The sequence below is a fragment of the Nyctibius grandis genome, chromosome 5, assembly GCF_013368605.1.
Source record: "Nyctibius grandis isolate bNycGra1 chromosome 5, bNycGra1.pri, whole genome shotgun sequence".
NCBI lineage: Eukaryota > Metazoa > Chordata > Aves > Nyctibiiformes > Nyctibiidae > Nyctibius > Nyctibius grandis.
In genome coordinates this window covers 10,679,617-10,967,974 of record NC_090662.1, presented here as the reverse complement: position 1 = coordinate 10,967,974, position 288,358 = coordinate 10,679,617, and the positions used below count along the sequence as shown (strand labels likewise).

At 37.8% G+C, this 288,358-nt stretch overlaps 1 protein-coding gene across 1 annotated transcript; it reads right to left on the bottom strand.

The window, feature by feature from the left end:
• Positions 1-67,524: 67,524 nt before the first annotated feature.
• Positions 67,525-227,743, bottom strand: SEMA3E (semaphorin 3E). Its single transcript, XM_068400746.1, has 17 exons — positions 227,623-227,743; positions 146,838-146,998; positions 133,527-133,586; positions 128,585-128,704; positions 109,018-109,111; positions 101,585-101,704; positions 99,486-99,628; positions 95,183-95,297; positions 94,771-94,840; positions 93,331-93,475; positions 88,071-88,293; positions 85,317-85,408; positions 84,088-84,129; positions 78,793-78,959; positions 72,760-72,827; positions 71,072-71,211; positions 67,525-67,977 (listed from the first exon to the last, which is right to left on the bottom strand). Exons 1-17 carry the CDS (start codon positions 227,735-227,737, stop codon positions 67,525-67,527), a joined length of 2,328 nt encoding a protein of 775 aa, XP_068256847.1. The 5' UTR covers positions 227,738-227,743.
• Between the last annotated feature and the right edge of the window lie 60,615 nt (positions 227,744-288,358).

The following is a 288,358-nucleotide window of genomic DNA, read 5'->3' as shown; positions in this document are numbered from 1 at the left end:
TATTAAAACTAAGAAAAACTTCAACCTTTATTTTTTAGCAAGGACCACTGTAACCATTTTATTTTGTATCAATATAATAATGTTTCCTGCGCAGACTTCTTATTAACTGTGTTGTGTAACATAATGTAACAAACTTTGATTAAAGTCTGTCTTGAACTGTATAGGTTCGTTGTTTTACATGAAAATAGTGTTTAAACATTATCAAGAGAAATTTTAAAATATATTGCATTTTTTATTTAATTAGTCTCAACAATTAATTTATTTAGATGAGAAACAGTAAAGAATGGTCTTGAATACAAAGTACAGACAGAGAACTTACAGTATTTCAGTTTTGGCTTTGCAACTGCCTCATTTTATGGCCTTGGAATCAACATTTAACCTTTCCATGACTTCACAGCATCATCTGTGTAATGAAGATAATATTTGTTGGGCTAGAGAGAGAAGCATTAAAAGCTACTTAAGTGTCCGGTCTAAAGACTTGTTAAATGAATGGATATGTTTCCATCTATTTTAATGACTTTTAGATCAAGCTGTTAATTCAGAGGATTACATTTTCATTAAATTTAAAAAGAAAAAATCAATAAATGGAAAACTTTTGTTTGATGTACAGTTCCTCATAGCATTTGTGCATTTGTAGTCTAAACAATAAAGCATAGTGATAATGCCTGACAGCTAGGTGATGCTGCTTAGAAACAGAAGTCCACCCACTTCACCTTCTTCTTTTAGCTTGGGAACTGAAAGTATTATCTACAGACTAAACGGATAAATAATTATAAAATCAGAGTGTTCTTTTTTAATGAAAAATGTATAGTAAATTCAGCAGGTATGTACACGCTAAAGAGAAAATGTCAGTGTTATTATGGCTTTTGATTTCTTCAACTATTAAATGAAAACCTCAACTAGCTACAACTTTTGCTTCAGTGACCAGTTGCACATGTAGACAAATGCTAGAAATTAAAATCCATCGAAATGAAAAGAGTGTGCAGCTGAACACCAGTGTTCAAGAAGACAGTGTTCAGCCTCAACTATCCAAGTGTCCTAAGGGACACTAAAAAAGTTTAAACAATCAGTATATTGGATAACGAAAATAATTTTCAATGTGATATTCAGTGTTACGCCTCAGGACATGACTCCATTTAGAATATGAGTGTGTTTCATCTATCAGAGGATAAAGCAGGTGAAACTGGGAAATGAATGACCATTAATTTTAGAATACATATTTCTTCTATATTTGTTGAATTAAGTTGGTTGAAATAAGTCACAGTCTTGTGGGAAAGGGGCTAAAAACGAGGCAGCAGAGGCAGCAGGTATCAGTCTGAGGCACTGACCAAACCTCAAAATGAAAGCAGATCAGACTGAATGATGCCTAAATGTCTTTCGCTTATTATTTTACAACTTTCACACTTATTCTTATTTCCAAATGACAATTAATTTTGGTTTTAATTAAGCTGTAGGAAACAAAAAAATAACAGGTTTTTCGCAGTCCCAACAAACACTTCGCCTTTATAGCTGAAAAAAACCCACAACAAACAACATATTAACACCATTTTCTTAAGGAAGTTTTTCTTAAAAGCTTCTTATTCAAATTTCCCTAAGTAATCGACTGTTATAAAATCACTGTTTTCATGCAGATAGTAGAAGCAAATTGCTCTGATTCGCAAGCTGCCTGCTCAGCTATTGTTGATTCTGAATACTGAGGAACTGTGATCAACGATGGCTCTTAACAGAAAAAGGCCTTTGTGAAAAGACATTTCCAGCAGGAAAAATGAATATCTTGTTAAGCTCTCAGACATTTCACCATTTGGTAATGAGTCACTGAAGCATCTGGCATGAATTTAAGCACCTTTGAACCATTTATGCACTGATAATGTTGATACACACTTCGTTTATGGAAAAGAAGATGTGAATACATTCATTACTGCCTATGATGAGGAAGAGGGAATGGAGCTATCAGAAGTACATAAAAAAAAAAAAATTTAAAAAAGCAACCCATGAGCAACAGGCAAAATGAATGCAAATGCTACATTCATTTTTGGGAACACAGCATCTGATAGCTTTGCCAAGGTGATGATACACCATTTTTCAAAAAGGATGAAGTTGAGGCAGACAACAGATGCCTGAAGAAATTACTGTAGTAAGACATTTTTACCTAATTGTTAGTTTCCAAATTACACTGTTTTGACAATAATGGCTTAGAGGGAAAGTTGAATGCATTGTTTGTGCTTAGCATACCTAAAGCATAGGGAAAGCAATCTAAGAAGCTACCCTGATTTAAGAAGGAAGTTAAGTTTTCATTTGAATTTTCAAAAGCTACAAGTAACATGAGCATTCGGGAAGACATGATTATCAGAATTACTGACAAAGCAACATTTTGCCTACAACTCCCCCTACTCTCACAAGATCTCTCACCCCTTCTCCAAAACAAGCGAATTACCATCATCTGCACATATGAAGGAGAATATGTACTTATTAAAAATTAAAATTAATTACAAACAAGAAAAAATACATAAAAAGTAAATCCAGGAAAGCCATGAATAAAAATTTTTTTAAAACCCAGATCTTTCTTTTGTTATTTTACAGTTATTTGCAGTAAGAGCATGGCTGCAACTGTACAAGGTTAAAGGGAATTTTGTGGTGCTTGATGATGACAGCACAGATCTCTTTTTTTATATGCTTTTCTCGTTTACTTCAGTAAAGTACTGCTGAAGTACTGAGGTAAGTAAATCCAGGTTCAAACCCATTATTTAGTTTTGGCACGAACGACTCTCTGAGGAAAATCTTTGTCATGCTCCAATGCCTCATGTTTGACCTGTCTACTTAGAAAATTTACATGGCTGAACAATCAGAGTTCTTGAGCACCATTGAATATCTCTACAGTCAAAGTTATTCAGTAAGTCTTCTGCAAATCACACCAACTATTACCCACTTTCCTATGATTTTAGGTGTTGAATCTTTTTTACCAACCAGAAAACCACTAGAGTGATAATCGAAGTATTTTAATCACCTGAGAAATAATTAAATAGGAATAGCAGGTAGAATCTGGCATGTACCAGACCAATGTAATTGTCTTCTTGAACAGTAGGCCTTGCAGATGGTGACAAGCAGTAGGTGTTCTATCTTGAGTCCATTAAAGCTCATAAACTAGGAAGGAAAACAACATGAATAAAAAATCTACAAGTTAGATGCAAAACTAGATAGACAGCCATGCCTGCAGAACAGTTATATGTAATCCATTGGCAAATAATGAAAAACATATCAAGTTATTCTGTATAGGGACCTGTCTTGGGATAACAGAAAAATCTTGTTAGCTTTTATTATTTCCTTATTACAATTTCAAAAACATTAATCTGGAGGAGACTGTGAATATACTGGAGGTCAATATTGAAGTCTAACTTTATTACATTGAAAAGTTGGAGAAATGGCTTGATATCTGTGGAATCTGTATGTAAGAAATGCAGTTTACTTTGTTTGAGCAGGCACATTCAGTTAATCAAACATAGGGTGAAGAGTGACCAGGCAGGCAGCAGACCAAGATTTGAGGTTGTAATGGATCACAGGTTGCACATGTCAACAGTAAAGACTTGTTAAGTCAAACATTAGACTACCACATAAATCAGGAGAACAACCTGTAGAGTATTTCTTTCACTTTACAATTTATCTGCTTCTCCTTGAACAGGACACCTTCCAAGTGGACACTGTACCTTCTGCTCAGTAGAGTTCAGAGAAGAGGAACAGAAGATCAGAAGTCCAGGAAATAATAAGTTAGATAGTGGGAGTAAATCTTGAAAAAAGGAGAGATACTGAAGAGGAACAGAACAATTTTCACTTATAGAAAAGGGTTGTAAAGAAAGGAATAATGTCCTTTCCATCTGCTGTGGCTGGGTCTTAATTATCAAACTTCATACATTTCATTAAAACTATCCTCTTAAATATGCTATATAAAGAAAATACAAAAATATTCAAAACAATATCAAAATATTAACATGTAAAACCTTCTCAGGTATGAGGTTTTGAAATGGTTGAAGCAACCAGTCAATAGGCCAGAAGCCAAATTGACCCAACAAGTAAACTGTCCATTACTAGGAACATACATTATTCTGTTAAAAGAAGGTATTACTGAGACAAAGTTGCACCAAATCAAACACAGATTGTCAAACTCAAAAGGCTACCTTTTCATTCTTTTCTTTCTTTCCTTTTGGCACCAGAGCACATTTCTAGAAGAGAAAGCAGTGAGACAGCAGTGACTCCTAGTCAGTTTTCTATAGGCTATTTTTGTCTCTTGCTCCAAGGGAATGAGCACTGCCCAGAATGTGAATCTGTTCAACAAAATAAGAGTAATTTTTCAAATCTTTCACTGTAGAAATACAGAAGTATTTTGTCTCCTACTTTTATATTGCAATGTGGAAGAAACATGTGCTGTTTGAAAAAGAAAGAAAAATTAGTGCCGTTGTAAGTTTGTTGTTGGAATTGAAAGCACTAGCTAGGAAACATTAGCTCATGAGTGTTTCTGTGCTAAGTCCAGCCTCCCAGGAGGATACTAAGTAAATGGCTATGGTTAGCAGTAAATTCTTCAGAAGGGAATAAATATCTTAGTGAAAGAAAGACAAAAGATGACACAATATGCTGGGTAAACTTGTCACTAGCATTACTGAGTGATCTACAGGCCAGTGACTTTGAGTTCTTAACAGGACATCCTACCTCAGGAAAAACTTCAAAGGTGTTAAATCATACATATTTTAGTCACTTAAATACTGAATTATGCTAAAAAAATCAACATAGCAAGCCAATTACTTTTTAGATTAAGCAGACTCAAAGAATTAAATTAGGATGAGTAAATCAGTGTTAGGAGAGGTTTTAACAGTATCAAAGAAAAATAGCACCTCGTTAATCGAATCTACCCTCTATAAAAGGAATGGGAATATGCAACTCTGTACACTCCTTTTTCAGAGAAAAAAATAGCCTCCAGTCTCTCCCTCTTCCCTTCATGTTTCAGAAGGGAAGATTGCTCTCCGTTAAAGCTGCAGGAGAGACTATGCAAGTTCTGGCAACTGCTGTATCTGTAGTCATACTGACAAAATACAAGATCATTGTACTCAAGAGCTTACATTATTGCTGGAATCGGCAACTTTGATCATCTGGCAAGTAGCCATAGAGAACATAATCTATCAAAAGCCTACTGCTACCCCTGAGGTTTTTATAGCCCATATAAACACATCTAGTTGCATTAAAAACTGAGGAATCATAATATTCAGTTATTTCTTTCGATGGATGAAAAAAATTAAGTATACTAAGAGGAACTATAATGAGTGGCTTGTGTAATAACTAAGTAAACTTAATGTCGCAGTTATAGTAAGTAGTTTGTGATCTAAATATCAATGTTATATCTTCATAGAACAGTACATATTGGCTCTTGTTCCTTTATGTTTTATATTTACAAAAAAAAAATAGAGCAAAGAAAATCAGGCTTTAAGTAGCATGTTAAATTACAGCGTGAGAAATGTTCATATTGAAGCGCTTAATCTTTCAGAGAAATCCTCAGCCATCTGTTTGCCTAAGGTTCAGAGTGCTGGCTGAAAAGAAGTAGGGAATACACCTCACATTAATTTACACCACGCTCATTTGCTGACAGATTCACTGATAACACTGAAGCTTTGTGACAAACATACAGCCCAAATGCTTATGCTTGTTTTAGTACCATGGAAAATAGGCCCCTAAACAGGAAAACAGTGTAATTTCCCCTAAAGACAAAACCAAACCACCATGTCTGTGTTAGAATCGAAACACAAAATGAGAAGATAATTGTTCTCTCAACACAGTTTTTATGTAGTACATCCTTTTCTCCACAGTTACTTATCAATTTCTTGAAGAATATCTGAGGGAGCTGGCGGAAGTCATTGCTAGGCCACTCTCCATCATCTTTGCTAAGTCATGGGGAATGGGAGAGGTGCCTGAGGACTGGAGGAAAGCGAATGTCACTCCAGTCTTCAAAAAGGGCAAGAAGGAGGACCCGGGGAACTATAGACCGGTCAGCCTCACCTCCATCCCCGGAAAGGTGATGGAACAACTTGTCCTTGGTGCTGTCTCTAGGCACATCAAGGATAGGGGGATCATTAGGGGCACTCAACATGGCTTCACCAAGGGGAAGTCATGCTTAACCAACTTGATAGCCTTTTATGAGGATGTTACCCGGTGGATAGATGATGGTAAAGCTGTGGATGTGGTCTATCTCGATTTCAGTAAAGCATTTGACACGGTCTCCCACAGCATCCTCGCAGCTAAACTGAGGAAGTGTGGTCTGGATGATCGGGTAGTGAGGTGGATTGTGAACTGGCTGAAGGAAAGAAGCCAGAGAGTGGTGGTCAATGGGACAGAGTCCAGTTGGAGGCCTGTGTCTAGCGGAGTCCCTCAAGGGTCGGTACTGGGACCAGTTCTATTCAATATATTCATTAATGACTTGGATGAGGGAATAGAGTGCACTGTCAGCAAGTTCGCTGATGACACAAAACTGGGAGGAGTGGCTGACACAACGGAAGGCTGCGCAGCCATTCAGAGAGACCTAGACAGGCTGGAGAGTTGGGCGGGGAGAAATGTAATGAAATATAACAAGGGCAAGTGTAGAGTCCTGCATCTGGGCAAGAACAACCCCAGGTATGAGTACAAGTTGGGGACAGAGCTGTTGGAGAGCAGCGTAGGGGAAAGGGACCTGGGGGTCCTAGTGGACAGCAGGATGACCATGAGCCAGCAATGTGCCCTTGTGGCCAAGAAGGCCAATGGCATGCTGGGGTGTATTAGAAGGGGTGTGGTTAGCAGGTCAAGAGAGGTTCTCCTCCCCCTCTACTCTGCCCTGGTGAGGCCGCATCTGGAATATTGTGTCCAGTTCTGGGCCCCTCAGTTCAAGAAGGACAGGGAACTGCTAGAGAGAGTCCAGCGCAGAGCCACAAAGATGATTAAGGGAGTGGAACATCTCCCTTATGAGGAGAGGCTGAGGGAGCTGGGTCTCTTTAGCTTAGAGAAGAGGAGACTGAGGGGTGACCTCATGAATGTTTATAAATATGTAAAGGGCAAGTGTCATGAGGATGGAACCAGGCTCTTCTCAGTGACATCCCTTGACAGGACAAGGGGCAATGGGTGCAAGCTGGAACACAGGAGGTTCCACATAAATATGAGGAAAAACTTCTTTACGGTGAGGGTGACTGAACACTGGAACAGGCTGCCCAGAGAGGTTGTGGAGTCTCCTTCTCTGGAGACATTCAAAACCCGCCTGGACGCGTTCCTGTGTGATATGGTCTAGGTAATCCTGCTCCGGCAGGGCGATTGGATTAGATGATCTTTCGAGGTCCCTTCCAATCCCTAACATTCTGTGATTCTGTGATTCTGTGATTCTTTGATTCTGTGATTTTGTGAATATAACTGAGTCCTGAGTGAAATGTCTAATACCAAAGTTAGTGTCATTACTACCTTCACCTGTACCCAGAGAAACAGAATCCATTACATAGTATTCTCATCTGCCAACACCGCAGTTTCTGGAGCTCTGGCTCCTGCAGAATTTCAGGCTTTACTTTCTTCTCCTTTGGGGGTGAAGCCACATAGATCACTGGAGCACTATGAGAGAAAGCCTAGATTTACACCAAAATAAACAGGTAAATCTAAGAGATACAGCACTGTATATAGAGCCAGGCTATCCTGTGTGTTCCACCGCAGATTATATGTGCCCCAGTTTTGCTCAAACATTTGCCAAATATTTTTTCTCACATTGAAAAAATGTTCAGCCTTACAAATAAAAATTGCAGCCTGTTAGATTTGAAACATACTTACAAATAACTTTGAGGCACCTGCAGTTCAAGTATTAATCCCATCAACACTTAAATCCATAAAAAAGGAGTTAAAAAGTAAAAGAAAAACTAAATAAGTTTATAGGTAGGAGGAAATGCTAGGTGTCCTTTTACTGTTTTATTAAATATTTTTATTTTAAGAACATTAATGGCCCAAAGACATTTTAATGACAGAGGGAATTTCTAGAAGTGCCTATCTACACTAGACCCTACGTCTGATTTCTCACTTACAGAAGGCACCTATGAGCATTTTTACATCTCTAACTTTCCAAGTCTGGCCCTTAAACTAGATTCCCATATCACAAACATAGTAAAATGATGGCCTCTACTCTGAGGACATTAACTGTAATACTTCTGGAAGGCTGAAGGAAAGAGGAGCAAACAAAATTTATCTATGATTTGGGCAGGATTATCTGTAAAGCCGATTGGTGGTCAAAATCTTAACAATTAAAAGATGGCAGCTTTCTGTACGGTCCATTGAAGGCAGAAGTTTTAAGAAGGGGTTTCAGCACAGATTATTTGATAGATTTGCAGATCCTAACAGATTTTTTCACAGTGTAAGACAGACAGATCTTCCTAATAAGGTACATAACTAAATGGTCTATTTTATTAAGCTTGGTATGGTTAAGAAGAAAGAACTAATAGAACCGCGTCAGGGCTCATGCAAAGAGACATTTCAAATTTCAGATTTTTCAGATTTAAAATCTTATGATCAACCAGTTCCTTCCTAGTACTAACAATTTCCATCAGTAATTCTTCATAATAACTCCTAGATAAAGTAACATGAGTACCTTAAAAGATTTTTTTCTAAAAATGTATTTAAAAAATACACTTCTGGTAACAATTTCCTCCCTTTTCCCTGATATTTAAAAATTATAGTAAACAAATTTTCATGATCTTGTAGTGTTCTGGTTATGAAAACTGAGTTGTGATGGATTTTAATATCGTTTTCTTTAATCAGATATGGGGCAAGAAAAAAGGTGAAGATCTTTTTTTTTGATTATTCATGGTCTTTATTGCCTTAAATAAAATCTTTCCTTTTTTTTAACACACTATCAATGATGTGGCATGCAGACTTATTTACTACTAATATAGTATTCTACTCATTATAAGCAGATAAATATATTTAACAAATGGAAGGATCAGTATGGTCATCTAGTTTGTTTTTTTGTGCTGCACAAACCAACAAAACTTCTTGATTTCTAAACTGAACTCAGCAGCATCTACTTAATGTGCAACAAATGTTTTAGAGGTGTCCTGGTTTCATTGGGATTTTGTTGCAGTTTGTGGCCAGCCATGGTGATCAAGGCCCTTAGCAGTTAAATGCAGGGCAGCTGACCCTGGCTGGCCCACAGGTGTATTCTATATCATTAACATCAAGTTCACTATAAAAGGGAGGTCTTGGTGAGGAGAGGTGGGGCTGTTTCTGCTTTCCTTGCTTCCTTTTATTCATCATTGTCAATGACTGTAGCTAAGTATAATTTTGTGTGTTTTGTAATATTATTTATATTGTTTTTTTTTTATTTTATTAAATCTATTTAATTTTAACCTATATGTCTCACTCCTTTTCCTAATTCCCTTCCTTGGCTGGGGAAGGGACACTGGGTGAGAGAAAAACTACTATTGTTTATCCCTGGGTGTGGGCTAAATGAAGACAAGGGGACAAATATTTTTGCCTAAAGATAATGTTAACCTCTCATAGTGATCTCAAATTGTTCTGTTATTTAAAAGGTAAATGCTTAAATGATATTTAAATGAAAGATAGAAATTCTCAGATGTCTTAGGAATTAGATATAACCTTTATGTTAGGCTGCCTATTTAAGTCACTATCAACTCAAGCTGAATCTGAAATGCCTTATAATCTGGTGGCTCAACAAAAGCTTCTGTGAAATTAATAAATGCTTTTACCTATTTCTTCACAGAAAAAGATCTTAATTTTGTTTTGTTTTTATGCTACTATGAGTGGCACCTTTTTGTGAATCAAACAGAAGAAAAATATGACTAATTAGGACAGTCTCAGAGAGCAAATTCCTGTAGTTCCACACTGTTTCTCCCAACTCAAAACAATGCTTAGCTACCAACTGATATACAGAGAGTTGCACTATCACCACCAGGCAGTATTTGTTCTCTCCACATAGCTTCAATTTGAAATTAATATAATATACTTAATTATTATTTTAGTGCTTCATTTAACTGGAAAACAATTTTTATAAGACCTGGAAGAAAACTCTAAGATTTATTAACTATAATCATTATCTTTCATAGACATTGGGTCCTGGATTGTTTGTATAAGACTTTACATACACATAAAAATGCCTTGGAGTAATAATCAGGAATAAAAATGTTCTTATGGGAATTCATTCATTCCCAGAAGAGTCATTTCTGAGAGGAAGGAAAATACTCAATGTTATGTTGAAGGCAGAAATTAAGAATACAATTTGAGTTACAAGTTACAGTGCTGGAATAACATTTTTTTGTGTATTGTTCTGTCAAAAAGGGCTCAATAATATTTTTAAAAGATAAAGATAAAATAAGCATTACTTATACTATATTTAATAGGAAATTCATAAAGTGTTACAGATTGTCTTCAAAAGTCCCCTGCTGTTGATTTTGCCTAGATAATACTTCAAGCATATACAACAGTAAGAAGAACCATATTGAAATTTACACAGTCAACATAGAAGTTATACTAAAAATTTGCCAAAGCTAAGTCAACTCTAAATTCTTCAAAGTTACATAAAAAAATCCCCAAAACCAAACATAGAAAAATGTACATCTCCAGGATGGGTGCTAGAACATTGTGATTTCAGCCTACAAAGATTTTGCTCAACAACAAAACAGTTTAAGAATGATACCTCAGGTTAGGTTTTCTAGGCAGGTAAATCCATGACTGTATCACTGAGATTATGATTGTGAGTAAATGTGAGCTGGTAGTAGGAATAAAACTATTTTGAAGTAATCACTTGGCATAAATAAAATTTAATAATTCTATTTTTTTTATTATATTATTTTATTTCAGGTCTAAAATCAGAGGACTAAGGCCAGGATTCGTCAGACCAAATTCAGCAACCCATAGCATAAACATCTCCCTGTGAGTTAGCTGTTTAAGATCTCTTTGCTGTCAGTGCAGAGCATAAATCTTCTCTAGAACATGGTTCACATCATCTCCTGAAGTAGGCATCCAAAATAGGTTAGATGAATCATGCCCTAGATGTTTGTTTTTCTTAACCAATTCTAAAGGGCACCTAGGCAACTAGCTCAGAAGTAGCCAGATGACATAAAACTGTGGGCCGTGTCTCTTTCAGCAAATATGCCCTGTAAAAAGGAAGACTCTTTCTGGTCCATGAAGGTTAAAGCAAAACATCAGCATCTAATACTGTTGAGAGACACCGCTCATAAAATAGTTGAAGAGCAAAAAGAATTAGCTCACTACTCTGCTCTTGAGATATGTGTGGAAATATTACTGGAAATAATAGGGTTGAAAAAATAAATTTGTATTACTCTATCATAATGCTCTCCATAAATAACATCATTAAAGAATGCAATTGCTAAATATGTAACCCCAATATGCACCTACAGTTCTGAGATGTGACATACCCACTGCAGCAGTTGTATGACTTACAGGTTGACTATTATGAGTTTAAATCCTTTTCAGAAGAGTAGGATTGTAAGCATATTGCTTTCGGTTTCTGATATTCATTCCCTAATGGTTTTGTGTGAAATGTTGTTAAAAGCATTGAAAGGACATTTCAAAAAAGCTGAAGAGTCAGATCTCTACTTGGCACTACTACATTATAGATCAGCACTCTGAAAACTGGCATAGAATTGCTGAAATATTGCTTGATTAAAATCTTAGAAGCAGGTTACCTGATTACATAGAAGTAAATGGTGAAAGAGGCTTTTTGTAAAATCATATTAGAAAAACACAAACACATCTAATCAAGTGTACTATGACAAAGATTCATCAGAGCTAAACTCTTTGTGGTCATCAAACATATAAGACATCAGCAGTTAAAAAGACTCTGCTTGTAAATTTATTCCTGACCCTGTGGAGATGGTATCAAATCAGGACAGCCATATAGATGAAACATAAGGAAGTTCCACCTTTATATACAAACAAGGGAAGAAACAAACAGCAAAAGCTGCAATTTTCATCATCATTAAAACCTAAAATAACACAAGTTCTGAAGGAGCCAATAGATCTGCCAGCACAACGGGAAAAACAATTCAAGAGAAAGGCTAAAATGCATGGGATGCTTCCAAGATCTGCAAAACAAAGATGAAACCAGAGACTGCAAGACACATCTTGATGCATGTTTTATCTTTCTTAGAGAGCAAAAAAAGTGTTGATAATGCAAAGATAACATCCTCTAAGAAGTCTGGATTGAAATAACATTCCCTAAACCATGCACATAGTCAGTTGTTATGGGGCCACTTGTTACTACTAGCCTAGGAAAGATGTACAAACAGTTCTTTTCCACTCTGCCCTGGAATTTCACATGTATAAACTGTCTCCAAATCATAGGTCAAATACCACATTGAAAGAATCTCTGATGTCTCTCCCATCAAGTCTGATATGCCCAGAGAAATTAAATCTATCATATTTAATAAGTATAGAAAACTAATTACCTTATTAAAGAGAGATCACAGAATTAGAATAATTTAAATTTGGAATGGACTTTTTAAGGTTATCTGTACCAGTTCCAAATCAAAGCACCGCTAACTTCAAAGTCAGAGGATGCTCAGGGCTTTGTCCAGTTGAGTTTTGAGTACCTCCATAGATGGAAATTCCAAAATCTTTTTAGAGAAACTGTTCCAATTTCTGGCTGCCCTTATTGTAAAGAATTCATTCTTGGATCTTTCTGGTACATGTATCTGCTGTAACCTGTGAAGGTTGCCTCTTGTCCTTTTCACATGTGCCTTGAAGAACATGGTTCTCCCTATAACCACCAACTTTTAAGTCATTGAAGACAGCAATTAGATCTCTGCCCCCCCCCCCCCCCCCCCCACCTCCCCGCTCCACTTCCTTTTCGAGGCTGAATAAATCTAGCTCTCTCTGCCCCTGCTCGCACCCCTTGTGCTCCAAGCCAGTGGCAATGCTGATGGCCGCCTGTCAGACTTGCTTAAGCTTATGGAAGTCTTCCTTGTAGTAAGAAGCCCACAGGGCATAATACTATAGTTATGATCTCACAAGTACCAAATTAGAAAGCAATGACCACTTCCCTCAAACTGGTGGCTCTACCCTTAGGAAAGCAGCTCAGTAACAAGTCTAAACAATCTACTTATGATCAAACTTGGAATGCATTTTACTCAATTTCCTGAGTGTATCCATATCCTTAATTTTCCATTCCTTAAATCTGGTCTAAAAGTTTGCATGCTTTAGAGGTCAAATATTCAGGCCTTAACTTCCACAGATCATTATTTTTAGAAATACTTCACTTGCTAGAATTCACTTAAATGGTATCACAAAGTTGCTTAACTTTTCTGTAATATCAGATGCTAGTTTCTTAGGTCCTGATTACCTCTCTGATTTTTGTCTGAGTTCTTCGTCTGCTTCAGAATCGCCATCTACGTAGTAACTCCTGCTACTATATTGTTATTCCTGTTATCCTATCATGTATGTCTTTGAACACTGAATTAACTTATTTTGGGGACAGCTGACCCAAGTATTTTATTTTGTCTTTCCCCTTCTTCCTATATAAAAGTTACAGTTCTCTTCTTATTCTCTCTTTATTTATGTACCTAGCTATTTTATTTTTTCCACTTTCCATTGAGAATTCAAAATTAACATGTTTTTTGACAAGTTTTACTTTATCCCTACAGTGCTGACAGAACTTTGTTATTGAGTATTCCTACATTCCACAGATAAACTTTTTGATTCCTAACATCTCTCTGGGTGTCGCTATTTACCCCAGTTGCTTGGGAGCATTCTTTTCAATGTTTTTTCCCTCTCTTATTTAGAATACAGATTTTACGTAGATTTAGCTGCTTGGATTTCAATTCAAAGCCTTCTCCACACTGAAACCTACAACTACTAAATTGGGGTAACTTCACGAGAAATTCATGTACATAATCAGAATTTACTCTTTTTAAATTATGAAACGTAACGATCTTCCTTTCTAGATTGTATTAACCAATAATCCTTACTCTTCTGACACAAGCTAAAGGCTAAAAGCTCAGTTTGATACCAGACTAGTTGCTTCTTTACTCAAGCAATGCAGGAAATTGCATTGCTCTTGTATATCACTGGACAAAATATCAGTGTGGCATGGCCATGCAGCAGCTAGAAACCCTGCTTCATTGATACGCAGGTCAAACACACAATATGAAGTATCATGATAATCAATAATATGGTCACATTATCCACTTCATGTAACTAATCATTATTTTGGAAAACTAAAAATTGATCTAAAACAGTATCCTAATCCATACTGCTGAGCATTTAATTCTATTAACAAATACCAGCAACAGTGTCAAATACCAAAAGTCTCCTCTGATTCAAGATATTTAATCATTTTACTTAGAGATTCATTTATACTTAAGTCCCAGTTTACACATTTTTTGTTTAAACTCAAATTGAATCACTGGAAAAAATGAACAAAAGTTTACTTCTGACTGTTTCTAACAACCAGATCTCATAAGGTATCTTCATATTTTAGCAGAATGGAATCTAAACCAATGCTGCTTCAGGTTGGTTAATGACTATTTAGTAAGAAATGACAGCAATTACATCCAGTAATATCTGTACTTTACAGCATCAGCAGCCTTTCATTTCAATTTGTATCTCAGATTTTACAATCCCATTATGACAGTATTTCTGATATGTTTCTCTAATACCATTAGAGAAACCATATAATTATCCAGATCTCAGTCTGACCCTGGAAGGTCTACTGTAAGTTACTCAGTACCATTTCTTATACTCATCCTTTCTCAAAATAATTTTACCCAAATACAATTTGTTTAGTGCTGAAAGGCACAGACACTGTACTAGCTCAAAGAATGGAGCATTTTCCATGGCAGTCATGTTCACTTCGCTGAGTGAACATGTTTCTAAAACGTAGGCGTTCCTTCTTTTTGTGCCAAGACTTTTTGTTTGTTTGTTTTATTTTTTTTTCTTGAAGTTGTCAAGAAGTTAAGACGAAAGAGCTGAAACTGGGAGATTACTCAATGCTGCGTTTTACTATGTACTGCACATATTCTACTTGCCTAAATCTACTTTCTGTTTTGAATGGATAGAGAATGGACTACACTACCATGGTATGTTTTCATGAAGCGAGGGAAATGGCTGACAGTGAGATTATGAGAACATACATTCTGTAGCTTTAGAGTCACTTTGTAACTCTTACTCTCTTACTCCCTGTTGAGAGACTCACAAATTATACCCGTGCAACTACCAAGGAATAAATACGCAAGTTAGAAGCAAGACTTGGTTATAAGGTCTAAAAAAAAAGCCTAGCAGTATGGTAATATTTATTTATTTTTTTTAACTATGTGAGGTAGAATGCACCTTGCATACTTTAACACATACTTACCATCAGTTAAAGTCATGCATCTGGATAATATATCCCGAGGTCTTGTAAGTCTGCCATGAAAGGAAAGAACTATGCAGATCAGGGCCCTGTTTATTAATGGGGTTTTACATTCGTTTTTTTTTTTTTTATTCAAACATAGGTGAAAGTAAGAAAAAAATACAGATTTCTTTTTCTATGGAGCAGAGGAGGCATATCTGTGCCACATCTCAGATGGCAAAGAAACAGTCACTTTTAGTAGCCATCTAAGGGCCCCAGCCTTACCAAGTTAGAGACATATTTTTAATAGGAGCTTCCTGGCCTCCACTCCACATTCAAACCATCTACCAAGCCACCTGGCCCACCACACCAGCCCACAGAAACTGCCCTGCCTTTGTTTCTCTTTTGTATTTTTACAGATTTTTTTTTAAAACTATGTTGAAGATACAATTACTGGGAAGAACACGATGCTCTATGGAGGGAACAGAAGGACAGAAAAGACCTACAGCCCTGGAACCACCTACATGGTGTTCTCTATGGCAGGTCAAATAACATCTCATTTTACAATCTGTAAATGAGTGGCCAGGGGCAACATCAAATACTTCTATAAAAAGAAGGGCTATGGCTGCTGCTGCTATAGTGCTATAGTTCCAGTCTCACACCCTCTGGATTAACACTTATCATGGGTAACCTCTGCTGGAACCACATGGTTCTCTGTGTATGGGATTACTGACAGAGTGGATGGTCAATTAATCTGGATTTTAAGGTTTCTCTCTTCAGAGCCTGAACAGGTATAAAAGGATAATGTAGAGGCAGCCTCTTTACTCTATAAAGATATCTACATTATAAAGATGTTTTTGGAGGTGATCTGGTTCAACTCCTTCAAAGGAGAGCTAACTTCTATGTTAAAGGAGGCCTCTCAGGGACATATACCTAGCTACTTCTGAATATCGCTGATGGTGGAGAACCCATAAGCTCACTAGGAAACCTACTCCAAGGCTGACCCTTTCCATTGTAAAGAATCTTTCCTTTCTAATTCTAATTAGAATTTTCTTTGTTTCACCTTGTATCCTCTGTGCCTCATCATTTTGTGGTGTACCTCTGAAAAGAGTTTAGTGATCTCCCAGTAGGTAGTTTAACCAGCAATAAGATTCCTCTCTGGCCTTCTCAGACAAAGTGTCAACCAACCTGTCTCTCTCACTTGTCACTTTGTTCCATTTGTGGTTAAATAATTTTTTTTTTTCTCAGAGTCATCAGCTGTGAAATCTCAGATGAGACCATGTGTTTCAGTCCATCAAAAGCAACTAGAAGACAGACATGTTCCCCCATTTTCCTCACCCATGTTTCTTAGCATGCTATGTTCCTTATTTACTGTTCTTTATGGCTAGTCATTGCTAGTTGCCTTGCAGAGAAGATTCCTCTCAGAGTTCAGTTTGAAATCTGTAGCATAGTCTGATGCCATGTGATTAGCAGCATCAGGACATGGCTATTCTTACATATAATAGATGTCGATCCAACCTTGGAAAGTTGACTGACAGGAGATTTGAGTGATCCCTTCCCTCTGAGATGCTTATGCTAATATCACTTTCTAAGATGACAGTTTAATCATGCAGATCTCATTCCACGCAAGGAAGGAGATTGTCACAACTTCATAGGGATAACCAAGTACTTTATTCCCACCACTGAACATATGTGGAAGGGAGCTGAATGCTACATAATGCATGGTAGTAGTCTCAGTATTCACTTGAATTACACATGCCTCTACTTTAATATATCAGTTATATCAACTAATATAACAGTAAAGTATCAGTTTCCTGTTGTCGTAGCAGAGTTCCACGACGCAATCCACGAGAGGGCACAGAGTAAATGCACGCAGACCAATATGGTCGTTAAGCAAATCTCCTTTATTCGCGTATCTGAGGGTACATTTATACTATTTCACTACCGTGCACGCTCCGTGTGCGTGTCGTCTTAATCCTAATTGGTTAACATACCTTACATGTACTAATATGATTGGTGAGCATGCTTTGTCCACGCGCCTCTATATTAGTTCTGATTGGTTTATGCTAACAGGCCATACTATGCTGTCATGACATTCTTCTTGTATCAATCTTGTTTTGACTTCTACATATTTCGCTTGTCTCAGTAGCCAAGGTCCTTGCTCGTCGTTATGATTGGTCAGTTCATCACCACCTACTACCACCCCCTTGGACATGGCTCGTTCAGTACGTGACCATTGTCTCGTAGAAACCCCACATCCTGTTAGGTTTTTTTGGACTTACAGTTGGGGTTTTTGCCTTACTCTACATACATTTAACACCAGCTCTACTTAACCAGCATATCACTTGCAATTATTAATCCTAGAAGAAGTAACATTGTTTTCTAGGATTTTTATTCCATGTTGTGGCAGGTTTTTTGTGGGTTTTTTTTTAATCTTCTCATCTATGTCCAAAATATAAGTTCATGCTTCAGCTGGAAGAAATAAAAAGACCTAACAGATGTCTGCGATGTGTAAAGCTACAGAACCAAGATTTCACAGGGTACAGTGGTAAGTCAAGTGGTTACAAAAGTAAAGGTTAAGATCCACAGCTGCTGCAAATGAGCATAATATCATCATCACTGAGGGAATTATACTGTTTCTACCACCAGATCAGTCTCTAGTTGAATGCTTGCTACAGGTTTTATTTCTGCCTTTTAGTTTCATTAGTTTATGTGTACTAATGTGAGGGAGACAACTATAGAAAAAATATCAATTTGTATTTGAAGAGTCAGTTCTATATTTTCCCAAGTATTTATTGCCTTATCACAGACCCAGCTGTAGTGGAGAGTGAAGGATTATTTGTGACAAGCTTAGTATTCATTAAACAAAGGAAAATTATCACTGTTATTCAACCCAGAGCAGCACTGTGTTTTGGAAACCCCAGGGAGACATAGTCAGAAGCACAGGAAGCTGATAGGCTTGGTCACTGCATATAAAATCAATCCTGAATTACCCAGAAATATGTATGTACACTAAGAATGGAAATATGGAAATGGAGTTGTACAGGAATGCAATCCCAAAGTTGTACAGAGACAGTATAACATCAGTTGCACTTGGAAACAACCATGAAACTACAAATTATGGCTCTGGTTCCCTGTACCAAAGCCCGTGCTCAGAGTATATCTGCCTGTCCCTGCCAGCAGACCTTCAACACAGAGTAAGCTTGTCCTACGAGCCAGAGAGTTAAGGACCTGTTGCAGCACAGAGTATTAATATTACAGTAGTTATGTATTATCCTGCAGCAAGTAACTGTATTACAGTTTTAGTCAGTTAAGAGATAGAAATGCACATCTATTTAAAACCACACTTGGTATTGTGGGTTTTGTAAAGGGAAATCTAACATTTGCACTATGCTTTACACAGGCTCATGGGTTTAGGGTGAGGTGCTGGGGCTGACTGACAACATGACATTTCTTTAAGGTGTTACTTATATTCAAGCTGTTCAAATGTATGTGTGTCCTCATCCAAAACTTTAGTCAAAAAAAAAAGCCTTCTGGAGGGACTGGAGGGATGAGACACTGGTGCTGTGGGAGACACAGAAGGTGGACAGGGCACCGGTGCTGCTGGTTGCACGAGCCAGAAGCCACAGGGTATGGGTGGTGGGAGAAGGGGAAGTCCAGCACCACCCTGAGCCTGTCATAGCTGGTTCCAGCCGGCTCCAAAACCATGGTGAAACAGGCTGTGAATGTTGGTGGTCAGGAGGATTCAGAGAAGTGGCAGCCGCTGGGGCAGAGATACCCTTGGGGGACCATGGACGGCCCACACCAGGGCAGGGACCCTCTTGATGGACTGCGGCAACACTGGTGTGAAATACGTCACCTTCCCTGGCCCAGACATGATGCAGTCAGCAGTTCAGCACAAATAAGTTTTGCAGGTGGCTCAGCTGCAGACATTGGTGGGGTGGAAGAGAGAAACCAGAGACACGGGCCCTGAGGAAAGCTGGCAGGGTGAAAACTACACACAGGAACCAAAGCTGAGGAAGACAAGGTGTTGACAAGACAATAGATTTGTCACTAAAAGAAGAACTGGGAATAAACAATAATGAAGTAATTAAAGAAGTGGAGAAAAATTGATCAGAACAGCAAAAGACAGTATTAAAGTGAGATAGAAAGGGGAATACTGATGCAGCTGCAACAAGCTATTATCAGATGCAAAAGCTGGTTTTAAATTACTGGGATGGTCTGGAAAAGGCACATCACTGCTCCTTTTTCGGATGCATATGAGTCATTTTTCCAAAGCTCTTTTGCCTACCATTTTAATGCCAGCTGCTGCGATACTGAAAATGCAGAGAGGCTCCCATGCTGTCTGTAGGATGAAGGCCCCCAGTGGGAGATGTCTCTCACTGGTGGCTGCTGCTGTTAATGGCCTGTCCCTAGCACCATCTAGTGAGCCTCAGCCAGCCTCCTGAGCTGTCTGCTTCTCTTTCCGGATGAATATGGTAAAATGAGAACACTAAAAATAATATTTGGTAATCTTCAGCCCACAGAAACATTTGGGGAACTGTGCAGAGTCCTCTGAAACGTGAATTTAGGGGCAACAGGGAGACCTGTTCCAGGTGACTTCTGAGGCTGCAGACCTTCCCTTCTTTCAAACATATGCTTTATCTGGGATAAGGAGGAGCAGGGCAGGTGTGTGTGTTAACAACAACAGAGTGGCTATGGAGGTGTTCCTTAAATGTTGTTAAAAATTCTGGCTTAACTATAATAAGCTAGCTTGAATGGTTCTTCTTTTATTAGTATTATTGTTTAATTAGATTGGTGATTAGACTATTTAACATTTAGTCTATTATTATTATAACTTTTTTTTTTTTACTCCTTAGAAATTAATGTATATTCTTCTCTCCAATCAAGATGAAAACTAGTTTGTTAGTTAGTAGTTAGATACTTACAGTAACCAGCATTTCCCTGGGAAACATGAATTATTTTGCTTCTTAGACAGTTCTTGCAAAGAAAAGAATCAGAAAATGCTATATTATTATAGTAATAATTATCAGTACAATTACATTGTACTTCAGTCTACAGCACTTTATGAAGTTAGTTGCATGTGAGCCACATTTCACTGGGATACAACCTGACATAGAGAAAAGCTTCATTATTAGTCAACTTCAGACCAGAAAACAACTTTCAGATCTTTCAACTTTTCACTCTGGACTTCTAATAATCTTCTAACAGTAAAAGTCAGAGTCAAGAAGAGGAAAGGTAAAATTCAGGGGGTAGATGCAAAGACAGAATGCAGCATTTGTTTCATGAGATCCGTTAACTGGAGGATAGTCAGAGGAAGATTATTGGTATTACTGGGGTTCTACCTTTCTATGTTGCTTTCTGATAATAAACTTGATATATTTCCATCTCTTTCTGTCTTCCATTCCCTCCTGTCCTCTTTAAAACATTTTACATTCAGTAGGAAATGTGGAGACCTTAGGGACACCTGGAGTTTTGCATGAATAATCCATCATCTTTGAAAATGAAGTGAAAAAATGAAAAAATGAGCAAAGCAATTCAGTCTCTGTTTCTGCACACATTCACATTGATGCAATAAATCCTGCACACAAATTCTTCACAGTGCTCCTCAGAACAAGATCTCTGCAGAACCTCCCACCAAAGTCCTTACAGGTGTTTTATGCTAGGACATCTCAGGTATTTGAGCAGAATTTCTATGTATTTTCAACTTAAAATGAAAAAAAGAAAAGATGCCTGAGTTTATATTGTGCTTCTAAAACAAGAAAGAGCTAACAATCTTCATATCATTCACTTATTTGTATTTTAGAATAATTGACCCTTTTTTGACAAAGGAGGAACTGTTTTAGAAAAGCACTACAGAGGCTGCATGTAATCTCAAGTCCTAACCTTGTACCAGTATGTGTACTTCAAACAGCAGTTTGAAAAGGAACATAGTATAGTAACAGACTAGAAATGGCTCAATAAAACAGTAATTCAAAGGCTCATGTCAGATCTCACATTTGTGTTTTCAAGAAATAAGGTGGCTGGAGTGCATCTTTATGAGGTGCCTTGTAGATATTGGAGCGCAGTGAATTTAATGCTTATGAAAACAGGAAACTCAGTGCTATCAAAGCCACAGAACATGGACCTCAAGTAGTCTTCCTCAATGAGTTTGCCTTTCCAGTGCCTGTCAGTGGTTGAAGAAAAACTCCTGCACCCTTCTGTTGGCATTTTCATTTGTATTTATATTTTGGTACGTTCAAAACTGATTTTGCTCTCTTTGCACATTCATTCTTATGAGCAATATTGATTCATAAGAATGACTATTTAACAGCCATTTTCAGAATGTAACAGTGATTCATTTAATTAAGGAAAATAAACTCATTTTGTGATGACGTTAATTTCAGGTTGAAACAATTAGTCATCCTTCTAGCTGGGTTTATGTACTATGCTCACGCTACCAATCTGTCTTTAGTGCTTTTATTCAGGGAAGCAGTGGTGTAATAAAAATGCTCAAGGAGCAAATTCAGGCTTAAAGTAGTATTCAGTACTAAGGGATCAGTAATAATCTATAGGTAAAATTTCATGGTTTGTAGGTAAATGAATATAAATGGTACGATATTAGTGAAGTTTTTACTGTTTGCTGAGAGAAAATAAGGCCAATTTCAAGAGATACCTCTCTCTCTTTCAAATGAATTATCCAGTCACTTATGTTTGTGGATGTCCTGTTCATTAATTGTTTAACATAGTCTGACGACATACATTTAGGTGAAGAAAAATTAAATAGAAAGCTTGTCCCCAAGGAAATCAACTGAAGTATGCAGTGGAATTCAGGTAAGCCAGGGTTTAATTTAAAAGCTACCAGACGTAGTTTTATCAAAGTGATATGTAGAATTTTAACTTTCTCTTTCATGCAGGCACCATTCTGCCACTTTTCCCTTGTGGATGCCTGTGTTTCCCCTGAAGGAAAATGTTAATGCCTGACACCAGACCTATCCCTCATGCAGTTTTCTCCACAAAAAAAAAAAAAGTGGAGTAAATTGGGTATTAAAATAATTCGGCTCTGCCTAACAGGAATGTTTCTTCCAGTTAAGAACCAATTACCTGCTAAGACCCTTGAGGCTATCTGGAATTGTAACAGATTTAGGTCCTGAATCATAACTTACAAGTTTTCTACCAGTGCTTTTCTATTTTCTTCAGTTTGTGGACTCTTAAGGTTTTTTTTTTTAACTGGAATAGCAGACACATTAAGCAAGATTAAGTCATTCAAAGGACTGAAAACCAGGATACTTGCTGAACACCAGAGTTTAGGCAACTAGCCTTGAGTAAAATGTGTAGAACTAGCTGAGCAGCAGTTTCCACATGCTGGAGAATTTTTTTGTTTGCTTTCTTTTAAATATAGTTTCAGTTCAGAAGAACCTGTTTTCCCCCCTAGAGACAAAGGCATTTGAAAAAAATGCTGCATCCTATATTTCTAAGAGTATGCTTACTTTTTACAGCTTCCAACATTCCTTCACAAGAGTAGATCTGCTGAGAATTCATGACCTCCATGAATCTTGCCAACAAGATAGCCAGTTTCAAGTGGCATTGAACAAAACCACAACTAAACTTTCAGGTTAGCTTTGATATAACTCTGAGTTAAATACCTAATGTTCCTTAAGCAGTACCTGGAGGGAATTAAGTACTACAAAATGGAATTCACTATAATTTCCTTATTAAGTAACATAAAGTCTAAAACAGATAATAGGAAAATGTGGGAAGGGTGGAGCTAAGACTGACCCCTTTGTGGTGGTGTGGCAACTAACTGAGGAGTACAGGGGAATTCCGGTGTTAGATCAGAATCACAACTACAGCTACTCTCTGAGTCCCAGGAGCCAATATCACCAGTTTTCAAAAAATGGAGCAGGAGTTTTTATTTAAAGTTTAAGGGGTTTAAAGCATAAAACCTAGTAGGTAACATAATTAACCCACTATGTCAGGATTTTAATTGACTCTTGTAGAAGAGCCTAGTACTTTCTCAGTTCCTGCTCGTGACCTAAGGGGCTGCATGAAAAAGCAGATCTCTTCTTTCCCTGAACTAAGAGATACTAGATTTTGGTACACAAACCCAACCTCACTACGCAGCTTGAAAGCTCTTCCTCAGAACAGGAAGCTTTCCTGAGAATGGAAATTGCTGAGAGGAGAGGGAACCTGTTTTTCTCCCTTTAACTCTGGAGCTTTTGAATTAAGAGATGGATAGCAAACATTATCCATATGATCAACATTTGAATAGAAATAGTTTTGTGTAGAAATGAATACAATCAGCACATTAAGTGAAGTTTGAGGACATCTAATGTATTGATCCGCTTAGTAGTCAGATAAGCATCCAGTTCAAAGATCTTGAACAAGATGAAACAAGTGTCAAGCTGCTCAGGCCTACCAAAAAAACATGACTTTCAACCACAGACAGAAGCAAAACTGTGGATATCTTCATAAATTTAGTAGAAATAACTAGGTAAAGTTCACAGGATTTAACCTGTAAATACTGAAAAATTCTCTGTTGGTGGCTGGAGAGTTTAGCATGTTAAGTCCTTAAAAGGGCCTGTATTTATGCCATTTAAATGATGGCATGACATCATTTAAACAGTTGTATGATTGTCTCCATGACAATAATGAATTCTGAAAACAGATCTTTTTCTTGAAGAGTATAATGAATACCTAGGGCTTCCAAGAGTTGGGTTTATAAAAGGATAAGAGAACATCTAGCTAGAGTAAATATGGGAGAGAAATATAACGGCTGTATTGCAATGTAAGTCCTGCAAAATAAAGACAGATGGATAAATGATCTAACCCACTCAGTCATCCCACCCTATTTCCCATCCTGAGTATGAGTAAAAGGGCAAGTGCTACCAATCACTTCCTCATTCCTCATGGTATTGTATTTATCAAGTGTATTTTAAATGTAGATGTGGGTGTTCTCTACGTATGTTGGGGACAAGAAATCTGACTGAGTAATAGGCCAACCTAGCAGAAATATGTTCATTATGAGCATCGCCATTTAAAAATATATTTATGAGAGCTGAAATTCAACATCACATAAACAAATACAGCTATGTCCTACAGCCATATCTCAGCTTGGTTCTGAGGCTGGATTTCAATATATGGCTTATGTTATACAAAATATTGTTTCTGGCAAGAGAGACACCCTGCATATGTAGTACTAAAGCATTTGAGCTGAATTAACGTTTTAACAGTCGAATCGTCCAAGTTATCTAATAGAAACAGCAATGCATATTAATGATACAGTTAAAATCATTGCACAGAACACCTCTTCCTATAGTCCTCCATTTTCTCTGGCATTATGATCATCCTTCCAATGTTCTTCTTGTCCCAAGGTTGACAGTTGCAGTCTTTAAGGAGTCAGGTGGTTATGATGAGTTGTCAGTCTTTGTTCATCAGTTATGATGAATTGAAGTCTTTAGAATAGATTGGAAGCGACTTACCAACAATCATCTAGTCCAACTGCCTGACCACTTCAGGGCTGACCAAAACTTGGAGTATATTATTAAGGGCATTGTCCAATTGCCTCTTGAACACTGACAGGCTTGGGGCATTGACCACCTCTCTAGGAAACCTGTTCCAGTGTTTGACCACCCTCTCGGTTAAGAAATGCTTTCTAATGTCAAGTCTGAACCTCACCTCCCCTCCCTTTGTTCACAGTGGGTGGGAGTTTCTTCCTCTTCTCTCCTGGGGTCCACTTGGAGTTACATATACATGGTTTGTTATTGTAGTTTGCCTCCTTATCACTTGTTCACTGCTGAAGTCTGAAAGTTACCTCCCCCAGCCTCAGCTGATATCAAGGGCTGTTTCTCACAAAGCAGTGCCTCCCCCACACCTTTACCATTCTTGGTGTTCACAAAGCTTCAGCTCATACAAATATGATGCAATAGTCACTTTGCCGCCAGTTGAATGTTAAAATCAGCTGAAACCATGCCAAGACAAACCCGGACATGTTCTGACACCCTGCAATGTCAGGTCAGTCCAAGCCTCTTACTCGTTATGCCAAAAATCCTATTTCCTGGGCTACGTAACATTCTTGTTTACTGGTTTGTATGTATACACTTCTGAAAATTTTTATGATCAGCATTTTATTTACTCATACAGATATGAGTATTTTATCATACAGATAAAATATCTGATTAGGAGTTTCACATGGTATGCAGTCTCCAAGTTGAGAAAACAGTCCTTCTTGCTCAGTAGGCACATCCATGACAGGCTGAGCCACTAGTTTATCTTCAGCCCACAGCTGGAGGACACTGTGTGTAATAGACTGGATGTGCAAAAAAAGTGAGTGTGGATGTTGAGTGTCAATAAGGAATATGCAAAATTGAAAACTGAAAGTAAATATGATGGAAACACACGTAACTGCTGTCTGCAAACTGAAAATACTTTTCAGTTTTTAAGATCTAGCTCTTTGTGAGGAGTTTCTAATCAAGAACAAGGAAGCAAATGCACTTACTCATAAGTGAACGAGAATGTGAGTTCCATTACCTTAGGACTAATCCAAATTCTCTTACCATATATGAGAGCCTAAAGATAGCTCTGGTTTTCTGCAGCTGACTCAGATGATATAGTAAGTTGGCACGGGCAGGGCTATATGTATCACGTTAGATCCTATTCATCGTGCAGGAAGATGGATATGTTCATATATATTGATTTCCCAATCAGTATGCTTATCCTGAATAATGGATAAGATATCAAAACTGGAAACAAAAGAAAAATTTCTATTTCCACTGTATCCATAGTAAGGAAGTTATTAAGAAGTGAACATTTGTACTTTTCAGTGAGCTCTCTCTTATCTTCTTGAATTAAAAAACTGCATTTTTATTCCATTTGAGTATTAAGGTCACAACTCAATTCTTTAAAGGCAAAGCCAAGACTTCCTATGCATCTGGCAGGTTCTGGGAGAGCCAGCAGCTCCCTGGGCTGGGGGTCAGCAGTGTCAGGGGCTCCCCAGGGAGGCAGGGTGGGCCTGGCAGCCAGGGCCCGTCCGCCCCAGCCAGGGCAGGGCAGGCCAGGGGGCAGCCAGAGCCTTGGTCATCAGGCACTGCCATGGAGATGGGGGATGGTCTGGGACATCAGACAGCGGGCGGGGGTCAGGATCCAGACCCCAGGAAGCCCAGGGCCAGGCACTCACATGTCTATGGCACTGCGGGAGCTGGAGGTCAGGTGGGGGCCAAAAAGTAGAGGCTGTGAGCTGGCCTTGAGCCTCCCCAGCCCACTCTCTGGGAGGGAGCATGCTGTGTGGGCCCTGACACTCTCCTTAGTAATCCTTCTTTATAATCTCCACACTGGTATTTCCCTCACAGATTGTAAGGGGGATAGGGACAGAGGAGAAAGAAGACAGTAAAACTCCCAACTGTTTGAAACATCTGTTAGAGTCTCCCTGGCAGTGCTTCACAGCTGAGGTGAACTCCCTTAGCAGAGCTTCACAGAGACAGCATTTGGTCACTGATGTTTGCAGCTCACGTAAATGTAATCCAAGGCTGCAGAGCTCTGAGCAGCTTCCTTCGCTGACATCAGTAAACTGCTCAAATGAACTCAAAGCAACTAATCTGTCCATGTGCATCTGAATCAGCATTTGCAGGACTCCCGCCAGAGCATGGCAATAATTCTTATCCTGTAAGTGGAATTGTTATGAGTAGCTGCTCATAAATAATACGTTTAAATTTTCGAGCTGTGTCAATTGGACACAGACCACAAAGCACATATTTCTTTTGCCCATTTAGCTGCCAAATGGAGTGTGACTATTTGCAGATATAGAATATACTTTTCAGACATACACTAACATACAATAAAAGCAGGATAATTGTACAAATTTACCTACTGGTGAAATCAGAATGTAAATACAGTGAGGAGGAGAATTAATTTGAGGGAATCATTTAAAAGTAGCATTGAAAGATTATTTGCACTAGTCATTGTACTTTGCCTCTCCATTTCTAGGAATGCATTAGTAAGCTCTTCTTTGTTTTGTTCATGCTCTAGTCCTTTACCCTCAGTATCTAATAAAATTAATGAGGCAATTATCTGGCAAGAAATGGTAACTCAATAGTTTAGTCATTAAGAGTATTCTAATAAATAGTCAAAGCTTGGACTTAGTTCAGCACAAACTCAAACTGTATTTATTTTAAAGAAAATCAAGAAGCCCAAAAAGAAAATGCCTTGAAGAAATACAAACCATATGTGTTAGTCCTAATCCCCACCACAAAATTCAAAAAGAACTTAAAAGATAAATTTTGGAAATTGGACTTCAAGTGTGTAACAGTGTGAAGTGATCTAATTTTCTATAAGCACATTTAGAAGATGTAAGGAGAATATGAAGTTGTAATAGGGTTAGTCAAAGCTTTAGAAAAAGTAGCATGCAGCAAACAGTGCTTAGGGACATGGCTTAGTGGTGGACTTGGCAGTGCTAGGTTAATGGTTGGCCTTGATGATCTTAAAGGTCTTTTCCAACCAAAATGGGAAAAGTGTTTCTAATTAACACATGGTTCTGTGTTTCTAATTAAACTGAAAAAATGGCAGTTTAAGGTATTTAAAAGCTGCAAAAGAACTCCACTGCAAAGTGTGTTCTGGATTTTTAATGTCCTCCACTATGCTGGCAGTCAATTCTACAGTTCTGGTGTAAACATTACATTACGTGCTTGCCCTGACAGGCTGTTCAGTCTTCATCCTTGGCTATGGAGACAGCATTCTCCAACTGGACATGGCTCTGAGCAACCTGCTCTAGCTGAACCTTCTCTGTGCAGGGCAGTTGGACCAGATGATCTCCGGAAGTCCCTGGCAATCTCAAGCTATTCTAGGACCAGAAAATATGTCAAAACAAGTAAGACTGAAAACTTTAGTGTTTCTTATCAATCCAAATGAATCCTTAGGGACCACATTCTTAATGAATGGATGAAGCCAGTGAGAGAGACAATGCAGAAACTAAGTTTTAAACAGCAGGGAATTACAACCATTGATTTATTTTACTGTTATCTTCACCTTTTTAATTTATTCCTTTCTGGTTTTTTTTTTTCCTGGCCAAATGATATAAACATTTAACATGTCTTTAAAATACACAGTGGATTCCAGACAGGAGTGGATAATTATGCTAGGATTCCTGAGCTTGGAAAATCTATGAATGAGGGGAATATGATAGACAAGCATAGAGTCATGAGTGGCATTGTAAAGATAGATGGGTATTTGTCATCTCTTCCAGAACAAAAAACAAAGACCATCATTTGAACTTAGTGGCAGACATACTTATAATAAGCAAACGAAGGTGATTTTTAACAAAACAAGTAGTGCATTTGTATCAGAGGGTGTTGTGAATATTAGAAGTTTACATGGATTCAAGTTGAGACTGGACAAGCTCATCCACTAAGGATTACAAAATGCAGAGAAGCCACATATGTCTTGGGCAGTCTAAGAGCTGAAAATGGATGGAGCTTCCAAGACTGCTAAGGGGAAGAAAGCACATATGCTTCCTCTGTTCTTACACTCTTCCCTGAACATCTGCTTGTGGCCACCAGAGGAAGCAGGATACCAGAACAGTCATTGTGATGAAAAATCTATTAAAAACTGCTCTAAAAATTTTACTAGCCTAAAATCAAGGTATTGAATATAACAAGTCTGAGTGCAAGGGAGCATGTTTTTATATAACAGAAACTAAGAGACAAAATTCAGATGGGTATGCACTCAGGTCCACAGTAGGCTTTTGCATCAGTATTCATGAGCTGGCACAGTGCACCTGACAAAGTTTCGTCTTATACGTGTTTCAGGATAAGAAACAGTTCTTAGATACTGACCTCCAGCTTTAAACAATTGTGAGGGAGTTTAGATTAATATAAACTATATTTTACCTGTCCTCTCACTGTACACAATATATGTCTCTTAATTCTTACTACCATTCTTCTTTAAATTTCTTTAGGCTTACTGCAATAAAATTTGCCCTTTTATATCCATCATTTTCTATCCACATTCACTGAAATTAAGGAAGCCCAACTGGTTGCAGTGGTTCCCCATCTTCATCAAATACTGTCCCCACAAATGTAGTTCATAATTAAAAATAACCCAAAGAAAATAGTGAAATGATCCCTGTGGCTGGCTGTCAATCTGTGTTTTTCAAACTGAATATCTCTGGGGCTAATTCTCACTTTTAACTACTGAGTACCAGCAAGCATATTCACTATTTTGGCAAAGCAAAAAAAATAATGGGAGAGAAGTGCTACAAAATAAAAACAATAAGTATGGGTACCTTAGCTTCCAGTCTTAAAGCTGCAAGAGCCCAAGGAAGTTAATTCAAGCTGAAAATGCTGTCCTTAAGTCACCTGGCATTTTTCTTTCCAATGACTTAAGAACAGATGGCCAGCCTCAATCCAAAATATCTTTCTTTTACAAGTTTGATTCAGCCCCACAGTACAATTTGTAAGTCATTTTTCCTGATTAATTTTAAACATTCTGCAATGGAAGAATGAGTTTTGATCTGCTTTCAGGACATTTACATCTTTTGTGTGGTCGCTCTTACACAAAATGTAAATTGATGTTATGCAAGATAGGCTATGGTAATTATGATTATTGTAATTGGCTACAAAATGTGAAAAGAGGAAAGCAGGAGTGGGAATTAGAAACTAGAGCAAGATGGAGAATCTCAGCTTCTAATGTTATAGGATACAGAATGTGCTATTGGCTTGTAAAAACCTCCAGATGCTTGTCAGTGAAAAGTGAAAACAGGAAATAGAAAATATGAGAGATCTTAAAGACAGATGCAAAGGGAGTGCATTTTGAAGACAGAAAGGATAAAAACCAAGTCATTCGGAAAATTTTGGCCAGCATGTCCAAAGTTCCTGAACAGAACATGAGGAGATTTATATCCTATATATAAAACTAAGAAAGTTTTCAGAACCTTTAAGGAAAGCAAATTGTCCTCAGGTCTGGAAATCCGATCAAAATGCAAGGAATAGCTTCTCCTTCCTCAAAACACCTTTCATACGACATATTTCAAGATTAGAGAAGATAATTAAACCATGCTGCCTTACACCCCCTTATAAGGCATAAACTTTAAAGTAGACTTGTTCCTACCCCAGGCTTTAAACCAGTGTGCTTTAAAAACAGTCTTGAAGTATTTTATACTTGAAACAAACACACAATGTTTATGAATATTTTCTGCATCAGGGAGAGAGAGGAAGCTATTCTCACTAAGAAGCAAATTTGGGATTTAAACTGGAAGCTTTGTCATCTTACACCCTCTATGTAACCTCTGGAGAGAAAAGACTTCACCACTGACTATGCTGGAGCTCAGGGAAACAAGCTTTCTAGCTTAGCTGCCAGTCAAAGGGTGAATGAAGGCCTTCCCATTGAGAATGTTTTTGTAACTAACCTAATTGTTAAGAATTTGATAACAACTAGATAAACTGCCAATGGGCATATTTTGCAAAGTCTATTTTATATTTTCCTATTTTCCAAATGTGGATTAACTATGAAAATGGAAATATCAGAAAACCGAGAATGACTGCTCATTTGTTTATTTAGACAACTTTGGTTCCCGGAGTTTGATCCTTGGTCCGGTGATGGATCTGCAGGTAGTAGAAGAGTTGCATGCTCAGCTCAAGTCATAAATGTCATGAAAGCAATGAAAATCCTTCAGAGTTAGATTGAATACTGCAATTCAGAAGACACAGCCAATGTAAATCACATTCATTGCCAATCCAAATGTTTTCTCAGTTCGCTAGACTTATTCACAGGGAATTTTATTCCTTTTAACAAAAACTGTTACTTAACTTCCAATATGAGAATGCGAAGTGGTAAGCTACAATATATAAATAAAAAGATCCACACTAGGATTTCTCAACAAGAATGTTAAGGAGCAGATTTGCTGGAATTTCTTGAATGTATCTTTTTGGTTCAAAGAACTCAGTTAATTTATACCTGGTGTATAAGATGTGCTTGATCTGCACCTCACTGATATTCTTTGGGTGTAGTCAGTAATTTAGAACATTGTTGGAGGCCCAAGATGAACCAGTTGCTGTCACTGCTGACACTGCAGCCTCTCAAACAATCCAAAACATATAGAACAGCTGCCATCATGAGTTCCTTGAGTGACTTACAATTATGTCAACTTTGCCATGCATGTTGTTAATTTTTACTATTACTATGTGCCTAATTACATTTCAAAAACATCACATCATCAGAAACATGAGAATAATAAAGATACAAAAGCTTTTTAAAATGCGCTACGAAGTAGATGTTAATCTCAGGTACAAGATCACAAGGTCATACTAACATTGCATATTTAGGAAATTGTTCAAGTACACAGACAGCTGTGTCAATTAGAAGATGGAGGTTAATGGACCTTAACATTTAGTTGCTTTAGCTGTCTTATGTCACATTTTTTCCATGCCACATAGGGAGTTTGCCAGGCAACTTTTCATCTGGCTCAGGCCATCACCTGATACAGAAGTCCCCAACAAAGGTACTATGGGTCCCGATTCACTACTAGGCAGGTGGTGACATTTTGTCATCCCAAATTCCACCATCCTCAGGAGGACATAAGCATGAACTTACGTGCTCTTTCTGAATGCGGTTGCTTTTGTGTATCAGGAATTTTAAGTATAATTTAAGTTAGATTTCTCAATGTGGATTTAATAGTGGTTGTGAGGGAGGAAGAAAAAACCCTCATGCGCTTCTTTGAAAATCGAGTCTGTTAGAGAAGATTCTAAATCAAAGTGTCTGACACATCCTGCCATATATGTGAAATAATCATCCGCCAGAACGCATTACTGGAGTGATGAATTATGTACCAGCACCTTTACTGCAGCTAACATTAGAGTCTGATTCTTACTCTGGTTTCATATATTTTTTTGTTACTTTGAGAAAAGAAACAAGAACCCTGCTTTTCCTTCTTCCACAAGACTTCACAAAGCCAACCACATAAGATTATTTTAGAGCTGAGTCTGTTTTTTCACATTTCTTTTAGGAGTTTTCATTTCCATCCTAGATTGGTGTTTTGATTTTAGATACTAAAACAACTTTTAATTGTAGCTGTTATCTGTACTAAAAGCATTAATTAGTGAGAACAGTGTAGGAAAATGTGTGAAGGCAGTCAAAATGCCTTTATTTTTAAAAGAAATACAGATGAACACATTTGTATGTCAGCTTGTTTCTTTCTTTAAAAGCCCTAGGTTTTTATTGTGAAATAATTGTGAAACAAGTCCATCAAATGGATTTCACAAAAGGCATTTTAATGGAGAGGCCAGTAAATACGTTTATTACATGTCTTTGTTCCATGGCAGAGCTTGAAGGCTGAAACTGAGAGCAGGGCCCCACTTAGACTATCCACTGTACAAACAAGTAGAAAGGGAAAGTGCTTCCCTGAGGAGCTAATAAAACAAGTTATGAAAGGAGATAGCGAGAGATGGCCAAAGCCACACAGAAAATTGGTATTAGACTAATAGATTAGAAACCCATTATTCTCTCTGTTCCTGTCAGACTTTTTCTAGCCTCATGAACAGAAGATTATATGATTGTAAAGGTGACCTCAGTGGCCTGGCTTTGGCACTGGCAGTGCCTGTGCTTTCTGTGGTGGAAATGGATACCCCTTCAAATAACCCTGTTGTCTGTGCAAAGCATTCACACCACACACAGGCATACACAGGCACACACACAGAGACACACACACAGACACACACACAGAGATGCAGTCTCAAGATACAGCTGTTTTGTCACATTAAAACACAAAAAGTGGATGCAAATGTGTACAGAAACACTTTACTATAAATTGGAGTTCTGGCTCCCATCGTCCTAGTGACACAAATAATGCATCTTTCTCTCTGCTGTTATCCCACAGAAACCTATCTTGTAGACATGCAAAAAAGTGAATAATCTCCCTGTTGCTGCTGAGTCACTGTCAGTGTAACACTTGCCTACGTATTTAATGAATCACAATAATGTGGCGTGATGGCAGCGCAAGTGGGAGAGCAGAACGCGCTGGGGATAACTGGAGGTGAACGTGTGGAAATAGTGCTCCTGGGAGTATTCTTGAAGTGAGTATTTCAACTCTGACATACCTAGAGAAGGATAGTTTATCAGACCAAAGAAAAGTCATCCATCTAGTTGTGTAGGGATAGTTGTGGACAGAAACGCAGAAGCAAATTAGGGCTAAATATGTCTGATCCAAACCACAGTACATACCTCTCTTTTGCAGCATGGAAGAGGGAAGGAGTGAGAGGGAAAATATCAAAGCCATCCTGCTGAATTAGGCGTTGCTGGAGAATATGCCCCAGGAGAGAGCATCACGTTTATGAAACAGACTGAGTGACCCTTTGCAGTCTCTAATTTTTGCTAAAAATGTATTATATAGACTTCTGTGAAGGAATAGGAAAAGGATGTGCTTGGATGGCCAGCTTGTCATGCAAATATACTGGGCATATTGTACTGAACTGTCCATTTCTGTCAGTCGGTATCAGGATTGTGTGAGAAGGTTTGCATTAGATTCTTGGGCAAGAAGAGCCTGTCACCATCATGCACTGTGACTTATTTGATTTGTCCTGCAAAAAGGGACTGTTTTCTCTGCAACTTCTAAGCTATATTGGAGCTTTGAAATGCAGAAGAATTAAAGAAGCTATTAATGAAGAAGAATCAAAGAAAAGATTAAAGAAGCTATTAATGGAAATAGTACCTATATATTCTGCTTTTACTACTCTCACTGAGAATAAGTGTGTTTTGAAAATCACCTGGCCAGTTTTCACTAGTTTCCCACAAATTAATGATATTTGATATCTTTCTCTAATTCCAAACACCCAGAATCATATAATAAGGTGCAAAAGTAGTTTTTTTTGGAAAAAAAGTTTTCTTGAAAGAAAACTTGTACTCATAAGCCAGAGTAACTTGAAAATCTCAAAGTAGAAGGTATATTCTTTTTAAAATCTCCTAATGTCATTGTTTTCAGATAACTCTGTATGATAATAGTCCAGTGCTCAAATAGGACCGCTTTGCAATATTTATTTGGCCCAAAAGAAAAAAAAGTGGAAGCATTCTGCTGGGAGCTCACTAAGGTGATCCTGGATTCTGGACTGAAATCATAACTCTGTCCTATATTTGACAAATAACACAGTCATTTTACAACTATTTAAAACAGTAATGAGCAAAATATCCAGCTGAGCTGTGGGTTTCCGATATTGCAGTGACCACCTACCTAGTGGAATTTTTCCCAGGTAATCACAGAATCACAGAATCAATCAGGTTGGAAGAGACCTCAGGGATCATCGAGTCCAACCATTGCCCTTACACCACCCTGTCAACTAGACCATGGCACTAAGTGCCATGTCTAGTCTTTCTTAAACACATCCAGAGATGGTGACTCCACCACCTCCCTGGGCAGCCCATTCCAATGTCTAATAACCCTTTCTGAAAAGAAATTCATCCCGATGTCCAATCTGAACCTCCCCTGGCGAAGCCTGAGGCTATGTCCTCTTGTCCTATCGCTAGTTGCCCTGGAGAAGAGGCCAACTCCCACTTCACTACAACCTCCCTTCAGGTAGTTGTAGACTGCAATAAGGTCACCTCGGAGCCTCCTCTTCTCCAGGCTAAACAACCCCAGCTCCCTCAGCCATTCCTCGTAGGTCAGACCCTCCAGACCCTTCACCAGCTTGGTCGCCCTCCTCTGGACTCGCTCCAACACCTCAGCATCTTTCTTGAAGTGCGGGGCCCAGAACTGGACACAGTACTCAAGATGCGGCCTCACCAGTGCAGAGGGACGATCACTTCCCTAGACCGGCTGGCTACACTATTCCTAATAGAGGCCAGGATGCCATTGGCCTTCTTGGCCACCTGGGCACACTGCTGGCTCATGTTTAGCCGGCTGTCGATCAGCACCCCCAGGTCTCTTTCCACCGGGCCGCTTTCTAACCACTCTTCCCCCAGCCTGTAGCGCTGCATGGGGTTGTTGTGGCCGAAGTGTAAGACCCGGCACTTGTTCTTGTTGAACCCGGCACTTGTTCTTGTTGAACAAGTTTAATCTTGTAAACTTTATTGGCTAAGCTGCATTAACATGTAAATTGGGAAATACTTAGTGGCAGTCAATGAAACATGAGGGGATGTAAATGTATCTGTTTGGTTTTTTTTTGTGCAGCAAACTATTTGTTATTGCAGGTATAAAGTCTGAAAATACTAAAATAACCCATACATTATCCTCAGACAGTCTTGAATTAGTAGAATGACATTCACAACAAGGACATTTTACTGCTGAACATAAACTTCATGGATTTGGTGGTTTGCAGTACAGCTTTTTTTAACAAAACAAAACAGCAAACAAGGCTGTAGCCTGGATGCTGTACCAACCAGAGGGTACGCTACATAGGAAAGAAACAGCAGCCAGATGGAATGCAAAGGAGAGTTAACCTGTATTTATAGAGCTTGCCTAGAATTAGTAGTAAAGAGATGAAGGAACTTAAACAATTTTGCTTTACAATATACCTCTTTACTTAACCAATATTCATATCCCATATGTTGTCTCGTATTGGCACTGCCCTATCAACAGTTTATTAGCATCTGAGGACAGTGCTCTGCTCCATTTAAATAATCAAAAAACATTCCGCCCCACCTCCCCCAGTAATCCTGGATTTATAGCTTAGAAATATTCTTGTTTCTGCATTGTCCTATCCCTATGTAGCACAGGTCTCACATTCTGAGCTTATTTTTCCAAACCTGTTTTTTTTTTAAAAGAAATATTTTAACACTACCGTTCTCAAATGCCTTGAGTTTATACGGCACCAAAAGAACACCATGTATAAATAGAAGTTTTGCACAACCCTGAGTACATTGATGCTTCAGAGCTGTCCTCTGCTCAGGAGGTCTAGGCTCATTCTCTTTTCAGACAACAGATGTTGCAAAGCTCAGACTCCTAGTAGGCTGCCGGTATAGCCAGACAGGGACTGACAATGGGATGATACATAATAGGTGCACCACAGAGAGTTACAAATTAATGGCAGTTCCAAGCAGAGATTACAAGTATGTGTCCCTATACACACTACAAACTTAACATTTACTTTTGAAATTAAGATAGACAAAGCTTTGTATAGCTGCGGGATCCAACAATTCAACCTTAGTTTGGCATCCACTGATCAAGTAGTTACATACAAAAGGATTGTCACATCAAACTGATTTGATATGCCCAGCCTTTCTAACAGTCACCTGCCTCAAACACTTCTCCAAACTTCAGTGGAGGCAGACATGTGAAGTCTCACACCTGGGGAGCGAGACTCAAAATGCCAGGTTTGTGCATCACTTGGTAAGCACTGCAGGACCAGCTCTCCACGTGGTCTGTGACCCCACACTGCAGTTACAACCAGATCTGTGCTCTGCTAAGCAGCTGTATCTGCCACATGACATTGCTCCTGGGGAGGAAGTTGGTCAGCAATTGTGAAGCAAGACTGTGGCTTTTTGAGATCCTTGGGGCAGCTCTGCCCACTGGAAGACACACGCCCAACTCTCTACTGTGTCATGCTCTGTTCTCCCCTTTTCATATGGTTTAACGTATCAAGAGCAGATGTTGACAGAGGAGAGGAGAGGAGAGGAGAGGAGAGGAGAGGAGAGGAGAGGAGAGGAGAGGAGAGGAGAGGAGAGGAGAGGAGAGGAGAGGAGAGGAGAGGAAAGGAGAGGAGAGTGTTTAATTATCAATTAAAGCTAGCATATAACTTGCTCCATGCTCTGAGGATAAGTCTGCTGGCTGCCAAATTGGCAGGCATTTTGGCCCAATTAAAGTCATTCCAGCCTATTAAGCAGAGAGGATCATCTTGCTCTGCCCCAGTTATTGGTTATTAGTTTTTCTTGTTCTGCAGAAGTACAGGGCACTTAGATGATTTGTTTTCTTTTGCAGGGAACAGTGTAACTCCTAGGTTTGCCGGGAATATACAGTTTTGGAGGAAAACTGAGGGTCTTCACCTTTGACAAACTGAACTGCTGAGAGCTGTTAAACAGGAGTGTGAAAAAGTTAGAAGATTATGAGAAGTTTATTAGAATTTAGTATAGAACTTAGTCTATCTTGATGAAGAAATGTTGTTGGCAGAATAGGCAGCAGTTGAAATATATCAAGTGAAAATTGTACCTTTACTGTATTTGACAAAAAAAATGTCTTTTCATTTTAAAGTCTTAGAACTCTTTCTGGAGGTTAAGCTGTGAAAGAAGAATTTGTTCTTTTTTATAAAAAAAATATTTATATATATTGAGGACATAAAAACATACTACTTCTTAAGTGGCTTTCATATGTAAACATACAAAATGCAGGTCAAAAAAGGAAAAGAAAATATCATGTCTAGCTCTAGTGTAAAGAAATAAAAGTAAATTATTTGATAATTAATAGGAGAAACTGGAAACACAGCTATTTCAAATGGGCAGTAGCTCATAATATTTTCTCTGTGATTCATTTTATGGCTCTTGTGTGGTTGGTATTGCTTTTTTACATTTTACCTAATCAAGTAATACTGAATAGTTTTGTGCAATTGCAGTACCTGAAGGAATAAACAGGGCACTCTGCTACAAATTTTACATAAACAGACAGTGAAATTAATATGAATTATTTAACAGTTAGAAACTTGGGACTGAACTCCTACTGTCAGAAGAAAGGTAGATAATTTATAAAGTTATATAGTGTCTGCCTGCTGTGGGTTTATCTAAGCATGTTACTAACTGCTTGTATAGCTGCTTGAAGGAAAATCTACCATAAACCTGTGCAAACAGAGTTAGACTAAACAACACACACTGCATCCTAATATCTCACCTATGTTGGGAAATCTCAACCATAACTCACGTACCAATGCAGGAGGCGATGGTTACAGTAATACCCTTGGGGCTGCTTCAAGGTTTGCTGAAATTAGTGAAAAAAGCTCCACCTGCAATGTGAGATTTAATTTCAAATTACCGGGTTCAAAGAGCAGATTAGACTGAATAGCTGAAATTATAAATCATCACAATATGATATTTAATCATTGTATGATTATTTGTCAGTCCTATAATAATTACATGTGTACTATGGTGATCAGGCTAATCTGTGTCTATTCATCCAGTGATATTTTTCACATTAAAATTCAAGAGCATCTATACCTTAAACCAAAAAATCCACTTAACCTGAAAGTGCATTACAGCACTGTAAAATATGAAAACCCAGTTGTGTAAAAATGCATTTGAGTACAACAGGCAATCCTTGTGTTTGCTCTCAGTCATCTGAGTGACACAAAACCCTCTTTGAAATAATGTGTTCTAGCCCACCACCAAGGTTAATGTGTACACTCATGCTTCACTAGATTTCTACGTGACTGCCTCTACATACCAAATGATAGGTCCTTTGCAGTTTCCAGACATTACAATCAATCACTTCCAGCTCTGCATCTGGCCTCTGTTTTGCAAGCCTGGTCATTCTCGACTATTAGCTGTACTGTGTCTTTATTAATCAAACCAGCTATCAACTTCTTAGGTCAAAATCACATTGATAACTATGGCGACAAATAATTATTATTACAGAGACCCAAGAGAGAAAAACCCATCTCAGAAAGATTGTAAGCTAAAGATAATCAAACTTTAATGATCTTTATTTTCAGTTCACCATTTAATCGTTTGCAGACTGATCCTTATTCTTTTGCCCAATCTCTTCCCGCTACTCACAGACACTTCAACCTTTATGGTTTTTTTCCACCTTTCAGGGTAGAAAAAACCCCATAATTTCTTATTACAGAGTTTGTTTGGATTTTTGCTGACCCTTACGAGTTGTCTTTAGTGAAGAGCAAGGACTGTTGTTTTTAAAGGATCACATTGCAATCACAGCAGCTGTTTCCTGAGCCCTGGTTAAGTCCTTTTTTGTAATTTATTCATAGTAGTTCTAAACCAGTTCCTGCTTCTGCCACATTCAGAGAAGCCGTGAGTGTTTTTGACCTGGCACTACTATTTATATGGATAAAAAAATTCTTGCCTGTGAACAGAATGATTTAGAAAATTAATATGAAAGGGACACATTCTAAAGAAATTCAAATTTTATTTGGAGAGAATATTTTAAGCCACCAGATATATTTTCTGAATTGTAAGCATAGTTGAATGCAGCCTTTCACAAGTAAGTCACAACTAAGTGAAGTGCTCTACTTAAGAAAATCAGGAAAGAATACAGCTGAATTGTACTGCCTAGATCATTAATAAAACTATCACTGGAATATTTGTGGACATGGAGAAGGGTGAGACAAAATAATTCTATCAGTTTTTGTTTTGCTAAACTTTGTTTAACACAATCAGTCCCCATCAACAGTAGAGACAAGTGTGATCTCAAAGACTGTGTGCAGGCCTGCAACCAGAAAGTCCTGTGTGCCAGTCCTGATTCTAACTCTTGGCAGGTAAATTGCCTGTGATTAAGTTAATGGCCACTAATTCAAAAGAGCTATTTCCTCAATTCCCTGGAGTAAACCAGTTAAGAATTGGGAAGAGCCATTAGTCTGTATTTTATGTGAAGAGTGCTTTGACTACAAAAATATTCTGTAAGTGATGGGATTGTTTAATGTAAAAGAAATCACGAGCAGATTTGAATAAATCAGACTCTACATGTAACCAAACTTCTGGTGTCTAAGCAGTGTAAACCCTTGGAAATATGAAAAAATTAATTTCTGTACTTTGGCAGTTGCAAGATGGAGTACTGGGAGAAAAAATCGGTGATACGACCAGTCAAGGAAAAGTTAGGAAATAAAAGAAAATATGTGCAAGACACTGCATTAATTAGACGCCATCACAAACCAAGACATTATTGGAGAGAGTATAGGCCTACAGATCTTTTTATTTCAGAACAACTTTTTCAATAGTTATGTGATATGAAACCTATTCAGATGCTTTTGATAGTGCATATTCGATCATGATCAAAATCACCTTAAAGTCCATTTAGAGGCAATTTCAGGTTTTGCGAGTTTTACGTTTCCACTAGGTGTGATTTTTGCATTTCTTAGCTGAAAACAGTCTCATCAGTTTCCAGTTAATTTCACTCTCCATTTCTCCTGCACCATTCGAATCGACATGGTTTCTGGTTGGCAAATACTGCAGTGAAGTATCAATTTTTAAGCTATTATTGCAGAATATTCACAGAAAACACATTTTGAATTAATAAGCACTAGCGTTTGTTTTAGAAATGTGATTCTGGAAGTTATATTATAATATGCAATCAAGGAAAATAAAACCAGGCATTCAAATAATGTGAAGTACCAGGAAATCATGAGCTTACCCTCAAAATAATGAATTGTTTGAAATACACAAATACTTAAATATTGGTTACCTATATTTGCCTCTCACTTTCTAAAAAAAGTCTTTGAGTTCCACATTTCCATACTGTTTCAGAGTCATATGGGCTATAAATATGCCTTTTAAAAAGAATATTAAAAAGTTACAATCTAAAATAATAACTTTTATCCATGAGCTTACATTTTAACAATGGCAAATGGTGGGCCTTGCAACACTTACCAGATCCCTGTGTATAGTTTTAAAGGGTCTCTGAACTTCTCACAAACAAAATGGATCAAGAATTATTCTGTAACTAATTTGCTATAATTTATTTGTATATATCTTTATAAACAGACCAAAAGGTTTTCAGGCCTGTTCTTACTGCTGAACTGAGTATGAGAAACTGCCTCTAATTCTCTCCTGACTTATGAATTATTGTAGACTTTCTCCCCATAGCAGCATTAATACATCTCAATTTGTGTCACTACCTACCCTCCATGTAACCATGTCTGTATCTTTTTTTTTAAAATACAAGGCTTATTCCCCACTGTAAAGTAAATCCTCGTAACTCAGCTGTAATAAAAACTGAAGAAACCCAGATGATTACAAAGTATCCCCAGTTCCCTCCTTTAGATAAAATCTCATATTATTTCTCTTTCAGTGCAGTGTTTTCTTTGTAGTCATATTTCAACCAATTCTATCCATATCTTCCCTTGAAAAAAAAAAAATTATCTGTCAGCGAAGGAATAAAGACAGTTAGAAAGAAAAGAAGCCGTTAAGATATAAGGACAAAAAGGAAAGTTTTCCAAAGCCTTTTCTAAAGCAAGTAAAAGCAAAGTTGGTAAATTTAGAGCCTCACCCCTTTCTTCTCTTGCCCCTCATTAAATCTACCAGGTACCCAAATCCTATATCCACTCCATCCTAACGGTGTGCTTCCATATAACCTGGAAGAGAGGTTTCAAATACTAAACTTTTCCCATGCAAAAAGTTTGCAGACACATTATCATCCTAAATCTAACAAATAGTACATGTTTGAGTCTAACCATAGCTTAAGCAATCAGAACAGTCATGGTAAGTTTGGTGACATGGATTCCAGACTCCAGTCCCATGACAAATCAAGACGGGATGGTGATATTTCCCCTAATGCTCTTCCATCCTCCAACTTTTTCCATCTCTAGGAACTTCCTAAGCTAGATGTGTATTTCACAGAATACAACAAATCTGTCTTCCCTGAACTTGTCCAGTTTGCTCAAGCCAGTGAATACCCTCAAGTACTTTCATGGTTATTCGCCTGTTGCATGATCAATCATCTCCTTTGGTTTGTTCTGAAGCAGGGTCCTACTAGCTTAGTTTGATTCCCCCCCCCAGATTTTGTGATGTTAGAGTCAGTGACCAATCATTCCCTTCCCACCTTCTCCAAGCCACTCACAATTCTGCAAGTCTTCATTAGACAGCCCTCATTCAGCCTTTTTCCTGGCTGAAGAGGCTTTATTTACTGATTCCTTCTTCCTGATATGGAAGCCATTCCACAGTTTTCATCTTTCTCCTTGAGGTTACACAAATCTGGACTAGATTTGAAAAAGGTTGAAAGAATATTTAAGGTGTGGATAACCCATGTATTTGTATAGCAGCAAAATGTCCGGAGACTATAATTTGATACATAAGATTCAGATTTTTTTCTCCTGTTCATCTCTTCACATTTATTTCCAGTAAATATTTTTTTACCATTTTACCAGTCCCTTAGTCTCATATTGTTTTCAGTCTGCCCTTGTTCTTATTACTTTGAATAGCTTACTAATACTGGGAAACTTCTTAATCCCACTCCTTTTTCCAGTGCTTTTTATGATTTTGTTGAACTGTGCAGGTCACAGCAGAGATCCCTGAGGAACCGCACCAGTGATTTCCTTCTGTCATGAAAGCTCAGCATTTATTCTTTCCTTTTGATTTCAGTAAAATAGTGATTACATTATTTTAATAACATTTCCAATTATACTCCGTAACCTAGAGCTTGGGAATCAGGTCTGATTCAGATTGCCTGTTTAAGAACCTTTACTGGAATCTCGTAGGTCTTCCTAGCTGACCCCACACAGTCACATGGCCTTTCCTTCTTTCATTAGTTTCATTTGTAATTTTATTTCCTTTGGAAAGCACTGGCAGGAAAGTACACATCCTATGCCATAGCCAGCAAAAGCTTACAAAATGTATTTTAGAATATACTTTCATGTAAGCTAAGTCAAACAACATCTGAAAACATAATATGAACAATGTCAGCTTCTTTGTGGCAAGCTGTGTGGCAGTGGTGGGAATAACTGAATGCCAGGCTATCACTGCTGTAAATAAAGTAAGCAGCAGGTAAATACTACAAAATTATACTATATTTTTCAACATTCTGTTGATGAATCGTGTTCTTTCTCCTTGTAGTTGTCCAGTCTTTATTAAGGAAGGCATAATTGTAATTGTACTTCTGTTTTCCTGCTGATCTTTATTTTTAACTTTGAAAGAAATGAGCAAAACTAAAATACATTGTTATCCTGCTAGAATGCAATTTTCTGTTGCTATGGGCAACAAAGCTCTGTTTACCTAATGGGTTGTTTTGCTACAAAGGAGAAAAACTATCCCCTGGGGATCAATACAGATTGTGCCCTGTACTATCACATGCCTTATGACTAAGAGAAGCAGAGAAGGTTCCAGAGAGTCATGAACTTCAGTTGCCAGAAAGGGTTAATTTGTTCTCCGTCCTCTTCTTCCCATCTTCCATTTCCCCAAAATGAGCACATACGTGTTACTTCTTGTACTGCAGCACGTTTTATCACAGTGCTGAGTTGCCACAGAAGGTTTTACTGACTGGTATATTTTCCTATTATACTGTTTCTCTATGAAGGATTATAATGAGAACAGAGAATGGCACAATATTAATTCATTTGTATTATAACAATGGGAACAAGAACAGAAACCCACGTTGTCTTCCCATTGTCTTGACAATGTGATGGGTAGAAGGAGGCCAGAAATAGCCTGAAATGTCCCGTGACAATCCGATGAACAGAATGAGCAAAAAGAAATGTTGCATTATATACTTCATACTGCCCTTGAAATCCAGCAACGGCAGTGTTGTGAAGAGGTGACATACCAACCATTTGCCCTTAGGCTATGGTTATGTGACTGAGTGTGACTTATAGCAGCTTAGCAACTTATCTCCTCACAGCTGTGCTGCCCTTCCGGCCTTTTGTACATGCTTTTAGCTCTCTCGTTTATGAAGCAGGATGTGTTTAGACTTTCTGACAGCTGTATAAACTAACCTGTTTTACCCCACAACTAGAAGGAATTGGGAGCACACATTGACTCAGCCATTGCATTTCAGCTGATAAGGGACAGCAGCTTCAATCATTAAGATTTCCTTTGCTTGGCTACCAGTAAAATCATATCTAATATGAACAATTATATTTGTTTCATCTTTTACAATCACTGAAACAGCCACAGAGGGGGCTTGCTGCCATTTTAGTTAGCCAATAAGTAAATCTAGATCTTCATAGTAACTTGTTTTTGTAGCTATAACCTGTAGTTCTGGGAGAAGGTTTCCAGCTGTGAAGCCTGAATAGAGGGCAGGTGTGGAAAGATATAGAAGAAGAAGTAACCTGGCACATCTGAAGGGTCTTTCAAACCAGGGGACTACACTTAAGCCACACTGACTCATACCTTAATGCAGAACCATGAAAGTCTGGTGTCTTATTGGAGCTGTAGTCTATGTAACCAAATAAAATATGCTGTAACATTCTATAGACTGAAAAATTATTTTAATTTTAAAATTTGCTTTTTTTCAATGCAGAAAAATGTATTTGTGGTCTTACCATGCTTTCGGATAAGTTTTCTGGAAGGACTCTCATTTTTTTACCACCACCTTTTCTTTGCTTAGGGTTCCCTGATGCCTTGTTTTCTGAAGACTATTAAAACTATCATCTGTTTATTTTTCACAGTAGTCATGTGATGATAGAATTCTCGTTATTTTTCTGGTATTTATAATTGTTAATACTTCTCTACACAGAATTAATGAGTAACTGGACAGTACAGAAAACAGAATGAAGGAAACCAATATAAAATCAGAGGAGTCAAATAATCTGAGTGGCTCACAAAACCTGCAAAAGAAAACAAAGAAAAACTCAGATGACATGATGATGAATGCAGTGTAATAGCAGAGTACAGAAGATACAGCTTATAGCTCTCTCCCCCTACACTCCTGTTTACAGTATTAAAATGCTCTGGCATTGCTTCTTGAAACTAGAGCATGCTGCTACTATGAAGGATGGTGTTCTCAGTGCTAGACTGAAATAGATATTTAGTAGTGGTTAGTTAGCCAAAACCCAAGCACTTTCTCTAACCTCTTAAAAGGAATGGTAATTTCTGTTCTCTGTGTGTCCTCAGACCAGACCAGACCGGCTCCTAAAATACATCCAAGTAGTTCTGATTCTGTTCAAATTGTACTTGACCTCATAAGGTACAACTCAAGAAATTAGAAGCAGAAATAATCCAGGTCTGCACAAGCCAAATCTCTCCTCTTTGTCTTACTCCCCTGTCCCAAAATCAGGGACTGCAAGGAGTACGACCACCAGCAGACTACAAGAATGCCACACCATCTTGGTATTTTCTCAATATTGGAAGAATTCACAAACAACTATATGTTTCCAGATGTACGTGGGAACAAAGTAGGCTGGGACATGTCATCAATTAAAAATGTCCTCCTTTTCTAGATCAAAAAATACAGAAATTCACACACATCACATTGTCGCAATAACTCAGACACAAAAATACTCTATCATAGTATAATTAAAACCATTTAAAAATACTTAACAAACTGAAGTGCAAGCAGTATGAGTGCATGAAAAGAGGGTATTTTATAGAAGTTTATCAGACTTTCAGGGCAGAAGAAAGCAACCATGGAGGATAAAAGTGTTTAGCAAAATCAGTATGTATAACCAAGCCCTTTCCATAGGGTTGTCACCTGTGACAAAATGTTGCATCACAGCTTTCAAGTTACTTTTTAGCAACTTAGTCTTCTTGTGGATGCTGACAAAGCAAAAAAGATCATCATTCTTTAGACTTGCAAGAGTCCCTGCGATAGGCAGGTACCACTGCTTAAAATAGTGCACAGTAAACATGGATATGTTATATGATAATAGAAGTGGTTTCCTGTCGCAGAAAACTGCACTCATTGATTTTCACCAAGACTGGATTGAGAACCAAGGCCTCTTTTGAAAGGAAACAGTATTGTTAAATGGCTTAGACTTTTTAAACCTTAGCCAGAATAGTACTTTTTTCTGTTAGAGTCTCAACATTACATATGGGCCTCTACAGTGGTATAAACAGAAGATGCCCATAAATATTCCAGCAACACCAGACCATGCTATGCATTCTGGGCATTTGTTTTGGTTTGATTTCCATTTGTCTCTCCAGCAGCACACAACTATTATTTCAGACAAATACTCCCCTTAAACTTTTCAGATGACACAGAACAAGAAAAGGTAATAACGCATATCAAACACCAACCATCAGGAATGATGCAATGTTTTGTATTTGGGTTTTTGTTTGTTGTTTTTTTTCCAAAAGACGCATTTTATTGTACCTTACTCTCTCTAGTACCAAAATTGCTTAGCAGCCTAAATCTGTTCACTTCCAGTGAGTCTCTGAAGTCTGCGTAGTCAGAGTACAGCTGCCCAATGTCAAGTGCAGCAGGTACAGTACTAGGTGCTCCAAGGGCTCATTACCAATATAGAGAGTTGTTGGATCTTCCTCTTAGCCCTACCTCACAGCCCTACCAACTCCACACATGTTATATGGATGTAGGAACTTTTTGTAGGTCCTCACTGTAGAGCACGATTCTTTAGTACAACACATGCTTTTGCGCAGAAGGAATTCAGAGCTAATTTCACTTCATGCATTAAATATGAGACTTGTGATCCTTGTTTCATAAAAATCCCAGAGACTCATCGAAGTTTTGACAATTCAGCTGTGTAATGTCTGTTCCTTATGTTCCTGTGTGTGCTTCTTACACCTTTAGCACTGAGGATGACTCACCACCCGAACACAGCTGGAGTGAGAAAAATGGTTACAGCCAGGGGACAAAAATCAGGTTTTCACCCTGCCCAGCTCCAGGGCTGTTCTGTGCTCACACAGTATGCACAGCTACTTGGCAGGGCTTTTAGTGTGGCACGTGGCTGTGCCAGGCATAACGGATCGTGACACACTGTCACATTAAAGCTAGCGACCTGTATAGCAAAGTCTGTGTCAGGAACCTCAGTGCAGAGAACATCTCTGCAACCTCTGCCCTGCCAGAAGTTTGGATGCTGGTGTTTGAGGTCAGCTCTGATATGGTGCAGTTGTGTAACCTTGCTGACTTATTTAAGAAAGGGGTCCTTTTGCCCTTTGCTCTGGAGCTGCATTTAAGTTCAGGCCCTTGCCCAGTGCTTGCCTGAGCTACACTGCAAACATGCCTTGGACTTGCTAGCCCACAGGCTTGACTTCCCAGCCAGACCTTGGACTTGCCTCATTGCTATGGACTTGTCTGATCATCTGGACTCTAGGCTGAGCCCAGGTGCCATCCCCAGCCTGTCCCGCTCACGTCGCTCAGGGGCAGTGGGACTGGCCTTGGTCGGTGAGGCCATTGCCCTGCCAGCAAGGGTAGCACGTCCCCATCCCTTGCTGCTCCCTGACAGTCTGGCCCCTTCCACGTGCCATTCAAAGCTACAAGAAAAAAAATAAGAAATAAAAAATAACAATTGGAAAAGTCTTTTAAAATTACAGAGTGAACCCTCTGTATTGGAGGTAACAGGGACCTGAAATTAAGACTGAGGTCCCATTGTGCTATATTATTTGTCTAAGGTAGTAAATAACTACATAAAAGGGAGTATTTTAAATCCTTTTTAGTTTCTATCTTTTCCTGCCCCATGATGACTTATTAGCTAATGCTCAGAGGTCATGGAGTATGTTTGAGATAAAGTGACACTGTCTGGAAAATGTCCCCAAATTATCAGGAATAGCAAAAAAATTATATATATATGTATATACATTTAAGCTTTTCATTAAGCTTTTTTTTAGAAAGAGAGAGTGACTTTGACTTTTCCTCTGTATTTTGAAAGTATTAATGACATATCAGAAGTCTTGCTATGAAGTGATAAAATGAAGCTATCAGTTTAAACACTTTGAAGCATTTCCAGAATCAACATTGACTTAGAAAGTGAAAACTGAATTTCTGTTCCAAATAGGATCCAACAAATTATGACTTTTCCCCCCACAAAAATCCAAAGGAAGATTATGATGAGCAGTATAACATGAGTGTACACATATGCAGATATGAACTTTTCCTCATTAAGGAGCAATCATATATTTTATGCATTCATGTGTGCTACTTTTTCATGTAAAAGTTAACACTTGTTTATAAAATTTAGTGCTTGTATAACTGAATTTGTTATAACTATTTATCCCATTATGAACTTGATTCTGAGGATAACAACCTTTTTGCCAAGATGAAAGAGAGGACATTCTCTGCCCTGGCTATAGAAGAAAACTGTGGAAACTAAATCTCTGACTGTGAGATGGTTATGTATAGTTTTAGGTTCATCTAGATTCTCCACAGATACTTCAAATTATTCTCACTGCTCACATGTTAACATTCATATTCTATTGTTATTTTTTATTATTACAAGCAATCAAATACAACTCTCAGTGAAAAACTCAGTCACATCGATCTGGAAAATCAATGGTTTAAAATCTATTCTGAAAGGCACCTCTAGAAGAGATAGACAGTTGCACTAGATCACATATAGTACATAAACAAATAAAAAATATTAGTAAAATAAAATTAGTAAAGTCTGACAAATAAATCATTCCAAAGTTAAGAAACATCACAATTATCTTTGTAGCTTTAATTTGATCCTTTAATGTATATACAATCTGTATAATCTTTACAATCTGTAACAAAAGGAAATCATAACTGTTCCAATAGAATTCCTGCCTTATTCAGTGCACCAAATGAACAATAAGAAGTTATTCAATATTTTGCTTTATGCTTGTACCGGTTGTTCCTGATGCCTTAAATTGTATACTAATTGAACACACCTCCAACAAGAGAATTTTTCATTTCTTTTGTGTTCTAGCCTCTGAGTGCATAACAAATCATAAATGATTCATTTCACCATATTTTTTTATTAATTTCATTAGTTTACATGTAGGTATGTGAGAAACAGTCTATATCAGACTGTAACAGACTATACACATTTTAGTTCACAGGTCTGCATGTTTGCCATGGCAGCATCTCTGTATGATAGGTGTTGCGGATGAGTTGAGAGATGCACATCTCTCATAAGAGAGAAGCAATAATATACCTAATTGATATAAAACAGTGAGTTAACAAAGTTCAATGGTAAATGTGACAGTGGTTTAACAAGATTCAATGGCAAGGTACACTTGATTATTTACTGCATAGAAGACAGGGTCAAAAACTGTCAGGGTGACCCTCCCGTTGAGTGACGAGGTTCAGAAAGGACCCTGTTGCTTTCTAAACTCCTCAGAGGGAAGTCTAGGTGCGGCTGGATCCAATCCTATTCCCAGACTTGGTCAATGATTTATGTCTAAAGGATTAGAAATGCACGATCAATCCTGTATAACACTTTGCTAGGATTTCAAGGTTTAACATGCTACAAATCACTTACCGAGAATCTGTTGCGGCAAGGAGTCTCTTGACCTCGATGACTAACCTTGAGAGGCATCCCTACTCAAAGGGAGATCCGGGAGTGTACCCACCGTCTCTTCAGGAAAGCCCAATAGGCCCGGGGCTGTCCACTATTTATAGAGTAAGATGATGGACTTATGTTTGTATACCAGCGAGACATCTGGGTAGCTGTTCCAGACAGCTCTTGGCTACCATGTTGCCATCTGTCCCCCAAAATCCACTGCAAGCTGGGGAGGGGGGGCAGGGAGGACACTGCCACTTAGGGGCACATGCCAGTCCTATGCAATGCCTTTCATATAAAACTCGGTGGAGGTCCTAGGCGGGAACCGTGGATGCTCAGAGTATCAGAACTGCAGGTCATGCATTATATTGTGGTAGCTAAGTCCCAGTCTCTGTCAAGAGATCTAAATCCTACAAGGGTCCTGTCACAGCTTTCAGTGAGATGGCCAGGCTCAGTAAATTGTGTGTGCAGCAGGTTAGAGCAAAGGAAGCCAGAGACCAACTGAACTGAAGTACACCTTAAGCAGCAAGAGAGAAATGGAGACGAGAGTAGCCTAAGACCTGCCCGCAAAGATAGATGCATTGTTACATTGGTCAAGAAGCCACCATCTATTCCACTTTTAGGATTTTGAGAAAACGCCCACAACACTGGGGATCTAATGAGTTGGCAAGCAGGCCTTGTTCAAGGGTCAAACAAGGCATCTGCAAAGCATAGAATAGCTTCCTATATTTTACTGCCTGCCTGGGACAGCAGAGTGCTCTTATTCTTCACCTGGGGAAATGACTAACTAATAGCAAAAGGGACCCAACTGCTCATTAGTATAATAAGGAATGTCAGCACAGCTTCTTCATGTCTTTTATTTATTTTTTTTTACGTTGACCTGGATGGAGAAGCTTCAAAGACTTTGACAAAAATCCTCCAGCCCAGTTAAGCTCAGCCAGGCACAGAAGTAAGCGAACTGAGAAATAAGTTTATTACTATGATCAGTGGTGCAGTGATTTCCAATTCAAGGATTAAGTATGCCTCCCTGCAGTTTGTGTGGAGGGAATAGAGTCTGTCTATCTGACAAAAGAGTTTGGCATTTTCAGGAACTCGGGCTAAGATAGTTTCCTTTCTAACTGCCGAGAGAGATGGCAATATGTATATATATACACATATATTTTATATAACTATATATAAAGCTATGTTTATGTATTTATTAATATATTTCTACATATACAAATATAAGTCTCTGTATATATAATGTTTTCCTTAAATAATATTCTTCAAACTGTTACTTACATATATTGTCTGTGTTACACATTTATTTTCCTTCGAGCTCTGTGATATTCCTTAGGCCAAGTAGAATGAGGCAAAGTCTTATGGCATCATTTTATGGCAGCTGTTCTTGACCTCACTTCTGAAAAATTGTTAAGGTGATGGTTATAGCATGAATGTAAGTCCCTTCCCTTCATTTTTCATAGTTCTGGCTGCTCCAGTGTTAATAGCTCAAGAACATATTCTTTCACATTAAGGTTACTAATTAGTTTTAAATCTTCCAATTTAGGTGAAAAACATAAGAGTACAGACTTCATTTTGCTTACTTCATCTTCCCAACATCCATTTTCCTGGAGTAGTGTACTGAAAGGCAAAAGATTCTTCTTTGCCCTGTGCATGAAATTTTGACTTCTGGTACCTTTGTAGTTTAAGGGATAAATTTTTGTATTTCAGAGCATTATAAAACTTTGAACTTATAGAAGATGGGAAAGAAATGGATTTTTTTTTGTGCCTGCTTTGTTTACCAAGCAATACTTGTTGCTAGGGAGCTAGTATATTCTTTCATTGGTGTTTTGAGCTTACATGGCAGTTGCCACTTCCAAAGACAATTTTTGGTCCGGCATTCCATTTACCACACTGTTGAATTTAACCAGTGAGAGTTTTGAAAACTGAAATTGTGAACTGTAGAGATTAAAGCAGATTTTTCCTTTTTTTCAAATGAAAGATAATAATGTTTGGTACATCTTATATGCTCTTCGCTATATAAGAACGCTTTCCAAATACACTGTGCAGAATTCTACCGCCCTTCTTAGAAGTAGGGTTGGTTTCATAAGCACTGGATTACTGCTTTGCTTTCCTGAGATACAAATGCTGATTCAAGGAGTGAATTGCACACCACAGGTGGCAGTTCATCAGTTTCATCTTTGTGTCCCTTCAGGATTTTTGGGTGAATGCCACCCAGTCCTGGAAATTTGTTACTCTTCCTTGTACCCATTTCTTCCAAAATCTCTTATACTGACACTTCTATTAGGGACAGTTCTTCAGCCAATCCTGTGAGGAATGTGTATGAACCTTCTTTCTGAAACACTCTAAAACCTGTTAACAGAAGAGCACATAAAATAAATTTGATTTAGCTCTTTTCCTCATCCTCCTTGAATGCTTCTTTTATGGTTATCATCTATTAGTCATGTGAATTCTCTAGCAGTTTTCTCCTTCTATTTTATTTGAAAATTTTCATTATTAGTTTTCATGCCTCTAGCAAGTTTCTCCTTAAAATATTTTTTTTTCTCTATTTTAGCTTATCTCATTGCAGTTTTATATTTAACTTGACATTTTATTCTCTTCTGTGCTTTTGTTTTAGAAAGCCTCCCTTTTTGGAAGGATGAATTTTTGTTTCTAATATTTATTTTCTTTGCCATTTAGCCATGATAGTTCTTTTGTTTGTGTGTGTTCCTCATATATTTTGTTTCTTTCCTTCTTATTAGTGGTATATTTTTAAATTTAAGCATCTAAAAAGACAATTTTAACCAATATTTGCTTAGAAGTGTTTTATCCTGTCAGCAGCTCTTTTTATTTTGTTCTAAATTTCTTCATCCTGTATGTATGGATTCCTCTTTTAATGAAGATGTATCTTCCACAAGGATGTCAGATTTCACTGCTGAATGTCTCCCATTTCTTAAATATGAAATAGTTGAATACGTTATTGCCACTTCAGTCTTGAACCAGGATGCTATTGATGTAAAAGTCAGTTGTTGTCTTGTGAATGCACTAACTACTCCAATAAATAGTTATCAAAAGTGTTTTAAAGTGTATCTTGTGCACCATGTTCCACATGTTCACGTTGATTATGGAGGGTTAATGGATTTAAACTATTCTTGGTTTTCTTCATCATTTTTTTAATGTTATTCATGATTTTCAGAGCATAGTTCTCCTTTTATAATTTGGTCCATGTATAACTCTGCTATTACATTCTTTGTAATTCAACCAGGAATTTCAATCTGTGGAGATTATGTGACATAATGTGACAGAGATGGCTTACTTGACTCTTTTTTAGCGTAAACCTCCCTCAGTTTCACAAGTGCAATATACTCTCTTTCCTAAATAATTGGACTATAATAATAGACAGTATGATGATTATTTTCTTTCTATCAAGTTTCCAACTGGAATATTGTCTTATAAATATATATTATTTAGCATAAATATATATTATTAAAAATGAGGTATTTTTGTTTTCCAGAAATTGTAAAAGCATAATTACATAGAATTATTATATATATAGTAAATTAATGTAAAAGTGTCAGTACAGATAGTCTAAATCCAGCAGCTTATTTTTATTTCCCATTTAACTGAATTTTATAAGTTTAGCATTTACTTCCTCTCTTGCCTAAATTTTGTTTACTGCTGTTATATACTTTTTTTTCTAAGAATCCTCTTAAGGAATGAATGACCTCAACCTTTTTTGTTCTTTTTTTTTCCTTTCTTTTTTTCTTTATTGATGTTCCGTTCTAAATCTTCTTTTAAAAAAAATAAGTGCCAGACAACTTATTTTTTCTTCAGATTCCATATTTCTTGAAGAAATTTTACTTTTTTTTTAAGCTAAACCATTTCTCTTAATGTGAGTGGATTCTGTCTTTCTGCCTGCCTGTCTGTGTATCCCTGTGCTTAGAACTAGAGATATTTCAGAGAACACTATCCAAGAAATTCTGATCCAAAGCCTCCAGACAAAAGGCTACATTTACCATCAGGACCCTCTTTCTCACTGCTATGTGCCTTGTTGGTGTCCTCATGAACCGCTGACCACTGGCTCCTCTACAGCACCCTTTAAAAGGCTGCTTCACAGTCTTGTAGCTGCTTTGCATTCAATGGACTCTAGAATCAGAATTTGCCCATGTATATGTTTTGTAACTTATATACCATCCTATCTTTTCTTAATCTTGAGCATCTCAAGCACAGATCTGATAGAGGCAGCAGGAGCTATAGCTTGTTCTTTGGCACCTTTATTTCACATTTCTCCCTCTTCAGATGAATGCCAGCTGTGGTCTTGTATACCTTCTCACAATTCGTGCTCACATTTTAAGCACTGCAAAACATGTCTGCATATATACATTTGGGTTGGTTGTGAGAGTAGAGAGTAAACAGTACCTAATGTGAAATCACCTATGGATTCCAGCTGTTCCTGGAGTTTGTCAGCTGCTAGTACCATTTTTCATGACCTAGCAACAGATTGTAAATAACTGTAAGAAAATAAATTATTTCACTGGGGAGGTGAGATGGCTGAAGACCAGTTGTCAGAGGTAAAAGATTTTGGAGCAGGCTGTGTAAGAACCAGACCAGAGGACCCTGAACATCAGTAAGAGGAGGTTGAAACTGGCAGACCAAGTGTCCCTTTTCATGAATTTTCATCTGGTGATGTAGGGGTAGACCTGTACTCCGTTTACTGAGCCTAGATTTGTGATATATCATATTTTAAATATATCTGTATAAAATTCTGGTTCTGGACATTTCAGTCTTCCTCTACATCCAGACCAAGCTGGAAACACATTCCTTTGTGTTTAATTGCTCATAAATTTCAGCTATTCCTGACAGATACAAATACGAGTATTAATGCAACATCTTTACATCTTGAAGTATCTGTAAGACAAAAAGTTCTTTGAAAGCTGTGCAATCTGATTCTTATTCAGGTTTGTTACATTTTAGCTATATAAATAGAGTGTAAAAGGGCCATATGTCAGAAGGCTTTCTGAATTCTCAGTTTCTGGACTTACTGTTACCCAGATGTTGGAGTTTCTGCATCTCTTAATGAAGATATTTAGGGTGCCCAGTTATTACATGAAGAAGAGCAGCCAGGCCACTTCAACCAAGTGTTAGATACTTCTGCTTATTTAGAGAAGTTATAATTTCTTAGGTTTAGTTTATACTGGAGGGAACATCATGTAGATTCTGGTCCTGTCTGACCTGTCAGGATAAGAATGAATGAGTTCCCCACTACTTTAGTTTTTATGAAGTGTTTACGTTTATGCAAACCATATATATATTCCATGCAGCTATTGCTAAGAGGTGTATTTTGTATGTACATTGCACATGTTTATGTGACTGCAAAGCCTCAGTTATGTACCTAACTCATAAACAGAGGGCAACAAGTGGAAATAATTCTGGAAAACAAATAGATTTCAAAGAAATTTAGGATTTTTTTAAAATTTTTTTGGATGCAGTTGAAGATGTAAAATTTGTCATGGATACTTTTTGCATCAGCAAATCCAGCTTATGCACCAGCTGTCTGTGCATGTTTTTTTTCTGTTCCTTCTGTCCTTTGCCTCTCCAGAGCCTCCTGCCCAGTTGTATCCATTGTTGAATTCCCTGGTCCCCCTTACTAGCCCCACAAACTCTTGTTCAGATACAGCTGAGAGGGGTACATAGGGGAAGTAATGAGGGGCCAGGGCTAGTGTAGTTGGAAGGCAAAAATTACTCGAGCTAAGAACGTCGTTACGGAATGAAATGGGGACAAAATTAAATTCCTAATTAAAATAGCACACATGATAAATTATACTGCTTGTTTGCCCGCTCTTTCTGATGTGTGTACCTGGTGCAAGTATGTTAGGCATTACAGCTGTCCTGGTCTGCAATGTCAGGTAACAAAGGTGACATTCATAGTTCTTTTCAGGAAGTAGGACATGTACTTACTTGCTGAGCAACCTAATTGCATCTTCACTAGTTTTCTCAGGTATATCCAAAGGAATTAAGCTGTGCTTCAGAAATGAAACTCTGGAGAAATTATGCAATAAACAAATTCTCTCTGAATGTGTTTGTCCGCATCCCTTTTCTGTATAGTTCCATAGATATTTAAAAGCTTTTTTTTCTTTTGCCCTAAAATCTAGTTAAATACCAAATGACATATGCATGCATCCTATTAACATGTGTTATCATTTAATAAAGAAGATGACCTAGGTCTATGAGCTAGCTTTCAGAATCCACAATGTGTTTTTCCAAAACTAGTTCACAGTTTGTGTTTGTACATGTCCAGATACATTGCTGTGTAAATCTAATCAGCTGCTGATATTTCTCTTTTAAGAATATTAACCATGCCAAGCATGCTAAAAGATTGGTTTCAAGTTCCTCAAGCTAAATCTCTGATTTGAAGAAGAGTCACTCTTTGCTGAGAAGAAAGTCTGTAGCTGATTTCTGTGAAGTGCGTAGTATGGTGTTTGCATCTAAATGACATTTTTAAACACAATAATTCAAAAAATTATTCACTGGAGAATTAAGGGGAACTCAAAAGCCTACTGATGCAAGAAAAGCGTCATAGAGATAATATGAGATTTGAGAATACAGTCTTAGCAGAGATGGAAAATTCTAAGCGGAAAACTCCTAGCGTAAGATCCTCATTTTCTGGGAACAGCATACAGGCTTTCGCTCTGAAAACCCAAATTATAGACTGGTTTTGCAGATAGCTTTAAAGTGTTTAAAACTGATGATATAAACAGAAATGGCAGGAGTATGAAAATGTCAAGATACTAATAGAAATAGCAGGAGGTGTCTACAAGCAAGGTTTTTATACCATGTGTAGTAATTATCAGTTAATTCAGCAGTTCCCTGGGAGTTCATATATATAATTACAACTTTTGACTGTGCCTACACTGGAACTGGATAGGCAACCTCTAACTCTAAAAGCTTCGGCTCATACTATCTGAAGCAGATTCATATCATCTTTGTTACAAGCAAAATGTGTGTATGTGGCTTACATATACAGTAGGACTATGGATCAGAAAATCATAGAATGGCTTGGGCTGGAAGGGATGTTTGAACATCACCTAGTCCAACCCCCCCACCCTGGGCAGGGACTCTTTCACTAGATCAAGTTGCTCAAAGCCCCATCCAACCTGACCTTGAACACTGTCAGGGAGGGGACAGTCACAACTTCCCTGAGCAACATAGTCCAGTGTCTCATCAAAAAAAAGAATTTCCTTATATGCAATTGAAATCTACCCTCTTTCAGTTTAAAATCATTACCCCTTGTGATGTCACCAAAGGCCCTGGAACATGTCTTTCTCCATCTTTCTTATAAGCCCTTAGGCCACAATAGGGTCTCCCTGGAGCCTTTTCTTCTCCAGGCTGAACAACTCCAACTCTCTCAGATTTTCTTCATAGGAGAGGTATTCCAGCCTTCTGATCATTTTCATGGCCCTCTTCTAGTCCCACTCTAAAGGGTCCATGTCTTTCCTGTGCTGGGTAGCCCAGAGGTGGTCACAGTACTCCAGGTGGGATCTCATGAGAGAGGAGTAGAGGGGTGGAATCACCTCCGTCAACCTGCTGGCCACGCTTCTTTTGATGCAGCCCAGGATCTGGTTGGCTTTCTGGCCTGCAAGTGCACATGATCGGCTCACATCATCTTTTTCATCCACCAATATCCCCAAGTCCTTCTCCACAGAGCTGCTCTCAATCCATTCATCCCTAGTCTGTACTGATACTGGTGACTACGTCGACCCATGTGCAGGACCTTGCACTCGGCCTTGTTGAACTTCATGAGGTTCACATGTGCTCACTCCTGCAGCCTGTTGAGGTCCTTCTGAATGGCATACTTTCACTCTAGTGAATTGACTGCACCACACAGCTTGGTGTCATCCACATGCTGAGGGTGCACTCAATCCCACTGTCTGTCATTAATAAAGGTATTGAAAAGGACCAGTCCCCTGAGGGGGACCACTTGTTACTGATCTCCATTTGGACACTGAGCCATTGACTGCAACTCTTTAGATGCGGCCATCCAGACAGTTCCTTGTCCATCAAATAGTCCGTCCATCAAACCCATATGTCTTCAATTTAGCAATAAGGATGTTGCGTGGGATCTTGTCAAAGGACTTTCAGAAGTAAAGATAGATGGCATCAGTTGCTCTTCCCTTATCCACCAACACAGTCACTCCATCGTAGAAGGCCACCAGATTACTCGGGGAATTATGGACTTTATGAAGTCCATAAAGTGTTTAATTTTAGTTTCAGATAATATAATGATGGAAAGCAGAAATAATCCCCTTTTTTGGGGAAAATAAAATGAAGAAAAGCAGGACAGGGCTAAGCCTGGATCAGAGTTCCATGGGAAGAACTTTCTTTCTGAGCCCTTGCATGAAAACTGATGAGCCTTCAGTATGCCACATGGGCATTAGCTAAACTAATCATCATGTTTTCAGCTCATCTGTTTCGTGAACTTCGCTGAATTGCATTACATGTTGAACAGCAGGCATTCCCAGCTCAGAGTAATGTTCTTCTTTAATGATGCAATTCTGCCTTGTTCACTTTATTCTTAGGTAGAGCCATCAGGTGTTTGATGCCCGGGAAGCTCTGATAATTGAAGTAGCTACAGGGCTTGCTTTCAAGTCTTGTTGTACGTACATATGCCAGGGCTACCAGTAATATCAGCTTTTCATCCTTGTGACTCAGGCCTACCAGGAGGTGAGGTTTTTTCTATTCTGGACATCTTCTGAACTCAAAGAATCAGCAGTTGAGCTAACAAGTCAGGAGCAGCTCTCCAATTAAATCCCATAGAGGGGTGGGAAAGTAATACATGGCTAAGGCCTAGCTGGATCATGTGGATCTCTCATCAGCTGTCACTGCTGTTACTACCCTGTGTGAAATATTTCCTTCTCACTCCATCTGTTTGAAGGTTGGAACTTTATTCAGTCAACAAGTAAATCTGTATGTACGTTTTTTCCCCAGTACCCAGTTCTATAGTGAGGTAAGAAACTTGAGAAACAAGTTATTAAACATGCAAAAAACATACAGCAGAGAAGTCTTCTTCAATTTTTAACCTGGATTTTAAGAGGCACCAAAGAACACGTTTTCATCACCTAGTACTTTCTCTTAAAGATAACTGTCCCTTTTGAGGCACGACATCTCTCCTTGAGGACCAAGTAATAGAAAGATGCTACAATTGACTGGCACACAAATCTGAAGCCAGAGAAAGGCATAAGTAGCTTTACTTTGTGTTCAACACATACTAAATGTGGTGCAATTAATTGAACAGTGATATTCACAGAATCACAAAATCACAGACCAGCCCAGGTTGAAGGGGACCTGGAATGATAATCTGGTCCAACCTTTCATAGGAAAAGGAGCTTAGATGAGATTATGTTGTTTGCTTGTAGTGGAAAGTCCCAAAGAATTCCTGGTAGAATGGAAAGCAAAGCATTCCTTGTAGCAGTGAAGATGTTCAGTCTTTATGAGATCCTGCCTCTGTTTTAAAATCAGTTTTCTTTTGAACAGAAATATGATCCTTGGAGTAGCATAAATCAAATATGGAGAGAGTGCTTAGCATGAAGATGTGTGGTAGCTATCTGCTTCTGTCATTAAAGAGGAGGTGGTAAATTAGTTGCTACTTTGCGTAACATTGCGGAATAGCTTGAAGGCTTTGCCACAAGGACCTAGCTCAATTGCCTGAAATATGTTCTTGGAAATGTTTCTTCTTTTGCCATGTATTTGATAATCCTTACATTGAGCATCTTACAGTAAAGTCTCATATCAGTCATACAAAGCACGTGAAAATAAGATGTTTGTTTCTGTTCCTGCAGCACTTGTGTGGTACACCAGAGAAAACAGCAAGAGCTGTGAATATATGAGAGGTAAACGTCTTCTTAGGACTACGATCAGTACAATGCCTCTTCTAGTGTGCCCCCAAACTTGTCATGTTAGGAAATAACCAACTCTGCTGAAAGAAACAGAATAGTTTTTCTCCAAAAAAAAAAAGTTAGAAGTTACTTCTTGAAGTCTGTTACAAAATATCTGACTGCAAATTCGGCAGGTTAGTTTTACTTGTTTAAGGTAAAAGTCTTGTATGCATTAAAGAAAGACACACCATCTGTGCTGCATAAATCACTGCCTTGACTATGTCCTTGATTAATCAGACCTTGGTCTATTTGCCTGTGTAGGCCTTGTGGGGAAAGAACAGCCTTTGGTGTGCTGATGACAGGAAGGTTCAGTTTCAAGTAAGAAGAGATTTCTCACAACAAGACTTTTGTTTATGGTTCAAAAATAGACTAATTGCTTCATTTGATACACTTAAAATGTAATGTGGCTTAAAAAACCCAATTCTTACTTAGAAGATGGATTGAATATAGGACCAGAAAGAGATCATAGTCTGTTTTTCAGCTCTCCCACCTTTGAAAGTCTCTTATAGCCTTATGTCTAGGGAGAGGAAAGAAAACCCACTTCCCCTATAACCCGAATAGAATAGGGGCTAAACACAATTCCTCTGCAGCTTTTGAAAGTGTAGCCTGCATGCATATTCAGCTCCCACCAGGCTAATAGATTTTTTTTTCTGAGGGCTTTGTGTAATTGCAGTGATGATGGCCTTCTGTGCAGACTGCTTTGCAATTGAAAGGTCTGTGGAGCGTATGGCATCTGCTGACCAAATGGTGCCATTTGCTTACTTTCAATTCTGCAAAACCAGCTTTCCAAGAGGGCAAATTCAAAATACAGAAGTTACTAACAAATACTTTTTTCCTGCTTCCTTCTCCTGCATTGTACAATATCAAATGCACTGAATTGCAAGTAGTCATTGTGAATGAGAAATGGTTCCTCACATCTTCCATCCACTTCCCTACCAGTCATCTTACATCCAACCCTCTCCCACTAATGCATCCTCTAATCTGGCACCCTTTGCTCTTGTCATATAGCTTTTGTAATGTCCCCCAGAAGACTTCACAATCCATGTGTTGTCTAATCCCCTGGATCAGAACACACTGAAAACAACCAGTGGCGAGAATCATCTCTACTGGGACGTGCTCCCTGGCACAAGCTGTAGAAGTGGCAATCCTCTTGGCAGCCTCAGCCCCACTGACAGCTACAGAAGAGGATGGGAAGGGCTTTTGCTCGTACTGATCCTACCTTCACCACCAGAGACACAACAGGTGACCATATTAACCAGTCAGGAAGCACCAAGGAAGCCCCAGGAAAGCCATCTTTGCAACTGTTTCTTCTCCTCTGTGGTTTCCTAATTTGTGCATTTTAAGTGCTTTGAAAAGGATGGGTGGGATGGAAAATGTTTTGAAATCCTTTTTTCCTATTTTTTTTCTTTTTTTTTTTTTTTGAGACAACAAAAAGAAGTTTGTGCCTTTCTGGAGCATATTCTCTATGCAATGAAAAAATTCCCCACAATTCATAATCCACCCAGGCACAGGAACTCTGATAACAAATCACAATTCAAGGTCTTTTCTAAAAGCTTCTGTGGGTAAGCAGTTCTCAAATCATTATAGACACTAACCTCACACCAATATAAATAACTTATAGCTGAATATTCATCTGCCAGCTAACAGTTCTGTGTGCCGGGTGTAACATTTATTGAAATTCACAAAACAATGCCACAAAAGTGTGGAAAACAGTCAAAATGCCAGAGCGCAGAACAGAAAAGGTAATGTTCTAGGCTGGAACTTTTATAATTTCAAGAGAATATTTTATATTCTGGAGGTTAAATGAATTTTTACCATGTGCGCATTCTTAAAAGGTCAGTGCACATAAAAAAAAAAAATTGCTATTATTTTTAGATGTTAAAAAACCTATCTCTGCTCTTTTTCAAGATAATTAAAAGGCAGGAAGATAGAAAGACAGGTATTCTTTGGAAGTTATACTTCAAGTTTATGAATATCCTTTTTCACAGAAATGTCATATAAAAGTGAGTAAGCACCTAATTCCCCTAGTTTCCAAGCAAATCTAAATAATAACGATTTCTTATTAAAATTAGTCCCTGATGAAGTATGACCTCTGAATAAATGAGAGTACACCACTTAATGATTTCTGCTGTTTAAGAAAAAAAAAAAACAAAAAAAAATTCCTCCATCCAAAACCATTCCCCACAAAGTATTTTCTTGTTGAATGCTGTTAACTTTGTCCTTCCCACTGGCTTTATTTGCTGGCTTTCTAAGACAAAACTGCTCAGAAGTAGTTACCATATTTTCAGCTATATTGATAGCTCTGATGTTTTGGAGTATTTACTTTGAGACAAAAATTAACTTGAATGGTCTTTCTGATTATCTTAAAGTATCACGGTGGAATTAATTTGACAAATCATCTCATCCTAATGAACACATCTAAAAAGGACCTGATAGATTGCAATCTAAAGATCTCTATTTTTCTCCAACAATTACAAGGAAAAAACAGAAAAAATACCTCACCCAAACAAACAAAAACTAACACCTTTCCTCCCCTCCCCAAAAAAATAACAAACCAAAGAAGCCTGAACAACCACTGGCTCTTGTGCTTTAAATATGAGTATGGACTGTACTCTGGACTCAGTCTGAAAAGAATATGAATGGACATCACCATAAAGAGGTTTTATATTCCTTGAGAGTCTCACTAACCTCTGATTTTTCACTTTGACCCTCTCCCAAAAGTTTCCACCCTATAGCAGGAGTGACTGAGCAGGATGTGTTAGCCTGTACTACCATAAACTGAAGCTGCCTGAAAAAATGTTGATTAGTACAAACATGCCCTTATATACTGCTTTTGGAACACAAGCTGGGGTCTCTGCATGGCATTGCACAGTGTTGATTTAACTGGCCCTCTCACCTGGCACTACTCTGTACATCGCTGCAGTGTGACACTGAATTGTGTTGTGGGGGAGCTTTGCCTGGCCGCAGGCCTTTACTGCCTCTGTAAATAACAGAGTAAGGAATGCTAAAATGTATTTTCATCCACCTGGTGGCTGTTGTGAAAACAAACAAATTTTGAACATAAAAAGCACTATCAAGTATTCATTGTTTTTAATGTTTGCAAAATAGTAATGTAGTAAGTAACACGTTTAAGCAGAAGAAAATGCAGTGAATTAAATACTAATGATCTGTATGCCTCAGTTAAAGCTACAGGTGGAATATTTCCATTACTTTGATTTTGACAAGGTCCACAGTGCATTCTTCAAATTCTCATTATTAATAGCACCTTTTAATATATCTAGCAAATTAAAATGCAGAAAATGCTCATGGTACATTAATCATGCCCATTGGTCTGCAAATTTCATTTCTTATTTTTGTGAAGAGGAGAAGACAGTGAGTTACAGCTGTTGTGGCTTATCAAACATTGGTACAGGCTGCCCAGGGAAGTGGTGGAATCACCATCTCTGGAGGTATTTAAAAGACATGTTGATGTGGTGCTTAGGGACATGGTTTAGTGGTAGACTTGGCAGTGCTGGGTTAACGGTTGGACATGATGATCTTAAACGTTCTTTCCAACCAAAATGATTCTATGATTCTACGATTCTATGATGATTATTGACACTATTGAATGCCTTCACGGACATGCTTGAAATCCATGTTGAGGGCGCTGAGTGAGTGTGATTCTTCAGAGTGAGAAAAAAATCATCGTGGGCTAGATATGTGATTTTGTTGGATACGCTGAATTTCAAACTGACTGGAGATATTCTGAGACTTCATAATTTATATACAAATGCACCCACATTAAATGTAATCCTAGACAGTACTTCTTCCAACACGGCATTTCAAAGATGTGCAAAAACACTCTCAAAGGCATGAAATTCTTCAGATGAATTAGCAGACATCACAAGTAAAGAGGTATTTTGTTTCAGTGGAGTTTTCTGGGTGTTGCAATTGGGGAAGTCTACTGAATCAAGTTATTCACAATGGCTCTTTAGCCCACAGATGTTCTGAAACAGGATCTGTGACTCACTAAACCATTCATGGACCCAGGCTGCTCCTCTTGCAATTAATTCTGCTCTTTCAAGATATGGATAAGAATTGCAGGAAATCTAGGAATTGGGCAGCTAAGGCTCCCATGCTCCAACTACATTCCACTATGTTCAGTCCCACACCTCTCACTTCAGTAAATTATGAGCACATGTGCGCAAAGGCTTAACAATATATTTCCTGGTTCAACATTACATGAGAGTCATATCTCAAAGGGGCAAAGTTGTTTTGTGAAATGGGATTACTGTGATGGATTAGGTTGATGTTTGGTAAATTTGTTCAGAAATGTGTGCATCACTGTAAGATACTGATTAACCCATAGTGACTAGTAGCTTTACTTGACAGTGCTACCTGTGCCATTTTTCTGTTTATATTGCTAGTCAGATAACTCATTTCCTAAAAAAAAAAAAAATTAAAAAAAAATCACTTGTTACTAGTGGAGAAAGTAAATATCACCCAAAGACAAGATTTGTCAATCATGGCTTCATTAATGATAAATACTCATGCTAACTGGACATGAATTCTCCTTTAAAAGCAGTAATTTGGTGAACTAAACAGGATTCCAGGGCTGATAGGAATTGCAGACATCCTGCTAGGTTACAGATGTGGAAAAGCTCACTTTCAGTGCCTCTTATCTGGACAGTGCAGCTTTCAGAGGCATTTGTGCCTTCTGGATCTGGAGAAATAAAGTTGCATAAGTAACTCCAGCTTCACTGCTCCAAGGTAGGCTAAGGAGATTAATGGACTTCTTAAAAGAGAAACTGACAGACTGCTTTTTTTTGGGGGAAAAGAAAATCTATTTTTCCCCCCAAATTAAAAGAAAATAAAATAAGAGAAACTCTGTCACTCTGTTAGTTATGTTAATTCAAGTACTTCTTCAAATATGACTTTTACCTCTGCTATTCAGGCACCTGGATGTAGGGCAATTATTTTTCTCTCTTGACTACATGAGGAGATCTGGTTTATGTTACAGAAAGGTTGTGTAGACTCTACAAGCCTATTTTGGGATATACAAGCCAGGAATTTTACAGCAGGCTAGCACTTTCCTGGCTTGATGTCCCAGCGGAATATGAGACCACAGTAGTTTGTACAATGTGACAATAACCTCAATAACAGCAAAAGAGCAACAGCAAAGAAAAATATGTGTTTAGTCCAAGTGATCTGCCTTGTCCCTCGTCAGGCAGCAGGGCAGAGTTCAAAGCATTATCCAAATTGTTGTTTCTCAGTGAATTTCTATCAGTCAGAATCTTCTGGGTTTAAGTGACCGTGTTCTACTCTCAAAATACATTCATACAGCAGATGCTGCTCTAATCATAGCTTTCCCAAATCTACCTGACATTAACAAACTAAATCTATTCATTACCCTGTGCCATAGTTTCCCACTTAGCAACCATATACTAACATCCCTCTGTCCTGATCTGAGATCTGCTCGTAAAATGGACGGTAAAGGGCATCTGTAAATAACAATGTGTGACTAGTGATTTGCACATAATCATATTGTCTTGTGAAAATAAATTATGTGAAACAATACAGATTATTTCAGCCATGTATGGTTCTTAATTATATTTATAATTTGACCACTTCATGCACATACAAAATACATCAGACTCATAATGAAAAGAAGCAGACAATGCTCTCCAAATATACAAAGAAACATTTTAAATAACATTGTCTGTGTACGAGCACATTTGTGCATAACCTTCCAAAATACATTGTCACTCTTTCTCTTCTTCCATAGATGCCATAGCACTCTTTGAACAAGACCTTGTAGTTCTGAATTCTCACAGGCATTGCAAAGATGAAAGTTGTAAGGTGTGAGCTAGAAATTTGAATTTTAAAAGGTAAATAAAAATTTAATTCTCCACATGTAACCACTAAAGGGATGGGGAGCTAAAAATACATACTCTTGTATTAAATTAGGAATCTTGGTTTGCATATCACATGATTTTCACCTGAAATCTCAGAGTGAGACACAAAGTTATATTTGTTCCATCAGGCTGAGATGCTGTTATTCCTTTCTAATAGTCCATTAATGGTACATTTGGCACTACATACTAGCAAATGAATCAGAAAAAGTAAAATATAACTCCTATTACTGTTGAAAAGAAGTGGACTCCATAATTAATCAGAAAAGGATTTCAGTGGTTTTTTAACAGTTTTCCATCAAGGACGCCAATGAGGATTGTATAGGGGATTAAGTATAAATCAGGGATGCTTGTTCGGTGCATGTTTGTCTGTCCCAGCCTTCAGTGCTAGCACGTTCAAAGTAACTGTAAACAGAGGATCCTGCCTGCAACTAAGTTGCATTAAACTCTCACTGAAAAGTGAATTTATCCAGTCTCCTGTATCAGATCAAAGTTAGCAACTGTGTGAATTCATGTAAGGCTGCGCACAGTGTTCGGTCCCATCTCTCAGACAGGCATTCTAGCTAAAAGGAGTGCAAACCCTCAGATAAATTGATTTCCTTAACACAACTGCCTGATGGAAAGGTTTATCAGCTGTTATACTGACACAAGGTGAAACCCTGTTTCCTCATATGTTGCTGACAGTGTGCCCACGGGCTCCTTTCAAACACCAGGACAGTCTCTGTTCCCAGAGGAGCATAGCAAACCTCGCTGGTCCTGCCAGCAACTGCAAGATCCTCTCACACACAGCCTGTTTGGAAAACACTGGGTCAGCACCGATGGCTGCTTATGTTAACACAGCAAACCTAGCAAATCTCTGTTATTCAGTCTGTTAATTCCCACTAAGTCTAAATTCTGTTTCCTGATTAGAAGTTGAAGCTTGATGTGAACTTCTTCGTGGCTGGTGAATCCATTGTATATTTTCTTTGTGGCATCAAAATCTGTATCAGTCTGGCTATTTCCCCTACTGACATCATGTTCTTATTTGAGGAGTTAACTCATTTGTGACTCATTTGTGTGTGTAACTTGCCTATTTAATTTTCAATTAAAAAAAATCTAGTTAATATTGTAGTATCAGATTTCTCAAGCAGTAAAATGCTAGTTTTTCTTCATTTTCTGCATCTGGTTTCTTGTACTTAAAGAAAAATAGGTTTTCTTTTCTTTTTTTAAATAAGTCTTGAAAGACCTAGACCATAAGTGACTTAGTTCTTTGATCTCCTCTCCTGGTATCACTCACAAGAGCAGAAAAGCAGCCTTTTTGACCATAGATCACATATCAGGAAAAGATTTACCTGGATCAGACACTGAAACTATAGAAACACAGCTGCATAATGCTGCTCTTGTTTTTAATCTACATCCTAACTTTTTATGACTGCATTTTACCCCAAAAGCACGTTAACAATATAACACATTCCTTACTTTAAATGCTGTCTTTCTAGTATAAAAGACTTCCAACACTGCCTTCTAAATCTGTGGATTTAGCACATGGAGACTAGAAGCGAGTGCTGAAAACAAACCATCTGTGGGTCTGGGTAATACTCCTTCGCTATACAGATTTCTTCAGAAAAGAGATGATAATATGAGATTTTGCTTTGTTTTGCCACAAGAGGGCACTCCCCTAATTCGTGTGGTTTCTAAGGCAATGTCCGTTACCAGAGACAAGATAGACTCGTTTTATATCTAAACCATGAATCCAACTTTTTATACAGCTAAATTGAAAAATTTCATTCTGTTTGTGTTCTCAGCATGCATTTGACTTACATCAAGTTACTAGGAAATATTATTTAGCTGTGAGAGCCCATTACGCTTCATAAATGACTGATAAGACAAAAAATGGTGGGAAGTAAATAGGATTTCCCTTCATTATCTTTAGAAATAGCAGTACACTGTATTAACACAACTCATTGTTCTCAGTGATAAACTCAGACAGGTCACAGTCAAAAGGAAAGATCTTAAGACATGCCATTTTCAGAAGCATGAGTAATTTGTGAAACAAAGAAATGTGCTCTATTTTTCATCCACTTGTGAATGCTTAGCTATTTGCATCTGTTAAATACACCATCATGTGCAACAATATACAGCGCAAGCATGGTCCACAGAGGAAACTGATTCAAGCACTCAAAGTCTGAAGATTGTCACGTCCTCCCTAATGCAAATTTCTGATTGCATTGACCTACTTAGGATCAGATAGTTAAGAAGATTTTGTTTAAAATGCTTCTAAACAGTCATCATGAGTGTACAGTATAACTTACCATAGCACTTTTGTTTTCAGTCACGATATTTTATATATATAAACCTGTGTCATTTACCAAAACCAAGACTGATTTCTCCCTCTTACTTAAGTCCAAATAAAATTTCGCCCAGAAACAGTGGATGAGTTTTGTCCGTCAAGAGTCAGCTATGTTCCTGGGCAACCGGTAATGCTCTGGCCTGATCCTTGACTTCTTCTCCTGAGGGTTGGCATATTTCCACTTGGAGGGAGACATTTTCAGCTTTTTTCTCTTCTTATCTGTACACCACACCTTTTCACAGTATTCTTCCACCCTCTGGAAGTTGCTGTAACCTATTAGTTGAAGAAATTCCTTGTACCATGGCTTTGATGCCTGAGGTATACTGCTCTGCATTGGGCATGGCATTTTGTGAGGTATCTCCTCCTCATAGTCTTTATTGAACATTTCATCTACGCGTTCTTCCTCAACTATTTCCAAGGTGATTTTCCTGACAGTGTGAACAATGCTGTGTTCCACCGTCTGACAAAAATAGGTCCCTGCATCCAGCCGATGCAGCTTCAGGAATAAGAGACCAAGGTCCATTTTGATTATTCTATCATCTGTCTTCACCTGAAAAGCAAAATGATGCAGTTATAGACCACAGGCCTTTACTACTACATTAAATCAGTGCAATTATTTCTGAAATGTACTTTCATTAATATAAAATTAAATTTTAAAATGAGGATTAGAGATCCATGATCCTTTAATTCACATTTTTTAAGTAACAAAAATATTTTCTTGAAGTAAAGAAGAGGTTGAGCTGTGAAAGTATAGTGGTCTAGAGAATCTGGCAAGCATGGTAGAACAGACAGTAAAACAGATAGTTTTCCATTTTCCCAGCATGGATTAGTCACTTGTAGCTAAATCACAGAGGGAAATAGTGTTGAAACATGCAAATAAACTACTGGATGGAAAGCAAATAGGCATTTGCCAGCTGACCTGCAATAACTGTCCCTGTGAATGCTCTTATACATTAATAAATGTTTTTGAGGCAACACATAGATATTTGTATATCTAACTGCAGGACCATTGCAATCTTAAAGCCTTAGTTCTGAATGTGGTGTCTGAGTTCCCCCTAGAGCTCCTCAGAGCGAGGTTATTAACTGCTAGGCATTCAGAGATGTTAGCAAGCAGCGAGGACTGAGCTGTCTAATCCAGCCAGAAGTGCCCAGGAGAATAGAATCCTATCTTTGTATTTAACAGTAAGTTGCTGAATATAAAGCAGAAGAGCAGTAGTGGGTGACGAATAGACTGAGAGCAGCCCTGCAGAGAAAGATTGGGGATATTGGTGGATGTAAAATTTGACATGAGCCATCAATGTGCGCTTGCAGCCCTGAAAGCCAACTGTAACCTGGCTGCAACACAGGAAACATGGCCAGCAGGTCAAGGGAGGTGATTCTGCCCCTCTGCTCCACTCTTGTGAGACCCCACTTGCAGTACTGTGTCCAGCTTTGGGGTCCTCAGCACAAGAAAGACATGGACATGTTGGAGCAGGTCCAGAGGAGGGTCATGGAAATGACCAGAGGGATGGAACACCTTTCCTATGAAGACAGGCTGAGAGAGTTGGGGTTGTTCAGCCTAGAGAAGAAAAGGCTCTATGGAAACCTTATTGCAGCCTTTCAATATATAAAGGGGGCTTATAAAAAAGACAGAGAGACTTTTTAAAAGAGCATGTAGTGGTAGGACAAGGAGTAATGATTTTAAACTAAAAGAGGTAGATTTAGATTAGATATTAGGAAGAAATTCTTTCCTGTGAGGGTGGTGAGACACTGGAACAGGTTGCCCAGAGAAGTTGTGGATGCTTCTTCCCTGGAAGTGTCCAAGGCCAGATTGGATGGGGCTATGAGCAACCTGGTCTAGTGGAAGGTGTCCCTGCCTGTGTCAGGGGGGTTGGAACTAGATGATCTTTAAAGGTCCCTTTCAACCCAAAACATTGTATGATTCTATGATTCTGTGCTTCTATGACTCTATGATTCCACTTCTCTCTGCTTTTACTTGACTTTTTCTAATGACTGTATAATTATTCATGAAAAATATAATAGCTTTCAGGGGGAAACGTTAATAAAACGAATTCATTCTAGTAGTATAAAGACATAGTGGAAGGTTAGAGTCTGTCCCAATTTACAGTCCTGGTGTCCAGTATCTGAGCTACTGAGTCTAATGGGATATGTATATAATAGGACATCCTCTGGCCCCTCACAGTTCACTACCTTTTGTGAAAGACCTGATTAATAGTTCTATTTTAAGAATAATTGCGCATGGATAGGGATCTTCCAGTTAATGCATGAGGAAACATCAATTGCGAAAAACCATGCGGAAGTTTGAGACTTTGTCCTGGTTTCATTGGGGTTTTGTTTCAGTTTGTGGCCAGCCATGGTGATCAAGGCCCTTAGCAGTTAAATACAGGGCAGCCGACCCAGGTTGGCCCATGAGTGTATTCTATATTATTAATATCAAGCTCACTATGAAAGGGAAGGCTTGCTGAGGAAAGGTGAGGCTCTTTTTACTCTTCTCCCTTTCAGCCTCCCTCTTTCTAATTCCCAGTGATTGCTATTCCTGGAGCAACTTGCTGCAATTTTGTAGCTAAGTATAATTTTGTGTGTTTTGTGTTATTATTTATATTGGTTTCTTTATTTTATTAAATCTATTTAATTTTAACCCACAAGTCTCCCTCCTTTTCCCAGTTCCCTTCCTCTGTCAGGGAAGGGACATTGGGTGAGAGAAAAACTGTTATTGTTTAGCCCTGGGTGTGGGCTAAATGAAGACAGATTTGAACAAAACTTTAGGTGAAAATGTGCCTGAAGTGGGGATGGTATTCATCTTGCTTAATTTTAGATATTTAAAGCAGAGTGTAGCATCCTTGGTTATTTTTGTATTCATTTTTTACCTAACCAAATGAAGCTGTCTAGATTAGCATGAGGTGATACCACTGCAACACCAGCAAGTCTGATTTCAAAGGTAACCCACATCGACTAGCTCCTGCATAGATCTCTTTACTATAAGTGTCCACATTTACTATCAGATGAGTCCCACTCCAGAGATCTACAGATGTCTATGGCTAAGTTGAAGTCTCACATTTGCAGTACAGCCTAGCTGCTAGGCACTAAGGCAACCATCCTTGTCCTTTGGTGGTCTGAGGCTTTTCTCCCTACATCCTTTCGCATACTAAGTAGGGATAGTTACACTGATGTGTATCAGCAGAGAGGTATTGGGGAATAAATATATTAACACTTATGAAGCACTTTCATAATAGGGAAATATATTTAAAAGAGGCAGAGAATCCACCAACACCCATTTTCAGAAGGTTCTGTAATATAATGGGTGAGGCAGCAAGAATAAATAGATGTTAAGCTTGACTAACATTGGGAGTAACATGCACGCATTTCACCTCTGCAATCACATACCATGAGAAGTAGTGGATTATCTTTTGGTTTGAGGTCTTATATCAAGTTTCACTACATTTCTAACGTCTGCATTCAAGATGCTGAATGCAAACTCCAGATGAAATTCTCAGGTCTATTAATTCAAGAGAGCAGATGAACATAATGATTTTCCTTTACATCCATGTCCATTTGAGCAACTGATGACAGGCCTTTCAGTGAAGTTGTAATATTCCTAACCATGGTCTCTTTTAGTTAAAAGGTTAGGCTATAAGAATATTTACCTCTTCCTTTTTAGTTTCGTGAGCTCGCTGGACAAACCAAATAACTTTTGCTTGTAAGGTCCGAGGGGTGCACTCCAGAAGGGTACTGTTGTACTCTATTCCATAAACAAGTCGCTCCTCAGTCTTCTCCAGGACTTCACCTGGAAGGAAAATGAATGTTTTAAAAATATGTGTTGCTGCCAATACTTGTTACACTCCATGTTCAAGGTATATTTACTTTTAAGAGTGACTTTGAGTTCAGATCCAACCACATAGTGACTGAAAAGTAGTGCCTGGTGAAGGTCTGACCTGCTAAGTGAATTTTCCCATCATCTCAGATTCTCACAGGGTCTGATCATAACTTAAATGGATCAAATTTTGCCATGATTCAGCTGAGATTACACACAGAGAAACAAATCTCAGCCTTTCACACTAATTGCTTGTGCCTGATTCTTATGAATAGTTCATCTATTTCATTTTCAGTCAGTGAAGCAGGAGGATTCAATACATGCTTAAATAAATAATACAATTCTTATAATACATGCTTATAGTAAATAATTGAGTATTTTTAGAAATAAAAATGAGAGCACATAGCCTTTTGCAGAATGAAACTCTGAAAAAAGTGTAAATACCTTAACCTATATTATACCTATCCATGTTATACACATGTAAAATAAATGTATATTTTTGGCCCAAGGATGCTAATAAAAACAAGGTGAATTAAATTAATCAAAACCCAATTCTGTTTTTCCACCCAACAAAATATCTGGAGGAAGATAAGCTAGATGTTACACTGGAGGAGACCAATTGCCTCATTAATGAAATCATCTTATTCCACAGTAGTGAGAAATATTCTTGAGACCAATCAATTTTATACCCTAAAAAATACAAGGTTTGATATAATTGTAATTTCTCTGTTGTATTTCAAACAAATTCCAAATTTCATATTGGAAAATACTTTTCCAAAATCTACTATATCCTCGAATCGACTCCAATTTTAATGAAGTTTTCTCTCGTAAAATATCTATCTAATATTTAATATCTAATTTTTTTTTATGCCTATCTATCTAAAAGAACCTTTTATATTTAATTTTTTTTCTCCTATAAATGCATTGAGTGTTATCCTGCATAATACTGAGGATGTCCAAGCAACTTTTTTCTGTCTGTTTTGCCATTCCCAACACCAATGCTTGAAATCAGCACTTTCCAAGGTTTAGACAACAGCATTAGACACAGTAATCTATCTTTTTTTAGTACAAATCTTGATAATGATTATAAATACACATTTGTATTCTGACATGTCGTTGCCCATGTCTGTGCTGTGGAGATCCTTCAGTTCTGGCTGAGTGTCCTGGCAGTATTTCATATTAGTTTCAGGATACAGCCCTGTTTTTTTCCTGGACTTGCCCCATCTTCCCACTTGCGTTTCTACTGTAAGCTCTTGAGAAACACTAGCCACATCCCTAGTCTGAATGACAGGACTGCAGCACTACATGAATGCTGTGGGATGTACCTGACCTGCCATTGAAACAAGGTCATTCTTAAACCTGGATGACATGGGCTCATCCCCATGACTCTTGTAAGCTATTACAGCCATATGCCAGTAAAAAACCCCGGGTGAGATCACGGTCTGGCTCATATTCTTGACAAAGTCTGTGCTCTTTGCTCCAGGCATTTGGTAGCAATTTGTAAACACGTGAGTAGATTACCAATGAACTGCTGGCCAAAGCACTGCTGCGCTGCATTTCCGTGTCGAACATCTTGTCTGCGGAAACGTCTGGAGGGGAAAAAATGGAATTTTTTGAGATATCTAGCTTACAGATTGTTGGGTTTGTACTAAAGTGGTATTCATTAAAAATATAAGGAGCTAAATCTTGATTCCTAAAAATTTAACATTGTTGTGAGAAGTACTCATTTATGCACCAGTATTTTCCCCCTGCTCACCCTATCGGGAATCATGTCTGAAAAAAAGAAACACATTTGTCTGGGGAAGAGGCACAACTACGTGTCCAGTTTATACATAACTACAGTGATGTTATAAATAGTAAAACAAGATCCTCTGAATCAACTGGGCAACATTCAGTGCTAGGAAGAGCCAAAGGGACCTTTAGCCTGCCTTTGGGTCCTCACTCTCTCTGGAAGCCAAGGAAATTTTCCTTTTTTAGTTTAGAACAATTTGCCATGTATGTGAATGATAGTTCCTTTATCCTTTGCTCTCATGTTATTTTTTTTTAATTTGGGAATCTCAAAGCACAGAGCAAATACTTTATTACATTTGTGTAGCAGACAATTGTTAAGCTCATTTTTCTCAATAGGGAAAGAGACATATTTGTGACTTGCCCATGCCTAGAAAGTGAGCCAGTGGCAGAACTGTGTTCAGAACCTGGGAGCCCTGGCTGTGATCTGGAAATAATGCAACTGCTTTTGAGAGAAAAATTGTTGTGAGATTTGGGCTTTGGGTTTTTTATATACATTTACAGAAAAATAATGAAAACCATAATTGTATGGTGCATTCCCAGAAGGACTGTGCTTTAATGTGGCAATTTTTTTCTCTGAGTGTCCTGATAAATATAATTAAGATTGCTTACTAGGGAAACGAAAGAGCCTATTGGAATGTCATATCTTGCAGATGTAGTATTTCCAATAACCTGAAATTTAGTTATACTAAGGATACCTTTCCTATATTTGCATAAAGAGTGATTCTACACAGTATTACCAATGCCATACATAACAGATTAACAGAAATATGCAATGCAACAAATCTTACACAGCAGGTATGTGTACGGTATAAATCGTATATGAGAGAAACAAGCAAAGCCAAGCAGTTTTGTTATTCTTTGCATTTACTGCTTAAATAATGCTTTTTGCCAGTGCTACGTGAACATAAAAGGCAGAATTTTTATTTGGCACAAATTGAATTTACTGAAACTATGTAGATTTACACTAGTTCAAGATCTATCTTGCCCATGGATATTACTCATCCTATTTCTAAACTGGCAGTAGACAGTGATTGTTTTCTGAGTTCTGTCACCCATATGGACTTCTCATCCAGTGGTGCTGGTGGAACAAGAGGATAGCTTTAACCTTTACTGATATTCATAGCAGAACCAATGTTTTGCCATTGTTGTTTCAGGGGAATCCACAAATTCAGTGGGGACTGCGTTGGATCTTTTAAGCAGAAGCGCTAAAAATACATGCATATTATTAAACAAAAACTGACATTCTGTGATAGCAACAGGGCTTCATCATGCCCTGGGAATTCTCATTGTAAAGGTTAGATGCTGCAGCATGTGCTTAGTGATAACTCTGCAAAGTGTCAGTGCTGAATAGTGCTGCCACCAGTTTAGCACGTCTCTGTATGCAGATTATTCAGAAGAGACATTCTATCGCACAAGTATACATAAATGCTATAGACATAAGCCTTGAAAAAAAAAAAACAAGAAAACCCCACTGCTGTCAGACCTGGCAGCCCTATCTAGCAGGAACAGGACTGTTAGTAAGCATGTACTATTTACTCCAGTTCCTCAAGATCATTCTAGAGCTAAAAAAAATCCTAGTCCTGTGAGACAGGATATTTCTTTAGTTGTTAGAACCATTCAATAAAAAAAATGTTTGTTTGATGTGTGTTTGAGTGTGAAGACTGGGGAAGATACGTTTACCTATGCCTTCATGGGCTACTTTATTGAAGAGAAGCGAAAAATGAGGAGAGGTGCTGAAAGAGAGGGAGATAAATGTGTTTCACAAATATTGACATGTCTAGTATTTGTTATTTTTTTCTTAGCAATCATTTCATTCACAATTCCGTGAATAATAGAGTACCAGACAATCCCTGAGATAAACTACTATAAGGAACAATTTTCAGTGACTGGCAAATGTACTGAATATATAGAAGTGTCTTTTGCAATCTACAACTTCATGAATTTAGTTTTCAGTCTATAACTCTGTGCTTTCAGAAACTTAGTTAAAAATGATCTGCGAGAAAGCAATACAGTCATCATCATCATCATCATCATCCTCCTCCTCATGTTTCTTTATTATTTCCCAGGGATAGATGAGGAAAAGTCGAAATGGCTCAGGGAGAAAAGGCGTCGTGGCAATTTGCATAAGTAAATCAGTTGACTGAGTTTGGTTTTACCCAACCAAATGTTACAACAGAGGGACATTTGGGTGATCACTGGTTTTTAGCTGCAAGGTGAAGGCAGCCCCTTAAGCGCCCCTCCCACTGCCCGGCCCCGCCCCCCGGCAGCTGCACTCCGTGGCACCCGTGGCGGGCAGCTGCTGTCAGTGCCGCTCCACCTCCCTGCTCCAGCCAGGGCACCCCATTGCAGGCAGGCAGCAAGGAGGGCCAGGAGGCTTGGGCGGGGGGGGAAACCATAGATCTGGAAAAAAAATCCATCTGTTTGGAGCTTCCTTGCTATCCATGAGAGACGAAGAGCATGTTTGCGTGCTTGCTGGTGGAGTGGGTGGTGGAGAAAAAAAAATTGGCTAATGAATCACAGGTTGCCAGACCTGCCCAAGCTGAAAGACATTTTAAAATTACTCCAGCCTGTTTTCAGCCTGGACAGTGTGCTGGCACAGCAAAGAATCTCGCTTGTAGAATTTAGTGCTTGTTTAGATAAAAATTGAACCTGCCTAAATCAGATTGCAGAGGTAATAGTGAACTGAAACATTTCTTTAAGTCCTGGACCTCTCTGCTTTCTCAAGTGCATTTCAAGGAAGTTGAATACAATATAATTTCCTTCTGGCATCTGAAGTATTTGCAGTATGCAGGAGCTGTACACCTGTAACTACCATGACATTGTAGTGTGATGCAGTGCCAGCATCAAGATATGGGATTTTGGGCTCAGTTTTTGTTTGTCCTTAATTAAATTCTATATCTAATTAATTATCCAGGCTATGCATTTACAAGGAGTTGTAATATAAGTTTCACAATCCAACAAATTAGTACCAGCTGTCAAGCAGAGTTTTTTGTATTTATGATGCAGTTCTCTCTATATCCTGTACATGTCTTAGTTTACAGTTTTTCTATTTCATATTTCTCTAAACACTTGTCATACCTGGGAGGCATAAAGATGTAAAGCAGAGAGCATTTGAATCGAAGTGGGGAGGACACATTGTACATCCCTGCTTTGCTTCGACTCTTCACCAGTAGGACTGGAATTAAAAAGAGAGCTCTTAGCAGTGCTCTCACTGCACTAGCAGGACTACTCTTACAAGTCAAAAGCCCACCTAAATGTACTGTATGAGGGCCACATTTGAGCAGATAGTGGTGGTATTAAAGCCAGCTCAAGTGTGCTGTAATGTAAGGCACAGCTCTGTAAGTCCTGATGAAGTGAGGGTTGCCAAGAGTGGGGGGAACAAGTGCTCTTCAATGCCCCATGTACTCACATTACTTGCACTAACTTGTACAGTTTGAGCATAAATCTGGATCCCTGAGACAAAGCCAAATCAAGACATGTATGCTCTGAAACATAGTGTTCATTGTATCTGGAGCCCAGGGCAGCCATGGCAGGATTATTGCCTGCTCAGGGTCACTTGGTACCAGAAAACTCTCTGTCATCTGCTGAGCCCTGCCTTTTCCAGCAGTGCTCTCCACCTGGTACCCAGCGGGAGGCAACTTAAAACAACTTCCATACACGTGTCCTAAGTAGCTCTCCCTGCCTCTCCATGTACCACACAGTTAGTGTAAGCTCGTAAATTTAAAATGCTGAGTTTCAGCGATGAGCTAAAGAGAACAAAGAAAATGCCATCTGTCCCTCTCTACATTATCAGTTCTTGCTGACTGTTCCCCAAACTCTTATATGTAAAACAAGTTTTGCAGGCTTCAAGAACATTAAATTGAGTGCAAATCCCTTCTCCACTGCTGTAGTGCTTATCTTAAGAGAAGGAGGGTGATAACAGCAGTATTTTTTTCTTTTAGAGACTGATCTGCTGAATGTTAGGGAGGTAAGGCTCAGGAAAGTGCCTGGGGTGCTGCCCGTATCACTCAACCCTGGCTAAATGTGTATGTCAGGGGACTTAAGGGCTGCTACTCTGGAAATTGTCTTAGGTGAGAAATATGCTAAAAATGTACAACAGAGTTCAGGACCAAGTGAGTTTCTCTTATCTTTTCTTAGACAATAAGTAGCCTGCAGAACAACGTAAATGTTGATACAGTCCTAGTAGGCTGCTGGGAAATTTTTTAAAGTCCCCCTTTCCCCAAGTGACTTTTACATCATTAGATGAGTAACCCATAAGGTTTATAATTATGGTAACCCAATTTATACTTACACTGTAGGAAATTAATCTCCCTAGCCCACTGTATAGCTGCTCATCTTTCTTAACCTAAAATCTAAATTTTAGCCAGACTTTTCTTACATTTAGCAGAGAAACAGAGCCCTCTTCCTCCCTCAAGTCTGCTTGCAAGAGGCATGAGAAGACTATGCAATCCTGCTTGAAAAAGTGGTGTAGGTTTTTTACTTGGTTTGACCTATGCCTTAGTGTAGTAGGACCAAGAGATTCTTAATTATGCTGAGTCATTGGCTGTATTTCTCATTTTTACATTTTAAAGTGACCTATGCAAAAAGTCAGACTACCCAATGCTTTCTCTGTTATCTTTTAGAAAAATCCAGAGAAATGTCTGTTGTGCCTGACTATAGTCAGCAGTGCATTTGTTTGAGTGCATCCGGGTTCATGGAAAGATAAGGCGTGCAGAACAAGAAAAAAAAAAACCACAAAGACCTTCCTGTTTTTCCTTAAGAAACAATAATAAATTTGGGATACTGTGACTTGGTTTTGACTGAACCACCTCCACTGGTTTTCAGAACTGTCTCCAGGAGTCACTCAATTAATTCTAATCTTTGCAGTCCATGGAGGTCTAATATATATATGAGCATATATTTGCAGAAACAGTAGGTGTAAAAAAGCCACAGAAATGATTTGAGTTATACATTACATTACCAAAATTTTGCTGACTAGGCTAGAAATTACTCTCTTTAGTGGCAAAGCTGACTCAAAGTCTTGTGAAAAGGTCTGGATTAAAATGTGCATGTTCTAGATGCTTGATTGAGAATCTGTGTAGCTGAACTGGAGAACCTGAGTTTGAGAGGGAAGGGAAGAGGAAATGACTGCACAAAAGAGTGAAGGCCAAGAGCCATGAATAAGTAAATGGTCATAGAGAGCAGTAGTCTCCCCAAGGGAAGAATTAAAGCACACAGCTTAGGTTCATGCTTTGAACTGGCCTCTAGAGTAACTTGTCTTTATAAATTCACTGGAGAAAGCCTAAGTCTAATCTTAGCTTTTGCAGACGCTCTGGTTTCATATTGGCTGGTGAAGGTATCTGACTATTAACACAGATTCTTCTTTGCTTTTTTTGGAAATTCTGTTGTGTATGGTATTGCAGTGTGATATATTTGCTGTTTCATACTACCAAAATATTTCTCTGATGTTGTAAAGAATCTTTCCTCTGCACACCAAAAGATATATAAGGAAATTGAGGTTTGTTTAAAACTTACTGCAAATAATTAGTAAATGACTTTGCTTCATTCATAAAAATATTCCTGGTACTGCAGTTTATGCCATCCTGTTAATTTGGGTCCTTTGCAATCCCCTAAGGTTGCGTTAATAAATTAACAGCTAAGATATCTTCTTATTGCTCAGTTATTTTTATGAAGGGGAGATATGAAGTACTTTGTGTTGCAGTAGGAACTCTGTAGCAGTAGCTATTTTGCAAAAACGGTATCACAGAAAGCAACAGTTCTCACCTCTTTGCCTGCATTCCTGTGGGATAATATCGGGAGCAGGAGATTCCATCCCAAGCGCAGTACGGATCCCGAGCGAGGCAGCAGTCCGCACAGGCGGTGCCGTACATGTCACAATGGTGGAACTTCACTTGCGCTATAACCGACTCAGATCCAATGTAGAGCTGTTGCTGGAAAAAAATACACCCTGTACAATTAAATTCCTAGAACTTCCACTAAAATTTCTGTTACCAATGGAGTTATTAAAAGCTATTAGCTTTAGCGTTGCTTGCCAGTTGTGCATCCAGCCTGTGCCCTGAGGGAGGCAGAGTTACTCTGTAGGAAAATATCTGATTACAGACTAAACTCTCCTGCATGAGGACAGAGGAGAGAAAGAAGGTAAAATGAATAAGTTTATTTTGGCATTTCCTCATTTCTGAAATTTCAGCTTTGTAAGCTTTGTGTTTGAATAGGCAGCGGTTTAAGTTTCTTTTCCTTTCTTCCTCAAGATAGTTTCTGATGCGTCCCTCTCTATACTTTTCTGTCACCTAACTGATTTGCAAAAAAAACACTTGACATGAAAGACTTCAAACAAAGAAGTTCAAATTTGCAAAAGTTATAAACAACGTCAATCTTAAAATGGGAGTTACCAAGTAAATTTAACTCTTGATGTGGCTACTTTCAGTATGGTCGCATATACACATGCACAGAAATACTATGATTTGTATTATCCCTTAGTGCACAGGAGATAGATTTTTTTTTTCCTGGTACTGTGCAGTCTTTCCTTACAAATTAACTAGTCACAATCTATTTCTTTAACATTTATTTGTAGTTTGGGGGTTTTTTTTGGCATTAGTGCTAAGAATCTTTGAATCTTCTGAGTTCACATAAATGTCTTTTTCAAATCAAGTGAAAAATGATCAGTCTGATTCATGAGTTGCTGGCATAATAAATTCAGAAGATAATTGATTGAATTTACAGGGATTTGAGAAAAAATCTTGTTGCTGTGAGTGTAAATGTAGTGAATACAGAAATGTGCAGTGTGCACTGTGACAGGAACTGCTTATGCATGGCTCACTTCCATGGTTTTACTAGTCAGGAAAAGGATTCCTAATGAATACTTAAGCTGTGCTTATCCTAATGGCCAAACTTAGTCCATATTTCCCACTCTTAGACAAAACTTTCAAAATCTGATATTTTAAAATTCTTAAAGCTGGAAAATACAGGCAGCTCATTTATTCTGGCTTACCTATCACAAAACATGAAATTTAAACCTAGGAGAGGCTGGTAACAGTAATGCTTGAAGACTTTTTCAGCTGAGGTAAACCAGATGATAGTAGCAGGAACTCAATCTGCCAAATGGAATGAAGAAGAAACCTAGGATCATTGTTTGAGGGGAATTCTTTCTTGTCTGCAAAGGCTGCAGTGTGATTGTCCCAGAAGACATGAACAACACTGAATGAGACATACGAGATGGGATTTTCTCTTTCATCTTTTAGCAGGGGTAAAGACTACTCTAAGTCTTGGTTCATCAGAGGAGGGCAAAAAGCATCTGATATCTAGCCAACTGAACATCAAAGAAGAACATTCCTTCCCAGCCTTTGCAGATAACTAGCTCAGTCCTGAAACATGATGTTTTAATGTACCACTGACTTAGTGAAGACTGGTTAGTGTTTTAAGGACACTGAGACAAAGCTAGCAAGGAGGTCTCCACAGGCTCACAAACTCCAAGGTCAAAAGAGACCAGCCAAAAAACTCAAGCAGAGAAGCTACGTAACTTTTTTCAAATAAACTTAACTAAATTATACTTCTGCTTACAGATCTCAAAGACAAAATGACTTGGTGCCAACCCTGTCACTCATATGTATTGCAACATTTAATTGTCTTCAGTACCAGAAAACTGCATCCTATTTCACGATAAAGTTTATCTACATTCAACAAGCTGAACTTGGTTATTTAATCGTGATATTGCTTTGGCATCAATGTTCAAGAATCCCTATACACATATAGAAGGAAGTTACTTCATTGGTTAAAATTTTATATCTGACCATACTGTTCTCTCTCATTCTTTTCTTTGATATCTTGAAAAACTTAAGCTACTTTTACTTCTCATAAGAAGGTTCATTCTTCAACTACTAGATTTCTTTGGCAGCTTTTTTACAATTGTCTCCAAATTTTCCAGATACTTCTTGAATTAGTAGAGTTAGCAACCCTTTGGGAGCTGGGTTTAACTGAGGAAGACTGATTGCTAAATATTCAGGAGCAGGCTGTCCCGGTGTGTGGGAAGACTAGCCATCGGGGAAAAAGACCGGCCTGGTTAAACAGAGAACTTAGGCTAGAACTTAAGGAAAAAAAGAGAGACTATTTGCTCTGGAAGAAGGGTCGGGTAACTCGGGAGGTCTATAGGGACATGGCCAGGTCGTGTAGGGAGAAGATTAGAAGGGCCAAAGCTCAATTAGAGCTTGATTTGGCTGTTGCAGTCAAAAATAACAAAAAAAGCTTTTACAAATACATCAACAGCAAAAGGAGGGTCAAGGAGAACCTCCACCACTTGCTGAATGAGGAGGGCAGTGTAGTGTCAGGGGATGAGGGAAAGGCAGAGGTGCTCAATGCCTTCTTTGCCTCGGTCTTTAATGTCAAGACCGGTTGTCCTCAGGAGACTCGGCCCCCAGAGCCTGAAGTTAGGGACGAGGGGCTGTGTGAACCTCCCGTAATCCAGGAGGAGACGGTTAGTGACCTGCTGTGCCAGTTGGACACCCACAAGGCTATGGGCCCGGATGGGATTCACCCCAGAGTAATGAAGGAACTGGCAAATGAACTTGCCAAACCACTCTCTATTATCTACCGGCAGTCCTGGTTAACTGGAGAAGTTCCAGCTGACTGGAAATTAGCAAATGTAACGCCCATCTACAAGAAGGGTCGGAAGGATGATCCAGGGAACTATAGGCCTGTCAGCCTGACCTCGGTGCCAGGCAAGGGGATGGAACAGATCATCCTGAGTGCCATTACACGGCACATGTGTGACAATCGGGGCATCGGGGCCAGACAACATGGATTCATGAAAGGCAGGTCCTGCTTGACCAACCTGGTCTCCTTCTATGACCAAGTGACCCGCTTAGTAGATGAGGGCAGGGCTGTGGATGTAGTCTATCTAGACTTCAGTAAGGCATTCAACACTGTCTCCCACAGCATCCTCCTAGACAAACTGGCTGCCCGGGGCTTGGATGGGTGGACTCTTCAGTGGGTTAAAAACTGGCTGGATGGCCGAGCCCAGAGAGTGGTGGTGAATGGGGCAAAGTCCAACTGGCGGCCGGTCACTAGCGGTGTTCCCCAGGGCTCAGTTCTGGGGCCGGTGCTGTTCAATATCTTTATAGATGATCTAGACATAGGGATTGAGTGCACCCTCAGCAAATTTGCAGATGACACCAAGCTGGGTGGGAGTGTCGATCTGCTGGAGGGTAGGAAGGCCCTACAGAGGGGTCTGGACAGGTTAGATAGATGGGCCGAGACCAACGGCATGAGGTTCAACAAGAACAAGTGCCGGGTCTTACACTTTGGCCACAACAACCCCAAGCAGCTCTACAGGCTGGGGGAAGAGTGGTTAGAAAGCAGCCCTGTGGAAAGAGACCTGGGGGTGCTGATCGACAGCCGGCTAAACATGAGCCAGCAGTGTGCCCAGGTGGCCAAGAAGGCCAATGGCATCCTGGCCTCTATTAGGAATAGTGTAGCCAGCCGGTCTAAGGAAGTGATCGTCCCTCTCTACTCGGCACTGGTGAGGCCGCATCTTGAGTACTGTGTTCAGTTCTGGGCCCTGCACTTCAAGAAAGATGTTGAGGTGTTGAAGCGAGTCCAGAGGAGGGCGACCAAGCTGGTGAAGGGTCTGGAGGGTCTGACCTACGAGGAACGGCTGAGGGAGCTGGGGTTGTTTAGCCTGGAGAAGAGGAAGCTCAGAGGTGACCTTATTGCAGTCTACAACTACCTGAAGGGAGGTTGTAGTGAAGTGGGAGTTGGCCTCTTCTCCCAGGCAACTAGTGATAGGACAAGAGGACACAGCCTCAAGCTTCGCCAGGGGATGTTCAGGTTGGACATGAGGAAGAATTTCTTTTCAGAAAGGGTTATTAGACAATGGAATGGGCTGCCCAGGGAGGTGGTGGAGTCACCATCTCTGGATGCATTTAAGAAAAGACTGGACATGGCACTTAGTGCCATGGTCTAGTTGACATGGTGGTGTCAGGGCAATGGTTGGACTCCATGATCCCTGAGGTCTCTTCCAACCTGGTTGATTCTGTGATTCTGTGATTTTGTGAAGACTACGTCAATTTTATACAGTATCTTCTTTTTACTCTTCCAACACACTTTTACCATGACATGTCACTGAGAGCTAAAGGTAGCTAAAGGACAAATATCTGAAATGACACTGAATTCTTTCTCAAAATAAGCATTTAGGTGCAGTGTTAGACATTTCAGAGTTGCTTTTCACATGGAAAAAAAAGATTGATAGAGGAAATAATCCAGAATACTTACACTTATGATCCTCCTCTGAATCACCATCAGAGGAGTTTGTCTTTCTACATTACCTACAGAAAGAACGCAAGTTCTGGACACCAAGACTGTTGTTTTGAGGCACACTCACACCTCCTAGTAATGTAATTTTCATTCTTTGTTACTTGTGTTTCACTATATTTATGTGCACCTATATTGCGTTGGATGTCTAAAATCAGTTAAGATCTAACTATCCTGGGATATATACAATGGCTCCGTCCTGAGATGATATGATGATATGGATGGAAATCTATGATACAGTACAGGGGAGAATCTACCTACAAGAGTAATAAATTGGCAGTTTATATTAGCAGAAACTAGCAGAAACTTGAAAGGGATTCAGATCCAAACAACCTTGCCTTTCATGGGTAACTGAATATGTGGGAGAGACAGCAAGGCTCTTTTTGCACTGATATCGCCATGGGGCTGAAGTCTGTCTACATTTATCAGCGAGGAACTCTTCTGTGAGTTGCCATATCTACCATGCTAATCCCTACTGTGATTACTATGCAAGTAACTCATGAAACAGATTGGGTTTTACTTGCTTTGATATGAATGAGAGTGTGAACTAAGGAGATTTAACATCAGAATTTAAAAACATTAATGCTTATAAAGGAACAGAGCATATAACCATAAGTTTATATTACAAAAGGATTACATTTATCAGACCAGATCTCATTATAGATGATGTACATCCATCTGTCTATTTCAATACAGTTTATAGTTTCATTACATTTGATTCACAATCTTCACATTTCAAACTTGTCAAATACTTACCCTTTTTGAAGAGATTTCCATAGAAATAATAGGAACTGGCACCTAGAAAATAGGTAATATTTCCTTGCTTAGAAAAAATAATATCTTTTTTCCTATGACAATAAATTAGATAAAATAGTGTTGATGTTTACTTATTGTATTCAGCTTTGCCAGATACTTTGACTTTCTTTAAGTTCTGATGCTACAGAAAGATATGAGGAAAATGTGACTTTCAGAAGTATTGCTTTAAAAGAGTTTATTTAAAAACAACCAGCCAACACTTAATTCAGGATTATCGGAGCCACAGGAACACTACAATTTCCCTGTCAAACATGACATTAGCTCTTTTCACCACTGAATCTCTTTTGTCCTACTTGAGAGTGATAAGTGGAGTGTTCTTTATAACAAAACCTTCATTGAAGATAAGATAAAAATATCAGGAATTCCTTCTTTTACCATTGTCCTCTCTGCCCTCTGCTCAGATTTCCTGGAGCAAAGGCAAGACTCAGCCCCTAACAGGTCTATTGAAAATCATCTTTATCAAGAGGGGCAATTTCTGTGATTTTCCATCCAGGCAACAAGTCAATAGTTACACTGCCTAAATGCAGGTATCAGATTTAAACATCTAAATTTGGATGTTAGATTTTCCCTATGGTTGCAAGCAGGCTAGCCTCCTGCTTTATGTGGTTAACAGGACATGATGTGAATACTCACTAAAAGAATTTCGTTATATTAGCTTTGCCATATACCAAATACTGAGCTTTAGCCATTCTTAAACAGAACAGAGTTTTGCCTCACTAGGACTAAGGTTTGTCCACTGTAAAGACAGATTCACTCTTTCTGAGGACTGGCCTTTTTTTATCTGGACCTGATTTAACCTTCCAAGATTGTAGTAGGCACATTTTTGTGCATGCAGATATAGTTTTTTAAAAACTTAGTTGGATATGAGGGAAAATTACATAAAATGCAATAAGTTTCTAATTACAAGGCACACTACAACCTCCAAGCAGGTAAACAGAAAGACAGCAGTCCTGGTTTGCTGCAATACGCTTCAGTACTTGGGCTATAACTCCACCTCAGAAAAACTTCAGTTGAAAATGAAGTTTTCTGTCATAAAATAACTAGATCGTTAGAAAATGTCTTGCACACAACTATTATAGATTTGACTATCCTCAGATTTTTTTAAACAGGTTTTAATTCTGCAGAAAATTCAACACTTGTATATATGCTTCATATACAGCACAGTTCACCTTGAATACTTGCAGCTCTTCAAGAATCACTTCTTCCATGGATTCTGTCTCTTGATTGTAAATTGTAATGACTTTCAGCACAATTCCATTATCTAGGAATAAATTTAAAAAGATAAAAACAAAACTAAAGGTTATAATAGATGGAAATATTTATATGGCTTCCAAATACATTAAATGACTTCTTCAAACTGATAATGGATAGAAATTTATAAATATGTACAGGTGGTTGCATATTGCTGTTATTGATGAGGATTCTTACTCTTAGAAAATAAACATATATGACAAATTGTCCCTGGAAAATAAGAGTCAACTGAGACATCCCTGAGCTATATGATTAATTGACTTGTATTTTTCAAACTCTGGGTCATAACCCCTTGGTTAGCTGCAAAAAGGTCTAAAACGGTGACCATATTTCCGAAAAAGAAATGAGAGTAAGCAGGAGCTGAGTCCATCAAGGCAAAGGAGTGTAAAGTAGCTTTAATTATAGGATCTGAGTGTTTACACTAGTTAGGAAACTATTAACTATCCTTAATTGCTGGCAGCAACTCTGTTCCTCCAGGCAAGAGTACCAAAACCTTCACTGGTTCATTGTCCACAGTTCTCACCCTTCTCTAGGAAAACTGAGCTGCTGTTGAGCTGAAGTAGTTAATCAAAGGAAGATGAACCAAAAAAAAAGCTGCACATTTAAAAGTCTAGGTCACATTGGAGTTTAGATTTACCAGCCTCTCTGTCACTACAAGTCTTGGAGGAAATTAAAACCAAAGACCAAATAGCATCTGGTCTTCCACCACTTCAGCTTTGTCTTGCTGATTATTATTAGAATAGTCTTGCTTTCCTTAATCTGAAAATCTGTCATCAACAATGGCAAATATCACTTCCTTTCTTCTGTTCCTTTCAGTCACCTTTGATTTACAGGGGAAATATTAAGCAGACAAGCACAGGGAAAAATGTTCAGCAAAAGATCAAAGGGGCAAACATAAAGAGGAACCATTAAACTGGGGTCATACACCACTTCTCAAAGAGGATATGTAATCAAAGGCATCCATTTTGTGACAGAACAGTAAAAAGAAATTGCATTCTGAGCTCTGATTTTCAGAAGTAAGTCCTTTTTCAAATCCTGCTGACAGACACGTGAAAGTTAACCCTGATGTTCAGACTTTGCCTTTGATGAACCTTTCTAACCTTCACTGCTACCCTAAGGAAACTTCTGCTCAGCTGTAAGACACTGTTTACTTATGCTACACAGCAGGTGTTGGACTCTGATGAAAAAGATTAACCCTTTCTAACATTATATTGCCGAGAGAAACAGCGAGTTTTTTGATGAGAGCTTTGCCAGAGTAGAGATTGCAGCATTCATTTTAGAGTTTCTAAAGCCCAAATTCCTATGCTGGAATTTCTTGTCACCTGAGATTAGACATCTTGAGAAGACTAAGGAGCTGTTGGGTGACAGTCCAGCACAGCTCTAAAGTGCATACTTAAGTCCCCTTGAATTCAAATTTGCTGAATGGATGACTTGCATACAAGAGTATTTGATACAATATTTCAATCACAAATATAGGTGGAAAATATTAAAAATCTAGGCACCATTATCAAATCTTCTGTATAGAAATAAGTGACACATGGCACGATGTTTTATAGACCACACCAAGTCCAATACTGAGACCATACTGAGGCCATTTAAAAGATTAAAAAACAGCACTAATATAAATAAGCCTTTGCTATTCTACAAACATGCTTCTTTTGAAAGTTCTCAACACTGAAATGTGCTTATCAGAAGAATTTCATTAAGTAAAAAATAATTCACTGCAACTGCTTTCCTAGACAAAATGGTCAAAATGATTTGTGATACTGCTCCTATTGTTAAATTGATAAAATGTGAATTTTATGAATCCTTGGATTTTTTCCAGATGGATTAGATGTGACTAAAGTCTTGTCTACTTCCAGGCTTTCCTCTTATTTTCTTAGGTTTTCTTTTTTTTCAGATACCATTAGAATGTGTTTTTTTCTCTGATTGCTTAGAGTTAGGGCAGGTCTATGATACATTTTACCTTAATTTCATGTGTTTGGTAGATGTTTAAAAATCGTCTTTAAACAAACTCTCTGTATCTTATGAAAATGGCACAAAAGAAAGACAAGAAAACTTGGCAGAAAACTTCTAACAATTTCTTTTTAAGAAACTTGGGTATTTCCGCCTTCCTTCCTTGAGTTGTGTTGTAACCCAGATCCGGAAGATGGCAGTTTCTTTTTAATGGTATCAGCTAGATTTGTGGTCACAAGAACTGGGGAAAATAAATTGTGGAATCAAGCCAGTAACTTGAACTGATATTTTTGAAAATCATATCACCTTTGTTTCTCTCAGGCCTCTAGGTCTCAGTTCAGCACTATGCTCAGATACATGATTGTGTTCTGAAGTTTTAAAAATAAGGCCAGTTGTTCAGGAATTTAATTTAAGGTTCTCGTTTGGAAAGAAAAAAAAATGGAATCCTATACTTAAGTTTCTCTTCCTAGTCTTTAAATCTTTTCCCGTCATTATTTTTCTATATAATGTTATCAGCGCAGTGAAGCACAAGTTTAAAATGACTAACTTCCTCTGTAAGGTGAAGACTGGCATACAAAAATCGTGCAAAAAATGATTATTAAAAAAGAATGTTGTATTGATTTTTTATTTTTGGATTATACACAACTTAATTTAATTCATCCTGAAGGTAAAATAATCTACTAAATCAATTGTCTTCCTTGCTTTTTTTAATTTACCTGTGCCAATGAACAAGACATCATATTGCCCATCTTCAGCTTCCACTCTGTCCACTGCTATTTGTTTAAGATTGTACTTTCCATCTGTTTTAACTAATATTGGTCTCTTATGAACAGGCTTGATGGGCTGATACATCAGTGGATGACTCCTGGCAAAATGGACAGCTTCATCAGGATAGTCTTTAGTGGTAGTGTACAGACCACCATTCACCTTGCTGGCACACTGCAAAAACATAAAACACAGATTATCCTGAAGGTTTGCCAAATAAATTGTCAGATGGGTCTTGTTTTCAGGGGTAATGACAAGTCTACAGAAAACCTGGCACAAAAACAGGCACAGAAGACCACAGTAGGAATTGGGAGAGTAGACTCTATGCTTTTTGCATGTGTGGGTTATTAATTGTGAGAAGCCAAAAAAGGGAATGCAGAGCAGAGCCTTGGCACTGTCATGTTTAGAAAGAAGGGGCTCCTTCTCTGGCATACTAAGAGCAGAATAAATAGTGACACTTCTAGATTTTGACAAAAAACATATTGCTTATGTCTTCCCCAAATTCATGTTGAAGATGCAATCAAAATGGCCATTGACAGAGTTAGGAGAAAGGGGTCTCCTGTCCCAGTAGAGACACAGTCATGTAGAGCCGGCAGAATATGAATGCTTGAAAACAATCTCTAGTCTTATTACTTATGATTGCAAAATGTATTACCATAAGAAACTAAGCACAGTTAAAAATTATGTCAGCAGCAACAGTAATTCTTGATTTCAGGCATTCTAACAGTATTACATTTTATTCTAATTCCTAACTCATGATGACAGTATTATATATCACAGTTTAGCTTGAAATACCAGTGTTTGCATTGATCAATCTACTGTTTTGCAAAGCAAATAGACTTTATGTCAATGATTGATTAAAAGAGGCTTACTCCTTCAGTCAAATGTGCAATTAGGGATAATTTAATGCGTTAAACAGAGAAGTTAATTTTAGGATGCTTTGAAGGATATAGTGTTCCCTAACTGAACATAGATTCTACATTTCCAGTTTGCTTCATGATGTCTAATTGAAACCATTTATGATCAAGCTGAAAATATCTCAGTAACCGTTTACTTTCTCCAAATATTCATAAGAGAGTGTGGTTTTAAGAAGCATTTAAAGCAAAGCCACAGTAGCAGCCTTTCCCTATTTAAATTGGATTTTTCAATCAATAAAATGAAATAAAATACTCTTTATGTTTACTGGAAACAGTAATTTTAAACTTGTGGTCAACTGTAATTGACAATAACAAACTCCTGCACTTGCCAAGTGGGGCAATATTTGTTTCCATTTTTTGGGCTTAGCTACAGGAAAGTATTTGTTCGGTGTTGACTTTAAAGTAGTTGTCTAATCAGCCTAGTGATGGAATTTCACCGGCTGTTAGCAATAAAGAGACGGAGCTGGAGCATGAAGACAGGCTAAGCCTCTGCTTTCCGTGCACTGCACAGCGTATCAAGTGAATAGACATTGCCAGGTTCCCTTTGCAAAGTTCTAGACTGGAGAGATTTAATAAAAATAATCCTTCACAAGCTTTTATTTTTTAATTAAATAAAATCTAGTAGTCTGGAAAGGAAACAGTAGATGCAGCCATCTCTGAAGTCTATCAACACCATTTTTGAAGTAACAGATGTCATTCCCAGACGCATCACAGTCTAAATGCACTAAATGAATCAGCAAAACAGGAGCAGAGATCATGGCAGAAGCAGTGCTTCAAGCAGACTACAGAGAGCAGAGGATTGCAGAGTCTGTCAGAACCTGTGCGAATCAACAGTGGTTTTCTGTTTGTTTAGCTTTAAGCTTTACTCTCATTCCTTATAGACTCCATCTTTACCCATTCAATAGCTAAGATCAAAGAGTGCTGACTATCAGAGATGCCTAATAGTAGGTTATTTTTGGCCTCTTGTCACTGTCACTCCTGTAATGGGAAAGTAGTGGGATTCAGCTTATCAATATGCTGACCTTCTCTTTGGAGTGTGAAACATAACACTGTGGGCTACAGCCTGAAACATGCTTTCTCTTCATACTAATAGAAAAGAATTGAAAAGACCTCTAAACTGCGCCTTAAATGAGCAGCCAAAAATGAATCAGTTAATCCTTTGTTAGTTGGCAGAGCCAGTTGCTTTTCAGCCTCTGATGTGCTCTGCAACATACGGAGACAAACATGACTAAATCAATTAACACCCAGGAAAGACCTGGTTCCTCAACTATCTTATTCCATGACATTGGGAAAATTACTTGCTCTCTTCTTTTATATCTGTTTCAGCTCCTATATCTTGCCTGTTGGGAGGCTACAATCCAGTCTGATCCAAATGTGGCCATTCATAGCCAAGGGAGAGAAGCATTGAAAGCGAGTGGAATTTTGGGCAACATTTCTGTAAATCATTGTCAGCTTTGCTGAAGCGCTGGCTCAGTGTTCTCTCCTTCTTGCCAAAAAAACACCATTTAATCTTCAGTGGTAGGAGATATCAATGTAATGAATGTAGTCATTAATACTGAATTCCCGCCCGTGTTTAACGATAGTTCAAATAACATATATGAGGTGTTCTACTGCCTGGAAAAAAAGTGAATACCACTTAAAGAACTTGGACCATATCATCTTTGTAAAATATACAGCCATTCTGCAATCCTTGCATGGTACTGTCTCATTATTTGGTAAAACTGTAAAAACTGTAAGTTTGCTATACAAGTTGTCAAATAGGCAACTAATAATTCCCTTGATTTCAACCATTTTTCTCAAAATTTGATAATTTACTTATCTGTTTCCCTATCCTGACTCAATATCAACTACTTGCTTTGATCCACGTCAAACAAACAAAAAACCATTTGGTACTGATGTCAGCACTGCTACAGTGGTAGCTTATTGGCCAAGATGGTCAAATCATATTCATAATGTTTAAATCCCAGATAATCTCTGTTTTGGAGCATCCACTTCTGCATTTTGTCTTACGTCGCTAAACCCAAGAGAAGCAGAGGAAAACATTAATTTAAAATGAGAGAGGATGTGCATTCAAAATTATACTACAGGGAGAAAGGCTGTACTGGCATGGACTAGATAAGCTAATAGGCCTTTTCACCTCTCATTCCTGTGATTCAGTGATAAATGAATTGTATGCAATGCTTGCTTCTGCAAATGTTGCTTTTAGTGTAAAAGAGAATATTGATTCAGTTAGCAAAGGAAAAACAACACTGAAAGTAATGCTCCAGCAACTGTTTGTTCCTCTGTTAAGCTCAAGAGAGTGAGCCCCTAGCCTGCAAAAGAGGTGAAGTGTGAAAGCTGTGGGGCGTTTTAGCCAAACATGTATTAGAAATGTCTTTGCATCTCACAGAGTCAAAAATCTGCACAACGCTGACATGATAAGGGGTAGACCTTCAGCAAGTGTAAACAAAAGCAGCTTTGCAACAGACGACAATTGCCACGTATGGATAAGTAGTTGTATTCCCAAAAGGTGCAGGGGGAAGAAGAAATCCTGGATGCGATGTTTCTATGAGTTGGTATGGCATTGCCTGCCGTGGTACTTCTGACTTACAGCAGGAAGGGGAAGGTGAGGGAGGTCCTGGTTGTGCCCCTTCTGTGAGATGTTGACAAGCCCCTGCAATGCAAAGGGCACCCTCAAACCGCACTGACAGGCAGTGAACGTGGGACTGCTCTCCTCACCCCCTGAGCTGGGATGTGAGTCCCAGACTACGATACTACAGGGATGGAAATTTCAGAAATATCTAAAAAGAGAGTGAAACAGGAAAAGAGCTTGAGATGGAGATTACTTGTGATGCTTTTGAGAAATCAACATAGAAATTAGGAATTCCTTGTAGAGAAATTAATTGCCTGTCTCTAAGCAATGTGTTTGAGATTTCCTCAAGACTTTCTGTTTACCAAATGAAAAATCTAAGAGGTAGGCAGGAACAACTCTCTACATGACAGCACCGGTATAGTTGCAGATTATGCTATAATAGTTGCCAGATTAATTGCATTTTCAAAATACATCCTGTTTCTTTTCTTCACTTAATGTCCATTGGAAGAAAAAAGATGTTTGTGAAGAAACTTGTGTGAAAATTAGCGAAAAGCATGAGTTATTTTGCTGAGATTGGTTCTTTGCAGCATTGTTTTAATATTTCTATATTCTTTGTAAAGGGTACAGAACAAGAATGTTAATAAGCTCAGGAACCTGAGGGTAATAAAATCTCACTCTGTGATGTCTGAAAGCAAACCAATGGTTTCTAAGGGTGCTAGACCATAGCTTCTGGAAAGAACCAGTGTTGAGAGGACCTAAGGTGATGGAGGATTTACTGCTTATCTACAAACATGTTTAATCTGATTAGTTACTTTTGTTAAAATCTGTGTCTCATTTCTGACCGGTGCACTGATCTAAGTTATAGAAATATTGAAATTTGATCCTTTTTGAAAAAGAGATGAAAAAAAGGAACGAGAACCACCTGATCTTGAAATAGGGGATTGTCTTTTTTTTTCTTTTTTTCTTCCTTTCACACTTGTTAAATGCCCTGGTTTCAGCTGGCAATAGAAAGAAAGTGAATTGCCTTGTGTAAGCTTGTTTCTTCCAGTAATAATCTTCTTTACCTTGGAAAATATTGCATATATCTTAAATATATATTTTTAATGTAAATATAGGTACATGTTTCTAGTTCATCTGGCTTTATTGTCTCAAGTCAAGTCTGTAGGGACAATTTGTTCTCCAGAAAGTTCCATTAGAAAAAAATCCTAATGGTTCACTTAATACACTTAAACAAATTTGATTTTTCATTTATTTCTTTGGTAATTAGATTTAAGTTATCAGGTTCAGAGGCACAAAATATGTCAGCAACCAAATGCAGAAGAAAAGTTATTCTAGGCTCAAAAGGTAATGCACTTACTGCTTCTAAATGCAGCATTTGACCCACCTTCTAGAGGTGCCTCTTTCTACCCCTGTTGCCTGGGGTCCTACTTTGGGACTTTAAGACCTTAAAACAAGGTTGCTAAATTCAAGTCCCATCAGGATTTTGAAAAACCTTATCTACTTAATTCCACTATTTTCCTTTGGGAAATGGATGGTTCTAGTGCTCGACTAAACTTATTGCTGAGCCATTCCAAATGTTTCCAGAAATGTTAGAGTATGTATATATTCAAATAAATATATCCAGGACTGTGAAGTCAGGAAGATTTGTGCATTCACAGCAGGCTGCTTTTTCTTCCCAAATTCATTTACATAGCAAAGCGATGGAAAATAGATTGTACTTACTGAACCAGGTCTAGGATAGGGTACTTTTCCTTCATATAGAGCCCAGTGGTATTCAGGTCCTTCTTTATGAGCATATGGTCCATTGAAAGCTGCTCGGACACTTGCCATGTGGTAAACACATACAGAATATCCTCTGAATATGTTGCTATGAAGTGAAATTCAGAGACATTATTAAAGCAATATGTCACATTCTGTACATATAATACTGGTATTATTATGTAAATAAAATAAGTTGCATTTCAACAGTACTCAGGGAGAAAAAACTACTTATTGTTTCACATATGCTTTTCTTATAACTGCTGTGTCTAATGTTCTTTAAAAAGTCTTTAATGTATTTATATTTATAACATTTCTCTGAGGAAGCTCCATGTTGTTATCCCAAAATTTGAAGATGGTGAACACAGGCTCTAAATGACTTGTTTATAAACACAGAGAAAGCACAATGAACTGAACTCAGGTCTTATATGTCTTTAATTGTGACTTAAACGGTTAACCATTATTCTTCTCTAAGATTTTTCCTGTTGTTGCTTTGGAAAAATGAGAATCATCCAATGCTGATTGAAATGAACAAGAGTCTTTTTATGTTGAGTGGGAACGTTGGTTGCTGTTATTAGTTAGATCATCAAGATCACTCTATGTAGATCAATCCACATAACTATCTTTTTTAATTTTAAATTTTATTCACTTAGTTCTGGAGAAGCAATTCATTACTTTTTAAGGAAGCATCAGTGGTCTCTACAAAGAAATAATCTCTGAAGACTCCAGAAGGTGATCCAGATCATTTTAATTAGGTGCCCACCTTTCTCTACTGGCATAGGGAACCAGTAGGAAATGCTAGGTGCCTGCATCCCTAGAGGACCAGATCTGCCTTGCTTTATTCAAAAAAAAATAAATCAGGAGAGTGAAATAGTGACAAAAGCACAGCTGCTCTTTGTTACCAGTTACATCCTAAACTAATAGCTGGATCTCCAAGAAACAGGTACTGCGTGCTTGCACTTGAACTAGACTGCAGTGGAAAAAGAGGCCAGTAGCAACATCACAGCTGGTGTTTTAGGCTTCACTAAGAAGTTAGTAAGAATTTAAGCTGCCATCTACTTAAACTTGAATTACAGTGGAGGTCTTATAGGAAGACAGGTGGCTTTGATAGGCTGCTCTTATAAGCATGCAGGAGTGCATACACTTTGACACTAGGAAATTTTCAAACAGAAAAACATTTAATTAATTTATGATCCAGGTAGAGTGGATCACTGAATGAGATGTCAAGCCCCTGAGTGTCACAGCGAAGTTTTTACATTAACAAGGAAGCCCACTGTGAATAAAACAGGGATTAAATTGTTTACTACATATTTGCTAAGGGATATTTATCATGCAGCTTCTATCTCTTCAACAGGCTGTTCAAACATTCCTCTATTGCTGCTATTATTTCTTCTAGTTGTTTACCTTGTAGTGTTGAAGAGGCCAAATATCACCGGGTTTTTGTTATCACGAGTTTGCAGCAAAAACACATCCTCTGTAAAATTTAAATGCAATGTTATTGGTAGAAAACTACTTTTCTCAGCCCAAGAAGAGAAACTTCATTGCTTGTTAAAAGTGTAATCCTATTTTACTCATATAAGCTATTTAATTTTATGCAGATTTTAAAAGTAATCTTTAAAAACAATGCAATAAGTGAAGGCGTAATTGATGATAGTCAATTCCATGTGTATAGAACTTCACATACATTGGAAACAAAACACTAACAACCATTCCCTGTTAATGAATACAAGTACAATATTTGACAATAAGATGTGTTCTCACGAAAGTATATGTTTTGTGTGATGGTTTTAAGTTTGTTGCAGTCTAGGGTATTTACCTAATTCATCAAAATGCGTATCAATTCCGTTTCTCCCAGGCACAGAGCAAACTAGCCTGGTTTTGAGGAAAGTGCTCCATTTATTCACGAGCATTCGCTGGCCTCCCATATCATTCTGCATAGAAAGAAACAAATGCTGATGGTAATTTGAATGAGTAAGTCTAGAAGCACAAACATCTCTGCTGAATTAGCCACTTATTGTATATTTTAATGTCAAAAGCATGCATTTTCAAACCACATGCCTATTACTAGTATTATTCTCTGGATTCAGTTTTCAAGTAGTATTGCACTGATCAAGTCCAGGTCTCATTAAGAGCTGTGGGTTTATAAGAATTTTTTAGTTCTGTACCGCATCCATGGATCATTTTAACTATACAGCTGTTGTAAAGATTTTTCGTTTCTCATTTTTGTTAGCTGAATATACTGAGTACATTAGCAAAGTTTAGGTTTGCTTTAGGAGCTCAGTGCAGGGCTAGATTAACACATTTGGAAACTGAAGTCCTGAATCTGTCCATAGAGCTGGTACAGCTGTGGCAAGTCTGAGGCAAGTGTCTACATAGCGTTCTAACAATTTTTCAACAACTTTAAATAATTCCTGTTCTGCTATGGCTGTCTCATCTTTTTGTCCCTATTGTGACTGTCAAACTGTCAAGAAAAGAGGGCATTTAGTACTACTTAGTAATCAGATTCTGTAACCTTTGAGTAGCATCCTCAAAGCTATGGCTTTATATTCAGGTAGACTGTGTAACTGACTGTTGAAGGCTCTGTATTAGGCTTGCAAAACTCCTCTCACAACTGCATTCTAAAATACCGAAATTAATTTATTTCCTCAGCTTCACATTGAGATCCTACAAAAACAGAGATCTGTTTTCCTCATAGAAGTAGAAATACACAGAGTAGGTGCCTCTGTGTTGCAAAACCTGTTACAGCTTAGATGAAAACGTAAAAGCTGGGAAAAAAAGTCAGTTCTTGAATCACCAGCTAGCTATTTCTTGTATTCATTAAACAAAATTTGAATTATAGCATACAGCTGTGAAGTTAATGTCCAGATGATAAAGGATTTGGAGTTTTGGACAAGTGGAAGAAAAAGGTCTGGGGGATTTTGGTTTAACCCATGGCTAGAGATAAGACATCCAGGTAGATATATTTCAGATTAGAGGGGACTATTAAAATAATCTATTAAGACATCTACCAGAATATAGGCCAAGGAATTCTACTTCAGATCTTGATGCAGGCTTGAATTCAGAAAGCCAACTGGCTTTGTGAACATTAATGCGTTAGGCTGCAATTTGGTACTTTGCATACTTCAGATGTTTTAAGTTATACATGAGTACTCCTTAAGAAATTTTAATAGCTAGTATGCTAGTGAGCATATGTAACATATACTATACATTGAGGTGACAGAAGATTTTTAACTTGTATCTTGCTCTTTGCCCAATAGTTTTAGGAATGTATCCCCTACAGTCAGGAGGGGGAGTGCAATTTTTTTCAGAAACAAAATCAGATGCTAAGAAATAAACTTCTCATTCCTTCCTTTAATCAAGCAGATGTAGTCCCAGTGAGAATGGGAGAGCTCCTCTCATCAGCCTTACCATGATTCAATTAATAGGAAAGGAACGCGCCCAAACATCATCAGTTGTTCAGAGAGGATCAATTATGGGCAGCTTAATCTGTGGGATTGTATGTTAACAGTGCTCCTCTCCAGCAACTGCCAGAGATCTCCTTCCTATGTGCGGGGCCAGAGAGCCAAAAAGAAATGGGATCAAGACACCAGGAGTGTGGCCTGAGTGGGAAATAGAAAACCATGCAGGGCAGTGGAGGGAAGCAAGGTCTTTCCTTGTGACTTTTCTGCTCCTTCTGGTAAACGTTATGCCTGGCTGCAATAATAATTTGCTGGACAATTCAATCCTTTGTTCTAGTTTCCTATCTGCACAATTTTCCTTAGTTGCTGTTGAGAAGAATCACAGAATCACAGAATCACAGAATCAACCAGGTTGGAAGAGACCTCAGGGATCATGGAGTCCAACCATTGCCCTGACACCACCATGTCAACTAGACCATGGCACTAAGTGCCATGTCCAGTCTTTTCTTAAACACATGCAGAGATGGTGACTCCACCACCTCCCTGGGCAGCTCGTTCCAATGTCTAATAACCCTTTCTGTAAAGAAATTCTTCCTCAAGTCCAACCTGAACCTCCCCTGGCCAAGCTTGAGGCTGTGTCCTCTTGTCCTATCGCTAGTTGCCCTGGAGAAGAGGCTGACTCCCACTTCACTACAACCTCCCTTCAGGTAGTTGTAGACTGCAATAAGGTCACCTCTGAGCTTCCTCTTCTCCAGGCTAAACAACCCCAGCTCCCTCAGCCATTCCTCGTAGGTCAGACCCTCCAGACCCTTCACCAGCTTGGTCGCCCTCCTCTGGACTCGCTCCAACACCTCAACAACTTTCTTGAAGTGCGGGGCCCAGAACTGGACACAGTACTCAAGGTGCGGCCTCACCAGTGCCGAGTAGAGAGGGACGATCACTTCCTTAGACCGGCTGGCTACACTATTCCTAATAGAGGCCAGGATGCCACTGGCCTTCTTGGCCACCTGGGCACACTGCTGGCTCATGTTTAGCCAGCTGTCGATCAGCACCCACAGGTCTCTTTCCGCCGGGCGCCTTTTTAACCACTCTTCCCCCAGCCTGTAGCGCTGCATGGGGTTGTTGTGGCCGAAGTGTAAGACCCGGCACTTGTTCTTGTTGAACCTCATGCCGTTGGTCTCGGCCCATCTATCTAACCTGTCCAGACCCCTCTGTAGGGCCTTCCTACCCTCCAGCAGATCGACACTCCCACCCAGCTTGGTGTCATCTGCAAATTTGCTGAGGGTGCACTCAATCCCTATGTCTAGATCATCTATAAAGATATTGAACAGCACCGGCCCCAGAACTGAGCCCTGGGGAACACCACTAGTGACCGGCCGCCAGTTGGACTTTGCCCCATTCACCACCACTCTCTGGGCTCGGCCATCCAGCCAGTTTTTAACCCATTTAAGAGTCCACCCATCCAAGCCCCGGGCAGCCAGTTTGTCTAGGAGGATGCTGTGGGAGACAGTGTCGAATGCCTTACTGAAGTCTAGATAGACTACATCCACAGCCCTGCCCTCATCTACTAAGCGGGTCACTTGGTCATAGAAGGAGACCAGGCTGGTCAAGCAGGACCTGCCTTTCATGAATCCATGTTGTCTGGCCCCGATGCCCCGATTGTCCTGCATGTGCCGTGTAATGGCACTCAGGATGATCTGTTCCATCCCCTTGCCTGGCACCGAGGTCAGGCTGACAGGCCTATAGTTCCCTGGATCATCCTTCCGACCCTTCTTGTAGATGGGCGTTACATCTACAAGAAGAGGAATGAGAGATGAAATGAAAATATTAATTAGCTACTATTTATAAAGCACTCTATGGATGGTTGACATTGCAACCCTCTTATCGTTCATGAATCAGAAAGAGGTTTTCAAAATTTACAGAATCACAGAATAGTTGAATTTGGCAGGGACCATTGGAGATCATCTAGTCCAACTGCCCTGCTCAAAGTTGTTTTGAGCAAGTTGCTCAGAAAATTGCTCAGGCCTGTGTCCAGTCAGGTTTTGAATATCTCCAAGGATGAAGGCTCTGGGCAACCTGTGTCAGTGTTCAACCACCCTGGCAGTAAAAAAATGTTTTCTTACATTCAGATGGAATTTATCGTGTTTCAGTCTCTGCCCATTGCCTCTTGTCCTATCCAGCTGTCTTATAGGATAGCTATCGACTCTGCACAAATGCATGTGAGTGAAGTCTGCTCCTTGCTGACAGAATATGAAGGCAAGGAGGAATGTCAGAGAGGACTGGTGGCTGGGCTGCTCCTGTCACCAGAAATGTGAAGGGACATCAATTTATGTCAGTTGTGAGAGCTGCAAAAAGCCCTGGACCTACAGCCAATAGTAAGGGCGATGGAGCCTTGATCTGAATTGAGAATACAAATGGTAAGAGTCCTATAGGCAACTGCTATTACTGTTACCACATATCAGCACAAAGAGAGGAGGAGTTGAATAACAAGATTTCTGAACTTTGCCCTCGTCTCTCAGCAAAATTCAGCTTCAAGCCCAGATTTCGGATCACTTTTGAATTTTCTAATGCTTGAGGCTGTTTAGATGTAGGGTTTTCACTCAGACCTATAACTTACTCTCACGTACATTAACAGATGCCATATTTGCCTGCGGGAGAAGGACCAAAGAAAGGAACATGTTTTTTTTCCATCTAGCTGGGGAATCAGAAAAAGGATCTTACCGCACATACGCGTCCCACTCTGCTATATATGGCATGAGTGCTCATCTCAGCTTCTAATGCTTTTTCAGTAAAGAAGAAATACACTTTGTTATCATCGTGGTCTTCATTGTCAGGAATCATGTATGAGCCAACGAATTTTGGTTCTTTAAAAGAAAACAAAAATTAATTTAATTTATTTTTTCAATCCTTAAAATCAGCTGGTAGCAAACAAAAAAATAAAATTAAAGAATCAGGGATATGTCAGTCAGAGAACTACCCAAGGGGAATTGAAATAGGAAAAAGAAATATCTTTTTGTGGGTGGATATCTATAAAACATGTGAAATACATTAATGTCAAACTATTTTTGTAGCTCCAATTCACAAATCAATATTCCTTTGTATGTGTGCAAGAAAAAGACCTTTTTCTAGTCCTGTTCTCTGGAGTTTATATATATTTTAATTTGGATTAGGGTAAAACCTGGCACTAATATTCACATAACAGTCTCTGATCCCACACAAACCATGTGTAGGAATGTCAACTTCAGACAAACAGCCTTTTAGATAAAGAAAAAGCTCTGGTAGTTCAGCTAATAGAAGTTATATGAACATATATCTTCATAGATAGATAGAAGATGCATTGTGTATCTTTGTCATGAAATAAAAACCTTCTGAATTTTTCCTGTTTTGACATTTTGCTGCAAAGTTGAAATGTAAGTTCAGACTTCAGTCCATGCCTGTATACCTTTTAACCCCACACCCAGCGGAGCTGTGAATGATTTCATCTCACTGAGTTGTAGCAAAGTTTTTATAAGTTCTTGAAATGAGAATGTCATTCATAGAATTAGTATGATTTCTTAAGAAGCAGTGGGTAATGGAAAAATTTTCTAACTTCCTATTCTCTATGAAAACAGTCATTGCATTTTAAGACACTGATACAGCACTTGCTAATTTTCTGAAGTGTTTTTGATATACATTTGAAAATATTCCTTTTCTGCAAATTTAAATTTCAAGTATAGACAACATGAAAAGCAAAGTTTGAGGCCATAATTTAGAGAATTCTATATTTTAAAAAATGAAATCTTCCAGAGAGAACAGAAGAGAAACTTCACTTGCATATTGTAAATATCCACCTAATTGTTACTACCCATATATAGCCAGTCTAAACACTCAGTTCAGCAAGGGTCTAAGTATTGGACTTAAAGCAGATGTGAGAATGTTTTAAACACATTTAAAAAAAAAATAAAATTAATTCAAGTCTTAGGTCAGATTTGTGTAGGAAGAAGTATGCAGCAGAACTATTTTCTCTCTTCTGATTTGGGAGAAAACTGAAAAGATGATGCTCACCATACGAATCACCATAAAAGGCAATTATTGACTCTCCTTGCCAAAAAATTAGCAGTAATTATGCTACTGTTATGATGAAATATTGCAATACTTTTGGAGCAAAACAAATCAGAATTCTGACTCTCCATTTCACACAAACTTCAATAATTTGAAATTCAGTTACATTTCACATTGGAGAGTATGAAACATTTTCTAAATCTCCCAGCACATGATTTTTCTCAATATTTTTCTTGTGGAATATTTTAATTTTCTTCTTTAAAATTACCTTTATTTAATTTAACTGTATGGTCATCATATGTTTATTATTTTGTGTTATTGCATGACATCTCTTCACTACACAACTTGGCAGAGATTGAGTTGTTTTATTGCAACATAAAGACAAAACAATCTCATCTAGAAGAATGACTGCTAAGTTCTGATTAGAATTTCCCATTGTTTAAATAGAGAATTTTAAAATACTATTTTAATTATATCTGGCATATCATGGAATAGTATAGAATATTCAGTGTATAAATTAAAAGCAATTTTTAAAGTGAAAAATGAAGGATTTAAAAGTGCCACTTGTTAAATCCAATATGTAATCAAAATAAAGGTTGTAATTTGTGCATCCTGGCAGGGAGTTCATGAAAAATTTCATGGAATAAAGATAGTTTAAACAAATTCGTCTCGCAATGGATAACATATACATGAACAATATCTTTTTTAATTTCTGGTGAAACAGAAATTTTCTAGTCATCCAAAGCACCTCTGGTTCTTGGCTCTCCTCCTTCCCATACCTTTCAACAGGCGCTCACTATCAGGTTCAGTTCGGAGATGGGCCATACGATTCATAGTGCGAAATAGAGCAGCGTCTCTTCCCCAGTAGTCGCTGTAGAGACCAGTAAAAAGTTCACCACCTGCAGACCATACAAGAAAAAACAGAAAGAAAACAAAACAATTTGGTGATGCTCTACTTATTCATTTCATTGTATGTGATAGGAATTGCATTACAAACATGGCTCATTAGTATTTGTTCAAATCCAAGTAAGAAGGCAAGACAAGTCACATACAGTCTAAAGAGCATATGGACATTGTTCCTACCAGCACTGCATTTACAGTTGGAACAGCATGAGGACAAGAATTTTACATTTCATTCATGGGCTTGGCCTCATTTTCAAAACTGACTTAATGACTTCGGGATAGATTCACACACAAAATATGAAGGCATTAAATTAACATCTAACCACATCTACCACAGTAACATCTGCCACATCAGGCATCTAAGTTCAAAGATCTCACTATCATTCACTCAGTGCCTGGCCCTAGAGACACCTACTCTTTGTGGTCACCTAAATTTTCACCAGTGCAAAGACTCTGCACAGTGGTTTGGTTTGCTTCTGAGCACTTACAGACATGCCTTGGTCTTGCTAAGGAGAAGTAACAAATTGCTTAGTCCCAGAACAGGAAGGGACATGAGGGGTTTATGAGGAGCCAGAAATAACAGGAGCCAGAAAATGGGATGAAAATGCAGCAGCAGGTTTCAGAGGATGCACTGCTAAGGAAGAGAATAGTGATAGCCGCACCAAACCACTGATTTGGGCTACACTGCATGGATACAGCTCAAGGCTAAACCATACCTGAATCCACACATTAGACCTCAAACAGGGGAGTGTTTCCTGAGCATAGTTATCAGATTTGGCTCTGTGCAAAACATGACTGAAAAAAATTCATTAGTGAAGCACATACTGAAAATACTGGAGGGCTGGATGCAGTTATCTCCCCAGCTGGAGAGATAAGAAGCAGTACCTGCTACCTTAGAAGTGATTTCTATAAACAAGCATATGTTTTATTAGGCTGAAGGGGTTTTCCAGTCAGTCAGCCTTCTGGAGCTATTCCACTTTACCTGAAATAACTACAGTTTGGGTATAACTTGCTGGCTGAGGTCCTTAAGTGTTCAGTGGACAGAGAAAAAGAGCCTATTTTCCTCTGGTCCAGCAATAACTTGTTTTCATATCCTGAAAATATTCACCAGAGTAGAAACAAGACCTCACCCATCCTGCACAACTGGTAATGAATATTTCCTGAAAATTTTATGGGAACAGAAATTGGGTCCCATTTTCAAAGGGTTTAGGTGGCATTCACAAATTAAGCAAGCATAGGAAAATATTAGAAATAATATGCTGATTGCCAATAACTGTTGAAAATCTATATGTAGTTGGGTACAACTGGACCATACATACATTCAGAAATCCAGCCCATCTCTATCTGGCCCATCTAAAATTGTGATAGCTGATATATTCTACTTTAGTGAAATATCAACAATAATTCTACTTTTTAGTTATGCATGGGTACAATTCCCCTTGACTGACCAAGCATTAAGAATAATATATTTCATATCCTTGTGGGCTTAGGAATTTTTTAGGCCCTATTTAAGAAGTAGACAGTTATTGTCACTAGGTGGCATCCTTATGTTAGAAAATAATGCAGCAGGAATTAAACTGCACAAGAAGAAGGAAATAAATTATTTCCAGTTCGTGGCTAATCTGAGTAGAGGTTTCAGTAACACGGCTTCCTACCCCCCAATCAAAATAAACATGACTGATCCATTCAAATAACATTTGCAGGCATTTATAAAGGATTATAGCAAAAACAGGAATTTTGCTTGTTGGCCTCCCTCAGAGTGTGAATTTTGTTTCTCTTAAGACCTATATATGAATTGAATGGTACCATAAATCTGAATAATGATTCGGAAAAGTTTGTAGTTTGGCAGCTGGGGCTGATTCAAAGACCTCTGCTGGTTCGGAGCTGAGCGTAGTTTTGCCTTAGGCTTCATCACATAAAGAATGGATATTGCCTTGTAAAATACATGCTAGTGATTTAGGGTAAAATATTGGCAAGTGAAATGAAAAGTAAATATAAATTATAGTATCAGCAGAAGTTAAGGTTACCCAAAACTAACAGAGAGCTTTATTTTTTAAACAACACAGAGCTGCTTAAACAACAGAATTTGCCAGTGTCTGAATAATATTCCAAACAATCTTCACAACCATAATTAATGAATTACATTAGTCGTAAGTCCCCCTTTAAGAATTCTGTTTGAAAAATATCTCAGACTGGGTGGATTTTTTAAGTTATGGTGATGTGTAACACAAAACACTAAGCTTTTATCCTTTCAACACTGTAGTGAGTCTTGGAAAATGCATCAGTGCCGGGTAAATAATTTGTCACGTATCACTAGTGACATTTATAAGTCCAAATGTTCATAATTTTGGATATGAAGCCTATTACTTCTGTTTGACATAGGTATAAAATGTCAGTATATGTAACTAACCAGCTGATACGGCATTCTACCATATACCAAGGAAATTATCTCTGATTTTATCTGTGAGATCCTGGGGGGAGAAAATGGAAGTTCCAGTTTTGAATGTATATTGTTCTATGAAAGATATTGTACAGATACAGAAATTATATCTGATTTTTACCCTGAAGAGTTACTAAACTAAACATAAGACAAGTAACAAGTGTGAGCAGACAGGTCACCTTGCCTAAGGAAAGCAATGAGACAATGCAAATGAGTGTGACCGGCAAAGATTGCAGCACAAGAACATTCAACATAATTCTGAGATCTTTTGCACTTTTGACATTAAAAGGACCTTCTCTTTTCTTCTTCAGTACCCTTTTGTACATCCTTTAAATCCATGTTACAAATTTTGAACACTGCTAGGTTTTTAGAGGTGCTGAATAATTCTAAATTTAGAGACAACCTGAGCTTGAGGTTTGAAAAATCCTGGCAAGTTTTCTGCTCTTCTATCCTCGATTGAAAAGTTACTACTACATATCAACTCACTCCTGTCTTGGTTGCAGGGTTTTATACTGCTGCACCTCACACTGATAAACCAGTGTCTTCCAGTGCAGATCAACTGCAAATTGAGCAATTTCACAGACCTTCACAACTCCTCCCCTCTTCCAACCTCAGCTTCACATGTAATTGACAAATTAATTGCTGAAATTTAAGTTTTAACAGTCTGGTTAATCCTACTAAAACAAGAATAGAAACTTCCTTTTTTCCTTATTGAAAAAACAACAACAACAAAAAAAAAACCCATGGACCTCAAAACCAAGTTTTAGCTCAAGTGATATATGCATACTTTTTAGCTAGCATTCTTTTCAAGCAAACGAGTACATTAAAGTTCAGTTAGGACCACCTAAAAGATACCTTTATTTTTTTCCCTTTTCTCAGAGCAAAATATTGACAAAATCAAATACAACATTTTTCTTCTAAAACCAAGAATTCCTAGATGACAACCCTTAAAGTAAAACAGATTGAAGCATGTGATTTAATTTAAAAAACTTAATATGTACAAGGGATTTCTATAAATAGACTGCTTCCACCTTAGAAGGCGGTTTCCTTTGTTTGTTATTAACAAGTTTTGTGTACCTGCTTCAAACTGGAAGGTAGTGCAAACATAAGCTATTATTCATCAGTAGTCCTTTTGGTGTAAAATCTCCATTATATCACTTTCTGCAAAGTGGACTAGCTCTGTTATGAATAAAGGAGTAGCATTTATTGAGTAGAGCAGCACCTTTCATGCATTTCTTTAACTGTCAGCCAGTTATTACTCACATGACGACTAACATCAGGATATCAATTCATATTTTTAGCAAGTGATACTTTCCACAGTAGGAAGAAAAAAAAAAAAACACAAATTAAAAAGAAATTAGCTATTGATTAACTGGTAAACTTTCTCTGTATATTTGTGTTTTCTGTCTGTCACTTGAGTATTCTGTCTTCTGTTTAGACAGAAAACGTACTTATTTTAGTTCATTGTCTAGAGTAAAAAAAAAAGACATAAATACATCAAACTGTTTTAAAACTCTAAAATCAGAAAATATTATTGGAATAGATTCCCTGGATAGAAAAGCATATTCAAATGTAGTTTAAGTTTTTCACCACCTGCCTGTGATGTATCGTAGGTAACAAAACATAGACATAAACTAATTTCTCAGCTTTCAAGAGCTAGTGTGATCTAAGCTAATCAGTGTGCATGATCTGATATCAAAAATAGTTTTGGCTATTGAAAGCAGATGGGCGAGTTCATTAGAAATAGAAGTCCAAAAGTTTTGTATGCTGTTTATCTAAACATATACATTTTATTCAGCCTGTCTGCTATCCAACATCTATTCTATTTCCTGATGCTGACAATAAATTGCTAAAAGTTAATTGTTCATAAATTGAGGAATTCATCACAAGCTACTTTACCACTGGGTCAGATAACCTGTAATAAAACTTATGACAGCAGGGATATTTAGTTTTAAAGCCAAGTCACGAACTATTGTTTTCTTGAAGTGGGTATTTTAACTGATGTGTTGAAATACGTGAAGAGATACAGAACAAGAGATTCTCTTTCTTCCTACATTACTATAGCTAAATCTGGTTCTAATTAGTGATGGTGCAAATGATCTGTCAAGAGCAAGATTTTAAAAGCTTTAAATTTTACCAGAGGTCTGTAAAGTTTCCTTGTTAGTCTAATCCTCACTGTTAGTCTATAGCCACACTGGTGTAGGCTGCTGGGTTAATGTGAGTTGCGGAGGTGGAAGCAGGTTTTGAATTGTTTAGTTAAGAAGAAGAGGATGATGGGATGTGAAAGCCTTTGCTAATAGATTTGCATAAAACCTTTTCAAGGACATGCACATTGGCTGAACCTACATGGGACAGTGAAGGCAATTCTGGGATGCAGCCTCCAAGGGCATGCTCACTCCATACCAGGAGTGGATTTCACTTTCTAAGAAAATTGGAGTGCATGAAGAAGTAGGGAACCTCCAAACACTGGAGGAAAGACTGGAAGACCAGTCCTGGAGGGAGCATGATGTAGCTGTTATCTTCTGTCATAGGGTCATAGCCACCATGAGTTGGAATCAGGGCTCAGCTGAATGAAGGAGCATCCCTTCCTTCAGAGTGCACTTGGCATTAGAGATCTCAGTCTCATTTTCAAATGTCAGTTAAAAGATTCTTTAATATTCACTGTGTTTCCATCTATGTCTTCTCCCTACAGAGATAAAGGATATAAATTCTGGAGTCTAAGGAGCAGCATTGATTCTTTTTATTCTGAAGGCTGTGTGTCTCTGGTTAGTAGAAGTTAGTAGAATATAGTAGCATATGTGAAATTACAAACTTCTTTAGGATATTTTTCCTAAGTGTTGGAAGTGTTTAATTCCAACAATATAAAAAAAAAATAAAAACATAAATAAAATAACAAACTCTGAATTATTTTGTTATACTTTTAAAATATCCTTCTATGATCACTTGAAATTATAGAATTCCCAATGGAGGCCTGGAAAAACAGCCTTTAAATACCTTTCTCAGGTCATATTAGTTTTGGTAAAGGGGTGAAAGTCTGTGGTTTTTTTTTTTTGTGTTGTATCAGTGATTTGATAAAAATGTATTATTTTCTCCTGTTAATCTTGCCACGTTACAGAATTGTTAGCTTTGTGAGATTGATTTTATAAGTCTTTATCATTGGATATCCAAAACTGATCAACTTTTATCAGGGAAGAGCTTATTTAATGGATTTCTGTTTCAGATAAAACTGTGAGGATCCATAGAACCTCCCATAATCCAGGCAAACTAACAAATAGGCCAGAAACACAGGGACTAACCATTAGACTTGAAGTGCTCAGTGGGACAATCTGACTTCCATTTAACAAATAAAATTCACATTGATCTCACAGTAGGAACATGATTAGGTTAATTTATTTACTTAGTTCTGTCTGAGGAAAGGTTGAGAAGGATTTCAAGGTTAGACCATGAGGTTTCAGGCCTACAGCAAATTCCATGGGATGAGTCTTTGTTCCCAGGCTGAACTAAGACTGGAATCTGTCAAAAACTGTAGAAACAATTTAGAAATAAGAGTGGAAGAAAAGCGTAATGATCTGTGCTTCATGGCTTTTGGAAGGTCGGTCAAAATACAGCAGTTTTTTCTGCTTCTTTCATGACTTCTTAACCCACTAACTCTTAAGAATTTGAGCTGTAATTTGTTTTTTAATGGGAATGAACAATATTTTGGTGAATTGCTGCAATTTGAAAGATTTGGCATTACTGGTGAAGATTCTTCTTGTAAGTAATTTGTTAATGTAAAGGAACAAACAAACCTAGCAAGTAAGAATACATTTGTCACTCATGGACGATACTTCCTCACCACCATGGGTGATCTATATCATTGTAGTTAATAATTAGAGACTTTAGCTGTCTGATTTTAAAATATGAAGTCAAATGTAAATATCAAAGGTCTCTAAAATCCTCTAAGTTTTTTATCCCTAAAAAGTGGAAAATTTATTTGATCTTTAACCTCTTTTTTCTAGCTCTTTCTTTTAATGACTATTTCTTTTGAATGCTGTTTTCATCTTATTTATGTTTTCTAAAAACAAATCACTGTACTACTCCCTAAGTGCATCTAGCTTTCACCCTTTACCTGCTGCTTCAGTCTATTTTTAGTCAATGTGCTATAATATTGCCAAGACTGTGTTTGCTTGATCTCACAAAATGTTTTCAGGAAAACATTACAGAGGAAAAAACATATGGTTTGTTATACTACAACTTCAAAGGTCCCAGTCCTACAGTGATACACTTACCAACAAGGCACAGAGGAGCATTATCTCAGCACAGATTTGTGGCTCTGGATTCTATTTTTATAACTGTGTAGTATAAGATCAACTCTTTTAACAGAGAATCAGCAGTTTTAGAGTTTTGTTAGATGGCAACATTGAAAAAATCTATTTTGATCTCAAAAACTGTAATTTATATAAACAATAAACGCTTGATATAAAAACAGTTAAATTCACATTTTTACAAGATGCTTGTTATTCAGGTTACATCTCAGTAGATGAAAAGTAGTAAATTTTTTGTGTTTCTCTCAATTGTGTAAAAGACTAAGCTAGACATATTGCTTTGCTTTGAAGAAAAGTAGTAAATTATTGTTTCCAAAATTACACAACAATCAATTGCCTCTTCAGGCTGGCACATGTCATATAACATCTACCCACTTCAGTCAGACGTCCTTGCTGGAGTTAATGCTGCCTAGGATGTAATATTAATGTGGGCAGCACCATGAGGATTAAGTCTGACATGTGGAAGGTTGCAATGGAAGACTGACAACACTTTGGTGTGCTGAAGAGAGAGATTCAGAATGACAGATTGACAGGACCATGAGGTTTGTGACATAAAGATCATTACCAATTAAGATGGAGGTGAAGGAAGAACTGGGGTCAAAAGGGCACCTGCCTCGTCCTCTCTCAAATCTGTGCGATTCCAGTTGAAACAGATGATCCTTTAAAAAAAAAAATCACAGAAAACAACATAAACCCTACAGGCAAAGAAAAAGAGTCCTTAGAGACAAGCTTTAACTTTGTTATACCTTTGTAATGGATTGACATCATTAGGGAGAAAACACAATTATGGTTGCTCACTGATGTACTAGTGAAAATTCTCTGGATTTCTACAAATCACTTTTGTATGTGCACTGCCCAAAAAGAATCAGTAAAATATGCACTAAAATTGCACTTATTTCATTTCTGTGGGAGTAGGGGGTGAAAATTCTTCTATCTTTTCTCCAAATTATCTAAACATTAAATAGATATCTAGCCATGGAATGTGTTTTCCCTCTTTAAAAATTTTTTTCCAGTTGTTAAATATATCATGCTGTTATCTTCTCTTGGTAGCTGAGATGTTTATATATATTCTTCATAAAAGTATGTTTAGGAATGAATCCCCAATTATTGTTTTTAAAGCAGATGTGATTTCTGCAGTGGATTTAACAGAACACCAGTATAAAAAGAATATTGGCAACTTAGTTTAATTTGTCCATATGAGGCTTTAGAGGCTGAGAAAGAATTTACAATTTAAATTTTCATTTACAATGCTATGTTTGTCCCAGCTTTCTCAAAAGAGCCCATTAATGTCTGATTAAAATATGAAGTAAGAGCACAATATTTTTTTAATTTATATATTAACAAAAAAGCATACCACAAAACATGGGGATGGGTGAGAATAAAAGAGCAAATAGAGAGAAAGCTATGAAAACTTCATAAAAAATATGCCACCCAACCATCAAGTGTGTGACTAGTAAACATTACGATAGTCTGGCAGTTCCAGTTCTGTGTAAGTTTTATTCAAAAAGCTACTGAAATGCAGGTTGTATCAACATATTGGATAATGCAACTTACCTGTTCAGTAAACTAATCTCAGGTTCACATTGCTAATATATTAAGGCAAATATTTTGTGAGGCATAAAATTACATGTGACAGGACCACAAATTCCCCAGAATTTTGAGGAGGATATGCCTGGATCTCTCCTTTGCAGCAAACATTCTCAAAGAGGTCCAAAAGGCTTTTTGGACAGGTTTTATTAGACTATAATTAGAAGTAAATAATATAAAAATATATATATATATATATAAATAGACTATAATTAGAAGTAAAAGTCAGGTTTTATTAGACTATAATTAGAATAAATCAGTATCCGCACAGGAAAAACCTCAATATATCTAGACTGGACACAATAGAAATAAGGAAAAGTTGATAAGCAATTATTTCCCTTCCCACTGTGTCCTGATAGTCCTTATTTAGTTATATGTAGTTCTTTTAGTCCTTATGTCATTATAGCAAGTTACTTTTTTTACTGTTGGTTGCATTTAAATTAATTTGGGGGCATTGTAGCATATCCTGGTCCCTAGAAAGTTTTGCTTTTGAGAGACACAGAAACCTGATTATGTCTGCTCTCTGCAACGCTGTATTTTCCACTCTCCTTCAGATCACTCACTTAAGTCCACTCATCCCACACTACAACTTACAAATCTCTCTCTTCCCAAGCAAGTGCAATTGCCCCCAAAAGAAAAACTAATGTTCCCTTTTCTTCAGGTAGCTCCACTCATGACAGTTATGCTCTCCCAAAAACACCAAGAAATATGTACAAGGAGCAAAGAAGTAGGAGAGGTACTGACCATTGCATGGGATGGAAAACTGGTAAGGTAATAATAATAATAATTAAAAAAGTTTAAAAAGACAGAAAGAAAAAAGATAAAAATTGGAAAGTTGTAGAGCTGTTAGTTGCCAGTCATTGATGAATAATTGAATATTTCTGTGTTTCATTTAAAAGAGTTAATCTTGAATTTGCTACAAGCCCCTCCCTTTCAAAGCATTATACACTCCTTAATCCCCAGATCAGCCAAGCTGATGTATCTGTCTTCCATTCCCATCTGTCTAAATAATACATTCATTTTGATGCAACTTCTGATCATAAAGTAAGATTCCTATTAGTTAGAGAGTTTCTATAAAAATGAGATGCAACTCAGAATGCAGTTCTGGAACAATGAGACATTTGTTTCATGTCTACTTGAAGTGAAAAATCCACCCCAAAATAAAAATAGCAAGCAAAAACCATACAAAATTTAAGTAATGGTCCTAAAACTCGCAAGGTAACAACGCATTCAGAATCTCACCTCTCCAGAAGGCCCTGTGTTGGCCTAACCCTGGCGTGTTAGTGCCTGATGTTAAAGCTGATGCGGCAGAAAATAATCATCCTGGGTAGAGGCTGTTGGTGCAGGAATATTATTTTCTGCTGTATCAGCTTCAATTGTACATCAGTAGCAACTATTCCCCCTCTGCTGTTGTGTAAATGTCAAACCACGAAGAAATATTTCTCTGTGTGTGTAAATCTCAGCCCCATTCCATACTTTTCAAACATCACATACTAGGTATTTTTCAAAACTAAATGCCATAACATTTTGGGTCAACAGCAGAAAAAAAAAAAGAGTAAGATGAACTCAGGAAGGGAAAGAAAAACCTTTTGAAACCGTGCAAAAGGACTAGGGAGTGATAATTGTCACAAAATATGATATACAGGAAATATTTCTAAAAACAATCTGTCTGATGTTGTTTATTCTCTACTCATGTGTGAAAAATAAAGTTACTCATGAAAACGTTTCTGTTCTGGGATCTCAACTAAACTATTTGTCAATGAATCAGTTCAATACAGAAAAAAACCCCAATTTTTAGAGAGAAAGATGTAGAAGTGGAGAGAGAAACTGAGAGTTAAAATATAATAGATTTTTTTAGTCTTAATGCTTTCTGTTCACTTTTCCCCACAGTAAAATAAAAATGGACTTGTCTATGAAAGGAAAAAATAACCAATTTAAAACTGATTACAGAAAAAAAATACTCAGGTGAAGTGATCAGTTGTGGAAACAAAATTATTTTGAAACAATATTTGAATAAGTTGTATTATCCACACTTCATGGTTTATAGTGTATGGCTCACATTTCATCCTACAAAGGGAACAGAAAGTGAAATTTTTTGTGCTCTAGGACAAGACATGATCCCACCAGTGCATCATATACCACACTTCATATTCAGATCTTCCCATGGTAAAATGCCACTGATGCACAGACTAGGGAGACTTGGCCAGTATGAGAGTCTTCCAGATGATGTGGAAGGAATTTGTGTCAACTGTACATCAAATTATAGTATCACAGTGAAAAAGCTACTAATGTAGTTAACCATTCCCCTGAGAATCAGCATGAAATCAATGGTAAAGAAAAACCCATCTCTGTTAACATTCATTACATGAAAGTGTTTAAAACAGCTAACTATATGACCATGGAATGAAAATATTAAGCATATCACAGAATCACAGAATCACAGAATGTTAGGGATTGGAAGGGACCTCGAAAGATCATCTAGTCCAATCCCCCTGCCGGGGCAGGATTGCCTAGACCATATCACACAGGAACGCATCCAGGCGGGTTTTGAATGTCTCCAGAGAAGGAGACTCCACAACCTCTCTGGGCAGCCTGTTCCAGTGTTCAGTCACCCTTACAGTAAAGAAGTTTTTCCTCAAATTTAAGTGGAACCTCCTGTGCTCCAGCTTGCACCCATTGCCCCTTGTCCTGTCAAGGGATGTCACTGAGAAGAGCCTGGCTCCATCCTCTTGACACTTGCCCTTTACATATTTATAAACATTAATGAGGTCACCCCTCAGTCTCCTCTTCTCCAAGCTAAAGAGACCCAGCTCCCTCAGCCTCTCCTCATAAGGGAGATGTTCCACTCCCTTAATCATCTTCGTGGCTCTGCGCTGGACTCTCTCTAGCAGTTCCCTGTCCTTCTTGAACTGAGGGGCCCAGAACTGGACACAGTACTCCCCAGATGCGGCCTCACCAGGGCAGAGTAGAGGGGTAGGAGAACCTCTCTCGACCTGCTGACCACACCCCTTCTAATCCACCCCAGGATGCCATTGGCCTTCTTGGCCACAAGGGCACACTGCTGGTTCATGGTCATCCTGTTGTCCACTAGGACCCCCAGGTCCCTTTCCCCTACGCTGGTCTCCAACAGCTCTGCCCCCAACTTGTACTGGTACATGGGGTTGTTCTTGCCCAGATGCAGGACTCTACACTTGCCCTTGTTATATTTCATTAAATTTCTCCCCGCCCAACTCTCCAGCCTGTCCAGGTCCCTCTGAATGGCTGCGCAGCCTTCCGTTGTGTCAGCCACTCCTCCCAGTTTTGTGTCATCAGCGAACTTGCTGACAGTGCACTCTAATCCCTCATCCAAGTCATTAATGAATATATTGAATAGAACTGGTCCCAGAACCGACCCTTGCGGAACTCCGCTAGACACAGACCTCCAACTGGACTCTGTCCCGCTGACCACTACTCTCTGGCTTCTTTCCTTCAGCCAGTTTACAATCCACCTCACTACCTGATCATCCAGACCACACTTCCTCAGTTTAGCTGCGAGGATGCTGTGGGAGACCGTGTCAAACGCTTTACTGAAATCGAGATAGACCACATCCACAGCTTTACCATCATCTATCCACCGGGTAACATCCTCATAAAAGGCTATCAAGTTGGTTGAGCAAGACTTCCCGTTGGTGAAGAATATGCATAGTATCCTTTCGTTATCTACATTTTAACAGCTGGAATTTCTGAATAAGGATTGTAGCTTAAATATCTAATCTAATGCTAACACTGAAGGTAGACAAAAATTTGTATTTCACTGAAACTTGGAGAAGTTCTTAAGTGGATCTCATCAGTTTTGATATAAAGCAGGACGTGTATCTCATAAATGCTTGCAGATGCGTGTAACTGTCTGAACAATCACTGAAATGTAAGCAATGACTCCTCCAAAAGATATGTTCCACCTTCACCTTTTAGGACAGCATACCAAATATTCCATGGTTGCAATAAGTTATTCCCATCACTGGAGCGAGTAACTGAAGATCGGATGTTAGATGTGTCAGCTTTCATGGGATGCCAGTTTAAATGAAATAAACGTTACATATTAATAATCAGCTTTGAAGGCTAATACCATAATTCTAACCCTCCTTGCTATTTGTGACATTGGAATCTCTTGAGAAATGTCAGAAGAAAACTGACAGTTTTCTCACAGATTATTCAACACAGGAATTCAACATTTCAATTTATTTTATGGGCATTTTTCAGTGGTTTGGCTAAAAATTATGCAAACAAAACTTATGGAGGGCTTCGAGTGGAATTACAAATTTCTACATGTAGTTTGGGAAAAGAAATGGGGCTCTGGCTTTGATTTATGATACCTATGACTCAGGAAATGTAATACACTTTCAACGATTGTTAAAATAATAACATTGTTTAAAAAGAAATAGAAGATATTTCCAAGGGCACCAAGCATTTTTCCATTAGCTCGGTATGAATTGATAATTTTAGACAATGAAGAATAATGTAGGCTATAAATAATAATGAAAGAAAAGGTCAATCAGAGCCATTAAAATTTAAAGACAGCATTTAACTTCTGTTGCAGGAAATTGCTTTCTCTAATGCCAAGTGCTGCTTTACTTTGGTTCAAGACAGCATTTATGCATGTGATTAATTTAAAACATATGCTTACTTCCATTCTTATTCAGTAAAGTATCTAAGCCTATTTTCAGTGTTGGTACAATGGCTGTATCTGTTCACTAAATCAGGGACTTAAAAATATAGAGGCTTTGGTTGGGGTTTCTTACAATATTATTTTTATGAGAAAAAAGAATTTGATTTTCTGTAAGGAGATTTTTTTTCCCTTTTGATTTTTATTATTTTCCAGGTAACAAAAAAGTAAAACATATCATAATGGTGTTTTTTAGAAGGAAATTTAAACCATTTCAGAACCTTTAATTGCATACTTGACTGTGTATGCATATGCTCCAACAGTAGAGCCAAGCTCTGCTCTCCAAGAGGCTGGTGCCTTCTTTCAATTGGTACATTTTGGTTGTTTTGGGGGTTTTGGGGTGACTTTTGGTTTGTTGTTTTTTTTTTTTTTAAGAAGTCCATGTTACTTATATTGTGGGATGGTAAATCATACTTACAGTATTATGGGGAGAGACTGTGCAGATTTTTGTGAATATAGTTTTTAACACTGGCTGTAGTATTCATTATTTCTATAACCCACTGGACAAAATTCGTTCTTAGCATTAGTGAGCTAATAGTTATTCAACCTTAGACTAAGAATGACATTACATGCAACTTGTGTTTGTTGCATCTTATTTACTAGGGGTCATGTATTTGAGACTTTTTTAAAGAGAAGAAGGTTCACATGCAAAGTGGATCAAATGGGAAAGTGTAAAATAGAGATGCGTCGCGCGTGCGAGATTATGAGAAACGTTCTTTTAAAAACTTTAATAAAGCCATGTGGTGCTAGTGTATTATGATGTGTTCTTTTTTCTGTTCAAGTAATTCCTAAAGCAAGAAAAAAGGGAGTGTAAACATCAAAGATTCACCTTATTTGATCATAGTGCCCTGTTTGAGGAAGAAGACTGTTGGAAAGGGATGGGACACGCTGGAGCACACTGACTCCACAGGGAAAGGACACCCTAATGGACTGGCTGACTGAGTGACCTGGTAAAGTGGGTTTTCAGCAAGGGTCATCAGAGTTGGAGACTGAAGACCAGAGCAAGAGGGAGAGCTGCAAATAGAAAGGGTATGGGAGGGAGAGGGCTGCCAAGGGGATGTTCACATCCCTACTCTGAAGACAGCATGTCTAGAAGCTTTCCTCGAACCTCTGTACAAAAGCTGTGAGGTTAATTTTCACTTACAGGGTTACATCCTCTCACAGAGCATTTCCATTGAAGTCTGTTGCAATTTTGCCCTTGTTCTTTACGAGAATGATGCTGAGACTCTTGTCCCAAAATAGGGGATATTGTTCTTGGGTTCACTGGTTCTATGATGTACTCAATTTTTTTCCCCTAATACTATCTTAAAACCAAAGTAACAAAACCACAAGGTAACACATGGAAAAAACTGTGATTTAAAAACCTCACCAAGTTAGGTACACAGTGGGACACAGTTGCAGCTTTATCAACAGTCTTTAGCACCATGGAAATAAAATAACTTATGAAATCTCCAAGACAGTAACAGCTTTTATTCTGTAGAAAATAAAATTTAAAAATATTTAACATAGCAGGTGTGCTATTTCTAAACAAAGAAAACATTTGTTGCCTGTATGTACTTTCCCATTTATTAAAATAATTTTTAAATCTGGTTTAATCTTAACATTGCAACTTTAAAGTCTGGCATTTTGCGCATCCATATATACCCATGCGCATTCACACAGCCTCACATGAGGAACCAAATAACTTATTTCAAAATGAATCAAATATAAGATTTGTAGAGCATTTCACTGGTGTAACTGGATTTTTTTCTCATGTGAGAAATTGTATACTGAGTGAATCCAGAGAAATTTTGTGACTAAAATAGAAAATTAAGTGCAATGCTCAGAATAAACTTTATCTTGATTTCCATTCTCTTTTGTACCATAAAGTTTTTAGTATAAATTCACATGACACTTTTTTGCAAATATTCTTTCATTCTGTATATTTTCAAAACATTTTTTCAGCTTCTTTTCTTCTATCTTGTATACTCAATTATCCTTACATTTTAATTTTGACATAGAAAGACACACTGAATACACTATGCAGAGACTTCTTTTAGGAAGGATGAACCTTGACTTCCCCATCACAAAAAGAAAAATCTAAAATATCACAGAACATGTCTATAAATCAGCAGAAAATATAATTCAAATATGTCTCCAAAATGAACTCTCAACTCCATGACTTGTCTTAATCTGTATGCTTGCCTCATCAAGAAGGCACGTGGTAAAAGAGATATACAGTAAAATATTTTGTCTTTGCATAACAACAGAATATAATACACTGGATCAGGCCTGAAAAGACATCTCATATCGTATAGTCTTTTGTATTTAAGCAGACTAAATTTTGGTGCTAAAGAAAAGTGTATTAGCAGTATCTGACAACTGTAGTCCCAAATATTAGGTAGGTGCCTAATTGATATAAATCCAACTAACTCATTCAAGAAATTAAAACTCTAAAATCAATAGAAAATGAATCAATATCATGGAGTTTATATAAAGGAACCTGTGCTCAAAATACTTATAATAATACTAATAAGTTCCTATTGCAACCTACTGACCTATTTAAGTCAACATAACACAAGCACGCAGATATATGGGTAAGTATCACAAGGATGTGCCAACAGTAACAGAACTTTTCATTTCATGATGTAATATCTGCTTTAAAAAATCCAAACACTAATTTTCAAAAGGATCTAAGTACTGGCAAAAAATTGCTCTACTTGTTGTCAGAGGATTACTAACTTTTAAAATTTCACTTTCCGTGTTCACTCAACTTTATTTTCCAAGCCAAATGGGGATACAATATTAGGAATAGAATCCTCAAAGAACTGGCTGAAATAGGTCTCCGCTATTTGACATAATTAAGATTATTTGGGAGGTAGTATTTCTTCTGAGGATCTGTTTTCAATCCTCTTTACTATCCAGTGACATACTGAAAAGATCAATCGTCCTGTGAGATGAGAGTGCATAAAATATTACAGACATTAAATCCTCCCTAAAAATTCAAATGTATTTTTCAGGTCTATGCATTTTATTCCACAGTTAAATGATTAAGACACACTGGGCTCCAATCTGAAAACATGTTTAAAATCTGGAGCTGTGTCAGACTGCTGTCTGAGTTTGCTAAAGGATTAGCAAGTTGTGACTTGTGTCAAAATATCTGGCCTAAAGTGACAGAAATAATATATTTCCCTGATTTAATGCATGTGAAATATTCTGGCAATAGGAAAAAAAAAAAACAACCTCCCTGCGTATAGAAATCACAGGCATTTATCCTTAGCAGTTCAGAATGTTTAAGCAGAAGTGGAATTGGTCAGAATTTTAGGAGACACACGTTTGCATGACCTTAAACTGGACACATAAACTTATTAGAGTCCTATAGCATAGAATAGGACCATTGGAAAGATAATTTATTGTTATATTGCACTAATGTGATAGATAATATATATGAAAGTTCCAGGGATGACATAAAGGATCTCTAGAATTAGCATGTTTGAACAGTTCTATATAGATATATAGCATTATGACCAGGTGAAAGAGGAGCTAAAGATAGTACAAAATTGCTGTACAAAAGTGAAGGGATTTCTGTGGGGAAGTGCACAGTCTTTACACAGATCCTCTCTAGCCAAGATTTTCCTTTTCCCTTGGTTTTGACAAGCTAAACTTGGGGTTAGATTGTGAGGGTCACATCAGACCAAATACCAAATAAAAGTCCTCTCATCTAATGATTGCTATCATAACAACTGGGGACAAAGGTCTTCAAAAAAAAATTAAAAAAAGAAGGATACAGCTCTCTGGTTTGAGCTTACAGTGTAGGCTTTGGTGATGGATGGGGCAACAGATGCGTTGGGCATGGAAAGGACAACAGCTACTTTCAACTGAGAATGGATTTCAGATGGAAAGCAGATACCCTGGGGAAGTTCTGTCTGTCTCCGTAGTGTGGAGCCTTAGATACCCAACAGTCCTTTTCCAGAGCTTCAACAGGGCATGCCAAAGTGGGACATTCTGGAAGAAAGGGCAGAGGAGTGGATCCACTGCCTCGTGATGACACATATGAACTGCAAGTAATACTTCTTTTTAGTTCACTTTTTAATCTGCAATAATTTTCCTGGATAGATCTCAGTCAAATAAGAATAATTATCAGTCATAAATTATGGAAGAATTATACAATATTAAGGGTGCATTTTATAAACCTGTGAAAATATTAACTAAACCCTGTCATTGTTCAGTTTTTTCTCGTTTTAATTATGCTGACTAACATCTTATTGAGCAGTACCTCCACTCCTCAAACAATGCCATAGACTTCACCAGGTGCCCTCACTAAGATAAATACTTCCTCTCATAAATAAAGGTGGCAAAATCTAAAAATCATTATGATGAGAGCTGGAATATTTTACCTACCCCCATCAAATTACCACACAGGTGGAGTAGTTCTTTCTCTTTGGGATAATAGTATTATTCCTCTGTATTGGTTCATTCTATCCTGCCCATCTCTCTTTAACCTTGCAAAGGGCAAGTTTAATACGATGAAAATTCGTTTCATATGGCTGATCAAGTCACATTCTCTACTGATCTGCCAAATTGAACTTAAACTTCAAGTATGGCCATATTTAGACAGTATTCAAAAGTAATGAATGTCATTCACCTCATTTTATGGATGGAGAGTGCTGTCAAACAAACCTGTTGTCTGTTACAATTTGTAAGACTGACTGATAAGAACAAGTGTGCTGATACAGAATACTTGGCTTTCTCCAGGGCATTTGACTTAGTACACAGCTATTTGATGAAACAATGTGCATTGTAGAATTATTAAGAAATATAAACTTCTGACATATATTAAAGTTTAGTTATTATTAGGTATGCATCGATGAATCCTCCTTTACCGAAGGTTTCCCTAAGTTTTGTTTTTGATAGAAAGGTGATTTTTTTAATTTAAAAGTGATTTAAAGAATCATATGTTTTCTTCCCTAGTAAAGTTTACAAAAAGCCTGGGGAGGCATAAATAACAAAGAGAAAAGGTTAATGAGAGCTCTTGGTTTGTTCAGGTTATGGAATACTCTCAATACTGAGTGGAAGGCCAGAAGATAACAAAAGTAGCTTTTCATACAACTGTATCCAAAGTGGTATGTCTTGGAATAGGGAACACAGTTTATATCTGAAGTACATCAGAATACCCTAGAAGGTGGAGGCTCAGATCCTTGTTCAGACTAATTTCATGTATTAGACGGAGGTGCCTCATTTAGGATCTTGGACATCCTAGGTGCCTTGTTACAGCTGACAGTGACAGGTATCTTTAGAAATCTCTTCATTGACTTTGTCATATGAGACTGCTAATTAAGTGCCTCAACTAAGTGTGTAAACTGGGATAACTTTGTGCTCCAGCGAAGAACTTTGTATTAAGTGCACAATGCTAAAAAGAGATTTCTCATTGTGATACTGTGCTGAGAATTCAGCACTTGAGTCTGTGAAAAGAGGAATCTCAAACAGAGGTAGGGAAGTGACCTTGCCTGTATACACACCATCGAATAACATGTCTGGTTTTAGTGTCCGCACTTCCAGAACATGTGAAAATACTGCAGAGAGTTCACAGGAAGGACACAAATATGATTGAGGAATCCTTGTGATAGGAGGTTTAAGGAACTATATTTATTCAGCTTATCAAAAAAAAGTGAAGAGGTGGCTTGATCTTGTGCATAGGTACTTAGATGTGGAAAAGATGTGGAAAAGATATGGAAAAGAGAGTGGGAGACTTTTCAACTTCGCTATCAAAGTCATATCACGGTTAAATGACAGGAAGTTGAAGTTAGATAAATTTAACCTTGAGTAAGTGGCTATTTCCTAACATTGAAAGTAATTAAATATTAGGACAGCTTACCAGAGAAATAGTGGTGTTACCATTGTCTGGATTCTTTGAAATGACAATACATATTTTCCTGAAAATATTTTAATTCAATACCTGGGAGAAATTATTCATGCAGTGTGTGACTGACCACATGAAATGTTCTGATGGTCCCTTCTAGCCTTTGGTTATATTTATGCAATATCCATTATTTGATCTTTAAGGTCCCTTCCAACCCAAACCATTCTATGATTCTATGTTTCTATGATTATCCCTTTCCTAGAAAAGCATAGGAAGAACAGAATTACTGTTTCTTCATTATCCTTACTGAGCTTCACATATACAGTTCTTCATTAAGATAATTATCATAGCCAAAACTCGTGAACCTTAATTTCTCACATAATCATATGCATTTATTCAAAAGGAACTTTTTCGCCCTGTTTCACAAGAGGATGTTTGTCTTTTTTTTGGAAGGTTCGGACATTGGCCAGTTGTGGAGGTTGGGTTGTTATTTGAGCTGGTGCAGAAAATCTGTTTCATGTGTTGCTTGGCTAGTACTTTCTCATTTTCTTAGGAGTACATAGATAAGCCATGGATTCAGTAAGAAATACTTCAGGTTAAGGTTGCAGTGGGTCTTCAGCTTTTTCTTTTTCCCTTTTGCAGCACAGCACCTTTGTTGTATAATGTGAGCATTGGGGTAATCTTCACCTAATTAATTTCCTGCCTATTATGAGTTTAGGCACCATTTTAATCTCTCTTGAAATGTATGCATATTTAACTTCTACAACCTGAAATTCTTTAATCTAACTGAAATTTGGGGTTTTGGATGTTTTGGTAAGATTTGACAGCCTGTGATGTGGACATTCAGACTAGATGATGTAATGAACCCCTCTGGTAAAAGTTTCTATGACATTGTGTTGCTTACTTGGCAGCACTTTATATATATGAACACTTAATATTAGTTTAAACATCACCCAGCTTAATGAATAGTTTTACATGAACTATAGATGCAGAGGACTGCAATAAATACACAATTTTGTAGTATTTAGAATTGCAGATTCAATTCCATAAATAGAGTGAGTTGAAAAACCTGCTAAGATTTAGTGGGTGGCATTCTAACTGGTGGCTTTTTATCCATGCAGAGGGACACTGTGTCTCTGAGCAAATATTTTCAGGGCAAGAATTTGTCACATATTCTATCTAATGAAGGACTGACCAACACCCGCTTCTGGTCAGTGAAACCAGATGTTCTTCCTCCTTAATCCTCTGCAAACTGTGAGCAGAGATGAGGTAATAGGAAAAAGCATGGAGAGGGAGTAACTGGTCAGATCATTGTTTGTTTTGATTATAAAAATACGTCAGAAACAATATACTAAAATAGTAGATATAAATACGTATACAATTTTGTCTCTTAACAAAGCTGAAAGAATGATGACATTACCAAATGCTGGTCAGGAGCAGAAGAATTATGTCATGTAAAAATTAAATTGAGATATGACTGGAACATTCTCTCTTAACTTCAATGTCAATTCACTTCAATTGTTAAAGCAAGTGCTGAGGAACTCATGTTGTCTACCTTTGTTTGGGGTAGAGAGGCAGATGGAAAGCTTATTGCACATTTGAACCTTATCCTGGTTTTGCTTTGGATCACAGAATATGTAGAAAAAAGAAGTACCCCTTCCCACATACAATGAAATATTAAGGGCAACATAGATTAGAAAACATAAATTCCAACTTGACTTAACTTTCCTCCAAGCAAACATATATACTTGCTTCTTCACTGAAGGCAATTCCTTTCTAACAGGCCTTAAAGACTTAGAATTTAGAGCTTTTGTTCCCTGATAAGCAGAATCTCATCTGTCTAATTGAAGAAGAAATAGCATAATAAGGCATACATTAAATTAGGAACACCTAAGGGAGACTCCCAGAAACCACCAGTGCATTTTGTGGAAAGGGTGACTTAGTCCGTCAGCCTTCTGAGGTGGACAAATAGAGCTGTAGGCAGTTTGCTGAGTTAAATGAGGCATTGAAAATGGTACTCTGCCAGCTCAATGTACATATTAAAAATTTAGAGCGTGTTCTGGGAGAAAAATTCTTCGTGCACTGTTCTTTCCCACAACTTTCATTCCCTCAACAGGTTTTGTCATGCCAAGATGCCTTCCTCTCCAGGAATCAGCTCTATCTTGTCACCATATAGTTTGCAAAAACTTAGGATATTATTTATGCACTTTGTTTTCTTTTGGAATTTCCACTCATTTTACAGGTCTTATGGAGGCAGAGTAATCTCTTTAGTCGTATTTGGTGGAACTCCCATCTGGACTTGTTAAAGGTGCTTTGTGAGTCAGTTAATAAGGCAGTTTGGATCGTTGGAAGGTCTCTGGAGCACCCCTAAAATCTATTGCTCTGCTGAAGAAATAACTCATCAAGATAAAATCATTGCCTGACTGCAGATAGCTCGTCTGATGTATCTAAGGTTCATCATAATTTAGCTAGACTATTTTGAGCTATATAGAACAGTAGTGGAGTACTGTTTTACTAGCAGCTAGACGTGGAAAAACATAGACTGAGACAGAAAGCATTTCTTCCAGTACTCATCTTCTACTACCAAAACTGAGAAGTTTATATAAATGCAAAAGGAAGAGACTGGATGCAGATGCTTTCTCCTGCCTTGTTGGCATCAAAGGCAACAGGAGTGACAAATGTCAATTTGGTAAGAATGGAAGAAGAGTAAATTTTTTTCTACACTTTTCTTCATCTTCTATATTTGAGAAGACTTATCGCAGATTTTTTTCTCACAGAGCATGTAGGAAGGGTGCATACTCAATTCATCATGGGATATTTGGGGTGGAGGGTGTCTGACTCTTGCTTCTTCAGAAAAAGAAAATGTTTAAGGAAATAATTCTCCTTCATTTCTGAGAGACAGACAAATAGAAGCTGGAGGATCCCAGCCTTTTCTGACCTGCATGGATTTTTGACATTTGAAAGCATTTCATGAAGTCAGTGATAATGAACTCACTGCTTGGCAATTAACTTGCTTATGTTTTTTTGGACAAGATTTTGTAATATGTTCTTTTGTAAACACCAATAGTTGTTCTGTCTCCAAAGTCAGCACTCCTATTTTTCCCAATTTGTATTTTATTTCCAAATGGCACAAAAACATTGGGTAATTTGCTGAAATCTTTAAATTTGGGAAAGCAACATTCATCAGAGTCAAAGTAATTAGAAAGAGAGAAAAAGATAAAAAGCTGCGTGTTGCTGTCGGTGACTATACTTGTATATTTTTAGAAAGGTAATATCTGGCAACAGCTTTACTAAAGTGAACAGCCTGGAATTCCAAAGAAATATCAATTAAACCAATATTATAATAGAATGACTGCAGTAAACCATTATATATTTAATATTTCAAATGGATATATAACATATCATACAATTTATAAATAATTTGATTTCGAAAAATATATTTGGTTAGACTCTGGTGGTACAACGCAAGTTTAAGGTAGAATTCAATAAACCCAATATTTATTGCTTGTTGGTTTATATGATCAACATATTCAAAAGTAATTATTTGTATTAAGACAGAATACATAGTATCATTAAATTTCTATAAACCATGAAAAGCATGAAAGAAGCATTTAAACATATATAATGTATCATAGTACAATTTGATTGTGAAAGACTTCAAAGCACATTTCAATTAGTACATAGTAAGTTAGATTAATATTTTCTAGGGAGACTGGTCAGGGGAATGGACATTTTTACTCTGTTTTTTGAGAAACTTTGAGGTTCTGATATTCAGTAAGTTCCAAGAGTAATGATCTGCCAATAAAGCAATAAAATTCTGCCTGGTTTTGGAGACAAAAACCTCCTTTTGGATTCCCTATTTGTTGACAAGAGCCCAGTGTTCTGCAAGACACAGCTCAAACCTGGTTTTGATAAGAAAGTGTGAATTCGTAGTTGCATAAAAATGTAAGACTTTATTTATACAGGAGACAGAATGCTCCTTTTCATAAACTGGATTGCACCTCACAAAAACATGCTAAATATTAGATCAGGATGATTATGATCATGACTTTAGAATACTCTCACTGTTCAAAGGAAAAATGGTAATGATTCATTTTCTTAACAAATGGCTATTCAGAAATTGATAACTTTATGTAAACTTTTGTTTCAAGCCAACAATGAAATAAAATTTCCTGCAACATGGGACTAGTGAGCACCAAGAACAAGAGCTTCAACTAGATGTTTTGTTCCAACAGATTGATTTTCTTTGGCCTGCTCAGTAAATTGTGAGAGTAAGGGTTGTAGAAAATATAGTCCTGCTATTCTATCATGTTCTTAAACACCTATATCTACAATTTTTATTTATATACAGTTTGTAATTTAAGAACCCTGCAATTTTTACTGAGATGGTCACATCTTCCCTTTCCCATTAGCTCAAGAAGCACTACTGAAACTTATGGTTAAGGTCCCTGACCACAAAGCAAGTATTTCCTCTGTGTTGATACTGCTGATTCATAGTTCTGTATGGAAGAGTGAATCTAGCTTCATATGCTGCATTAGCTGGATATCTAGATACACAGAAGTCTGCTATAAGGGCTCCCTTTTTACCTTCCACCCTTTATCCCACAACATGCCTGCAAATCATCATTATTCAAGTGTATAAAATCCCCAAATACACCTTGTGCTACTTAAAGAGACTGTTCAGAAGCAACTGAGTTTGCAGATCAAAGTTAGATTTTACTTATACTGAAGTTCAATATCTTTAATAAAAAATATCAACAATATCTAAAAAATGTTCCTTTCAGCCAGCTGCATATTATGAACTGCATTTAACTGCATATAACTGCATAGTATACACCAGCATTTACCCAACAAATTAAAAGTCTGAGTTTTACTAGTTTTTTAATAAAGGTGTTTGGGTCCTGTTTAGAAATGGAGTAGTATCATTATATTTTTAAGACTGTTTCATTTGTTAGTCTCCTTTCCATGACAGTCAGACAGTGAGAAAGAGGCCAGAGAGCTGAGGTGGAAGAATAGGGGACAGTAATTGGAAGTCATTGGACTGGGATATTCTGGCCAAAGAGATCAGCAGAGACTGAACTGCAATTTTCTGAGGAAGGATCTTGTCCCTTCAGTTCCTGCAGCTACACAATGTCTTTATCAGTCAAAGAAAGCAAGATTACAATTTACCCACTCAATCACATACCATGTGTTATTTTTAACCTACCATAAACATGGCACCTGTCTTTTTTAATTCTGATGGTCAGCTTTTCAGATAATGGAAACTAATATAGCTGCTTATTCGCGTAACAAATATATTTCCTGTTGGTCTACACAAACAGAAAAATGGTAACTTTCCCATGACTTCTGTGTGGGTAAAATTTTAGAACTTCAGTTTGACGAGGGAGAATAATAAACAAAAAGAAGGGGAAGAAGGACAGTGATACATAAGGGGAGGATCATGGGCCACACATTTTTAAATACAAGTCTTGTTTCTCATTTTTTGTTTGTTTGGTTTCTATTTTCATTAGCCTGTTGCTTATGCTTTCTTAAATAGTGTTCCTAAATATACAGACATCGCTTCCTTTAAACTGTACCAGGAAGCCTGACAGGAGGTTCATGAGAGGAGCAAAGAAGACATGCAAAGTTGACTTATTTTAAAATTGCTTATTATTTAGTTCCTTCCTCAATTTTAGAAGACAGTGTGTTTCTGCAATTCAAATAACTTCAAATGTAAGTAAGTGCTGTGCTGGGGTCTTAACTTCTCAGATGCTTCTGACTTTGACATCAGCTGGAGGTGCACAGTATGGATTGGATCCTTGGAGATTGTTTCTGGTGATGTGGTTCCAGTTTGGCTTGTCAAAGCAATGCATCTTTACATATAAATACTTATTCAAAAAATTTTTACTAAAGTGATTTATATGAGTACACTTTAAAAACCCTTATATCTGCAATTAATATTTATTCGAGCCAAGTGCTTATTTTAAATCAGTTTTAGCCCCTGTCCTCTGTTTTCCTGTTGTTCTGACCAATAGACCAATAAACAATACTGTAGATATGGGGCAAGTCTAAATTGTAACTGCTTTAACTCATTATGTACAAAACTGTCAGTTAAATGTGGAGTAAAACAATTAAAGTAATGTAAGAGACAGAATAAAACCAGTTTGGTTTCTAGAGCTTAAGCTGAAATTTGTGAGAAAAAGAATTAGGGGAAACACATTATTTATAAACAGATAAACTGAGTAATTCTGATGTGGAATAACTGAAGGAAAAAAACATAATTCAAACATAATTCAAAAGTTAGCTTTAATTTTCTAGCATATAGGAAAGTTTTTGCAATTTATGCAAGTTTAGCTGCATAAAACATTAAACACTTGCTTTCATGTTTTCTTTTCTACATATGTATATGCACACACCAACTGACCATTTATAATGTACTTTAAAGTTTTTGGCAAATATTCTGAAACATCTGGAAATGGAAAGAAAGCATTTGTAACTTTATTTATTTTGAAGTTTTACTTTTTCTCATGGTCATCAGTAAGGTTGGTCTTTATGGTTCACTCTGTATTATTTTATAAATAATACCCACAAAGTTGAAACTACCTCTAATGTGGACTCATGTAATTGAAATCAGCTTGAAAAACCCAGTCCTGGCCACAGGGGAAGCAAGAACTCTCCTGCTAATGCTGGAGCTTTAGCATCAGCTCCATGAGAAGTGATCAGCTTTACCAAGAGATGTCACTAAACATGAACCAGCTAAGCAAGACCGTTGTCCAGCATCTCTTCCTGACATTTGCCAATAAAAGCGAGTCTTACCTTTGGACTACAGTTGATGTCCAACTGTTAAGTCCCACCTTACAAAGTGCATGACCAAAAATCCCTGATCAGATTCCTAAAGTGATCATTATAGGTGCCTCTCTAGCAGGCTAGTGAAATCCTCCTCTGACTGCAGGGCAGCTCAGATAAACAGTGGAATCCCTTACCAGTTGTTTTATCTTATAACTGAATAAATGATTTCTTCAGCATTACTAAGGATATGATAGGGTATAACTTCAAGAGTCCAGTTTTCACTAAGTCTGGACTTCCAAGATCCAGACCCAGTAATGTAATTTATAACTTGTCCACAAATTCAATCTGATGACAGTTGTAGAAATTCAGCCCTCCAAGAAGCCTTTTTTGTATCAGGAATTTTAAAATACATTCATAAACTCCATACATTTATTTAGATTGGAAACGGGAGTGTGATGAAACAAGGATGCAAGGAAGCAGGATGTAAGCAGGATCAACCAGTCGGCATTTTGGCCTCCATGTAGCAACATAAAGGTTGCACATAATCAGGATTAAGTTGAATGCCTAAGTAGGCTTGTATACTAATTTAAAATGAGAGATTGGTACTTTTGCTGGTTCTTTAACCCTGGTCTAATATAACTGAGACAGAAAGGATCTAGATTTCTGAAAAATCCAGACATTTTCTATTTTTACATAAGAAATATGTTGACAATATTGAATACATGCTTCACGTAATTATTTTCTCTGCAGCACTTTCACTCAGCTGCAAGTGTCATTAAGGAGCTAGCACACACTTGCTGAACATGATCAACACTAAGAAGCTGAATTTAACAAAGAATTATTAAGATATTCCATCTCCCATCAAACTAATATGTATTTTGTTGTATGGTGTATTATTTCATAAAAAAAAAAAAACAACAAATTTAGCTAAAACCCTCCAAATATTTAATAACTTTTAGTAAGAATTACTATATCAGCTTATCGAGCAATAAAATTCTAAGATGAAAATCACTTTGAGTTCTTTTATAATTCTCCAAAATACCCTTTCAATTATTAGTGAGATCCTCTAGTCACAAACTGAATTTTAGACCAGCATTGCACTTCATCAGGGAAAGTATCTCTTCTATGGTTTGTATGAGAACTCTGAGAACTTGAACTTAAATATTTATTTTTAACCATAGAGGCTTTGCTGGAATCCAGACCAAAAGAGTCACTACTGTAAAACAAATTTCTTACCTGTGATGGATGTCCAGCTCTAATAAAAGTACAGAGAGGATCAAAAGCTCCTGTTCCACAAGCCAGAAGATGCGTTCTGTTGTATCGATGAAGGACACGGATGTAATTTGCACATTCATCCTAGTTTACGTAAAAAAACCCATAGGAAAATATTAGCATTTAAAAAAAAATTTCTTTAATATCTCAGGTGCCCTTAGATGATATTCTGCATATTGAAACTTTCTGTTCTGTTAAATACATCATCTTAGTTCTCCCACTTCATGCTAGTACCTCAGTGTCACCAAATTAATGAAAGGACATTTTTGACATGGAAAAAGCAAGTTTAGAGCACTGATTTATCACAACTTCTTTTAGGTGCTTAGCCACTTAGGAGTTATTAAGTTATAAAACATACTTTTGTGCTTCTTTAATCTCAGAGATATACTGCAAATCTAAATATTTACTTTACTAAGTATTATTAAATGCACTACACATTGGACTCAGAGCATGAGACATGAATAGTCAGCAAATGGCTTCTCTCTCAAGTGAAATAAACTTTATCTCAAGAAAAATAACACTTTTTTCTCACATTTTTTTCCATAAACCACTGCACCATTAATTTCTTGTGTAATTTATTGCTAATCAAATTTTTGTATTGTATAGCTTCATGCTTTATCTATTCCACTGTTCAAACCCTCCTTTGAAAAAGAAACTATTCATTTCCCCTAGGGCAATACTCTGGGACTCATTAGTGTATTTGCAGCTTCATAAATATTACAATTAAAAAATTTTCAAACATCCCTTTGAGATTTGGGTCATCATCCTTCCTGTGCTAAACTGGAAATGCAAACAGTGAGATAAAAGTACCCATTGATTTTGGGACTCCTGGGATTTGGTTTTACAGAATATTTAACATTTTGCAATGATTTCTGTATTTGGAGCAAGATTTGTGTTCATTTCCATTCATTGCTCAACATTTCTGCAACTCAGACCCTGGGTTTTAAGACAGTCACAGCAAGTTTAAGATGACAATTATAATGAGATTAGTCTTAGCTAATTTAGCTATTCTAAAGTTTAGACATGTAATTTATGCAATTCTCCTAGGCTTTTTCAATAGTCAACAAAGAAGACCAGACATGTCCAAAAGGCAATTAATTCTATCCTAAAATGAATGTGTAAAACAGAGTGGAGGAATTCCTTTTTTTGAAAATTTGCTGTCCTTCACTGATGACTACTCTAGTTTTCAGACTGCTGTATTTATATGAGAACAATCTTGGGTCTTACTGACCATCTGCAAGAACTTAATGTCTCAGAGAATGTGTCTGCAGCCAGGCCATGGGCAGAATTCAGCTCTTGCAAATCTACATTTGGTTCAAAACTAAGAAAACATCTTTCTTCTTTCTTCAAACCCTTGTGTCATTCAGTGTAAGCTTTCTAACTGCTCCAACAAATAAATAAGGATCATAAGGAAAAAATCTCCTTTGCTACATGATTCTCCTTAACCGTTCACCTTGAAGAGATATCATGCTAATTGAAAGAAGAAGGTAATTTACACAGGCAGGTAACATGTTGTATAATTAAATATTATGTATATGCAAAAGACACATCAACCTTGCAATATTTTACTTTTGGAATGTCTTAATTCTTAACTAATGTATTCCTTTTTTAAAAAGGAAATTACAAGAAAAAAATGGTCTCCCTTCACATGGCATCCACGTGGTTTCTCAGTTGGACAAAATTTTTTAGAGCCACTGAAAAAAAACCTGCTACTTGAATTGCAGACAAATCGAGAAAAGAATGAGTTGAGACTAGTAGGATGTGATCATACATGGATCAGCACTCAGAGACCTAGGTGCCTACTTTGTATGTGTGTTTCACAAACGTTTGCTGACTGGTGGTAGAAGAATGGTAATAAATAGGAATTTTATGATGCTTTGCAGTTTTTAAATAGATGTTTTACTGGGCACTGATGATGTTCCTCATTCTCCTTCCCCTCCAGGTATGACCTTCCTAACTTATCTCCTCGATTCTCTCTCAGTGGTGGTCTAGTCTTTCTCTGTGGTTTCATTTTTTATCCATATATACCTGCAGCTCTTGATCTTTGTCTCAAAAGCACTGTGGAGAAAGAGAGATCTTAGGATTTTTTTTTAAATGGGAAAAAATTACACATTTTTTTCTCCTGTGCTCCTTCATAGAAATGCCTGAAATTTTCTGCAGAAAAAAACAGGATGAAACAGATACCAAATATAGAAAAAAGTCATTCCAAATGTCTAGACTTTATCTTTTATAAAACAAATGAAACGTGCTATTCTGGGAAATGTCAGGCAGCTAGGCATTGCTGCTGGCCCCACTAATAATATCCTGTACACGTAACAAAGAAGAGATGCATCAGCCAAGGATCATTAAAATAAGTTCTTCCTACTATATTTATTAATTAAATGTTGTGGTTTTCTTCAGGAAGCTCCATAGACATATTAATAGATCTGTGGAATTTTATTCATCTGAAACTTCTCAGTGTGAAGGAGTTAAGTCATCTTTCCAGAATTTGATTTTGATATCTGAATGATTTCCAATTCTGATAAAATAATGGAAAGGATCAAAACCTCTTGCACTACAGGCCCACAGGTGTGTTTCCTGGCACACTGGATGAGAACAGAAGGATTTTTTTCTTAGCTTGATCTGGATCAGAGAAGTGTGGCCTGAGCTTAAGATGATGCACATGTTGTTAAGACAAGGCTTTTCCAACTGTTCTGTTAAGTCTGTTACAAGCTATCTGAAGCAGTGTTTATGACTACAGTACTTGCAGTTTTACTGCTACAAGATGAACTGATAACTTTTAAAGGTTGTAAGAGTTTGTAAAAGTAGCCAGTTCTGTTATACAGAGAGAGGTAGCAGAGAACACATGAAGTACCTCAACACTGAGATGTTTATTACAACATTTTCAGTACTACTAAATATTAATTATGCACCGAGTAAGAGATCATTTGCAAAGGACAATAAAGAAAGAAACAGGATGGAAATAAGTAAAAAGGTTTGAAAGAGCACTGATGAGTAATTTTTTTCTGAGACTTTACAGTGTGAAAAATAACATTCAGAACTTAGAAATGGCAAAGGGTTGATTTTAAGACATTATGCCATTAAGCCAATATTGGTTTACGGCTACAAAAAATTAAAGTGAGAAGGAAAGTAATAGGAAAGGTTTTGATTCTAATTTAGATTCTTTTCAGGTTGAGCAATTTAGCTCACTGAATACTGAGCATGCTGATGAAAATTACTAAGGTTTCCCTGGAATTAATTAGCCTTAGTCATTGACATAGTCCTACAAATAATTAGGTCTCATATGAGGATCAGAATATAATTTGGTATTGTTTGGTGTTACAATATTTCCAGCCTTTACAATTTTAACTTCTTTTTCTTAAAGACTCCAGTTCTGGAGTTATGATTATTTAAAAATTCTTGGTTTTCTTTTAAAAAATAGAGACATCTAACTTTCACAGTACAGAGAGATGTGGGAAACATATGAAGTTCTTTAAATTATTACATTCATTACAATGCAAATTTGAAGACTACTGGACTGTAAAAGACTTCGAATTCTAGGGAATCTCATGAGTCTGAGGGGGATAGCTTTACATTACATTGGAAAAACAGTAGCTATTTCTGTATTTATTTAACCCAAAGAATATTGTCAAAGTATCAGAAAATAAATCCTATCATGTAGTGGTGAACGAAAGATGACAGAGCTTTAACTGTAAAAACAGCCACTGTAATAACAGCCTGTGCTGAGAGGTAGTATTAGATAAAGCTCAAAGAATTTGGGTTTAGGATTCATTTAATATGACCGCGAAGTTTGGATAATGTAGCAAAACACTGTTTTCAACCAAAGCCACCTGAAATTCTCAAGGGTACAAAAACATTCAGAAAAATGTTATGATCTTTTAAGATACTGCAAAAAGGATAAGTTCTAGGCCAAGTGAGTGTAAGGAATAAATTATCATGTTGTTTTGTATTATTATTGTTATTTTCCAATCTGATTCACCAGTTCCCTTGATGTGGACAGTTCTCATGCTTGTACTTCAACAAGAATCTTTATAGCTTCCTAATCTTCACTGGGAATATGTTGTGGTTATCATCAAGGCTGCCTGTTTGCTGTGTTTGTGGGAAAAATGTGCATGTGCCCTTCTATGTCCTACTTTCCTGTCACTGTTGCTGTAAAACTATCATCATTTTCAAATCTGTTGGTGCAGTGTGAGCTCTCTCAGCTGTGGGATTTATTAGGTGTTGTACTTGCTGTGTGTTTATGAGGTGCAGATAATGAGCTTGGTGCACTGCAGAATTAAAGGGAGCTCCCATCCAGAAGTACTTTCATCCTGTGGTGCCAATGATATCAGCTGCTGTATGTCAGTGAACTTTCACGTCTTTCCCCAGGAACTGATTAAAGTCAAAGCACTGGATCACAAGAACAGAACATTTTTGGGGCTCATTAAAACAGAATATTTTTATTAATATACCAAAAAAACAATAGGGCAAAACTATTGAGAGTATATTTTATAATTACTGATAATTTAACTTCTTTTTTGAAAGTATTCTAGAGAATGTGAATTTTAAACATAAATTAGAATGTGAAAAAATTTGAACAGAGAAGGTATCCTATGTGTATGAAAAGAAAGGGAAATAGAAATGGGAAAGGAGAATTATTAAGGTACCTTCTTTGATATCACTAGAAAAAGAATTAGGAGAAAGTTCAGATGATCAGAAGTGTTCATTGCCCATTTATGAGCTGGTTTGAAAAGCAATTAAACTAATAATTTATTATGTTCACAGTAGTTACACGTTTTTAAGCTGCAACACTTAGAATTATATCTGTGCTTTGATCTCTCTGAAGTTTAGGGATGCTTGAATCCATGTTTTGGACCAGCCACTGATATAATTAAACTATATTTGATTTGTAATTAAAGACACTTACAGCATCTCTTCCTTTAATTATGCATTCTTCTACCTGCAGAGGCGTACTAGGCCAATGAATCTGAGGAAAAAAACAAATAAACATAGAAAATCATTCAGTTGGCAGTCTCATCATGTCATTACAGCTTTTCCACTACTTTTCATGTGAGAGACTCATAAAACAAAATTATAGAATCATAGAACAACCCAGGTTGGAAGGGACCTCGAAAGATCGTCTGATCCAACTTTTCATGGGAAAGGGAGCCTAGATGAGATTATGTAGCATCCTGTCCTATCACATCTTTAAAACATCTAGTGATGGAGACTCCAACATGTCCCTGGGGAGGTTGTTTTAACGATTGATTGCTCTCACTGTAAAAAATGTCTTCATTTTCTCCTGGTGCACCTTGTACTCATTGCCCCTTGTCTTCTCCATGTTGCTCCTTGTGAAGAGAGAGCTTTGTAGAGTCCTTTTTGTAGCTGCCCTTTAAGCACTGGAATACTGTGATGAGTTCCCCCGAGCCTTCTCTTTTCCAGGGAGAAAAGACCTAACTCCTTCAATCTCTCCTCATAGGGCAGGTTCTTCAGCCCTTTGATCATCACTGTGGCCCTCCTTTGGACCCTCTCCACTTTGTCCAGATCTTTCTTGAATTGTAGGACCAGAACTAGACACAGTACTACAGGTGAGGCCTGACAAGCACTGAGTAGAGTGGGATGATCAGGTCACTATCTCTGCTAGTAATGCCCCTGCAGATGCAGCCAAGGATCTGATTTACCTTCATTGCTGCAGCTGTGCACTGCTGACCCATGTTCAGTTTGTTGTCCACCAGGACTGCCAGGTCCCTTTCAGCAAGGCTGCTCCCTAGCCACACAGATCCTAGTCTGTACTGGGCTCTTTGGTTATGTTGTCCCAGGTGTAGGGCTTTGCACTTGTCTTTTTACTTGACTCATCATACTATGTATACACTTTTTATTGTATGTTATAAAGTTTAATCAAGTTTCTGTTACCATTTGAAAAATTTTCAAGTAAAATATTCCAGTTTTATTTTTAAGTATCATCTCTAAAATTTTACAATAAGGTAAGAAATATTTTTGTTGGAACATAACTGTTTTGCTTAGGGTAACTCAGCAAACAATACTAGTCAACAGAATTTACAGGAAGTTAATGTACGGAACATTTTATATAAATTTGGTAGAAACATCTCTGCTAAATTCTCAGTGACTTTCAATATAGAATATTAATTTTGAACTCCTGATTTCCTGCTTTAAGTGACACTTAGGAAACAAAATGTTTTACAATGAATTTAATGAGGCTCAGCAATTAACCTCATGAGAGTAGGATCAGCTCTTCACAGTCAATTACTAGAAGTGAAGCCAAATTACACAAGCAAGATTTTTTCAGCTACCTACTGTATAAAATTTATGTTTCCTTCTAGATGCATGATTTGTTTGGATGAAAACAATGTTAAACAATGACTGAGTAGACTGGAATGATTACTTCATTTCTTAGAACTTTTAAAAGTGAAAATAAACACATATTCTCTTCAGTGATATCAATCTTGGCTGAAACCAAATAAGTATAAAAAAATGTATGTCATCATTAAGACATTTTTGTCAATAATCCAATCACAAATTATTATTCTATCTTGAAAACATTTCAAAATTAAGTTCTTCTTCTGCTAGGCTTTTTTCTTCCTTTTTTTTTGTAATTGAATTAACTTAGTTTTCTTGAAATAATTCTAACCCAAGAAAATCTGAGGATAAACTATAAGAAAAGTAAATTGCAAGAAAAGCGGGGATAAATTATAAATCCTAGAGGTCTAGTGCTTAAAAGCAAAAGGTCATCTATATGTTATTCTTGTCAACTTCGGCAGCCTGTCACAGTTTAGATTTGAGTGGTCAAATCAGACCACCTGTGTTCAGACACCATCTACATCCTGCAAGGAACCTAAAATTAATCAGAACATTTGTTTTCAGTCAGGTGGTCTTACGATCATCTATATATGATCAGAAGTAACTCTCATCTAGTCTTTGTATTGCTGCTGTGTCATCTGGGAAGGTACCTGAACTCTGCTGAACTCTCATGAGGGCACTCATGCAGTCGCCCTAGTCAGATCATTCCTGGTTCATTCAGTGCACAGCTCAGGGTCCACAGTCATTTACTTTACTCTGGCCAAGGATTGAATAGGCAACAGCCTGTCCTTAATCCAAAAGCCTAGAAGTTAGAAGATGTGAAATCTAGGATCTCCTGAGCCTAAAAGTTTGAAGTCACAGCCTTCACTTCCCATAGAAATGTTTGAACTAGTAGGCTAAAATGGGGGCTTTTGTCCATATCAGGTGTAGGTGGCTGTTAGGAACAGAGAAACCACAGAGGGAATAAAACACTTGACTCTATAACCTAATATCAAATACACTGTGTGTAGGTGATTATTTTTGTATTTGGATATGTAGTCCTAGTACTATTGAAAATATTTTATATGCACATTTTCCACTTAAGACATACTGAATTAAATGCATACACAGAGTTAAGAGAAAAATGCCAAAGAGGTAACTCAACGCCCTTGCTTTGTCTGGAATGTTGAACAGCAGCTGTGGTGTAAGCAACAAGAATTTGGTCCTTAGCATAGAATTACAGAACGAATCATAGAGTCATAGAATGGTTTGGATAGGAAGGGACCTTTAAAGATCATCTAGTCCAACCCCTTGCCATAGGCAGGAACATCTTTCACTAGATCAGGTTGCTCAAAGCCCCATCTAACCTGGCCTTGAACACTGCCAGGGAGGGGGCATCCAGAACTTCTCTGGACAACCTGGTCCTGTGTCTCACAGCCTTCACAGTAAAGAATTTCTTCTTTATGTCCAATCTAAATCTACACTCTTTCAGCTTAAAACCTTTGTCTTTTGTTCTGTCACTATAGGCCATCGTAAAAATTCTCTTTCTTATAAGCCCCCTTTACAATTGAAAGGCCACCATAAGGTCTCCCTAGAGCCTTATCTTCTCAAGGCTGAACAACCTCAACTCTCTCAGCCTTTCTTCACAGGAGAGGTGTTCCAGCCCCCTGACCATTTTCATGGCCCTCCTCTGGATCCACTCTAATAGGTCCATGTCTTTCTTGTACTGAGGACCCCAAAGCTGCATGTAGTACTCGAGGTAAGGTCTCAGGAAAGTGGAGTAGAGGGCAGAATCACCTCCCTCAACCTGCTGGCCACACTTTTTTTGGTGCACTCAGGATATGATTGTCTTCCTGGGCTGCAAGCATACATTGTCAGCTCATGTCCAATTTTTCATCCACCAATATCCCCAAGTTCTCTACCGCAAGACTGGTCACAATCTGTTCATCACCCAGTCTCTACTGATACTGGGGATTGCCTTGACCCAGGTGCAGGACCTTGCACTTGGCCTTGTTGGCCTTCATGAGGTTTGCATGGGCCCATTCATCCAACCTGTCAAGGTCCCTCTGGATGGCATCCCTTCCCTCTAGCGAATCAGCTGCACGACTCAGCTTGGTGTCATCCACAAACTTGTCTAGGGTGCATTCAATCCCACTGTCTATGTTGTGGATGAAGAAATTAAATTGTATTTGTCCCAATGCAGACCCTTGAGGGACATAACTCATTACTGGTTTCCACTTGGATATTGAGCCATTGACTGTAACTCTGAATGTGACCATCGAGCCAATTCCTTATCCATCTAATAGTCCCTCCATCACATGCATATCTCTCCAATTTAGAAGAAAGAATGTTATGGAGGACCATATCAAAGGCCTTACAGAATCTAGGTAGATGACATATGTAGCTATTCCCTTTTCCACTGATGCAGTCACTCCATTGCAGAAGGCCACTAGTTTAGTCAGGCATTTGTCCTTGGTGAAGCCATGTTGACTGTTTCTAACACCTCCCTGTCTTCCATATGTTTTGACATATCTTCCAGAAGGATCTGTTCCATGATCTAATGAGAAGCAGGGTATGTTTTCCTCAGGAGACTCGGCCCCCAGAGCCTGAAGTTAGGGACGGGGGGCTGTGTGAACCTCCCAGGATCCAGGAGGAGACGGTTAGTGACCTGCTGTGCCAGTTGGACACCCACAAGGCTATGGGCCCGGATGGGATTCACCCCAGAGTAATGAAGGAACTGGCAAACGAACTTGCCAAACCACTCTCTATTATCTACCGGCAGTCCTGGTTAACTGGAGAAGTTCCAGCTGACTGGAAATTAGCAAATGTAACGCCCATCTACAAGAAGGGTCGGAAGGATGATCCAGGGAACTATAGGCCTGTCAGCCTGACCTCGGTGCCAGGCAAGGGGATGGAACAGATCATCCTGAGTGCCATTACACGGCACATGCAGGACAATCGGGGCATCGGGGCCAGACAACATGGATTCATGAAAGGCAGGTCCTGCTCAACCAACCTGGTCTCCTTCTATGACCAAGTGACCCGCTTAGTAGATGAGGGCAGGGCTGTGGATGTAGTCTATCTAGACTTCAGTAAGGCATTCAACACTGTCTCCCACAGCATCCTCCTAGACAAACTGGCTGCCCGGGGCTTGGATGGGTGGACTCTTAAATGGGTTAAAAACTGGCTGGATGGCCGAGCCCAGAGAGTGGTGGTGAATGGGGCAAAGTCCAACTAGCGGCCGGTCACTAGTGGTGTTCCCCAGGGCTCAGTTCTGGGGCCGGTGCTGTTCAATATCTTTATAGATGATCTAGACATAGGGATTGAGTGCACCCTCAGCAAATTTGCAGATGACACCAAGCTGGGTGGGAGTGTCGATCTGCTGGAGGGTAGGAAGGCCCTACAGAGGGATTTGGACAGGTTAGATAGATGGGCCGAGATCAACACCATGAGGTTCAACAAGAACAAGTGCCGGGTCTTACACTTTGGCCACAACAACCCCATGCAGCGCTACAGGCTGGGGGAAGAGTGGTTAGAAAGCGGCCCGGTGGAAAGAGACCTGTGGGTGCTGATCGACAGCTGGCTAAACATGAGCCAGCAGTGTGCCCAGGTGGCCATGAAGGCCAATGGCATCCTGGCCTCTATTAGGAATAGTGTAGCCAGCCGGTCTAGGGAAGTGATCGTCCCTCTGTACTCGGCACTGGTGAGGCTGCACCTTGAGTACTGTGTCCAGTTCTGGGCCCCGCACTTCAAGAAAGATGTTGAGGTGTTGGAGCGAGTCCAGAGGAGGGCGACCAAGCTGGTGAAGGGTCTGGAGGGTCTGACCTACGAGGAACGGCTAAGGGAGCTGAGGTTGTTTAGCCTGGAGAAGAGGAGGCTCCGAGGTGACCTTATTGCAGTCTACAACTACCTGAAGGGAGGTTGTAGTGAAGTGGGAGTCGGCCTCTTCTCCCGGGCAACTAGCGATAGGGCAAGAAGACACAGCCTCAGGCTTCACCAGGGGAGGTTCAGGTTGGACATGAGGAAGAATTTCTTTACAGAAAGGGTTATTAGACATTGGAACGAGCTGCCCAGGGAGGTGGTGAAGTCACCATCTCTGGATGTGTTTAAGAAAAGACTGGACATGGCACTTATTGCCATGGTCTGGTTGACAGCGTTGTGTCAGGGCAACGGTTGAACTCGATGATCCCTGAGGTCTCTTCCAACCTGGTTGATTCTGTGATTATGTGATTCTGTGATTCTGTGATTCTATGTGTGCACAAACCTCTTGCAGAGGTGATGGAGGGCTTTGCTTCCTGGGCAAACCACTCCAATCAAAAAGGTAGTGTGTAACAGGAGCTACCCTCTGTCCCTATATCTACCACTGCTGCTAGGTATCTGCTTTGCAAAGTGACTCTTGCACAAATCCTTCTCCAAACAAGCCCCTAGTTTTGTATTGGTTCAGTCATATGTCTATTCCCTATTGGGGTATTTTTAATGGCCTATCTTAGCAAAAGATGCCTAACAGAAGGAGTAAGAAAGGCAGGCATCTCTGTACCTTTTCTGCAGGTTGTGCAGAGGTGTAGGGAATCTATCTTAGACACTCATAGGAAATTGCCTACCTCTAAGGCAAGTTCACGTTGCCTGAAGTAGATGGGTATGGATTATGACTTCAGTAATACATACCAGTCTCCTGAAGAAGCTTTTCTATACAGAAATTATTTTTTAAGACTCATAACTCTTACAAGGCTTTTGAGTCTTAACATAAATGAGCATTAAGATTTTAATATCTTCAAGATTATTTTAGAGACTAAAAAAACCTCTGCATATCAGATTTTGTTATCATAACAAATTTCAAAATTCAATTTTACATCAAAAATGTGTATAGTAAAAAAAGTTCTGCAAAACATGAAAAATTATCATCATGAGGATTTCTTAGCTTAGTTAAAACAACTGAGAAGAGCTGCTAGGACTGTTATGATCATTTGCCAAGAAATCTATAGTAAGTGGCTCAAGGTGTAATTACTGTACTTAATTATATTTGTGTAATTATTGCTTTTTTACTTAACTAGCGTAACATAGGCTGTGTTTGCACTGCATGGAAATCCAGATATTAATCAGCTTTAATGGTAACCTTTAACCTGCCACATATTATTTCTCCTGATGTTTATGTTTTAGAGTTATGACAACTACCAGCTTTAACTTTGAATTGATTCTTTGCCAGGATTATAATTTTTTGGCAAGCTGTCAATAACTATTGTTGGGAAATTTTCCTGTGCATCTAGACTAGAATAACATCACATTAGCATAGATTTACTGGGCTGCATGCTTGACATAATTATTGGCTTGGACATAAGTATTGGCTTGAACATAATTTTTCAAGGCTTTTCACCCCTGCAGGTTACTCTGAAATGAATTTTTAAATTGCTTGTTTCATGATGTTTTCTTATTTTGCACCATAATATTATCATCCTTGAGACCTGAATGATGTAATTTTAGCACTGTATTTAAAAGACAGGAAAAAGCTGCTTTTACATATACTCCTCATGGGAAAAAAATGGAATTATAAAGCAAGACAGAGAAAGCTCCTGAGCAAGTTTAATTGGAGCTGGAATGTTAATTAATGTCTTCATACAGCTTCCTTATTCAGTCACTAGCCTCAAAAAACAGGATGGCATAACTAACAAAAACTAATTTCAAGAAATTATATGAGCTTTATAGCACTTCATGACAAAATAGACTACTGTGCGAGCTAGTCTGAACTCTAGTATATGACAGAGCTATTAAGTAATTCAACTATCCCAGCCCTGGTTTAAGTCAGTAAATAGTGCTTAATTAACACATAACTTGTGTTTGGCTGAAGCACAAATTTTGCAAGAATATCCGGTTATGACTGGATATTATATATATGTATCAACAAATACATAGCCACCTTGCCTCTTGGGAGGTAATTCCAATGGATAATCAAACTCACTGCTAAACTGTATGCTTCTTATTTCAGTTTGAATATATGTACGTTCCTACACGGTGTTCAAAGGAGATACAAGCAAGCCCTGCTCTTGCAGACTTGTGTTCAGCCAGCTCTGGAATGGAAATATAGCTAGCTTCACTAGAGGCAGGATATTTTATGAGGGCTCTATTGTTTATTACAACAGAGACATAAGTCCTACTTTGGAGCTATCTCGTACTAGATTAGAAACAGAACATTGAAATCTGCCGGCACAAGCCTATTTACAGAAGTAGGAAGGATTCTCTTCAGAGCAAGGCCTTCACAAGCCCTTTGAAGCAGAAGCTGGGAAGAAAAAGTATCTGTAAGGAGTTTGTGGACAAATAGGAAGTGCAGTTTATTTTCATTCCAACAAGAGACGAAAATTAGAAACAAAGGTCATCCTTCTCTATGAGCTGTTAGATCAGTGATGATGAACTACTGGCATTGGTTCAAGTTTGCTGTCAACAAAGATCTGCTCTGGCACCAATTACAATGAACTGAAATGCTTTTTAAAATAAATTTGGCACCAGATATCACAGAAAGTTCTCTATCAGTGTGTTAGATCATTACAAGCCTTAAAGACTTTGGATCAAATCCCAAATATGTGTAAAGTTTGAGTCCAAAGGTGGTGTCAAAGGGAATGAGATCTTAGGAAAAACAAAGGTCACATGGAGGGTACCTCCAAAGCTTTGGCTTTACACAAGGTTTCAAGTACTTCTAGGGCTTTAGTTCTCTGTAAATACTGATATGCACATTTCATATTCTCCCTCATTCTTGCTACTGTCAGTGTTAGGGCATTCTTCATGTAAAACCAGGGCACATGAGTAACTTTGTTTCAACAACTTATGGTAATATGTGTTAAATATTCTAAGTAAGAATACTTCTGTGTCTATTATATGAAAGAAGAGACATAAAAAGTCCAAAAAAAATGCAAAGTAGGCAAAGGAATTATGATTTGACCAATGGAGAAGTGAGACTCTGTCCAAGATGACATGGAAGGTCTATGCCACAGTTCAGAGCTCAATCTGAATCTCTGAATTGCCCAGCGAATGCAGGAATAACAGTAGTAGTTTTCTTTCCTGAAAGATTTTTTCCTGTTTTGTATGTATCTTTTCTTTACTGAATATGAAAAGTGGTCAGGATAATATATGCTTAACATAATGTTGGTAGATATATACACAAACAGCTAATAGCTTACGTGAAAAAGCTGTAATCTACCCTTCAGAGTGCTGCTTTGTATTTGAAAGCTGAAGAGAACTGAACCTTAAGGAAAAATGTAGTCTATTAAATGAAGATTTATAGGATGCATACCTCATATGCATCACAAGTTGAGTTTTTTGGAAATGCTGGATTAGTTTAGCAGTCAATAGGTCTCAATGCAAAAGCATTTTATGTCCACTCAGCATTTTGTTGTTTTTATTTCGGGGTCTTGTAATGTGCTTTCTAGAACTGAATTATTTGGTCATTTTACAGCAGAATGGATACATCTTTGATTGGGAATGGGTTTTACTTTGGTTTTTAAAGAGCATATTCATATTCCAAATTGTGGAAAAAGTGATGGCAATGAATTAAAACACGTCAACTGTTTTCTCGAACACAGAAGATGAAAAAGATTTATACGAATCTGCCCCAAAGCTACCAACTTTATGAAACATCTCTTTGGCAGCTAATGACTCATCCCAGTTATCAGAGAGATAATAAAACCCAGGAACTTGCCTCCACCTTCACTAGATTATAACTAGTGTTTTAGATTAATTAAACTAAAGTCTTCAGTATGAAAGAAAAGGTCAAAGTCTAACCAACACACAGTCAAAAGCAGATTAATGGAGAACTTTTTGGTAATAATGAATCAACTAGTTTCTCAGTTCCAGGAACTCTTCACAGTATATCTCAGTAATTAAGCTCTCATAACAGAAATGTCTCATTCCACACTTTTTCTGGTAGTGCTGTGGGACAATCATGTTTTCCCTAGCTATCACTGAAAGAGATCTGCACTGAGTGAACACTGGGAAAAGAGAAAACGATTATGACATTTGTATTCACAGAATCACAGAATCACAGAATGTTAGGGATTGGAAGGGACCTCGAAAGATCATCTAGTCCAATCCCCCTGCCGGAGCAGGATTGCCTAGACCATATCACACAGGAACGCGTCCAGGCGGGTTTTGAATGTCTCCAGAGAAGGAGACTCCACAACCTCTCTGGGCAGCCTGTTCCAGTGTTCAGTCACCCTCACCGTAAAGAAGTTTTTCCTCATATTTATGTGGAACCTCCTGTGTTCCAGCTTGCACCCATTGCCCCTTGTCCTGTCAAGGGATGTCACTGAGAAGAGCCTGGCTCCATCCTCTTGACACTTGCCCTTGACATATTTATAAACATTAATGAGGTCACCCCTCAGTCTCCTCTTCTCCAAGCTAAAGAGACCCAGCTCCCTCAGCCTCTCCTCATAAGGGAGATGTTCCACTCCCTTAATCATCTTTGTGGCTCTGCGCTGGACTCTCTCTAGCAGTTCGCTGTCCTTCTTGAACTGAGGAGCCCAGAACTGGACACAATACTCCAGATGCGGCCTCACCAGGGCAGAGTAGAGGGGGAGGAGAACCTCTCTCGACCTACTAACCACACCCCTTCTAATCCACCCCAGGATGCCATTGGCCTTCTTGGCCACAAGGGCACACTGCTGGCTCATGGTCATCCTGCTGTCCACTAGGACCCCCAGGTCCCTTTCCCCTACGCTGCTCTCCAACAGCTCTGTCCCCAACTTGTACTGGTACATGGGGTTGTTCTTGCCCAGATGCAGGACTCTACACTTGCCCTTGTTATATTTCATTAAATTACTCCCCGCCCAACTCTCCAGCCTGTCCAGGTCTCTCTGAATGGCTGCGCAGCCTTCCGTTGTGTCAGCCACTCCTCCCAGTTTGGTGTCATCAGCGAACTTGCTGACAGTGCACTCTATTCCCTCATCCAAGTCATTAATGAATATATTGAATAGTACTGGTCCCAGTACCGACCCTTGAGGGACTCCGCTAGACACAGACCTCCAACTGGACTCTGTCCCATTGACCACCACTCTCTGGCTTCTTTCCTTCAGCCAGTTCACAATCCACCTCACTACCCGATCATCCAGACCACACTTCCTCAGTTTAGCTGCGAGGATGCTGTGGGAGACCGTGTCAAATGCTTTACTGAAATCGAGATAGACCACATCCACAGCTTTACCATCATCTATCCACCGGGTAACATCCTCATAAAAGGCTATCAAGTTGGTTGAGCATGACTTCCCCTTGGTGAAGCCATGCTGAGTGCCCCTAATGATCCCCCTATCCTTGATGTGCCTAGAGACAGCACCAAGGACAAGTTGTTCCATCACCTTTCCGGGGATGGAGGTGAGGCTGACCGGTCTATAGTTCCCCGGGTCCTCCTTCTTGCCCTTTTTGAAGACTGGAGTGACATTCGCTTTCCTCCAGTCCTCAGGCACCTCTCCCGTTGCCCACGACTTAGCAAAGATGATGGAGAGTGGCCTAGCAATGACTTCCGCCAGCTCCCTCAGCACCCGCGGGTGCATCCCATCAGGGCCCATGGATTTATGGACGTCCAGATTGTTTAATTGGTCCCTGACCCAGCCCTCATCTACCAAGACAGATTCCTCCTCTATCCTGACTTCTTCTGGGGCCTCAGGGGTCCAGGGCTCCTCAGGACAGCCTCCATCAGTATAGACAGAGGCAAAGAAGGCATTCAGTAACTCCGCCTTCTTTTTATCCTCTGTCTCCAGGACCCCCACCTCATTCATCAGTGGGCCTACATTGCCTCTAGTGTTGGCTTTACCTGCAATGTATTTGAAGAAGCCCTTTCTGTTGTCCTTGACCTCTCTTGCAAGGTTTAATTCCAAGGAGGCCTTAGCTTTCCTAGTTGCCTCCCTACATCCTCTGACAACAGACTTATATTCCTCCCAAGTGGCCAGCCCCTCCTTCCATGATCTGTACACCCTCTTCTTCCACTTGAGTTTGCTCACCAGTTCCCTGTTTAACCATGCAGGTCTCCTGGTACCCTTCCTTGACTTCCTACCTGTTGGGATGCTCTGATCTTGAGCTCGGAAGAAGCAGTCCTTGAATGCTAACCAACTATCTTGGGCCCCCTTACCTTCTAGTACCCTGTCCCATGGGATTTCCCCTAGCAATTGCTTGAAAAGGCCAAAGTTGGCCCTCCTGAAGTCCAGGGTTGTGATTCTGCTAGCTATTCTGTTCCTGCCACATGAGATCCTGAACTCTACCATCTCATGGTCGCATTCAAGGGAGCTAAGTCCCAGTGAGGTCACGTTTCTAAACATGCTAGGTCAAGCTCCATTTATTTCAGTTTCTCATCTTTTGCACATCATAAAAGCAGGCAAGCAAGCAAGAAGACCTTCCATTAATTTGTCATACTCTGCACACAGGTCTCATGACAGAGAGTATGGTTTCAGAGCAAATGGGTGATCTTCCATCTAAAAACAACAAGGAGAGCAACGAACTTCAGGAGTGTGTCCAGATGGGACAATGGTGGTTGGACAGAAGCATAAAGTGCTCTATCCTGTCATCTTTCCTCATACAGATTTACTGCCAAATGGGGAAGAAGAAAGGGGAAAAAACCCTTATTTTATAGAAGCAACTGCTTCCTAAATGTTTTCATATCCCTGAGGTCTAATATCTTGTCACAGGATATTAATAAATTTTATCAAATGGAAAAGGAGTTAAGTCATATCTCACTGTGGAGGAGCAAAACTCAGTGTGTAACATTGCTCTCTGAGGAGTTAAAAAATTATTTTTTTAGATAAATTCTCAAATGGCCTCCCTGAGTACATGCATTTCCCCATATCTAGGATTGCCTTTTCCAAACTGTTCATAAAAAGGATAAAGCATATTGTATCTGTTCACAGTAGAGGAACATGCTAATTACACTTGGAGATAAGCAAGGTTGCTTATGGTAAAGTCGACCAGTGTTGACATGAGAATAGTGATATTCCTTACAACAAGGGGGCAAAAAGAAAAGCATTTGAAACAGTAGTGGTCAGTGTAGTACAGGCAGCAACAAAAATCATATTTCTCCAGAGGGGTTTTATTTACTTACTTTTTCATTCATTATTGATTTGAGAATGAATGAAAATGTATCAAAATACCTTGGGGAAATTTCAAAAAGTAGATAAGGAAAACACTGAAATGTTTCAATACATTGTTTATCCACAGTCAAGATGGCTGAGGCAGGAGCAATACTCCTACCAGCTTCCTTTGCCACTGCATGCTTGAAATCCTAGCTGCCAAGGGAAGAAGTGAGTAAGGAAACCAAGGCTTACCTCAGCTCAAACTCCAGCCTCTCCAGTTCAACTGCCAGTTTGCCAATCAGTTGTGGTATCTATGATGTACCAGGCTCTCTGGTAAGATTATGACTTAAACCACTTTTTTCCCACAGACCACTGAGTACACTTCAGATGCCACTTTCAGTCACTACTTAAGAGCACCTCTGACACAAAGCCAATGCAAAATACGCTTCCTAAAGAAGGCTAAAAACTAGCTGCATGGTTTATGCTGCTATTGAATACCTCTTATAATTTATGTGCTAATTTCTTTAAGTTTTTTAAATGTTTTCTCTGTTGCTGTGGAAAAGTACCCCACAAATATCAGGGAGAAATTATTCCTTGATAATATATTGGAGACACAGAAATCAAGTATGTACTAAGTGCGAGATGTTCTAAACATCTGTAAACATGCTGAAAAACAGAGAGAGCGAGCTATATGTCCCCTAGATCTCTTCAGAGTGACCCTTATGGGTTATTACTAGGAAAAAAAAATGGTAATCAGTGTATTCTACCTAGATATAAACCTTAAAGTTCATGCACAAAACATCTACAAAAACTCCATTATCTCATTTCCAGACATGCAAACTGATATTCTGTGTTGCACATTATGACACAAAGTGACTAATATGCATAGCTTTTTACTCCACCTCTCGGTAGTTGTCGCTGACTCGATCCAAACTGAGGGAATACAACAGGTCTCTTCCTCCCACGAACAGTCGCTCTTGATACTCATCCAGCAGCATTACATGAAGACCAAGATATCCAAATGGGCTATGAAAGACTGACGTCCTGTTTAAATCCCAGAGCTCTGAAATACAATCAGAGTGTGCGTGATAAATACCAAACAGCTTAGCTTTCGTGGCTTCATTTTCATATCCTCCTAGGGAACTAGACAAGAAGTTGTGGGACATTAAAATGCTAATCGTATAATCTTTGAGTCAGAAAGAGACACAAAACACCTGGCAACAATTTTCAAAATGAGTCAGCTCTCCAGGAGGTTTGCGTGTGAATCTTTACATCATAATCTTTGTGCTCAATATATCATGAGATGGGGATGGGGGAAAATAAGTTTTCTCCTTCTCATTTTCTGAAAAGGAAAAACCACTGCTTAGGACATTAACTGCAAATGGGAAAAAATGAATGAACTGATGGAATTGAAAAAAAAACCTTGAAATTGTCTCCCTGTCTTTCCCTCAGGCATGTCAAACTGCAGGTTTTTACTGTACATACAGCATTGTTCTGGTTTTGCTCCTTGGGGAGATGGGGTTGTTTGTTTTAAGCCCAGCACTGTCTCCACTCAGTTCACTGAAAATATTGCCTCTAGATTCAGGGAGAACAGTATGAAATCTGTAAAATGTATATTCATAATTTCCCAGTGATTACTGATTTTATCAAGAAATACACTGACCAGATAAGGGGAGCTGGGGCTTAGCTGCACATGATCCAGGCTAAATTCACTTCCACAGAGAAAGGGAAATTCATCCCGTGTAATGTTGCGGAAACTTGGAATCAGACCTCAGGAAGGAAGAAATAGGCAAGCACAGGGGTCTTTCTGCACTCTCAAGCAGATGGTGCAGAGCACAGCCTGGCTCGCAGCAGGCCAGAGAAGCTGAAAACCATTTTTCTGTCGGGAAGCATCAAAAGAAGTAATTACAGAGAGTATCTTAGGACTGCCTCCAAAACAGCTTAGCTGGGACTGGGGGAAAGGAACTACGTTCCTATGTCTGTATTGTAGTGAATTTTTTTCATTTTGGAGAAACAAAAATCACTCTTGGTAAAAGCAACCAAATTCCTTTTAGCTTATCTTCACAACTATCCCTAAGCATAACTTTTCCAATTGTTTGGATGTGGCCCAGCAGCTGATGTTGGGAGAAGTGGGATTGTCCCAGAGCTAATGAAGACAACAAATGGGCCCTCATCCAGTTTGGAGTGGAGGGTCCAGCTTGTCTTCATTTGTCCATGCAGCATCTTGTCAGCCACATAGAGGACACAGCTGGTCTTTTGAAAGGGGACTGGTCCTATATGTCAGAAAAAGTCCTTGCACAGGTCTATCACTATGGCATCCACTTGGGATGCCATATATGCCATGCAGATATGTTGTGATTTTCAGAAATTGATGTATAACTTTAACCTGAGAATGCAGACTCATAAGGTACCTAAATATTAAACCACCAAAATTCATAATCATTCCTAAAAATTTGTCCTGTGTTCCCTGAGAAAAGGGTGTTCCAAACCAATGAGATTTGAATTCTATACTTGAATTTGAACTTGCCTTACCCATGAAAAGATTTAGCATGACCAATTTTCCTCATGAGATACCTTACTTATATCCTTAAGTATAGAAAAAAGAACAAATATCTTGAGCCAAGGCAGGAAGTTTAGCATTCAATGAGGATATTAATTTAATCCAACAAATTGCCACAATTTCCTTTTCTTTTAAATTATTATTTATGTTGTGTGCATGATAATAAGGGAATTTAATAATAGGATAAGTATGTTTTGTTCCATTTGTTGACTAGGTGTGATTCAAGTGAACAGAAGCTGAAAGCTGTTTCTCTAGATGATAAAATTTCTATCAAAGGAGTCATGCTAGAAATTCAGCCTCACAACTGATTTCTTTCATGAGCTAGCTTAAAAAAGAATCTGTTAATTAAAAAATTGTGGAGAATAATGTTAATATCTAGGCTTTCCATAACATTTTTTAACAGTAGAGGTTAAAACACTTTGTACCTGTGTGTGATTGGTCTCATTTAACAAATGGGAAAACTAAGTCACAGAGAGGAGCATCATGATGAGCAGAACAAGAGCCTTTTTTGTCTAAGCTTTGCATACTGGCCAGTGAACATATACACATTCTTTGACAGTGATACACTCAGTACAGAATTGCATAGCAATGAGGAAATAGTGCTTTCCAAGCAAGCTTCTCTCACCAAGCAAATCCATCAGATTGCTGTTTCAGAAGAATAGCAATGTTGTTTGTGATCAGATTAGAAAAGGAATGGAAGCAGAACTAGAAATATTCTTTTGGTCCTAAATAAAGCCACTTTTTATTTCCAAGAATAGAAAACATACAATATACTTTATTTTTGGGTCAGTCTTCAAGTTACAAGAATTGTATTTTAAATTCTAGTTATATACAAACCACAAAAGGATACTGTGGTAGCTTCCCCTGATTTATTTCCACGTTGTCCTGAAGGCAAATTTTTCATAAAAGAGACAATATTTCTTTACATAGATTTGAGATATCACTCGTGTTCTCTATGAGAACACAAGGCACGATGAACAGTCCTCTACCCAATCATGTACACTGGTAACTACTCATATAAGACTCAGTCCTGCCAAGTACACCTGCAACTCTCATTGTCTTAAATGAAAGCTGAGAATATTAAACACCTTTCAAGATCAAACTTGTAAAAACAGTTATTTCTAGGGCTACCTCCAACAAAGCTATACAGGCATGTTTTTGCCATGGGTGTAGATACAAGCACAGAAGTGAACCTGACATCTGGAAGGGCTGGAAAACACCAAGGAATGGGACCTGGGGAGCGATTTTGTTACTGAAACAAAAAAGTACTAGTATTATGTAGTTCCTTTGAAAGGTACTAGGATTTCTGGACATTGGAGGATACCTGAGATATTAGGATAGTGTAGGCAAATAGGATACAGCACCTTCTGAATGTCAGGAGAATGGGTGGGATATCTGGGAGTCTAAAATTGCACTAGATGCCTGTCTTTTCTAGGCAAGTGAATCTCACGGTGATCTGCCTTGACGTAAATGACCCAGATTTTGAAGCAGTAGAATTTCAATCATGTAGTGCTTTGCCCCTTCAGAAAAGCTGGTTGGCTTCAATATAGCACTACATGAATGCAGCTGTACTGCTTCCAGACTTGAACTGCTGCAGCCACAGGTGACTCATTTAATGAATTGTTCGTTCATGGATCGATGCACTTCGCAGTGTTGAGATACCCTCAGTCATTGAAATCAAGGAGTGAGATACTTAAATTCAAAGCTTAAAGCAACTTTCCACAAAATCTACCCTCAGTTACCTTGAAGAAGCTTATGTTTGCAGGGGTCACCTTGTGACTGTAAAGTTCTCAAGGTGTCGAGTTGTGCTCCTGCGCATGCCTACATGCTTAATTTGAAAAATTCAGTTTCTAGATCATGCCTAAACTTGAGCATAACCCAAAAAGAGGTTCTTCTACTTAATACTAGGATTTAATAGCTACATTTATGCTGAGCACATCCAGCACCCTTACAAGATCAGGTGCAACTGCACTTTTCTTCAAGATCTTGGCCAGAGAAAGTACAGCGCTACCTAACATTTTTAAAATATTCTAGTGGCTAAATCGGTCACCTGAGAAATAGCAGACATGAGCTCAATTTCCTTTTCTAAATGGATTGAAACCCAGATTGTTCTCTCTCCATAAAGAGGTCTCATCACAAGCTATTAACTACTAGATGGGTAGGGAAGGATGGATGCTTTCTCCATTTCCTCTTGAAGCTGTGAAACAAAACAGTCAAGCTTCAGGAAGAGTGAACAAGCAGTAACATGACTCTAATTTAGTAGTTAAATTGCTTTTCTGGGAAAGAAGTTCTGACTCTGGTGCTCAAAATACTCTATGCATTTTATATTAAACAATGGATACAGTATATAAATTGTTTTAGCATATGGACTAGAAACCCTCAGCTCCTCTCTCACATGGGAATGGCTAAATATTTCAGCTGAGTAAAATTTTTCCTTTTATTGAGTTTCTTTAGATTTTTGTGACAAAAAGCCCTTCCTCTATAAAGATCTCGTGTAAAGAAATGAAAAGCAAGCGAAAAAGAGGATTAATTGTTCAGGACAAAAAGAGAAAAGACCATTCCTACTTCTGTCTTTTGGTAGAAACAGAGCTTCAAGTTGCCTCGCTGTACTGATCTTTAAATTTGAGAAAATGTTTTTCAGTTTTTGTACTACAGTATTTTGTCATTTTAATCTAAAAGCTCAACACCATAACTAAACCCACACCATTACAGTACAAACAGTATTTTACTCAACAAAGGAAGGACTGCTTCAATATTTATATATTCTTATATGGCACTTCACTTACTTGTGAAAGCCTTAAAGCAAGTCTGGGCTGTGAGATTATATTTCGTAAGAAAAAAAAATCTTATTTCTTGCTGTTTTAAATGCCAAGAACAAACCTGAAGTTTTGTTATCAGTCTGCCAGAGCTTGCTGGCAAATATTCAGACTTATCTTTCTTACCATACTTTCTCTTATAGCACATCTACTTTGGTGAACATATTCATATTCACACAAATCCTCTTCGACAAGATGGATTATGTTAACCATTTGTCAAGCAATGTTAATTATATTCATAATAGCTGATTTCTTGAATGTTTTAATGATCAGTATGTAATTATTTCTGATGTCTAAGGTTGTGTTAAAACAGCCATTTCTTCCATTACAAAAAAATGAATGAAGTCACCCTTTTATTATGTTATTTCAATATTTTTTAAATGTAAATTTTTGATAACTAAAACATGCTTAGGACATTAAACGCAAAAACCTTGTTGCTGCTACACAGCAGCCAGAGTATAGTGAGATCTCATTTATAACAGGTTCTCAGAAAGCACGTAGTGAGTAAGATACAACTTTGAACCTTGAATATAGACAAATATCACTACAGATTTCTTTTTTTCAGGGAGTTAAAAAGCTGCTGTTGCTCTGCTCTGTTTTTCATAGCATTACATCATCACAACTGCACATCTATTGCTTTTGCCCTTTTTTGCCCTCATAAAAATCTTTGGTTCCCCTTTTAAATTTTACAGAAATATAGTCTCACCTCCCACACTACTTCATTCTGCAGAACATTCTTCTGGCAAAGAAGTTTTCCAGATGCAGGGCACTGACAAATGAGTGTGGCACTTTGAACATGTTGAGTACGTAAGGTAGATGTCTCAGTGCTGCTTTACAGGAAGAGGTAACGGCTGGGGCTGCCTTCTGTCCCCATCACTAACGTAAAAGGCCACAGATATAAAGTCTACGTAATGTGAACACCTGAATGATATTTTATGTTTCCAATTATCAGCATAGTCTTGGAATATAAATAATACAGTGGAACAAGTTTTATAAGAATTTGGTGAGCCTTATGTAATTTTAGTTAATTCAGCTTTTTGCTATATAGCTGACAAGTAATAACCAAAGTCTGCTTACATGTGACAAGAAAGGAATAGAAACAAAAAGGAGGAAAACCAAAAAGGAGACATAGAGGAGAACCTGAAACATCTGTGACACAGATTAATAGTAAAATCAGGTTAATAGCATGATCAGGCAATGCAAGTATCCTTCAGTTTTAAAACGCCAATACTTTAAGGCAGATTACTATTCAAGGGTACTCTAAAGAGTCATCCATCACAAGGACAAAAATATAATATTACAAGTGGTTGGAGGTTTCTGACAAGGTTAAGACCTCTAACTGGCAATATTCTGTATAAAATTGGTAACAAGAGGCAGAAGTTTTCTTCCTAGGGAAAAAAAATAGAGAAAAAACCTCACCCAAAAAAAACTATGCTTCTGAATAGGAGATAATGCACTAGCAATTTTTATGTTCTTGTGGTCACAGTCATCAGTCACCTATATTGCTGCAAAAATAATTATAAAATCATCATAGTGATTGTCAGGTAGTGGAAGGATGGATACACTAACTAAGGTGAACCAGCAAGTAACTGAACCGGCTGAGCAATAGAAAAGGGGAGAGTGTAAATTGGCCAGAGATGACTGAAATCAAAGCTGCTGCATGGGATTTGTTAGCAAAATCTGAGCCAAGAACTTTAAAGACAGAATTAATTGCAAATAGCAAACTAACTAAAAAAACTTGGTAGTAGTAATGCTGAAAATTGCCACTATATTTTTAAAAAACAGTTCTTAGGATATTTCAGTATCTTATTTGGGGAACATGCATCAGTATGAGATAAACTTAAAAGGCTGTGAGGGAGGCTGAAGTATGAACTTTCACTGCTTGAGGTTTTATCTGTGTGGCTGCCAGGCAGATGCCTCAAAAGCTTGGCAGGGTAGGAGACACAAAGCAAAGTCTAGTAACGACAAGCAAAAACCATCAGTCCATAACTACTCTCACATGATTCAACCTCTGCTCTTAACAGCAGGTGAGTTTGGCTATCTAGATATGCTTGCAGAAACTAATTGGCGTCATGAGGTGAGCTGGTGCAGCAAAGTCCATGAATAATATTGTTTGTTGGGTGCTCTTCCTCTGAATGTGTGGATCTAGTGATGAAGTTTAAATTACAGCGAAAACTTCAAACAAAGAGCTTTCCCTGTGAGTTTGTTTAAATTACAGAAGCAAAAGGTACGGTTTGGGCAGACAAGAATATTTTCAGTCTGTATGCAATACAAAACTCTCTTCTCTCCTTTTTTTCTAAGAATATTGGAAAAACCTATAACTGGAACATGTAATAAATCATAGGGTATATTTTTGTTTCTTCTAATTATACTCAGTTTATGGCAGAAAAATTTCAGTGGAACTTGAAAGTCCTTAACACAGCTAATCATATTAGCTCATGTCCTAATCCTTAATATTTCAATTTCAAGTTATTATATGTCACTTACATACTGTGACATGTATACACTCTGTCACATCTAGCAAATATTTAGTTTTTCTTCCCTGCTGGCAAAATAACGTATTCAGTTAGTCCCACTGTAATTGATCTGGTTTTAGTTACTAAACAGCAGAAATATAACCATTACAGATCTACCAGGGCTTATAGTATTGATATGCTACATACTACTAAAAAAACAAAGTATATGCTTACACTGTGTTTCATAATGTTTCTAGTTCTTGCTGGAAACTTCTATGGTGTACACTAAATTAAAAATAATCACACATAATCTTCATACAAGCTGGGTTTACTGCAATTTTAACATGCATTTCTAGAGGCACATGCCAGTCCAATAAAAATTATCTGACATTCAATTTAATGTTACTAATTTTTAAAAAGAAATTCAGTGCAGTGTAATAAAATCTTGCTATTTTTCATATTTAATCAAACCTACCTAGTCATGATGGCCAATTTACAGACTGTATTAGAAGAAAACTGTAAATTAACTGAAAATATTTACAGTACCTGCTTAACAGTAGTGTATGTTGACGTGCTATTTGTTTTCTGACAGTAATATATGTGACCCTACCAATTTCTGGATCTTGTTGATTTTCATTACAGCAGCAGTAAACTACTATGGCTTCTGATATAATGACTAATCCAGAGCTCACCTGTCATTTTTACCAGTTAAGTTCATTAACTTTGAGCTAGGTAATCACACCAATATAGATGAAATAAATGTGAAACAGTATATGAATAACAGTTTTCCTCCTGTATTTTATCTGAACATGAGAAACCACAGGGAATCAACTCGGAATGAGAGGAAACCTTCATAATTCCAATGTTAAAATATTATTTAAAGGATAATTCCTTCCATGCATCCACAACATGCTTTTAATGATAATATTTAATGTTTATTAATATTAATTCAGTCAACATTTATTTTCAAAGATTTTAAATTAAGATTACTTCTGATTCCATATCTATTTCCAGTTAGCTGGATATTGCTTGCCTAGTGATGGATCATTTATTTTTTTTATTCATTTCAGTGTTAGACAGATAGCAAATTTTGGTATGTATTCAAACAAATTTTCTATGCTCAAGCTGACATACTCCTTATACCAGGGACTCTATCATCAAAAAAATTTGTTTAGCTTTCCAGTGTGATTTTTCTCAGAAAAGGTGCGCACATCCCCAGAGTATTCTCTGACAATGCAGTTCAAATATGTGGTTGTGATAGAAAATATTAAATCGTATTCATTGCTTATGCAAAATGACATAATACCATTGCTGTCATAAGTCCCCAGGTCTCAGTCCAAGGTAGGGTATATACTTACTCATGTGAGCAATATTAAACCAGTATAATATAATTACCTAAAATTCTCTAGTCACTTCAAACTGTAATGATCCTTATATCTTTAATAAAGTATTTTGAGTAGATGACGATAAGTGATAACATTGTGGATAACAAAAATATTTATTAATGTTAGAACTTTTTTTCTAAATATGGAATGCATGATAAAAATCTTCAGAAGTGTGTTTCTCTATAAGAACATTCCAGCAGAAATATAAATTGGAACTTTTTAATATGAAATTATTCCAGCCTAAGGATGACACAAACATCCATGAAACAGTCTTTGAGCACCTTATCCACTTCATCCAATATATTTCTAAGGAAGTAAGCATACAAAGAAATGTTCTCTTTAAATTATACTCACAGAAGATGTTTCACATTATGTTTAATAACTTAATAGTGTTAACAAGTGAAAGAATCGATTTATAAAACTCTTGAGTTTTAGAAGATACATATGGTTTAAATAATCACAGCCCTCTTCTGATGAAACACAGACAGTCCAGTCTCTTGAGGACTTGATTTATTAAGGTGTACCGCTTACTACATGCTTATTACCACACCAGTCTGGGAAGGGTAGAATTCTTCCTACAGAGACAACCAGTGTTTTGACAGAAAAAGAATCTGGTGCTTTCATTTAAAAAGAAGATGCCAAAAGTCAGCATTTTATGCTATTCAAAATGACTGTTAAATTGAATTTCCTTTGAAAAAGATGGATAAAAATGAGCTATCTCATGTGATTTTCAGGGGCATATGCTCTTGGGCAGGATGACATGTGATTGACAGTATATGTAAGGCTATCTGGAATCACCAACATGATAAAAAACAGAACGAAGGAGAAAGGAGGCATTGTAAGAAAAGCAAAAGGCGGAGGGAAAATTGAGATGGAAATAGCTAAAAAGATGAAAGGAAACTTTCAAGGTATTTTTTTCTGCCAAATCAATTGCTCATAGCAGATGCAGAGTTTGAGATAATATTTCATAGGTGAGTTTAGAAAGATTTGCTACAACTCACACTATGCACTAAATTCATGTTTTACTGAGCATGGCAACTCCAAACAATAGTGAATGGATTTACGTAGAAATCAGTACATTGTTAGTCCAAAGTCTGTTCTCTTTAATTGAACAGAATAGCTTCTCTGGAAAGATTTAATTCACAGGAAGAAGACAAATATTCAGCTGCTAAATATCAGTGTCTTCTGAAGACCTACCTAATTTGAGTTATCTAGCACTAATGTATCCATGAATTGATCCTGCTTTTCCTGATATGTCCCAAATACTTTTAAATATTAATAAAAACTGAATAGCTTAAGGTCTGTTTGTTGGCGTTTTTTTAATTATGTTATCTTTATTATTATGAGACAGATTTTTATGAAAGAATTCAAGCTCTTGTATTGTAGGTGGGATGTGTCATATTCAGCTTTTGTTTTGTTCAAAGTCAGGTGTCTAGTTTAAGATATTTATCCAGCTGTCTTTTTTATCAGAACAAGAGAAAGAGGGATTCTCAAATGGGATTTCAAAATTCCTTTATAAAAGAATCTAAACACATATAATGTTAAAGTAGTCGTTTCTATACTCCAGATTTTAAGTAAGTCTACTAAGTTTTAGATACATAGTTAAATGTAGATGAATTCCACACCAAAATGCATTCTATGCACAAGCTAAGGTTGTACTTTGTCAGTGTTTGCAATTTTAAGCACTGCAATGAAGGGCAACACATAGAAATAACTGTCTTTAAGAATCTTTGTTGTCTATACTGTTTCTCCCCCAGTATGCTTAATTATCTGTAAAATACTGGTTAGGTTAAATGCCTTGGAAGAAAGAGACAGAGAAAAACTCTATTTGAATAACTTGGGGCATATCTGGAACCTTTCAGAATCAATAATGCTTTGCAAATATTAGCAGTTAAAAACAGAGACATGCTTCTGCCATTTGACTTTGAGACGGTAGAATAGAAGAGAGTTGATCTTAAGTAGTGTAACCAGAGAACAAAAGTCAATATTAGGCAGCTATTAATGGTCACATAACTATTATGAATTGTATTACGAATCATTGCATATTGTCCTTAAACCTTCACAGATATATGCACCCATCCTCCCCCTCCTGTTTTTTTTTTCCACACTATTCATTTGTTTCTGGCAGATTTTGCAAGGCAAGGGAGAAATCCTAGTGCTTGTTTAGAAGTTTGTTGTACATTTGACATAAATATTACCTTTTCTCATGATAAATTTGAGCATCTAACAGAGTCAGACAATAGACTCAACTGAATTTCCAATCTAATTTATGCTCCTAAACCCTTCAGATGCTTTTAGAAAAACTCCCAGTGATAATAAAAGCCCTGTCAAACTGTAGAGAAATCTACATGTGGAGAGGAGAAACAGTCTCCCCAAATTACAAGTAACATCACTATATTCTCATTTGACCTGATGGTAACCACAAAAAAAACCCAAAAACCCTTCCCCCTTCAAAATGAAACATCATCTCAGTATGACTCTGTCCTGATTAATTTTGCATAGTATGTATAAACACCATACACTTATGAAGTGTTCCTCCATTAGTTCTTCAGTATACTTTTAGAAATTCACCTTCATCTTGATGCTTAGTTTAGCAGTGGTGCTTAACTTCAGATGTTTGGGGGTCATATTGTTTTTTCTTCTTATAGCTGACTTTACAGCAGGTAGAACATGAGATAATTTCATTGATAGCCTTCATTTCTCACAAGGGCTATTATCTTTAGAATTATAGAGACACTGTGGAAATGAGGTATTGATACAGTGGATTCATTTTTGTATACTAGAATGTGCAGAAGCCCACAGAGATTTAGGGATTAGATCATAGAATCATAGAGAACTTTGTATTGGAAAGGACTTTCAAGGATCATCTAGTCCATGCAATAGGCAGGGACATCTTCAACTAGATCAGGTTGCTCAAAGGCCCATCCAACCTGATCTTGTACATTTCCAGCGATGGGGCACCCACAACTTCTCTGGGCAAGATATTGCAGTGTCTCACCATCCTCATCATAAAAATGTCTTCTTTATATCTAATCTAAACATATCCTCTTTCAATTTAAAATAATTACTCCTTGTCACATCACTACAAGCCTTGGTAAATAGTCTTTCTCCATCTTTCTTATAAACCCCCTTCATATACTGAAAGGGTGCAATAAAGTCTTCCCAGAGCCTTCTCTTCTCCACGTTGAACAGCCCCAACTCTCTCAGCCTGTCTTCACAGGAGAGGTGCTCCAGCCCTCTAGTCATTTTTGTGGCCTTCCTCTGGACCCACTCCAACATGTCCATGTCCTCCTTATGTTGGGGGCCCCAGAGGTGGATGCAGTACTCCAGGTGGGGTCTCACAAGAGCGGAGTAGAGGCGAAGAATCACCTCCCTCAACCTGCTGGCCATGCTTCTTGTGATACAGCCCAGGAGACGATTGGCCTTCTGGGCTGCGAGCGTACATTGCTGGCTCATGTCCATTTTGCATTCACCAATATCTCCAAGTCCTTCTCCGCAGGGCTTCTCTCAATCCATTCATCCCCCAGTCCGTACAGATAATGGTGATTGCCCTGGCCCGTATGTCCCTGGCACCTGGCCTTGTTGAACTTCATGAGGTTTGAGTGGGCCCACTCATTCAACCTGTGAAGGTCCTTGTGGATGACGTCCCTTCCCTCAAGCATGTCATCTGCACCATTTAACTTGGTGTCATCCACAAACGTGCTGATGGTGCACGCAATCCCACTGTCTATGTTGTTGATGAAGAAACTAAATAGTATTTGACCCAATACAGACCCTTGAGGGACACAACTCATTACTAGATTATATACTGCTCTGCCCTGCAAAAATACACAGCCCTGGAAAATCCTTTTCTCTAGGAATTTGCAATCTAACTGAAAGACACAGGCAAAAAAGAAAGCAAAAGGACAGAATTTCCTTTATGAAGATGGGGAAAAAGAGAAAATAATAATTTCGATTTTCACAAAATTCTACAGGGTTTGGATTTAGCCAAGATCAGTCAGGAAGTCTGTATATAACTGTTGGACACTTCGTATTTTGAATGTAAGTACAATGAGTGACTCACGAGGCTACTACCCCGTGACAAGAATTTGCTCTCAGAGAAAGGGAGCAGAACACATACGAGGTATTGGAACTGTGAGGGAACATTTTTCTGGCACTGAAAGAATTTTTAAGGACTTTGAAAAATGTTACCATTCCAAACTGGAATAAAATCTTCAAATACAGAAACATAGAAAAAGTCTATCACACTGATGTGGTGGAGTTATTTTGATAACTTTACATATTTTATTTTGATTAAAGCAATGTCATCTTTTTATTGTAAGTCAACTAACATGTCAAAATTAAATGTTCTTTGAACAACACAGGAATTTGAATTTAAAACGTGTAAATATGCTTTTTTTTCCCAACATATTTATCAATTAAAACATTCAATTGCTATGATTTCATTTTTCATAGAGAAAAAAAAACACCAAAAAAACAAACCAAAACCAAGATCCATATAGCCAGCAAAGAATTTCTGTATACTTTTAAAACGCCTACTATTATTCCTTCTATTCCTTTAATCTTCAATAACATTTATCTGCCTCTAAAACCAAATGAAGAAAGGAGTATTTCATTAGTGAAACTGCTATAGATTTTTCCTAGTAGTATGTTGAGATGCAAAGATGTAGAGAAGAAAAGACATGTAGAAGACTATTCAGAAACCTTTTACAGGAATACAAGACCATGTCTAAATATTGACTTTTGAGATATGAAGATTATTTCCAAAATTAGCTTCAATATAAATATGAATCATTTGAAGATATTATATTTTATCCCAAATATCATATTACTAAATCTGACAGCAATGTTTTTGTTTAGAATACAATAGAAACAGAAATTTATATTCTGCACATTATTTGTGAGCATGGGATTATCTGAGGACATGTTAATTTTGTAATACTTGCTGCATATTGCACCAGTATTTATCCATCAGGATACAATTCTCCATTCCTGATACTATGGAAAATATGTAAAAAGAACATCATGAACTGCATGAAATAACTTGTCATGGAATAATATATTTATCAAACTGTCACAACTAAGTACTCTTAGGAATGAAGAGGTCCTAAACATGTATTATTTAACTGAAAGCTATTTAATTGTTTATATTATATTTCATTAATACTTTAGAGGAAAATGTTACACTTCAGTAGTTCTGCCACTTACTATATAAGCTTAACTGAACTTCAAGGGAATTTTCTCTCAAGGGAATTAAAGAATTGGGAATTTTTTATTCTATTCTGACCCTTGTAGGATATTGTAAAATAGTGTGTGATCTGAAGGCAGTGAGACAGTTTTCTTTACAGAGAAACATAAAAAGCAGGAAAAGCATTAGGAAATGTTCATTTGTGGAGATGTAAATGCAATATATCTAGTTTATTCATGCCAGCTTTATTCACAGAAATAAGTATTATCTATATAAACAGGTTTTGCTTTCAACAGGCTCTCTTGCAGAGGGAAACATTTCTCAATCTAAGAGTTACATAAACAACTCTTATGTACCAGTGGATGGCTGGCACTAAGAGACCACATGGGCCATATATGTGTTATATTTGTTTCGCAAGAATACCAAATGAAAATGGTTTTCATTGCATCTGTCGAATCTCATACGCCTATTCGAGTTAAGTGTAAGATAAGTGTAAAACCATTCTCTCCCCATTTTCCATTGTTGGAAGCAATGGAAAATAAAGTTGTTAAAACACAGCACAATTGTATATACTTGCTTTTGAAAGGAAAAAAAAAAGGAAAAAAAAACACGAAAGAAGGAAAACGGCAAATACTACAAGGCCAAGACAAGGGATTGTGTTGGGTCATTTAACAGTAGGATACAAATAATGTGACAGATCTATTAGATTCAGAATAATCTGCAAAAGCAAGAACCAGAACTGCTATTAGATGAGCCAATTAAAAAAAGATAGGAGGAAGCATTTGACAATCTACTCTAGTTAATAGCCATGCACTAGCTGGAAAAGGGTTAGCTATCTTCCAGGTTATTTCCCCATCTTCATTTTCCATCATACAATTTACCCTAATGAACAGAGTTTTCTATACTCACAGGATATTGATACCAGGTCATTAGTTGGATGTGTCACTTGTGCAAGTAAAATATTTCAGCATAACAGTAAGATAAAAAAGAATATTTCCATCCATCTCCTTGGGAGTACAGGCATCTGGGGAAAATATTCTGTGATCCATAGAATGTGTGTTTGTGTGCATGTTTATATGTACATATAAAATGTTATTTCACACAAAGGTCTTATTTTATAAGCAAGGCTGCTTGCCATCTCAAACTATGGCAAAGAAAGTTGTGTCAGCAAATTAATAATAAATGTACAAATATGATAACTATAAGGAGGATCTATATTTTCAAAATATTATGGATCAAATGCAAATTTGATAAAAGCAAGCAGCAGCCTCTTTCTCTTTTCCTGTTGCAACATTTATTCTTTTTCCTTTTGAAACTAGTCTCAGTGACACTACCACAGAAAATAAAGATCATCTCTAAAAATTGTCACAGAGCTAATTTATATTTACACATTTTCTATGCAAGTCTAGCCTGGTGCTTCTATTAATGCCATTTAGCAATAATTATTTTTTCTGTGTTTATCAGTTCTTTCGTCCATGGCCACCACCATTATCTGAATAGCCTTAAAAAATGCTACATATATATTGAAAGCAGTTATTCTTCCCTATAGAATTTAGCATTTTGCTAATTCATAGCTCAGTAGGTCAGTGTGTCTGTATCAATAATTAATTTATTTCAAAGAGCCTGACTTTTTGGAATCTCCACTGCTTTCTTTCTCACTCTTTTCAGAAGGGTTATAAAGATCAGAAGACAGGTCCTTTAGAAGGATTTATTTTCACTGTATATCTTTTGGTGGGTTACTAAGATAAGGGTTTACATGTGCTGTTATAGTAAGGCAGCAATACAGATGCTGTTTGTACTGAAATCTAGAAGCCGTGGTGTTTACATAGGTGCCTTGACATTGTCAAGGCAGCTGTGGCTTCCACTAAGTCCAGCTGCCCTTGTTCTTGCACTTATACCAAAAATATAAGCATCAGCCCTTTGAGACAATTTATGTGTCTTGAAATACCATCCTCTGCTTCAAGTAAGTGGTACTAAAGACATCTAAGGAATCCCTTAATTTTAAATATTTACTCTACCTCCTTTTTACAGTCTTATGTAAGAGATTTTTAAATTAAAAAAACAAGTGGACTAAGTCTCCAGAATATTACTGTAAACATTCAGCAGTTTCATTACACAAGAGTTCTACGAAATTTGGATTCATTTATGCTTAATCACCGTCACCTGTCTTCCAATACCAACCAATTTGGCCTTTCAGCCACAGAACTCAACACACAGTTATAAACACTAAATTTCATATCAAGCTACAAACTCTATGCAGATACTGGCATTTTTTCTTGAGTTCTAAGGAGTCTTTTGGGGAAAAAAAGGAATAGAAATATATGTGGTTAGAGCATAGTGTAACAAATCCTGAAGCGGATGGATTCAACACAGGTAGGGACTCTTATTTCAAATGTGCCATTCAGCCTTAGTGTCCCCAGGAGACACACCGTAGCAGCAAAAGAAGATGGCATGAATGTTTTGCAAAAGATAGTATTATAAATTGCAAGTAGTTTTGTACTACTGAAACAGATTCTGAGGGGCAGTCATGTAGGGGTGAAGCTCATTTCAGTTAGCCTATTAGTTAGCATAAATGAAGTTTCATTTACACTTGTGTAGAGTCTGGCCCTTGATGCACTACATTTCTTTTTCTGATTTATTTATTCATTCTGCTGATTTAAATTACAAAAAGAATTTTCGTGTGTTAGGAACAAGAAAATAATGAGGCTTACTATTAAAATCCAAAATAATTTGGATTTACCAGACAATTTCAAGATAAATTTAAAAATGTACATCCAAGCCTACCAGTAATGTTTGCAGCCCTTTCTTTTATGACTGCAATGATCTCTAATGATATTGAACTAACAGTAGAACTTTCAGCTCAGATGGTACAGATTCGTATGTTTAGAATAAAGATTGCAGGTTCAGTCTCCACAGTATTTGGCCTCTCCTTACACATTAATCATGTGTAATAAGTGGCAGAAGCCTTCAAAATGTATTAACACAGGTGGACCTTTGGTGCTTATTTGTAGCCCTGTTGAATAAGCATGCTTCAGGCTGTTTGTACAGGTCCAGTAGCAGGGTCAGAACTTCGGAGTGATAAGGTTACCTAAACCGTAGCACAACTAAAGAAAGTCAAGCCATCCAAGAAAATCAAGTTTGATTGCTACATGTCACATTTAAAAACTAAATATGTACATTGCCTGAGGAATGCATTTGAAACAGCAAAGTCTGGTAGGAAAGAATGTTTTAAGAGCACTGTTTCAGCAGGGATATTTCTACTGGGAATAAATAAACCGCTGAACGTGCCTCATTTTTTAATGCCCCACAGATGTAAACTGTACTTGATTCTATTGTCTATAATTTAATTTAATGCTTGGAATGTTGCAGTAATATGCAGTAACTGATATGCCCTTTGACTGAGAAACAGACAGACCAAAAAGGTTTATAATTTTTCCTGCACTATAAAGCCTTCTTATTGTAAAGAAAAAAATAGTTTTAGCATGAATTTCTATTATTCAATCTTTATTAGAAATGACATACAGAACTAAGAGAAAGACAATGCCTGCTTTACATCTTTTCTTACTAATTGGGAAGCTTTTCTGTTGTAGATACATGGGATTTTTCTTTGTGTTAATTGTGAACAATATCTTGCAAATTTAAATAATGGTTCAATAGAAGCATTGGTTGAATAGCACCATCAGCAGTATTGTGAATTTTTTTTTCTGCAGTGATAGAATTGTTTTTACCTATCCTTATCCTCACTTCTTTTAAATACCTCTGATTCCTTGAGGAACCAGACACTTATCATTCAGTACAAGAAAGATGCAAAGGAGTGCAGGAATATTCAAAAATAATTTTCACTTTGAAGTATTTCTAGTCAGAAGATTAACTTAAATATTGATATTAATGCATAGCACTATGTTGTGACTCATGGTGTAATCGAATTTTAAAGTTTTACTCCATATTATTTCAATACATTTCTAATGCATACGTATTAGAAAAATAATATAGCTTAATGTGTCAATACTTTGGTTTCTTTTCAAACCAGAATATTTCTGTTGTTTTGCAGCTGTTTTTCAGACAACCAGGCAGATATAGGGTATCTATCTTTTCATTTTTAGAAGGGTCTAATGGAACATTTATAATGCAAAAATTCCTCAATTAAACAAAAATGTATTTAACCTTTTTTTTTTTTTCAAACTGGTTATATCTCCCATTTTTCTGTAACCAGAGCCTAGTTACAATCTGTTAAGTGACCTGAGGGCTGTCGTGTTTTTTTCCATAAAACTAGACCTTCCTAATTTTATGAAATTTACGTTAGGAGAGTCTTATGGGTTGTTGTACACACATAGATTAAATTTGCCAAAACAAGTGCAATATATTGCTTATACTCAATTTATAACCTGTTTTACAACATTGTCAGCTTCCATCATTTTAATGTGACTGTTACAGCACTGACTTTTCTGAAAGTATTTACGACTGGAGTGTTGAGTGTATGTGAGAAGCTAATGTCTTTAAACTGTAAGTTTCTCTTGTGATCGTGGAGAAGACATTGAACGTGTGACAGAGCCATGAAGACCTTGAAGCCAAAAGAAATTGAAAATAAACAATCCAATTTCATTTAATTTCCTTATTTTCAAAATACTTTTATGTCAGTGCTTCTGATTTTTAAGCCGACTTCATTATTTCACACATACATTTGACTATTTAGGTTAGGCAGTGCTTAGTTACACAGTATATTAGTGTTTGTTCCTTTCATAAATTAATTTTGACATAAGCAACTGACCTAAAATTATGACTAGTTATGTGCAAAGTTTGTTTCTGACAGAAGCAAAATTCACACAGAGGAGGCTGGAGGCATTTGGAACCTTGATGATGACTAACAAACCTCAATCTAACAAAATTTTTGAACTGTTGAAGGAAAGGACACTTTTTCATTGTTTCCACCATTGGTAAGAAGTGTGAAAACTGAGATTTGATTTTCTTGTTTTATTTATCACTTTTTAAAATGGTGAATAATGAACAACAAAGAGATCTATACACATCCCATGTTTTTTAGCACAAACTAGCTAATAGGAAATCCATGGCAAGCTCAAGGATTTGTAATTATCAGTTTAATGCTGTTTAATATATTCTAACCAAGGAAAGATGGTAGTACTACAATGCTTATTTATTTACTTGTGCATACAAATCAATAGAAATAGAATACTAATCATTCATTAACTTTATAAAATAGTCTGCTTCCTTCTTCTGAAGAATTGGAGATTGTTGAAGGCTGAATCACTTGATAATAAGGATACCTTCTGAATATAAATATTTGCATTCCTTGGAGGATATTCTTCTCCACAGAAGGTAGGAGCACTTAGCTTTGGCTTTATGCCTAACTACACACCTTTAATGTGCAGCTATCTCAACAGTCTTGTACACTGTATTGTACCTAGAGGTTAAGTGTGGCATGTTAAGGGGAGACCAATTTCAATTAAAAATGCAATAATGGTGTTAAAATATACACTGCCATAGCTTCAGTAAGGTCTGTTACTGCCAATAAGAGCTTATTAGGGTTTGCTTAATTACGTGTGCACAGGGAACGATATAGTTGCTAATGGTGTGGAAAGTGGCACCTGAGCTGCATTTCAGAGTAGGAAAAAATCCCACCATTTTGAAACTTCACATTTGTGATCTTCACATTTTGGCACTTCAGTCTGTATTTGCAGGGGCAGCAGGTTTTACTTTCAGAGTTGCTGAAAATCTCTGGTTTTCTGCTAATTTACTTGAGGAAAAAGCATGAAAAAAAAGAAGAGATATGTAGTAATGTTTATTTAAGACATATTAAGTAGCAGAAATATGTTAAACAGGCACCAGCAGCACTGCCCAGAAAATCAATGAATTATATGGCAACAACAGGATTGCTGTGCTAGATAATTACACAGGTTCACACAGTGATTAGCATATAGGAATCTGCCATTTAAACTTGGTGAGCTAACAAACTCTAATTCCAGCTTACTTAAAAGCCTGCCTTGAAATTGGAAGCTGATCTACAGGCAGGTTGCTTGCCACATATTTTATTCACCTACAAGTTCAAAAGATATGAGCCTCTGAGCTTCAAGGCAGGGAGAGGGAACTTGCCTTTGAAAAAGCAAGGGGAATAAGTCCAGAAGAAGATGACTGAGACTAAAACTTTTTATGTCTTGAAAAGAACATGCACTGACTACTGGGAAAGCATCAATTATTAGTGTTGTGAGCAATAATTGCTTTTACTAACAAGCATCCTCACATAGATACAATGGCACATGTTTTAAGAGGCAGATTCAGTGGCAGATTTTAATGAGCTCACTTCATAGTTACAAATACTCTGTTGCTCCCCCACAACATGAAAGTGTTTAATGTCTTTTCTCATGAACCTTAAAACTAGCAGTTAATTTGCTTACTGTTTCTGTGAAGATCTCTTCTTTCCCTCTAAACTAGTTAGTGAGCCACATATTAATTTTCTCAGTTCAGTTTTATAACAGATTTTGAAAAATTATTAGCCTTTTTTCTTTCATTATATGGATGAGGCCCACTGCACACCACGCAGCAGCTTCTCTTTTTTTCTTCTGTGTGTGCTAACACCAGAGATAGATAGTTGTTAGCATGCAAAGAGCATAAATTGCAATGCTGGTGTTGATGCACCTGGAATAGGAGTAGAGTGAAAGGTGGAAAAAGCCTCGGTGAGAGCTTCAGAGGTGATCACAGACTTTTACTTGTTCTTTTGCCTCTTCTGTACTTCTCTGAGAACATTTTTCTGCTGCGGGATTATCCACAATTGGAATGAAGAAGTAAAATAATGGTTTAAAGGTGACCATTTGGCTTCTGCATAAGTGGATACTCTCACTTATTGTAGTTTAACTCACTTCTTTTCACTCTTTATTGCTTCCAGGCATATGCTCAAGCCATATAATCTGTTATTGAACACTGAATTTGTTAGTTAAACACAAGTGTAGGATTCCAGCACTGCTGATGCTTGCGTTTATTTATTTTTTTCGCTTGCACAAACACCATTGGCACATGTGTGTCAACTCAAATTCAAATTGTTTTCTTTACATGTGAAATGGAAAATAGACTAGCAATGGCTTTTTCTGTTCAAATACTTTGTTAACATTACACTCCATAGAAGCTGTAGAACAAAAAATATTCTTGCCAAGAGAGATGAAAACTGAGTGTGTGGTGGAGAAAACATATATTATGGCAACAAGAGTGTTCAATGGAAACACTCCCTAGAAAGCCAAGGCTTTTTGGTGGGTAAATGACCAAAAAGGTGACTAACTTGGAGGATGATTAATTTCCTTTTGTATATAAATGCTGTAAGAAAAATTCTCATAAAAGAAGCAGCTAGCTACAAATGTCAAGTATGAGATACTATGAATGCACCGATTAATCACACTAGGCTATATCCCATTAATCATATATCTCAAAATGGCATGAAAACAGCTTTACTTTATACCTTTTTTATGCACTGTTGATGGACTTCATGCATTTTTGTGAAGTAGACAAAATGTCAGCTTGACAAATATTTTCACATGATAAAAAGCTCAAAATAGTGTTATTTCTGTTGCATGCAGACAAATGCAGGAAACTATAGCATAATAAATTGCAATGTCTGGAATCAAGGATGTCTTTGATCATCTTAGCAAAAAATTTTATGATACTTAACAAAAATTTATGGAGGAAGTCACTGTGAATCATGTTTTCTCTATTCTGCATTCCATTCAATTATGAAACGTAAATGAACAAACCAAGAGATAGTTTTCAGAAGCTGAATTAAAATTCATTTGTACTAAAAAATGAACATAGCCAACAACTCCATGTTAGCAGTCTTACAGAAGAAAACTAATTAATTATGTTCAATATCTGTCAGCATTATCTAAATTGTATTTAGGCACTCTTATTCTCAAATAAGATAACAAATAACATCAATGACAAAGAGCTGTAGCCGATAGAATTACAACACAACCTGTACAGCTGTGAAACTATGACTACCTCTTCTGTTTGAGAAGTATTAATTCTGTCATAGGCCCTGCTAGTGTGAAAGACTATGGTTTCCTTGGCTGCATAAGTATTACTAAATTAAACCACTTTATGGCTAGGAGGCCACATGGCATACATCCATAAAGCTAAACTGTTCCACTGTCTTCATCTCCAAGCAACATAACGTCATCCAACCTCTCTATGTAGAACAGTCCTTGTTGTACTGTCTCCTGAACCATGCCCAAATATTATTTGGAAGGGTGCTGGTTTTCACAGTTGCCAAGAAGAACATCAAAAATTTAAATACTAGGGATAATCACAGGTCACCGCTTCAATGGGTGCTTGTGCTCTGGATCTGCTTTTTAAAATTATATGTAATCTTTACTAAATCTGTCCCTGCTGGGTTTGTTTTAATTTGGATGATTTCTTATTTTATTGCATGTCTGTTCTATTCCAGAATAGAAGGATTATTATTTAACCGATATATTACAGCAAAGGTGAGAGTGCTAAGCGAGAAGAGTTTCTGTTGTCCCAAGCATCTCATATGTGTATAATAAAGGGCCCAGTTTTTCGCCCTTGAATTTGAAGTAATAGTAGGGAAACATTCACTTGCTGCATCATAGCCAAGGGGCAATAATAAGCACAAGTAATGTTACCACAGTGATGTTAATGAGGAGTGGTAACTTCCATTACCATCAACAACATCTTAAGAAAAGCATATCTGTAATCTGTTAATTAATATCTAGTTAGAAGCTGCTTTGACATACTTAGGCTGACCACATAGCTTGATAATAATCTTGTTTAGTCCAGGAAGCACTTTAGTATGGAACGCAAATTAAGAAATTTCTTTTACTTGAATTAATCTAAATCTCATTCTAAGAGTATGTCCAGCCCCCAAGAAATCCATATAATGGAATCTGTCCATGGGGAAGGTTCTAGGATCTAACAAAACGAGCTAGTTCACAGTGACGATATGTGAAATAATTGCTTCAAATCATGGAAATTGTAGTCTGTAATTACCTTGAAGATAGTGAAATAATGTAGGTTACTTTTACCCAGCATAGTCTTGTCAGATAAACACGTGTTCTACAGTAGGTATATGTTCACAAAGCATATGATATTGTGCATAGGCACAAACTCTGATCCCTAGGGGAAAGAGTACAGTTGCATGAAAAATGTTATTTTTTATAAGTAACTTAGCAACTGTGACTTGTTCTAGAGCCAAGAACAGAATCTAAAAGTTGTAGTCAGAATTTTGCTTCGATTTTTTTCCTTCTGTCATCGGTGCCACCCACATTCAGAACTCTTAGGGTTAGGTACTGATGTGGGGATGCCTGCTCAGAGTAGAGCTTCAGATACACTACTCAGCATATGCAAAGGATGTGTTTTTTGGGCAGGGGAGGTAGCTATGTACTATGCCTCCTTAAGGAGTAATCTACAAATTATTGCTCTTATTATCAATACATTACTTAGAATCTCAAGTTTTTCCCTTTTTTTGTGTATATTAATATAATCTATAGTATAACATAAGAATATAACTCTGCCAACCTCTTACTCAACCAAAGCATGAAAGAGTTTCATTCTCATATGCCTCTGCTAACCTTTGCCTTCTCACTTCAGCTATGTGATAAATCACCTTCTCTGAAAAAAGCCAGCTATTTTTGTTTAAGAAATGAATAGTAAGCTTGAGTGTGCTACAGGATCAACCTTGCCGTGCCAATATATCCTTGCTCATTTTTTGCTGTAGGCATAGTACTACACTTTCTATGCTATACTGTAGACATGCTGAATTGTATAATCCAAAATTAAACAATCTAAACTACAAAACCACATCAAAGTGACCCAAAGGAGTTAATTAGCCCCACAAGAGGATTATAGATATGTTTTCCACTGCTTCAAGTCCATTTAGCTAATTGTTTTGAAATATTTTTCTGATCCTAAAAGAGAAGTTGTTTTAAGTTAAATCATTTTCTTATCTTGACTGGCATTTTTCTGCTGACCCTGGCAGATGTTTCAGGAACTATGAATAATTCTAATACTGATCGGTTGACATAGTACATGTGTTACCCCAGAGTCTTCTGGTATATAATACACATATAGAAGCATGAAAAGGGATTGCTATTATCATTCATGAATAAGTACTAATGTCAATAGCATTAATAGCTCATAGCTAACTCTATTAATACATTCAGCTGTACAAGTAAAACATTCAGTCCTGTAGGTTGCACATAATCCTTTTAATGTGCTTCCACCTTATGACGTGGATATAATTTTAAACTATATTGCATATTCATCTTCATATTCACTTACCCATAGTATTCAAGAATATAAAATCTTTCCCAACTCTCTGTTAAGTATTACATTTAATTAGGTCCTTGATAACTAGATCACATTTAAATACATTAAGATAAGATTAGGACAAATAAAAACCACAGTAATTAATCTTAAGTAAGAAGAAGATGACATTATTAATCTGGACTAAATATCAACTCCAAGCTATTATTGTCTTCAGTATTTTTAGCTATTAATAAAATGCAAATATTCCCACTGCACACTTCCAGCAGTTAAAGTCAGAATACTCGTCTTCAAGAAAATATTTGCCTTTTTCTCAGTTTACTAGTGTTCTGAAAAATGTGCCACTAGAACAAAATTTTCATTAGCAGTATCAAAGCATAAAACATAAAATGATTCAAACACCAACACTATAAAACCTTAAACAATCAGCTTATGAAGCCATTTAAATGAATAAAACATCGTAGTTATATTCAATGGTAGGTAACACAGTTTTGGTTGAAAAAGCAGAGCATGGTAAGATTTTTCAGAATTTTTCAGAAATTGAGAGCCTACTAAAGTTTTCAAAACCACACATACACATTAAACAACCAAGTCCCATTATTTCCAATCTCGCTAGGTTGGAAAATCACTTTGTTCCATTTTCAGGCACCTAAATTCCTTTGAAAATATGACTATTTGTGATGTAAAACTCTGTCAGTGACATCTGGGCATGTTCTCTTGTGTTTACAAGACGCTTCAATCTAAGGGCGTACGCACACATCCAAGTGTCTTTTTTCAAACTTGTTTTCTTTTCTTTCTTCGTAGAAGATAAATACAGTTATTTGTATGGATCAGACATGTTAATGTAGCATTTACTTTATTTCTAAACACAGAATTTTAAAATTCATTTTTTTTTCATTTTTCAGTGTTCTTGGATTAGAACTTTATAAAAATAATAAGTATAATTTGACAAATAAAAGCATCTGCATATGTTGCAACTGTCCCATCACCTCGTCATCAGAGCTTGTTAGAAGGTTGAAATATTGCTATGCCTCTCAGGGAAAGGTGCAAATATCCTAGAAACCTTAAATTGGTGTTTACAGAATCACAGGATGGTTGGGGTTAGAAGGGAGATCATTTAGTCCAACCCCCTGCCAAAGCAGGTTCCCCTAGAGCACGTTGCACAGAGTCGCATCTAGGCAGTTTTTTAATATCTCCAGAGAAGGAGACTCCACAACCTCTCTGAGCAGTGTCTGTCATTCACTTTAATATATTTGAAGACCATTCTCCCAGGAGAAAATTATAAATGAAAGTCATTACAAAAATGCAATACTAAGAATGGAAATAATATAGTATTCTGTAGAGATCTGTTGTGTACCTTTATCATCTTCACCTAGCCTTCATTGTATTAAACTTTGTAACCTTGCTTGAAGTACAAACTAAGGGGAAAAAAAAAAGAAATACTAATCTAAGGTTGCTATACATATTCCTTTATGCTAACATTTCCCCTTGAGAATGCATTCATGCAATCCTATAAAGCAGAAGAGAAATTGTAGATATTTAGGAAAGTATATGTTATGACCCTTAAAACTTATTACACTTAAAACCAGGTAAATTATACAAGAGAAGTCTCTCTAGAGGCCAAAGACATTAAATACAAAGCCATAAAGAACAAAAAAAAAAAAAGAAAAAAAAAAGAAAAAGATTACAAAGAATCTATCTCATCTGCTGCTCATTAGTGCACAGTAACTCAGAGATTAGATAAACATATAAATGGACTCCCTGCTGTTTATACCTAACCATTGTTTGCATGGAAATATATCCTATCAGCACAAATGTGTCTGTATTCCATTCTAGTCACACTTTAAAGGCATATTCATTCTGTTTCATTTATAAGACCTGCTGATGTCACATGGAAAACTCTGAAACAAAGTCTACTTAGAGAAAACACTGAAAATATATTTGCTGTTCCACTTTTTTCCTTGCCTTATTCCTGGATACATTTGTATAAAAATAGTTTCTTTGTCCCCAAAAGTTCATTTTATTTTACTGCTTATGAGTTTTAGCTGAGGTCATATTTCTAAATTTGCAGTTTTGCAGCTGCTTACCACTGCCTTGCTACTACACAACTCAAACAGGATTTTTCTATGGCATGAACTGTGATGAGTAGGTGATCATCTGTGTGGAAGGAAAGGAGAGGACACTGCGCCATGCACTTGTGCTGTGCTCCATGAGCCATGTGCACCACCAGCCTGAGACTTCTTTCAGATCATGCTACTTTAGCTTTTTTTCCTGTAGAAGTCAGTAACTGGCTTCTGAGCCGCAGCAGGGACACCATGTGTTTGCAGATCTTTGCTGTGGGTTCTGGCATCAGAAGTAGGAAGCTGCAGAAAATAGTGCTGCACAAAATTTCTACCTTCTCACTTGGAGTCACAGTCCATGGGCTCGGCCCTGGTAGGTAATAATGAAGCTTGTCTTAAGGCTTGATATGGGAAGTAGTGCTCATCATCCTCACTGGCTTTGGGCTGCAATCTGTTAACAGTCTTACCCATGCCTCTTATAATGGTATTTCCCAATTCCATTGGAAATATTTCACTTAATAGATTTTAGGAGCTGCTTTTTCTTTTCATGGCCAATCCCACTGTCTAGCTAATAATCTCTCTGGGATCAGCCCTTAGACTTCTGTTTTTTCCTTTCCTGGGGGTCCCCAAAATCTTGGCTGCAGCTTTTAACACAGTCATTTATTATGGACTTTTATGTTCACAACCAAGCATTCAGTACTATTAAAATTTCATTCAATTTATTTCAGTTTAACACTTTTTTCTTAAGGTCATCTGTTTTGTGCATTATCTGCTAATTTCATTAGCACACTGCTTTTCTTTATGCCAAGCCCATAAATGAGTCTATTAAATAAGATGTATTCCATGAATAACCCCTCTGGAATTAAAAAAAAAAAAAAAAAAAGCCCTTCTTAAAGCCCGGTTACTCTCCTTTCATTATTTATTTTGTAAGGTATTTGTTAATACTTGTCCAACCCTAACCCTTTAGCTGACTAATAGCATCTCATAGCACTATATTAAATATTTTAGTAAAGTCTCGACACATTTGCTCTACTACATTTCATCTGTCTGAAGAAATTAATCATATCAAATAAAAATAAATTTATACAAGTAAGTGCATTTATCTTTGATGAAGCTCTCTTCAGTTTCATCTCACTGTTAATTTAATTTCATGTTTTAAGGACTGTTCTTTTCCTTTAAGTTGAAAAGATACTCTATCTAAATTTAGCAAAACAGAATGTAGGCTTCTAGTGTAAAGTAGCCTTTTAAGTTCCAAATAATCAGTAGGAAGACACAAGCATATGTGAAGAGTAAATCATTTCATACATATGTACCTATATATATACAGAGACATATTTAGAATTAAATAAGATACATGTTTTCTCTCTGGAATGAACTGGGAGCCATACTTTTAAATAGCTGGATAGGCCTATAGTTTGGGTTGAAGGTGATTGTGTCTTCTGAGTAGAGGTTATCAAATTCCTTATGTTTTTTTTTTTTTTTCCTAAATCAAATAGAGACACTTCCCTTGTATAGAATCATAGAATCACAGAATGGTTTCGGTTGGAAGGAACCGTAAAGATCATCTAGTTCCAACCCCCCTGCCACAGGCAGGGACACCTTTCCACTAGATCAAGTTGCTTAAAGCCTCATCCAACCTGGCCTTAAACACTGCCAGGGAGGGGGCAGCCACAGCTTCTCTGGGCAACCTGTGCCAGTGTCTCACCACTCTCGAGTAAAGAATTTTTTCCTAATATCTAATCTAGATCTACCCTCTTTCAGTTGAAAACCCTTCCCCCTCATCCTATCACTACATGCCTTTGTTAAAAGTCCCGCTCCTGCTTTCCTGTAGGCCCCTTCAGGTACTGGAAGGCTGCTAGAAGGTCTCCCCATAGCCTTCTCTTCTCCAGGCTGAACAGCCCCAACTCTCTCAGTCTGTCTCCATAGGAGAGGTGCTCCATCCCTCTGATTATCTTCGTGGCCCTCCTCTGGACTTGTTCCAACAGTTCCATGTCCTTCTTATGTTGGGGGCCCCAGAGCTGGACACAGTACTGCAGGTGGGGTCTCTATCCATTGTTATTAATGTTTTATTCCCATATTCAATATTACTACCCTTATTGAAAACAACAGGGTAGTTTTCATTTAGCTTTGGGTTATACTTAGATCATCTCTAAGTTCTGCTCAATTCTTACTGAACAGTGATCTAATCGCCTCCTCCTTTATCTTCCTTCTTTCATACACCTAAAGATCTTACCACTGCATCCACTGTGAAGGCTAAGCTTCCCAGATGTTTTAAAAATGTGTATTATATAAGCAACTCGAATGTGGCGTCAGGAAACAAAAAAGAAAAAACAGATTTTATTCTGCTTTGATGGAGACAGACTAGGCATATTAAAGAAAAAAGCCCCTACTGACTTTAATGGACGTGACTTAATGGATCCTAAGAAAAAAAGCGTTGATGCAGCTAGCAGACATATTCTACCTTTTTTGCTCAAAGCATGTCTGGGAAAGCATGTATCCCAGTTCCAGCCTCCCATTGGGTACAACGGAAGTACTTGACTAAGAACAGTAGCTGAACTGACAGCTTTTTCGTTTCATAGGCTTTTACTGCTGCATTTTAACATGCCTGCTACAGATATTTTTTTTCCGAAAGCCAGCTGAGGGTGCCAACTCTAAGGGTACTATGAAAATAACAGAACAAAAATCCGCTTCTGTACATATAAACATAACTATATCCTTATGTCAATGTTATTTTTTGTGCTTTTCGATGTCAAATTGGACAGCAGTGACACAAAGCCTGTAATATAAAATAAAATGATTTCCAGATGGATTGCCCCAGTTTGTTATTTCAGTAGCATTCAGAACAATTTTAATTTATTTTTACTAAAAATTGTAGCTTACAAAGATGTCTTTGATGGTGTAGCTCAAGGGTGTAAATACATAAATATATATTTGTGCTTGAAAATGAAGACCACAAAATCCTTAAATGTCAGTAACTGTAACAGCTAGTCAGATGCTCCAGTGTATGAGATTTGGAACCTTTAGTAGTGGTCTTCATCAAAACCATTCTATAATTTTAGAATTGTATTACTTTTATGTAATACATAAAATGAGGACACATACCTAAAATTCAGCTCTTAACTTTCCTTATTTTGATTAAGACATCCTTATCAATCATAGAATCATAGAATCGCTTTGGTTGGAAAGGACCTTTAATCATTAACCATTCATTAGAAGACTTCAGTGAAACCAGTGTGAACTTCTTTTATTAGGCAGGGTGCAATTCAATTGGCTTAAAAAGGTACATCAGTGAAGACAGAGAGGGATTGTTGAGCCAAATGAGCCCACATACATTTGACCATAGCTTAACAGTTAGTTCATTGTTTTGGAGGTAAGACTCTAAGGTTCTGGTTCCTGCTTCCCAGGACAATTTTTACTTTTTTAATCCAAACATTGCACATACCTTTCAAGGTATGAGGTATAGGATCTGATGACACTTCATGATGAATTGAATACAATAGTCACTGATTTATTGTTTGGAATTTAGATGAGTTACAGGCTCCTAAAGGCCAATGTATGTACAGTTGAGATAAGCTGGATCTCATTCTAAAAGGTGAGAAGAGACAACCAGAACAGCTAAATGTTATTGTTTGACTTGCTATGTCCACTGTGATTTCTGTTTCATCAACAGAAAAGACAATGAAGATAGGTTAAATACTGATTGGGTTGGGTTTTTTCTATAGGTTAGAAATTGTGCATTATTTCACATATGTCCTCCTATAACAGAAGACTGATTGTTTAACGATAAAACTCAACAATTTTGTTACTAGGACAAATCAAGTGCTTCACATTACACATGGTGTGTTTAACTGGCTGAAGTTTGTCATACTTGGCTCTAATACTGGATTGAATTTCAGAGGAACCTCAAGGGGAAAAAAAAAGGAAAGCAATTTCTTCTGACTGCTTCTCTTCAATAGCCTGAATATATGAGACCACTTCAGTCCTCCAGATCCTGGATGTTTTATCATTTCCTTTACACCTTTCTCAATACTTTTTTTGAGTCATGTGGATTCAGAGTTGTTCCACCTCAAGTAAGAACTTAATCAGAGGCACGTAAGCTACATACGCAATAACTAAATTTCTTAATAGTTAATGGAGAGAAATATACCCCTCCAAATAGTAATTTAGCCTACTTAAGATCAGCATTGCCCTCTAGAAAGGCCCATCCTTTCCCACTGACAGTATGAGCAGCTTATTAAGACCATAATATTAATTTAAGCATTACAGGTGCCTGGATTCAGATACGGTGAACATGCTCTGACTCCTACAATGAATGTAGTAGCACAGATGTGGTTATGATGTTATATGAGATAGATATTCTTTCCATGTTGTTTGCTCTACAAGCATCTTGTATTATTGGTGGAGAATGTGCTACTTTGATAGTCTTTGAGCCAGGAAAGTTATTTTCAGTCACAATGCCAGTACATTATGTATGATGGCAGCATGTGTAGTGGGTAGTGGCAGTAAATATTTTCCTGCCTTTGCTAGTTATTTGTCTTAGCTCTGAACTGCAGAGAACCACCCACTCAGCTGCAAGAATAGTTCAGTCCCTATGCCATTCAATCTTCACTGCAGACTCTGGGACCACCAGGAATGTCTGAATCTATCTGAGCTCCAGATTGTCTACACAGTTTGCCAGTTACTATTTACTTGCTAGCGAAATAATTGCATGCTTCATGTCTTGTGCTAATAAAGACATTCAAGCCTATTTACTTCATTTAAAAAGAAAAAAAGAAAAAAATAATACTTAACATTCATTAGAATGTTATTAGAATATATGTCAATCAGAGTCAAGACTATTTTGGTTTTAGGCCAAAGGAAATTACAGATATACCATTATTTCTATTAATTGCAAGTAAAGTACCTTTCAAAACCTCACTAAGTGCCAAGGAAATTGCCATCAGAAATTGCAGTGGTAATTCAAGCTTTTGTAGCAATTGAAATTCAATTGCAATTTCAGTTGTTTTCAGTCAAGTGCATTAAAAACTGCTAGGGTTGCTGTTAAGGCTTCCAGGGCAGCAGGCATTTGGCAATACTTTCACAGCCAAAGAAGTCAGAAGGCTGGGCTCTGCTTTCACTTTTGCGTTTATAGAATGCTTTCATTCATAACACTTCTCAAATAAGATCTCAGGATCACATTTAGAGGGCAGGTTAATTACATTGTCCTTGCACCATGGTCTAGAAACATTTAAGCTTAGAAACATATTCTTTTTTCCTAAAGGAGCAGATACATGCCTAACACTTTACAAAATCTGACGTGAAAGGTAGGATATCAAGCTTCAGAAGTCTGATATGTAGACATGTTCTAGCTATGTAACCTCTATATAACAGAGAAGTGAGTTTTCTAGCTGTTCGAGTCATCCTTATATAAGTCCAACATTGCTGAGATGAATTGCACTCTAGAAATGCTTATTTATCTTCACTGGTTATAAAGGATGTCCATATGACAGGCTCAGGTATAGCTATTTGCACAAGAATTTGGTAGTCCTATTTATAAGCATATTACTGATATTATAGATTTCATTACCCCCACCATCTGATTCACTTGCAGTTCCAAATTTAAAAACTGACTTTTTTGAAGACTGACTCTAAACAATGTTGGTCCGTCTGTCTTTAATATCTTTGGATTTCAGAATCTGCTCACAACCCATTTATAGAACCATTGTCATCTTGGTACACAGACTATGTTTTTGATATTTTGTCTCCTGGGGACTGTTTGTTAGCACATTGTTTTTTCTCTCTAGTCCTCTCAGATTGCTTACATTATCGAGCCAACATATAAAAAAGCTATAAAGCATCTGAAACATTTCTGGTATGATTCTGTGATAAGTAAACAAAAGTATGCTGTCCGAGATATAGATCAAACTTCATGTTTTACCTAAATGGCCATTATCACTTGCGGATGCATAGCTGAGTTGCAGTACTACCTCCTGTGCAGCATTTACAGCAAAACTTCCAGATTCTTTTCAGTTACGCTGTTAAAATATTTGTCACAGTACAAGAATAAAGTTTTATTTTCATGTTTTCCTAGGAGTTAGCTTAAGTTTAACAGGTTATCAGTAATCAAAAGATCTGAAAAGATGGAGATGGAAATAAAATAATAAATACCAATGTGCTGGAACTAAATCTGGAGCCTTAGGAGGCAAAATTTAACATTCATGTTTTCGGTCTTCAGTTCTGTTTGAAGTTTTTTATCCAAGAAAACCATAGGAAGAGGGTCAGCCTCCTGGTTAAAGCTGGTCTGAAAGCTTTTTTGTTCAGTATTTTTTAGCTCATACTCTAATTACAAGATAGTCTTCCAAGGAAAGGCTATTACAGATCATCTTCTGTAGAGTGTATTTCAAAATTCCCATGATACACTATTCAGATTACCAACACATTAGTGAACATAACTAACATGTCTGATGACTTTATGTTGTTATCTTAAAAGTCCAATTGTTGCTGGTTCTTCAGATCACCTTTAGCATCTCAAACCTTGTCAGAGTAAATAAAATAACATTCTCTTGGCTCAACAGTTACTAGGGGTAAAAGAACTCGCTGAGGCCAAAGATAAGCCCATCACACTGAATAGTGAAATTCATCTGACAGCCACAGTTCCTGCTGAAATCACATAGTGTCTTCAGGTCTTCCCACAGCTAGTCCACAGACAGCAAAGGGGATCTTATTAAAACTGGTAGAAGTTTGGCTGATTATGGAAAATAATTGGTTAAAACTTCAGTCTCCCCCAACACCTGTGGAAAACCTAATATCAATGAGGAACAGATCACACAAGTTCATGCAGCCCTTATGATCTTGGATTGCAAAGTCCCTAGGCTTCAGAGATTAGGAAACCTATGAAAATATTCTCACATAATTAAGAATGAGAACCATCACTTTTGAATCAACTGGAGGATTTCACAAGACTCTTCTTTCACCTAGCCTGATTAAACCATCTAAAATGGTCTGTGAGAAAAGTCCAGCTGAAACTGTATATTCTATACTGATGCAATTTATATGTTTGTGTGTGTTTTAAAATAATGAAACCTGCCTTGGAAAAAAGTAAATTCATGTACATGGAATCTTAAGAAACAAGCAAGCAAAAAACCCAACAACATATTCATTCTCATCTAAGATATTATAGCCTCTTAATGTAGAATGTTTACAATTATTACACAAGAAAAGTTAAAATATCAGTTCCAACCATTCCTTTTATTGAACTGGTTCTCCCTGAAATAAATTAATTTTATTCTTTTTACAGCCAAAGTAAATCTGCATTTATGGTATCATGATAATTCTTGGTGTCTAACGCATTTTACTCTACAAGAGCTTACTTCCACATAACAGTCATTTTGCACCAAACAAATCGTTAGTTTGAAGTCACCAAAGAGGTTCTTCTGATAAATTCATAGATTATATCTTGCCATCTAGTAACATTTGAGAAGGATTTTTTCATTGGACTTATAAATTTTGTAGGTCTGACCAGGAGATTAGTAATTACAAATTGTCTCCATAAATTCCTCAGCACAATTTAAATTGATCTTGTTCTTGTCAGAATGCATTTACTTCAGAGAGAAGGTTTGTTTTGGGGCTGCTTCACACAATCTTTTTATAACATTATATTAATCTCAAAACTAGTATCACTGAGGCAGTGGAGTCCACTAATTACTGGTATAGAGATACTCATAGGAATACGTCTATATAATTTTAGCAATACAAAGCTTGTACAGAAATCTCAAGTTTCACTTTATTTTATTTTAGACAACACAATCTCATAATCCTTAGAAGACTCTGCAAGCACAAACAGAAGCAACCAGCTGTAAACCATGCTGAAGCAGCAGTAAGGAAACATGTCACTGAAATACCTTTGCTTTCTCCATAGCGTTCAGGCAATTTCTCCCCTTTCATGTAACATCTTAGATTTAAAATGCTTGCTTTGTGCTAAAACTGCCATATCATTAATTCAGTCTCAACTATTCCAATTATTAAAAGATAAAATCAACATCTTTGATGGATTAAGTAATGATCCAATAAAACTGCACTCAGCCAGAAGATACATTTCTGACTGTGTAACTCCTATGTTGAAGAATTCCTTTATGAGAAAATAAAAAAAAAAATAAAATACCAATTGGTTCTAATTAGTCTATACCTGTTCCAAAAGGCAGTGAGATAATCTCTTTTATTAACAGATGATGAATATCTAAGACTTAAATCCTCCAAAATACAGGCTAATGCAGGTATCACTGTAATCAGAAGCACATGATGATGGGGAAAATAATATCCTTAAATTTAATTAAATACAGACATAAGAAAGAAACATTTATAAAAATATTTATTGTTTTTAGCTTGTAGGCACTGAAATGACAAAAGCAACTACACTATATACCTTGCAACTGTTTACTAGTTAAAGTGGATATTGCAGAAAGAAACCCTGTAAGATACATAACAAATGCTCACTTTATGTCTTAAGAACAAGATACCTATTGGACTGCAAATGGATCTTTAATGATTGAGATTTTTCTCAAAGGAATTAGATGTTTTGACTCCTTTCTAAAGGGATGAAACACTGTGTGTATTTGTTATTCTAGAAGCCAAGACACTAAAAAAAAATAGGAAGTATTAATCAAAATGAGAGTGCAAAAGTGAATTTGATTAAAACAGTACAAAAATGTCTTATCAGTTTTCATGATACCAAGGGAAGTTTAAATTACATATGAGCATAGTTCTTTCCCTTAATTTTCCTTAATAACTTTTAATCCCCATATCTCTAATTAGCTCATATTTGAAGATAATTCAGGTTCTATTATACAAAAAAACAAACAAACAAATTTGAACAGCATGTGCATTGACTACTTTTAACTGTGTATAGATTTCATGCGATGTAATCATTCTTTTCACATCTTTAGGCCACTATTTTTCAGTTCAAAATCAGCTGTAATGATATTTTGGATGTTCACTGCTGAAAACATAAACCCATCTTCCGCATATCTAAGGTATTTCAACCAATATTCCATACTATGTGAAGGCAAAGAGTATGGCAACTCAACCTCACCCCTGCTCTCCAAATTTTGGGATATGCATCAGTCTTACATTATTCCTTGAGAAGGGACAAGAAATCAACAAGGACACCTCAGTTGCCTTGAGAAGAAACTGTTAATTTCTCCCTCACAGAGAGCTGGAAAATGGATAGATAGAGAAATCTGCTTCTGCAAACCATGAAACACTATTGCTCAGGAGAGTTTAGGATGGTCCCAGTCAGATATTCTGTTCCTGCATCTGGCTGCACCAACTGGCCCGGACGTATTTTCAATTAAGAAAGCCCTCACCATTGATTGCTATACAGAAGACTAAATATTGCTATTCTAGCTCCTCAGGGCAGATAAGCCTAATTAAAAAAAAAAAAATGAAATAAAGGAAAAATAAATATTCTTGCTCATAATACTAAAATGTATCTTTTGCTCCTTTAGGCCATTACTTGTCTTCATATTTTTCAAATTTTTCTCCTGCCTTTCAAGTTTCCTCCTTTTTATGTCTTTTTAAGAATTTTAAATATGACTCCAATACGTGGCTATTATCTATTCTACTAGGTTTTAATGTAGCGTTCATACACATGTCTGCAAAATCCATAATGGAATTAAATCATTGCATTGCCATAGTGGCATTTTCACCCTTTCTAGTTTCTTCTCTATTCCTGTACATTTTTTAGTAATAAACTCATGCTAATATAATCACATAGTGAGTTAACAGAGGCTCATGTCCCTCCATGTTAGCTGTCTAAAAATTAGATGTCCAGTCTAAACAGGTACAGAGGCATCCTACATCCCTGTGTGTTTACCCACAAAAGGTAGCCACTTGGAGATGGAAATTCAACCCACCTATCACATGAATTACCTTTGGAAGTGTCTCTTTCTTTCTATAGACTATAGAGAAAATCTGAGCTAGCTGGACTCTTTAAGTGGTGATGACTATAAAGTATGGTTAGCTAAGGCTTATAGTAGGTCTTTTCTTCTGTGTGTTTCATAATTGCTTTTGGCATGCTTTATTTTCCAAATGACTTTCTTATTATGCTATTGGCAAATTTTTACTATTATCTTTAAATAACATTTTAAAAAATAATGGTTTAAATATGGGAAGTTATTTTCTCCAGCATGCAGAAAATGGCACATTTCTTTTTGAATAAGCTTTCCTTTTTTCGTATTTTTAGTCTATATGAAATGCACAGGGCACAGTCTTCTGATAATAGTGGTATTGCAGATGGTATAAATCTGAAAAAAAATATTATCTATAGTATTTAAATAAGAACAGCTGTGACTTATGATCACAAGTGCTTAATGCACTTGTCTTGTCCATTACTGAAGCAGATCCTGACTCGTCTGTGATTTGACTGAGAACATTATCTAACAAATTGGTCATTAATTGCTGTTGAAAATCAATTCACTGAAATAATGGCTTAAAGTATTGCTGAATGGTGTGTCATGAAGGATACATCTGAGTGAAGAGAAAATGCTTTAATTTCAGCTGCAATTTATAAGTTATGTCTGGGCTGCCAATCACATCTAACAGTCAGGGCACTTCTTCCAGTGGTCGGAAATCCTGTCAGCATTTTCACAAGTGGAAAGTAATTGAATTAACTGCAAAACGCTAACATTATCCCTTTTCATGTGCCCTGAAAAGAAAAAAAAATTACACTTCTTAGAAATACTGAAATGTTTTAAGACAGAAGCAATTAAGGGTCACAACAGCAGACTGACCCCCTTTAGATTCTAAATTGCTTGAGTCTCTCTGCTACATTATATGAAGGAGCTAAAAATATAGGCATTAACTTGCAAGAGAAAAAAAATCAGCAGGGACCTAAACCTGTGTCTCAGGGAAGTCAAAAAGTTCTCTAATTGACTAGAAGAGAATTAAGACCTGCTCCTCAGCAGATAATATAAATGACATTTGTGTAAATATATATATACACATACACTATCATAATATTTTATATAGTAAATATAGCCCAATATTAAGTAAAATCTTAGCAGGTTCATTGGAAGTTGTGTTAGTCATAATGAGCTAAGAAAATGCAGATGGAAAGATGCTAAATTTCCTTAGGGACATTCAGCTGTTTTCTCAACATCATAAAGGCGGTACTTTTATTGTTTTTGTCCCTCAGTAAAGGCACGCAAGATAATAATAATAAAAAAACCTTTTATATCATTGAGTCCATCTCCTCAGAGGACAACTGTGCATTAACTCAGTACATAGCTAGCACTTCAACACCATACCTAAGGGCTTCCGTAATGAATTCAAAAATGAAACTAATGGCGAAACAAATTACAAAATATTTGGCTATGAAGATATTAACACTTAGTTACTTTTAGTCAGCCCTGATATGGTCAGGCCTTTTGTCTAGATGACGGTTGTAGGTTCCTTTGAACGAATATTCTAGTCTAGTCTAGTCCAGTCTAATCCAAACAGGTTATTTTTTTTTGAATTACTACTGATTTATGACTCCATGAAACTCTTAGCATACAGCCTAAGAAACAGATATCCTTCCAGTTGTGCAAAGATGCTCTGGCTCTAAAATAAATCGTATAAAATCATAAACCATAGTTGTAAACAGAATTATGATACTAAGAAAAACAGTTCAATAACGTGGGAAAACTAGAGCCAAACTGAAATAAGCTGAAATAGAGCCTGTTACTGTCGGCAGGAGCAAACAGTTTATCTGAAGCTTCTGGAGACACCTCACTGCAATCACATAAAAACTAAGTTGTTGCCTCAATATCAAAGCTACTACAGTTCCCATTGGGACACCTCTTTGTTTTACTTTCAAGTTCTTTCTGTATAGGTGCAGAACTGTCTCATATCCAGAACTGTTGCTGCAAGTAACTAATAGGCAGAAGATATGCAAATAAATTTTCAGGCTTTTCTGAGCTGTTTCAAAACTACTGTTGTCATGCTTCACATTTTACCCTGAAGGGCTTTCATTTCATATCAAATTCATATGATTTAAAAAAAAAGTCTATGAGTAAAACTCTTATAAGCAGAATTTTTCCTTTTTTTTTAACTTATCAGGCAACAACCCATTCTCCAATTATTAGTATACCATGACCCTATCACTACCACAAAATTAGCAGTACACAAAGCTATCAAAATAGCCAAACAAAGTATTTTTACCAAAGGAACATCTTCATTTCATTACTAAGGGAAATTATGAACTTGGTTTATCAGTTTACTAAACACTTCCACATCCTTTGGTACAGAGCAGAATTAAGAATATAACTTCTTACTGCCATAGCAAAACCATAAAAGTATTCCATTGTATCCATATCTCAGTCTCTTTCATAACGCTTGATTACATAACACAATATGTTAAAAATAAATTACCTAAAATGCTTTCTGTTTCTGTCTCCACATAAGATGTAAGTGCAAGTTTTGTTCATAAGTTTATTGGATTAAATAATTTTCTTATTGAAATCAATAGGACTTAGGACCTTGGTCACAATTTCACCTGGAAGTGAGGACCAAAAAAGGTTTTTATGGCTATTTAGTTTGACCTCTTTCATTACACAGGGCATAAAATTTAATTAAGTAATTTCTGCATCAAGCCTAATAACTTCCTGATGAGCTCAAGTATATGATTTAGAAAGACACTCAGCTATAGCAGCTCCATCACTTTGGCTAGAAAATTCTCCCAACAATTAATTATTCTCATTATTAAAAAGAAAAGTGTCTACATAATTTCCCATCAAAATCTGTCTTAATATATCTTTCTCTACTTGCTGGCAATTTTGGAAGGACTTCATATGAATTCAAGAGAAACACAGCTTTTTTTTTTTTTAACTTTACATGGCCATTCAGGCATGGTGATGGGCAAGATGCCATTAGATATTTTCCTAATTAACACAATTTAGTCTCAGTTGAAGACATAAATGTTCTTTGAAGCAAAGATGATAAAAATCAGGATAAAAGAGCAAATTACACAAGTGAGCCAAATTAATTCTTAAGGCATAAGACAAGTTGTATATGTCAAATAAAGTGAGAGAGGCAGATGAGCCAGAATGGGTTTTTTTAGGAAAAGAAAGAAAAAAGGAACTATGCCTTTTCAAGTAAAAAACACCATACAACATAAATTCTATATTGCTGCACTAACCAGACTTTACACATGGATGTCTGTAAAATATAAAAGGTAGAATAAATAGTAGAAACATCACTATGATTTCTACTGCATGCAAATTAATAATATACAAAGGAGAACCTGGATTAAAATTTTATACACCTTGTCTAAGTCCCTTGAGAGATGGTAGCATTCATAAACATTTTGCTCATTCAAATTGCCAAATGCCTTAAGGAGTTTATAAATCGGTGAGCAAGGAGTTTGATTCAGTGCTTTCAACTCAAGTCTAGTCTATATAAACTGTGTCTGCATGGAGAAAGAGGGAAAAGAGAGGAAACCAGATGCTGAGAAAAATGAAAGGGGAAGTCATCCTATGCCTCGCTGAAGCCAAGCACTAGTGTTCCTTGACAGCAAAACTGTGACATGACCTAAGTACACTCAGCACAGTCTAAAGGGATCTGATGTTTCTAATTATAGTCTCTTTTTCATCATAAATTGGGGGTTTAGCTTTCTTGCACATACTATGGGACAATTTGTCCTTGTCACCTGTTTTTATTTTTCTAAAAATTAAACTCCTTATAAAGCTCTTTTAGACAGGAGAAATATGAAGGATTTGTTTACCAGCTTATAATCAGCAGCATATGAACTCTATAGTGGGAATAAAGTTGCACACACTAACCTCTCGCCTCATTCATAAAGATCTGAAGTTTGGCCTATGATATAAAGTCTCAACACGAATGACCCTGTGAGCTGTAATTAAAATTCCTTGAAAGAAAGGTTTTTCAAAGGTTTTAATAGTTTGCAGCACTGGCATGTGTAGCCCATGCTACTGGGACTCTGACTCATGCAAACTGACTGTAGCTGATATCTGAATACAGCAAAATGTGGGGATGAGATGAAAAGATTATGTCAAGGTTTGCTAAGGAATAACTCTTCATGCTTTTCTCCCATTAGTGTCAGTGTGGGTCAGCTCTTTTCTTACACCAAAAGAAAGGAAAAAAACGTACTCATGGTTTTCTTTCCTCTTACACCTTGAAGGTCAATGAAAATTTATCTTTGCATTAATGTGAATGCAAAATGTAACCTTGGCAATTTTCTACTAGTAAATCATAATACAGAAGAGGTTCAGAAACTGTTCTTAAATATATTGGATTATATCTGTTCTAGTTTCAGGCAGAGTGGAAAACCTTCTTTTTCAGAAACTTTTTTGTGTATTTATACCACAAACAGAAACGTCTTTCTACTTTCTTAAGGAAGCTGAATGTTAAACTTGAAGCATACTACACAGACTTAAGTCTATGAATCATGTATTCTCTTTCCTGTTTCCCCAAAAGAGGAATTTTCTCCCTTGGAGGAGTATGGACACTCCAACAGAGAAGCTGGCTGAAATCTCAGTGCTGGGGAACAGAACCATGTTTTAATGGAAATCTTTCTTACAGAAATCTAAATTTCCTGCTATGAAGTTCTGATACTTAAAGATATGGGAAACAGATATACTTTAAATAATGTACATAAAGAAATAACAGATATTAGATTCCTGTTCTGTGTGTGGATAAGAATTTTGTAATATTAGCTGCTTCTTTTTTTTACTTAAGTACAAACATGTGAAGTATAAAAATATACATTTATTAAAAAACTAGATAGAAAAGGTAACTAAATACTGAATACCTATTATACACTGATTAGTGAATGAAAAACTCCATAAAACTTGTGCACAGACTTATAACTGAGCAAATATGGTACAGTGCTAACCCACAGCACAGGAACAATTACTGCAAGGGCTTTTACGAAAAGTGTATATTTAAAGAGTGGAACTTTATAAACCAAAAGTGTGGAGATATGTGTGTATATACATGTGTATCTACGTATATACTTATAAAGACACACATTAAAGAAATGAATATGTATATACACTCATATATACACTACATCCATATGCCTATAAACACATAAACACAAATGCACACACAGTTATCTTCATCTTAACACTGTTATCTTCATCTTACTTTATCATAAGAATATAAGAACATAGGAAAATTAAGGTGCCAACTATTTTACCTTTACCTAATGCAAGGTTTTCTTTTAAATGTGCACCTGGAGCTCAGTGTCTCACTTGGTGCCAGCAAAGTTCTCACTGAACTTCAGGAGCATCAAATTATGACCTAACACTGGATTGTATCAATTCAAGGATACACTTTCACAGGATCACAGAATCACAGAATCACAGAATGTTAGGGATTGGAAGGGACCTCGAAAGATCATCTAGTCCAATCCCCCTGCCGGGGCAGGATTGCCTAGACCATATCACACAGGAATGCGTCCAGGTGGGTTTTGAATGTCTCCAGAGAAGGAGACTCCACAACCTCTCTGGGCAGCCTGTTCCAGTGCTCGGTCACCCTCACCGTAAAGAAGTTTTTCCTCATATTTAAGTGGAACCTCCTGTGTTCCAGCTTGCACCCATTGCCCCTTGTCCTGTCAAGGGATGTCACTGAGAAGAGCCTGGCTCCATCCTCTTGACACTTGCCCTTGACATATTTATAAACATTGATGAGGTCACCCCTCAGTCTCCTCTTCTCCAAGCTAAAGAGACCCAGCTCCCTCAGCCTCTCCTCATAAGGGAGATCTTCCACCCCCTTAATCATCTTTGTGGCTCTGCGCTGGACTCTCTCTAGCAGTTCCCTGTCCTTCTTGAACTGAGGGGCCCAGAACTGGACACAATACTCCAGATGCGGCCTCACCAGGGCAGAGTAGAGGGGGAGGAGAACCTCTCTCGACCTGCTAACCACACCCCTTCTAATACACCCCAGGATGCCATTGGCCTTCTTGGCCACAAGGGCACATTGCTGGCTCATGGTCATCTTGCTGTCCACTAGGACCCCCAGGTCCCTTTCCCCTACGCTGCTCTCCAACAGCTCTGTCCCCAACTTGTACTGGTACATGGGGTTGTTCTTGCCCAGATGCAGGACTCTACACTTGCCCTTGTTATATTTCATTAAATTTCTCCCCGCCCAACTCTCCAGCCTGTCCAGGACCCTCTGAATGGCTGCACAGCCTTCCGGCGCGTCAGCCACTCCTCCCAGTTTTGTGTCATCAGCAAACTTGCTGACAGTGCACTCTAATCCCTCATCCAAGTCATTAATGAATATATTGAATAGAACTGGTCCCAGAACCGACCCTTGCGGGACTCTGCTAGACACAGACCTCCAACTGGACTCTGTCCCACTGACCACTACTCTCTGGCTTCTTTCCTTCAGCCAGTTCACAATCCACCTCACTACCCGATCATCCAGACCACACTTCCCCAGTTTAGCTGCGAGGATGCTGTGGGAGACCGTGTCTTTCCTCCTTACTTTACTAGAAACACTGCTGAAGCTTTAAGGGCCTTTATAGGGATTCTTCCAGCAGATCACTGAGGTTTTAATGCTTGAAAGTCTTCTATGCCCAGTTCTTAGTTGTGCTGCTCAGACTGTGATTATAGTGAGAGAGAACAAAGGCTAAAGTGCCTTTCCCCTGTCTTGATGTAAAAACAGCAAATCAGGCATACAAAAAGAATAATCTGTTTTTCAGATTATGAGAAGGCAACACTGGAACCGGGAGGCACAAGCTGTTCCATATTTTGCTTCTTTTACCAAGGCAGCTATTCAGTAAGGCAAAGAAAAGTGTTGCCACTGGTCCTTTGTAGATGTATGCTCTGATTCATATGCACATCCTTATTCAGACTGTTAGTTAAGCATAATTGCCATCCTAAGGAGAAATGGATTCATATTGAGTTGAAGAGATTTATCAGGGATAACTGTGGGAGCAAAGTATATTTCCTGTGTAGATATATTCACAGAAGTGTTAACATTTTAGCTCTGTTAGAACTTTTGAACATGAATGCATTTCAACATACCCTGAAATACAGGGACACTTGAAAGTCTCCACTAGAGTAGAGTGAAGCTGCAGAAAAAAGTATTCCCGCTCCTAGGAAACACCCAGCTGCACTGTCAGTAAATGGGTGTTTAAATCTCAGTTTCAGCTGGCAGATGTCCATCAGTGAGGCTGTAAACCTTCTAGAGTGAGAAACCATGTCGTTCTATTTCTGTTGTGATGCATACAGTTGTAGTTGTACTTCTCACTGTGAGATTCATAACAGAATGGAAGGAACGAAACAGAATCATGATCTCTGATTTGCTAATGACTTCAGCAGAGTTACTTCAGATGTCCTCAACTCGAGAACACACAAAATCACAAACATCATTAAGAAGTCACTCTTTGCAAACCCACACTTCTAAACTCATGTTCTCAGCGCTCACTTTGCTGTTGAACTAGATTATGCCTTTACCTTCACTCCAAGTAGGAGGCTGTGTGTAACTCCTGGGTAGCCCAGGGAAACACTGTGACTCACAGACATCCCCCTGAGTCATAATTCCTCCCTTGCTTCCTCCTTGCTCCCACAGTCTTTCCATTTGCTTATGGTCTTTTCCAGAAATAAATTACTGTCCTGCCTCCGTGCCAGCTCAGCTACATTGGCCAGCGAGCGGAGGAACGGAGCCAAAGAGAGTGTTAATTCCCTGTCTGCACCTTGTTACTTGGGCTGGGCAGGCAGCAGAGCCAGCTCAGTGCTCCAGACAGCCCTGCCAGTCTGGGAAGCTCATGAAGGAATACAAAGTGCTTGTGGGTTATCCCGTCTTTACCCTTTTGTGTGAGCATTTAACATTTATTCTTAATCTAAACATTCTCATTAAGACTCAAGACAGAGAGCCCAGAAGAAACTCGAAACTGCACATGGATTTCAGTGATTCAAGAAGTAAAAACGTTACTGATATATAAATAAACAAATATGACTGGCTACTGGCAGCAAGTCTCCCAGGGACTGACATTGCCTAACAAGGATCCAGACCAAAGAAAAATTTAATGTCCAGACATTGTTTTATTTAATATATTTATCCATTGTTTTTTTTTCTCATTTGTCAGCAAAAGCAAACTTTCTTTTCCAGAACAAGCCTGTGAAAGCTGAAAAGTCTTCGAAGCAATTAAAATTGAACTTCTGAATCACCAAATCCCCAGTCTGAATTAGTTAGCAGATAAGTAGGATCTGCCTCTCCCAAACTCGTATTTTTACTCCAAATGCTGCTTTTTAAGGCTCCGAGAATAACATATTAGGACAACTTAATAATACTTTAATATTCTTGCACACTTTAACATGACTGGCCTCCTGCTCAGAATTTAAAATAGGAATTGATATGAAAAGCAGGCAGGGTTACAGCAGTCTCAGAGAAAGCTAAATTCTGTGCTACAGTACAGATGATACATGCAGTTTTTACTAGCTGTGTAATAAAATACCACGATGAAGATAACAGTTAGAACAATAGTTTAGTTTGAAATACTTAAAGCTGGTATACAGACAACTGCCTAAATATGTGGAGGACTTCAGGTTCTGGATGTCCGGAATTTCCTTAGCCAGGGCATTGCTGTAGCTTTCAGGTTACCATTCAAGAGCCTTATTTTCACTTGTAACCTCTCTTTAACAACACTAATGTTTTTATAAAAGTGATATCTGCAGTGAGAGGAGAGGCAAGGGTCCCAACACAATATCAAAATCTCCATTGGAGGTGTAGGATAAAAGGTCGAATTGTCATCAGCCAAGGAAGGAAGCTGTGTTCAGACTTATAACAACTCAAATAAATAATGTTCTGCCTATTAAGTTAGGTGGGAATGCTGCTATGTCAAGAGATGAAAATTGAGACCTCTTCTCTTATTTCAAAAGTAGATTATTACTTTTAAAAAATAAAAAGTTTCACAGTCCTGTCTTGCAGATGTCTGAAGTAGTTAGTTACCTGAGGACTGAGACTATATTGTTGCCCCTTTTTCTTGTTGAATAGAAGAGTGCAATTGGAATATAACACTCACAAATATTTTCCATGTCTATTTTTATGTAAAATTGTTGCTGAAATAACTTGTAAAGAAAAGATTATGCATTTTGTTTTGTTTTTTTTTAATAGCACTTTGTGACTTAAAAATAAAATTCAATCTGAAAGCCGTGAACTGAATAGTTTTAAAATTATAGCTCTTTGGACTGGGCAAAGACACCATAAAATGTCTCTCTTGAATATTTTTAATGCATTTCTTAAAGAAGCCTTCACTGGCAAAGCCAGTAGACTTTTTAAACTGGAAATAACTGTTTCAATGAATTTATATCCTCTGCTAGAAAATACTTCTATAATAAGAAACATACAAGCTTAACTAAGTATGCATGAGAGTTACTGGATCTTGGAGAGCTCCATGAGGTGGGGGCAACTTGGAGGGAGAATTGGTTGGCCTACGAAAGTGGCTTAGCTAGGAAGGTGAGAGAACTGGGATACAAGATTCTCAAGTTCTTGTCACTTGCCGCTATAAATTAAACAAGTGGCTGATAATAATTTTTCAGATGTGGCACTAACATGGGTAGCCTAAACTGACTGACTTTTCACAGTTGTCATGCACAAGCATGTTGTTGTTTTGACCTCTGTCTTGAAGAGGGCACCAAAAATTATATAAATACAGAAGACTCATGTTGGCTTTCCAAATGAGTAAACCAGGCAGATGGCTGATTAAATGATTACTATATATTTAACAAGTGGTGTACATCTTCTAAAGTGCTCTGAGGTGCTGGAGAAAGTCCAAAGAAGGGCAATGAAGTTGGTGAAGGGTCTGGAGCACAAATCTTATGAGGAGCAGCTGGGGGAACTGGGGTTGTTTAGCCCGGAGAAAAGGAGGCTCAGGAGAGACCTTATGGCTGTCTACAACTACCTGAAAGGAGATTGTAGCGAGGAGGGTACTAGTCTCTTCTCCCACGTAACAAACGACAGAGCGAGAAGAAAAGACCTCAAGTTGCGCCAGAGAAGGTTTAGATTGAATATTAGGAAAAATGTCTTCACAGAAAGGGTTGTCAAGCACTGGAACAGGCTGCCCAGGGAAGTGGTGGGGTCACCATCCCTGAAGGTATTTAAAAGATGAGTACATGTAGTGCTTAGGGATATTGTTTAGGGATATTGTTTAGTGGTTGACTTGATAGTGTTAGGTTAATGGTTGGACTCGATGATCTTAAAATGTCCTTTCCAACCAAAATGGTTCTGTGATTCTGTGATTCTGAGATCTCCAAGGGTAAAGTCAAGTCAAAATACAAACAGCTGTGATATGGAAATTAGTAGCTCTAATAGCTACTTATAATGTAAATCAATATAGTTTTCACTACCATTCCAATAATCTCCACAGTACAGTGCTATGAAATGTTAGATTTTAGTTCCAGCTGTCATTTTGACATCAAATTTTCAAATTTTTCTCTTGGTTGTATAATTTTGTATAATTTTAAACTTTATTTTTATATTTTCACTTTTCATATTGACTGTATTTTCAATCCAACTAAATTTTAACCACAGCAAATAATAAAGTCTAAATTCCTTCAGTTTTTTAAATCTTTTACTCTCATGTTACTTCTTAATAGGCTGTGTTTCTTTCAGAGATGAGCAATGGAACTTGAGATTTTTTCTGATTAGTAGACAAGCCTTATTGTCTTCTCTATTTTCCATGTTCTTAACTAAATAGTGCTGCAATGTCTTGTGAAACCAATATCTAAAATAACCCTCCCCAAAATAAAAAAAAAAAAAAAAAAAAGAGCCTGTTTCAGTTTTGAAAAGTTTTTTATATTTAAAATGAGCTGATATACAAGAGATATTCAAGATACTACCCGAATCTGGTGAATTAGCATACCTGTTTCACTGAGGAGAGTAATTCATATGAGTGTTCAGTGGATTACACAGTAGGTATTCAGGTAATATCTTAATGGTTAAAAGTCTGGTTTCTTCTCATTTATTGACTTTTCTTTTTTCTCACCTTTTCTAATCATTGTATATCTTTAACCTGGCTTCTTGTATTCATCTCAATGATTCTAGCTTTGCCCACTGGAGCTGTGTGAATATTTAACTGACCAATGATGGTCACATAGTGAAGTACTTCCCAGTAGCTAATGGCCAGGTACCGAAGTTAAAGGCCCAAAGTAAAGTTAAAGAAACACTCAAGAGAAGAAAAGACACTAGTCAGAGCTCCCAGCAATATAAAAATAAGTTAGGAAAAAGTAATGTAAGTGATCTGTCTGTGTATGAAAAGTTATGAAACTTCAGCAGAGTGTGTGTACAGTTGACTGAATAGAGTACCTGTTTTCCTTAGAAGAACACCAAACAGTAATGAATATGTAAGAAGAATTACACACCCAGTTATTTATTAATGATGACACTTTCACAAGCACATTTATCAGTAAGTGAGAAGATGAAAACTCTTTTATTGTGGCTGCTCCCAAGATGGAACTTTCTAATTCTAAGTTAGGAACCCAAAGATCTCCAAAACTAAGTGGGGTTGGTAGCTAGAATGCTGCAACAAGCAGAGAGAAGATCAATAAAAGAGAAATTAGATGTTGGTGATCTTTCCAATGTTGAATGTTGGTAATATTTTCGAAGGTACTCATTGATAAGATGAGTAGTTCTTTAAATGCATATTTTAAAAGTGTTGATGACAAGGAGAACTCCTAAGTCCAAGACCTTGCATGGAACCATTTAACTCCAGGGCTAAGCTTAAATGTCATTATTCAGGGATCTCACTGAAAAACAGTGGTTACCACAGGCATAAAGTTAGCATATATATAAAAAAATCAAAATATTGACAAGAATTCCTTCACTAGTATGAACAACTCACCACACTCATTAACGTGTTGTGAAGAGTTTCTGACAATGCAAAACAAAACCCTCAGGTAAAGTTTAGGCCTCAGAGAAGATGAAGATTGAATTCTCTAGCAAAACAATACACTTATTCTCATTTTCATAAATCATGGGGTTCTAAGTATGTCAAAAGATCAAGAAAAAAAAAATGAATAGTGGGTAGACAGACTCTTTTCTCACCTCTGTAGAATGTTTTTCTTTCTTTTTTTTTTTAATTTGCAAGTATATATATCTTTTGCTTTACAAGACATCACACAAATATGAAGGGAACTGACGAGCAAAATGTAAGAATGCAGAGTTATCAGATCAATATACAGACTGATGCTAAAAACATAAGTTTCTAGTGCCCCTGCCAATCCACGATTCTGTTGCAAACAGTGAAATATCTGTTACAAACAGTGAAATAAAATTAAAACTTGAGATTCTTATTTACAAAAAGAGGTGTTATATTTGAGAACCAAGAAAGAATATGCCAACTTCTCTTAGAAATGTTATAATTAACAATGTTCAAACTGAGCGAATAACCTGCTAGCTTTGCTTCCATATCATTCTGGTTTCCATAGAAATTAAAATCAGTTCAGCTAAATACTAACAATGTACGGTTTTGACCACCCAACCATAACACCATGGTTAGGGGTTTCTAAGATCAGATTATGAAATGATTCCAAAATTAGATTGTGTTTCTTGGTAGCAAGAAAAGTTTAAGAGTCAATTAGTTGCTACTGAATGTGGGGTCCCCATGCTCTTTTTCAGTCAAACAGAAAAAGTAACTTTACACATCTGATTATGAAGGTAAAGAGAAAACAAATACATCTTGTTAAAATTGAGTGTCTCGAAAGCCAATGTGGATGATGTCAAATGGATGTCTCCAAGAAATTGCAGAAAACTATACATGTGATTGTGTTTGGCCTTCTGTGCTGTGTAGTTATAAGTTCATAAACTAGATTTTGAACCCTATTTTGTCTGTGTAAATCACATATAGTATCATTCATGTCTGTGCAGCAGTATACACTGCAGACAACTCCATTTTTTTCAGTATGATTAATCCAATATAAGTAGGAATTTGACCTATGCGTATAAAAACTGCATTAAATACTCAAAAGAATAACATTTTAAAGCTAGGTTTTACTAGATTACAAGACTACAAAAATCAGAGCCATCTCATTAAATCCTATGGATGTTGCCAGAATAGTAGTAAATTGCTCTAATACTTATTTTTCCAGCAAGAACAGGCAGTATATGGATATGCAACCAAAGCAGTTTAATACTCCAGATATTTTCAGACAAAAAACAAGTTGTGCTCCCTGGGAACAGGACAATCTTGCTACAGATTTGTACAAATGTCACCCTAATCTCACATCCATAATAGATAAAGGTAATAGTAACATTAAAAATGTTAATAACTGAAGACATATAGATATGCCAGACTATTGTAATTCAACTAATCTTAGAAAAACATTTGGTCGTGCTTTAAATTGGTATGTTTAGGAATATTTGACACAAAACTGATATATGATCTAAAATATGATTTAAAATATATATAAAGCATTTTAGGGAAAATGGCAAATAGAAGCTGTGCTAGATTATATTGGCAGATATAAGTATAGTAATTTTTATAGCTGTCTTTTAATAGTTCATATATTTCTTACAATATTTTTTTTATACTTTTCTCACAAGAAGATAATTAATTAAATATGTTGCTATACTGTTACATGTGTAGCAGAAAGTTAGAAATGTACTTAAAATAATAAAAAATTCAAGTAGTTTATTTGAATAGTTAACGAATATCACTTGAAAATTGCTTGTTGATGTCCTCAAAGACAAGTGTATTTCAAAGGGCTACATTATGTATCATTTGAGAAGTACATGGGCACTTTCAGAAATTATTCATTAAGAGAATTCAACGGTTAATGTTAGTATTTTCAAAGGGATTTAAGTGGATTAGATAAGGACTTGGTCACTGAAATCCCACAGCCTCCATTGAAAATGTCAGCTAAAGTGAATGTTTCGGTAATAAAGTCACACATGCACAGTCACTAATTTATATTTATTTTGTATTCAGTTATATTGTACTTGAGCCAAAAAAGAACCTGAGCATTTGAAGAGAAACTTCTTTAAAAATGCAAGTCGCCGATAGCAGGAGTAGTCTAGTGTTTAAGTCCAAATAAAATGCCTAAGTTAAGAAAAGTATATGTTGTGTTCAGGTTGCATTTGCCTGAAAAGCAATATGTTGATTCAGTTTCTTTGTGGAAAATACATTTTTGATTTTTTTTATGAAGTAAAAATTTTCTGTGAAGAATTCCACTTGTCAGGTACTTCCACCAAAAATCCTTTCCACAAATAATTGCAAAATCAATTCACATTAGCATTTACTTTTTGTGAAGCAGTAAATTGGTAGGGATGACTCTGCTAATGCAGTTATCAGTGCAAATGGATTGAGTGGAATCTCTTGTTAAAATTCTATGACGTTCCAGACATGGCATCTTAAACACTGTACTTGCAGTTATGTATCTATGTATGTAAGACTTTAATTTAGAACATAATTGGGAATGGTGCTAAAAATGTTAAAAATGGTGCTTTATGAAAACTGAATGCATGCAGAGTCCCTAGATTTATCCAAACTATTAAAGTGACAGCTGCTTCTGTCAATTTAAAAATAATTGCTCATTATTAAATATCTCTCTCTGAGCCAGCAATGTGAGGTTGCAACCCAGAAAGCCAACCGTATCCGGGGCTGCATCAAAAGCAGCATGGGCAGCAGGTCAAGGGAGGTGATTCTGCCTCTCTACTCCGCTCTCATGAGACCCCACCTGGAGTACTGCATCCAGCTCTGGGGCCCTCAACATAAGAAGGACATGGAGATGTTGGAGCGAGTGTAGAGGAGGGCCATGAAGATAATCAGAGGGCTGGAGCACCTCTCCTGTGAAGACAGGCTGAGAGAGTTGGGATTGTTCAGCCTGGAGAAGAGAAGGCTCCAGGGAGACCTTCTAGCAGCCTTCCAGTACCTGAAGGGGGCCTACAAGAAAGCAGGAGCGGGACTTTTTAGAAGGGCAAGTAGTAACAGGACAAGGGGTAACGGTTTCAAACTGCAAGAGGGTAGATTTAGATTAAATATTAGGAAAAAATTCTTTACTCGAGAGTGGTGAGACACTGGCACAGGTTGCCCAGAGAAGCTGTGGATGTCCCCTCCCTGGCAGTGTTCAAGGCCAGGTTGGATGGGGCTTTGAGCAACCTGGTCTAGTGGAAGGTGTCTCTGCCTGTGGCAGCGGGGTTGGAACTAGATGATTTTTAAGGTCCCTTCCAACCTAAACCATTCCATGATTCTATGATTGTATAAGTATGTTAATTAAGCATACTTACATATGTTTCTAAAGAAACTATAAACTGGAAGTCTCTTTCTTTCCAAAGAAAGGAACACTGACAAATATATACTTCTCTCTCCTTTCTTTTCTAAGGGTTTTTTGCTTTTAGTAAAAGCAAAGTGATGTGATTTTTGTTGTATCTAAAGTTTTCCATTTTCAGTGCTTTATAAAACAGTGAAATCCATTAAAGTCAGAGAAAACATTATGCTATACATAACAGAGTATCCTTTTCAACCAGAATTATTTTTTTCCCTGAGGATGGAAAAAATATGATGTGGTTAAACAGGATAAAACTTCCTACATTTTTTTCTTTCTTTTTAAATTCAGTAGCAGCTAAAATGACATATTTGATATGTTTGCTCAAAGTCCATAGAAAAAAAAAGTGCATTAGATGAAAACTGAACATTAATGGTGAAAGGGTATCAGAACTGCCTTTATAAATTAGGAGTCTATTGACAGTGAAATAGTACTAAGCCTGTACATGCCTATGCATTCAACAGAGCTGGGCTCAATTATGCCAAATAAGAAATGTCCCAGAAATTTGAACGATATAAGAGAACATTATAATGATCTATCCCAACCCTGTGCACAGTACAGGCTGTACTATTTCAATAGGTAGAAATATGAAAAGACTCTTTCTTGTACCAGAGATATTCTCATAGGAAATGCCATATTATAGGCATATATAGGCTAGATAAATATTTGTATTTAGACATATATGTTTATTGAGAAAACTTTAACATTATTTAACCAATACATATATAATATATATGTATATAATGCTATTTAACCAATATATATGAGATCCCAGACAGAATGGTATTCTTATATCAGCTAAAAAAGACTGACTAACAGTATGCAGCTGAATAGACATATAATATTTCCACATATATCAATTAGTGAGGTCAGTTTTCAACATCTATCTAGACACAGACAGCCATGTAAAATTATACATCAATATTCATCGAAACAAGTGGAAAGTCTAGGTTATGAGACTTTTAAATTTTATGCCTCTAATTTGTCTCCAGTAGCTGTGAAAATGATCTTCCACATAGGTAGTAGGATTCCCTAACTGATGTTTAGGCACTTCCATCTAAACTGGGAGACAGATGAGTTTACAGCCTTTTCTTTTCTCTTTTTTTTTTTAATACATGTTTGTGCAATACCTAACACAATGGAGAGTTTATCTTTGCTTTATGGACTCCAGTTATTAGTAAACGTAGTGAATAAATCATTCCCTGTTGCATTCATGAGAGAGGCCAAAGACTGAGTGGAAATGATAAGCACAACACTGCACTTGGTAGCCAAGTATGATGATTGCCTCTGTACAAGAGAGTTTGAAAATGTCAGGCAGATGCCAGCCTTTAGGAGAAGTTGTTCCTGGTGATACACCGGGTCCCAGACAGAGCAAAGGGCTTCACTGGCTCTCACAAAACCTTGTTTGAGCCTATTTAGCTAAACCAGAGTTGCAGTACTCTATGCCTACCACCCTATTCCCTTCCAACTTTCTGACTGGATATATGCTTTGCTGGGGGTCAAAAAAACATTATTGATCCATACCGGCACATGTAGGATGACTTGTTTTATTGCAGCCCTTCCTTTTTATACCTGTTTTGCAGTTAAAGAGAGAGTGACTAGAAGTTTCTCTATGAATTGGATCTGAAGAAGAATTAGTGTGACTGGGAGCATGCTTCCAACTGTTTTTTTGATAAGAACTATGTTCACTTTGATAAAGAGGAAATATCTGCTACACTCTTATTCAGTTGATTATGATTTGAATATCTTCTTTTTAAAACAAAATACTGTATTGGTTTTGTTTATATTTGGGAAACCGTCTTCCACTTAATTATCATCCATCACTACACGTGTGGGCTGGCCCAACATACCTCTGCAAGTCTAAGGAAGCAATAGGTATACTGAACCTTCACTGATATAAAACAGTGAAATCAACGTAGATCCACTGAAGTCGTGAATAATATGTCAATTTACATTGAATGGTAATGTAAATTGCAGTGGATTTGCATGCAATTTAATTTTCACTGAGTATCAATGGTAGTTAGTCTGATTATATTAAAATTGAGTACTGGGAACCCCCAGTACCTGGCATAAACGGAGAAAGTGTAAGTAGAAACTTACGCACATGTAGCATAACAAGGAAAATTTTAATTCCTGGATTATTCAGTATCTCAAATTGGAAAACTATTCTTTCAGAGAGAAGAAAAATGTGGTGCTATTGAAATATTTGCTTCTTGAATAAATGTGTAGTCACTCCAAGAAAAAAGGTGTTTGAAGTATGGTGATGGAAATGCCAGGTGTAGACTAGACTCATTTTACATAATAGCATTCATTAAAGAATAAAATTATCATCATTCATCATCAGACCTGATTCCTACTGTACTGCTGCAAACTTTACATTGATTTATCACACAGAAGTTGTGAAACTCTGTTTGTACCAATACTTAAAACAAATAGTTAAGCCAGATCACACAATTTTTCTCAGACTCTTCAGATTTCTCTTATGTAGAAAGGTTATAGAAACAGCCAGGTGTGGACAAATATTGCTCAGGGCTTATTTTTGCACACTTGCCCAAACATCTTTTTACAATCAATTACTTAAAGGCGATCAGGTACAGGTTCAGACAAGACATACTCTTACTGAAACAAATGTTGCTGCAAACCAGGTTGTGCAATCTCCTAAGCAAACTCTTCTAATACTTATGTTGACTTTCTGCTCTGGAGGCCCCCCCACTTTTGTATGACTGTATTAGAGAATGCAGGCATTACAATTCCTCTTGTTAAAACAGAATTCAGCTAGTTAACTAAATACACTGAGTAAGAGAAAAGAAAACTGGGCAGCCTGTTTTAACTGTGAACATCACGTTCCCTCTGAATAAGTGCAGCTACTTATTGCTGCAGGTGAACAACAAGACTTCCTGCTGATGAAAGGGGTATGTTATTGCAATATAGAGAGTGAAAAAAATACTGCTGCAGGAGATGTGGACAGATGTGGTTTTTTGGATCTGTAGGAATGATAAACTGTCTAACTGATCCATAGTGAAGTAGAAAACTCTATCCTTGACTTAATTAATAGTCCAGGAAACTGGCTATACTCCATGGATCTACTCCCTAGTAAGCTGAAACACCAGGGATCTCTGCTTCTCAATTACATGTAGTGAACGGCAATTGTTACACTCTGTGCAAGATTTCAGTATCCCGCAGGCTACTCAAAATTGAAGTCTTGAGGAGAAAATTGAAAACACGAGATTTGTTGCTTAAGTCGCAGAGTGGTCTGCAGCATCTTTTGAAAGTCTGGATTTACAGTGGTTAATGGCTCTTCCTGCCAGGGTGAACTACAAAGGTTACTCAGCTAAGATATGCTAATCTTCATATTATAACAGTTCTTCTATTTTTCAGATGGTCCCATAGGATTAAGGAATCTGGCTTTAGAACTTCAAGTGGCATTAAAATGACAAGGAAGCCTTCTTAAACACCAAGGTATGGTACTGAAATATTGTATTTAGATTGTATTTAGCTATACAGGGCTTACAAATAGTGGAGTCTCACATCTCTTAATAGAGTCACAAAATCAAGAAGCAATTTATAAAGCTACTTACTGGGAAGAACAGGAAGACAGCTATCATGCTTTATGAGTAGCAAAATAACATATTTCAAAATGCAATAGTTAATAAAGTTGGCAAAATTATATTTAATTAATTATGAAATCCAAAACACTATGAGAAACAAATAATAAATGATAAAGTGTTCAAATCAGGACTTTTGCAGTATATGGACTTTGTCTCTAAAGATCATTCACGTAATCTGGAAAGTGAGAACAGGTTTTATGATAACATTTTTTTACATTTGTTATTGTTACATCTTTCAAAAAGAAGCAGTATTAGCTTATACCAAAATTATGTTTTCATTTGAGCAAGGGTATAGCTTTTGCAAGATTATGTGTAAAAAATTCATGAGATCTACCTTGTTGTTGTTCACTGTTATTTCCATAGGCCAAGCTCTGTATTGGTAAGGAGAAAAAATGTACAGATACATAAACATACACAATATACTTCATCTACATTGCATCTATCTGAGACCAGACTGAAAATTTTCTGCATCTATTGTTGCTATTGGAAATAATAACAATAAATGAAACAATATCATCACAACATTTCACAGAATCACAGAATCACAGAATGTTAGGGATTGGAAGGGACCTCGAAAGATCATCTAGTCCAATCCCCCCGCCGGGGCAGGATTGCCTAGACCATATCACACAGGAACGCGTCCAGGCGGGTTTTGAATGTCTCCAGAGAAGGAGATTCCACAACCTCTCTGGGCAGCCTGTTCCAGTGTTCAATCACCCTCACCGTAAAGAAGTTTTTCCTCATATTTAAGTGGAACCTCCTGTGTTCCAGCTTGCACCCATTGCCCCTTGTCCTGTCAAGGGATGTCACTGAGAAGAGCCTGGCTCCATCCTCTTGACACTTGCCCTTGACATATTTATAAACATTGATGAGGTCACCCCTCAGTCTCCTCTTCTCCAAGCTAAAGAGACCCAGCTCCCTCACCCTCTCCTCATAAGGGAGATGTTCCACTCCCTTAATCATCTTCGTGGCTCTGCGCTGGACTCTCTCTAGCAGTTCCCTGTCCTTCTTGAACTGAGGAGCCCAGAACTGGACACAATACTCCAGATGCGGCCTCACCAGGGCAGAGTAGAGGGGGAGGAGAACCTCTCTCGACCTACTAACCACATCCCTTCTAATACACCCCAGGATGCCATTGGCCTTCTTGGCCACAAGGGCACATTGCTGGCTCATGGTCATCCTGCTGTCCACTAGGACCCCCAGGTCCCTTTCCCCTGCGCTGGTCTCCAACAGCTCTGCCCCCAACTTGTACTGGTACATGGGGTTGTTCTTGCCCAGATGCAGGACTCTACACTTGCCCTTGTTATATTTCATTAAATTTCTCCCCGCCCAACTCTCCAGCCTGTCCAGATCTCTCTGAATGGCTGCGCAGCCTTCCGTTGTGTCAGCCACTCCTCCCAGTTTGGTGTCATCAGCGAACTTGCTGACAGTGCACTCTAATCCCTCATCCAAGTCATTAATGAATATATTGAATAGAACTGGTCCCAGAACCGACCCTTGCGGGACTCCGCTAGACACAGACCTCCAACTGGACTCTGTCCCGCTGACCACTACTCTCTGGCTTCTTTCCTTCAGCCAGTTCACAATCCACCTCACTACCCGATCATCCAGACCACACTTCCTCAGTTTAGCTGCGAGGATGCTGTGGGAGACCGTGTCAAACGCTTTACTGAAATCGAGATAGACCACATCCACAGCTTTACCATCATCTATCCACCGGGTAACATCCTCATAAAAGGCTATCAAGTTGGTTGAGCATGACTTCCCCTTGGTGAAGCCATGCTGAGTGCCCCTAATGATCCCCCTATCCTTGATGTGCCTAGAGACAGCACCAAGGACAAGTTGCTCCATCACCTTTCCGGGGATGGAGGTGAGGCTGACCAGTCTATAGTTCCCCGGGTCCTCCTTCTTGCCCTTTTTGAAGACTGGAGTGACATTCGCTTTCTTCCAGTCCTCAGGCACCTCTCCCATTGCCCACGACTTAGCAAAGATGATGGAGAGTGGCCTAGCAATGACTTCCACCAGCTCCCTCAGCACCCGCGGGTGCATCCCATCAGGGCCCATGGATTTATGGACGTCCAGGTTGCTTAATTGGTCCCTGACCCAGCCCTCATCAACCAAGACAGATTCCTCCTCTATCCTGACTTCTTCTGGGGCCTCAGGGGTCCGGGGCTCCTCAGGACAGCCTCCAGCAGTATAGACAGAGGCAAAGAAGGCATTCAGTAACTCCGCCTTCTTTTTATCCTCTGTCTCCAGGACCCCCACCTCATTCATCAGTGGGCCTACATTGCCTCTAGTGTTGGCTTTACCTGCAATGTATTTGAAGAAGCCCTTTCTGTTGTCCATGACCTCTCTTGCAAGGTTTAATTCCAAGGAGGCCTTAGCTTTCCTAGTTGCCTCCCTACATCCTCTGACAACAGACTTATATTCCTCCCAAGTGGCCAGCCCCTCCTTCCATGATCTGTACACCCTCTTCTTCCACTTGAGTTTGCCCACCAGTTCCCTGTTTAACCATGCAGGTCTCCTGGTACCCTTCCTTGACTTCCTACCTGTTGGGATGCTCTGATCTTGAGCTCGGAAGAAGCAGTCCTTGAATGCTAACCAACTATCTTGGGCCCCCTTACCTTCTAGTACCCTGTCCCATGGGATTTCCCCTAGCAATTGCTTGAAAAGGCCAAAGTTGGCTCTCCTGAAGTTCAGGGTTGTGATTCTGCTAGCTATTCTGTTCCTGCCACATGAGATCCTGAACTCTACCATCTCATGGTCACTACAACCAAGGCTGCCCTCAACCCTCACCTCTTCAACCAGACCCTCCTTGTTAGTGAGGATAAGACCCAGCAGCGCTCCTCTCCTAGTTGGCTCATCCACCATTTGCATCAGAAAGTTATCATCAACGCACTGGAGGAACCTCCTGGACTGGTGATGGCTGGCTGAGTAGGCCTCCCAGCAAATATCAGGGTAGTTGAAATCCCCCACGACAACCAGGCCCTGTAATTGCGAGACTGCTCTCAGCTGCCTGTAGAAGGCCTCATCACCCTCCTCATCCTGATCCGGTAGCCTGTAATAGACACCCACAACAGTATCACCCCTGCCAGCCTGCCCCTTAATTCGCACCCACAAACTCTCAACTCGCTCCTGATCCGCCCCTGGACAGAACTCAATACATTCTAGCTGCTCACTCACATAAAGAGCAACTCCACCACCTCTCCTTAGTGGCCTGTCTTTCCTGAACAGGACATAGCCATCCATGACCACATTCCAGTCATGCGAGGCGTCCCACCAAGTCTCTGTAATTGCCACTAGATCATAGCCCCCCGACCGAACACGGATTTCTAACTCCTCCTGCTTATTCCCCATGCTGCGTGCACTGGTGTACAGGCATTTCAGGGAGCGAGCTGGGCACACCGATTTCACCCCAGGGGGATGGGAGGCCTCCTGGTCTACCTCAACACTAGAGCGTTGCCCCAGTGGTGCAAGCCCAGCTACTACCCCATCCCCCTTCGAATCTAGTTTAAAGCTCTCCGAATGAGCCCTGCTAATTCCTGTCCCAGAACCCTTTTGCCCCTACGACATAAACCTTTCCCATGTATCACTGTCACACCAGTTGTCCTATAAAACCAGCCATTATCAAAGAACCCAAAGCCCTGCCTGTAGCACCAGTCTCGTAGCCAGGCATTAATAGAGAGAATCCTACTGTTCCATCCCACTTCATCACCTGAAAATGGAAGGAGGGAGGAGAAAACAACTTGTGCCCCAGACTCTTTCACCAACCGTCCTAGGGCCTTGTAGTCTTTCTTCATCCCCCTCAGACTACGGGATGCAGCTTCTTCCCCACCTGTCTGGAAGGGGAAGTACTTACTTTCAAGTAAAGAGAAACTCACATCTCCTTGTCGTATGTGAGGCAGTAAAAAAAAAAAGGTATTTTGAAAAATTTTATCATGCCAACTGAGAACTTGACATTTAAGGTTGTGTCAGATTCTGTCAAAGCATAATGCAGTATAATGCAACATAGTTCTTCAGTTCAAATCTGTTTTCAATGTGCTTATGCATGCTAGCCTGAGCTGACCAACTGTAGCTGCAGAAAGGCAACAATGGTTTCCATTCCAGCCATTCCAAATAACCAATTTGTCCTAAAATTACTTACCTCAAACTGTATTCCCAAGTGCAGAACTACCCATGTATGAAGTTCAGAGCTATTTGCCTGATTTAAGAAGGGAAGAAGATACAAAGGAAATAATATCTGAGGGATATTTTGTAATTCTATATCTTCCTCTACAATATTGTCACACTTCCATTTATGATCCTAGTTATAACTACAAGGGTAAAAACAAGGCATAAAGGAAATAGCAGAGATATTTAGATAAATTATCTAAATATTTAATATCCCACAACATTGTTGTTCTTTGTTTTGGATTTCATTTCAACAAAGTAATTGTTTTGGAGGGTTTCATTATATGAATCTTTGCTAATGACTAGTTTTCAAATAAGTCAGTCACTTCCTACATTTTGGTTGTAGAGTGTGATTCTGATTTTCTGAGAATGTAGGTAAGGAAAACAAAGAGGCTACAGCTTCTAACAGCTGAAACAGTTGAAAAAAAGCAACAAGCTTTCAGACACAAGATCTTTTCCCATGTCTCTCAGACGTTATATTTAAACCTCCAATGTAGGATTGTGATTCCACAGAATGACATTTTGCATTTTAATTAGATTAAGAGTGTCCTACTGAGGAAGATAAGCCATCTGTCTGACTGATTACAGATCTGAAAGATTAGAAAGACCTCTAAAGGTTATGTGTCTCTAACTCTCCAACAAGGGACAGCATTTAAAAACACAACTAACATAGGTTAAGATTATCAACATGACTGATATTGATCTATCAGTTCAGATAAAGCTCTTCACTTGCTGCTCTCTGACTTTCTGCTGTGTACACGCTGGAGGGAAGGGATGTCATCCAGAGGGACCTTGATAGGCTTGAGAGGTAGACCTGTGTGAATCGCATGAAGTTCAACAGGCCAAGTGCAAGGTCCTGCATGTGGGGTGGGGCAATCCCAAGCACAAATACAGGCTGGGCGGAGAATGGATTGAGAGCAGCCCTGAGGAGAAGGACTTGGGGGTGATGGTTGACGAGAAGCTCAACATGAGACGGCAATGTGCACTTGCAGCCCAGAAAGCCAACTGTATCCTGGGCTGCATCAAAAGAAGCGTGGCCAGCAGGTCAAGGGAGGTAATTCTGCCCCTCTACTCCACATTCGTGAGACCCCACTTAGAGTACTGCATCCAGCTTTGGGGGCCCCAACATAAGAAGGACATGGAGCTGTTGGAGCGAGTCCAGAGGAGGGCCACAAAGAAGATCAGAGGGCTGGAGCACCTCTCCTGTGAAGACAGACTGAGTTGGGGTTGTTCAACCTGAAGAAGAGAAGGCTCCAAGGAGACCTTCTAGCAGCCTTCCAGTACCTGAAGGGGGCCTACAGGAAAGCAGGAGAGGGACATTTTACAAGGGCCTGTAGTGACAGGAAGAGGGGGAATGATTTTAAAACTGCAAGAGGGAAGATTTAGATTAGATATTAGGAAAAAATTCATTCCTGTGAGGGTGTTGAGACACAGGCACAGGTTGCCCAGAGAAGTTGTGGATGTCCCCTCCCTGGCCATGTTTAAGGCCAGATTGGATGAGGCTTTGAGCAACCTGGTCTAGTGGAAGGTGTCCTTGCCCATGGCAGGAAGGGTTGGAACTAGATGATCTTTAAGGGCCCTTCCAACCAAAACCATTCTATGATTCTGTGATTCTATGACCTGGACCCTATAAATAATAGAAGGCTGTGGATTCTCATAACAAGATGTGAATAAGATATCTACCATGATTCTGGTTGTAACATGAGGATGATGGCATATGTATAGGCACAAAGCCTGCTGAGGCCATTTTAAGAACCCTTGCCAGAAGAAATGTGTCACCATGGCACAACCTTATCTAATTTTGACACATTAATCTGTACCATCCTTAATCAAACTCCAGTGGTTGTTTTAGATGTGGTTGGTTTTGGTGTTTTACCAGGTTTGGTTTTTTTTTGGGGGGGGGAGGTTCAGGGCAGGGAATGACTTTCTCCCGATTCTTTCCCCTTGGTCCACTGAATTTTTTTCCGAGGATGATAACAGTCTCTTTCTTTTCTAGTATAGCTGCAACCACAGATCCTAGGTGACGTAACTATAGGGATAGCTAAAATAGAAAAGACTGTGGAATCATAAACAACCAGAAACTGGGTGTGGATTCACAAAAACCCAGAAAAATTACTTAGTCACACTACTTTATGAATCAGAAGGGAATACTCTGCCTGAATATTAGTAACCACCAAGGCCTAAACTCAGCTTTACTTCCCAAACAGTACAAATTCATCAGCATACTTCTAATACCTGGAGGAGACTAAGTTAGCTATGAACAGAAAGAAACAAGTAACATTTGAAGGATCACACATCTTCACACTTCTTCACTACACTGTTAATTTGGGCTTTTACTGTTTTCATTCATACAATAAACTCGAGGCCAAGTTTAGGAATACTTCATAGAAAGTGAAAAGCCCAGCTTGGGTATATGAGATAGTTCTGTCCTGATTTTGCAGTAAGGATGCAGTGAGAACAAAACTAATTAAGCTTCCAAAAACACAAGCTCCCTCAAAATTTGGAAAAGATCAGAAGAGCCTCAGCCAGCTGAAGCACTAAAAAATCAGGGGATATTTTCACAGAAGTCCCAAACACATGTTCAGAGGATATGCTGAATTTGAGCTTCAGCATCCGGTATATATATATAGCTCAAATCTTCTTCAACTGACCTTAATGCATACAAAAATTAATACAAATGTAATGTATATGTAAGTAGGGAGACCTTGCCATTTTTCTTCCCCTTTTCCCGTAGAATATTTTTCTAGAACCATCTGTTCATCAGCTGAAAGACAAGTTAATGTTGAAATTACATAGAATGCAATGCATGATTCTTCAGATATTTCTGAATTCATTATGTACTGATTTTTACAACTCAGAACAAATCCCACATATTCTTATATCATCAGTCATCATTATAAAATGTTTATCCAAAGGAATGTATCCTTTTAACACAGAAACAGACACAAAAGGGTATTCAATTTAGAAATGCTCAGCTTGGGAAAACAAACACGTCACTTATTCAGTATTCATGAACGATCTATTGTTCTGTTTGATTATGTCACTATCTTTCCATATTATCCAAGGACAGAACAAAATTTTTATCTAGTGTAAAACTCTAGATAACCTGAACAGCACATCAGAAGTACAGTCTATTAATTTAGCCTTATGAATTTTACCCAGGAATTTATTGCAGATTGAGAGCTTACATTTGTCTTAGATCAAAAGTTTAATTATTTTAACTAAGAATTCATAGAATCATAGAGTTGTTTTGGTTGGAAAGGACCTTTAAGGTCATCAAGTCCAACCATTAACCTAGCACTGCCAAGTCCATCTCTAAACCATGTCCCTAAGCACCACATCTATGTCTTTTAAATACCGCCAGGGATGGTGACTCCACCACTTCCCTGCACAGCCTGTTCCAATGCTTGACAACCCTTTCAGTGAAGAAATTTTTCCTGATATCCAATCTAAACATCCCCTGGTGCAACTTGAGGCTGTTTCCTCTTGTCTTATCTCTTGTTACTTGGAAGAAGAGACTGACACCCACCTCACTACAACCTCCTTTCAGGTAGTTGAGAGAGTGATAAGGTCTCCCCTCAGCCTCCTTTTCTCCAGGCTAAACAACCCCAGTTCCCTCAGCCGCTTCTCATAGGATTTATGCTCTAGACCCTTTACCAGCTCCATTGCCCTTCTTTGGATTTTCTCCAACACCTCAATGTCTTTTTTGTACTGAGGGGCCCAAAAGTGAACACAGAAGGTGCGACCTCACCAGTGCCGAGTACAGGGGGATGGTTACTTCCCTAGTCCTGCTGGCCACACTATTTCTGATACCAGCCAGGATGCTGTTTGGCCTTCTTGGCCATCTGCGCACACTGCTGACTCATATTCAGCTGGCTGTTGAACAAGACACCTAGGTTCTTTTCCACCAGGCAGCTTTCAAGCCACTCTTAACCAAGCCTATGGCGTTGCTTATATACCAAAACATAAGCTGTGCAAGGGCTAATAATAATTTAAAAAATTACTTATTTCCACTATTTATACTATTTAGTTACATAAATACTTTTCCAAACCAATCCAGCTCTGTTTAAGAACAATTTAACTTCATCTTTTGTAATCTTCCTTAATAATCTCTACAGGGAAACAAAAGGTTTAATACTGTGCAGAATGAAAAGGTCTTCTAATACTGATAGATTTTGTCAATCAGGCTACCAGGAATGGTGATATGGTACCGCTTCAGTGCTGTGCTTCAGTCATTACATTGTCAGCATCCAATACCCTCCAATAACAAAACAACTCATTTTTGTAAACCTGCTCCTTATCTAGACTTTAAATAAAAATTACCCTAAATAAAAATTACCCTAAATAAAAATTACCCTAAATAAAAAGTGATAGTTTCTAGAATTTTTAAACATGTGCAATAAATAGATAATAACTCATTGAAATTAACTGATTGATTGCTTTTGCATTGAATTGGCTTAGTAAGTCAATGTAAGTCCTCTACCTTGAGTTGAAAATTTAACGGTTGCTTTCTGTGTCCTCAAATTCGTATTCAAATATAGTAAAAGGGAGGTCTGCTCAAGAAAATCAGACAGGACAGAAGCTCTTCTGTTTGTAAAAAGTTATTAGTTTTTCTTTATTCAGACCTCACCAAAACTGAGCAAGAGACAAAAGCCACAAAAGAATGGGTAGAAACACTGCTATAGTCTACAAACAAGAACCTGTACATAATAAATACAACTGTTGACACAAAGTAAATATATTCTAAAATGTGAGAAATTTATTTATTTATTAAACTGATGTCTGTAGAGAACATGGAGAGTACCATAAAAATATGGTAGTATCACTACTAGAGAGGATGTTAATGACATGGTATTGGCTGAGGTCAATGAGGCCACACAAAATAATAAAATTACATTAGAAAATGTCTTGGACATCTCTTTTGTAAACTGATTATCTGGCATAATAAAGAAAACATTTAGGGAAGTTCTATTTTCTGTGTTAAATGGTTCCTTATTGGAATGGCTTGTTTTGGAACATATCAAAGGAAATGTTAGTCAAAAATTGAAAAAGTAGTTATACTTGAGACATTAAGTAATAGTGACCACATCAGAATTAAATTTGGCTCTCTTAGAGGAGGAATAATATTTAAAAAGAAAAAAAAGGAGAAATATTAACCTTATGATACGAAACTTCAGAAGAGAATCAAAACCAAAAGCAAAACATATGAAAAATAAAATAAAAAGGACCGAAATAATTTAAAGTTAATTTAAATCCTTGTATTACTAGCTGGAAGTTCCATAAACACATGATACCAATCATACATATTTCTGGACCTCGAAGAATCAGGAAAATGAATTAAAAAACCCCACAAAGCAAAGCAGAAAGAGTCTTAGATGGGTTTTTTTGCATCAAGCAGAAACCACTTTAAAAAAAAGAAACAGCCCAATGAAGCCAACAAAAAAGAACGCACCATGACACATGAACTGATGAGGGTTTGATGCTTGACCAGGTTATGATGAGATGATAAGTTAACATGCATCAACTGACATGTGATAACTGGATGCCTCAGAATCAAAGTAATTTTGTCCCTAAATTACAACGATTCTGTGAAGTTGCTTAAATTTATATTTGCTGCAGGCCATGAATGTGTACCCAGATGCCATGTGACTTGCTAAACCATTGCAAACTGAGTGTGTTCCTGAGTCCTGTGTTTGCGATTTGCAAAGCTACAGTGAAATCTAAAGAATGAGTCGTCAAACTCAAAACCAGTAAAACAATCTGCAGAAGGATGCGTTTGTCACCTGGGCTACCTTACAATAAATCAGCAACTGAACATTTCCTTGCAGTTGTTCTTCACCACAATAATTTAAGGAAATACCTGTTCAAAACATACTTGTTTCAAGTAATAATGATAAGCCTCTATCCTAGAGAAAAAGTACCACTAACTCACTGATAATGTATTAAGGAGTTATTAGTACTTAGCAACTTTCATCAAAAAGCAATTTTACCAAACTTGGGCACTCTTAAATTGGGGATCAGACTTTCCAAGAAAGCATGTAGTATTTCAAGAAATAAATACAAAGCTCTTTCAATTTACTGTCCATTTTTTCCAATATTCGGGGTTTCTGTTTCCAAGATTTCTTTGCAATGCTGAACAGTATAATTCTAAAAAACTAATGCTTATATACTAAAAAATGTTTAGATTTCAGAACCTAGGACCTCAAAGATAAATACTGTAGCTCAATTTATTAATATGACAGCCTCAGCATTGCTAAGACAATTCATATGGAATTTTTGAATTAAATACTTAACTGCTAGCAAAAATAAGCATTCTTGTGAAGACTACAATTGAAAGACAACACCTGTCATTTTCTCTTTAAAAGTGTTGCTACTGTTTCTGGCAATTGAGAGACAACAAGGTTTGTTTTAACATTCCTAAACTATTTGCAAAATTGTAGTTAGTTAACAGTATCTAGATAAACATTACAAAAGAATAAATGGCAGCAGCTTATGGAGAAATATAGTTTCATCAGCACATTAGAATCTTTGGAATGCATTTACAATAAAATCAATAAAAGGAAAAAGGTTAATTTATCTGACTTATTATCTCAAAGCACTTTAAATAAAATGCTGCCGTACTTAAGGACTTGGGAGGTTACTGATAAATAAAACTGCTTGCTAGCACAACATAAACTAATTTATTAATAATTTATCACTCAGAGCTGAGTGATGGCATTTAAGATAACACTAAGTAAACAGAGAATGCTTTTTTGTTATTAGTCCTAAATTAAAATATGCCTAGATACCCATAGAGTTTATTTTTAATCTTGCTTGTCTACAAAATTGTCAGCTGCTAGACTGATAAGCTTTTTTTTTTTGACTGTTCATATTTCCAAGTATTTTGGTGAAAACTATCTGATACTGATACAGTGGGATTGATTTAGGTTAGATAAAGTCCTGTCTCACCACTCTAGCTATCTGGTCTTCTCTAAAATTCTCAGTCCATACGTTTTTCTAGTAAGGACTCTTTCAATCTTCCACAGTCATATAGATCTTATGTGGTCTTTTTTTCCAGATGTTCTTTTCCTTTAACAGTCTATTGACCTGGACAGTTGTCTTCATTCCTTGGCTTCTTGCTCTAATATTCTCTCTCTAGAAAGCTCCACATGTGTGATATTTCCAAGACTCCCCTGGGAATAAGATCATGTTGAAATCCTATGGGGAAGGGCTGGGATGATAATCCTAACCCATCTGAAAGCAGGGAATATCACAGAAAATCTCTCCCAAATACTCATTTGTCGCACTGTCCCCAATTATTGGTAAAGGACAAAAAATTAAGAATCATATCCTACATGTTTATTACTTTTAGTCCTTTTAATCCTTAAGAACACAGACCTAGTGCCTTTAGCTCATGTAATTAGAAAATATCTTCAGCCTAAATTGTGCTTGGTGATCAGCTGGACTTCCTAGGAATAGCTGCCTGCAACACAGGAAAAGATTGACATTTCCATAGGAACTCTTGGAAAAGATAATTGCATTGCCACTGAATTGACAGTAGGTTATCTGGCTTCAGTACAGAAATACCAATTTCTGTATGATCTATGATAGTAAAGATTATTTGATTCTCTTTTGATGAAAGCGATAGCATAATTTCCTAAGAAAATGAAGCTTTCTTGATCACTCTGCTTATTGGTGACACAATCCATTTACCAGTTTGTTCCCTATGACACATGAGATCCCTCTGATGAATTTCAGATTTCTTGGGAAAAGGGTGGGGAGTAAAGGCAGTCTAAAAAACATTAAGTTTTTCCAAGTTTCATGAAAATCAGTAATTAAGAAATGGAAATACTCCATTAGTTCTTTAACCAAATCAGAGTCATTATCCATTTAATCCAGTTAGCAGGCAACTGGTCAATTAGCATGTTCAAACTGACTGGTCAACAAACACATGCAGAAACAATCATACCTCTGCCACCCTTCATACCTTTCTGCCACCCCAATCATACCTTTGTCCCCCTAGAGAGCCGAAGAAGTGGCTAATGAATATAAAGAGTTCCAGGAATACTATTGAAGGTTACATGAGAGGGAGATAGTTGCTATAAGGGAGACTTTAGTGCCTGGGATACCATTGTGTGTGCTGCAGCAGGAAAACATTGAGGATGAGGAAAGGTGAGTATGACTTAGGAAGGATTAAGTGATTTGTTAAGAAGTGGCGATACTAAAAAAGCTAGTGATAAAGAGAAGATCTCAGACTATTTCAGTAGGGGAAAGAACAGAGAAAGCTCAAGGGACATGAGATATAAGCATATAGGAGACTAGAATACATTTCTTTCACTTTTCATGTTTATTTTCTGCTTTAATGGTTGCCTCCTATTGAGGCATGTCCTTGTTCATATTTCTTATTGCCAGTGTCACGCTGCTTAATGATATTTCAGTCTCACTAGGCAAAACAATAGGTAGTTGGAAAGAAGTTTTATTCTCACATTTAGATAGCATAATTTTACTGAGAAAAAAATTATGAGATTTAGCAAGACTATAAATAATAGAGGATCCCAGGAGCTTGTTGAAAGTTTTTCATAAAACTTCAAAGTGAATCCAGAATTCTCAAATCTAATAGATTATTAACACATTATTGGTGATCCAATTGTCCCAACAGAAAAACATCTCAATGAAAGAAAAAGACTGTAACTCTTCTTTCCCAAAAGAAATATTTTAATTATAAAAGGATTTGGTTTAAAATTGCACACAGACAGGTTTTACGGGTACTATAGCTTCTATAAGCATCACATCAGATCTCTGGATTTCACCATCTGATAGAGCTACCAGTAGCTGTGAGGTCTTTACTGACATTCACCATCTACATTTTCAGCAGGTGTAAGGTCTTTATGAGGGTAAAGGGTAAGTCCTTAGGTTAGGAACTGATTGGTTAAGAACAAGTCTTGTCCAATCACCAACATTCAGATCAGCCTGAAGGCTTTCTAATCCAATTACGCAAGCTGCTCTCAGGATCTACGTCCACCCTTTGGTGCATTTTTAAAAGTCTATAAACAATCCTGTAGTGACTAAGTAGTATCAGCATTATTACAATCCCTGTGAAAACAACTTCAGAACTGCAAGATGCCAACAGAAACGCATTATTACCCTGTGCTACTGTGATGCAGTTACAACCATAAATATGGGACTCAGGTAGATGCAGTAATAGCTAGCCTCTGCAATCAAAATTACAATGTGCAGCAAGAGCAGACCTTACAAAGTGAAGGACCAAACACTTATAAAGCAAAAACCACTGAGACAGAGTTTGCACAGAAATCCACATCTGTAGAAACTTACCATCGTGTTGTACACAGTTAAACACAGAAGCCAAACGATGCCAATAAGGTTGCAGCGGGACTACAGTCGTGGATATAATGTATGACTAATTCGGAAAAACTCTGAAGCACCTTTTCGCCATAGATTAGAAATCTACTTTCTTCCTGTTAATTTATAGTTTACACCATTTAAAATATAAAACACGCTAAGACATGACAACTCTAACTCTCAGATATTCCCCATGGGTCCTGCAATACTCCCAGGCAATAGTATCAGATATCAGTACGTGGCAATATTTCTGTTACCTTTCAACAATCCCAAGGTAAAGTATTTCTATGCTGCTATCAAATTCACAGCACACTTCAGGAGCTGTTTCACAAGAATGTATAAACATCAGTTATTATTATTTTCAAATCTCTATGCTGTAAGTTTTTTGTTTTGTTTTACTTTTAAATTAAGAGTACAAGGAATTTTCAACAGCCCAGAGATCTAATTTTACAGCTCAAAGGTTTTAGTGCTATTACACATTAAAGCAGTAAATGTGAAACCACACAAAAATAATCCAATCCATTAACCTGATATTATAATTTGTTGCATTTTCTAACAAAGGATTGTTCCGTGTCAAGAAAATTACAGAGACCACATATAACACTTGTAACATCTGTTTCACAATTCTAAATGACAAGTACCCACACATATTACAGTGCTCTATAAAATCCTCAAAGAAGCATTTGCTGAAAATACCATTTTCCTTATAACAAACGAGCATGGCAAGTTGTAAGTCTCAAGCCTTTTCATCAGTGTTTTAACCAAAGAATAAAATGGAAAGTGAAATCATACACATAAATCAAAATGGTTAGAGTTTCATGTTGCTTTGTAATGCCTAGGGTATGGGCAAAACAGAACAACTTTTGTCGTGATTGGTTTTAATCAATCATGCTACAGGGATCGCCACAAAGAATCTGTGCCTTAGACTTTGATCTTGGAAACAAACCCCAACTCAACTCTTAATCAATGGAGTCATTTGTATGATTAAAGGAACACACATGATCAAGTATTTATAGAATCAGCGTTTTAGGATATGGTCTATAAGGCAGCTTTGTGTGCAGCAGAAATAACTTAAACAACTTGTATGTAACCACTGTTTATTACTGCTTCTTGGTCAGAGAGCAGCTGAGCTCTGGCAAGCAGCCGTGAGAGGCTTACCTATTTCAATATGAAGTGCATCAGTTTAGCTGAAACTGCTCTGAAAGATGCTTAACCTAAGTCAGCATATCATGTTTAACCTAAATCGCCATGTTGTGCTTAAACGAAGCCAGCATATTGTGCACCGAACATCGAGTCATTACTGTGGTCCAGAGATAGCTGTGTCCAGCAGCTATTGTAGCCACTTTGATTGCTCAAGTCACTGCTTAAGTGACTACACCTTTGTCCTCATCTTCCACACCATTAGATCAAAGACACACTACTTAGTAATAATATCTTCACTTCTACGTTGTCAAGGCAATTGTGCTGCAGCTTGTAAGCTCTGCAGTAAGTCATTCTCAGTAAAGGGTTTTGTCCTTGGACGTGTAACATCCTAGACCTATCATCAGACATTCATCCCAAATCCATCTCACCTACTTTTATCTGAGTGTTAGCTAGGCCTCTGGTTTAAGCTGATCATTATTCCCCTTCTATACTCAGGAGAGACAGAAATACACTTCCAGGCTAAGTACAACCAAATGAATCACCTCTTTCAGAAAGTTAAGTCAGGAACGAAGAATATTCTGTCAACTCTTTAGTCACAGAATTTTGTGGGAGGTTTGTCATTGTCCTCAGTAACACTGAAATAAGGCCTCTGTTCTATTTTTGTATTAAAGTTTTCATATATTTAGCAGTAGAATCTAAGGACAGTGGGCTGCATTCAAAGCTGTTGTTGAAGAACCACTCTTTACTGTAACTGTTTAATTTATCTTCTAGATGTGAAGCATTTTATCTACAATAATTCAAGTATATTAGAAATGAAATAACCCATTGCAATGTTTGAGTGTTAACCCACAGAAGCTGCAGTCGCTCAATAAGGCATTCTATGGAATCAATAAAGAACTTGGGACTGTTTACAGCCTGGTTCTGAGCTATAATAAATAGTCAACCTGCTGAATACTTTAACACCTCCTCAGTAATGTGTTTAGAAATTACTACTATCCCAGATGCTTGTGTAACCTGAAAATATGCAGAAGGACATGGCCATGCCTAAGATAAGCAGAGAAGAGCAAATAATGACTTACTGCATGTAAACACAGGCACATAAAGACATTTTTTCAGCAACAACGTTAATAAGAACAAGATCTCTAAGACAGCTTACGTCTTTCTGGGCCCCCAGACAGCATATATTTTCAAGCTTTGCATCATACCATTCTCAATCAACTGAGATGAAATATTTAATACATAAAGGAATGGGTTTATTTTCCTTTACTCTTGGCTTTTACCACACACCCACGGGAAAGCACTTAGCTTAATCATAAATAAAGTGTTGCAGGAGCTCATGGAATTGAGCAACACTTGCTAACCTTTAGCTTTCTGGCTGAAAAATGACCTTTAGTGATGACCCCAGTGAATAGTGCTATCTAGAATAATTCCCTCACATCAAGCAACCTATTATTTTACTATTATTAAGCTTTAGTAACACTGCTGGGAGAAACCACTTGTTAAAAGAGAAACAAGGTACTGACCTTAGGTATTTGAGGACTGTTTTCTGTAATCAGTTTAAGGCACTTTTCATTCATTTTGTACAATTTCCTTTCACCAGTGTCAGGAAGACCAGAATAAGAAAAAGCCAACATCCCTGTGATGTTTATTGCACATCAACAAATAAAAGATATATTTACAGCTGCATTCACCATTTTACTAGGCCTATTAAACAAATGTGTTGTAAGAAAAAGCCTGTAAAGCCAACTTAGCAACAGTAAAAAGCCCATTGTTTGACTCCCCACAGAAGCTTCAATTGCTTCACAGTATGAAGTCAGGAATCCTTTAGATAAAAATAAACACAGAAGTAGAGAATAGTTGCATTAAGGATGTTAAGAGTAGTGAAGTCTTCTTTCACTGAATGCCTGTCTTCCAAGCACTGATTTCTTGGTTTAGAGAATTATTTTGAGAATAATTTGAAAAAAAAAAAAATCGTCATACTAGAGAGACCCAGTCAAGAACCTTTTAAGTTTGTATGTGAAAATACTTTTGGGGATTTAAAGAAACAGAAACAGAGGATAAGCTTGACATGCTGGACTGAAAGAGTGAATTTCCTAAAACCTGAAATTCTTCACTACTGATGAAGTAGAAATGTTAGCAATATGATTTCACAAGGATCATAAACATCTTTTTTTTTTTTTTTTCTTAGCTGCTGCTGCCAAATACCAGTCTAAAGAGGACTATATATTGCCTGTGATCAAATTCTTATAAATAATGAACATCATCTGCTCAGGCCAAAGGGATATAAGAAGTCGTCAGTGACACCCTTCCTTGACTGGAAAGATATCCTTCACAGCTAGGTATTTTATACGAAAGCTTATATCAAGCAAGTTCATTTAAGAATGTTAATACAATTTTAGAAGCTACATGTTGCATGTCTATGGCAGATTAGTCTTTGCCATTAGACTATTACACGGTTTCCTTTGTGTTGACTTTTTAATCTGCAGAAGCATTGAAAAATTCAGTTTTTAATCCTTTCCTTGATGCTGCAGATCTAAGTATCAGGAGTCAACCCGTAACAGGCAGGTGAGTAACAGAACATGCTATGACAACAAGTTTCTTCATGGAAGGCAAAGAGAAAACACAGCAGAGGATGTTGCTGTTTCCTGGTAAATTTAATTGATTTTGTACTGTGAAGTGTGTGAGGTAGAGTTGCACTTCCACCAGGTAAATGAAGTTTCAGTCTGAAACATTGCACCGCATTCAAGGACAAATCTTAGGTCCTTATATGTAACTGAAAGACTCTCATTGACTTTTAATAAGAGTTGAGCAGATTCTGATTGGCAGAAGAGGTGGTAAAGCATACCAAATACTATATTCAGACAGGGTAGCAAGACATGACATAAACAATTGCCAATTATCTGCTTTTACCTGAGACTAATAAAAAATAATTTAAAGATGAGATTCAGCTTTTATTCCATCAAAAATTATTTTTCAGCTACATGAGTGATCCAAGTTTTGCAGCTATTGGCTACACACACAGTCTGCGCATCATGCCAGGGCCAAGATGTTTGGCAGGCGTCACTTTGTTGACGTCTTTGTGGTTACAGGCCTCCTGTACATACCTGCACAGAAACCGTAAAAGGAACCTTTGACATGCCATTATATTCCGGAGGTCCTGCAAATTACAGGTAAAATAAGAATAAGTGTAGACTAGAAGAGACACAAAGATTCATCACTAAGATGATTGATATATTCACATAGAGCAGTGTGGCTAAACACTATATCTAGATGCCTGATCATCATGTGCTGCAATTTGCAAATCCTCTGACAAGGTCTAGCATCAAGAAATGTCACAGAGGAATCCTGAGAAAAAACAGAGAAACAGTTCCTTATGTGTAATGTTGTTTCTTTAAAAAAAAAAAATCTCGAAACACTTTTCCTAGAATCATGGAATGGTTTGGGTTGGAAGGGACCTTAAAGATCACAGAATCACAGAATCACAGAATCACAGAATGTTAGGGACTGGAAGGGACCTCGAAAGGTCATCTAGTCCAATCCCCCTGCCGGAGCAGGATTGCCTAGACCATATCACACAGGAACGCGTCCAGGCGGGTTTTGAATGTCTCCAGAGAAGGAGACTCCACAACCTCTCTGGGCAGCCTGTTCCAGTGTTCAATCACCCTCACTGTAAAGAAGTTTTTCCTCATATTTATGTGGAACCTCCTGTGTTCCAGCTTGCACCCATTGCCCCTTGTCCTGTCAAGGGATGTCACTGAGAAGAGCCTGGCTCCATCCTCATGACACGCTGGACTCTCTCTAGCAGTTCCCTGTCCTTCTTGAACTGAGGGGCCCAGAACTGGACACAATATTCCAGATGCGGCCTCACCAGGGCGGAGTAGAGGGGGAGGAGAACCTCTCTTGACCTGCTAACCACACCCCTTCTAATACACCCCAGGATGCCATTGACCTTCTTGGCCACAAGGGCACATTGCTGGCTCATGGTCATCCTGCTGTCCACTAGGACCCCCAGGTCCTTTTCCCCTACGCTGGTCTCCAACGCGTCTGCCCCCAACTTGTACTGGTACATGGGGTTGTTCTTGCCCAGATGCAGGACTCTACACTTGCCCTTGTTATATTTCATTAAATTTCTCCCCGCCCAACTCTCCAGCCTGTCCAGATCTCTCTGAATGGCTGCGCAGCCTTCCGTTGTGTCAGCCACTCCTCCCAGTTTGGTGTCATCAGCGAACTTGCTGACAGTGCACTCTATTCCCTCATCCAAGTCATTAATGAATATATTGAATAGTACTGGTCCCAGTACCGACCCTTGAGGGACTCCGCTAGACACAGACCTCCAACTGGACTCAGTCCCATTGACCACCACTCTCTGGCTTCTTTCCTTCAGCCAGTTCACAATCCACCTCACTACCCGATCATCCAGACCACACTTCCTCAGTTTAGCTGCGAGGATGCTGTGGGAGACCGTGTCAAACGCTTTACTGAAATCGAGATAGACCACATCCACAGCTTTACCATCATCTATCCACCGGGTTACGTCCTCATAAAAGGCTATCAAGTTGGTTAAGCATGACTTCCCGTTGGTGAAGCCATGCTGAGTGCCCCTAATGATCCCCCTATCCTTGATGTGCCTAGAGACAGCATCAAGATCATCTAGTTCCAACCCTGCTGCCATGGGCAGGGACACCTTCCACCAGACTAGGTTGCTTAGGTGATTTTTATAGACATGAAAATCACTACAGGGTAAGAAAAAACCGAATACATAATGATACATTCCTGCTTTATATAGTTTTGAAAGGGAAAAAAAAAGTCTTTAGACTGCTATAAAACAGTTTGCCAAAGGGATGCAGCATGACTGAAAGCATATCAGTTTATAGCTTCATGTCAGCCTTCAGTTGAGTTGGTTAACAAGGTGAAATGTCTCTTCCAAAATGAGAATTTGTAGCCTTGAGGATGATCTGAAGAACGAAGATCAAGGGAAAAAGGAATTTGTCGATGTGAGCTGATAACAGTGGGAAAACAATAGGTTGGTAACATTTGTTTTTGAAACTATGCTCAGAGAGAATCATGATGGTTTTATTTGTTTTAATGTATGTAGTAAACTCAATCAGTTCCTCAAATGGAATCTAGGTAATGACAATTTACATTTTTCATTAATTTAAAGACGGAGTTTATTTTAAAATCTTCTGAAATATTGTTTCTTCAGTTATTTACATCTTTTATTTACAAGCATTTGTAATTATAACTAAACTACACTACAGGTTTTTTATACTGAATTTTTAAGTTCTTCTTCTCTTTTAACATTTTCTTTCATGTTTAATCATGAATCTTTAACTGATTATTTAAATGCCAAACATTAACTAACCAACACAAAACATTTTAAATAGTACACTCAAGTCAAGAAGGCTTTTTTCTGTAAAACAAAGATTATTATCTTTATCCCTTCAGGCCATGAATTTCTTTAAGAAATTCAGATTTTTCTATTTAATGGTGGCTGCATGCTACAACTTCATCATATTTGCCTGGCTACATGAAGAAAACCAAGGCAGCAGTTTTAATATTCCCATTGGACACTTTTTTAATATGTATTGACCAAAAGTTTCTCAAAAGGCCTGAAACAGATGCTCGCCTTTACACAGCATGCTGAAAATCATACAAACAGCACTACCCCTGTTCTCATTTAAGTAAAATATAACACTTACTTTCCGTGAAATAGTAATGAGTACAATATCTGATGAAGAGTTTAAAATAGCAGATGGCGTTAGCACTTTGAAAGCAGGGAGGAGGCTGCATAGAAGCAGCAGCATGCAGGATATTCTGGTCTTGCACTTTCAGATGGTACTTAGTTCTTTAAAGCAAAAGGAGGAAAGTGATTGATGTTACAAGCAAACAGTCTGCTCCTTGCATCCCCGGCGGTGGTGCTTATCGCTTCAGAGCTCTGCCACAGCAATACTTACAGAAGCCTTTGTCAACAAAATGCGGCTATGAAAGGAACTAGCATGGATTCTCAGCCAAAAAATTCCTGTCTTGGTGAGTAAGTCCCTCTAGGATTATTTACAAACACTCCTGAATTTTTCACTCTTGTAATATGGATTAATAATAAACCTAAAGCTCGTCCTGACTGTTGGTAAAGAATCAGTTGTCCGCCCAATGGGAGAAGGCAGGTAACAGCTCTCCTTTCTACACCATAAGCGGCCCACAGATATTTGTGTAGCTTTCCCTAAGACATTTCTCTGCTGACATTGAGTTCTGTGTGGCCTCAAGAATTTGGGTAAGAAGATACTGCTTGTCACGTGGTTTTTCCAAACACTCGTAATTCTGGTTATCAGACCTTCTACCCAAACACATTTAGACCTGGAGCCATAATACAGGAAAATACAGATCTTTAGTTCCTACACCCTTGGAATTATACTGCTCTTCAATTCACTGTAAGAAAAATCCAAACTTCAATCTTTTATATATATATACACACACACATATTTAATAGATACATGTATCTATGTGTATATACATACACATAATAATCTATCATTTTTTCATACAGCCTTCTCTGGTCTATATGTAAGCATAGACCACAAGCCAAACTAGTCTTTCCTAGTCATTCAAAACCAAAATTCTGTTACAGTGAAAGCTGTTAAGAAAAAAATTTTGTGCATGAAATTGACTCAGTCATGATTCAGTTATGGGTTATATAGCTTGTCATTAATTAGCCATGATTTATGTGGCCAGGTGATTACTTACTGAAAATATTATACTTGCATTAAATACATTTGCCTACTTCAGAATTCACAAATGCCTGTCTAAAAATCCCCTACATTTTTGTTATTCAATTTAGTCATTAGACCCTGAGTAAATTTTGCTGTCACCTAGCTAGAGAACAGACACAGTAAGATGTCATGGGTAAGCATGATGAAACTCTTAGTGTTAATTAAAATGAATTCTAAATTAGAATTATCAAGAAAGTGAACGCAGGTATGCTGAAAGTCTGGCTCCTGCAAAAGGCAATGAAACTTTTTTTTGCTGTAACAGACCTCAGCAGTCCTCAAAGATGGTTAGCCAGCCCTAACAAACCTAAATTCTTAGACATTAAATTTTTTATATTACATGTTCTATGTATTAAAATCTGTATATGAACACAGAGAGTAACACTTTTCTTCTGCAACATTTCAGCTCTCCCTTCCTTAGTTGTCTGCTGCTATTGTTTGAAATATTTATGCTTGGAGAATAAATTTTCGGACACAGATTATTTCTTTCTAAATTCAGTCTACTCCTTCTGCCTGCTGCAGCTTGACTCTACTATAGAAATCAGCAAGCAGTTCCCACAGCAGGTGAAAGGGAGATACTTGAACTGGAAAGGCAGGTACAGCTGCTACTTGACCATACCTTTTCCAGACAAGAACAGTGTCCAGTGCATAGCTACACAACCTGAGATCAGGTGATACCAAAATCCCTCAAGTCACTCAAGAGCAAAGTAAATGTGTAAAACAGAAAAGAGATCCCTCAAGATCTGCAAATCTCTGCGCATTACCAATTATGCCAGATCCCATTGCAGCAACAAAATTGTACAGACTGCTGTAAAGGCTCAACACCTCACTTCCATACTATGTTATCTTTGCTGTTTACCATATTCACAAACTAGGAAAAAAAACCAGTTAGAAATACACTGCAAACCATGCATAGTGTTTGAATTATACAATTACATCCTTCATGGGCTCTTCAGGCCTACATGCTTCTAGTGTAGCTCTGTTAGGCTTATATAAATATATCCCTGCTGTCTTCTGGAAACCCAATCCATTTCAATCTCTAAAGTAAATAGTTTCTTTTTAACATGCAGTGTGTGCTGATTTCACCTTAATTATATATTTCCCATTGTGAGAACTCAAACCGTGGGATACTGGGAAAGAATTTAACCAGCAGCCTATAAAGAACAGGGGCTGAAGCTTAGCTTCCATTAACACCTCATTAGGCAGAGCCTGTACTGTACTTAAAATGAGCTAATGATTTTTAAATGTAGTTGTCAACCTATAACTTAATAATGTAGAAACTTTATTTCTCTGTAATACTGAGCGAGCGATAACACATTTTTATCTCTACAAATCAACATGAAGCTATTGGAGTACATTATTACCCCAAGCAAGATCTTTGTTGATCATCATCAAACACTGACCTTTAGCGCAACCATACCACTAATACCACAAGTGGTACTAATTGCAGTGTAAATTTTCTGAAAGACAAAAGCTGATGGTTTGAGGAAAACGCCTTCAAGTCCTGGTTATAAATATAATTCATCTTACTAAAAATTAAGTTAGAACAATAAAATGACTGCTAGATGGTTACAGGATTAATTCTAATCCCATATAAAGGAATGGTATGATTCTCATATTTGAGTTTACTGTGAATAAAGACCATCTTCTACCTTACCAAAAATGACCATTACAGTTTGCATTAACTTGACAGGTTTAACAGTAGTTCAAGAATGCAGGACTTTCATTAGCTCCCACTGAAGCTGAGTAAATGACCATAGAGTCAAACAGGGGTTGCAGAATATATCCCTTAATTGGCAAGGGGATTGTGGTATTCCTATCCATCAGGTGACCCCTCTGCGCAAGGGTTAGGACCTGATCTTGTTGCAGTGGGTTTGGAGACATGTGTGCACTGCAGGTGAAGCCTGGTTTGCTGTGAGAGCACAAAGTTCTCATTCACTGTCAGCTCACTACACTTTCACTGAGCATCACTTTTAAAGAAAAAAGGAAAAAGAATTTGTGAATTTATAAAAATCAAAGAGTATCTGTTTCTAATTTGTGGAAGCCTTCTCTTGGCTCTTTAAAGTAACAAGATTTTAAAACAGACTAGTTTTAAATACTTCTTCTGTAACAAAAAAATCTCATGTCCATAAACCTCATCATATTTATCATAGAATCTTTTAGCTTACCAGTTAGCACTAGCCTATCTTGCAATGGCCTGAATCCCAATTAACCACCAGCATCCACAGTTACAAAGGGAAGCAGGGAGCAGGCATGCTTGCTTTCATGTTTCAGAGTCTTTGCAGTGAAATTTTAAACTGAATTTACAGCTACTCCACAATGAAAATTTACACGTATGGGCTTCATCATCTGCACCATACAGCAACTCACAAGACAGGCTGGAGCAGCTTTGTAAAGAGGGAGTGCAAGTGCCTCTTTGTAACTACCCCATGCGTAGCTGGTACCCACAGCAGCCTTTCTCTGGAGTAAATGCAATTAAGATGAGGGACACTCCTGCTGTTCCTGTTTGATTAGTGAATACAGCAACGATTTTACTCATTGTCTTCGTGCTTGGTTGCTACATTCTTTTGGCCAGGCGGATTGCAATAGCTGTTCCCAGGGAGCAGGCAGGTATGCCATTTCTAACCTTTGGCTTGGGTTATGCGGTCAGGCACTCACTGACTGCAACACAGCTTTTTAAATCAGTCACATTTCATAAGTGTGAAAAATGCAACAGGGTATCGTACAAGGCGAAATATAAGATGGTGATGTGTGTGTTCATGGTAGAGAATTTACTTGAGACAGATCTTTGTGTCATTGGATCTGAGTGAACTGACATCAGGCAGGGGAGGTTTGGTCCTCTGTGAGAAATGGGTGTTTTAAAATCTCCTTGAATGTATCAGAGTTATGATGTGCTATGGCCAAATTACTGGTTCCCTGCTGAAAATGGAAGTAGTATGCAGTGAAATGTACACTGATTCCAACCAGCGGAAAAACAATTACTTCTACAAGTGAGCACAGAAACAGTTAATAGTCGCAGCACCATAGTGAGGAGCTTGCCAAAACAGGCAGCTAAGCCAGAGTCCTGAACTAACATAACAGTAGGTCTATTTGTCTCATTACTGTGCTTTCCTCACCTTCCTTATCCCATCACAAGCAAACAAATATCAATAATAATGATAGCCTTAGTAATTACACCTAGAAATAAATCAATGTTCACATGCATATTTTCAACAGTAAGAGATGTGAAAGGACTATATAATCAGTATTTGTCACTCGTTCTTACTGCACTCTGAAACCATAGGCTGAAAAAAAAAATGGTTTATGTATTAAAAGGGGTCTATAATTCATTTCATTGAGAGCAATTACTTACAAGACAGATTTCCATGACAAATCTTTCTTTCAGTGTTTCACTGCCCTATAAAAGTAAACCCCATTTCTTATAGCTTCCTAGCAAGACATTGAGACCAATTATCCTACTCAGCTTCTCCTTTCTTTAAAATTGGTAATTTAGCTTGCTATATAAAACATAATTAAACCTTGTTTAGACTAAAGCTATCTACACGTGGAGCTGTAGCTGTTGCTAATTCTTAAATATTAGCCATTCTTAAAAATAGGTATTCTAATGTACTTCACACTGATGCAGCTTAGTTATCACTTTCATACCCACAGAAATGTTCTTGAGTAAATCAGCATTTGCTCATTCCCAACTGTATCAGCAAAAAGGCATTTTCTCTTCATCTTTGCATAAGAGGTAATATCAAAACATTACTGATTGGTCAGTCATCACTTACACACTTTATCTTGCACACTTACATTTTCCCACTCCTCCTGCAATATCTGCTTGTCATACATGTCTAAGTGCATAATCTACAAATGTATGTACTGCTGCAGAGAACTGAAATGTCATGGTTGTGCACAGGTATTTTTATATATACACAGGATTAAAATCAAATCATAGGGAAGAGTTTAAATCACATGCAATCCAGAACTGAACAAGGAGGTACTCTGAAGGAGCTAAGGAAGAATGCTTCAGGTTTCAGGTAAACTGAAACTTAAATATTTTAAAACCAAAAAAAAGTTATAAGTACTCTACATACATATGTCAGAAAAAATAACGTTTTTTCTTTAGGTAACTCAAACTGCAGGCAGACTTACATTGGCAGTTAGTCATTTTAATTATAGTGTGATGACACTTGCTAGTTTAGAAAATGAATCATATGGTTGCACAGGAATTCAGTCTCTTTGCCTCAGCTATATTTGTAGATAGATAGAGTTCTAAAAGTGAAACAGACATTTAATTGTTTAAGGGTTACTTGATGCATAAGAGTATATTTATTCAGCAATAATTTCAGGTTATCTTCTCCATTTCTTTGCCTCTTATTAGAGACCAGACATCCTTCTTACAGCATGGAGGATAAGACAGAATGACAGGCAAATCTAACACACTTTTAGGTAGAAGAATATTTCAGTAGCCTAAAATCATCACTGTAAGTAAGTGCCTTAAATATCCCTGAATTCAGTAAACTTAATTATGGATGCAGTTTAGTACAAGGAAACAATTCACAAGATTTCTGAACAGGAATATTTTACTCTGTCAAAGGACCATAATTTAACCCCAATGCAATACTTTCAGTGAAGTCAATGAACTTGCATTAGCATAAAGTCTTTAAAAACCTGACACACTGACCTACCTTTATGGGACAGACGTAACCTTGGCTGCCTCGTATCTGTTGCATGACATCCAGTCGGTAACTCTAGTAACAAGCCATATAGTGCCAGGATAAAAAGGTCCTGGGCAGATGCCATCCTGCCCAAGATCAAATTCTTGTGCTCTTCACTTAACTGCTGCTGTCTGGTTTTTGTTTCGGTGGGTTTTTTTTAAGGCTCCAAGTTCCACTTCTACTTTTCCAGTGCAGTTAGATGTCTCTCTTTGGTCAGTTTGTGGGGTATCTCTATGGGAAATTCAACGTTCATCAGAGAACCACACAGCCTCAGCTAGCCATTTGTCAAGCTGTGCAAATGTCATGTAAAAATATTCCCTCCCTAGGACAATTGTTTATAAAGTACGAGGACATTCCAAGGCGTTACTCTGCAGTGTTGTGTCTTGAGCTCTCTTTAGTAACTCTGCCAGTGGATTCAGGAAGAAGCTGTATTTTCAGTCCCTCCTGCAAGGCAATTCATTCAGAGAAGGAGGGAGGAAGGAAAAAAAAAAAAGAAAGAAGAAAGCACCCTCCTCCTTGGTGCTCTTCAGAACTCAGCCCCTTGCTCTGACTTGCCAAACAGCTAGTTTTAATTCACCTTTCACCTTTGCTAATTAAAAACAAGAAGTGCCATTCCCTCCTGGAGTTGCAGATCCACCCAGCGGGGAAGCCGGGCTGTCAGGCTGCTGTATTTACTGAGAAAGTTCAGGGCGGGTTGAGGCAATGTACAGTACTAGCTGCTTCTAGGAAGCGTTTTAATCCACGTGCCGCGCACTGATTCCTCAATTGCTTCGTGGTTTCACATTGTAAAGTATGGGGAGAAGGGTCAGAATTCCTCCTGTCCCTCCCTTTCAAAAAGTCATTTCACCTTTTGTTCCCAGCTCAGTTTTAGAGGAGGATTAACCCTTGGATTAACTATTTAAGTACATTATCACTCAGAGTCATTAAACAGCATGCTACTAAGCAAATCAGAATAAAAAGATTCCAGTTGTATATCCTTTCTTACTTTAAAGGAAATGGTTTATCTTTTGTGATTTTTTTTTTCTAATCTGACTTCTCCCCATTACATTTTAAATGTCTGAAAGCCTGGAATCTTAGATCATTTATACATCTCTGTAAAATTACTTATCTGACTAAATGATTGTAGGATTGGGCAGTATTTAAAAAAAAAAAAAAAAAGCCTGAGCAGAGAGCTGTGATAGCACAATAAACAGCATCAGATTTACAAGTGTCAAGCAGCCACTTCTTATATTGCAAATAACAAATACCAGAAAATTTCATCTCTTTTTCATGTCATTTATAACTTAAAAATATTCCCATGGCAAGAACTAAATTTTTATAGATCAAGACTATAGATCTATGTCTGGAATACATTAATTGAGGAATAAAGTTCTCTGCAATTAAGATCTCATGCATAGGATAATTTAGAATTTTGTGAGGTGCATTCTAGTCATTAAGAATTGCATTTTAGTTGGACAGATCATTGAATCATGTTGTCTTTATAGTTCTCGTTTTATACAGAAGAAGAATGACAAAAGGAAAATGAAAACTAATATACGCATTTGACAATAATGCACTCAAATAAATTTGGTAGACAACAAAGATAATGATATCTGGAGAGAAAGATTTAATAAGAAATTTCTGTATGCCAGCAAACTGAAAAGAAGCCAGTAAAATAACATAGTGTAATGTTAGTAATTGTAATAGCAGGATACATGGATGGGAGAAGACAGATCTGTTCAAGAAGAATGAAAAACATGAACTACTAGGACAGAAAAAAAAAAAGCAACTTTGGTGAAAAGACAGAAGTAAATCATGAGAGTGCCCAAGGACTCCCGGAGGCTGTATAATCAGGAGCGGGGAGGAGGTCATGTCTACCTGTTAGTTCTCCAACAGCAGGTCACATACACATACCTGGGCTTGCTTTAAATCAGCTGGAAACTGTGCCAACAGCAGTTAAACCACAGGAGCAAGAGCTAAATCACACAGCTATTTGCTCCATTTTTTGAACACAACTGCAGGTTGCACTGAATTTTATGCTGATGTGCTGGGTGTCTGGAAGTAGCTCAGCATGTGTACTTGAGACGTTGTCAGTGGAGAAGGCAATGTAGGCTCTGCCTCCAAGCACTGATCTCAGCATGGATGAGTTTATCATCTACCCGATGGGATTATTATTATTGGCACCTTTCTGTAGTACTGAAGCATACAAATGTTCTGCATTTGACCATTAAAATCTGCTGTAAATGAGCATGATCTGGTGCCTGTTGAGGTTAGTGAAGACTCTGAAAATTTTCATGTGTCTTTGGATGTGATTCTGGGAGTTCTTATTGAAATATTTGCATTTTTCCTTAAAAAAAATAATAGACTTCTTAAAGACTCATTCTTTCTCAACATATGTCTGCAACCTTTCCAATTCTGAGATAGACCAATTGGAATTTTTTCTTTGAAGGATCCTGATATGGAAAACTTAGCACCCCTTCTAATTTAACGTATGTATTTTCAAAAAAGACATAAAAATCCAAATGTGAGCTCACAGTATGAAAACTAAAACCACATTCAGTGAATAAAGCAAACATTAGTGCAAACCCCAAAACCCTGTCTCTCACCAGAACTCCTCTCCAAGCTGTAGTAGGGTGGTGTTTTATTTTCTCAGGCTCCAGCTAATACTGTAGATGCACAACAGACTGAATAGTTAGTTTTCAGGTATCCTGAGGTGGTACTAAAATGTTACTGCAACAAGTTCAAAACAATTTCCCCAACTTTAAAGTTCTGATTTAATTTTCCAGTTGGGGAAAAGGAACTGGGTAGTGGAAGAGACAAAGGAGCTGCTGAAAACTCTGGGCCTTATTTTGTATTTAGATAAGATGTAGGGTGCAGCAGGTCTATTCAAACAAGACATACATACAAATAAGAGCAATTCCCCACCAACGTGAGCTTACATGCACTCACATGCATTTCTAACCCCACACGTCCCCAGCCATTACACAGTTCCTTTGCTCCCTACAAACTCAGCATGACCCAGGGCTGGACCTCCGGTAGAGTCAGAAATACCTGAACAAGTTAATTTTCATATTTATGCCCAAGGACAAGGGTTTTTTTGTCTGAAATCTGATTCTTACGCAGGGTGGGCCATGCGGGTGCCTCAGGCTCCTTCCCCGAGGGAAGGGCCATGGAGCAAAGTTGCAGAAGCAGAAGCTGGAGCTGTTGCTTAATGTGAAGGCTTTGGCTGTCAGCAAGAGGTGCTGGCGTGGGAAAGATGGAAACAGCTACTGAGCAAAGGGAAAGATGCCTGCACTGGAAAAAGACCTAACAGAATAGAAGAGAATGGGAAAATTCATGTATCAGTATAGGCAGGAGACCAATATTTTTCCTAAGAAAATAAATGTTCTCAAAAGGTGAATCTTCACTTTATTTTTCTCAAATTGCTGTATAACTATCGCAAGCCTTACACTCTTGAACAACAAGTTTTGATGCAAAGCAAATAGTGGAAAGGTACCCACAATTTCAAGTCAAGAGACACGTGTGGCCTCAGGCAAGGCAGTCAAGCTCTTTGCCTCAGCATTTTTTCAATTAAATAGGCATATGGTCTTGCCTCAAGGGGTCTTTTGCGAGACTTCTTCCTAAAGGATTTTAAACAGTGGTAGAAGGATGGCAATAAAGATGTTCAAATATTAGGATTCAGTCTTAGATGAGTACAAACACAGATGCCCCAGGGCTGTGGAGCCTGCATGTAGTACAGTGCTGGGTCTCTGAAGAGTAAACAAATTGGGTTTCGTGCTTATTTTCTCTTAATAAGGCAAATAGAACACACCTCTGTCAAACCTGAATTTGTTTCAGTAGTAAAATCTCCAGTTAAGTAAATGCTGACAGATAAGTAAAAAATTATGCCTGGAAACCTGTAAGTAAAGAGTATTTGGAAATTCAAATGCAAACCCTGTATTTGATTGCTGGGGTAGAATTCATATAATTACACTGTCCTAAAGAGGAAGACAACAGGTTTTCTGAATAGAAAATAAAAAAATAAGATTGTTGTGTACATTTGCATCCTTTATGTACAGTAAAGTCCTTTAAAAAAACTATAAACTAATTATGAATTGCTATGTAAATTCTGTGAGCCATCGTTTGATTTGTTGCAGCCACTGCAGATTCAGAGCAATTCTAATGAAGTCATTGAGCCTGTAAACACTGTAACACAAAATACTTCTGACATATTGTGTGAACTGGTTTAAGTTTAACTGATAGAGTGAAATGTAAACGCAAGAGCACGATATAAATAAGTAGATCTGCAGTTACTAGCACTGGTAACAAATTCTAAACATTATAACTATAAAGCAAAATGAAGTGTTTAGAAATTTTAAAGCCGGGGTGGTCCAAGAATTGCCATAACCATAACTTAAAACCAGGTTTAAAAGTTACAAGACTGTCTCATTCTTCTGATGACGATACACTGAGCCACAGCAGGAATTCTCTTTCTTCATTGGACTATGCTTGCAGGTCAAAAGAAGGTGTGCAATCCCAAGAGGAGCTGGGTGGCCTTCACTGATGTTAATGATGCCTGTATCTTCATTAGTACTATGACCTGTAGCAGCTGCATTGCACAGGTAATCATGTCTTCATTTATTTAATGGACAAAACTTCAAAAGATACTTAAAGAACTTTTCTCACAGTACTTCACCTGTAAAACTTTTTTATGTCAGTACTTATCCACTGGGCATTGCAGTTCTTATTGACACATCAGTTTTCAAATTCTATCGTACAGAAATCCTTACAACACATGTAGGAGATGAAGGAAAGAGCTATGTATCATGTAATTGTTATCTCTGTCTTATCTCTGCCTTTGAGGTGGGAATTCATGTCTGCTCCAGTCTCCATTACAAATTGTTAACTGGCTCTCTTGCGTCAGCAGTACTGGAACAAATGGTGACACAAAACTGCTTGTCACCGGCGCAGTGAAGATACTGCAGCCTCATAACTCCTAATCAACCCACAAAAAATTCTGTGGACACGTTAAGTAAGAGCGCTGACAAGACACAACAAGAACAAGAAAAAGCTGATCCAACAGGTGAGTAATCACTCAATATCTTCTGGGATCTCTCTCAACAAAAGGAGCAGAACCACTGCTTGGGTGACCCCACTGACCCTCAGGAGGATATGTTAACTGATAGCAGAAGAATGTTGCAAGATTCTGTTTGATACAAGGAAATAACAGGAAATAATAATAAAACTTAGTCCTCATATGGAATTTTCAGATTAGAAATGTTTTAGGCCTTTGCTTTTGTCTGCAAATGTTGGATCCTAATTCTGCATGAAAGTAGATATGTTTATATGTAATGTCTCCAGGACAGGGAAGTGTTATTTCTCTTGTTTTATACACAGTGCATTCTCTCTTTGATCCAAGATCAAATTTAGACAATATTCATTAAGCAAAAGGGTTTGACTGAACATGAACCTGTAGTTCAAACTAGCCACAAAATTACATGGTAAATTAATGCTCTGGAGGAAGAATGAGAATTCTCAATTAAATTACATTCCCCTTAATTCCAGAAAGACTGGGTTTTGACAAGTAAATATTGAAACATACTGTCCTTGGAACATTGTTGTTTGCAGTAATGTCATTTCTATGACTAATTACAGGTGAATGTCAATACTACTTGGGACATAGATTACATACTTTGGTTAACCTATAAAAAACAGGTGGAATAAATGTTTCTTTCTTCAAAGGCAGCCCTCTTGAGGGATTTCTTTATAGGTTGCACTAAAAAAATGGCATATCAGTGTATCTTATTCCTGAAATCAACTCCATGTGGCTGACTTACGATTAATACATGGGTCACAGCAATCTGTATGGTTAGTTACGGATGAAAATCAAATTACTGATTTCTCTGGGGGAAGGTATTTTTGATGAAATTTTTGCTACTAGATATTTGATGAAGTCTTTAAAAAGAAAAAGCAATGAAACAATTAGTTGTTGTTGAAGATCAAAATTCAATATGGCATGTCATATTTTCCACAGATCACTGAGCAGGAAATAAAACGGTAATTATCAGAAGTCTAATATTAAGTAATTATGGCTATCAGATATTTCCTATTAACTCAGAATGAGGAATATATTTTATTAAAAGTTAATGATGCCCTTTTTTATCCCAAAAGAACAATGTGAATACTGTGTAGTTCTGCCTTTAAATGATTTTTCTTCCAGTTGATTGTTTCTTGATTCTTCACTTTTTAAAAAAGAAACAAAGCAACAAACAAAACACTGGTTATATAAGAAAGATATTTTGTGCCTTAAAGGGGCCATTTAGTTGCATTAGTTCTTAGTTATTAATTTCTCTATGCAAGAATGAAGTGGTTTGGCCATCGTCAGAGGCAGCTGTAAACAAAAGTTTACTTTCCTTGATCAGACACAAGAAGATATAGCCTACAAATTTTCTGTCTGAAGCCTACGGCCATTTGTTAAATGTAATTATCATCTTAAAGGTGAAATGGAAAGCATTTGTAAAAAATAAACCATTTTGACCACAAATCAGTTGCAGGTTTTAAAGCTGCAAATGCATTTTGATGCAAAATATTTGAAATCAGTTCCAGTTTTATTGCCCACTAATGGATTCCACATTCCTACTTGAGAAAGATGATGACATCATCAGTCTGGACATAAGTCCTGGGCTACAATTAATTTGTATTTTCACTTACACCTATTAGTGAAAGAAACACACCATGACATATCCCAAAAGCCTAGAGCAAGAACTGGTATATGCTGTGATTTGCATTAGTGGGACATAATCTGCTTTCAGGAATGAATTAAATTTCTTATGACAGCAACATGGGTCCAAAAACTGAAGGAAAGATGAAGGAAATCTAAAGACACACTTTTGGGCATTTGATATGGAGCATGCTTGGAAGTGAGCTGTCTTTATTCAGCTGCAATATAGAAAGAAGCTTAGGTGATATGTTTCTGTGTCACTGTGGTTAGAGCATTAATTCTCTCCTTGATTTAAAGATGTTCAGAGGTATATATCCTGCTTTGAATCCCTTTACAGTCATAAGGCAGCTAACACTTAGGTACTGTGACGCTGAGTGAAGCGCACAAATCCCCAGTATTTTGCAGCAATCCCTGATGAGCAGTGGCTGATCTCACTGTAGCCGTAGACAGCTTTGGGAAGCGCAGGAGATGCTGAAACTTTCAAATTCTGTACAAAATGTCTCAAAGGAATGAGGCACCCAATGTGGTGGGAATTGAACAATCTATTCCCTTCAAGGTCTTTAGAAATCCCAGCATTAACCAGATCATCGCTTTCAAAGGAGAGAAAAAAAAATCATTACTACATTTCTAACTGCTTTGCCACACACACACACACATACTCACCCATAGCCAATACTAACTTTAGGTAAGAGAACTTCTTGTTTGATTTACTTACTGCCCTTTGCTGTGCAGTATTTAAAACAAAAAGATCTGGCTTTGCATTCAGAACTTAGGTGTTCCTTACACCATAAACACTTTTTTTTTGCCATTTGCTTTATTATTATCATGAAGAAAGTAATTAAAATTGGATTTCACTTTTGACATCTGTCTAGACAGATATTTATTTGAATCACCAACACATTGATGTAAAGAAAAAACAAAAAGGAAAAAAAAAAACAGAGGCTTTAATACATTTCTTTATTCAAGAGCCAACAACTTTAACTTTCAAAAAGTCTCTGGACAGGGTATCAAACAGCATTAAGTTAATCCTTTAAATTGCAGACTTGAGGAAATGAGAGAGAAGTGTCAGTCTATTTTACAACTAGATAAGTGAATGCTTTATCTCAGGGAAATCTTTTGTCTGCCTGTTGAGATCATTTATATCATTATTAAGGATGGACAAGTATTACCCTCATCTGCTAAGATACTGCCATCTTCATAGTCACTTGATGTTGTTCCAGTAACAAAATCAATAGTTACAGTCATTAGCGTAACTACTCAGAAATCCAGTTTTACAGCTGTGTAGCAAAAGTGCAGTAGTATTGCCAAATGTGAGAAAAACATCAAAAATTGAATCCTAAGGCTGTGTTGGCTGATACAGAAATTTCATATACACAAATTTCCCCAATTCCAAAGAACTGCAATGAGATAAAAGCATAAACAGGAGGCGAGCAATTGTCTGTAGGAATGTGGAAAGTTGCCTCAGGCAAGGGAGGTTCACTCCCTCACCATCCCCGAGCTGAATTCAAAGTGAGAAGCTGGAGCTATGAAACGGGATATCAAGAAAAATCAAGGCATCGTGGCAGGCATCGTGGCAGCAGAATGAAGTAGACAGCGGACTGGCTGGCTCAGGATGTGGTCAAAGCCATGTTATTGGGGTCATTTTTAACTACACTACCTTGCCCTGCTGGGGAGGTGTACCAGATGATGTATCAGTTGTTTTCCAACCCAGGATGCTATGATCTTATAAATGTTGTGGCTCAAGACCATGTCTATTTTGGATTAACAAAACCACTTTGTATGTAATGGGCAAGGCAAGGATTAGAGAGCTGATTAATTAAAGCAGTACAAGACTATTTACATAGGGACTTTGTATACTTGGTGAGGGCACAGTGAAAACCAGTCTTCTCTGGTTAATGTCTCTGTCGGGATTCTCTGATTCATAATTTGTTTTTATAGAAGTGACCATCTTCCTCCAACACCGAAGGAGGGCGTGACCCAAAAGGGAAAGTCACCATAGGCTGTAGTTTAGTCTGCTATGACTTCCCTGCTATAACACAAAGCACATGTGTATTCCCTAAAATAGAAAAGTTAAAGTAGGCAAAACCAGAAGGACATACAAATTACGGCTGCCTGGGGGAAGCTCTGATTTACAATACAGCAAGTTATACAGTCTGGTGTTGCAGTGCTAGTTGATGCTCAACATAATTACCATAGCAGTTATTATGATAAAGTTTTAAAAATCACAATAATTAAAATATTAGGTAGTTGTTAAATCATCTGGAATACAAACGTGGCCTGTAAAATGCAGAACCCTCACATTTTAGTTCCTGTGTATCACTTTTTCAGTCTGTGTAGCTCTTATTCCTTCAGTTATATTTTCCTGAGGTTTCAGAGCCAAATTATTGCATCACCAAAAAGGCCAGAAACAGGATGGCCACATTTTCTGGTTCTGTAAAATGACTTGATTCAGTTTCTATTAATAGGGACAGCTAGGAACACCAAATATCCTAAAATTATAATGATATTGGTGAGAAATGTGAGTATGCTAAAAACATTTATTCAAAAAAAACCCCTATATTTTGTGCTAAAATTCTCCAAACAGAATTTTTGGAGTTATGTCAAGTTAGTTGAAGCACTATTTTTGAAAACTGAAAACACAATAAATAAAATACATTTCTGTTCCAGTAATCCAAGACGATACTTCAGACATCCTTCAGACTACAAACAGTCCCACTGATTTCAACAGTGGCATTCATGTTCTTTAAGTTAAGCATGAGGTTAAGTGATTTGCTGGGTCAGGGTTCAAAATCCTGATTTTTTTAGTAACAGAAAAATAGGAAATAAAATTTTGTTCCTAGTTACAGTGTTAGAAAAGAACAAACTATTCCTTAGTTTTAGACTTGTTTTTCCCATTTCAGGAATTCCTTCAAAACACATGATAATTTCTGTGAAGCAGATTCCAGAAAGAGATCACATGTCTTTACATCTGTACAGTAAAAAATCAGTTCTGAGACGGTGGAAATCTGAGGTTTTATGGGATAAATTGGGCAGAGAGAGTTCCAGAGAAGTGAGGGCAGGAAAGGGGGCCAGGAGTGGAAGTGGGATTTGAGGTACCTCTCCAGAGCTAAGAGAGCTGGGGGATGCTTTATGGCTACAAAAATGAGTAGCACAAACTGACCTGTGTCCATAATGTTGGGGGTTAATGCATTACAATGCAGGCTGTCTACATCCACTTACATAAAGCCTGGACTAAAACTTTCCCTGTGATCCTGATTTCCTGAAGTGTGATTATCACCCTGTGTGTTTTATTAGCTTCAAACTGTCTAATAATACCTTGGGGATTGTGTTGCAGTTCACTAGTTTGGCATTTTTATGAAACAAAATTAAGGTTCTGTGATTGCGTGCCATCAGGTGAGTTATGAAGCTTGTGAGCTTTTCTGAGGATGCAAAGCCTACAGAGAGAGTGTTGAAGGACTGTGTAGGACAAAGACTGGTGCAGCCTTTTTGTGCCACCTGCCCAGAGGCATCCCTAGAGTGAATTGTCTCCTGGACTGGAGACAGCTGGTTGGAACAGTCCAAAAAAGAGTCAGGGAGCAAAGGAAATACTAATGAGTGCTAAGATGGCTCAATGAAAAGAGACTGAGATCGACTCCGAGGGATTTTAGAGGGATAGGACTGAGGGCAGGGACTTTTCTCTTTGTTCTCCATTTTCATCTGTGGGACAGGAGCCATTCCCTGCTTCTCATACCTGCAGACCCCTCTGCTTTCCCTGCTGCCGCAGCCTTTGGCTGCAGTCAGTGCTCCCACTGCAGGGTAAGCACTCTCCCTTTTTCCTTGCCAGTGACACCTCTCCTATATATCTTTCCATGTATCTTAGGCTGACATGAAGGTTGAGCTGCTTTTACATGGAATGAGGGTGGATCAGGTTCCTCCTCTTCATAAGGTCAGGCTCAGCATAGAATCCAGAAACTTCTTCTGTGGAAAAAGTTTTCCTGGCTCCCCCAGCTTGGGTATGAATAGGTAGATAGGGTCAAAGACTTCTTCCTATCCCAGCTGGAGGTGAAGGGGACTATTGCCTCTTGTGAGACACACATGTAGGAAATTGCCTATCTCTGTTTATGCAGTTGGGTACTGTTTTGTGAAAACAAATTCTAATCAGCACCTATCAGTTATTTCACTTTGCTGGAAATAAATATCATTTAGGAGGCTAAGTTAGTCACTTCCATCATCACACAGCTCTAGCTATTCTTCAGTTTCTGACCAAATCTTTGTAATCTGCACAGTTTCGCTGTACCACTTAAGAAGTTTCTTGAATATGCCTTGTTCAAGGGACTTTTCTGTCCTTTGTCTAACTGTGTCAATGGAAGCAAAACAATGTATTTGTAATTGAAATTACTGTTTTCTTCTGTGAAAGGTTTGGGACTTCATTTGGCCCCTTTCTCTTTTCGTTCCTAGTGCCACAATCTACAGTCACTGTAGGTCATTTCAGGTCTCAAGGTCAAAGGATCCTCGAGTTTGAGAAGATTCACCTGAAACCTACATTAAAATGATTGTTATGAATCCAAATAAAAGAGTGTCATGAATTATTTTGTATAGAAGAAAAGGAATTAAACAGCAGAACCTGGAGAACTTATACCCTATTTTGACTGCACTAACATTTTGCCTGGGGAGAAATGGGATAATAGATTAAGGGTGCATCTATCTACATGAACACTTTTGTTCTGATCAGGACTATGACTTTGGAGTGAATCTTCTGATTTGCATAACACGCTTTGGTTTGCATTGCAGAACAGTAGGAGAAGGTGCAAACTGGATTGCCTTCTGATGAAACTAAACTGGAAGATACATTCCAGGATTGCACTCAGCATGCTCCTACTGTTACTGGGCACCAGTCCAGAGAATCAGACTAGAACTAATCCAAAATTAAACTCCTGGAACTCATATAGCATAGACGTCAGCTCTTGTTAATGGTATACGAACAGATAAAAAAGATGAAGTTGTCTCCTGGCTGCTGATAAATTCACATCAAATTTATTGAATCATTTCAGATACAACTACTTTTCATGGAAATAGTGAGGAAGTGATTAGGCTTATAAAACTGTTAAAACACGAGTGTGCATCTTACCCATGTTTATCCAATAAACCAATGATTAGATGTCCGGATGTGACAGATTCAACTTTAAACTATGTCACAATTTGATTTAAACCGATGAATCTAAAGTTCTTTTGGTTTTTTTTGAATGAAGCAGTGAATAAAGTTGAACCGTGGTCCAGTATTTTTGCATGCCCATCTCAAACAAGAAAATTATCTGACAGATCTACTTGGACCTTTCCTCTGATGTTCACAGCAGGAACACAGGAACACTTTTTTTTTGAGAAAGATAAAAAAATTTCCCATTCTATTCAACTTGAAACTTCATTTTCACTTTTAAAGAACTGAAACACAATTATTCACATAGCACTATTCACAGGACCTCAGCAGATCTGGCACTCAGTTCCCATGTCCAGATCATCAGACTAAAACACTCAGCAGAATGGAAGCCTGTCTGAGAAAGATTACTATTGCTTGTCACTTTTATGGAAATGTGCCATTTTCTTCTAAAAAAGGGGAATGCTTAATCAAGAAAGCCTGCCAACTAAAAGTATATATTTATAAATGCATAAATCTCTATCAGCCATAGCTGGGAGCTTATTTCTCTGTGGGCTGAACACCCAACAAATGACCAATTTACTTCACTCTTTGAATAGCTGTAAAATGGGAGGAATTATTTTGTACTCAAGGTCATATTTTATTTATTTCAGTTCAAAGGCCAGTAATTTTCCACAGCTAATATCCTGTTTTTAAAATATCTTTAAATGACCTCCCTAAAAATAAAATCGCATACTCACACATGTCTTTCACTGGCACTTAATTTTAGGAAAGACTTAATTCTAAGCTTGTGTCATTGAACTAGTTCTTTCCACATGTATCCTCTGTCTTAGTATAAGGATTTCTTTGAATATTTTCCTCCAGATTTTAATACTCTCAGGATCTCATGATTGTTCTCTCATAATTTCTATAGAAGGACCACAACTTTGACCCCCAAAACCCATGATCTGAGAAATATATTAACCAAGTATGTTTTCTGCTTTCAGTAATTTTAGACTTTCATTGGGCAATTATTCACCAGCATCACCTTTCTCAGTCATCTTTGTGGGAAATTAATACTTATGAAGACTGCTATCGTGTTTGAAATAAACAAGAAACACAAATAGAATTCACCAGAAATGAATTGACCTTCTTTAGACCAAGGGGAGAAAGAGAGAGCCTTGGTACCAAAAATTGTTTGTAAGGTATGTGTTGAAGAGGAGCCAATGCAAAGAGATGAAGAGAGACGCATAGTGAAATTGAGAAATGTCATTTCAGGTGACTATGTTTTTAGGATAGGATGTGAGAAAAATGAAGGCAAAACTACAGTAGGAGGTTTCAAAGGAGCTAGAAGGAACATAGAAACTGCCATATTGCAGTAGGAAGGTCCCAATGACTACGGCTATGGAAAGGATGGGCATGGATGGTTCATGTCTGCACACCACTTTAACTCTGCCTCCACAGCCACTGCAGCAGCAAAAGCCATCAGTTCCTAAACAAGTTGCTTTGTCAGCTTTTGGACCTAAGTACCTTCATTTAATTTTAGAAGCAACACCATACAGAGAGAGACAGCGTATATTTTGGTGCTCAAGTGTACCTCAGTATTGGCGAGGGAAAAACCAACACACTATCAATCTTGTTCAGAAGAACCACATGATCATATGCAAACAAATCTATCTATCTTTGTTGGTTTTTGCTGAGGCCACCACAAGATGTCACATGTCATTTTTGGGTATTAAACCTAGCTGAAAATGGGACTGAGACCAAATATTTCACACTGACCACTGGACAACAAAACTAGAAATTAGCCTGTTGTAGCTGCTAGTGTTCTGGACTGGATTTGGCCTAGAACAAATCCCTAAAACATATGGTACTCTGCAAGTTGTGAATTCGAATCAGAAGCTTTATTCTGTAGACTGTATTAATTTTGAAACTGTATTCTTCATAAATTTGTAATTATAGAGAACATAAAGCATTTAGGAAGAATAAAAAATAATAATCAGTAACAGTTTTGAGAACTGTTTTTAATTTGGATCTTCTCCTTTACTCAGGCTTCCCTTCATCCCTGTGGGGTTTCTATAACCATCCACATTTAATTGACCCCTTGCTAGCAAAAAGCTCATTTAAATTTCCTGGTCTTTAGCCTACTGTAAAGGCTCATAGAAACATTTGTGATAGTGCCTTGACCAAAAAAGCCCGAAAAAGCAACTCTCTTTCAGGTTGAAATTCCTCACTTCTTTCCACCTTATAAATAACATATAACATTTGTATCTGAGTTCCTTCTATTAAAGATAATATTTTTATTAACACCAGATAGTGAAATGTGATTCCATCTCTCACTGGACACTCTGGATTAAATTCCCTCATAATAAAAACATAATAAAAATAAAATGTGAAGTGTTTGGACTAATTAATAATTATTTCCCTTTTATTGCAGATAGCTTGCTTTTAGTCATGCATTTCAGTCTCCCTCAGAGCTCCCCCACCATTTTTTTCCCTTTCTATAAAGTTTCTTCGTATGGATAATTTCTACAGTTAAATAATCATCAAATTATAAAAAAAAAAATTGAAAAGGATTTTATTTGTAAAGTTTGTTTCTGCTTTGGAAAACAGTCTTATGATTTTGAATCTTTGGTGTGAAGATCATGAGATATTGGTACAATGTTTCCTTCTGCCAAAATTTGACCGGCAGCAACAAGAGCTGGGTTTAAACTTTGTAGGGGCCACTACAAAAACACTGGCTCCATCAAGAAACCTGGGAAAATTACACAAACAGTTCTGCTGCTCAATGAGCTAATTTTTTAACTCAACAAAAAAAAGGTTTAACAAACCTTGTTTAATAATCAAAATTTTCATCCAAAGAAGAAAAGAGCACACTTAAACAGGTGGATAAACAGAGCAATAACAACATGATTTCTAGAGGATAAATATAACTGCTTAGCAGTCTTTTTCTCCTGGAATGCAATTCTTTTTAAAATAACTACATCTTTAAATGTAAAGCATACAAAACCAGGCACGTCTTAGATCTCTCTGTTTGTCCTTTTCATTTTTTACCTCTTTGCTCCACCCAGTGACAAGACATCTCTTTCCCTTGTGTCTTCCTTTCCCCTCCAGAGTTCTTGGGGTGTAACTGATGTCTTGGTCATGAAGCTTAAATAGGTCTTGCATGAACTAAGCACAGAGTTCTTTTCATCTTAATGTTAGTCAACTACTAGTGTTAAGTCTCAGAGACCTATCTTAGGCTATATTGCAGGTACATCTCTTTATTGACTGTAGAGAACATTTAGATGTCTATGCTCTATAGCATAGTTTAGATGTCTATACGTATTTAAGCACCTAAATTTAGCTAAGCTAAGATGTACCTGAATTGCTCAAGTTTATAAAGACTGCAATCAGTCTCCTAAATATACTCATAATGCATATTGCATTTTTCCACAGAAAATGTGATTCCTAATTACAAGCCCATTTCTTCCAATTGGCAACAATTACTTAGCACCATGAATCATGCACATCATTTTTCTTATTTCATCAACTGTCTATAAAAGTTAGTTTCAAGGTCCAGAAAAATGGAATTTACTTGAATAAAGACTAGCCACCTGCTTGCTTTCACAACTGCTGAAATGAATATGCAGCTTTTCACTGCATTCTAAACCACATGACCGCTTTATTGGGAGCCAAAAGAACAACTGCAGGAATGTCAAATGAAAGATGCTGAACAGCAACACGTAATTTCTTTCCTAAAGGGTTAATTCAGCAAATAAAAACACAGAATTAGAATTCAGGAGATCCAGATTCAATTCCTGGCTCTGCTTTTGTGGTATTTGTTCAGGTCAGTTAATTTCTTCACGCCTGAGCCTCCCCATAACAAAAAAAACAGAGATATTACTTTTCATGTCGAAAGTATACAACAAAGATATTTCTTTGAATATTTATGGAGTCTAAAGATATCAACTCTGGAATGCAAACATCTTTTGGATAGACAATCATCTCATAAAAGTGTATACATTTTTATCTTTGAAATACTTTAAACAACACACTGTAAGTCTAATTCTTCTTATTCATATATTCCCTACTTAAGCAGAAACAAGCTGAATCTTAAATAAACTGTGTTCTTTCAGATTCAAAAGCTAAGATAATCTGCTTTCCCAGAAGCTTGAAGCCCTTTAGAAAGTTGCACAAACCTAAACATTTTTAAACTTTTCCTAGAAGTCTCATGCAAAACTTGTGGAAATGAAGCACCTTGGGTTTAAGAAACATCATTTGTCATGTAAGGGAGGCAGGTGTTACTAATTATCAAAGCACACGTACTGCACAAAAGCATAAAAAGTGTAGTAGCACTGTTAAGTGAACCATAAAATTACAATGTGTTATTTTTGCTAGAATGGTAAAACATCATATTCAGTAAGAAGGAATGTTGCTTTCGCTTTAGAAGAAAATGTTACAGAAGAAATCTCTTTATAACTACATCTGTCAGTACTGTTCATCTGAAAGACTTTTTCTTTGCATTGATTTCTACTTTTATAATGGTACAAAACCAATGAAGTTTACTAGAATGACAAATTGTGGCACAGTCCAGAAAGTCAATGTGATGTCGTTCTGCTTCATTGACTTCCTATGCTAATCTGAATGACCTGAAAAGGTCATGTTTTTCTCCTTCCTTCCTCTCTTTTTTTCAAGTATTTGACAGAACATTTTTTATGACACACCTGAGTGTAGAATAGTACTATAGGCCCCAACCTCAAATGCTGGTATATGAGTAGACAGAGCTATTTTTTTGCACTCAGTCATCTCCAGAACACCCAAGATATCAAATATATTGAAATGAAATTGTTTTACTACTTCTCCCAACATCTTTTATAAACCAAGAAAAATATATTTCTGAGACCAATCTGTACTCCTTTACACTTGTAGTCCTTTACACATCATGTGATAAATTTGACTTTGACACTTATTTTTGTATTAAATTTTGACCCATAGTACAAGGATGCTACAAGGTTTAAAATTCCATAGGTATACCTGAATAATAATTGTAATAATAACCCATTTAACACAGCACAGAACTTGTGTGGTTTTCTTTTATAAATTTCTATAGAAAATCAAAATATTTTCTGATAAATACAGACAAAAAAATGAAAACAGTTAAATACTAGAGTCAAACTAGTACAGCTTTTTTACTGCTGACATTGCTTTTGATTTCTCACAGAATTCACTTTCTAAAATTGGAAACTCTCACTGTTTAGCTGAGAGTTACTCATATTTGGAATAAATTATATCACCATATGTTTTAATTTTTCTTAATGATTCCCTCATATTGCTATATACTTTTTTCTACGAGACCATTTAGTTCAAAGCTGGTCTTCAGCATTTGACATTGAAGTTTCAAATCTAAAATTATTGCATGAGAAATTATAAGCCACATGAGTAGATACATCAAATTCTTTAACATTGCACATATTTTTTAACATTTCTCACATGAATCTTTACTCATGTAATCACTTGTGTCTAGGCTTTACACATGTCTTCTAGTTGCAAACTCCACAGAATATTAATTCTGCTTGTCATTAGGTAGATAAGCAAGAAACTAATGATCAATACAAATTAATAATTTCATTCAAAGAAATCTGATTTTATAAAATAGCTATTGAACTTAAGTTAGACATTGATAGTATTTGGAAAGCATTAAACAGTGAGGAGACAGAATACAGACCCATTACCCAATAACCCCATCAAATTTTACAGACTTGCAGATGAAACTTCATGGGTTTCGAATGCTTTACTTGTAATTAAAAAAAAAAATTATTTCACAACCTATTTTTTCCTCTGCAGATGTGAAACCTGCTTTTTCCTGGTTACATAGATAGAACATAGTGTCCTCTAATTTTATTTAAAAATAAGAAGAAAAATAAGAAAAAAAAATTAAAAATATATATCTGAAGTAACATTATATTTGCAACTTTCCTAAGATATGTCATACACTCTGTACAGGAAAGTGCAACAGGAGAACAAGATCTTTTACATAAAAAGAGAGCAACCAATGAGTTGGGGACTAATTTCTCCAAATAATCTTGTGCTGGATTCTCTTTTAAGGACAGTCACCTGCCTGCCAGACCCATTGGTTGACTTGATAGGGCTTTTGAGAGCTCCCTTGCTGGGGAGATAGTGTGATATCACAGTGCCTTGTGGAACTTCAGCTAGAAAGAGCTCTGCTTGGCAACATTGTGGTCTCCTTTTCACACAATCGGTAGTGCGTAGCTGGATGTGTGGCAAATGTGGTTCAGTAATAGTCCTGTACATTCTCTTTTCTTATACCGTGCCAAAGTAGATACCTTGGAATGAAACATGAAGTTAATGAGAAGTCTGAAAAACAAACTATGAAACAAGTTCAAAAATAGTTTTTTCTTGGTCATGGACCAGTGTTGCTTACAGTAAAAAATATATAGCTTTCTTTTATTTCTGATCATTTCCATGCTTGGAAAGTTGAAAACCCAAGTTTCCAAGCAAGCAGAAAATTTCCACATGGTCATTCAAGATATCTCAAGTTTCGTGTTGAAGACTTAAAATTAGAATGCTTAGTTTTATTTCTATATTTCTGGACCATGTCTTTCAGCTCAGATGGACTCCAAGTTTTTGGTCTATGTGTGTTAACTCTAGTAATTTTTGTGAAATTATAGTCCAATATTTTATTAGGCTACTGGAATAAATTTTTAAAAATATATTTAGAGTTATATGTAATATTTTATCATTGTTTTTATATAAAAGGCACTGTGTTATTTATTAAGTGACATAACTTTTTCTGTTTCTCATTTCTGCTTCATCAGCATAATTTAACATTACTTTGACTGTTTCTTTGCTTTTTATGCTGTATAAAATACTAACAGCAATGCCCTGTTGCCTTCCCTCTCTCTGTTTGGGCTGGCAGTATAATCAACAACACAAAAGAAGGGTGGTTTCATGCAGTTCTTGACAATTGAGAGGATGTTTCCTCTGCAATGTAGATTCCCCCTCCTACCTTCTCAACCAGCCCTCCCAGGAATTTTGCAGAGTTGATAAACAGGCAAGAAAGGGAAGAAGGAGGAAGAATGTCTATTTGCAGCTAGTAACTACTGGGCATTTAAGAGGTGGTAAAGTCTTGATTTGTCAAGATCTTCCTCCCTACCTTAGTGAATAAGCACTTCTTGATTTAAAAGCAGCAGCCTAACCTAATGGTCTAATTTCTATGCATAGACATTATAGGTGGTTGCCCAGAAAAATTAGAAAAAAAAGTTTGTGCAGAGTTAGCATAGTAAATAACATAGTGGATGAAACTGGTAAGTAATAGGACCTATATATTCTATAATGACACTTGTTAGACTTTCAGAAAACAAAAATTCAGTTTTTAAAATTGCTTATAGTGAAATAAAATATTTTAAGAATATGGCTGGATTACACGTGTCTTCAGGACAGCCTGATCATTTCTTTCAGGTACAGAAGTAAGAAGTGAACTTTTAAGGAAAGAGTTAGACAAAGACAGAATCTTATTGGTGCCCCTTGAGGATACAGTGATGTGATTCTGGTCCATCTAGCTACAGAAAGTTTCTCACAAAATGATTGAGTAGTATCCTTAAGTTACATAGGAATAAATACTTTCTAGAAAATGCAAGAGCATGGCTGTGCAAGATCATGAACATTTTTATTTTCTGTCAAAGACTAATATGCTTCCTAAAATGCAACAACTATTATAGTGAATCACACTTGTCAAGTCTAGAATTTTTTCCTCTACAGTGGTGGGAACCAGACAATTCAGAGAAAGATGCAAGAAAACTAATGGGAAGCATGGAGTAACTTTTCACAGGATAATATTCCTGGCTCCTTGTTTGATGAGAATTACCGGCCAGAATAAAAAGATATTTGAAATCTATATTCTTATATCAAAGAGAAAAAGTCAGTCAGAAACTCATTGTCCTATGTATGTTACTTATATACAGATTAAAATTACTTTTTCTTTATAGTGCGTTCTTTGATAGCTCAAATGCGCTGATATTTCCTTGTTCTGTCAAGATCAGGAAAGAAATGTCTCAGAGAGCACAAGAAGAGAAAAGCTGAATTAATTGCAAACAACAAAGATATTTGCAATTTTTTTATTATATTCATGATTTTACTTGACCGTGAGTTCACATTCTTAGGCAGAGTTTTGGTCTGTTGATCAGTCTTAAAAAAGACTGCACCAGCTTTGAGTGAAGATACAAATTTTTAAACTTTCCAAAAAACAGTCCAAAAATATATTGCCTGCTAAAACTGGCAAAGTAAGTATCAAGCTATGTCACCTCACCCTGACCTAAATTAGATCCTTACTTCACAAGTAGTCCCATTTATTTCCCTGAGACTATTCCTGGACACAGGTGATACTCAGTCTAATTGAAGTCATTCATCTGTTTTTACGAAAATCCAAATAGAGTCTGAAATGGTATTAAATGATTTCACACATCCTATGTTAGAAAACACAGATCTTGAAAGAGTCCTATTGGCTGCATGATTCCTTCAGTTCTTCAATCTGTACTATGAATGTTGAATCAAGTGCTATTAATACAAGGAGACATGCTATTAATCCAAAGTTAAGATGTCAGTAAGGGTTGTATATTTCTTGAATACCACCATAACCAATAAGTGAAAACAAAACAAAAAGACAGATCCATATAAATTATGACTGTTCATCAGTGAGATTCCCAGTGCTATTTTTAAGCCTTTGCAAAATGAGAATAAAAATAACAAGTTTACTTTAATCTTGTGGTGAAAGGCACAATGAGAATCCATGACAACAAATTTGACAGAAAAATTTAAATAAAAATAAGGTCCCTACTCTTTCTTAACCCCATCATGTTCCAGGTTAGGATGATATGTTGGATTCCCCACTTCAAAATAAAACTAAGCGCATTTTGAAAGTTGTGCTTTAGTCACATGGAGTTATTAGTTTACATAGAGGAAAAATTAGATTTTTTTTTATATTGAATTACACTTGAATTATATATATACTGTATTATGCAGGAAGTCAGACTATATCAGTTAATGACACTTAAGATGTTTATGAACAACATTCTCATGAGAGACCTGTAACAGGGTCTGATATAGCATATGTTTGTTCTCTTCTACAAACATGTCAGTACTTACCAAGCTGGAGGCAGAGATTTATGCACAGAGGTTGATCTCAGGCCTTGTATTTTCCAGGTATTTCCCAGGATGTTAAATCCTTTTGATGATGCTCATGAGATATAAATCAATATATAAACCTACTTCGTTTTTTTTCTTTCCTTAATCACCACAGAGGGTTGCAGCTAAGGCTCTTCTGTGTCTAACAGTGACCATTATCCAGTGCAACATTCCTGATTTTGCAATGACAGTTGACTTTGGCTTATTTGACATATTCTTTCATTGCTACAGCTGCTTTCCAGGAGACTTGGGTGCACTTGGCAAGCATTATGCATTATAACTATCAGATCCCCTAGAAACAGTGGTGAAGGCACTGAGGACAGGCTGGCACTTCCTTACATGTGGCTGGAAAAAGCTGTTTGTTTCCTAATGGATAGCATATCCCCAAACAAAGTACAGTTATAATGGTTCTTTTATTAAGACTGATTTATGTAAAATCTGATTTATGTAACAGTCAGCTATCCTTCTGTGGAGCTTAACTTCCAAAGGGATTGTGGAATACAAAGCCATTCTTTGGCTTTAAGGTTGCTACCAGCAACATGTAATAATAGACTGTAAGTCAGATGGAAAATAGAAAATGATTACATACTCAAAGCACATCTCTACTCCAGACAAAACTTCTTTTTTTTTTTTATTTTTATTTTATTCAGAATATGGACCTTAACTGGCTTTACTGATATTAATCCTAATGACTTTAAAGCTATGAATCACATTATAATTGTAAAATCAGAACATGAGATTCAATATCTAGGACCTAAAAACATTAAAATGTACAATGATGTGTATCCAAACAGACAACATTCAAAATGTGCATTGATTTATTTTTAGGACTATGCATACTGAATATCAATCACAAAGTTACCAGTGTTGTGGTAGTTAAAAGCCAGAAGATTTTTTTGCCCTTGTACATACATTGATATTTCAGATTTTTCTTATTTCCTTTCTCCAGCAGCGGTAGTACTCTTTATTTGTTTCTCTAAAAGCTCCCTCAAAATCTAGAAATAAAAAATCTTCTGTGACACTTGCAATTTGCTTTAAGTTCCATCAAACTAGTATATAGCCATTCTCCGTGGAAGGCTCCCTGATGTCCCTGTTCAGCATCAGTTAGATTACTTTCGACATGAAGAAAGGTTTCAGTAGGAAAGCATTACAGCAACATTCTATGGAGTGTCATGTAGCGGCCTCCTTCTTTTATTTAGATGACTTGGTTTTACCCCTTTTAAGTTCTCTGCTAAAAGTATTAAGCAAAATCTTCATATGCTACCATTAGCTCACGAACTAGGGCCAAGTAAGTTAGTAAAGTATGGATATATGAGTGTGATAATCATAGTCAATGTTACTTGTGCTATTAGACAACTGAAAACGTTTTACTCAGTATTTAAGAAACTAAATGTTTAGTCTAAGAGTACCAGTTTAACATTCAGACTGTGGTTTACTGGCTGAGTTAACTCAACTTTGTCTTGACTGATAAAATCAGCTAGCAACTAGCTGAAGTTCTTGGCATGTGAAGATACTGTGTCCCATTATAATCTTTCAATGTAAAAATTAAAAAAAGAATGAAAGCAACTAGAGAGCCAAGATCCATAAATATTATATAATAAGGCCTGTTCATTTATTCTTTATAAAACTATCAAAAAAAAATTAAGCTCTGGATCTCGGGCGGAAATACTGCATTACATCAGACAAAAAAAATGTGCCCTTTGTTCCTACTTAATCTGGACTCTTTTCTTGGTTTTGGGCACTGATTCCTGCTTGTCAGTGTTAATCCCCAATTGTTCCTACCTTAAAAGCTATCTGATTTAACTTCTTCCTCAGTCATCCTGTAACAATGGGATTGATTCAATACATTCATCCGAAGAAGATGAGAGGAGACATGATTTGAGTAGAAATAGCAAGTGGTTTTTTTTCTTGTAAGTATTTCAGAAAAACACATCAAGTCATTTCATATATTAAATGCAAGGCCTTTTTGGCAAAACGTATAACACCAGTTTTTCTACACTGCAATAAGTGGACTTGCAGAACATTTCCTACCTAAAATGCACAGCCATCATTTCCATTTCTGCAGGGAATTTGGAACAGGTGAGAAGGTCAAGAGAAATTGTTACACTGAGACTGAAGGCAGCACTCTTGACACAGCTAGTCTGAGCACCCTGTTTCCATTAATCCAATGGAAGGCAGTATACCATATTTTGATAGTGTGTAATATATATTTCACATTACCATAAGATATTCCTGTTGATCTGTGCAAGAGGGAAAGCAAATATGCTAAAGCTTCTCCAATAACCCTGCTTGTTCTTGGTAAGCTAATATTACTAAAAACATTGTCCTGGAGTATTTTTTGTCAATCTAAAGTAGGCTACTAGAAACTGGGTGGTAGAGATCCTAATTTCTTGCCCATTCCACAGAAGACAAGAGGATATTATGGACTGAACAGTGGAGGCTGATTTTCATGCATTAAGTTGGAGAAGTCCATATACTCAGCTCTAGAGATCTTTAAATTTTATGTGGCAGCCATAATGGTAACTGTACAAATAATCAGTGTTATAGTGCTCTTCCCAAAGGCCAGAACTGAACCTTTAATTTTTTTATAGGAAAATTTCAAAAGGAATTGCAAAAACCATGATCATTTTTATTATAAAACTAAGGCCAGATATAATTTGAAGTTTTTCAAATACTGATAAACAAGGTCATCACTAGCAAAATATGTTTAACTTTAAAAAAAAAAGTTTAACTGTTGTGGGAATGTTAGAAATGCAGTGTGTTATTGCTCTAAAGGGGGTGGGAGAGGAAGGAGAGAAAAGCAAGAGAGAAGGAGTAAGCAGAACAGAATAAAGTATTTGCTCTTTTAGAGTTATGGCATCTTTTTTTATCTCCTCATGTAGGTGATTGCGACGGTGCTGCAAAAGCTCAATTAGACATGAACTATGATCCTTTGGGGTACTGTGCTGATGTTAAACTGAGATGAAGTTCTCTCACACATAAATCTATTTCACTTTAGAATTTAATATGGATGAAGTAGCTTTTATAAACCTTCTGACTGAAGAAATATAATAAGATTCTGACAACTTTACTAGCAAGTGTCACTTTGCAAATATATAAATTTAGAAATTGATTTTCTTTCTCTAATCTTCTAGAACCAAGATGTAGCTGAGAATTCTCGGTGTTTGGGATCAGATCCATAATGTCATATGTTGCCCAGAGAAGTTGGGGATGCCCCCTCCCTGGCAGTGTTCAAGGCCAGGTTGGATGGGGCTTTGAGCAACCTGGTCTAGAGGAAAGGTGTCCCTGCCTGTAGCAGGAGGGTTGGAACTAGATGATCTTTAAGGTCCCTTCCAACCCAAACTATTCTATGAAGATTCTATGATTCTATTCAGCCAAGATGTAGTCCTTCTTATACTATATGTTCTACAGATATTTAGTGAAATACTGTCCCTGTAATGACTGAAATTTGTAAAAGAACTGAAAGAAGAAAAATGTCACAAATTTTGAATTTACATCTATTAATTTATTTATGGCTTGAACTTGCATGGAGAAAGATAAGCATAAGGCAGGAATGGATTTAGCAGGGGTAGAGGAATAGTAGCATTACTGCAAACAGAAACTGGAGATGAATTTTGTGTCACCTATGTTTTTACCTGTAAAAGTTAGACTTCTAATTTGAAATACCAAGGTGCCTGTTGAACACTGATAATTTCAAGAAGGATAACTTAAAAATCACAGACAATCAGCACTCAAAATTAGTCAATATATCTTTTTTTGTTAAGTTCTACAATATTTTTGTTGGCTTTCATGTTTAGCAATACTAGATATTGCTACAATATAGTTCTTTTCTTTCACGGGTTTCAAAAGACCATACTATGATTTTCCAGTGCAATCTATTACTTTTACTGAATAGACTTGTTTGGAGGATTTAAAAATTTATTTTGTAGAGCTTATACCTAAAAAGGTTCAGATTAGTTTTCAAGTTAGGCAAAAAGAAAACATTTAAAGATACATGTGACTTCTTTAATAAAACCTGTTAAATAGTTGCAGAAATGCAAGTAAATAATAATATTTAAGCTTTGCCCACTATCCTTCAAGCTTGCTTACATCTTAATATTTTTTGAGAAGAACAAAAAATGTATCAAAGTCAGAATCGCATTAGGTAGATCTGATTCTTCCAGTTGCTTCCTGCCCTGAGTTAGCCTATTGAATCCATTGGCTCTAACTGCAGATCTGGGGAAAGAAAGGTGCTATTGAGCATGTACATTGAGTATGACTGCCATTCATAGACAAAACACATGTACAGAGCATCATTGTGATTTTGACTTTCCTTTTTCACGTTTTGACCTTATTCTTAAAGCTTATGACATTGGAGAATGTTCCAGTGTAACCAGAGAATTGTACAAAAGTATAAGGTATACAGAAGCCTCTGTTCTCTAAAACATAATCGTGCTTGTAGGCTTCAAGCACCAAAACTGTTCCTTTGGGCAGCAAGTGTTAAAACAAAAGCTATGTTAAAGACTGAAAATGTACCAGTATTTAAATTTTTTTTCCTTTGCTATAAAACCGATCATGGAGACAGGTCTGTATGTTTTTCCATACCCCTATAGACACAACTACTGTGTTCCTAACATTGGTAAAAATCTAAGCATTTGTTACCCTGAAAAGCTCTGTTTGTTGAAGATCCAGCAAAGTTCAAAGAATTTTCTTTTTCAGTCAAGCAGGGCTGGCTACACTGGACTAAGTGTTTATTACTACCTCCTTTCACCCATGCCAATTAGCACCTACCTGTGAACACAAAGATAAATGGTCATTGCCAAAGAGGGCTTTTTGTAGAGAATTTCCCTTTCCTAAGTATGGGTTGGAGGGGTTGGGGTGTAGGGAAGAGAAGTTGTATAAAACCTGCTTTGTGTTTTTACAGAAAGGGACCCAGAAAGAAATTTTATGATGTTATCACAGCTAGTTCTAAAATAAGAATTCTGTTTAAACAGAATAAGAGTTCCTTTCTTCTTATTTTTGAAACTTTGCATAACATAAGCTAAATGGATTTAACTCAGGTACTTTGGAAAACAAGGAGATTTACAGCATTGTTTCTGACTGCTTGCTGAGTATAAGCAGTTCACAAAAAAACCTATTTTTTAGATCTAGAAATGAAACTATTCCTGCAAAAAACTTCACAAATCATTGCACTGCAAGTAAAACTCTAACCCACTCATATCAGGGAATTTATCTGCAGTAATTAGTTGCTATTAATAACAATGAGGTATAGGAACATAAAGTATATTATACCAAATAGAAGTACTATATCACATTATTGCAGAAATTCTGAGAGATATTATCCTTTAAGTAAGACGTGAGTGTGATAAAGCTAAATAAAGCTAAATTTAAGTAACACAGAGCCATAATTCTTGGATCTTAACTAAATGTCACTTAACTAATTGCTCCTTTATATTTCTCACCCTGGTATGAAGATTCCTTATTGCTCTCTTCTGTGTCATTTTGATATATGCTCACAAGGCTATTCTATTCTTTCTCCAGCTGTGGCTGAATTTCAATAACGGATACAGTGATCTAACATATAGGCTGTAAAATCTGAGTGCTCTTCTGTCTTTGGATAAACTCTGCTATATGAAAGATTGTAATTTAAATAAAACACCTCTTACCGCGCTCTCCAGCTCAGCTTTTTTTCTTCCAAATATCATGTCTTTCTACTTTTGCTTTATCTGCAGGCACAGATAGTTGGTCAGAAAACAGTTGTATGGATTAGAAATTAAACCCTTATCAGGCGGTGAAGGGTAATGGGGCTCAAAATAAAAAATCATATGAATGGAGGGAACTAATGTGTAGCATGTGTATTATTTTAATGTATCCCTTTTCTATCACAGTTTAGGAACCTCTCATTATAAGGAGTCAATGTTGCAAAGAAGCTGAGCTCATCAAGGTGGAGGAGAAGGAATGTTCATTGCTGTTTGTATTTGATAAGTCATCTATGAGAAATGCAAATATTTGGAGTAACCAAAATTATGCACTGATTTTTAAGAAAGTATAGGCTTGTACTGTTTGCAGTTGAGTGGGGTTTTTTTCCATGGTGCCACTAAATAACTACTTAGAATTAAAATAGTAGAACATAATTTTTAGTGTATGGTAACTTTATAAAATAAGGCACTGTTAGAAACAAGATCTAAAATGTGCCTCAAAAGCACATATCCCTTGTTTTAAGAGTGACTCACATTGAGACTTCCTCTAAACACTGAAATCCCTACTGAGATTAGAGCATAAACTCCAAAAATGAAAACGTTGTTCTGTAGATATTTCACTCTCAGGACAGTATGGGAGGGTGGATGTTAGTACCAGGACTGGGGCAATGTTGTCAAGTAGCTAGTAGCTATTTTGATCCTGGTATTTCTCACTGCAACTCCTTAATTATGTTTATGTATTTACATGGGGTGACATGTACGCATTCATTTAACAAAATATTTTCTTTCAAGTAAAGAATTTCAGGTTCTTGATAGGTGAGAGATTATGCATAAACACCCCTTGCAAAGAGACTAGCTCGAGCTGTGTGCTGGAGTTGTTTTTAAGCACTGCCACGTAAGTACTTCTGGAAGCATATGGCATGCTCTGATATTTAACATTTTATTCCCATTTGTAGGGTGAAAGACAAAAATTCCTTAGTTTAGTTTATTTTGTATTTCTTCTCTTACCCTTATTTTATGTCTTTTATACACCCTTCATTATTTTAAAGACATCTTAGAGAGCTTCTGGTCCTTCAGTGAAATATTCCAGTCTTGGAAATTTGACCTTTCATGTGTACATTGCAGAAAAGGAGTAGATTCATGGCTTTTAAGGCCAGAAGGGACCATTCGATCATCAAACCTGACCTCCTGTATAACACAGGCAAAAGAATTTCCCCTCTATTGAGTCCAATAATTTGTCTGTAAAACATTTAGTAACAGGATGTTATATTTTAAGAGTAGTTTAAAACTGTACAGGTCTTGTTTTAATTTTTCACCAGTGGTTTCAGTTTATCATCCAAATAATATTTATAGTAGAGAATATCTGTATGGATATTACTAGTATTTTATATAGATCTTTGGCTAAGTTTTAGTTTAGTTTATTAATTCATTGGTGAAGCATATGTTGCTTTGCATTTCAGTGGTTACAAATCTGAGTCTTAAAATTCTCCAAATCAGAGACTGTGCTGCCATTAGACTAAATCATTTCATCTCACTCACAGGCATCCACTTGCACCCACATAAATTATCAAATTAAAATTCAAGGCTTACTTGTTAGTTGTGAACACTGCATAGTTTCTGCCAGATTTGGCTTTCACAGTCCTATACAGTATGGAAAAATGAAAGGGCAATATTAAATTACCAGTTCACATCTATCTGCACCACATATAACAGCCTTTATCTCGGCTTTATTCAGCTCTGACTCCTCAGCTGCTTATAAGTTGATGGGAAAAGTTACATTATGCAAAAACTGAGAGGCATGCTGTGGAAACAGGCTCAGCATAAAAGACCAGCAATGAGAACCATGTTCAAAATATAGAGTTTTTTTTAAAAAAGTGTGAATGCACATCAAATGCTGTACTGAGTTACAGCACAAAATGGCTCCTCTGAGAAGAACAGGAATAATGGCTCTCATGGAGGTTTCAGGCTAAGTCAAACCCAACTCAAACCTCCTAACCAGTAGAAAAAATGTGAAGGAAGAGTGTAATTCCCCATCCACAGCTACTGTCAAGCAGAAGAAGGTTTTTTCATTTTCACTGAAATGAGTAACATTCAGACTCACCTACAGGTAACTGACTGCTATAGAGCACAGAACGTGGAGATGTATAGAGCCACTAATTTTTAATAGCTCATCACAGTTAGAAGAGAGATCAATAACTATGACCACATTGAATAAAATGTAAGAGATGTAATAGATGTTATAGGAAGACACAAATCAGACTCCTCAAATTTCACACATAGATAACTACTGCTAACACTGTGGTTGTCTGAATATGATGCAAACCAGAGAAAGTCATCTCTGGACACACTTGCAGCCTTAAGTCAGGAAGCCACAATTTACTGTTTTATCAGAGATCGCCAAGCTTGAGCTCATGCATCCTGCCTTTTGGTCTGTTGGATTTCGCATGGCTACGGGCTGGCTTGAAGCACATGGAGGTAGCCCCACAGCCCCACTTGCTTACCTCTGCCGTTTAGAGGTATAGAATCATAGAATGGTTTGGGTTCGAAGGGACCTTTAAGATCATATAGTTCCAACCCCCCTGCCACAGTCAGGGACACCTTTCCACTAGACCAGGTTGCTCAAAGCCTCATCCAACCTGGCCTTAAACACTGCCAGAGAGGGGGCAGCCACAGCTTCTCTGGGCAACCTGTGCCAGTGTCTCAACACTCTCACAGTAAAGAATTTCTTCCTAATATCTAATCTAAATCTACCCTCTTGCAGTTTAAAACCATTACCCCGTGTCCTATCACTACATGCCTTTGTAATAAGCCCCTCTCCCTCTTTCCTGTAGGCCCTCTTCAGGTACTGGAAGGCTGCTAGAAGGTCTCCTTGGAGCCTTCTCTTCTTCAGGCTGAATAACCCCAACTCTCTCAGCCTGTCTTCACAGGAGAGGTGCTCCAGCCCTCTGATCATCTTTGTGGCCCTCCTCTGGACTCGTTCCATGTCCTTCTTATGTTGGGGGCCCCAGAGCTGGATGCAGTACTGCAGGTGGGGTCTCATGAGAGCGGAGCAGAGGGGCGAGAATCACCTCCCTCAACCTGCTCATCACGCTTCTTTTGATGCAGCCCAGGATACGATTGGCTTCTGGGCTGCAAGCGCACATTGCCAGCTCATGTTGAGCTTCTCATCAACCATCACCCCCAAGTCCTCCTCAGGGCTGCTCTCAATCCATTCTCTCACCCAGCCTGTATTTATGCTTGGGATTGCCAAGGTAAATGCCATCTAAACCTGTGTACAGCAAATACCATCTAAACATGCTCATTGTGGCCTTTGAAGGCACTGGCAAGACATGTTAGAAACCAAGCTTAATCCAACCATGAAACAAGAACATTTTTGACAACTACATGATCAAAAGATCAGCTGAGAACTGTTCCACAGCATCCACAAAACACATAAGCCTTTGGGAGGTGAAGAAACTATTAATCAGGAAAAACAAAACAGAAGCTGGAAAAATCATCTCACTACGATTCAGTGATTAGATCACAGCTGGGAGTGAATCCTGTAATTTGCAGATTACAAACAAGGGAACAAGAAAACAGTTAATGAAACTCATCAGGGTATTACTGATAGTTATAAAAAAGACATAATACTAGACTAACTGTTCTGTACTTCTTTTTCAGCTCACAAGGTGACTTTTCAGATCGTAATTAGAAGAAGAAAGAGTTGAGTGGGGAGAAGAATCAGGATGGACAGCAAGAAATATACATTTGAGTGAATTTTATTTTTCCTTGAACTTCATTAATTTTCCTGGTGCCAAAAGTTTACCAAGTATCCAAAGTGAAAGATAGTCTATAGTGCTTGAGGTTCATTTCTGAGTCACACAAGATACTGAAAATTAGGGAGAAAGGATTCAAGAAGTTGTTGAAAGAAGAGTAATTTTGGGAGTGTGTATATAGGGACAGCACAAAGTATTTATTCTAAAAATGATCACTGAAACAAACCACAAGTTTGAGTAATAGCTAGGCTATTAATATCTAGTGAATAGTAAATATTAAATGTTTAGGAAAAATGAACAGGAAGTGAATGCAGAAAATGCTTTTCAGGATATAAGCGTTTGCGATTTATATCTGCTGCCTCTCACAGAGATACTGCCTCTACAAGAGATGTAAACACCTGGCTCAGAGCTGAGAGCATCTGGGAGCCAGAGTCTAGGGAGTCAGAGTCTAGGAGCTATAGCCTTACAAAGAGGCAAGATGTAGTAGAATACATGGCTGCTGGTGTTTTGCCTATGTGAGAAACAATGACTCCCCAGCTAGCCTTTTCAATAGTATTTATAGGAACATAATGGGAACAAGAACAGATGCCTCAAGAGGGGCAGGTAATTTGCTGATATTTACTTTCACATGGGGCTCTGATGAGTTCCTGAAGTTTCTAAATTTAGCCAGGTTCTCCCAAACTACCAACACGAAAGACAAATACTAAAAACACTAATGCAGATCACCTCGTTGCATCTGTGCAGTACAGCTGGAGCTAGATTACAGGATGCTCCCCAACCTTAAAATCATCTCTGTGAGCTCTTTTGTTCTTGGAGTCTCTGGTAGTCTAGACTTCAGTGAGAATTTTCCATGAATTGTTAAATGTAGCTGTCTTCATTGCTTCAGTGCTGCCCTGCTGGGGTGCTACATTAGGTGATCTCAAATCACAACGTGTATGTGGTTGATGGTAACCACTATCTTTCACTGAACTAGAAGTTAAATGTGAAATGTAGATGTGAGCCTTAAACTTAGAGTATTATTATAACTGAAAGGGTCACTGCTGAGGTGCAACTGGCTAGGAAGAAATGCTCTATCAATAGCCTTGCCACATTCACAAGAAATTTGCTTCAAAGTCTGTGGGAGGTACAGTATGAATTTGGCCTCTGAATTTTAATATGTGGCTTCTCATATCCAAGGAATAGATAAGCCCATTTCCTTGCCTAAGCAGAGGAATGTAGAATAGCAATGCTTACTAGGCATTATCAAGTAACTTGAGGTCTGAAACCTGGATTCTCATCTCCATCCATCTTAAGTTCATGTGCAGGGAGTCAGCTTTAATACACAGGCTTCAGGGCTATAACCCCTTTTCATGCTTCTCTGTGCACTGTAAATATTCAAGAGAAAAGAGAAAATCAAGAAATGTGATAAAGTTACATAGAACTTTGACAGACAAAAGGTCAAACAAGAGAATGGAGAATGGATCATCTGAGATGGCACCAGAAATCACAGTTGTGATCATTCAAAAAGTGTTAGACAAGCACTTTGAAGCAATGGAAACATTAGTGATGTGTTACTGGGAGTGGTTGCAGTGGGCTGCATGGCCTCCTTCTGTCCTGAAGCATTACTGTAAAGACTTGTAGTTTAACGCTGAAATAAAAAAGGAAAAAAAAAAGTTAACAATGCTATGATGTTAACACTGTAGACTTTAAATCTAGAAAATATATACTAAGCAGACAGATGAACACTTACGTTTGCATTATTTGAAAGAATGGAAGTGAGAAAGTGTCCTGAGCACAGTCTGGGAAACCAGGACTAATTACTAAAGGGTAATCCTGTCTCTCCCAGAAAATTTTGTTTTAGCTTGGAGAAAAATACCAACTTCTTTTCTCTACTTTCTTCCTCTTGTTAAAAAAAAAAATAAAATAACATTTGTCTGGATTGCAAGAGGAATTTAGCAGTGAATGTTGAATGCTTTGCGAATACAAAGTTGATACTCAAGGGGACTACACAAGGCCACTAAGTTTGGCCACAACTTGATGTGACTGAATGGGCGGTTTTCAACCACAAAACTCAATTTCTGATATAGATGTAGTTTGCTAGCTTATCACATAGGCTAATGCAGTTTCCACTTCTGTTGCTGGACAATTTATGGAAAAAAAAATCAATATTGAGTCTCAGTTTCCATGACTAAAGAGTGATAATGACACTGATCAAACCAAAAAGGTCTTTGGGATCTACTGTATAAAAGGCTATCTTGTCACCATAAACTTTGTAGATTAATCTCAAATTCTTGTTGATTTTTGAGGCTTTGGGGCTTGATTGTATCTGTAATACTATTATTTTCATATGTGAATATAACCTTCAAATTCAAAGGACTTAGGGTACTTTTTTAGACATGTTTATGTCTAAATAAATCTTCGCAGAGCCACGATGATGATTAAGGGGGTGGAACATCTCCCTTATGACGAGAGGCTGAGGGAGCTGGGTCTCTTTAGCTTGGAGAAGAGGAGACTGAGGGGTGACCTCATTAATGTTTATAAATATGTAAAGGGCAAGTGTCATGAGGATAGAGCCAGGCTCTTCTCAGTGACATCCCTTGACAGGACAAGGGGCAATGGGTGCAAGCTGGAACACAGGAGGTTCCACTTAAATATGAGGAAAATCTTCTTTACGGTGAGGGTGACCGAACACTGGAATAGGCTGCCCAGAGAGGTTGTGGAATCTCCTTCTCTGGAGACATTCAAAACCCGCCTGGACGCGTTCTTGTGTGATGTGATCTAGGTAATCCTGCTCCAGCAGGGGGATTGGACTAGATGATCTTTCGAGGTCCCTTCCAGTCCCTAACATTCTGTGATTCTGTGAATCCGTGATGTGGTGATTCTTTTGCTCAGTACATGTACAATGACTCTGTGCAACCCCACTTCTGAGTTTCTCTAGTCTTTCCTTCAAGGAATAACGAATTGCTATGAACAGTGTATGAATGCAGTTTTATAATGCCTAAGGATATAAAAAGGATAAATAGGACGAGGGATAGTCACAACTGTAGTGAATTTTCTCATCAAAAGCAAGAATTTGTTAATTTGAAATGTGATAGATGTTATATAAGTGCAACATTTCTTCCTGGCATTGTCATCTTATCTGTGCTGCAACCATAACTGTTTTAGTTCCTTGATCAAAGTAGCTGGTCATTCCTGGAAAGGTAGGAGCTCTCTGAGTATTAACTAAGCTGCCACAGTTGGTATAGGTAAGATCTCACGGTGGCGCATATAATTCCCTAAGAATGGCTTTCTTTGCTCTCCCCCACTCTGTACCATTTTGAAAGCCATGTACTGGAGTCTATTGGGGGGTGTGGGGGGTGTGGCATTCCCAAGATATGTTCTTCAAGATGTAAAGTTAAGATGCTGCCCTATTCATTAAGTCTTTCTTTGTAACTGCTCCAGCAAATTGAGTTTGTACCACACCTACATAGAAATGTTGCAGTAAAATAAGTCTTTGCTGAAAAAAATGGAAGGAGTTTGTTGAATAAAAGGCGCCTGAGGCTTTGTCTTCACAGGAAAGTTTTTGTGTGTAAAGCTAATACAGAAACTTCTTGCACACTACCTACTTCTAGAGCTGGACTGTTCACATTGGGAGTTAATGTGGGAAAATAGTGTTCCATAAAATCACATCCTACCTTACTGAACACTAACTTCCCTTTTTAGACAAGTCTGGAAAGTTTGAGATTTACTTGTAAAAAGGGTTTTGAAAATGCAGTTCCATCTGACATTCTTGTGAAAAGTAAATATAACCTGCTATACAATTAACAGTGACTTGTTCTTGGCAATTCCTTTTAAAACAAATGAATTACTAAGAAGACACTGTGTAATGGTATCTTGTCTGCAGAGATTTCTATTTTTATATTTTGCTAAGCATAGTTTGAGTCTTGGCTTTGTAATTAAAAAGAAGGTGACATTTTGAGTTCAGTTTTCATGGAATCAGCAGACGTTTCAGGCAGCTGGTAAAACAAGGGAAAAGTTCTTTTACCTTTTCTTTCTAACTCTATATGACTTTGATGACACTTGAGCCAGAATTCTGGACCCAAGCACAACCCCAAAGTCAACAGAGCTCTGTACAGTTATAAAAAGCTCACTACAAAAACATTGTCCATTTTCTATCTTCATTATTGCTCACAAGTAACCACAGGCCATGTTGTACAATACACGTAACTAACCATCTGTAGGGCAGCTATACTCTGTGGTGGGCCACCAAGTTATACCCATTAGCAGATGCATTGTAATGAGTGTTGGTTTCTTCCCTTCCTTTCATTTGAAAGGAAACCCAGAAATGCAGGGGTACAGAGCCAGGCAACAACCTGGGGGCACTCAGGATGAGACCTGGGAGCAAAGAGCAGAGTGTTCCTCCCTTTTAATGTTGGCTCAGACAGATATGGCTGGTTGTAGTAATATTTATTTAATTTCTCTTTCTGCAGAGCAACTGTCACTGCAGGGACAGACATCCCAAAGGCTGTGCAATGCATTCTTCAAGCTGTACTTTCTACTACTACTGTGATAGTACTTATGATTCATAACCCACCTGACTGGCTAGGAAAAACTCCAAGGTGTGGAACAGTGATGGTTTCTGCAGAGAATCAGTGCAATTATGTTGGGATAAGTTCCAAATATAACCCTTTTTTTTATAGCAAGAGACATTTTTCAACAACATGCTTTCAGCTGGGTTTTGCTTTGGAACTGGAAAGTTCCTGTGCACCCTTAAAAATGTTACTAGATCTGTGTTATCATAAATCAGGGCTCCTTTGGCCCACTAGGTGTTGGTCAGGAAGTCTATTTTCTGTTAAATCTGCAGGAGGAAAATACCTTATGTGTATATTGTAAGTGCATGCATTGATTTTAACCAGGTCTTGAGGAATCAGCCTAAAAATAGTCAGAGGGCTGGAACACTTCTCCTGCGAAGGAAAGCTGAGTGAGTTAAGGTTGTTTCGCCTGGAGAAAGCTCTGGGGGTATTATTGTGATCTTTCAATACTTAAAGGGAGTTTATAAGAATGACAGAGGTCTTTACCAAGGCCTGTAATGACAGGACAAGGGGCAATGGTTTTGAACTGAAAGAGGGTAGATTTAGACTGGATGGAAGAAAGAAATTTTTTACAATGAGGGTGGTGGGACACAAGAACAGATTGCCCAGAGAAGTTGTGGCTGCCTCATTGTTGGAAGTGTTCAAGGTCAGGTTGGTTGGGGCTTTGAACAACCTGATCTATGAAAGACGTCCCTGCCCATGGTGAGGGCTTAGACTAGATGATCTTTAAAGGTCCCTTCCAACTCAAACCATGCTATGATTCTATGACTTTCCAAATTTTGCCTGGTGAAATCCAAGTACGCAACCATTTCCACCGTGACTAGGACATCTCATTTTGTAACCCAAAATATCTGGGTCAAATTTTGACACTGCGAAAATTAAAGAGCATTTACATCATCTTTCTTTGTTCTAAAAGATCTCTAGAAAAAGAAAAAAAAGCTAGAAATATCCAGCATCCATTTTAGTTGTTTTTTTTTTTTAATTGAAAGAAATAAAGTCTTCCTTATAAAGCCTAAAGGCTTAAATATATTACAAGCATTTTCCAATTCAATAGCCATACAATATGATCGTTAATGAGTCACATATATCTCACATAAACCTGTTTTAGGGTCAAAGTTATTAATTCACAGGTTGCAAGAATAAAAATAGGTAGGAAATGAAGATATCTAAATTAAATTAATACCTAATGGTGGTGAATTACTTAATTGTTTTATAAGTACTGTTTTATTACTTATTGCATAGCATATGACAGAAATATGAAATATAGGTTTTGTAACCTAAGACAATACCTTTAGAAAAAGCCACAGAAAACAATGGTTTTGGACTTACTCAGATTGATTCTCATATATGCAACAGGAAAGTAAAAGACTACCATATTAAACAAATAAGAAGCTAAAAACAAATTGGGGGCAGAAGATATCCCAGACACAAGGAAATTGAGACCTTTGATTTAAATCACCTGTGTTCAGGTAAAATGGACAGTCCATTGACTTTACAGGCTCTGTTTTCATCCCCTGTTCAGAGCAACTGAGAAATGCATCTGTTTACATGTACTTTACCTAAATACATTCAAAGGGTTTATTGCGAATTAAGTTTGTTGTATGTAACCAGAATTTGGCTGAATGCATTTATTTTTCATTGTTACAAAGTACATTGTACTTTGTTTTTACAGATGAAGACATCACACTTCTTTTTCTTTCTTGGCTTTGCAAAGCATTATTCAGCTGACAGTGATCAAAGACTGAAAAATTGGCCTGTTCCTAAAATACAGCATGAGTCATTGGCCCGTGCGGGTGCAAGTGAAGGCATTGTAGCCTCTGTTTTCATACAGAGAAATATATTGTTTTGCTGACACTACAATGTGAACTGCAATCAACACATACATAATCTCTCACAGTGCAATAGGAACCATGTTTGTTCCTAAAAACAAGTATCAAATACTTTCTGTAGGATTTGTCACTGCATAGGAAGTTTGGACATTTGTATAATTTGCACTGAATATAGAATATGCTCTATGAATGCTGATCTTGCCAAATCATGTGCACTTTCCTGCCAATGCAGTGTGAAACACAGAGGCTCATTACTTTCTTCTTGTTCACACAAACCCCATTACAGCATTACTGCTGTAATGCACAGTGTAATTAATACAGTGTAATTAAATACACAGTGTAATAAAAGCATTCAGATTCGGTCATCAATGGCTGTAAAAACCACAGTAACAGTGTAGAAAGTTATAATAAATGAACCATTGCCATACCTTATAGCGAAATTATTCTGTGTGCAGCTCATCCTAGATCCAGCTGGTTGTACTCCAGATCTAGCCATGGGATTTCTACCATGAGTTCAAGCTCAAATTCCTGACACTGGACATCAGCTACACGTTGGGTCACCTCCTGACTGCGGTTTGGAATGAGCCGACTAATTTTGAAGGATGAGAAACTTTTGCTTATAGGACAACTATTCCTACTCAGACTCCACCAGAAGCAGAATTAATAGTATTTTCCAACTTTTTTTTTTCACTATACAAGATAGAGATATCTTAAGAATTTTGATACTTTCTCAATATTTAATTAGACATGTATTCCTATAAAAGTCAATCAAAACAAATACACATTAATTCTAGGACAATTAAAAAATCAAAAGCCACTTCTCTAAAAACAGATCATACCTGTAAAGCTTTGGTGATTAGTGAATTTCCAGCTAAAAAAAAAAATGAGAACTGTTTTGAATGGAATAAAAAACATTGTTTTGACCTAAAACCAGAATTCCCATCCAGAATCAAGACGTTCAGCTTCATGTATGAATGAAAATGAACTACAGTTAAGTTGTTTAGAATTTTTCAGAGCTTGATTAGAAAATAAATACTAAAAATATTTTCATTTTGATACAGTCATTTGGTGAAATATTAATATCAGCATTATTTTTTTCCCCAAAGCAGTTTAGCTTGAAGAAATGCTACTTTCTCAGACATTGAGATTTTTAGATACTATAATATACTAAACTTTATATTAAAGACTGCATTCTAGAAATATCCAGCTGACACACAGAAAAAGAAACTAAGGGTCATTTGAAAAAGCATCACTTCCCAGTAGGAGTTCTTATAAATCTTTTGTGAAATGAGATTTATATTATCTTGCCTGATACTAATAAGACTGTCACGGTTTAAAGCTGGGCCAGCTATTAATCCAGTGGCAGACGCTCTCTGTTAACCCTCTCCCCCCCCCCCCCTAAGGGAAAGGGAAAAGGGAGAGAGACTTATGGGTTGGAAAGTTAAAACAGTTTTAATAAACTATAATAATAATAGAAATAATCAAATATATACAAATATATACAAAACCAAGATTGAGAGCTTGGAAATCCTCCTCAGGCAGAGTTGCTCCCCCCAGCACACCTGCAGGCTTTTAACTGGAGAATTGTCAAAGCTGGTACCAATCAGTGGGAGACAGGAGGGCCCCTCCCTCCTGGGCCCCACCTCCAGGAGGCAGTGGGTTAGTGATAAATAGGAAAGTGAGAATGACATGCATGGGATGGAATACCTCGTTGGTCAATCTTGGGTCACCTGCTCCTCCCTGCTCCTCCCTGCTCCTCCCTGCTCCTCCCTGCTCCTCCCTGCTCCTCCCTGCTCCTCCCTGCTCCTCCCTGCAGGTGCGACCCCCCCTTCGGCCCTTCACTCATAAGCAGTGAGGAATTTAGCAGTGACCTTGGTTTCTCTAAGACTAATTGGCCTGGTTTGGGCCAAACCAGGACAAAGACGTAATGAGTAGAAGTTCTGAAAGAGCTATTATAGTCTATCTGCCAAGTGGAAAACCGTACGTCCAATGCACTAATTAGACTGTTATCGTAACTTACACAAATTGTGAATCCAAACTAAAGGAATCCACTGGGACTAGTAGACTGCTCCTGGTCTCCTGTTCACATAAATTTAACCCTAATGGCTATGCTAACAGAACTCATTTGCTGAAATACAGGTCTATGCCTCATGTGCAATTTTAACTTCAGAAGGTACCTCCAAAAGCAGGAGTGAAATAGTGGGAGAGAAATTCTATTTATTGTAACTGGGATCAATTAACTGGTCTTGTTTTTGGCAAATCAGTATGACATGCATTTACATATGAAATGTATTTTTCGATGTTTTGCAAATAACAAATCCATTAAAACGACACTTCCTTAAGAAACTTTCTGTTGAATAAGGTAATAGATGTACTTAAGAATATATATATATATTTTCATATATGTTTTTATATATATATATATCTCTGCATGTGTATATACATGCATATCAACATATAGTTGCACTTCTAGGAGATATATATGTATGCATACAGACATGTACACACAGAGATAAAGACAGAGAAAGAGAAAAGTGATAGTGCACAGATTTTAGATGAGAGACTTTTCTTTGAAAAGTACTGATAGGATTCCAAGCTAACTGTTACTTTGAAGTAGACCTATCTAGACCTTTCCCTTATAATGAGCTCCCTGAAGAAGACCACAAGGCTTTAAAAATCAATAAAAGTTACATTTTTATAAGAAAGAAAACTAGAATTTATGAGTTCTTTTTATACAGAGGAATATTTTAGAACTCTTTTTATCCAAGGATTACAGAAAAGAAATAAGAAATATTTACGCACCAACTTCCCCTTTCCCCATGCGTCCTTGCAGGTAGAATTTTGCTTTCGTATGATGTTGTAATTAACTCAATGATCTTTGAAATGCAGTAAACTTTGAACACACACTGATCCCTAGGGAGTTTCTCATTTTGTTTCATCTAAACCTTGGCTGATCAGTCCCTGTTTTTCACAGCACCTTCATCATCTCTGAGATGCATTTCCCCAGTCCCACATCTACAAGCTTTTGCCTGCCAACCCCTGAAGTCTCTGATACTTTCTCTCTTTGCCCACAGGTGATTCCGTCTCACCTAGTCTTCTTGAAAGAGGAAAATATGTGACCAAGAACAAATATGACACGAATCTCACCCGTCATAAAGACTAAAATGCATAAAAGACTGTGGTTTGGAGGATAGAGTTTGGGGAAGAGAGGAAAAGGCCTTAAATTAAGTCAATAAAGTACTGAAGCACAACCAAGCAAGTGCTGAAATAAATCATTGTATCCATCCAAAAGAAGATGATATTCTCTTTTACACACTATCAAATCTTCTTCCAGATAGTTTTTTTGAAGACAGTTGGATAGAGTTATTTCCAGGCACTGAGTTTAGCTTAAATTAGGTAATGCAGTGAATAGACAGAACAATAAACCTTCTGTAGTCAGTGATATGTCTGTGGTGGCTTACCTTTATTCCTCTTGGGAACTGTTACTGCTGTTACATATACTTCCAGAGCTTACTTCAGCAGAAAATGGACCACAGATTGGTCCAGGAGTCATGGACATTACGAATTTTAACACTCCTGTATTTTCTGAGCAACCAATGCTGTTGTTTCATGTGGGCACCAGTGATAAAGCCAGGAGCAGTCTGAGATATAGCAAGAAGGATTAGAGAGCCCTGGGAGTGGCAGTAAGGGATTCTGGAGCACAGGTAGTTTTTTCATCAATCTCCCAGTCAAAGGGAACAGATTTGAAAGGGCCAGTAGAATCAGGCAAAACAACAAATGGTTACAGGACTGGTGCCACATCCAGGGGTTTGGCTACTTAAACCATGGGACTTGCTTTGAGAAATCTGGTCTACTGGGGGCTGAGGGGGTCCATCTGTCACAGAACGGGAAGACCATCTTCAGTCATAGGCTTGGCAAGCTGGTGAAGAGGGCTTTAAACTAAAGTTGCTGGGGGAGGGGAAAGTCAGCCCATCCCACTCCTGGCAGTTTGATGCCAGGGCCAGCAATAGATGCCCAGAGCCTGGAGAAGGATCACAGGTCAGCAGAAAACTTCCTGAAGAGCAACACAAAGGAATTCCAGCCACTAAGTCAGCTTCATCAGGGGCCCAACTGAAATGCCTCTATGCAAACACGGAGCATAGGAAATAAACAAGAGGAGTTAGAGACATGCACACACCTGCAGGGATATGATCTTACTGGCATCACGAAGATGTGGTGGGACGGCTCCTACAACTGAAGTGTTGGAATGGAAGTATACAGGCTTTTTAGGAAGGACAGGCAGGGGACACGAGGAGCGGGTGTCAACCTCTATATCAATGACCAGCTGAAGTCCATGGATCTCCAACTGGGCATAGATGAGGAGCTGACCGAGAGCTAATGGGTCAGGATTAAAGGTAGGGCAAGGACAGGTGACATTATAGTGGGAGTCTGTTACAGGGCACCCGACCAGGAAGACCGAGCAGATGAGGCCCTCTATAGACAAATAGGAGTGGTCTCATGTTCACAAGCCCTGGTACTCATGGGGGACTTCAACCACCCCGATATCTGTTGGAGGGACAACACAGCAGGGCATAAGCAATGCAGGAGGTTCCTGGAAGGAGTTAATGAAAACTTACTTCTCCAAGTGACAGAGGAGACAACGAGGAGAGATGCCGTGCTGGACCTTGTTCTCACCAACAAGGAGGAGCTGGTGGGGAATGTGAAGCTAAAGGGCAGCCTTGGCTGGAATGACCATGAAATGGTGGAGTTCAAGATCCACAGGGCAGCAAGAAGGGTGCACAGCAAGCTCACCACCCTGGACTTCAGGAGAGCAGACTTTGGCCTCCTCAGGGTCCTGCTTGGAAGAGTTCCTTGGGAAAAAGCCCTGGAGGGAAGAGGGGCCAAAGAAAGCTGTTTAGCATGCAAGGATCACCTCCTCCAAGCTCAGGAGCAATGCATCCCAACAAAAAGAAAGGCAGGCAAAAATGCCAGGAGGCCCACATGGATGAACAAGGAGCTCCTGGATAAACTCAGGCACAAAAAAGAAGCCTACAGAGGGTGGAAGAAAGGGCAGGTAGCCTGGGAGGAATACAGGGAAATTGTCCGAGCAGCCAGGGACCAGGTTAGGAAAGCTAAAGCCCTGATAGAATTAAATCTGGCCAGGGATGTCAAGGGCAACAAGAAAAGCTTCTATAGGTACATTGGTGATAAAAGGAAGACCAGGGAAAATGTGGACCCTCTCCAGAAGGAAACGGGAGAACTGGTTACCTGGGATATGGAGAAAGCTGAGGTACTCAATGACTTTTTTGCTTCAGTCATCACTGGCAAGTGCTCTAGCTAAACCACCCAAGTCACAGAAGGCAAAGGCAGGGACTGGGAGAATGAAGAACTGCCCACTGTAGGAGAAGATTAGGTTCGAGACCATCTGAGGAACCTGAAGGTGCACAAGTCCATGGGACCTGATGAGGTGCATCCAAAGGTCCTGAGGGAACTGGCGGATGAAGTTGTTAAGGCACCATCCATCATTTTTGAGAAGTTGTGGCAGTCTGGTGAAGTTCCTACTGACTGGAAAAGGGGAAACATAACCCCCATTTTTAAGAAGGGAAAAAAGGAAGACCCGGGGAACTACAGGCCAGTCAGTCTCACCTCTGTGCCTGGAAAGATCATGAAGCGGATCTGCCTGGAAACTATACTGAGGCACATGGAATATAAGGAGGTGATCGGTGACAGCCAACACGGCTTCACTAAGGGCAAATCATGCCTGACAAATTTGGTGGCCTTCTACGATGGGGTTACAGCGTTTCTGGATAGGGGAAGAGCAACTGATGTCATCTACCTGGACTTATGCAAAGCATTTGATACTGTCCTGCATGACATCCTTGTCTCTAAATTGGAGAGGCATGGACTTGACGGATGAACCACTCAGTGGATAAGAAACTGGCTGGATGGTCACACTCAAAGAGTTGCTGTCAACGGCTCAATGTCCAAGTGGACACCAGTGACGAGTGGCATTCTTCAGGGGTCAGTATTGGGACCGGCGTTGTTTACTGTCGTTGTCAGTGACATGGACAGTGAGACTGAGTGCACCCTCAGCAAGTTTGCTGATGACACTAAGCTGTGTGGTGTGGTCGACACGCTGGAGGGAAGGGATGCCGTCCAGAGGAACCTTGACAGGCTTGAGAGCTGGGCCTGTGCAACCGCATAAAGTTCAACAAGGCCAAGTGCAAGGTCCTGCATGTGGGTCGGGGCAATCCCAATCACAAATACAGGCTGGATGAGAGAATGGATTGAGAGCAACCGTGAGGGAAAGGGCCTGGGGGTGATGGTTGATGAGAAGCTCAACATGAGACGGCAATGTGCGCTTGCAGCCCAGAAGGCCAACCGTATACAGGGCTGCATCAAAAGAAGCGTGGCCAGCAGGTCAAGGGATGTGATTCTGCCCCTTCAGCTCCACTCTCTTGAGACCCCACCTGCAGTACTGTGTTCAGCTCTGGGGCTCCCAACATAAGAAGAACATGGAGCTGTTGGAGAAAGTCCAGAGGAGGGCCACAAAGATGATCAGAGGGCTGGAGCACCTCTCCTATGAAGACAGGCTGAGAGAGTTGGAGTTGTTCAGCCTGGAGAAGAGAAGCTTCCGGGAAGACCTTCTAGCAGCCTTCCAGTACCTGAAGGGGGCCTGCAGGAAAGCGAGAGAGGGACTTTTTACAAGGGCATGTGGTGATAGGATGAGGGACAATGGTTTTAAACTGCAAGAGGGTAGATTTAGATTAGATATTAGGAAGAAATTCTTTCCTGTGAGGGTGGTGAGACACTGGCACAGGTTGCCCATAGAAGCTGTGGCTGTCCCCTCCCTGACAGTGTTCAAGGCTGGGTTGGATGGGTCTTTGAGCAATATAGTCTAGAGGAAAGGTATTCCTGCCTGTGGCAGGGGGGTTGGAACTATATGATCTTTAAAGTCCCTTCCAACCCAAACCATTCTGTGATTCTATTATATTTTTTAAAAAAACCCACCCTTTTTCTGAAACACAAAGGCTATGTATATACTACCAGCGAAATGCTATAGAAATTAAGAGCTGACAACCTCTTTCTCCTGAGCCCAAACAATCGGTAATCACAGAATCAACTAGGTTGGAAGAGACCTCTGGGATCATCCAGTCCAACCTTTGACCTAACTAGGGGCCACTGTGTCAACTAGACCATGGCACTAAGTGCCACATCTAGTCTTTTCTTAAGCATCTCCAGGGATAGTGACTCCACCAACTCCCTGGGTATCCCATTCCAATGCCTAATAACCCTTTCTGTGAAGAAATTTTTCCTAATGTCTAACCTGAAGCTCCCCTGGCACAGTTTGAGGCTATGTCCCCTAGTCGTGTTGCTAGTTGCCTGGGAGAAGAGGCTGACCCCCACCCCGTCACAACCTCCTTTCAGGTAGTTGTACAGAGCAATAAGGTCTCCTCTCAGCCTCCTTTTCTTCAGGCTAAACAATCCCAGTTCCCCCAGCCGCTCCTCAATGTAATGTAATGTGTTGGAAGAAGAAAAATTGTAATTAATTATGCTGGTGTTCTGACCAAGCACTAATGAGCCCAGTTTCTCTTCCCAGTGTCAAACTTTATTGTGATATTTTGTGAAAAAAAAAGCACAAATCAAAAACCTTTATTCCCCACAAATCAAAAAAGAAACACAAAGCATGTGGAAATAATGATTTTAAAATCACAGTGACCATACTAAAACTGAGCAGCTGCTGCAGATGCATTGCTAGAATTTTTCTCTTGTCCTCAAGATACATTATTAAATGCAATCATAATTTTGTCAAATAAAGCACTGTTGTTTGGAATAGCACCACGTTAATAATAATAATGAATAGCGATGGAGAACTGGCTAACACCCAAAAATTACAACTTTACTTTCACTGAATAAATATTCCGAATGCTAGTTGCTTATTTGAATATCCAAGCTTTGTCAGTCTACAAATGATGACTGGAAATCTCGTTCTTTCAATATGTTTGATATCTTTTGTTTTTCACACAGTCAGGCCAGCTATACCTTATGGCTAGGCTTTCTTGAGTTACTCTTGTTGTCATGGCTGGCACTGAAAAGATATAAAAGTGGTATTGATTTTATCTTTAGGTTTGACATGGGAGTAAGGCTCAAGAGGTGTAGATTCAGTGTTTGGCACAGAAAGTCAATCTAGGTTTCAAGTCACAGATACGTGGAAAGTCATGGTGCCATAATGAGTTACCCAATATAGCTGATCTGCAACAATGTTTATCTTCAATCTCTTAGCCTGTGACAAGTGTGAAGTGATTTACATTTCTTTGGTCCTCAACAAAATATGTGATGAAAGAGAATAAGGATTATTTGAATTACTTCACATTTGCCACAATACAAGAGAACACAAAAGGACAGTTACAACACGTTGGCTGATATTCAGTAACTTGTTATCTCTGTGGGAACTTGTCCATGTGTTTCCAGCCGGTAACTATCTACCTCTTGAAATGAGATAACAGTGCTTCTTCCTCTTCCCTCTTCATCTTAGATGATTCTAAATTCATCAGGCCTAAGGAGATCTCTTCTCAGTGACACCCCTTGACAGGACAAGGGGCAATGGGTGCAAGCTGGAACACAGGAGGTTCCACTTAAATATGAGGAAAAACGTCTTTACGGTGAGGGTGACCGAACACTGGAACGGGCTGCCCAGAGAGGTTGTGGAATCTCCTTCTCTGGAGACATTCAAAACCCGCCTGGACGCGTTCCTGTGTGATATGGTCTAGGCAATCCTGCCCCGGCGGGGGGATTGGACTAGATGATCTTTCGAGGTCCCTTCCAATCCCTAACATTCTGTGATTCTGTGATTCTGTGAAAAAGTGACCTTTTTGTTGAAACTACTTATCCTATATGAATAAAGGAAGTTCAATAAATAATACCTACTTTTCTTGGCTTACTCAGACAGATGAAAATACAGGACTGTTGCCAGCTAAAGAGGTTTCCATTTGCAAACATTATCCCATGATAAATCACACACTGAACATGGGATACACCATCAGCGGCACTCGAATCTCACAACTTGACCATTCAATATTATCAAATTTTGTTTAAAGCTCTAACTTCTTCAGGGTGACCCTGAAGAGAAATTAAAGCACAGAAATGGAAGATTTCTTCCCTAAAATTATCTAGAAACCCGAAGCTAGAATAACTAGGTGAAATTTTCAGCCCAGTTCTCTGCATAACAGATAATGCTGCCCTATTATATGTTGGGTATATGCAAAGAGCTATAGCAATTTTTGTGAAAGGAATATATTTGTTCTCCAAATACTTTTGAAAACATAACGATTTTACAATTTACAATAATAAATTAAAGTTTCGCAACTTGCTTATTGACTTATGAAGTATATCAAGAGCACACTGGAAGAATAACTGTATTTTCCTTGCATAAAACAGTTTCTTTATGCTATTTTTGTAAGCCTCAGTTAGTAATAAACCATTCAGAATGGAACAAGTTTTTCAGGTTGAAGTCAGTCAAAGGAAAATGGCAGCAGAACAAAAGACAACTCATGAGCAGAGCCTTTTTGCAGCAGCCTCTTATGCCGGTCCAAAATGGCAAAAGCAGTGAGACCAGACAGGAAGCTTGCCACATACTGTGTGCTGTTCTTGGTGGAAAAATACATTCCTGGCCTTGGCATCAAAATGTCGCAGCAGTAAATCTCAACTTGTGTGTGGCCAGAAAGTCCTGGCTGCCAGATTAGGGTGTTTTAGGAAGTCAGGTGAAAGGGAAACATGGATACTGGAAACCTGTCAGAGCAATTTCAGCATCAAAGAAAGCAGAGATGGGCTGGATGACCTGAGAACAGATTTGTTTAACAGCTGCTTCAGGAACTGTACTGCTAAAGCATAAATGCAGTTCACATACTTTAACATTCAGGTGTGAATAACTTCTTGTTAATAAAAGCACCCAGTAATTTCCATCATGAGACTTTGCATTTAATTGTTTAGAGTTTTGACAAAACTAGTATTTTAAGGTGAACTTCCACAAGTCTGCCATAGGTTGTACCTTTTCTCTGAAGGTTTCAGTCACACCAAAACGTCCAAATTAATGAAACAAAAAGAAAACCTGTAACAGGCTGAGAATAAGTCTGAGAATAACACTATATGACTATGTTAAATTCTTATCATCACTTTCTTTGAGATGGTCTTGCCTTAAGCATTCAAAATGGTAGGAAAAAATTGGAAGATGACCTTTGCCTTTGGTGCAGAGACAGCTGTGGGAATAAAGCCACCACACCTACATACAGGGGAAATCAGACTGAAACAGAAAGAGGCAAAGAGCTCTCTGGTGAGAAGAAAAATTAGGAGAACATGAAGTGGAATCAGCAGGATCTGAAAGCTGCCACTTGAGCCTTGAAGAAGATAAGAAGGTTGGAGAGGAAATGAGGAGCATAGTTTGAGCTGTGCGTTTGTGCTTCATCATCTTCTGTAGTGAAACCCAGGGCAAAATATATGAGTGTTCATTTATCTCACCCACATGAAGAATAACAGCCTGTGATTACAGACAATTATTAGGCAGTTACCTGTGCTGGTAGACATGTCTGAACAATGAATCTACAGTTCAAATTTGTTAGTGGCCAAGAGGGTGGTAATGTAATAGAGCTGTTATTTTAATCAGTCTGGTTTTTGAAATGTTGATACTACACATCCAAAAATCTCTGTAAATTATGGACTTTCAAAATTAGGAAATAAGAGACATTCTTTTCCCATTGAAATATGATGTGATCTTTAAATATATGACTAATTTTTCTTCTGCCAAAGGGCATATCACATATATACGCACAAGATGATTATTTATCTTTACACAAGTAAACTTAAACTTGATATTTCCTTAATTCTCAGAGGCTCTTTTAATAATTTTATTTTAACATAGACTTATACATTCAGTGAACATACAATGCAGAAACGACCATTATCTTAATCCCTTGAACTGTTATGAATTTACCTGCATTTGCTGGTTCTTACCGGATGATACCACTTGGTGGAAGGTCTGGAAAGCCATAGTTAGGAAAGAGTGACTATGTGATGTCCCCACAAGTGCAAAGCATTTGATGTGTTTTTTTTCAGATGGTGCTTCACACTGAACCTAGTAAGCTGTCTTGTCTGCTGCCACTAGCTCTGGTGATGAACCATCCTATCCTTATACCTGGCAGAGTGCAGAAACTAAAATTTATCTTTCTACTTTTCCCAGAACCCCACGTTAAACATGATACAAAGAATTCAGTAAATGCTTGAGGGTAAGGTAAATCTCAGTGAACTTTCATCTTCATTGGCCGGGGTCTCCCAGCACTGAGAGGTGAGGTGAAGGTACCACTAGACTGAAATGGGTGGTTCATTTCACTCATCTTAGACTCCTGTTTCAGAAGGGGATGAATCAGCCTTGGAATGGCTCAGTGATAGACCCTGATGAAATGGCTAACCTTAGAAAAGACGAGTCCTGTGTTACAATGCTTTACAGATACAGGGCTCAAACAGTGCTGACAAAAAACAATGCAAATCCTTTCTCAAATATGAGGTGAAGCACTTAAATATTTTTAACACACTTTGCCTTATGTTCACCATGAGCATAAAACACATGAAGGGTCAGTAGCTCCAGTTTGTGATAGACACTAATTCATTAAACTTTAACATTTGACCAAGCTTAAATCCCATTCAAAGTCTGCTACATAGACGTAGTCAAAGTACTAAAGGCTTATAAATCTTCTAAAAACAGAAATGATATACTTTTGAAAATTTATTCTTGAGTTAAATTTCTCATTCAATCAAAATACTTCTCTGTATTCTAATTCTCATATCTGTGTTTTCCCAAGTTTGTTCTTTGCTGTCTCCTTTTCAGGAGGAAATGTTGTCTACCAAATACCACTGCAGAGATTGTTAATATTTTTATTTAAATGTGTATTTTTGATGCATAATTTCCCAGATGAGAATTCTTCATCACTGAGGTTGTAAGAAAACACACAGAAACATTAAAAACCTTTCTTCTCCAAAACTCTCTTCTCTTCTACAGAGAAAATAGAAAATAAAACTTTCTAACTAATCTCACTATAACGTAGATCTCAAACATTTTTTCTTTCAAACCCTGCATAATTTTGACTGTTGATTCAATTTTCATAACTTTTGCTGTAACTCTTTGACTAACAGTACTTTTAATCTATTCTATGTTTCTACACACCTCTCTGCAGCTCTCTAACTAAGCCTGGGCAAGCCTGTTTCTTTCAACAGCTTGGCCAACAAATTTAATTAAGAATGCTGTTCTTGTCAGCTCTCCAGGGGAAATATTTAGGAAAACACGTAAGAATAGAACAGTAAATGTTTTCTCTAGCTGAAAAAATTCCATAAAAGGCACCTGCACAATAATTCATCTTTTTCCAAATTTTAGATCATTGGATTCAAGATTTTGACAATGCTCAGTGTCAGTTGGAAGCAAGGGCATTTCTGCACCACTCGGATAAAAACTAATACCTTCATTTCTCATAACATCACAAAAATTGACAATTCCTCTTTTGCTCTGAGGACATTCCTATTCTCTCTATATTATTAATTATCTACTCTCTTCCTCAGAAATTACTTACAGATATGTTTCAGCTCATATTTTAGACAAACAGTTTATAGGTGCTAATGGTTTTTTAGCTTCTTTAGCTTTCTTTAGCCTCTGTTGCAGGTCTTTGTTAGGGCACACTGCAGCCATTACATCAATACAGAATCCCCATGAGTAAGGAAATTCTCATTTTACCAGGCCTTACCGGATTTTGTTACTTTGGCCTGTTTATTGCAAGAAAAAAGAGACACAATTACAAATGAGAACTACTGTGTCCCCTTAAATATTTTTAAGGACAAAAAAGAATTTATGTAACAAAGTTCCTACTTACTCCCCAGAAAGCATTTAGCTTCTGCAACGTTTTCTATTTCTCAAACTTATGAGGTGCTACTTGGTTTGTAATTCATGTTCTAGCACAAAGTGCACTGAAACCATATATATTTTAAATGAAACATATGTATGATATACAGTAATACATAGACTGAATGCTAAACAGTGAAAAATAAAGTTTCCAAAGCACAAATTCTTCATAAAATACTTAAAATAGCACATAGTGATGCACTATTTCTATACACCACTGTGTAATGAAAATGTTAATGCTGTAGTCCATGTCAAAATGACCTATGTTGGAAAGTCTGCTGCTTAGCAGACATCTCCATCACAAGACAATGTCATTTTCATATGACAATAAAAAAACAAACAAAAAATTAGAAGATATATCATCCTCTGAAGATTAAACTATAGCCTTCATTCTTACACAAAGTAAAATCAAGCCCTCTCCTTTATATTTCAGTCATACTGGCTTCATAGCATTTTATAAAACTTAATTATATTGGCAGAAAGAGAGATATTTCTCTGTGGGAAGTTAACTCATTGCTGCAGACTGTATGGTTTGTGATTTGAAGATTTGACTGCAGTTGAAAAGAAGACACTGGAGTCAGTAAGACCCCTGTGAGGCCCATTTACCTTGCTACTAAATTCCATCTTATCTTGGACCAGAGGGAGACTTCTTTAAAAAAAAATTCAGATAACTATTCTGCAGTATTCAAATGAGACCAAACCGTGCATTTTTTTCTAAAACTTAAGTTTCAGAATTAGTATTATCCTTTTAAAAAAAAAAGTCTGTATGGACTAACAATGTAAAAACTTAACTCTGTGTTCAGTTTCTGATACTAACCTTCTGAACTATGGTCAACATAAAATAAATCTCCCCCTGCCACTCTCGATTGATATAAATCTCCCAACAAAGGTATTTGAGTGTCCCAACATGATATAATTCTTCATCCCAAAGGTCAGAAATAGATGCCATAATGTAACAGTGATACAGCAGAAAATCAGCAGGATATGAAACCTTCAGTGTACACAAGGTTCAAAATAGTCTTAAAAGTTGTGGCATATTTCCCGAGTAACAGACTGTCAGAAGCATATTAAGTCTGTTCATTTTTTAATCTGGCATCCTAACAGACTTTCAAATAATATTCTTGGGCCCAGTCATTATTTTTATGTCATTCCACACTGTCAGTCAAATCAGTTTAAAAGATCTTCTAGTGGCAGATGATTAAGTGTTGGAAAACTTTCATTACTCAAGTACAAAAGTAAGGATTTTCTCCTTAGAACATTAGGTTTTATCAAAGAATACAACAGAAATTATGGAGCAAATCCTACAGAACGGAAGTCACCATCATTCTCATTATCTCTTATTTCAAGTCCAAAGAAAAACAATTCTCTTTATCCTTAACATAAAGGTATTGTAGCATGACTATATGTAAATAAGATTAAATAAACCCTACTATTCATCAGTGGAGTATAGGAATGAAAAGAATAAAATAGACAAGAACAATGTACTGTTGGATATAAAGGCTGTAGTCACGCATGCTTGGAATAGATCATACACGCCTACAAAACAAGCCTTCAAAATGCCTATGATGAAATGTACATTTATATTCTGCTGTTGACCATGAAGGGTAATTATTACTTTGTAAATTCAATTAACTATGACATAAGGAGAAAAATGCTTGTAAAATGCATGTTAGATTATATGATTAAAAGCTAATCACCATAAAGACACAAGCCCAGCATCATGCAGAGGAACAATGTCAGTCTGAGAAACCCCAGTAAATTAGTGTGAACAAGGAACCTGGAACCACTTTCTTGAGGCAATCCAAGGAAAAAGGTGAGACCTTTGTCCCTGATAAGAAGCCCACCTAAAGCCTAACCTTGGAACATGGAGTCACAACAGCCTCACATTCATTGAAATAGTGGATTCAGTAGCCTCTAGCATTTAAAAATAATGTATTCCTAAATCCTTACAGCTTGAAAAAATGACCCACTGGCACAGTATTTTTCTAGCATACATCCACATTCAGAATCATGTGCCCCATTTTATTTTAACAAGCCTCATCTCCCCCTCCACCCACATAATGTAATTAGAGGAATCCCTTGGGAATCCTGTCAGCAATAATATGACGTGTTCTATAAGAGTAAGAGAATTTTGTCTTGCACAATTGTCCTAAAAGTATGTAAAGCTGGTATGTTGTAATATTAAAATAGAAATTTTGGAGAGGGATCAGGTGTTAGTGTTTCTACCATAAGAAAGCCAAAGGTTCATTGTGATCCACAAAGATTGTTGAAAGGAGAAAGGGTGCCTCAAAATGTAAACTGTCAGAGAAGAAAGAACACCTTGACATTTCCTTTACTTTTTTTTCTGTTATGTTGCTGTGATAGTGTGTTAACTGTTGGCCATTCCTACCAAACTGATACAGACGATCTGATGTTTTACTTTACTCATGCCCTAGAGTATACTCTTTGGCTTCCTCAGAAAGCATTCATACATAAACACTGAACAACACTGATTTCTTATTTTTATCAAATTCCTGAGGCTTAAATAGGGAATGCAAAGTTTCACCTGAAGATGACGACACATTTACTGTCTTATGACACTTCCAGCAGAGAAGCGGGAAAATTCCTAATCACAGACATTAGACAGCTCCACAATTTCTTACCAAATTATGATTGATATAGTGCTAGCTGGATGCAAACTATGGCCTCATTTCTTAAGTTTCTGTTGAACTATGTTCAGCCCCACATCCAAGCAAATCAAATATCCAGTTCTCCACAAAGTTTCCCTGAAATTTTTGCTGGTTGACAGCCAGTCACTCAACAGCTAGGAACTGCCAGAAAGTGATAATCCGTACCTCACCACATAGCCTGGAAAGGGATGAGTCCATCAGCTTTTTCTGTCCATGGATTTGCCAAGACAGAGCATTCTTCAGCCCCTTAGGCAATGTCAAATCTGTGATTTTGTTGCTAGAGCTTCTTGATATGCTTAAATATTGCAGACCAAAATCTGCCTTCATATACTTGGTAATCAATAATCAACCAACTAGCAAAACATTATCACTGATGAAAAGAGTCAATCATATGTGTCAGCCGTATGCACTAATTTGTTTATGTCTGAGAATAAGGAATTATGTGGGATAATTACTTGATTTAATATATTCTTTCAGCCAGACTGAAGTTTATGGTGCTGAAGCCAATTAATATAGGAGCAGCCCCCAAATCTAAGGCTCTGGAAAGAGAAATGTGTAAGTATAGTTTATAGCATGAATTTGGAATATCTTCTTGAACATTTTCAGATGCAATATGGTGAAAATTACTGGAAAATAAATTGCAAAAATCTAATAATTGACATTATGATTGAAAATATTGAGCTGAAATTGCAGGAAATTCTCTTTTATATGCAGCTTTTACTTTGTGTGAGCACAAAAATTTATTAGCATATCCAATAGAGTACTAAATATGTGTTTGAGGCCAGGCTACAGTTGTGGTGGGAGACATCATTATAAACTTCCTGACTTTGGTGAAAATAAAATCTATATGAAAATATATGATTTCCATTTTTAGAGTTTCAGGTTTGACCCCATAAAAAAATTGAAAGGCAAAAAACTACTGATGGTCCCTGTCTTAATTAAAGCCCCACAACCTTAAAGAGCTCTCCAAAAGATCTTTGAATATAACTTTTTAAAGCAACGACGTGTGATCAACAGGAACATATGCATCACATTTAATGAGTGATATTTGAGTTTATGCAGTTTAAAAATATATGTTAAAGTCAAAAATGGGATGTAGAAAATAGAAGAAAGATAATCTTTAATTTAGTCCAACAGCAAAGATCTGAACCCAAGTATATTTACCTACTACCAACATTTGAGATGTTTGGAACAAATTAATGAATTATAACAAAATCCAGGTCTCTTCTAAGTTTCAGAGCTGGAGCATCTTTTCACTTTGGACCTAAGTTATGGTAGCTGTCAAAAAGAAGATACATTCAACAAGTAGTGGAAAAACGTCAAAAAGGGAAAAACTGCCAAAGCAAATAATAAACTATATGAAAGACACTACAGTAATTCTGCATTGGCAAAGAATTATGTATAGTCTGCGTGTAAAGACAATTTTTCCTTCTTATAGTAACAGTTCAAGACGACTGAAAGCAGAAACTAATGGAGGAACAGATTCACAATAACATATATAGGGAAAATTCCCTACTTAAGGTGTCAGCCAATAGTGAAGTTTTTTTTTCCTTTGTATTCTGTTAAACTTTATGCAGTACTCTTTACATCAATCTTTCTGTTCTCACTATGTTCAATAATAACATCTAAAATACTGTTATTATTTTAATACTATATCAAAATATTTATAGAAGTAAATATAGCAAGCCAAAATACTTTATTAAAACTTCTCAGACAATAACATCTTGAGGCATAAACCTGGAAAATGGTGTAAGTGAAAGCATAGAAGTGATGACAGCCACACTTATTGACTCTTCCGAAAATAAAGCACTAGGAGTGAGGTAGTTTAGTCTAGTAACTATGTGAGCTAAGCAAAACCTTACTAGAGTAAAGTTTAGTTCTGAGATGTTTTGCTTCCTTAGATTATTTACTCCAGACAACAAAAAAGGAAGCAGAGAATATTGAGGTTGTATGACAGTCTTCTAGTTCCCAAACTAAGTGCTTCAGATCAGATCCCAAGGAGAAAGTAAAATCCAGAAGACACCTTGGGCAAATCTCACTGATTTCAAAGATAAACTATTGCCAACTGACGAAGAAATGAAAATATACAAGGGTCCTGCAATTTTGGGGTATAAATGTTTTCTGCTTCCTTTAAGGCTTTTTATGGAAAGAATCTTCCAAATGTATAATGCTTAGGTTAAAAAAATCATTTTATTACTATTTTATGCCTTCATCTGGTACTATTTAATGAAATTATGACATTTACATTCATTTCTCCCCTCATTCTTGAAATCTAGAAAAGTGAACAGTAAAATTTGGCTACCTTGCCTTGTCCATGATTGCAAAAAACAGTAAATGCAATCTGAGAGATACATGTTCAAAAAGCATTCCTGGAGGGACCATTCTGACTCACCTATGCACAAATTATGTTTCAAGATTATTAGTATGGGACACACGTTATGATGCACAGTCCATGTATATTGACAAGTCATGAAAACATCTGTTTTCACAGCTAGCATTTCACAGAAAATCAAATCTGAGACTTCAGTAGTATACATCTTTTGTTTCCAATCATACTTTGAAGTTATACTGCTAAATATAACATGACTGAAAATATCCAGGTGAGAGAAAATTGACACACAAATACCTGCTAGTGCTAGAAATTTGTACAGCATGTGGTTCAACTGCCGTAACACATGCCTAAAATAACAGCTTTGCACCTCTGGAAGACAAAGATGAAAAACAAAAATGGATGACCAAAAATATGTACTAACATGTCAGAATATCTCAACTTTTGCTGAATACAGTGTCTTTCATGAAATATTTATCAAATATAAACATAGATTGAAGCTCCAGCTGTAAATGTACTCATTGCAAATTTTGGCAATGACTTGAAACTGTCCAGGATTTAGACCTAACAACTTTATTAACAGGAATGTGAAAGGATTGGGAAGTTAAATAAAATGACCCTTTTAGGAAACCGTTAGGGGTCTGAAGTACTCATAGAATCATAGAATCATAGAATGGTTTGGGTTGGAAGGGACCTTAAAGATCTTATAGTTCCAACCCCCCTGCAAACCAACCTTGCCCTCTGCAGAGCAGGGATTGCAAGGATGCAGGGATGCAGGGAAACAAAGATGCAGGGAAGCAAGGATGCAGGGATGCAGGCTGCAAACCACCTTGCCTTCCGCAGAGCAGGGATGCAAGGATACAGGGAAACATGCAGGGATGCAGGCTGCAAACCACCTTGCCTTCCGAGGAGCAGGGGCTGAGGCCCAGCCAGGGTCCCTGTTTCGGGAGGCAATGGGGTTTGCTCGGGGCTTTGGGAAGGGGCCAGCCTCCCCCTCCGCCCCCGCCCCGCCGCCGCTCGCACGCGTGCAGCAGAGCGCCCTCTACTGTGTCCCAGCGTGGCGCCTGGGAGCCCGGCGAGCGAGGGGTTTTGGGGCGGCGGGGGGGGAACCCCCCCACCGCCGCCCCAAAACCGCTCGCCACCTTCCCAGCAGCCCCTTTACAACAGGATGGTGGGCAAAGAAGCAGAGACACCCCCCCCCCCTCCACCGCAGCAACCGCTTGGAGAGGCTGGATCCCACTGAGCCCCCTCTTGCTCACCCCCAGTCCCCCATTCCCAACAAAGGATGCTGTGACAAGCCCCCCACGAGTGTCCTCCTCCAAGTGGGGTGCAGCACCCTGCTGTGGAGCGGGACCTTCCCCCCAGGAGAAGGAGGAAAAATGCATTCATGCTCCCCGGCTTTTCCTCAAAGGCTCTTTTCCAGCCGCGGCACCGAGTGAGGTGCTTTCCAGCATCTCTGGGCTACTGAGTTTGGCTGCTGAGGACTTTTCCAAGTGCTTTTTGTCTCGTGTGGCTCCTTCCCTTGAGCCTTACCACCTCCCGACCCTCCGCGCACACCCCATCTTGCTCAGGTCCGTCCTCAGAGGGAGCCGCGCATCCTCCCGAGCATCCCCAAGCCGCTTTATGCCCCCTGCTTGGGCAAACCAGCTCCAGCAAAGCTGGCATCGCTGAGCTGAGACATCACAGCGTCCAGCTGGCTCTTCTCCCCCGCTGCCGGAGGGCCCTGCGTGTCCTTCATGTGTCTCCGATCCCTTTTTCTGAACCTGACCGTGGCCGTGGATTTGTACTCAGGCCCTGAGCTGCAAACTGGGGCTTGAAGAAACATCCCCTGCAGCTGCCTCTGCTTCCCCAGGGGAATATCTGGCAGAGCCCAACACCAGGCATGGGCTGATTTATGCCGCTGCCTGAAATCGAGCGTTGCCTGTCCTGCTCTTCATGCTGGGTCAGACGAGCCCATTCAAAAACCAGTTTCAGGACCAGTTCAGGTCCGCCAGCATCTGGTCACTGGCAGCACAGGGACATTGGAGCTTTTGTATCTAACAGACTTCCATGGATTTTTCTTCCATGTCTTTGTCCACTTGTTTATTGGTCACGTGCAAACCTCCGAGCACCCGGGGCCTCCTGCAGTGGGGAGTCCTGTGGGGAGCCCTTGTGTGACCTATGCCACCTGTTTCATGTCTCTGCCTTCAGTCTCTATTTGCTGCCCCAATTGCTCTTCTGTTGGAGGTGGCAGGAACAGTCACCCCTTCTCACCCTTTCCTTACTCAGTCAATTTTGGGTATATATTAACAAAAGAAAACTGGGGCCATTAAAAGCATGAGGGAGTAGAAACCGTTCTTTAAAGGGTGGAAATCAAGGAGGAGATTCAAGGCCTGAAGAAATGGGATTACCCTACGTGATATGCTTCTATCTTCATCTGTGATAGTCTGGGCAGAACCTGTACCTGACATGCTGGCATACACATACATGTATCTGTCTTGCTGGCTGAGGAAGTAACACGAAGTTGTTGTGCCTGGATTCACAGTAATGGAGGAATATGTGAAAGAATGTTGTGGGGTTTTTTAAACAAAGGACTTGTAGATTTTTCAGGGTAGAAACAAGAATAAAAAAAACAAATGTGAAAGTTTACCAAGTGATTTAATTATTTTATAGAGTGAAAAAAATGATGAATTTTGTTATTTGAAGAAATAAACAGCATTCAAATTTCCTACACTGGGGGTAAAAGTAACACTAGCTTTCAAACACTGTTTGCTTTTTTATTACTCCTTACATATTTTTAAAGAGTAATTACTATTATTAGATGGAATTGACATGATCTTTCCATATTTGTAAAGGCAAGCTCTCCCACTGACTTTGGCACAGGCTATTTGTAGAGAAGGGATGCTGGGTTGGGCCCACAACAGCTTGGTTTTATTTAAGCTATGATTTTCATTACTGCAGCTCATGTTTGTCATCTTCTAGGGAGCAGTTTGTTCCCTAATCCTTTTCAATAGTATATACTTAGGGTACGTCTGTTCTGTGGCTTGGATGTGTACTGAAACATATGTGAAACTATCTCTAATTGATTTTATCATACACTTAGGACATGGAATATTGTGCCCTTAGACCTGTAGTATTTGTTCAGCCATGCAATTCTTTCGTCATTTTGTGCTACTTAGAGGTTAATGGCTATTAGTATGTGAGGCAGCTGGTTTATACCAGCGCCAATATGCCTACACGTCCTGAAATTACACCTTTGACTGCAGAGTAGACAGGCCAAAAGAAAAGTGCTGACAGTTGGTTCAACCTGGTGATTATATTGGTAGAGATCACTTAGATGAAACCACTGAGAGGTGGAAGGAAGACCTTGGCTGAAGCAGTCCATTCTCTCCCCATCTATGGGCACTTTTGCCAGGTGATGCAGCTGGTGCAAAGACTGTGTTGGACAGCTGTTTACCAACACTACAGCAAAGGTACAGATGTCTCATATTCTATGCCTTAGCCGAAGGATGGTGCTACCTGATAATCCATTTCCAATTTAACAAAACACAATGGCAAGACGGTTTACTTTGAAACATCTGCTTAACATTGTCATGCTTTTAAGCATTTTAAGTTAGGGCTTTAATTAAGTGCTTTGATGACTCAAAGTCTAACTAGAGAATAAAGTCAAATGACAGAGTGTTAAAGTCAAAACAATCTCGTTAATCTTTTTCTTTCTAATTTATTGGCAGATATGAGCTTTTCAAGATTTCATGATACAAAGTTATCCAGTAGAAAGTCAAAGGTGTATTTTTCAGATCATGCATCATGCTTACATTGATTTTCATTAGCTTCTTAATGTTGAATCAGCCATTACCTACTATGTCAATACTATGCATTAAGAGCTACCACTAAAAGGCTTTTTATTTATTTAACTTCAGCCTGAGAGGTGGAGAGGCCTGCTTTATTGAAGGCTTTCTTACCAAGAATGTTAAAGTAAATTTTAAAATGTTACACCTGCTGCAGACAAAAATATCTGTCCGTGGCTGTTATAGAGCTTAAACTATTTTTGCTTTGGTGTGTTTACACAAGGTAGCAGTATTTTTAGCCACTGTTGATCTGTATACTGAAACTCTATTTTTCCCTTTGTTCCAAAATCCTGTCTATAATACCTGAAATTGCTTTCTTTTTTTCAGGATCACATTAAATGTGGTCAAAAAATGTGAAAGAACTAAAGACAATAGGTCAGGTTGATAGTAAGTGGAAATAGGTTAGAATACACAGAATTTTACAGAGCAAAAGCACAGTCACTATGTCCTATATATATCATCCTTTCATCCCCAGTTAGGTGTGAATGATTTCACTTGGAACATCTTCCTGAAGAGCACTTGTGAGAAGATAGGAAGATAAGCATTGTAGCTTTTCTTCCCTTTAGTTAAATAAATAGCTGTAGACTTAACTGACAAAAGATATACTAAACACAAACAGCTTCCATTTGGTTTTTTTTTTTTTCAGCCTTCTACCTTCTCAGTTCCTTTTTATTGTTTGGGAGATTTGGGTAGGATTTTTTGAGGGAGGAGGGAAGAAGAATATTGTGGGTGGGTGGATTAATTTATTATTTACTTGGTTTTCCTGCTGTTTCAAGGTATTCAGGAGTAGCTCAAACTTTTAAAGCAATACAAAAAAAACGTAATTATACAAGTGAGCTCAGTGGTCTGGATCCTGAGAATTGTTTCAATTCTCCATCTTCTGTTTCAAAGATTTCAGATTCACAGTCTGTAACAAAAGAAATCTACTTGATGTAGTGATAAAAATAAATCTTTTTTTAACTCCAGTTAGCTTTGCAAAAGAAACATAAGAGTGAGATTAATTCAGACCTGTATTATAAGTCATCAAGAAAAGCATTCTCTTTTGTTTAGTGCCTAGTTTTAATAAAGTATAGTGGTGCATTTATATATATGGTACAATAGGATAAAAATCTACATTTTGTGTCCAGGCCAAGTGATTACAAGAGAAGTTCTTTTGCTCAGAACAAAATAATGGAAAATATTGAAGTCATTAAGCAGTAATAAACGCATGACAGTGATTTGGGATCTTTCAGGTATTTTCAGTATAACTACACTGTTGACATATCTTGAGGATTTCAGCACAGGGATATTACTAGAGAAATGTTACTACTTATTGGTTGCACAAAGATGTCAAATTAATTAGTTGAATAATTGTGTACTGTACTTGGATTTGTAATGGACTGCCCAGTCCAAATAATCATCCAAAGAGTACATCCATCATAGACTAAATTCATTCACGAGTTTTGTTTAAGCTCAGCCAAAGTAAGTGGAACTACATATACAGTCCAGCTAAACCCTATACTAAAGCTACCTTGCTGAAATTGCAACAGATTCTTGAAGAAAGTTTTACTAGCTTATAAAAATCTTTTTATTCATGTGTTCATGGAGAGCTATACAATTTATGTCTGCTCAAAATCTCCACCAAAACCTTTCTCTGTATTTTTCACCCCTGACTAAACTTTGGCATGACTAAACAAAAAAAAATTCGTTTGTACTTTACAATCCTTGAGAGAAACTTAATCTCTCTATCAGCACTGGCATGTGTGTTGCACTGTATACATCACGCCTACTCTGAAGCAGCTCTCTCATTCCTTCAGGACAACTTCTTTATGAGCATCGGAATACTGAACAGAACACGTATAAACCAACTGGCAGATGTTCTTAGTAAATCATTGAGAGGCTCACATTAAAAATTAGCCACCTGTGTATTTATCTGTTCTTTTCTAAGTATCAATAAATTATTTAGAACACCGAAATGCCTGCTTGAATTTGTCAGTATATTCTTGTTCGTAGGTATTTCTGTTTTATTTTCCCAGGAATCAAAATACAGGAGAATTCTTTAAATATAGTTGTTAAGTTATAGCAAACAGCATAATCTCTGGCTGCAGTAACACAATTTCTGGCCAAAAAAACCCCCAAACCTTCAAAAGAAACAAGGTATTCAAGTTTCATCAGTTTTACTACTTGCTTGTTTCTTCA

Bases quoted from the DNA above. Each gene is read 5' to 3' on its own strand.
- SEMA3E (XM_068400746.1), bottom strand. From the start codon at position 227,737: ATGGCATCTGCCCAGGACCTTTTTATCCTGGCACTATATGGCTTGTTA. The intron at 109,112-128,584 runs GTAAGAAATTTG...TTTTTTTTAAAG, and splicing joins GAGCTGGACATCCATCACAG to GATCATCTGTTTCAACTGGA. The intron at 71,212-72,759 runs GTAATCTACTCA...TTTTCCTTCCAG, and splicing joins CTTTGGCCAGCAGTTCATTG to GTGAAGTCCTGGAGAAGACT.